Source organism: Schistocerca serialis, chromosome 3, assembly GCF_023864345.2.
Source record: "Schistocerca serialis cubense isolate TAMUIC-IGC-003099 chromosome 3, iqSchSeri2.2, whole genome shotgun sequence".
In the NCBI taxonomy this organism is placed as follows: Eukaryota; Metazoa; Arthropoda; class Insecta; order Orthoptera; family Acrididae; genus Schistocerca; species Schistocerca serialis.
Genome location: NC_064640.1, coordinates 368,282,855 through 368,571,212, shown reverse-complemented (window position 1 = coordinate 368,571,212; position 288,358 = coordinate 368,282,855). Strand labels below are relative to the sequence as shown.

General features: G+C 43.7%; 1 protein-coding gene, 1 long non-coding RNA gene, 1 other non-coding gene and 1 pseudogene across 3 annotated transcripts; all 4 read left to right on the top strand.

Moving 5' to 3' along the window:
* The first annotated feature begins 14,046 nt into the window (after nt 1–14,046).
* On the top strand, nt 14,047–14,119 carry Trnaa-cgc (transfer RNA alanine (anticodon CGC)). Its single transcript has one exon. It is a non-coding gene; the product is annotated as a tRNA-Ala (tRNA).
* A 12,649-nt stretch (nt 14,120–26,768) lies between these two features.
* On the top strand, nt 26,769–26,886 carry LOC126472154 (5S ribosomal RNA; annotated as a pseudogene).
* Nucleotides 26,887–61,153: 34,267 nt separating this feature from the next.
* Nucleotides 61,154–284,348, top strand: LOC126470868 (protein let-756-like). The gene is made up of 5 exons (XM_050098883.1): nt 61,154–61,209; nt 122,990–123,093; nt 283,687–283,902; nt 283,969–284,290; nt 284,332–284,348. The coding sequence occupies exons 2-5, from the start codon at nt 123,064–123,066 to the stop codon at nt 284,346–284,348; spliced, it is 585 nt and encodes a 194-aa protein (XP_049954840.1). The 5' UTR covers nt 61,154–61,209; nt 122,990–123,063.
* A 99-nt stretch (nt 284,349–284,447) lies between these two features.
* Nucleotides 284,448–288,158, top strand: LOC126470189 (uncharacterized). Its single transcript, XR_007586145.1, has 2 exons — nt 284,448–284,580; nt 286,046–288,158. It is a non-coding gene; the product is annotated as an uncharacterized LOC126470189 (long non-coding RNA).
* Nucleotides 288,159–288,358: the final 200 nt, after the last annotated feature.

Sequence of the window (288,358 nt, the reverse complement as noted above, 5' to 3'; positions counted from 1 at the left end):
TCTCTCAGTTTACCTTTTAACCTGGTAATCACTTCTCAGTGATTCGTCAGAACAGACAGCTGGTTCGGATTCCGCGTTAAACTGTAGGCCTTTTCTCCGGTTGACTAACTAGGGTAGGTTATGGACACGCAAGTCGCCGTAGTGGTATCCAGTTTCAAGATTTGCTCTCGTCCATTGAGCCATACGAAATTATTGTTACTAGACTCTGTACAGTCACTGTGCGTATTGAGTTACACAGATTGGTTTACAATGGTAAGTCACACATTTCTGTAAGCAGTGCTAAGCGAAGTTTGAGGTAGCGTAAAGAGCGATGCCACTGGACAGTGGATGACTAAAAGGGAATGACTGGGAGTGATTAAATCACGCTACATCCTGTGGCAATCAGATAGAAATGTTTGGGTTTGGTGAATGCCTAGAGAACTTACCTGCCGTCACGTGTACGCCGTCAGTAGAGTATGGAGTAGGTCGTGTTACGGTATAGCGGTGTTTTTCGTGATTAGGGTGTGGTAATTTTATTGCGCTTAATAAAACAATAAATGTTGCATGATATGAACACATTTTACAATGTTGTATATTGCGTACATTAGAGGAACACTACGGAGAAGATGACTGTATCATCATCACATTGCACGCTGTCATAAAGCAGCATCTGTGAGACGACGGTTTTTGGACGGACTGGCGTGCCCAGGGCCCCGATCTGAACCCAATGGAACACCTTCGGGACACATTAGTACGTCGACGTAGCTCCAGACCTCAGCGTCCAACATCAGTACCTTCTCTTGTTTCGCTTCTTGAGGAAGAAAGAGCTCTAATTGCTCCACAGACATGAAGACTCCATACTGAACGTGTCCCAGGCACAGTTCAAGCCATCACAAAGGCAAATGGTGGACACAGCCTATATTAATGTCCACTAATGAGAATCCGGATACTTCTGATCAGATAGTCTAAAGGGAAATGAAATGCGTTGTCTCAAATAAGACGTTTTACAGCCGAAAAAGAAGGAATAACTCCTACATTAAATGTAAAACTACAGCTGCAGAGGAGAGGCCTCAAAAACAGAAAGAAAACATGTACTGAATCAGTTAAGAGTTTTCCTGTTTTTCTGTAGGTTAAGTGGAAAGAGTTTTCTCAATTAAGAGATGGTTCGAGCCTTTCGTCCAGTCTCGTCAAAGCTGGGTTAGTTATCTAGCTTTGACAACCCTGCCAAGGATGCATTGAACTACAATTACCGTAAATATTACAATCATTTAACTATGGAATTGGGACGTGTCCGAAGACACATTTTACCCCGACAACGGCATTAATGTGCCGATAGCAACCTTAGGCTCTCATGATTTCAGGACGATGGAAAAACACAAAGTTGCAAGCGTGGTAACGGTCTAACCTACAGCAGCCTGGGTATAACTGTGATTGGAGACAGACCCCTTTGCTGCTCTCCAGCGTCACTCCAAATTTATGATCCGTTCCTAACAGCGAGCATCCCGAACTGGGGTTGCGTGGCGCGGTTCAGGACCCTCTCCTACCTGCTGACAACTTTTTTTGCGTCCACTGTTTCTACACACGCGACACTATCACTCCAGCACGTCATGCGGAAGAGAAATGTCACGGTATAGTAATCAGTTTCGAGGACACCGTTCATTTTGTCCTCTTCGAACTCACGTGTTCATACTGCAATCTTTGACGTTGACACGGGATTTTCTTTTACATTTAGACTTCGTTTTACGGTCCGTTATTTGCTGAACTTGGTGTAACACAGGTATATGTCCGGCCACAAAAGAGAGTATGCCAGTGGGTCGGTGTAAAACCCTTATGACGTATTTCTGGTACACGGGTAGACACATTCTCCAATTTTAGGATCGGTTGAGCTATTCGTTATGAATGTTACAATGTTCGCAAACTTAAGAATACGAATTTCCAAGCCAAAAAATTAGTGAATAGCAATGTAGGCGGATAGTCCTTTACTGAACGAGAAACAATTAAAAATTCTAATTTAACGAAAGGGCGTATCGTGAATATATAAATCCTTTAGGTGCGTGTATTTATCACTTGACCTCTGCGCTGTTAAATGCAAGGTTTTTCAGATGCTGACTGTACGATAAAAAGTGTATCTTTGATCCTAATGAGGAAATATTCTGCCATTCACCCATAGACATTAATATTTTTACAACAGTTCAGAAATTTCAACTCAGTTCGTTGCCTTGATTATTCCAACGGTATTCATGTAATGTACTTTATCCCCAGGTGTTAAGGAACACTTCTTAGTTTTTGAATCATCCAGGCTATCTAAACAGCTAGCACAGCCTCAAGCAGTGTTCTCCAGTGGCTGTATCATTGTTTCCGGTCTTCATTATAAACAATAAAGTGTGAGCTGTTTGTTTGCGTTTACAATGCATTCTGCACTACCACGGACGCCCTGCCTGACCTGGGGGGCTAAGGTAAAGTGCATGCCCGGAAACGCAGAGGTTGCAGGATCGAGTCCCGGCCGGGTCACAAAAATTATCAGTCTGCCTTCACCTCTCAACGATGTGACCAGTCGCCAGAAGTGACAAGTGGTCCGGATTCCATAATGAACTGTTGGCCCCTCTCCCCGGTTGTATAACTGGGATGGATTAGGGACAGGCAAGTAGTCGAAGTGAAAGTCTTTTACACGATCACTGAGCCACACGAAGTTATTATACTGAACCACTGAATACTACTCTTGCTTTTATTTATTTTACTAAATTGTTTATGCAAATTTAGCTTATCAGTCTTACACTTTTGTCCAATAGTTCCAATATTATTTTAAAACAAACAAAACTACAGTGGAGATAATACTTTTATTTCACAAGAATCACCAACGTGAAGGAAATATCATTCTCTCGAGTAAGGAGGCTTAAGTTTTCGTTCAACTTAGAGGTACCTTCAGACGGCACGTGAACAGACTTGAAGAAGAAAGAAGCAGTGTCTGATATAATATTTACGATTTAGATCCTTAGATTACACCCACAACAAGCTACTCGTATTAGGTTCGACATTCGATATAAATATTCACTTGTTATCGAAGACAGAAGCAGTGACAACTTTCAAACCGTACTTTGGACTGAAAACAGAATCAAATAGTGTGATCACATAATTTTTCACCTGGAAATATCTGTAAAATCTGGAGTGCACTCTGTGTATGAATAAACCGTAAATCTCATTTTTTCCGAAAACAATTCTCGTCAAGCTTAATAGATAACTATACAGGCACAGAGCTGACAAGTAAACTGAAAAATCTAAATTCGTAAGGCCAACAAAAGAATATTTGAATCAATTGGAATCGTAACCTCTAAAAATGTTTCTCACAGAGGGGAGAAGGAGATTATTTTATGCTGCAGTTACAAATACCCGTCTACTTTCCTTAGGGACGGTCTTCAACACCACAACGTGTATAGTCTTATTAAAAGCGGAACATTTTAGTTTATTCTGTTACTCGCATTCATTCTTCTGCTGTTTTCTGGTATATTATACTTTCCCGTACTAACCGTTACCAAAGCTTGGTTGGGAATTTCACGTTAAAATACCCGACGGATGATTTTTCCATCTGTGTGTTCGTATATCGCCAACGACGATTCGTATTTCATCTGTGGGAGGCACGCCGTCTTGGCTGACTGCCTGTTTAGCGGCAGAGAACGTTGGGTTGCCTATCCGTAAGGAACGTGTTTGCTAAAGTAAATCCAATCTAACTGTGCACAGCATTGACATACGAGGCCTGTTCAGAAAGTAAGCTCCGATTGATTGCCAAATTGAAACCACAGTGAACATCAGAAATGTTTTACTTGTAAAAATTAGCTACACCTTTCAGCTGCTTCTCTACGTAGTCGCCGTTCTGACTTAGACTTTTGTCATAGCGTTGTACCAACTTTTCAATAGCCTCATCATAGAAGGCAGCCGCCAGTGCTTTCCGCCAATTCTCCACGCTGGCCTACACCTCGTTGTCTGTGTCAAAATGTTGTCTTCAAAGACAGCGGTTCATGTGACCAGAGATGAAACTCAGGGGGAGACAATTGCGGACTGTATTGTGGGTAATCTCACATTTCCATTTGAAAACGATGCAGGAGCATCTTCATTGCCCCTGCAGAATGCGGCTGAGAATTGTCTTGAAGAAGAAACAGCACGACAGTTATGTAATGTTAGCTGCATAGCTTCAGGCGAAATTTCTCACCAGGCCCTCGTACTTGGCGGCAGACACTATTTTCTAGACATCTTTACGCACTCACTGCGAGCTCAGAAATGAGAAGAGCGACGTGATGCTAACTGGGGTTATACTAGAGACACTACCCAACACATCTGTGCAAAGCTTTATCGGATTTTCATAGTCGTTTCCATTTCGCGACCGATCGGAGCTTACTTTCTGAACGCCCCTCGTATATTGATTTGGTTGCTCTGAAACCTGATGCCTTTTTTGAAAGTGGACTGCTCGACGTGCAGTGGTATATGACAGCGTAACTCGAGTTTCATATTTGACTCGTCATTTCAGTTTATGCAAGAATCTGATTTACTTTCTGAAAAGTACCTTATTGCTCTGCATTGTAGATGTCTATTACTTTGGAAGGCAGCTGTTGTTGCTATTGTTCCTTGTCACAGTTTAGTAACGCTCTGAGTGCCCTGATACTACATAGAGTAATTGCTAGGTCCCTGATTAACAATCGACCAAGAAGTCATAATGAAGAAACCTAGCCACACTTTCTGATGTTTCTTTTCTATTTTTATGAAAATTCGTCATCCGCGAACTCAACATTCTTTGTATGAATAAGCAAGGTGCTCCAATGGCTAAGAAATTCAGGCCACATTCGGAAGAACTGAGTTTCAAATCCCCGTCTGACGACACAATTTTACGTTTTCGTAGTTTTCCAAACTCAGTGTGTGTGCCGGTGAGATGCTTTTGAAATTACATGGCCATTTTCTTCGCCATCCTTGCCCAATCCGCGTTTGGGCTCCGTCTGTAATGATCTAGTCGTCGACGAGAGATTAAACCGTAATAGTTCTTACTTTCCTTTCGCTTTGTAAGGATTTATAGTTCGACTTTCCACGTGTGTGTGTGTGTGTGTGTGTGTGTGTGTGTGTGTGTGTGTGTGTGTGTGTGTGCGTGTGTGTTTTTCTACGACCCATGGGGGTACTATGAAAGCTCCCCTCCTCTCCCCTGCACTTAGCAATAAGTAATAGTCATTAACATTTATTTCGAATGTAACAGAATTGTAGTACGTCCGTCCAATAAAAGGCTTATGTCGGGCTATGAAAGCTTCCTTATTAATTTCAGGTACAATTGTTGTAGAAATTCATAAGTTAATCTAAACACAGAAAATTAGGACTATCCACATTGTGGCAAATTATAGTAACTCGCCTGTTAAGCTGGTCCCGTATTATTGACAGAGAAATAGCAGCTCTTCTCGGCTGATATGACGAAGGCCAGTTCGAAATTACCAACTCTTATCTGAATTGGTCAATAAACTGTCCCGTAAAAAAGAAGAACACACGCTCGAGTGTTAGGATATTTTATGCCCCATAAAAACGGCAATTTATGCGTCCGCTGACATACTGACGGCCGTATGTTTACAATCAACGTGGCAGGCAATTATGCCATTCTAGCGCTCTCTGATAGTCTGTGTCATTAACGAACTTTTTTCTTCTTCACGCAGTTCCTTTGGTCTCTGTGATTCGGCACCCGCACTTGTGTTGTTGAAACTTCTAGGTCAGTATGGACAAAACACTAAAGCAACTAATAAAATCAGTGACCCAAAGACACTCACGTCTACATTCTAGTTTATTAAAAACAATGTCTCTTCCGTGGTGCATTACGTTATCTACTCTGCCTACCGGACAAATACAGTGTCGTTGAAAGCAGATCCAGATATAAAAATGAGTATTCCAGTGTAGTAAATGACAGTTCACGAAAACCCACATGACTACCGTTCCAGTTAACACGTCCGCAGATATTTTAGCAGTGATGCCACCAGAATGACTTACCAGTAATTGCTGTCAGTTTTTGTAAACACACTGCTCCAACAACATTTCCTGAAATTGTTTTTATTGACTCATTTTGTTTTCGAACAGAGAAATATCCCATGATACTGAATTTTTTAAATAGTAGAAACTTTCCCAACCATTGTATATATTTAAGATACATTTAAATTCGTAATCAAGAAAAAGCTGTGGTGACACGATAAAATGCCTTTCTACTCCTGGATATTTTGAATACCCAATATTCATCTCAGCATTTGCTGTCGAACTCGTCAGACTAACTGAGGTTGCGCAGTGATTAAGACTGGACGTACATTCAGGAGGACTATGGTTCAAATCCTAGTCGATCCACCCAGACCTAGATTTCATGTGGTTTTTCTTAAAACGCTGAAGGGAAACTAAGATTATTCATTAGATAAGAACATGTACAATTTTCTTCGCCATCCTTCTGGAATTCGCCCGCCCGGACGGCCATGCATGTTAAAGCGCCACTTCCAGGACGGATCGTATCCGGCCGGCGGATTAACGACGAGGGTCGGTGTGTCAGAGCACCTGGAATTGGTTTTTAGGCGGTTTCCCACATCCCCCAAGGTGAATACCGGGCTGGTACCCAAGTCCGATCTCGGTTATGCGACCTGCAAACATTTAGAAAGCTATCGTTTACATTCACAGTAATAGCACTATACGTAGACAGTCGGGGTACACATATTCCGTTCTGGGGGAAGAGGATGACGACAGGAAGGGCATCCGGCTACCCCTTAAATTAACCATGCCAGGTCCCTTAATAACCACCGTGACCGGCCGCTGTGGCCGAGCGGTTCTAGGCGCTTCAGTCCGGAACCACGTGGCTGCTACAGTCGCAGGCTCGAATCCCGCCTCAGGCATGGATGTGTGTGATGTCCGTAGGTTAGTTAGGTTTAAGAAGTTCTAAGTCTAGGGGACTGATGACCTCAGATGTTAAGTCCCATAGTGCTTGGAGCCATTTGAACCATTTTAACCACGCTGACGCTGCGCCAATGCGGGACAAAGGCACAAGAGAAAGACGAAGACCCTTCTCGAATCCGACCTTTCTCTCTGTGTCTAATGACACCGTTGTCGACGGGAGTTTAAATCTAAGTCTTTTTTTCTTTCTTCTTTCCTTCCACTCGTCCTTCCTGCCTTCCAATCCTTCCATCCTTTTCAAACCCAGAGATTTCTAGGTCAGAAGAATCCAGCAAATTGCGTTCTAATCGTGTAGAAGGGATTTACTAGGCCGTAAATGCACGATGTTGGTTTTAAGGTTTCATGGTCTAAAATATTTTAAGAAATAATACCGATTTCTTCTAAATTTAAGAGATAGGATCCTTAGTTTGACGAAAAGAAGAGTCTGAATGTAACAGTTTTATTTAACAATCCAGGATCGCTAATTTTTCGCATATGACCGGTTTCAGATTCACAAAAAATCCATCCCCAGACCAGTTTAACAAATGGACGTATGGAAGTTGTACTGCGTGGTTTTTCTAAATTGGGAAAAACTGCAGGAACAGTTCCTGATAGGGCAAGAAACTTAAAAGGTCTTGCGGACATTCGGCCAGAAATGCGTTCCAATGCTGGCACACCAACTTGAAGATGAAGATAAAAGATTTTAGGCAATGTAGGTTTCAGTTCAGATCCACAATCAAGAGTGCAGTGTCACCTGCAGGAAGTGTAGATGTGGTTCCTCACCTGTTTTGGAAGGATGGCTGATTCACGCGTTGCTCGAGAATAATCCCCACCGTCCGCCTCCTTAGCTGAATGGTCAGCGCGTTTGATGCCACGCAGTGGGCCCAGGTTCGATTCCCGGTCGGATCGGAGCTTTCCTCTTCTCGGGGACTGAGTGTTGTGTTGTCCTCATTATCATTTCATCATCACCGACATGCAAGTCGCCCAACGTGGCGCCAACTGAAAAGACTTGCACCTCGCTTGTCGAGCTTTCCCAAGTGGAGACTCCCGGCCATCAGTGCCATACGATCATTTCATTTCATGATCCCCGCCTATACCGGTGATGATGATTCGCTGCTAACATAACGCGGGAGGTTGTTGTGAAGAGTGACAATAACTCACGCCGTAAAGGTAGCCTTGTCTATGAATAGTACCGTAACAAAAACTCTATCTCCATTGTGACCAGTGAGACACAATAGTCACCATGCATGATATTCCGTAGGTAATAAAGCCTGCATACATTGTAAGTGATTCGGATAGTGGCCATTGTCGTGGAGAATGTTCCACATGGTCGAATGACTTGCCTCACTATGCCTGGTATTGATACCACGGTCACTGTCAAAGATCTGTCATCTCCACCTTGAAGTGGTTGTACCTCGCTTGGAAGACGCTTCAGGCCGTACATCCATATGACCGTTTGTCCCCATTTAGCAAAATCACCATCTATAACTGCCGGACTGACGCGTTACTATGTAACAAGGTCTGCCTTATGTTAAGGAAACTTATTAGGCTTTTCTTCCTTGTCTCAAACAGATGTTAAGATGAACTGTTTGTAAATATGGGACAGGTCATATATAAAAAATAATGACATTTCTAGTCTGGTAAATAACTACGGTTATTGACATAGTCATAAAGGTTCTCATTTTGAGAAAAAAATGTCTAACTACTGAAAACAGCTTATCTCACTCCTGACCACACGTTAACGCGTGTAGCGCATAAAAATCGAATCTGAAAGGGAGAGTTACTCACTCTTGTCATCACCGCTAATATCGCGTCTATGGCGTCCGGTGGTTTTTTCTGTCTAGTCACAGGAATTTCCCTTTCTCCCGTTAATCTTTTGCTCTACTGAGAAAAAACCTCCGTAGAAAATCTACTTACGCTGTTTACAGACGCCGAGGAAACAGTTCCGCCCTATTGCCTCAGATTTTCCTGGTCGATTTCGTGACAGCAAATCATTTAATGACCTGAATTAAATGTTTTCATCTCTGATACAGCTCGGAGGTAATGCGTAAAGCGGATGTTTTAGCTTTTGTGCTTCACAATGAAGGTGCTACCGGTGCCCCTTTGAACGCGGGAACGCAAGAACGAAACCTTCTCGTGGACAACCATGAATCACCGGGGTGATACCAGTGGAGATAAATCGTGAGATAATCATAACTCATAGACACGGCATCTCAAAGAGGCCGACTGGAAGGCACAAAGCAGCGGCCAGCGCTAAAGGTCCGGCCCTCCCGCACGTGCGTGAGCCCAGAATACTGGCGACAGATTTACTGCGACCGCTAACAAAATCGCACACAAAGCCTCGCTACACTTCTGTCACTATCTCGCTCTGTCTCCTTTCCTGGAGGACTGCGATAAACGTACTTCATAGGACTCGCCTTGAGACCAGCAAACTAAATTTACATTAGGAAACTATGAAGTATACCTAACTCTAAATCGCTCTCTCGAAGTACAACGGCGTAATTTTCTGAACAGCCTTGAGCTAAAATGATCGATATACCACCGTGAGATACGGGGAAGTCTCTTATTGTCATGCATCATGTATCCCAATCTGTTTTCTTGTATTTGAGCATGAATAAATAAAATTAAGAAAGATGGAAAACAGGACGTAGCCTAAATTCAAATGGTTCAAATGGCTCTGAGCACTATGGGGCTTAACATCTGAGGTCATCAGTCCCCTAGAGCTTAGAACTACTTAAACCTAACTAACCTAATGACATCACACACAGCCATGCCCGAGGCAGATTCGAACCTGCGACCGTAGCAATCGCGTGGTTCCAGATTGAAGCGCCTAGAACCGCTCGGCCACAGCGGCCGACGTAGCCTAAATAACTTCCTACATGGAACAGTTGAAACACATGTGCTTAGAAACTCATTTGTTCAAATGTTTGAGCGGAGCGAAAACAAGACTCCTGGTAAATTACACAATGGGTTCTTGTCCAAATTTTCGTAGCCTAACGAAGAACAGAAAATGAACTCATGGGGTATCAAACTGATCAGCGTGAGGTCTAGTTTTCCAAAAAAAGGAGTTTATTTGATTGAAAGTAATCAGGGTAATCAACAAAAGTTAGTTAATTATTTGAGGAAAAACTGTTGTCCAAATTTTCATAGCCTAACTTAGGGTGGGAAATGGGCAAATGTGAGGTCTAGTTTTTCAAGAAAGCGTTTCGTTTCTGGAAAGTAATTACAATAATTAAGAAAGAGTTAATTATATATTAGAGGGCAAATGAAATTTTTACAAAAAATTTCGAAAAGTTCATCTCTTCAAAGTCTACTTATTTTACACAAAAAAGTTGCATTGGTGTGATATTTAACGGTCAAAAAGGCTTCCTTCTAATCAAATACAAAAGTTAGGACATTTCGAGAACAGACGAAGCTAGGAAGATAACTGAAGTCTCAAAAAGTTCATACGTTCAAACCGTACTTACTTTGCGTAAAGAAGTTGCATTAGTGTGTTATCTGATTCTTAAAATCGTTTCATTAGAATCAAGAACTTAGTTTAGGACATTTCTGGGTTAGCTAATTCTAGTTACATTGGTGTTATGTTTAACTGTCAAAATGCTTTCCTTCGAATAAAGTACTACATTCAGGACATTTCGAGAGCAGAAGACGATAGGAAAGCGAATGAGGTGTCAATAAGATTATGCTTTATGAACAAACCCGGAAAATAGAAAAATGGGCCGGCCGAAGTGGCCGTGCGGTTAAAGGCGCTGGAACCGCAAGGCCGCTGCGGTCGCAGGTTCGAATCCTGCCTCGGGCATGGATGTTTGTGATGTCCTTAGGTTAGTTAGGTTTAACTAGTTCTAAGTTCTAGGGGACTAATGACCTCAGCAGTTGAGTCCCATAGTGCTCAGAGCCATTTGAACCATTTTTAGAAAAATGGAAAAATTCTGTCAAATGTTAGATGAAATGATTTGTCTAAAAGAAAAAAAGAAAATAAACTAGAGAAACATCTGACGCGCCTTCGAATGATGCTCGAAAGCATATACAACAAATGAGGTGCTACAAAAATTTTTCAAACTTATTACTTCTTACTTTTAGACAAATAATTTAAAAAAATCTGTCGGACTTTGCTTTCAAAAACCTTTTTTTAGGTTATTTCGGTGCCACGATTTATTTCTAAAATGTGAAACAAGGTACATATTTACCGAACAAACTCAAATGCTTCATGTGCGTATGAAAACAGAATGATGGATACAAAGGGCAAATATTTCCATTGATGAATTTCTTTTGCTTTCCTTTGTGTCTATGAGCGAAGTTAGACAAGGTGTCGTAAGTACGAGAAGTCTGTGAGTAAAGCCAAGTATCCTGTTCTTTAGACATCAATGAGAATTTAAAACTGCGTGCAGGACTGAGACTCGAACCTGGGTACGTGTTGCTAGCTGGCGTGAATGTACGCATCTTTCTCAGTTGGAATCGATCATATAATGGACTACATTTTCCATACTAGCTATGTGAAACGCAACGTATGCGCACCCACTTTTACAACGTAAGCCGTAGTACGGTTGGACTGCTCAACATACTCGTTCTCACCGTCAGTTACCCTCCTTCTAGTTACATTCGTGGATGCTCCACGAGAATAGGACAGTGATTTTTTTATTTTGCTGTTTATTTAAAGTCTGTATCCGCAGACTTAAAAGATCCTGAAATATTGATAATATTCAGCGTTATCAGCACTTTCTATATTTCCTTATTGTGCAATTCTCGGTTTCTGTATCTGTACGCCGAATGTAACGTACTTGCACCCGCTTTCTCGTAAGTTCCCTAGAAGAAGCGAATCGCTATTTTATTCTCTTTTTCTGTACAGGCACATGCACGCGACTACTCATGCAAGTTTTCCGTAGCGCTCGTATCTCATTAGCATTCAATAGACCTAAATCAGCAAACTCCGCTTACTGATATTGCAGGGCGGCTATAACTTACATTAAGAGTAGGACTTAGAAAGGGGTTTTGGTGATCTTTTTCTGCCAGCCATCTTTCGTCCACTTCCTGAGTGTTTAAAGTGTTTCTACTATTTTTTGTATCCATGGAGTTTGCTTTCATTCACATCTTGTTCTTGAGAATTTTACGTCGTTTTGCTCTCTGTGCTACATGAGTTTGTGCTGTGATCGTTCTGTAGTACCTCTTCAGCTTCTAATTTAAAGGAACTTGCTGACAATATCGCCATTTTAAATATTTCTGCGTATTTAACATGTTTGTCAATAATTCCGAGTTATGTAGTACGTCTGAGTGCACATATTAACTATTTAAACTGTCGAGTGTCGTTTACAATTTTTCTTTTGTTGCACCTATAATTTTTATACGTTCGTCTTCCACATGGTTTCATGCGTAGATCCAATAATATGACAAATAAATCATCTAATTCGTTTTCTTGTTCAGATAGTTAAGGATGAATAGTGAGGTCCAACTGTGTAGCATTTCAAAAATTTTATCGGTTTTCATTCACTATACAGAGTGTAAATTAGTTTTCAATCAAGTATGATGCTTAGTGTTTTCTTATTACCCTTCCAGTGTCTTTCAGTTACCACCAGGTGCACATTCTGTTATGTATCTGTTTTTCACATGTAACGTTCACCATAACAGGTATATTTATTCCATTTAGTTTTTTGAGCCAGTATTTGTAATGCATTTGGTTTTTAATAGTATATTGCATTCTTCCACTTTACAAAACAGTTACACCATCGGAGAATCGAGCTACAGTGATTAAGCAAATGTTCAGTCATACAATTTATCATTTTAATATTTTATTCCTTCCCTTTTTGGTAGGACCATTTCAAGCAGTCTCATTTTGTTCCACTAATATTTGCTTATTCCCAAGCGGTTTTCTGCTTATGAGATAAAAACCGACTAACTTCCACTAATACATCACTGGGCAAGAAACTAAACCTTGAAAATTAGAGACAGTAAAACTTGCACAGTATCCTCGGTCACGAAATTAGGGAGACTGTCAAGTATAGTGCTCATCTTTCGTCTTCTGTGTCAAATACGCTGCAATGGTTACTGACTTTTACGTACTACAGCGTGTTACCCTACGCCGTGCTCCGTACAGTGACTTGCAGTGTGTAAGATGTTCAATCGGTACGCATGCGACAGCATGCGCCACCAATACGTTCCAAAACACCGCGCATAAAAACGGGATTTCTCCGGGGCTCATACCTGGGATTCTATTGGTAACATGAACGTAGGGTCAAGAGCTGTGGGTAGCCCTTGGGCTAGGTACCATTTGCATACCCAACAGAAGGATCGCGTTACTGTAACTATCCTACAATAAAAGGTCAGAGTTTGAATATTACACACTTACTTCAGATTCGGTAAATGTGGCATTCGATTGGTTCTTTTTGAGTCAGATATGGTCTAAGGTACGCCTGAAGGGCTTATGGAGGCACCATTTAGTTCACGGGCGGTTCCTGAGAAAACCCGAAAAGAGCGTTTTTCACCATTTCCTCGCCGCCAGCAGCGGATATCTAAATAACTAATAAAAGAAAATTGTTCAAAATTGTACGCGATATTCTATAGGCATTTATCTACAAATACGATCTTCCCGTTTTGAAAAATCTTTATTCGTTATCGAAAAACAGCCCAAAAACTTGGTTTTTGGGCAACAAGATCGAGCCACGGGTTCCAAGACAGCTATAAACAGAAAATGTCTGATATTTTTACGATATATTCCTAGGATCCCGATCTCAGACAGACTTGAAACTTTTGCTCATATCTTTATCCGTTTCCGAGATACGGGGGTTCAAAGTTACCCGACTTGTATACCTAAAAATACGTGCATAAAATCCGGTATGAGCTGTAAGCTTAGCTTTACGTTATTTCAATTTCACATAAGTAAACTATCAAAACTTTACTGACCCGTTAAGTTCTTTTCATATGAATGACATGCCGTGCTGTAGCAAGGAAAAGAAGGGAACCAGTGGAAAGATGTTCCGAGTGGAGCACTAAAAAGGGGAATGTGCTCCTGTTTAAAAGACTCTAACTGAAAAGTAGGGTACAAGCTGAGTGATCCTACCTTCCTCAGCCCCTTTAAAAATTTTCCCAAAAACAAGCATGCGAACATATCCACAGTTTCTTGTGGTTAGAGAGGAGAAGGCAGCGGGAAAACCGAGCGAGGTGGCGCAGTGGTTAGCGCACTGGACTCGCATTCGGGAGGACGACGGTTCAATCCCGTCTCCGGCCATCCTGATTTAGGTTTTCCGTGATTTCCCTAAATCGTTTCAGGCAAATGCCGGGATGGTTCCTTTGAAAGGGCACGGCCGATTTCCTTCCCAATCCTTCCCTAACCCGAGCTTGCGCTCCGTCTCTAATGACCTCGTTGTCGACGGGACGTTAAACACTAACCACCACCACCACCGCAGCGGGAAACAGTCGGAAAAGTAATAAACGCTAGAAGACAGCAGACAGTGGTTATGGAATAGAAAGAGCGAAGGAGACAACGGCAGTGTGAGAGAAAGAGAGGAGCACAGTGTCAGTGGAACATAGTTGACAGTGAAAGAACAGTGCTAGGAAAAGAGTGAAGTGAAGGAGACTGTGCTAGTGGAACAGGAATAAGGGGAAGGAGAAAGTGGGATTGGGTGAGAGCTAGTGATAATGAGAGAGAGAGTCTATGACAATGACAGCGAAAAAAGAGGAAGATAGTGACAGTGAGAGGAGAGAGCAGCAGTCGGAAGGAATGAATGAAACTGTAGCAGTAAGGGACAGCAAGAGGGAGACAGTGACAGTGACAGGTGACGGTAGTAGTAGGACAGAACGAAGGGGACTGTGTCGCTCTGTCACTGCCTCTTGCCTCACAGCTACAAAGAGATAATGACAATGAGTTGGGCTGAATGAGTGAGACTGGACAAGTGGGAGGGTATGAGCACGAGCCACTTACAGCGATGGACTAGAGGGTGTGAGCGTGTTGCAGTTAGTGGAGCTTGTGGTAGCGAGAAGTCAGTTGCATGTTAAAAAGAGCGCGAATATGTCCACATGGCAAAATTTTTGAGAAAATTTCTAAATGTATTGAGAAAGGTACAATGAGGCGGCTAGTATCCCAGTTTTCACTCATAGTCATTTAAACAGGAGCATATTCGCCTATTTTTTGCACTTCGATAAGAGAATTTTTCCGCTGATGGGCTCTAATATCCAGCACATTGTACTAACACAGAATTACACTATGTGATCAAAAGCATCCGTATACCTGGCTGGAAATTACTTACAAGTTCGTGGCGTCCTCCATCCGTAATGGTGGAATTCAGTATGGTGTTGGCCCACCATTAGCCTTGATGACAGCTTCCACTCTCGCAGGCATACGTTCAGTCATGTGTTGGAAGGTTTCTTGGGGAATGGCAGCCCATTCTTCACCGAGTGCTGCACTGAGGAGAGATATCGATGTCGGTCGGTGAGGCCTGGCACGAAATCGGCGTTCCGAAACGTCCCATAGGTGTTCTATAGGATTAAGGTCAGGACTCTGTGCAGGCTAGTCCATTACAGGGTGTTATTGTCGTGTAACCACTCCGCCACAGGCCGTGCACTATGGACAGGTGTTCGGTCGTGTTGAAAGATGAAATCGCCATCCCCGAATTGCTCTTTAACAGTGGGAACCGAGACGGTGCTTAGAACATCAATGTAGGCCTGTGCTCTGAGAGTGCCATGCAAAACAATAAAAGGTGCAAGCCCCCTCCACGAAAAACACGACCTCATCATAACACCACTGCCTCCGAATTTTATTGTTGGCAGTACACACGCTGGCAGATGACGTTCACCGGGCATTCGCCATACCCACACCCTGCTATCGGATCACCATACTGTATACCGTGATTCGTCACTCCACACAACGTTTTTCCACTGTTCAGTCGTTCAACGTTTACGTTCCTTACACCAAGCGAGGCGTCATTTGGCATTTACCGGCGTGATGTGTGGCTTATGAGCTGCTACTCGACAATGAAATCCAAGTTTCTCACCTCCTGTCTAACTGTCATAGTACTTGCAGTGGATCCTGATGCAGTTTGGAATTCCTGTCTGATGGTCTGGACAGATGTCTGCCTATTACACACATTACGACTCTCTTCAACTGTCGGCACTCTCTGTCAGTCAACAGACGAGGTCGGCCTGTACGCTTTTGCGCTGTACGTGTCCCTTCACGTTCACTTCACCATCACATCGGAAACAGTGGAAAGAGTGTGGAAATCTCACGTACAGACGTATGACACAAGTGACACCCTGTCACCTGACCACGTTCGAAGTCCGTGAGTTCAGCGGAACGCCCCATTCTGCTCTCTCACGATATCTAATTACTAGTGCCGCGCGGGATTAGCCGAGCGGTCTAAGGCGCTGCAGTCATGGACTGTGCGGCTGGAACCGGCGGAGGTTCGAGTCCTCCCTCGGGCATGGGTGTGTGTGTGTTTGTCCTTAGGATTATTTAGGTTAAGTAGTGTGTAAGCGTAGGGACTGATGACCTTAGCAGTTAAGTCCCATAAGATTTCACACACATTTGAACATTTTTTTCTAATGACTAGTGAGGTCGCTGATATGAAGTACCTGGCAATATGAGGCAGCACAACGCACCTAATATGAAAAACGTATGTTTTGGGGGGTATGGCTCAAAATGGATCAAATGGCTCTGAGCACTATGCGACTTAACTTCTAAGGTCATCAGTCGCCTAGAACTTAGAACTAATTAAACCTAACTAACCTAAGGACATCACACACATCCATGCCCGAGGCAGGATTCGAACCTGCGACCGTAGCGGTCGCTCGTTTCCAGACTGCAGCGCCTAGAACCGCATGGCCACTCCGGCCGGCTGGGGGGTATCCGGGTACTTTTGATCATATAGTGTATTCTTGTTGGTTTTCTTGCATTAGGCAGACACAAGTTACTACAGCTCAGGCAAGAGGAAAACGATCTAATGACAGTGTAAGTATGGAACGGTCGTTAGGTACGACACTATAGCCAGCACAAACCTGCAACTATATTGCAACATATTTGTCAAGTAGTAAATACTGTTCACCTCTTTTGCTAGTATTGTAACTGTCACTCGCTCCGTCGCTCACCTACGGTTGCAAGGTTCTTCTCCTGTAACGACCTTTCGTGCCAACTCCTCTGCTCTGTGCTGTTTCTTTAGCCATACAGGATCGTCGATGGCGAAACGTTGATGCTGCTGTCGATTACTGCGAAAGGACGTGCGGCGCTGGCTGTATGATGTTGGGCTGGCCGCTGTCTTTCAGTGGGCGCCAAAGCACGTGTGGCTGACAGTGGCGGTCCGTCGGCAGCTGCTCTGGGTCGCGCTATTTATTGATACGCGGCGACAGTCGGCGGCGCAGGTTAACGACCGCGCCGGGGACGGTAAATATTTTGCGACGGCGCGCGGCGGCGTGGCTTTTGTCGCCGCAGTCTGCGCTGACCGCCTTGATCGGCAGCGCCCGCGTTGACAGACGGCGGCGGCGCGTCTCCCACCGCCTGCAGTCTGCACACAGCTCCCACATTATTATTAGCAGACGTATGAGATGGACAAGCGAGATGCCTCTTCAACTGAGGAGGACTTTCTTGGCCCAGAAATTCGTACTTACTACAGTGGCGCAAACAGTTCATCATCTCCTTCGTAATCTTAACTGCCTCATTGAGGGCAACGGGTACGTCGATTCGATTCGAAGGACGGCGACGTCTCTGCTGATTCAAAGTTTCTGATAGCAAAGATAAATGATACCCCTCTTTCAAAAAGACTCTCTGCCTCCTGAATTCAACTTGGAATACGAAGTACTGAACTACCGGCCCACAGTCTTCTATCATCCCGGAGGGTCGGATCCGCTATTCACTTCTTCTACTGGCGTCTCCCTGCTGATTGCGTCAACGTGATCGTCATCTGCCAAAATTTGCAATTGCAGCTCCTATACAAATGACGGCGTAAAGCCACTATCCTGCGGTAAGATTAGGCTTCTGACGGAAACCAACACCTACACTGGCGAAGTTATTGTAGTCAAGGAAGCCCTTCAATATGCGCCCTATACGTTCGACGACATATTTACTGTCAGGAGTGCACTGGAAAACTTAGAAAGGCAGAAAAATGGTTTAAATGGCACTGAACACTATGGGACTTAACTTCTGAGGTCACAGTCCCCTAGAACATAGAACTACTTAAACCTAACTAACCTAAGGACATCACACAAATCCATGCCCGAGGCTGGATTCGAACCTGCGACCGTAGCGGTCGCGCGGTTCCAGACTGTAGCGCCTAGAACCGCTCGGCCACACCAGCTGGCTAGAAAAGCAGGAATGGGACTTCAATACTAACCACCATGTGCTCGATGTAATTAAGTTAATCTACCAGTGTGTAAGCCAAGGGACGGTTTGGTATCTCATACAACGAGTAGACGGACCACCTGGAGAAATAAAGTGTAATTAATTTCCAACCTTACTACACTTGCCATCCACACACAGGTTTCGTTCCTGATGTAAGGAAACAAGTCCTTCAAGAATGGTCACAGACGTGAAAAATCTCACAACAGTCCGAAGAAAGTCATTACGCCGAAATACAACCGAGCATTCGGATAAAAACCTGGTTTTTCCATTTCAAGCTATCGAGACATCATACCACTACTATAACGAGCATCAGGCTAGGTCACGGCTTTTACTCTTCGCATCTTCATAGGATGAAGGTTCAGCAATCTACATACTGCGAATTCCACCCAACTGACATTACAGATCTCAACCATGTGATACTAAGGTGTTGTCGCTACACCAGACAAAGCCACAAGGGGAAATTCCCCAGCCTACAATTGTGATGGACAATTTTCGGCAGCTGTCGACAGAGTTGTTGGATATCCTTGTGAGGGATATCGTGACAAATTCTGTTCAATTGACACGTTAGATCAACATCCCGAAAAGGGTTGAGGGTCATGCCCTTAATGCTCCGAACATTCTTAACTGGAAAGAGATCCGGCGCCGTTACCGGCCAAGACAGGGTTTGGCAAGAGGTCATTATCTTGCTAAATTGTAAGCCCAGGACGGCTTGCCATGAAGGGCAACAAAGCAGGGAGTGGAATACCGCCGACGCTGTGCTGTAAGGGTACCGTGGATAACTATCAGAGGGGTACTGCTAAGAAAAGGAATGGCACCCCAGAACATCAGTTTATTGTTGAGCCGTATTGGCGGACGACATTCAGAGTGGCATCCCACCGCTTTCCGGGGCGTCTCCAGACACTCTTCGCTGGTCATCGGGGCTCAGTCAGAAGCGGGATTCATCACTGAAGACAACTGTAGTCCATTCAATAAGATTCCAGACCATAGCCCTCCAACCAGCTCGGAAATTTTGCGATCTCACGTACCGATTGGACAGAATTTGGCACTATATCGTTTAGGAGGACATCCAACAACCCCGTCAAACAATTCCAAGTTGGATAAGAGCCAGAGGTGGACCAACGCTTTATTGACTTTCTCAATTTCTGAGGCTCTTCCTCTTGAATAAATCACCGACTTTTTCTGAAAAGGTGAACATTTGTTTGCCTGTAAATGTACATCACATCTACCGATTTCCACCCGATTCGTATAATTTCCTCGAGGTGCGTCCTTTTTTGTTAAGAGTGTCAATTGTATAACAATTCTGTAATTACTCACTTCTCTGGCTAAATTGTCAACGCCAAAGGCCAATAAACAAATATATACATACGGGTGCACCTGTTGTGTTGTTATCCACAAATATATCCGATGCTGCTTAAAATAAACTAACCTGGCAAAATATTAGTCATTACCTTAAAAGAAAAATTTCTGATCGCTTTCGATAGCTGTAAATAGCGTTGTTGGACTAATAAGGTAAGAAATAAAGAGTGTTGAGACAAAAAAAAATTGGAACTGGCACCAGGTGGTCATGTGACTCACCTTCACTGAATTAAGATATGACAGTGAAATGGTGTGCATTAAGCTTATGTATCAATCGGTCGTATTGTATCAGTGCACTAAGAAGAGCCGACGTGGTGTCGCGACAGAATGGTAGAAAGGAGCTATCGTGTTTGAACGGTCCCATGATCACAATGGGAATGAAGTTGCCCAATTTGTTAGTGTATCAGTGCGGACTGCCCGAAGTGCCTACGAGGAGTGGTGCATCACTTATAGTCATGTGACATGGCGTAAGAAGGGTGATCGTCAAAATATCCCAACAAGGAACAGACCTCTCCGTAATGCACGCTATCTTGCTTACAGTGTCTGCCACCGCTGTTTGATGAGGATTTCTATAATGCTCTCGCGCTCACTAAACGAACCACAGAGAAACGCGCAGCTCTTCCTTGAATCTTGTCTATCTGCTGTATTAATCCTACCTGGTAAGCGTTTAGGACGATTAGCTGTATTCAAATACCGCCGCAAGGAATGTTTTGTAAACCACTTCATTCGTTGATGCTTTACATTTCCTTACGAAGCTTCCAATGAATCTCATTCTGGCGAGTGGTTTCCCCGCAATTATCTTTATATAATCGTTCCGCATAGATATTCCTAGATATTTAAAAGTTGTTTCCAGTAATTTTTCGCCAATAGCGTAGTCGAACAGAAAGGAGTACGTCCGCCTAAAGTGTTCAATTTATTTATGTTTTGTAACATTACTTAAAAATTTTTAAAATCAATCATTCAGTTGTATAATTATAATTCCAAGTACAATGTGAAGTTTGGTTACTTTTATTTTTACAATATGCCTATTTCAGCTGAATTACCATCTTCAACTCATATGTAAGTAAATGGTTCATAATTTTGGTACATCATTTCTAATTTTATAGGTAATTATTATTATTTGTAATTTTATAGGTAATTATTTAATGGACATCATTATTATACATTTTTACCTACGTCTGATTATTTTGATAGCCACGCTATATCTGTGGTTCTGTCACTGTCTATTTGCTTGTTAATTACGTTCCTTTGGTCTCACTGGGGTAATAATAGTTGAGTATCACCTTACATGACTTATTATTTTATGAAGGTGTCAGATTATATTCGTTATATCAGTCATTTCGTGACATATTTCAGAAATACTCCAACGATATTGTATGGTTGCAGGTAGTCCTGTTTATCAAGTGCTTATGTAGGTATTGATTTTTGATACTGTTATACTTTTTTTCTATGTGTTATGTCTATATCTACATTCTTTTTTCAACGTTCGGTACTACTTATAAATTTTTGTAGTCCTCATTTCTTAGATCTTATTTTACTTATTATTTCCAAATAATAATTAATATAAGAACTGAGAAATTGGATATTTGCATATCCATATATGGACATTCAAATAATAAGTAAAATAAGAACCAAGAAATTAGGACTACAGAGCTATCTCAGATTTCGATGTAATATCAAATAGACGATTCTCATGAGAGAAACCTCGACTAGTGTCAACTGTATCCTGCTGCGAAGAGAGATCAGACAGCCCATGCGCTCATACCTTCTTTTTGTTCTCATATACTACAACATTCCGTTCGTTCGTGCGTCGGAGCTTGTGTAGCATCACGCGAAAACAAACTCCTGGAGACGCTCTGAATCTATGTAATCTTGCCGATGTGCTGCGCGCGACACAAATTACGCCGTATACTGCTCGGAAGATTTATTTAGAAACGTATATTAGCAGACGCGGATTAATTGCCTGCACTGTTATACGACCAAATCAATATAAAAATGGGTCATCAGACTCGCTTTAACCTTCGAGGCAGGATTATACTTCACTAATCAAAAGACAATAATGAAACATCCTGTACCTATCTGACTACTTTCAGGAAAGAGCCAAGGTACGAGCACTGGCTGGAATATGTTCACCGCTAACAGTTCAATATACCACCCATAACTGCCCGCTACCAGTTGCCATGATAATTATCATAACAGCATACAAGGACACAGTTCAAAGTCAATAGGGACAGACTCTCACCAAAACATCACTCTCCAGTTTCTGTACTGTAAGAAACAAAATTTATTAACATGAATTAACCCTAGCCAACTCGGTTACTTTTATTTTACACCTTCTGTAGCCAGTTAATGGCTCAACGCTCTGCTATAGGGTCTCTCTCTTTACCGAACAAGTCCACATTCACTAATACGCATCTATCGCCTGCCGAGAAAGACAGGGATGTGCCTCATCAGAATTCCACACCCATGCCTGGGAACGCACTTCGGATTCTCTCAGTCTTCGCCATCGACCAGGTTACTTAGCGCAGAATCTAAGGATCACCTATTCGCAAATTTTGACATACACAATGAAAACAAAAACACCACCTAATACAATAACATAGAACTATGAAAGGCGGGTCAAGAAACGTAGTATTTCAAACCACATATACAGTGTGCACGGGTATAATTGCAGATGTTTCTATTGGTGAATGATGACGCAGTACTGGACAACATTACATCAGTATTTACGTCATCCACAGACTAATAATCATAGCTATTAGGTGTAAAATGTTTTTAGGTTGGTTGTTACCTCCAATTACATGTGAAAAGTGCAAGCCATTAATGCTAAGTTTCCCCTGGGCAGCAGGGCAGACGTTGAATATGTGACTCGTCGACGCGTAACGGTTGGTCTACCCCAACAGTAGTAGTGCAATTAGTGGTGCAGTTACGACCGTGCGGAAAACATCACGTAGTAAATTATGAGACGTGTTTGTGGGCAGACTTTTCGGCACACAGAGAAAACAACCGTCACACTCATATGTGTGCAGTTACTGCAGATAAAAAAAATATCTCCAGTTACACTCGTTACACCTTATATCTCGCGTAATGAACATAACGTAAAAATTATAGAAACTCATGTTTAAACTGAGGAGTACCGACGTACCGACAGTCGTTCTTCCGAATGGAGTCCTCAAATACAGTAGCAATGAGGCAAAATGGTGCTGATAAACTACGAACACTGTGTGGCACTAAACGAAATATAGACGTAGGTGTGAATATGTAAACGTGATATTTTGGGTGGACCATGTTGTGGTCTTATGAGTGATCCACTGCGCCACTAATTGCGAAAGACAGTAACAAAATAAACGGTCGCATTAAACGAATGGATAACGAGTGGATGTTTAAGACGCAGTGTCGCTTTCCAGCCAACTGGAGGGAATTATCCCGTATACGGCAGCAGAAGGCGCTGCTGGAATGAGATCATAGCCGTCACTTGCGCAAATATCCCGTAACTGGAGCGAATAGAATGTGGCGTGATATATAGTCGCATTAACATATGTCACGTGCCTAAAATGCCAGCCGACGAGTGTGAAAGTGCCACTTCCCTCTCGTTGATATTCATAGCTTAATGCTGTTACTTAGCGCCGCAATTATTAACTAAATCTGCTAATTATTGCGCTTGTGAATGACGGTGTGTCTCGAAATGGAATGGTCCAAGGGGGTGATGCAATTCCACTTAAATCACACCGTTGAGATCATGCTCCTGTTCAGCAATTTGTCTCCTCGCACCGCAGTCGGTGAGCTCCTTCTTTTCCTTCCATTACACAACATCAAGTCCTGAATAGCGTCACTGTAATGTAGTAACAAGTTTCGTACCCTCTCTTATTGCAATTAAAAATATAATACAGCTTTGCGTAGTCATTTATCACATTGATCTACACACGGTATATTACGATGAGGGAAAAAGGGACAATGCCTGAACACTTCGGTGTGTCCCAATAATAACGAAGAAAATCAGTCATGAAATACGGTTTCGAAGTAATAACTAGACGGTATTTGCTGGGTGAAGTCATTAACAAAGTAAGGAAGTCAAAGAGCTATTCACTCTCCACATTCAGATGATGAAAGTTCCTGAAAGTGACATGGAATGGACGGCATGTAGCTGAAGTCCGATGATTTCTGTCTAACGATAGGTTGAAATGCACCATCAGATCCGCGCATATGTAGGGGAAGGCGGGGCAAGATGGGGAAGCTAACTTTAAACCCTTCCAGAAGGGACAAAAACAAACAAATTCAAGTAGGTTTGATTATCATTTGTTTGTTTAACAATTGAATTACAATAGCATGCAAAGAAACCTGCAGACTTGTTACATTTAGTTAGAAATATCTCGATTTGAAACACAAACTACCAATTCCCCATCTTGCCCCATATGCGGGGTAAGATGGGGAACTAGCATTAATTCATCTCTAAAGCTTAAATAAGGACCGGAATAACGAAATCATGTGACGATAAGGTTTCGAAACATGGTTCTGCGAATTGTAGAATCAGGTATTACGTTTTATTTAGGCCTCTTACTTTCACATAGTACACAAGTGTGGACAGCCTCGTCATCATCACTTTCTGTCCCTGCACAAGTGTCGTGGGCACCCTACGCTGAAACACATATTTCTGTGGCACATTGAACTGTCGAGCAGCCCTGAAAGAACCCATATAATCTTCCATAACATCATTTACAGCGCCTTCCATTGACTCCAATGACCAATCTTGCCTAGACGTTTGTCGCCGATACTTGCGAACCATCTGAAATAAAACACGTGGAACGTACTATTGAGTCAGATCATTCCTGTATTATACAGTAAATACCATATTTCCAATAGTCAATCGTTAAAGCATGGCAAGAATACGGACTTTGCACGTTTTGTGTACTTTTATTCACCATATAGCCTAAGGCATACTTTGTAATTAATTAGGAAAGTGTTGGAATAACGAATACCATTCTATATACAATTGTATTCAACGTATAATGTACGTATTCAAAACCCGCAGCGAGGTAAACACATGAGACGATAAGAACGTAATGGTTGGACAAATAGTATGGGCAAGACGGGGAAGCTCCCCATCTTGCCCCACTCCGTCTTGCCCCCCTACCATTCTGTCAGGTTATATTACGCCTACATGAACACTATGTAGTGAACATTGACTACTGACACAGCAGTTTACTGTTAATAAGACGTACTATTCAGTGCTATATATACAGTCTGGACAAATGTTCACGAAACACGTGTTTCAGGACCTCGAAAGGTGTAAAACATTGCAAATCAGTATAACAATTGTACGTACCTTGAAAAGCTCACAGAAACCGCCGCGAAACTAAGGTTCAGCAATGTCAACACACTGGCACCTGTGTATTGATGATGTTGACGTAGCTGTCCACAGATGGCAGTACTCTAACTGTAGCTTATAGCCCTTCCCCGTCTTACCCCACCTCCCCGTCTTGCCTCACCTTCCCCTATAAAGATCATAATTTAGGATACCTGTTGGTGACGAAATTAAATCTTCCATTCCGTATGTATGTTGCACTGAAACGAGCATTTGTGTCAGAGTAGAACTGAGCTGCTATGTGGTGTTTCTACGTAGACAGTAATTCCTGTCCACTACATATTATTCTCCCGTGAAATTATATACGATCCAGTCACATCAGTATGACCACCTGTCCAAAGCTTGAATAACCACCTTCTGCAGCGCGGACATGCAGGAAGGGAGTCATTGATATTCTGGAAATTACTGACAGAGGTGTGGAGTCGTGCCCATTCCAGAGCCGTGGCCATCTGCGATAGGTTTCTTGATCGAATATCCGTGGCGCGAACAGCCCGATCGAGGTGGTCCTACAGATTCTCGATTTGATTTTAATCCGGGGAATTTGTTGGCCAGGGTGGTATGGTAAACTCATCCTGGTGTTCGTTCAACCACATACGAGCACTGCGAGCTGTGTAACACATTGCATCTTCCTGCTGGAAGATGCCACCGTGCAGAGGAAAAACAAACTGCATGTAGGGGTGGACATGGTCCCAAAGGTAGGTTCATACATGCGTTGATCCATTTTGCCTTCCAGAATGACGAAATCGCCCAGGAGACTCCCCATAAATATTCCACAGACCATAACGCTCCCTCCTCCGTACTGGGCCCTTTGCTTTCAGACGTGTCACGCCGTACACGACAACTGCCACCTATCCGACGGAGTATAACATTGAGTCACATACCGCCAATCAGTGGACGTCCATATGCGGCATTGGCGTGGAAATTGCAGCCTTCGTCACCGATGAACAGCAGTGAACATGGGTGCATAAATCAGTCGCCTGTTGCAGACGCCCATAAGTAGCAACGTCCACTGAACGCTCGTTGAGGAGATACTGCTGGTAGACCGTCTGTCTATGGGCAGTCACTTGCTTAACAGCTGACGTCTATTAGCCCGTACGCATTTCGGCAGCCGTCGTTCTCCCCTGTCATGTACGGACCATGGTGCACCAGAGTTGCCTCGGCGCCGTATTTGCCACACACGGTATAGTTTAACCACGGCGGCACAAAGTTATCCGTTCCGAAATGCTTCCACCCTTGGCCCGAAAGCCAATGATCACGTCCTTCTGGACGTCAGATGAATCACTCAGTTTCTGCACAGCGACAATGACTGCTCGGTTTTCAGCGTCCACCCGACACACTTTATATACCCTTCAATGCTAGTGCTGCCACCATCCTTCTATTCAAATGGTTTAATTGGTTCTGAGCAGTATGGGACATAACTTCTGAGGTCATCAGTCCCCTAGAACTTAGAACTACTTAAACCTAACTAACCTAAGGACATCACACACATCCATGCCCGAGGCAGGATTCGAACCTGCGACCGGGTAGCGGTCGCGCGGTTCCAGACTGTAGCCCCTAGAACTGCTCGGTCACCCCGGCCGGCATCCTTCTGTGAGTGGTTACTGCACGCTGAAGTCCAACATGACGTTTCATATTGTTCATAGCAACAAAATGTAATTTTTGAGTACATGGACTTGATATAGTGCATAACATTTTTAAATAAATTCCTAGTTTATTATAGTATTACCTTTGTTTTCCGCGTAAGTACTAAACGTGACAGGAACATCCGCATTCAGAAAAAAATTTGCATGCAGAAGTAAAGCAGGAAGAATATCAGTGACTACTTAAATATGTGCCAACGGCCTTGCCGCAGTGGTAACACCGGTTCCCGTCAGATCACCGAAGTTAAACGCTGTCGGGCTGGCCTAGCACTTGGATGGATGACCATCCGGTCTGCCTTGCGCTGTTGGCAAGCGGGGTGCGCTCACCCCTTGTGAGGCAAACTGAGGATCTACTTGATTGAGAAGTAGGGCTCCGGTCAGGGAAACTGACATACGGCCGGGAGAGCAGTGTGCTGACCACATGCCCCTCCATATCCGCATCCAGTGACACCTGTGGGCTGAGGATGGCACGGCGGCCAGTCGGTACCTTTGGGCCCTAATGGCCTGTGCGGGGGGAGGAGAGACTTAAATACGCAGTTATTGATATCGGGAAGAAACTTATTACTCTTTTCTGCACGAAATTGAATTTACATTTTCACTGATACTTTGAAAACAACTGAACTGCATGCCAGGGGTACTTCTCATTGTACCGCATATATGGGGTTTTTCCCTTTTTATTCGCGTTTGGAGCACGTGAAGAATGATCGCTTAAATGTGTGCGCAGTTGCATCAACTTTCAACCGTCTGCCAGTTCAGGAATGTCAGCAGATGTGTAACGTCCCCCCCCCCCCCTCCCCCTCAGGGGGTCACGCAAACACACACATCTGTGATCATTCATGCTGTCCTATAGTATACGTTCAGTATCTCCCGTCAGTACTATCTGATATGGATCCCACACACTTAATCAATATTCTAGAATGGATATCACGATAATTTTGCAAGCAATCTCCTTGGAAAATAGGTTGCATTTCTCCTCTATCGTAGCAATCAATCGAAGTCTGCTACCTGTTTTATTTACGACTGATTCTCTGTTATCATTCTATTTCTTATCCCCGCAAATTGTTTCAACCAGGTGTTTACATCAGTAGACTGATTCCACTAGCGATTCATAATTCAATTACATGAGAACTCAACTACAACAAATCTGCTTTCTGGCACAATACATTGCAGAACGTGACGTCGTAAGCGACTCTCTGAAACATAGCTCGCGTGAGGGTGCTCTTTCTTGGTTGAATGTGTTATGAGGTATTTCTGAGCAACACCTGTACCACATAATTAATAAAATTTCAGAATTCTGGTCCATATTACGCAATCGTGACACGGGACTGTGAGAAGTGGCAGGAAGTCGTTCAGAGTTAGTTGACAAACGGCCGAGTCTTCCCTATTCCTCTTCTGGCAATCCTCGGATGTAGGTCATCTTCACAACACACGAGGAAGTGTGACCATTAAGACGGTGGATGTGGACGCACTTTGAATCTGCTGCCAAAAGCAACAGCCGGCGGGTAATTTATGTCGCGGTTCGCTGACTGATATACGCATCCTTTACACACTAAGCGGGATTGGTTCAATTTGCGGAGCCAGTCAGCTAGACTGGGCAATTAATTCGCCTGACATAGTAGGGCCCAGTAACTCACTGCCGCCCCCGCCGCGCCTGAATTATGGAGTTGTACCCCGGCTGATAGCGTCGGAAGTGCGTACATCATCCGCGCCGCCTGGCACGCAAACTGGACTCGGCTTTTAAAGCGATTAATGCTCCATTAAAAGCAGTTTACAAGTGCCCAGTGTCACTGTGGCCGCAAGAGACAGATTTCCCGCCTTCGAAATGCGAAGGACGATTCGTGCCTCATTAAAGCTACGCAGTTTACACGGTAACCGCTCCACTCAGATCCAAACTTTCCGCTTGGCCTACATACTTGTACATGTAAACAGAGGCTGCACCCCGATATACAAGTTCCGTCCTCCTTTTTAAACCTGCGTTTTCTATTAAAAAATTCCACCCTGCGTGTCTGGCCGTGACTTGAAGGGTGTAAGCTCAAATCTGAGCTTGAAAACTAATTATTTTTATTGACATTTTAAAGTGCACATCCCATCTTCAACTTATATACATCTTCGTTGGGTGCCCGAATAGAGATGGGAGAGTGAGAGTGAGACTTACGTAAGACTTTTCGTATGATAACATTGGTGTTAGTTCATTCGAGGCAACGATCTACGTGCACATTCATACTCTGCAAGCTCCCGTACGGTGCGTGGCGGAGGGTACATTGTACCTGCACCAGTCATTTCCTTTTCTGTTCCATTCACAAATATAGCGATGGAAAAATGACCACCTGTATGCCTCCGAACGAGCCCTAATTTCTGTTATCTTACTTCGTGGTGTTTACGAGAAATTTACGTTGACGACAGTAGAATCATGCTACAGCCAGCTTCAAATGTCGGTTTTCTAAATTTTCGCAATAGTGTTAATCGAAAAGAGCGATGCCATCCTCCCAGGAATTCCCATTTGATTTCCCGAAGCATATCAGTAATACTTGTGTGTTGTTCGAATCTACCACTAACAAATGTAGCAGCCCGCCTTTGAATTCATTCGATGTCTTCATTAAATCCGACCTGATGAAGAACCCAAACCTCGAACAGTACTGAAGAATGTGTCGCACTAGTGTCTACATGCGGTCCTTTACAGATGAACCACACTTTCCTGAAACACTCACAAGAAACCGAAGTCGACCATTCGCCTTCCCCACCACAATCTTCGCATGTTCGTTCAATTTCATACATCTTTACAACGTTACGCTTAAATAAACTGATTATGTCAAGAGGCACGCTATTAATATTGTATTCGAACATTACGAGATTTTTTTTCCTACTCATCTGCATTAGCTCACATTTTTCTACATTTAGAGTTAGCTGCCATTCACCACGCCAATTACAAATTTAGTCTAAGTCCTCTGCATCGCGCTACACTCACTCAACAAGTACCCCTTTCCGTAAACGATAGCCTCATCATCAAACAGCCGGACTGTTGCTCGTCCAGTCCGTCAGATCCTTTATGTATATATGGAATAATAGCGGTCCTATGACACTGCCTGGGGCAATCCTGACGAAACCCTTGTCTAGGGCAACGTACTGGGTTCTGTTACTTAAAGAAGCCTTCGAGCCACTCACATATCTGGGAACCTATTCCGTTAGCTCGTAACTTTGTTAACAGTGTTCTGTGGAGCACCGAGTCAAACGTCTGCATCTACATCTACATAGTGCGTGGCGGAGGGTACCTCGTACCACAACTAGCATCTTCCCTCCCTGTTCCACTTCCAAACAGAAAGAGGGAAATATGACTGCCTATATGTCTCTGTACGAGCCCTAATCTCTCTTATCTTATCATTGTGGTCTTTCCGCGAAATGTAAGTTGGCGGCAGTAAAATGGTACTGCAGTCAGCCTCAAATGCTGGTTCTCTGAATTTCCTCAGCAGCGATTCACGAAAAGAACGCCTCCTTTCCTCTAGAGACTCGCACCCGAGTTCCTGAAGCGTTTCCGTAACACTCGCGTGATGATCAAACCTACCAGTAACAAAACTAGCAGCCCGCCTCTGAATTGCTTCTATGTCCTCCCTCAATCCGACCTGATAGGGATCCCAAACGCTCGAGCAGTACTCAAGAATAGGTCGTATTAGTGTTTTATAAGCGGTCTCCTTTACAGATGAACCACATCTTCCCAAAATTCTACCAATGAACCGAAGACGACTATCCGCCTTCCCCACAACTGCCATTACATGCTTGTCCCACCTCATATCACTCTGCAGTGTTACGCCCAAATATTTAATCGACGTGACTGTGTCAAGCGCTACACTACTAATGGAGTATTCAAACATTACAGGATTCTTTTTCCTATTCATCTGCATTAATTAACATTTATCTATATTTAGAGTTAGCTGCCATTCTTTACACCAATCACAAATCCTGTCCAAGTCATCTTGTATCCTCCTACAGTCACTCAACGACGACACCTTCCCGTACACCACAGCATCATCAGCAATCACCCTCACATTGCTATCCACCCTATCTAAAATATCATTTATGTAGATAGAAAACAACAGCGGACCTACCACACTTCCCTGGGGCACTCCAGATGATACCCTCGCCTCCGATTAACACATTTAAAACGTTTTTCGCAAATCTTCACTGCACAATACAATTAAAGGATCACTTTTTCGAAACTTCGTAACTGTCTTCCTTTGCGACGCAGAAGTATGAAATTTGGCTCAAAGGTGCCTACAACCGTCCTCTCCAAGGGTGCAAAAGCGGGTCATCTTGCGACGGTACAATAGGGCTCGACGACGCTTGACAGAGCAAGGTATCGACCCACTCGGAAAAAAAGACCACAGCTCATAAGTGCAACTGAAGTTTAAGGTGGGTTTGTGGTGTCACATTGTCACCAAACTGCACCGCATTTCTACCCAACGCCACCATGGACGTGTCGCACTATTGGAAGGTCGTCACACTTCCCTTTATCCACATTTCACCTCTTCCTTTGACACCACTACGATGGAGGTATGAAAAGCGTCACCCAGCATTGAAATCGCGCTGTTTTCTTATGGGTGCCGCGGAACAGATTTCAGACATACCGTCGCTCGGTATCGACACGTAAAGGCCTCAGAGGGTGGCGTCAATAAAACCACCCCTTTCTTTGGGGCGTTGATTCCCATACATTTCACGGTAGAAAACGACAGTTCTCAGTACGATGCGCAGCAGGGCGACGTTCTGGACAACATTTGACACTGCTGACAACCCCGGACGTTTCAACCCGTCTCTGAGGACACTATGGGACTGCATCCCCCATTGAAAGTGATGGTACCACTGTGGAGTGCAGCGCAACCGCAGATTTTGCTCTCGTGCGCAAGTTGGAACCACAAGGAACCATTCTCAACTATTCGACGAAATTTGAACGTGATCTGAAGCAGCAAAGGGTGCTTATGCTATTTCAACAGTCCTGTTCCACTCCCTACTGTGGCATGATCACGGAGGGGTGCGACATTGACACAGGCGTGAATACAGCGGCAAAGGTTTCCCCTAAGACCCCCCCACCAGTTGGGCAATACCCTCGGTGGTAGCCACCCACATTTATTTAGAAATTTATTAAGGAGTTTAAAAATATGACTTTACAGAGAGAATCTGCGAAGTATTCCTAGACACCTGCAGGCAGGCAACTACGTGACGCCCCTCTGTTGTCAGTTTCTATCGCCAGTTTGGCTGTGGAGGTAAATGTGGGGAACAGAGTTCGTAGAGGAAGACCAATGCTTGACTATAGTAAGCAGGTTCTAATAGATGTAGTTTTCCGTATTTATGTAAAGATAATGAGACACGCACAGGATAGATTAGCATGCTATGCAGAGATGAAGAGGCTTGTAAAGGATAGAACAGAGTGGAGAGCTGAAGGAAATTAATTTTCCAACTGAAGCCCACAACAACAGCAATTTTGAGCGATCTGTTTAAAACAGAAACTGGGCAGAAGCCGAAATGTTTCCTCTCTGGGACATCTCGGCACATATTGGGAAGAAAATAAAGGAAATGTGCAAACGAAATAATAATCATCAGGAACCAAACGTCGTGCGCATCTGGACCATAGAGGGGTCGACTCAGGGGTATCGCCCCACGTCTGAGCAGTTATTCTCAATCCACGAGACAGTCGATTAGCCTTTGAGCTTTGATTTCGATCTGGAAGATCGCCAGAGGCATTTACATAGTCCTTCATTGTAATTCACAGGAGCTGGCTGTAGGCGGGACGGTGGTAGGCGAGTCTGCTGGAACCAGGTCAGCTCTGAGAGATGTAATGTAATATATACATGACACCAAGCTTCTGGCCTCTAAACAGCCCCCTCCACACTCCCCAAACTGTAGCTGGAGGCGGCTGAGCTGACGAAGGAGATAAATACTCCCATAGCTGTCGCACCAGACTTGCCGATCTTTAGCTAAGTAACAGTAATTGCGATGTTGATAGATGAGAATTATTTAAATCGTCGCCGCTATCAGACTTTATTGATACCTCAGACGTGTTTCCCTTCATGCACCTGGGTGGCCGTCCGTTAAGTCGCCAAATATAGCGCCCAAGAGTTTTTCCGCGCAGACACTTAACGAACACTTAACGACAGATTTCCTTTAGACGCCCAGCCCGAATTGCCTTTTAATTTGAATAATTCGCTCACTAATGAATCGCACGGATTTTTAGCGATGCTCGCTTTTTGGTCACCTTTTTTCATGCTATACGCAATTCCATATGTTCAGAATACATATTTTGTATAACCATGTAACTTACCATGAATCAGATAGCGAATTGTTATTTTTTCGAATGTTCCAATGAATTTCAGATACGCATTTTAGCTTCCCCGTAATTTCTCTTGAAAAACCGTGTTGGCGATCCATTTTGTATATTTTTCCTTGTAAAATATCTGAGTCAGGCAGAATATTTCGTTTCGATGATAGATCCATTAGATTTCTGGCACTGAGGCGTAGAAACTATTTATTTTACTGATATTTCGGCTGTGTACTTTCCTGTCTATTTAGAGTGAACGACTGCCTCACTCGGTAGATGGCCAGCTGGTACACGGCCGAAATATCAATAAAAGAAAAGAGTTTATACGCTGCCCGCATGAAATTTAATGGACTTTCAACGCGCTGGGAAAACATGAAGACGCACTTTCATTTCGATATTTCCGCAATAAAACTTTGTGGCTCTTCCTTGCCGAAGCCAAATTTACGAGGCAGTTTGTCTTACTTTAGATACAGATCTGCCTCTGTTGTCGAAGTCGCTAACTCACGCTTGTGCAGTTGCACTCGACTCGGAGGTGGCCCGTTCGAAACCTGGTGGTGGAAGAAATTTGCATAACAGGTACCTGGGCGCCAATGGCAGAAGTGGTAGCGCGCAGTTCCTAAACATCACACTTAGCACCAGTGTATTGGATTTAATTCCAGACCTCTCCGCTAAGTTTCGTGAAGTAAGGGTACGTGACATTATTCATAGTGATCCATATTTAGGGTGGGAATGCTAATCTCGACAGCTCTATTCTCTATTGGCACAAGAATACGTGCTGTTATCAGTTTCACTGTTCCGTGTCTCTCATTGTTATGTAGCACAAACACTGCACAACATTGTATACACAATCATTACAGCCAGCGTCTATACACTTGTAACACACCATTCACGCACAACCGCAACAGGAAATAGATAATTTCTCCAATTACGTGACTGGACTTACCCCTCGGTGCCACCTAGTCAACCATGCTATAAGACTTTACTTTAGATAATTCCCGACTGTTTTGGGATACACATTTCAAAGGCTTGGTCGTTTGGTAGATTTTTACTGATTTGTGCGTCTCGCGCTTGTGTACCTACTGTACGCAGAACACTGCTCTCTAACTGGACGCGACTGGAGATCTCAGGTCTACAACAATGTCGTCTGTGATACAGTGGAAACAATCTCACACCACAGTGTTAATATTGCCTGTAAACCCAAATTCGACAGTGTACAGTTGCCTGTTAAGTACGAAGCTAGCTACGGACGAAGGAGGACACTAGCGATCAATAATCGTTACTACGTGTTATTCCAAGCAGCTAAACTTACCAATAAACATGCAAGCTCTGCTACATATTCCAGGATTTGCCGATTTCATTCTCGCTTAATCGTTTATTGACTTGCGTCCAAATTCTTTTTCATAGTATTCAAAACAACGATGTGTTTCTCTCCCTAAAGCCCATGCTAGTAAAATTAGAGACAGTCGAGCTCATAGGAGGACTTACGAACACTAGGTCTTCCTGCGAACCGTTTCAGACTGCAACGGGAAGGGAAGTAAATTCCAGTGGTACACGAAAAACCCTCCGCCACATACCGTGTCACTGGGGGTATAGATATAAATTTAGCTCTAAGTTTTACTTCCCAATCTGATGACTAACTACGTGAGACAGACTTAGGCTGGTGTGACGCTTTCACAATAATTATCAACTGAAATAGGAAATACACCGATCAGCCAGAACATTATGACCAACGACCTACTATCGATATAAACCCGCCCAGACGATAGCAGCGTCATATGGCGAGGAATGACTGATAGTCACACACACGCATGGTGCATGTATTATCAGTGAGCGTGCTGACCGTGTGTAGAATGGGGAAAACGCGCTATCTGCCCGAGTTTGACAGAGGGCAGATAATGATAGCCCGGAGGCTCGGCACGAGCATTTTGGAAACTGCACGGCTTGTCGGGTATTCGAGGAGGTCTGTGGTGAACGTCTTCAAAACGCGGCGAAACCAAGTCCAGGCTTCGTAGGGTTGTGCGGACATCGTAGGCTGGGCAGACAGGTAAAAGGACACGCGGTGAACTGTTGCGGAACTAACACCAGACTTTAATCTGGGCAGAGTACAAATGTCTCTGAACACACAGTGCACCGAACACTCCTACACTCCTAACGACGGACCTGCGCAGCCATCGACACATGCGTGTGCCAGTGTTAACACCACGACATCGGCGACTACGACTGAAGTGGACACGTAACCGTCGTCACTGGACGGTGGCGCAGTGGCAGAGCGTTTCATGGACTGATGAATCCCCATACCTTCTTCATCATGCCGATGAGAGGGAGCGAATCCGTCGTCTTCCAGAGGAACGGCTCCTTGACACCTGTATACGGGACGGAGAGAAGCTAGCAGCGGCTCCTTTACGCTCTGGGGAACATTGGCACCCATGGGTCCAGTGGAGTTCGTGCAAGGAGTCATGACGGCCAAGGAGTATTGTACACTGGTTGAGGACCACGTACCGTTTCACGACGATCACGTTTCCCGACGGCAGTGACATTTTTCAACGAGATAACGCTCCATGTCTCAAGGCCAGGAGTGCGGTGGAGGGGTTCGAGGAACACACTGGCGAGCTGCAATTGACGTGCTGACCCTAGATCTGACACGCCAGATCTGAACCCGATCGAACACATTTGGGATGTGATTGAACGTGGTTTCGAATCTCATCCCCCCTCCCCCAAAATCTGCGGGAATCAGGTGACTTGTGTGTGCTGGTGCGGCGCCAACTCCCACCAGCGACCTAGCAAGGCCTCATTGCTTCCATGCTTCAGTTATTTTGATCACTTACGTTGATGGTAGATAAAATTTAATATTATGCCGACCTTTCTGAAGGAACCATTCCGGTATTCATGACCACTGTCAGAGTTTATAAAACCTCCCCTACCACGTCGTATTGCAGAACGTCGCAACTTTCGAGTCACTGCTAGCAAGATACGAATCATAGTATATCATTTCCTTATCTTCTAATTTCAAGAAAAATATATTTTGTAACACAACACAGCAACACACTAAGAGACTCAAAATCCAGTCGCTCTCCTTCACCCGCTAACAGCTCAGATTCTTTGTCCCATGTTCACTTAGCTAGTTACCAACAACAAACAAACAGATATAATAAGATTTACACTCACAATAAAGTTCGTACGTTTCACATGCGCGAACATATGGCTTAAGATTGAGGCAGAATGGGCGTATGTCTCTAGTAACATCATTACAGAGGGTATTTCCCAGCAGAGAAGTTGCTCTGTTTTCGTATATTCTTCCCTTATTCGCTATTGAAATGCAAATTTGGAGTATTTATAACATAATTAAAATACTGTGGGATGCAACAGTATGCACGCCTAACACTGGCAACATGTGGGTACGCTGTATAATTTTCTGTGTCTCCGAATATCAAAAGCCACAGTGATCGCATGATCCAGTTCCTTACCACGAGCTGATCCATTTCGTAGTCTAACTCCTGTTACTGCGTCGATACCTGTGCTGAAGGTCGCCAGTTAGGTAGGATACCAGTATTGAAAAGAAAAGAACATAATTGAGTCGGAAAAGAGAATAATGGTGACAGCTTAAGTTCTTAATTGCCATAATGTTTAATTGTCCTATATTATATTGTAGTCTTCCCCACAGTATCTTATGAAGTAGGAGCATGTGATAGTGTTGACGGCAATTCCTTCGTCGAACATCAGCAGCTAGGTTCGCGCTTTCAGGAAGTAATATACTGCATTCAAGAGAATATCACTATTTTTCTCTCTATCGTGAGCTAGATCACAAGCACAATTCCACACCATACACACTGTTATAACAGATGCGTGCAAGATACGGCGACACATCATCCTCAGATCGGAGGCAGACAATGAGGAAGTTCTTCAACTAGGACCTGCTCAAAACGCAGTATGGGTTGTACTAAATTTTTCCTAGACTCAGAGTGAAGTACAAGGACTCAGTCAATTGACAGTTACGAGTAGCACTCCTGTAAACAAGCTGATATTCCTAGGACGCACTGTTATGAACCGTGAGAAGTAGGCGCTACTCGTAGTCGCTACTGGTAGTCGTTACTAGAACGACGCAGCGGTGCGTAAGAGACATCCTGCGTCCTCATGTGTTACCTTTCGTGGGTCAGTATCGTGGTGCCACTTTTCAACAGGCCAACGTTCGCCCCGCATATGGAAAGTGTCTCTATGAACTGTCTGCGTGGTGTTGAGGTACTCTTGTGACTAGCAAAAGCATCATATCAGTCCGCGTAGAACATGTGTGGGACAGGCTCAGACGTCAACTGCGCCCTCGATATCCAGGATATCAAGGACCAATTACAACAGTAGTGTGCCAGCTTGCCTCAGGAAAGGATACCCTTCTTACCCGAATGAATGCATGTACCCAGGCCCGAGTATGCAACGTCATACTGATAAGAAGGCTCATACTGCCAAGATCTTTGTAAATTTGACTCGATTTTGTGATCACTGAAATAACATCACACTTACACACTCAACCCGTGAAGTTTCATTTCGTTGCCTCTACCCCTTCTGTGTACCCTACCTTTTTAGTTAGGCCGTGTACTTGGTAAATTCTCTGACAAGTAGGTCAATTAAAAAGTCGCTAGCCTCAATTTAATACGAAGTAAATTAAATTAATTTGAAAGAATCTGTGTGATTAGTTAGAGTGTCCCAATATTCAAGTATTGGTGTCGTTCGACTTCTTATTACTGATTACTTCACTGGAGTGCCTCGTCTACAACGTACTCTGCAAGCCGCATAACGGTGTGTGATGGAGGATACTTCTCGTACCACTAACTGATACCCCCTAACCTGTTCCACTCGCTACAGTCGCGTGGGAAACAGTGATTGGTACTTCTGGTACCACTAACCGATACCCCCTCCCTCCCCCCCCCCCCCCCCCCCTACCCTGTTGCACTCGGCACTGGCAAGTGTGAAAAATGATTATCGGTAAGCCCCTGTATTAGATCTAATTTCTCGAATTTCCTAGTCGTGGTCATTTCGCGAGATGTACCGGGTGATCAAAAAGTCAGTATAAATTTGAAAACTTAATAAACCACAAAATAATGTAGATAGAGAGGTAAAAATTGATACACATGCTTGGAATGACATGGGGTTTTATTAGAACAAAAAAACGTTCATGAGAGGTACGACGATATGTTACAGAATCACACCGTCCCCAGCCTGGCTGATAAACATCTGCTGGAACGTACGATGTTTATGCAGGATGGCGCTCCACCCCATATTGCTAGACACGTGAAAGATCTCTCGCGGGAGTCGTTTGGTGATGATCGTGTACTCACCCGCCACTTTCGTCATGCTTGGCCTCCCAGGTCCCCAGACCTCAGTCCGTGCGATTATTGGCTTCGGGGTTACCTGAAGTCGCAAGTTTATCGTGATCGACCGACATTTCTAGGGATGCTGAAAGACAACACCCGACGCCAATGCCTCACCATAACTCCGGACATGCTTTACAGTGCTGTTCACAACATTATTCCTTGACTACAGCTATTGTTGAGGAATGATGGTGGACATATTGAGCATTTCCTGTAAAGAACATCATCTTTACTTTGTCTTACTTTGTTATGCTAATTATTGCTATTCTGATCAGATGAAGCGCCATCTGGCGGACATTTTTTGAACGTTTGTATTTTTTTGGTTCTAATAAAACCCCATGTCATTCCAAGTATGTGTGTCAATTTGTACCTCTGCATCTACATTATTCCGTGATTTATTCAGTTTTCAAATTTATACTGACTTTTTGGTCACCCGGTATGTCGTAGGACGTAATACGTTGTCCGACTCTTCTCGGAAAGTCATCCATGGAAATTTCAATAGTAAGCCTCTCCATGATGCACAACGCCTCTCTTGTAACGTCTGCCACTGGAGTTGGCTGAGCATCTCTGTAACGCTCTCGCGTCGACTAGACGATCCCGTGAGGAAACGCGCCGCACTTCGTTACATCTTCTCTGTCTCTTACCTGATAAGGTAAGAAAACTTCCGCCCACTACCTGTTCAGCATCAGTCGACGCTGGTGCGAAGTTGCTAGGAAGCGTTTTCCGAGTGTTGAGAAAGCCGAGCTGCTGGAGGGTGGCACTAATTTGGGCGTCGGAGGCGTCGGCGTTGTGGTCGGCGTCGCTCGGGCGAGAGCGCCGACCGGCGCGGCCGCTGGTAACGATGTCAGCGCTGTTTAAGCAGCCAATTACGGCGCCGTCTGGGCCCGGGTGACGGTCTCATGCATATTTCATTAGGGTGGGACACCCGGCAACGTGTTGACCTTAAGTTCCGCTGGCAAAACGCTTTGCGCGCGATAACCAATTAGGTTACATCTGATTTTTATTCCGTTTCGAAGGTACGGGTGAGTGAGGCTGCGCTCTTTTCTTTGTGCGACGAGGTGCGAGAATGGCGTTAAACGTTTCCGAGAAAAGGAAGACACGTCCGCAGGTTTCATTGAGCGCGGCAAGCAAGCAGGCTCCTGGAATTCGAGCGGACAGCTCGCCGGCAGTTACGCGCGCACGCTGGCAACAATGGCTTGCCTCGCCGTGTATCTGCTGTGGTAGCCTTCCTGTTACGTCCACTTCTGGCCGAACTGCTACTTTTCTCTTCCACTGTGTCACAACCCGCGGGTAGTGACGCCAGGTGTGCTTGCCAGCGGTTTCCAGCATTTTATTGTTGACTACCATGGGTGCTCGGCGTTAGCCGGCATTTTGTTGGCCGGCAGGTAAAAGGCAGCCGTCCGCAGCCCTCTCGTTGTCTGATTGCATTTACTCATGTCATCGAGCTCTGTTAGGCACCGATGGAAGTGTCTTTATGCACTGCAAAACCAAATCCGAGACAACGTTCGAGTTTTCTGTGGCAGAATGTTAGTCCTGTTCTCTCAGACTTGGATTTCAGGGAGTTGATTTCAGGTATGTCGCCACATCATTATCGATAACAGTTTTGGCAAAGATAGGAGGACGAATAGACCATAGCATTTTGGTTGGACAGGGCAAAGTATTCTACAGTTGTAATTCGGTACAATTACGGAAACCTCACTGGTCATGGCAGGTTCAACCAGATTTATTGTTCCCGACTGCGATCATTATATTTGTTCATACAACGCATGTTTTCATTGCTAGTCTTTACACCTGTGGTGAAACCACTTTTTCGGGAATGACGCCGTAGTCTAAGAAAAATCGAACGTTGCACTGTTACGAATAGAGTTAGGAAGTTTCGGATAGCTGAGCAAATGCAGTGTACATTGATTCGCTTTTTAAAGCAATTTGCGTTGGAGAGTTAACTGCCTACACCTTCATTGCCTTTGAGGATACCTCCTGCAGTAAGGAAAGAAACTCTTAGACCACGGCCTAATTACCACAAAACCGATGTCACCAGTCATCTTAACATTTCTGCCACCATGGTTGGAAAGTCTCAATAAACCATGTTTCCCCGATACCTTCGCTCAGATCTCTTGTAGATTTCTTTTATGTGATTTTACAGAAACATCGCATTTGAATCCTTACAATTTGCCTCTGACTGAATAGCCTACAACTTCGCGTCACCGGAAGCAAAAAAAAAAAAAAAAAAAAAAAAAAAAAAAAAAAAAAAAAAAAAAAAAAAAAAGAGAGAGAGAGAGAGAGAGCCGTATTCTGTTGCCTCCATTTAGCTACAGAAGACTTATTATAACCCATTGCTATATACAAATCAAATACAAACATGGAATGTAGGCTAACACGTCCAACAATCTATGTCCAAGACATCAGTCTGCAGACAGAAGCTAACGACTATGGTAATTCACCAACTTTGACAGTGTTGGCTAGTGGAATCAGTGAAACACTAGGCAATTAATGAAATACACGAACCCCTCGCCCTACCCACTACTGCCACTGTCCAAAGTAAAACAATATTCATCTGCATAATAATTCATTCGGCGACAGTCAAAATCTGAACTATAACTTTTTAAGAGCAGAACTGTTGAGGTTCTCATGTAGCCCGAAAGCCACCATACGAAGCGTGGCTGATGGTGCGGATATAATGTTCTTCCCTTCCTGCTATATTCATAGGAACGATTTTCACCATGTTTACCGTCGAGGTCGTGACGAAAGTTGAATTTGAGAGGACGTACGTTTCTAGGCTAGTCTTGAACATCCGCTGTCGGAATGTTTAGAATAAATCTCTCTACTATGCACTTCTTCATAGCGTCTCCCACCAGAGTTTGTTGATAATTTCTTTCATGCTTTCATGCTGTCATGCTAACGAAACTGATCTGAGGGGTATCGTATAGCTCTTCTCTGAATCTTCCTCATACCTTCCGTCAGTTAAGCTTTGTAATGGTCCCATACTGATGAACAGTAGTCAACAATTAACATTTGAGTTTTCTAAGAAAAGTCTCTCATGAACGTATTGCACTTCTTTAGGATACATCTGATGATTCTCTATCTAGCAACTGCCTTCCAGTAAATAGATTTACGCGATATTTCAATCTTAAAGAGCTACAGGTAAAACCTCTTGATATTAAAAGGTTGTGAATAGCTCCACTATCGGGATTTGCTAGCAACTTTAATTATCCGCAGTTTTCTCACATTTCGCATTAATTTTTTGATGATACAGCTATCTGCATACTTTCTTCCGATGCCGCGTCGCTAAAGCTTTTTACCTACATAGGTCTGTTACAATGACAGCGAGGTTCCTGTCTTTTGTACACAGGTATCTTACTAAATATCACAAAATTCGCGGGGAAGAGGAAGAAATTCACAAGGAATACATCGTCGTCAAATGTGTGTCGTGTTCTATTTTATCTCATATTACTGTAGCAATTCTTGCACACTTTGGCCCATGATAAATATGTTAGAAACATTAAAAGACTTAATTAGTTTACTCCTTCAGTGCAGATTCTCTCCTTAACCCACCATCGGGAGGTATGTGTGCCACGATGGGCTATTAGACAACTACAGCATGTTATTGCTATGTATCAGTGTCACACTGGCAACGGGAAACCTACTAATGATTGACAAAATCTTATAATTACGGATTGCACCAGTAGGTTGTGCTGTCATCGAGTTTCATTGTTAACTCTCGCCTCCGTACTGTCACACTGAATTAGTTCAGGCAACTCAGTTACCAGGGGTGGGCTTCCTTCGCGCCTTCCCGGACACAACGGGTCAGCGACTTGCAGCCACGAATTCACGCTTTCCACTTCACAAACGAATCCCATATTGAACACCTGAAGTGTGAGAGATGCTCTGTCCTTTGATGTGTGTCTGTTTTCAGTATGTCTTATAGTTTTTGCGCAATTATCTTCTGAAACTCTGGAGGTACTTATAAATAATACTGTGTATGCTACACCCATCACCAACCCCCTTGGAAAACCAAACAGCGGGAAACATTCTTTTGATATTGTTAGTTCTGATTAAGACATTAATTAAAATATCCATGTGTTAATGTTTTTGGAATCAAATTGGTAGTCAGGAGGTTAATACGTCGATTCTCTCCTTAGGTTCTGAGGGATGCAGCTCAAACTTCTCTGCTAGCTAACTAAAATATCTTACAGTGAAACAACATTCCGAACAGAAACGATTGCAGCATAAATGACTTATAACTAAACACTGGTGCGGCGCTGTTTGTTGAGTGCGAGGGGTGTGTGTGCTGAGATGCAGGCCACGCGAGCGCAGGCCCGGCCCGCTCCGATTGCTAACTTGTGTCGGCGAGACTCGTTTATAATTCCAACATTGTCGACCGTTCGCCAACTGATTTAAATGGGCGTTCGCTCGCAAAGCGGGTCACTGTGACATTTTTCAATGAGTGCCGCCGATCGTGTGTCTGCCAATTCACTTTAAGTGACCCACACCGCTCTTAAATTCGAGTCCAGCTTTCGACACCTGCTCGGTGTTCCCGCGCGCTCGTGATAAATTAGCCGCAGCGCGGGGACAGAGATATATACGAAATGTCGGTCGCCTGGAAAGCACATATATTCCGCAAAGGTCACCTAAGAGTGGTGCTCGCAGCATAATGCATGTAGCAGCTCGTCGTGCCAAAAGCACGGCTAGTAAATCAGATCATCCCGCGTGGAAGCTCTTATTATCACGCTTTGCCGCTCCTCTATAGACGACACGATTAAGTGTGGGCCACATCTGAAGGCCGAGAGAGCTAAAGTGTAAAAGCGACGGTACTCGTGTGACCTCTGCCACCGAGGAAACTCCGGTTCCTGAGCCACTCGCGTAGTGTTATTAGAATCGGCGGTTCACAGAAGATTGCGTACTAAAGCGAAGTGCTACCGAAGTATTGCGTTAGGAGGTTCCCGACATCCATACGAAAAAACGACAAGGAGACCAGTTCGATTGGTTAATACAAAGATGTCCAGAGATATCACTGTGAATTTTCAGTGCCATGAACAGCTGGTGGCAGTAAGTTACGGCAGTTTTCTCTAAGTAGGCTTCGCTTCCTCTGGACACCAGTATTGAGTGTGATTGTGGTGAACTGAAAACAACGGATCATATTCCGGAATATCTTATAGTATCAGCATTATAACTAACAGAATGTCATTGCAGCTGGTGTACTGAATGAACCCAAATGGGTTGAAGGAGTGAATTATATTGCCGGCCGGAGTGGCCGAGTGGTTCTAGGCGCTACAGTGTGGAACTGCGCTACCGCTACGGTCGCAGGTTCGAATCCTGCCTCGGGCATGGATGTCTGATGTCCTTAGGTTAGTTAGGTTTAAGTAGTTCTAAGTTCTAGGGGACTGATGACCTCAGCAGTTAAGTCCCATAGTGCTCAGAGCCATTTGAACCATTTTTTTAATTATATCCTTGTAATCGGAAAAAGCGAAAAATAAATGCCCGCTCGTTCGTAATTGTTTATGTATTTGTGGGTTTCTCATATCGCTCCAGGTGAATTCTCTTTTCCATAATTACACAAGTGTGTATAAGCTCCGCCTCTAGTGACGTTGTTGTCGACCGTACACCAATATTTAACTTTCTTTTATATTTTTCTAAGTATAATATTTATTATTACTCGTCGTGTCTCTGTCTCTTTTTTGTGTGTCTAACAAGAAGCTTATCAGTGTAGATCTTCGGCTAGATGATGGGAATACAAAGGAGACACTGAAGATCCCAGAGTCAGTTTTCACGAGAATTCTAGTACTTTTGGTGCACACCAAAGGGGCTAGGAAAGGTAGGTTAGTCCATACGTAGAGTCATTTGAGTGTCTAGATTTTCGAGGTCCAAATTTATGGCAAAAGGAAGCTGATGAGCGGTACTGCCATTTACCAAATTGTAACCGTTAGAACATGAATTCTAGGGTAGATTCCCTGCCGCACAGTCCATGACTGCAGCGCCTCAGACCGCTCGGCTCATCCTGCGCAGCCAGACTTAATATTAACAAGTGGCAACTTCCTCTTATGCACAGGCGCTTGGAATACAGCTACGAGGGGACACATTTTTGTGGCAGGCCTAATAACGTTTCTTGAATGCTGCATTATACCTCAAAGTAACGTGGATCCATAACATTATTTTTCATAATAGCCATCAAGTCTCCGTAAACATCGGTCGGAGCATTCAACCAATCTTTCAATCCCTCGACGATAGAAATACCCTTCCCCGACGTTCTTTCAGCTTACGGAAAAAATAGAAATCGCATGGCGCAAGATCTGGATTCTCCGATCAGCATCAGCCACGTCTGTGCGCCATACTGTCCCGTGTCTTTTAAGTTTTGGAGTCCGTTTCCAGTTGCTGCGCCGTTTGACTACCAAAGAGTGATGCATGCTACCTGTACCATAGCATAACTATGTGTGCATGAAACCCTGAACGCGTAGCCTCTTCTGATAATGCGCCACTCTTTTGTTGCACAATGGTCTTAGCTTGGGACCACGTGTATAATTTACTTTCCGAAGCTCCTGCATATAAGACTGTGCAGGCTGGGTAGCCGTGCGATCTGAGGCGTCTTGTCACGGTTCGCCCCCCCCCCCCCCTCCCGCCTGTTCGAGTCCTCCCTCGGGCGTGGGTGTGTGTGTTGGCCTTAGGGTAAGGTAGTTTAAGTTAGATTAAGTAGTGCGTAAGCCTAGGGACCGATGACCTCAGCAGTTTGGTCCCATTGTCCTTACCACAAATTTCAATTTCAATGTACGACTGTGAGTCGTATAAAGTGTACGACCGAGATCACCTACGCTTAAGATGTAATTCTGATTAAAAAAAGGCATAAGGGCACAGAAACGGCCAGGAACCGTGTTAATAATATCTGATAACCTTCATGCATGCGTGATTTTGTCCTTGAAGGGCTTTCTTCTACATCGTGAAGGGTCTAGACTTGGATTATGATCCTGCGCTAAAAGCTCTCTCTCTCTCTCTCTCTCTTCCGACGGAAAAATTGGTTAGCCAAGGAATATTTCTTAATAAACGTAGGCAGGGAATAAGCAGGAGATACCATAGCGACCTGAGACATGGCGAACATATTCCATTCTGACGTTTTTCTCAGTACGGAATATGTTTACCAGGAAGATTGAATTCAAGGTGCTGTACTCCAATTTTTTATCCTACTTTTGTGGAAGGGACCATTTCATCTGTCCCTTTCAAAGGGGAGGCAAGACAAGGAATTAAAGATTTTAACTGTGACTGAGAGTTACACAAATACGTGAAGGTTTCAGTTCTTCAACAGGAACCACCCCAATTCAATCCGTTTTTATGTAGAGGGATGGAACTTTAATAGTGGCAACTATTTATTTACAACCCGTAAAAAATAGATACGTGTTTCAAAGTTTTACTGACCTTCAATGTAATAATGCGCATTGTGTATAACCCGTTTCCAGCGATGTGGAAGTCGTAGGCTACTCCTAGCAGTGCCAGTTGTGTTGACAGTTCGATCGGCGCGGTCTGCTGTCCGACGAATTTGTAGTAGTTCTTAAGCTAATGCCGTGAAGTGTTTCCTTCAGTTTAGAAATCGAGATGAACTCATAAGGGCTTAAGTCAGGGGAGTGCAGTAGGTGGTATAGCACATAGCAGCCCCATCAATCAAACAAATCAGCTTGCACTCTACATGCTTGAGCATTGTCCTGGGAAATGATGGTTAGGTCCTGCAGAAAGTGCCATCACTTCTGTCTCTATGCTGTTCATTTTTAGAACACAACCTACGACCAGCTTAGACCTGGTTCTGGATGTAGCATCACGATGGACATCGTGTGTGGAGTGTCCAAGTAAACCGAACATTGCCAGAGTACTTTCGTCATAATGCGGGCTCATCACGTGATGAGGTGATATGGGGTGCCATTGGGTATGTACCACGATAGCCTCTGGTTCCTATAAGAGTTGATTCGGAAAGCAGACGCTACATTTCTAGCGTTTTAACGACAGTAGTTGTCCTCTATTTTCGAGGTCTCTGTAAGGCTATCTTTCAACGAGATATCGCAAGATCGCATGTTGCTCGTGCTGTCCTGACGTATCTAGATACCGATGGTACTGCCCTGGCCAGCACGTTCTACAGACCTTTCGCCCACAGAAAATATTTGTTCATGCGTGGCCGAGAGACTAGCACGCAATCACTCAGCAGCCACTTCGATTACTTCACTATTGCATGCAGCTGAAGCAGCATGGAATGACGTACCGCATCTGCCATCCAAGCTCGCTTCGATTCGTTTCCCAGTCGGGATAGAGCCATTGTGGATGCGACGTGTGACAGCATTATGTAAGAGGACCGTTCAGCAAGTAATGTAATATTTTTTTCTGAAAGAAGGTTGGTTTTATTCAGGACTCCAGTACACCGCATTATTCCTCTTTCTTTTGGCTACAAAACCATATTTTTATATAATTTCCGCTCAGTTCGACGGCCTTACCCCATCTTACTGGAAGAGCCCGTATGCCCGCATTGTACCACTCTACTGGTCGACGTCGGAGTCAACGTCTTGCTCCATCAATAACCTCCTCATCACCCGTGACTTTGCTGGCTGAGGGTTCGGCCCTGAACTTTTTCTTCGGAGGAGAGGTGGTGTGGCGACACTCCATGGACTGTCGTTTTGTTTCTTGTTCGAAGCGATGAACCCATGTTATGTCGCCCGTGACGATGTTCGACAAAAAACTGTCACGATCAGCCTCGTAACGTGCAAGCAATTCCGCACAGATGGTCCTTCGTCGCTCTTGATGGTATTTTGATAGGCAGCGAGGAACCCGGCAGGCACACGTCTTTGAGTACCCAAACTAGTGGACGAGTGTGTCAGCACTACCAACAGAGACGTCCAGTTGTGCAGTGAGGTGTTTGATTGCGATCCGTCGATGACCTCGAATGAGAAAGTCTGCACGTTCCAACACTGCCGGAGGTGCAGCTGTATACGGCCGGTCAGCACGCGGGTGATCGGACAGGTTTGCGCGACCTTGTTGCGATGATAAGACACCTCGCCCAACGACTCACCGTGCTTTTGTTGACTTACAGGTCTCCGTAGACATTCTGCAAGCGCCTATGAATATCTGCGCTGCTATGGTTTTCCACCAAAAGAAACTTAATGACAGCTCTCTGCTTGGAACGCATCTCCGTCATAGACGCCATTTTGAAGGCTATTCATAGCACCACCACCTATAGGAACTTCTTGAAAATATAGGGGCTGTAGCTGGAGTATTCCTCAATGTCCTGCAGCAAATCCCGCAGTTTTTCAACCAAACCTGGCCGAGAAAAAAATGTGATTTAACCATCTATCCCTCCTAAAAAGTTCTGTAATTGCTGCCGTGCCTGGTATGGCAATTTTAATGACTAGCAGCGTATATGAAAGTCATCCTAAAGACAGAGCTCACCGTAATTTTCTTCCTTCTCGGTGCAGGGGAAAGGGCTGAGGAGGCTAGGACAGAATTGTTCTCCTGCCAGTTAAGTGATTGGAGGCTGCTAGTACGGAACGTATCCGGAAGGCGGTTCTGGTGACGTACTCCGGTGCAGAGTGAGTCAGAGGAAATGCAAAGCCGCGAAAGTGAGCCCGCGCGGCGGCCGTTTTTCTCTTGTTCATGTTGCGGAATACGAGAGCAGCCGCACTCCGTGGGGTCGCGCACGTACGCCAGCCGCAGGGCTCTCACTGCTCTTTTTATCAATCTGTCCTGTCGCAGCACGATCTCACGTCTGCCTGGGGGTGTGGGGTGTGAACTCCCTTTTCCTGTTTTATTCCTCTCGTACGGACTGAATCTCCGTCTGACGACATGTCTTCGCGAGGTTAGAGCGCCGCGGAAATTATGGTCACGAGTGACAAGGCTAGAAGAGGGAAAAGGAACTTTTTGATAACTGGGTAGCTCGCGTAGTAATAAGACACTGAACTCGTATTCTGATTCTTAGGGCCAAATCACTGTGTACATGTACTGAATTATATTCCCCGTGGTCACCTTTAAACCATTTCAGGGAAATCACAGTGAAACCAGAAGTCGACAACACGCTAGACATTGTTTCCACATTCAAGATCGAGGATGTCGGAAGCTTGTCCATTTTGAAAATTACTGTTTCAGAAAGGTTCATCCCATTTTCAAGATAAAGTTTCCTACATCACTGAAGACATAAATTTGGGGTAGATTGTGACTTATGCCCTGAGGGCATACAACGTTTTTGAATTTGAAAAAAAAAAAACTATCCGATTATACAAGGATATCTCTATTACATGCGTGCTGTAACATGACTCTTCAATTACGTCTATACAACAACTTGTCCTCTGAATGGACTTTCGTCATTATTTTGAAGAAAATGTCATTGAAGCGAATGTTCACTTTACCAAAGTCTAACTTTTTACTTAGCTGGTTGTCTTATAGTTGGTCTCGTTTTCTTATCAGGAGTATGACTATGGCGAGAGGTCTTGTTTGTGCGAAAAATATGTACTGATTTCAGCATTATGAAGTTTCGATGAATCACTAACTATAAAACAAAATAAATTGTCTCGATTTGTATCTCACGTATTTTCATCTCTTCATGTCAAAAATTAACATCAGCTGGCTCCCATGAGCTGCAAATTTCCACCAAACATGTCTCTTATGTATGGCATCACAAACATGACATGATCCGATCGCACAACTTACTTCCCGCCAAGTGCCAATAACAAGTGGTACAGAGATTATGCTTGAGGCAACGAGGTTTAAATAATTTACATCGTTGCCAAAGACATTGTTTCGTTTAACTGATATATAATTTACCAAAACACAGAAAAATTTAAATTTATATATTTTTATATTAAAGCTTCAAAATTATTGTCATTATTTGCTTTGGGCCTTTGTCCCACTTCAACGCAGGGTCGTCCTTGTTACTATGGATTTGGCGATGTTAGCGTCAGAGGGTGGCCAGATGACCTTCCTGTCGCCACCCCGTACCCCCCCCCCCCCCCAGAACACAATTAGTGCGTCGTGTAACTGAGGCGGGACGTGGGAACCAGCCTGGTATTCACCTAGTGGGATGTGGAAAACTGCCTAAAACCACATCCAGGCTGGCCGGCATTCCGGCCCTCGTCGTTAATCCGCTAGGCGGATTCCATCCGGGGCCAGTGCGCCTACCCGAGTCCAGGAAGCAGGGCGTTAGCGCCCTCGGCTAACCTGGCGGGTGAAGCTTCAAAATTATCATGATTACATAAAACATAAATATGATATAATGAATTTTAGAGAACATACTTTCACACGAACTTCTCTACTTATAGTGTAAATGAAGTTACCAGTGCCCATTGGTGTAGAAGGTTTCAGAACTTGTATCAGGCTTGATTACATAACAATGCACATACAACCTTGGAGTACCTTTTACATCTACATTTAGCTCGAAAACCTTCATTTACATTCCATAAACTTTCAGTGTGCCCTCCGACGTGCACGACAAATATGCGAACGATAGTCAGATTCTTCCCGTACTTCCGTTAGCTTAGCTGAAGCTCCTGCATTCATTGCTGTTGCTATGTGGTTCACTAAACGTTTTTGAAAGGGAAGCCACACAGATGGAGTCTTTTTTAAACCTCCACAGAAAAATTACGTACAGTGAGACCAGGCGACCTTGGCGGCCAGTAGTGGAACGCGACATCGGTACACCCTTTACGGATGATCGATCGTTGTGGCAGCTCAGTTGTTAATTAATGACTTTACTTGTAGGTGAACTGAATTGTACCTGCTGAAATGGAGTACGTCAAACGCCTTTTCTTTTCTTGCTGTATTATCGCCTTCACGATTCGCTGCGCTTTGGGGAATGAATGGGCGGGTGAGCAAGTGAATTAGCTTCACTAAGGCCACCACTACCAGCTACGACATCAGGTAGCAGCTTGCAGCTGGTGCCAAGGTGAACTTCTGGTTTTGATTCGTAAGTTCATGTTCATTATACATTGCCTGAAACGTGTTGTCCGAATAGTATCATCGATTACAGTTGCTATGGTGTGGCATCACCACGATTTTGTCATGGAACAAAGAAAATAGGGTGCAGGATCAAATGAATCGCGCTTCGTGTTATTTCACCGCGATGATCGTGTTAATACATACCAACTGCGATTCGTGCATTAGCCAATGGCGACCATGTGCAGCACATGTATGGGATCCCTGGGACTTCTGGTTGTTACAGAAGGTACGGCGAGAGCCCTGGACTACGCCTATATTATTGCTAACCTCTTGTATCCCTCCATGACACATGTCTTTTCCTCCAAGGTTAATTTCTAGCAATATATGTCAGAAGCACATAATCGTACTACGGTAGTTTGAGGCTGCATGACGATGTGATGGAGCTATTTTCCTATACCGAAGAGGCCCTGAAATAGTTCAAAATGGATCATATCAGGTGTGTCATCAAGATTTAGCCCCCTACTCGTAAAACAGGGCTTATGAAACCATCCTCTAAAGTCGGGTGCCATCCACCTCCATCCATGTACGAAGTATTTGTAGAATGCACGCTTCACGAAATTAGAGCAGTTGTTTTGCACAGGTATAACAAAACACTGTTAAACGTTTGGTCATATATTTTCAGGTACGTATTTATAACAAAATTTAAAAACAAAAAATTGGGTCAGAAATGTGATCTCAAAAAGAAGCGCTGCACACTCATTGAAAGTTTAAGGACCTGCGTTGGGAAGTACTAGTTACGACAGGGAAGTTCAGTCATTCTGTAGGATAATAGGGTGTGGGTATAAAAAAAGGGGCCCAGGAGCAAGTAGAGGTGGAGAAGGTGTTGGGGAGCTGTGATGTGGGGTAGGATAGGGTGGGAAAAGCTAGAGCTAGTAGGTTGGATAAATACTGGAGCCGATTTCATTGTCTAAAAGAGGATAATGGTTGAAATTTGATTGGGATAGTTTGTGGAGTGTTTGTAGGTATAGGATTGGTGATCTGTGTTGGCAGAAGCGCGTCAGCACATATGTATTAGAAATTAAGTGGGAAAAAATATGGCTGTTGTAGTTGGACCGGATTATATTTTAGGCTGTACCGAAGTGGTCAGTGTGAACGAGGGCATGTGAGAATTCGATGGCATGGTAAAGTATCATTGAGAGGGAGAGTAAACAGTTTCGGATTATAATTCAGACTGCATGCTGTTCGAAGATTTGGAGAGAGTGATAGAACTTGGTAGGACGGTTATGCAGACAACGTTGGTGGAGGAGAATTTTTCGAATGGAAGTTTGGTAGATCTGGAGGAAAGTGAAGAGATGCAATCTCTTTCAATAGCGTATTAGTAACTTTAGGGTTTTTGTTGGATGATGGGCTTATCATGTTAGTTTTCTGTCGAGTGTAATCAAAGGTATTTTAGGTTGTTAGCTCGTAGGGTAGGATAGTCACAAATGGTTAGGTAGTTGTCAATGGGACGGAAACTGTGGGTAATTCGTCTCGTAATAGCTGCCTGGCATTTTGGAAGGAATTATGTTCAGAAGCCAACGCTTAACCCATGAAGTAAACTGGTTAAAGTGGAGTTGGAAGGATCTTTGGGATTTCTGGAATGCCGGCCTCGGTGGCCGAGCTTTTCTAGGCGCTTGAGTCCGGAACCGCGCGACTGCTACGGTCGCAGGTTCGAATCCTGCCTCGGGCATGGATGTGTGTGATGTCCTTAGGTTAGTTAGGTTTAAGTAGTTCTAAGTTCTAGGGGACTGTGACCTCCGATGTTAAGTCCCATAGTGCTCAGAGCCATTTGAACCATTTGATTTGATTTCTGGAATGTAGGGTAAAAGCTAGAAAAGTGATGTCATCATTTTACTAAATAAGACAACCAGGAGAGGGTTGTTTCTGATATTGAGTGTGAAGGATAAACAGATAAGAAGGGGGACAGAGCTCCTGGGCACAGCTGCGGACTGCCAAGTTCGGCGAACAAGTAGGTGATGCAGCTCATACTATCCACTACAGATGTGGATAAGGTGCTTCAGCACCTAGTAACAAAGGAATGTCATAATAAACTACCAAACTGAAACAACAAGATTTACTGAACAGAATCCACTATATGCTGAGTGTTTCATTCAATACGAAGGAAGTAACGTGGCTAATATCCTTTTATATGGCCTCTGTTCCGAACAAAATGGCTGTCATCACGGGAGGAACGACACGAGAAACAAGTAGAATTGGTGCCACAGAGGATAGCAGTCTGAGCCGTTGTTAATGATTTCTAAGTATTCCTAGGATCACTTCAGGTAGATTTCAGGGTGGCTGTTCAGTAGCATTGTCCTGTACGTATCCTAGATCTTTTGTAAATTCTGAAGAATGCCAAACTTCTTACTGTCAGTTGCTGATAGAACGTTGGCCGGTAGTAAGACACATAGCTTGGTACACTGTAAGAACTAAGCGCTGTTAAAAACGCGCTTCCAATTTCCATCTACGATTATAGTTGCATGGTAGAAAATTCAAAATAATACTGGAGAAAAACAGTACACTAAAAACATGTGAAGTGCTCCTCATTCAGGTTGATCTCCGAGACCACGGTTTTAGTTTAAGTAACTTACCTTGCAGAAAAAGGCCCGGTGACGAGGTTACGCCATGTGACATCCGGTTTATCGCCTTGAGATTGTAGCTGTGCGAGCCACATGCACGCAGCGCAAACATAAAAATAATTAACCAGCGATGTAACGGAAAGGTGTGAGGCCGGCCTCGAAGATTTGTTGTTTTGTTTTCGTTCATTTCTCCCTGAGATTCGTATTATTCATGGCCAGTGGAGAATGGGCAATGTGCCCACAACGGAGCATAACACTGACGTTCTATCTGAGGTATCACGGAAAGGGCTGTGTGAACAGAAAGATAACAGACGGTTTTTGAGCGCAGATTCACTGCTCTGTCACTCATATACGTACGTTGCTTAACTCGAACTTATTCTGAATTACTTGACGATTATGTAGTGGTGGTCATAAACGTATTGTGTAAGCGGTAAGCCACTGATTCAGCAGTTTGATGGTTTCCTTTGTAAATTCGTATCATTGGAGGATCCAACTAGCAAACTTGGTTTTTTTATCTCCCGAAATGCAAGTGGTATCTGTGTGATGTAACAGACGTTTATAATCAGCTGCCTGCTGAGCCTGAAAGGACTGCATTCTTTCGGAAGAGTGGTATTTTTAAGGAGGCCAGAAAAGTTACCAAAGATGAACGTCTCATGGAGAATAGCTGTCACGCCTCAGTATAAAATCTTACTTGCTTAGTCGCCTGGCTACTAATGGCACATAATTGGAATATTACGGAGAGGGAAGCAGAAATAAGAAGATAACTTTAATTAATCGCGATTCTCAATTGAGGAAGCAACGTTCGAATTCCACAGTTGCCAGCTGATTGGGTGCTGGGGCATCCAGCAACCACTGTCGCAGCGTCCATCACTCGAAGCCGACCCACTGATATAATTATTCGACGATTAAAGTATGCAGTCCCGGCACTTTCAAAATCATCGATCATAGCTTAATTTGAATTTCCACTTATACAAGCGGCACGTTTTATAAACTCGTTCCGAAGGAAACCTTGGAGCAGATAGGACAGGGCAGCGCTAATTGAGACTGACTGTTTCGCGTGGGCTTGGCAACAGCTTCAAGCCTGCTATTTACTTTATGCATCTTCCGTGCTGTCAACGGCGGTAACGCCCTTGCAAAAAGTTAGGCGCCTGAAAACGTGCAAAATCGATCAGACTAATTCCTGGTATACTCGTGTGACACTAATAAAACATAAAAATATGGAGCAGCCTGTTATTTGACTGAGTATCAACGACTCTCGCGTCATAACAAGAAAGTTATCATTATAACCCAAATTTGGGGTCGTCTATAATTGACACAGTTTCATAGCCCGCAAACAGTAGTTTATGCAAATTAGTCTTGGCAAGGTGCCGGAAAAGCGTATCGTTTCTGATGATTTCTAACAAACTATATTTCCACTCCAATGTTGTTAGAGGCGAACAAATATAATATATTTACGATTATTTTACACCAGAAGGCGGACAAAGAGTACAAGTTATTTTAAAATATTACATTTACGAATACATTGCGTAAGGCGTAAACTGGAGGTTGATAAATGCTTAGAAGCCGTCTGACCAGTTGGAACGTAGGTAATCTGTGCATTCAGAAAGTCTCGCTTCCAAAAATGGTCAAGAGCTGTGGCCAGTTAGTGGGACACCAAAATATTTTTCGAAAATTTGTGGTAAGGTCTTATGGGACCAAACTGCTGAGGTCATCGGGCCCTAAGCTTACACACTACTTAATCTAACTTAAACTAACTTACGCGTACCCATGCCTCAGGGATGATTCGAACCTGCTATGGGGGAAGCCGCGCGGACGGTGACAAGACGCCTAAGACCGCTCGGCTACCCCGCGCGACCAAAATATTTTCTACACCTTCTGTAGATATACAGGGTGCTCTAAATTTCCCCTTACAAACTTCTGGGACTTCTAGACAGGACTGAATACACAATATTTTTAATTGGGACCCACGTCCTACAGCCGTTTGAAAACATGTTTGGCCGTATGCGGTAGCCGCGAGGTCTGAGGCGCCGTGTCACGGCCCTTGCGGCTTCCCCCGTCGGAGGTTCGAGTCCTCCCTCGGGCATGGGTGTGTGTGTGTTGTCCTTAGCCTAAGTTAGCTCAAGTTAGATTAAGTAGTGTGTAAGGTTAGGGACCGATGACCTCAACAGTTTGGTCCCATAAAACCTTACCACAAATTTCCAGGTTTCCAAAAGATGTTTGGCAACAGGTTAGTCATGGCTGGTGACGCTTACATCTGATCGCTTGATGTCATTTGACGTCTGTCCTACCTCTCTGACCTGGTAAGAGCCTCATTCATGTGACTGTGGGTTTTAGAGAAAAATGGCTGAATACACGTTTGCGGAATACTCCGAGAGGATCCTTCTATATGGTGGCGAAACTCATGGCAACGGAAGAGCTGATCATTTCCTTTATCAAGATCGTTATCCACAACATCCAACTCCATCGCATACCCCTTACGTCACAATTACGTAACGACCTCGAGGAAGGTATACCTTCACCGACAGCAGGCGTGACAATGGTGCTCCAAGAAGACGCCGCACACACGGATTGGGAAAGAGATGGTACAGCACCACGTACAAGAGAACCCCTCAGTGAGTACACCAGCAGTTACGCATACAATGGATGTTGCTCCCAGCATCGCTGGTATGTTCTGCATGACCAACAACTACATCCATACCACCTCAAAAGGACATTTCAGATGGTTGTAGCACGGAAACGGTACGTTTCCAGACATGAGCTCCAGTTCAAAATTTTGACTACTCAGTCCACTCTACAAGTCCTATAAGTTCGTAAGGGGAATTTTAGAGCACCCTGTATACTCAGAAAGTCGCTGTGCAGTGCTTGGGGGAGGCGGGGGGGGCGGGGGGTACGTCAAACCAATGAGCAATTCTCTACCTTCTACCCTGTTCCATTCGCGGAATGAGCAAGTGAAAAATAACTATCTATATGCCGCAGGACGCGGCCCAGCCTCTCTTCCCTTATTCTTGTGATCTCCGCGCGAGATGTAAGTTGGTGGCAGCAGAACTTCACCACGTTCTACTTTGAGTACTGGTTCTCTGTATTTCCTCAACAGGAATTGGCAGCAACAACGTCGCCTTCTTCCATAGATTCGCATTGAAGTTCTCCGAAAGTCTCCGTTACACTTTCTTACGGGTTATACTGACCTGTTACGATCCAAGTAGTACGTCTCTGAATGCGTTCAGTTTCTACTGCCATGCCACTGAAACAGTTGCAACACTCCGCTCCTTCCATAAAAAGTCGCTGTGCTTTCCAGAGTCTCAAAAATAAAAAACCTTCATTTCTACGTAATGGTTCATTACAAATGCTCTATCGATGTCTGCCTTGTATACTGCAGATCTCCACCTTCCATTCAAAATTAGAAGACTCACACACTATAAGGTGCAGTCAAATGAAAACAAAACAGATAGAAAAAAACTAAGTAAACTGTTTGTTATTTCAAAGTATTATTTTAAATCGCACTAACTGTTAAATCATTTATCCCATTGTGAGACAAATGTTTGCCGTTGTCTACGGACAAATAATTGTATCCAGGCGTGCACCTCTTTGTCAGAAGCAAATCGACGACCACGAATGCTTTTTTTCAGAGCTCCAAAAATATGGAAATCGCACAGGGAGAAATCGGGACTGTATAGATAAATGGAAATGTCGTGTGGCTAGGGTATCCCTTCAGGTAGACCGTTCGCCTGGTGCAAGTCTTCCGAGTTGACGCCACTTTGGCGACTTGCGTGGCGATAGGGATGAAATGATGATAAGGACAACACAACACCCAGTCCCTGAGCGGAGAAAATCTCCGACCCAGCCGGGAATCGAACCCGGGCCGTTATGTATGACATTGCGTCGCGGTGACCACTCAGCTACCAGGGTCGGACACTATATAGATGATGTGTAAGGGCTGCTAAGCGAAATCTCAGCAGCTTCCTCGAAACAACGTTGGCAGCATGCCAGAGGTCATTATCCTGCAAGAGACTGATACCGCCCGTCAGCATTCCTGGGCGTCTGAAGTTGATGGTGCGTTTCTATTTTTGTGAGGTGTCCACTCTAGGATATGGTGTCAGAGGGTATCATTCTGATACAGGATAATGTCCGCCCTCATATTGCAAGGTTGTTTCGAGTGCGCTGCAGAAATTTCATTGGGAAGGCCTTACACATCCTCCATACAGTGTCTATCTGTCTTTATGCAATCCCCAGATTTTTGGGGCCCCGAAGAAAGACATTCGTGGTCGTCGATTTGCTCCGGATGAAGAGGTACACGCCTAGGTACAATCAAATATTTTTCCATGAAGTTGTCTACCGTCTTGTCTCACACTGGAAGAAATGTATTAAGCCAACAGCTTTGCGTCCGCAATTTTGTAATGTATGGCAGCAACGGTGAGTGATTGCGCAGGTGGTAGGTCGTAAGTGTCATACAGTAAACTTAGGCATTTGTAATCATAATGACGTTAAAATATTAGTCGCTCTGTAAGTGCATCATAGTTATTCCCTATTGAATATGTCAAATTACGAGCCCCGTTCTCGTCAGTTCCGGGAAAATGAAATCTGCGGCTGAGGCTCATAAAATGCTGGATAAGGCCTATGATGAGGTAACTATAAGTGAAACAACGTGCAGAGAACGGTTTCAACGCTTCAATAACGGTGATTTTGACGTCGAAGCCCGGCATGACGGTCGAAGAGAGAAAGTTTTCGAAGGTGCAAAATTGTAGACATTGCTTGACTACGACGACTAAAACAATCACAGGGGATGGAAAACAACTGATGCGTTTGAGCCGAGCTATGAAAGACAAACGGCCACAATACAGTGATAGACATGAAAAGGTGATTTTGTTACTTGGAAATGTTGAAATGGGAAGACCTACCCCACCCGCCGTATTTTCCAGACATTGCCCCCGCTGACTACCACCTTTTTCAATCAGTGGCACACAGCCTGGCTAGCCAGCCCTAGCGGTCATGTGAACTAGTGCAAAACTGAATCGATTCAAAGCTCTCCACAAAGGACGTTCAGTTCTTCCGCCAGAGGATTTGATTGCTACCCAAAACGCAGGAGAATGTGGCGGCCAGCAATGGCCAAGACTTTGAATCGTAAAGTTTGTGCAAGTTTTTCACAATAAAACCTCGAATTTCGAGAAAAAATATCAGAAGCAAAGTTGTAGACCTAATATTAAGAGTCATAGTGATTACTTTTGAAGGGATAAACAGTTTACTCACTTTTTCCGTCTGTCTCGTTTTCTTTTGACTGTCCCTAATATATCCAAATCCTTTCCTGTATTGTCTGTTGTGGGCGACAAAATGGCTTGGCTCTGACAAGGGAACCTCCCCATCGCACCCCCCTCACATTTAGTTATAAGTTGGCACAGTGGATAGGCCGTGAAAAACTGAACACAGATCAATCGAGAAAACAGGAAGAAGTTGTGTGGAACTATGAAAAAAATAAGCAAAATATACAAACTGAGTAGTCCATGCGCAACATAGGCAACATCAAGGATAGTGTGAGCTCAGGAGCGCCGTGGTCCCGTGGTTCACGTGAGCAGCTGCAGATAGACAGGTCCTTGGTTCAAGTTTTCCCTCGAGTGAAAAGTTTACTTTCTTTATTTTCGCAAAGTTATGATCTGTCCGTTCGTTCATTGACGTCTCTGTTCACTGTAATAAGTTTAGTGTCTGTGTTTTGCGACCGCACCGCAAAACCGTGCCGTTAGTAGACGAAAGGATGTGCCTCTCCAATGGGAACCGAAAACATTTGATCGCATGGTCATAGGTCAACAGATTCCTCCACAGGAAAACACGTCTGATATATTCTATACGACACTGGTGACGGCATGTGCGTCACATGACAGGAATATGTTGTCGACCCACCTAACTTGTACACTTGGCGAATGGGTAAAAAGATTCTTCTACCTTGCCCGATTTAGGTTTTCTTGTGGATGTGATAATCACTCCCAAAAAAAGTAATGAAAACATAAGAGTGTCACATAAACTGAAAAATTTAGCTTTTCACTCGAGGGAAGACTTGAACCGAGGACCTCCCACTCCGCAGCTGCTCACGCTAGCCACGGGACCACTGCGCTCCTGAGCGCACAACTTGCTTCATGTGTCCTATCTTCCACATGGACTACTCAGTTCGTATATTTTGCTTATTTTTTCATAGTTCCACACAACTTCTTCCTGTTTTCTCGTTTGATCTGTGCTCAGTTTTTCAAGGCCTATCCACTGTGCCAACTTATAACTAAATCTGAGGGGGGTGCGATGGGGAGGTTCCCTTGTGAGCACTATGGGACTCAACAGCTATGGTCATAAGTCCCCTAGAACTTAGAACTACTTAAACCTAACTAACCTAAGGACATCACACAACACCGAGTCATCACGAAGCAGAGAAAATCCCTGACCCTGGCGGGAATCAAACCCGGGAACCCGGGCGTGGGAAGCGAGAACGCTACCGCATGTGGGCCACAGCTCTTCGCTAATTTTAGTGCAAAATCTAACGAAACTGAGTACTGGTACTGAGTTCTGTGGGTACAATGAACGAAGATGAGCTCATGAGCATCACAGTTTTCCATTCTTTTGTGTTAGCACCAGTGTAAAAGCGACGCTTATTTGGGCGGTATGTCGATATCTAGTCCTCTTTGAGTTGTGAATTCCAATAGAATCGCGGCGCGCCTCCGTGGTATAAGAAACTCCTGCAGCAATGCATACACAATAATCGGTGGACAATAGGTGTACTGTGCGACTAAATACGTTCTGGAAATTTCATATGATACAATGCAACGCATATTTTAAGGAAGTGACACCCCACAGCTCATAAGTATTAGAAAAATATCATGATCACCGCCTCGAGCTGCTGATGAAATTCTTTCTCTAAAAACCAGTTTCTGTCGACAGACCAGCATCTGCTTCTTAAAATCATTTACAGCATCATATTAGAATTATATAAAGTAATGGACGTCCGATAATAAAACCACAAGTTTTTCACTGTTTTTACATCATAATAAATTACATCGTCAATGTATAAACTGTGCTAGGCAGTGCACTCTTTCATGTTTATTAGCAATTGGCGTTAACGCTACGAACGGCAGCGCACCACATACATCTACATCTACATCTACATCTATACTCCGCGAGCCACCTTACGGTGTGTGGCGGAGGGTACTTATTGTACCACTATCTGATCCCCCCTTCCCTGTTCCATTCACGAATTGTGCGTGGGAAGAACGACTGCTTGTAAGTCTCCGTATTTGCTCTAATTTCTCGGATCTTTTCGTTGTGATCATTACGCGAGATATATGTGGGCGGTAGTAATATGTTGCCCATCTCTTCCCGGAATGTGCTCTCTCGTAATTTCGATAATAAACCTCTCCGTATTGCGTAACGCCTTTCTTGAAGTGTCCGCCACTGGAGCTTGTTCAGCATCTCCGTAACGCTCTCGCGCTGACTAAATGTCCCCATGACGAATCGCGCTGCTTTTCGCTGGATCATGTCTATCTCTTCTATTAATCCAACCTGGTAAGGGTCCCATACTGATGAGCAATACTCAAGAATCGGACGAACAAGCGTTTTGTAAGCTACTTCTTTCGTCGATGAGTCACATTTTCTTAGAATTCTTCCTATGAATCTCAACCTGGCGCCTGCTTTTCCCACTATTTGTTTTATGTGATCATTCCACTTCAGATCGCTCCGGATAGTAACTCCTAAGTATTTTACGGTCGTTACCGCTTCCAATGATTTACCACCTATGGCATAATCGTACTGGAATGGATTTCTGCCCCTATGTATGCGCATTATATTACATTTATCTACGTTTAGGGAAAGCTGCCAGCTGTCGCACCATGCATTAATCCTCTGCAGGTCCTCCTGGAGTACGTACGAGTCTTCTGATGTTGCTACTTTCTTGTAGACAACCGTGTCATCTGCAAATAGCCTCACGGAGCTACCGATGTTGTCAACTAAGTCAGACTGTACAGCTGATCACTGTTTAGCACAGTTTATTTATTAACTGTGTCATTTCTATTGCGATGTGACAATACTGACAAATTCATGGCTTTATTATCTGACGTCAGTGATTTTATGTTCGCCTAAAATTATGCTGTTTATGCTTTTAAAAACTAGATGGCAGTCTGTCGACCGAAACTGGTTGTTTAGAAAAGAATTTTATCAGCAGCTCGAGGAGGTAATCGTGACGTTTCTCAAATGCAACACACATTTGGTCAGCTACCTCTCGCCTACCACATAATTCGAACTGTACGTTTTGCCTTACTGCTCTCCAGATTTTCGTTGTTGTTCTGTGTCATGGTTCTATAATGAATTCTGCGTGGAATTTAGGATGTAGACTACTGCAACGCACCCCATTAGTTCTGTACATTTAGTTTTATTGTTCCAGAGGCTGGTGTTGAGCTGTCTTCTGTGACGTCACTGCGTCATTGGTTGTTGGCGTCGGTAAGTGTTTACGGTTGGTAATTGAAAGGCGTCAGGCGGATAAGCAACCCGAGCGTGCTGGTTATGTAATTTAATGAGGCCGGGTTAACATAATGATGGTTATTGGCAGTTTCATTACTGCAGATTTTCTCAAGTTCCGGCGAATGTCGGCAGTCACTCACAGTGGACCAAAACAGTGTTACTTATGCAAATTAAATTCGTCACTGTGTTCTTGTACATAGTTGTGTTCAAGTGTAGAATGAGCCTGTCAGGAAAGACAAGGTGTAGGAATTTTTATTGAGTTTTCAGTTAAAATATTTAGTTTCCCATGCACCAAAAGGAAGTTTATTCGTCTTACTAGGTACAGCTGGACCCACCAAGAGTGGTTTGCAAGGTTGCCAGCCAGTCTTGAGGGGGCCTAGAGGTGATCACGCCAGAAATGCACGTTTGTCATTTCGGGCTTAGGCCCACAGATGAGTGAGGAAGGAAACACGCCCTAGTTAGGTGGATTCCAGTGCAATACAAAACTTGTAGCTTGCAGCCGACGCTATTCGGAAGCGGCCAGCAATCAACACTTCATTTAGTCCGGGGACAAACAGCCTCTGCTGAGGGGACGACTTTACTTAGCTCGTAGGCCACACTGATTTATACAATAAACTAATATGACCAGTGGACTTGAGTTGTGGCCATAGATAATACTGATTGATACTGGAAGTGGGAACCTATATTGAACCACATTAAACTATCTTACCAGTGACATGAGTACGAAACAAAAATATTTCCATCAGCTAAATAATTACTCATTATATATCGTAAGGTTCGATGTTACAGACGCTAGCTACCTTATATGACTTTGTCTGATATCAGAACTGAAGAATGCATAGCCTGTAAATCAGAGTTTTTGATGAGAACTTTATCGTAAAATTTGAAATTTTCCCGGCGAATCAACTGTTCAAAAAGATTTCGGGCATGCAGCTGGTCGTCGTAAACTTCATTGCACGATATTTCGGCTGGACGACTGCCAGCCATCTTCAGAAGAGCCGAACGAGAACTGACGAAGACGTTCTCCGCTCCGTCTTATATAGTGCGCTGGTAGTACTGCCGCGCATGTGTTGCAGCCGCGGAGACAGAAGGTAGACCCAATGCACGTCAACCTGGATCCGTATGCAGTGCTATCATGGTATCATGTTCTATTAAAATCGAAATATAACGGCATACCAAACCCATTTTCAGCTCTGTTCGAACTCACTCATATGTTTATATGGGAAACTTTCACGTTGATAACGGGCTGTCACGTTTGCACTTGGTTTGACAGTTGTTTTCTGTCTGAGCTTCGAGTAATGCTGACGTTCCCATAGAGGATGCTGATAGAGCTGCGTGTGCTCAGTATCTGCACACTCTAAGTCGTGCTTATCTGGTGGGCTGTTCTGGATAACTCTCGTGTTCAAATTCGTTCGGGACCTTTTTCTGGGATTAAAACCTTCAAGAATTTTATTTATGAGAATGTATATATCGCAGGGAATTGCGTATGGTATAACCTCCTGCTACTGGAAGAGTGACACTAAGATTTTTACAGTAACTTTTTAAGTGCTTAAAACATTGCACTGAACTGCAAACACAGAAATTCAGTCGCTAGCGAGCATCAAGTGTTGCGGTTAGAGAAATCAAAGGACTTATTTGGTCAGAAACTGAGCCATTTTACTTCTGACAGGTAGAGAATTTCTGCCACTTGGAACAAGTAAAGAACTGGAAAAGGTTACGATCTTGGATTTACTGCAGAAACTTTGTGTTTCGTGGTGAAATAAAATATAAAGATTAGCATGCGTGAGTGCCAGTTAAAACAGTGATACTGAACAAAATTGTTTCTTTAACACGTCTAATATAGTGGTAAACAATACGACAACACCTGAAACTATGGTACGCTGTACAAGGCATGGTTCATAAAATAGCTGATAGCGTTCTGTAAGGCAGAATAATAGGGGAAAAACCTTTGGAGATAAGACATAAAGTGCTGAAACATGTATGGCTTCAAGAAAACCAAATGAGTTGTGTCTTGCATAAGGCGGAAAGTTTCTCCAATTATAGAAGATTATCTGAGGACCATGTCTTCTGCTAATAATTTATCCGGTTCAAAGAGCTACGGAAGACACTCTGCCATGTATCCGTACGCAAGTAAAACAGCACTGTAATTAAATTCTCCACAGTAAGCGAGATAAGAAAAGAATCATCACCTTGAAGTCAGATACGTAGCTACAAACATCTGTGACCTGTCTGATAAAAATTAGTCGTTGTGTGGTAAAAGATACGCCCTGTTAGCCTTAATGAAGGGAATGTGCCATATAAGTTACCCTAAGGCTACAATTTTACGCAGTCCAAGCTGAAAATTACACCAGATTCCTCTTAAGTGGCTTTATCCGAAAAAGAATCCCGCACAAATAAACCTAACGCCATAAATGTCAGTGTAAGTAATTTGTAAGGAGTACGGACAAACCTGAAATTCACTTCCAATTTGTGACGACTACCACATCGAGCTGTGCAGGAATGCGTACGACTCTTGCGGCAAAATATCTACAGCCTGCGTCTGTGTCACTACAAATTGCTGTCCCAACCTCTTCCAGTGTTGCTGGATTATCGCTATTGTGTAACAATATCTACATATATAAAAGGAAACAAGATATACGTGTCTTAAAAGGGCTCGATTTACAGTCAGTGCCGACATCATTGAAAATCAGTTCAGCTCAAACAGCATTTAGTAATGTTTTTGTGCTTGTTTTTCAGCATTACACTTGTACAATTATCAAACGAAACGTTAACTATTTTCTTAACGCGTATATATGGCGAATAAGCTAGAAGCAGTAGTTAAATAAATCTTGAGCTCAAACTGGCTGACGGATTTGTGGTATCGTGTTACACTTAGATGCTCAATTATGTAAATGAATTCTTGAAATAATTCTTATTAACTTTATTTGAGAATATTTTTGACACAACGTATTCGTAATATCGACTTGACTTTCAAATTGTGATAGTTTCCTATGATAAACACGTATGTTGGAACGTAATGGTACACAGTATTTCCTATACGGCTTAAAAATGCCGTTGATTGATTTTATGATTCGATAACAGACATGATTGCTCCGTATTTATACAATGTTGAAGACAGGTTTAAATAATGGAAATAACAGTATGATTAGGAATTAATTTCTTCTGGACCACTAAACACGTCAGTTTATCATGTGCGTAATCAGAACTTGTTCCATGTTGGACAGACTATCTAGCTGTTCCCGACGAAACGACAGGATTGTTGTTTAGCGCCTCCATTTTCTTCTCGTCACTCCTTGTGATTATGGCTCACGACGTTCACGTCTGTTGTTCCTCAAATCGGTTTAGAACTGGGGAACAGTAGAGTGAAATGTGCATTGCAACTTTAGTTGGTACAAAACATCTGCACAGAAGTAAGAGAAATCAGTGAAGCTGAAGCCCAGTTTTACAGTCGTGTTGCGCACTTTGGAAAAAAAAAAGAAAATATACTGAAGAATCAGTTGCAGATTAAAACCGGTGTTGCGACGTCAAGCGCAATAATTTTAAAGTTCAGTGAGCACCAATTCCTGGCCGAGAATCTCATTTAGATACCAATACTACAATAATAACATGATAAACATTCGTAAGCTTGTTAATACGTGCTTGACTGATTCGGTAAAAGCGGGTAATTTGAATTGTATATCCTGCTTAAGAAGCTTGTAGCTTCATAAACTTCGCGGCAATTTTCACAGCAGATTGCGCGCCAAATGCTTGTCATCAGTACGATATATTGTGAGCCACCACGACCGTTACGTGACGCAAAACGCTGTGACCTTAATACCTGCTTCGGCTCAACCTACGTCTTATTCCACGTTATATACAGAGATGGATGGGATCTAGATCAAGGTGCGGTTTGTGTACGGCTCACGTCGCCTCCATGTGAACAAGTTACAGCAAAGGTACACCACTCTTACATTAGCTGGTCTAACGTACTTCGGCTGTGGTATTTGCATTGAGTACGACCCAGAACGATCTTGAAGTATAAATTGATTGTACTTCGCTGTAACTGAAATAACATCACTCGTAATTACACATTAGTCGCCTGAGATTTATCTTCGAGCGAGAGAGTGGGTATTTACGCAAGTGTGTCCTAGTTCACAGTGAAACACGTATGTTCCTAATTTATTGCTGCGCATGTAGTGCGGCACATATAACTCACGGACCCCCGTAGTGCAGAAATCTAGCAGCCAGCTGCTGATGCCGAAGCATCTTCTTGACTGAAATTAATATTCCGTTGTTTTCTCTGAAATTTACTATGTTCTGATGTGAAATGAAAGGCGATGCATTGAAGGAGAACTGAGCTTGAACTCCTATCATACGAGACTACCTAAAACCACGAACTGAAGTTTTGCACCTTTATTACTTGCTTGGAGAAGTAAACCAGTGAATTTAAGGCCCTTCCTTCCGGTACTTCCAGTCTTTGGATGTTGATGATACAGTTTTTTGTTTTGGAGTTTCACACTATTCAAAGCAGAATATAGGTTTTATTTTATTTACAGTCCACATTAGCATCTACACACAATGGAGAATCATCGTAACTTCGTAATTGCACAAGGGAGGGAATGGAATGAGAATCATTGGGAGATCCCCATTGTGTGTTTACTTGTTGCGTATCAGTAACTGTAGTGCAAAACGAGTTTTCGACCATGACATGACTGTAAGTAACAAGTTATTGGTGAATGCTAATTTTTCCAACACAATTCTCCGAGTCATATAAGACGTTGCAATCTTTCTCCACGTCGTTTTAAGATATTTGGTAGAATATTCCTTGGATAATAAAAGAAACATGCCATCTTTGATAGCAAGTCAACGAATCTATCTGCGTATAAGTGGAATTAGGCCCACTGTGTTTACGGTGTGTCATGTCGGTAAGGAGTAAGCAAGGTGATATGTACCATCTAACAAGCTGCTGTGTGATCTCCTCAGCTAAAATTTCGGGTCTCGTCAGCTGTCATCATCTTCTTCTTTATTTTTGCCCCTGGAGTAGAGAAACTGACGTCTTTCTACTGAGAAGCCGATTTGATTTGCTGACTTTGAACCACCGCAAGTCAGAATGATGCCCACCGATTCTCATCAGTTCCATTCTAGACGACCGCCGCTCCAGGTTCTGAGGGATTCGGGCAGAATGTTATTGCACTGTGCCTGGGAACGTGCATCTCAGAAATGGCGAAGCTAGCCAGCTGTTCACATGCTACTCTGGTGAGTATTCCTGAGAAGTGGTCGATAGACGATAAAACAAAGAGTAAGCAACGAAGTGTTGGATGTACACACCTAATCACAGCAAGTGAAAGACGGAGGCTTAGCAGCTATGTAATGAGGGACAGGCAGAATTGGCGCCAGAGTACAGTGCTGTCGCAGGCGCCAGTATTTCGAAGGACACGGTTCAGAGCACATTGCAAAATATGTGGCACCGCAGCGGACGTCCCCGAAGCGTTACCGTGTTGACCCAACGTCACCGTCAATCACGATTGCGGTGGTCTCGGGATCATCGAGAAGCGTGAATCAATGAAAACGTGTCACCTTGTCAGACGAGTTGTGTTACACTAGATCGATGGTCCTTTCCAAATACGCCGTCATCCATCCAAAAGGCTGCTTGATACATCCACCGGTCGCGGTGGCCGAGTGGTTCTAGGCGCTTCAGTCTGGAACCGCGTGACTGCTACGGTCGCAGGTTCGAATCCTGCCTCGGGCCTGGATGTGTGTGCTGTCTTTAGGTTCGTTAGGTTTAAGTAGTTCTAAGGTCCAGGGGACTGATGACCTCAGATGTTAAGTCCCACAGTGCTCAGGGCCATTTGAGCCATTTGATACATTTGATACATCCACCGCCACCGGCCTACAGACGCCAGCCGATGGGAGCAGTATTATGTTAGGGGCTGGGGGTGACATACGCCTGGGTTTCCACGGGACCAGTGGTAGTAGTGGAAGGCACTATGACAACTGTGGATTACCTGAACGTTACTGTGGGCCACCTGAATCACTTTATACTTGATGTCTTCCCTGACGGCAATGGCATCTTCCATCAGGATAACGGCCAGTGGTAAAACGCCAGAATCGAGCTTCAGTGGTCTGAGCATGATAGTGAACTGACTTTGCTGTCTTAGCCACCAAATTCGCCGGATCTGGACCCAAATGAACGCATCTAAGACGGTATCGGGTGCCAGCTCCGCGCCGACAAACCACCGGATCGTAATTTACGGGAATTTCGTGATCTGTGCTTAGATATGTGGCGCCACATTCTTCCGGAGACGTACCAAAGACATTTTCAATACACATTACGCACAATCACTGCTGTATTGTGTACCAAATGGTTTAAATGGCTCTGAGCACTATGCGACTTAACTTCTGAGGTCATCAGTCGCCTAGAACTTAGAACTAATTAAACCTAACTAAGCTAAGGACATCACACACATCCATGCCCGAGGCAGGATTCGAACCTGCGACCGTAGCGGTCGCTGGGTTCCAGACTGCAGCGCCTAGAACCGCACGGCCAAAGATGGATCAATACGCTATTAAGCACATGGCCATAATGCTCGGCAGTGTATGTCTTACACACAGCGTATGCGTCTTTCCACTGCAGTAACGAAAAAGCGAGATTTTATAACGTGAGAAATAGCGTCAGACATCAGAAAATGCTCCAGATTAAACAATGCATGAAGCATACCGACAATTTATTGAAGAGAGGTAGCTTATGACAGTCAACACGACATCGTTGTTTAACCGCCCAAAATATCGGTAAATGTGTGAGGAAGTGCTGCTAAAATCGTCAAATCTATTTCAGTGTTGTAGGAAGATTTTGCCTTTTCCTGATGTTTTTCTCTGACAAAATCCTTTGTTCAGATTGCCGATATCTACTCAAATTAATCTGTTATTCATTATATTGCTTATGAGATGAGCCTAATGTATCTGTAAGAGAGGTATTTCGGAGGTGCAAGCGGTTTTTTTAAAATAGTCTCACCGAGGAAATATAACAGTTTTGTGTTTAAAGCTGAGAGGGGGCGGCACATCAACAGGAAAGCGGAATTAAAGCTGTGAGGACGGGCCTGAGTCGTGCTTGGGTAGCTCAGTCGGTAGAGAATTTGCCCGAGCAAAGGTCCCGAGTTCGAGTCTCGGTCCGGCACACAGTTTTAATCTGCCAGGAAGTTTCAGGAAAGCTAAAGTTTAACTTTTCATTGGCAAAGGTTTATCACCACTTGAGTTGGCAGAGGATGGGAAGGGAATTGACAAAGGCATTTTTTAACGAACAATTAATCCCCACCCTCCACCCCCACCCCATTTAATGAGTTTAGAGTATCTTTATACGTCATTTTTGCTCCGTTATTTAGAAATTTATATGGCATGAAAACATATCAACGACACGTTTCGAGGACAGGCACTTACACTTCCTGGTGCATGCAGTTGCTTCCTATACAGCTTCCCATGGTCGATTCTAAAGGGTGTGATACTTGTTCCACCATTTTGTTTTATAATATGAGGTAAACCACGGATAACATAAATAATGGTATCGAACAGAAGTTGAAACTCCACTACGCCACAGCATGAATCCGGCGCTATAACAACGACGCCATCTCGCTTGCCCATCTCTTTAAAACGGGAAAATTACGTAGTTTTAGAGGCATTTGGGCAAATAATGCCTGACATTGTTCAAAAAGTTATGCTGGTTCTTGCCTAGAAAAATGAAAAGAAACTTGATTTACGATAAGTAGACGCCACTTTAAATTCACCTGCTTACAATTTGAGGATACAGCACCTTCTCGGAGACTGCGGACAGACTAATGAATTTTAACAGAATTGGTTGGTTCTGGGCAAATGAAATTATGCTGGAAGAGAGAAGGTAAACAGTACGACTCATCTTAGAGCGGAGAGCACACAGACAATAAAGGAGAGAATGCTTCGAACTCCCCACAGAGGAGCAAATGAAACATTGTTTTTGATGATGGGCAACCGGTGCACTGTAACAGATACAGTCTGCAGGGCGCCAAGCTGCAAAGATAAAGTTTATTTGTAGCTATGCAAATCAAAGCTCTTGTTATGTATTTGGGTACGCATAACCTTCAATCTTTAACAAGCACTGGTCATTCTGCTGTTTTCCATAACTAGAACAACGCAGTGACGGCGTACGTGTAATGTAGGTACTAGCAAACAGTAAGAGGAGATTGGTTATTTCGTAAGGAACGCGGCAGGGGCTGTTGTAATTACCACGGTGGATACGGTAACAAATGCGTGTACAGGGAGTACACGACGCGGAACAGCGGGCGGCGTGGTCTGAGATGAATTGCGAGAGCCTCGCAAAGCGGGCCGTTCGCATATTGCCGACTTCGTTATTTCCAATCATGCGTTGTTACAGAGTGTTTTGTTCTTGTTGTGACACGCATTATGAATATTCAGTATCTCGAACGAAACCCCGTGGTTCCTGATTACATTATCCCGCTTTTAGCGTTTGCATTTCAAATCCGCTTTTGGGCGGTTCAGGAGTGACATGATGGCGATGTTTCGAGAAGCAATCCCCTGTGGCCTCGCTGCCACCTCTTCTGTACAAAACGGCTCCAGATTAGCGGACTCCGACTGCAAATCCTTCTCCGAAATATCAGAGGGTTTTCACACCACTAAGCAAACACAGAGCAAAATCCCGTCATTAAGTATTCGGTGCTAATTGCATTTAACAGCACTAATAAAGTTCTTCTGTCACAGTCTTTCTAATGTTACGGCTACATGAAGCGTTTCGCTGACATAAAGGAATAACCGTTTTTCAATGAAAGAAAGTTCGTGTTACATTCCAGAAGCTCTTCATCACTCATTATAAATAATAACACGTAATTATTTACCTGAAAAACAGTTTGTGCCTGAATGATAACTTTTTGCTGTACTGGATGACAGCCAGTTGCAACCGGAATAACAGTTGTTGCATTACGTTCAGACACGTCCATAGGAGACATCTCATCATGGTTTACTAGAATTTACTGAGATTTATTTGCTCACGTCAACTCAACTCGCATATTTTGTGGTTAAATTTGAATCGCCCGATAAATTGCAGGTATCAACAGCAAATTCTGGTACCAGTGTCAAGATCGTTGTTTCCGGGGAGGGCAATCATAAACTAACGTACATACAGATATTATATGAATGAAACAATATACATTTCCGCGTGATGCATTGTCTCCTGACATGTGAAGGATTTCAGAAAACAAATGATACATGTTGTCTCACAATAACACCATCGCGCAACAAGAGTAGCGCATTTTCAGAAAAGAGGCTTCTTGCAGACATCGTTCTGCCATCATACGAATAAGAGGGATCATCACATTGCGCAATTGAAACGACACTGCAACTGGAAATGTACATCAAAGTTGAAGCAGGCAGGACAGTATAATTCTTGTGGACAAAACCTCTACATTAGACACAGCTTCACCGTGAAATCCTGGCAGTGTATAGGCCAAATGCAGTGTCGCAGCCGCAGTGATCTGGAGCCAACAATTAGCCGAAGCCCGCACAGCTGTGTGTGGTGCTGATGGTGAAGGAAGGAAGGTCTTGCATCATGTGATTTCCATCTTTTCGGCCAGTTGAAAGAACGTAAGTGGGGAAGGAAAATTTTCAACGATGAAGACGTTCATATAGCGGTTCTCGAATGATTCCTTGACCAACAAGCCGATTTCTGTTGTCCAGGAACTGAGCTATGATATGACGTCCCGACCGTTATTTACAGAGACTTGGCGGCTACAATGAAAAATAATGTCATAGGCCTAAATCTGTGTCACTTTGAACTTTAGTGCAGCATTCGATAAAAGTTAGTTGGCCTGTCATAATAACGGGCATGATACTTTCTGAATTCTCTTCATACACATTAAATCTTTCTTGATTTGGGACACAGTAACGACATTTTTTCTCCCATATAACTTCATAATTTTCTGGCAAAAGCAAGTTGATGCTAACTTGTACAGAAGACTGCGTCGGTCCTTAATCAGATTGCTGTTGAATCGTAGTAATAATGTGACAAAACGCTATAGAATGTGATGTACGAGGGCGTGCTGAAAAGTAATTCCCCTGCATTGTTTATGTGAAAACTCTTAAAGCTTTTTAAGTAAAACGAACGTCATTAACATTCTACATGTTTATTTTTCACGTCTACGTATTTTATATGTCAACATAGTCATCCTGGCGATGATCACATATCTTTCAACGGGAGACCAGTCTTTTGATAGCGTCACTGTGGAATGTTCGCCTTTTTTGACGAAGTCACAACGTCACCTTCACTTGCACCGCTTCATCACTATCAAAGTGAAGTTCTCGAAGGTGTACTTTAAGTTTTGGTAACAGATGAAAATCGGCTGGGGCTAAGTCGGACACTATGGAGGATAGTAGATGACAGTGAACCCGAGGTGTCCGATTATTGGAAATGTTACACTCCCCATGTTACGCGCTACAATTCTGAGCCCTGCCGTGGCTCTCTCTCTCTCTCTGGCTCTGGCTCTGAGCACTATGGGACTTAACATCGATGGTCATCAGTCCCCTAGAACTTAGAAATACTTAAACCTAACTAACCTATGGACATCACACAACACCCAGTCATCACGAAGCAGAGAAAATCCCTGACCTCGCCGGGAATCGAACCCGGGAACCCGGGCGCGGGAAGCGAGAACGCTACCGCACGACCACGAGCTGCGGACCTCTGCCGTGGCAGAGGGCTGCAAACATGTAGACACGGAGAATAAAAATGTAGAATGTTAATAATGTCTTTTTTAAAAAAATAAAAAAAGCGGCAACGGCCTTGCCGCTGTGAATACACCGGTTCCTGTGAGATCACCGAAGTTAAGCGCTGTCGGGCGTGGTCGGCACTTAGATGAGTGACTTTCCAGGCCGCCATGTACTGTTGCCATTTTTCGGCGTGCACTCAGCCTCGTTATGCCAATTGAGGAGCAACTTGACCGAATAGTAGCGGCTTCGGTCAAGTATACCATCCTAACGACCGGGAGAGTGGTGTGCTGACCCCATGCCCCTCCTATCCGCATCCTCCTCTGAGGATGACACGGAGGTCGGATGGTCCCGATGGGCCACTTGTGGCCTGTAGACGGAGTGGCTTTTTTTTTTAATTAAAAAAAGCTGTAAGAAATTTTCATATCAAATATTCGGAGGCGTTATTTTTCAGCACACTCTCGTACTACCTCCCAGCAAGTTACTCTTTGAGAATAATCGGCTAACCGTTAATGGATATCTACGTAGCGTGATTCGTTTCTTCAACTGTAAACTTAAGCTACAAATGTGGAGCCGTTGTCTATTTGTAGACGAGGGATGAGATTTACGGTCACGAGGCCAGCTCACAACAGACGCTTTCTAGACGTCTGTGTCGTCTAGAGAAGCCGCTGTCCCGAGAGGACTTGCCTGCTGGCTCAGCTAGCAACGGGAGCGATTTGGGGCGAGAAGGCACGCGAGAGAAAGGTGCCGACTCGAGAAGCGACGAGCGGGAAGCGCTCCGTGATTTATGGCAGTGTTGCCCGTGGAGCGGAAATCGGTTGAGCAGGCGGGCCCGTTTTAGTTGAGCGATGGCCGTCCGGGCCGCGGACGTAATTGGTGTGGGAGCGGGTATCAGCGTTACACGCGACAATGCCGGTTTTCTCCGCCGCAGTAAACGTCAGAGCGGCGGACGGGTCGCTCGTAAAGACGCGGACGCGCCGCAGACACGCGATATGCTCACCGCCCAGCGCCCCCTCCCCCCCCCCCCCCCCCCTTTTCCCTCGCACTCACGTCCCGACCGATCGAGATGTGCCCGCCCGATTGCCGTCGCCACTTTTGTCGACGATACCCACCTTTAACAGTTTGACAGCCCTTACGTTCGCACGCATCATTCATCTTCTCGCGGACGGGACCCACCTGCCTGCACAGCAGAGACTACGGGCTAGTGAACAACTGATTCAGAAATAACTGTCGTGTTGGCGTGGTACCGTTACTGTCACATCGGCGGATGAAATAGTTTTCAGTGACACGGGGGCGACTGTGACGCAACCGTAACGAAGTGTCATGTTTTTTCTGCAGACAGAAAAGTTGTCTGGTAGTAGCGACGATTTTTATGGACTGTTCATTTGCTTAAACCGTTGTTTGTTGTCTTATTGATTCCTCATGGGATTATTTGTAGAAAGTATTTCAAGACAACTTACTCCCGGGGGGTATAACTTCCACAACCGTGTGCCCATATCGCCTGTACAAAAAGTTCCGAGACTGATTTGATTTTCTGGCGTATCAACGACGTCAGTGGAGCAACTAAGGTGACAGCTTGAAATAACAGCTGTAAATAACAGACATGCGTTCGACAGGTCAGTTGCGAGTAGGCAGTGTTGAGTAGTGGGCGCGCGGCCATGCACAAATGGTGAAACTTCCCCATAGAAAAATTTATGAATTACTGTGCTCGAAAACCTCTTACGTTATTTGCTTTTCAAACAGCTGAGCAAAACTGAACGTACTCAGACATTACTCTCTTTACTTATTCTGATCTTCACTAAACTGACACACAATATTTTTAGCGAAACACAATCTGACTTTTAATAATCCCTACAAAAGAATGGCCCTGACTAACAATAACGTATACCTTTCATGAATCACTTACCTCACAAAAATCTTCGTTACTCGAACTACTGCAATACAGCGAGCGCCAATACTGACAGCTAAATAAAAGATTCTAACTACTGAAGGCACTAACTACTGACAGGCATCGTTAGCATATGAAAGATTTTGATAGAGAACAAACAATGTATTTACCTTAATAGTGTTCAAAAGACATTATATATATATATATATATATATATATATATATATATATATATATATATCTCAGTTCATGACATCCAGTCTTACAAATTTACTGTCTCTGATGGACACACGTCCAGATCATCCGCTCTCAAAACTCCGCCGTCTCTCTCCCCACATCCACCACTGCTGGCGGCTCACCTCCAACTGCGCAACGCTACGCGCTGTTCACATCCAGCTGCCCAACACTACAATAGCAAACAACAATGCAAACCAGCCACAGACTGCACACAGCACAGCCAGTGATTTTCATACAGAGCGCTACGTGGCGTTACCAATTAAAAAAATCTAAACAGCATACTTACATCTAAACAGCCTACTTACAATGGCATCTCTAAATCATGCGTTCAAGATATTCTCCAGAATATTTTGAAGAAGAGAAAAGAGTGTGCAAGTTTCTCCCGCACACCTTGACTCCTGAACTAAAACGACGACGCCTGGATGCCTGCAGCGACTTGATTGAAATACAAATGGTTCAAATGGCTCTGAGCGCTATGGGACATAACTGCTGAGGTCATCAGTCCCCTAGAACTTAGAACTACTTAAACCTAACTAACCTAAGGACATCACACACATCCATGCCCATGGCAGGATTCGAACCTGCGACCGTAGGATTGAAATACAAAACGCGAATAATTCTTCTCTGGAAAAAATCATAACGGGTGACGAGACTTAGTGCTATCAACACGAACGTACGACATAACGTCAACGTGCAGAAATTCACGTGATGGGTCAAAGCTTTGACGACTTAACCGACATTCAAGCTACTGTGACGCAGGAGGTGAACAACATCATCTCAAAGACAGTTTCATATCGTTGCACGAACGTTGTTTTACTCAAGTGAGGGGGGGGGGGGGGGAGGGGAGACCACGCAAAACATCCAAATTATTAAACCCCCCATCTTACCCTTTCTATGTTATTTCATTAATCCAGTCTCAAAACTTTTCGGACTGACAATTGTTCTCTCGATTTGTTACTTCCACTTTCAGTATGTCTGACGGAAAACGATCTTGAAATTAAACAGCTTTCGAATAACATTCGGCTTGTTACATCTTGAATTCATGAAAGAGGTACCTACGTCAATATTAAGTCAATTCTGCTTACATACACACGCACGCTATTCACATTTTTCACTTTAATTTGCCAGTGTCCATTATGATTCCGTTCGGACACCGTAAGAAAATGTACATCTTCATATCGCACAATATTAAAACTTAACGTTAATAGTTACTTCTCCACGAATAGCACCAACATTTACGCGCCCCAGTTCGTACTTCTTCACTTTATGAGCCTATCCCGCAAATGAAAGATCTACACACGTTTTCTTGCAGGCGCCAAAAGCTCGACCCACACCCTGGGTAATAGGCATCCCCACACCACTGTGATCCTGGGTCCAGTAGTGATGGTTAAGGGTATGTTTCTATGCATCGTAACGATGTCAACATCTATAATCTTAAAACGCCAGAAAAAGTATGAATATTTCGCTCTGCAGTGAAGTGTGTGCTCTTATGAATTTTCTTGGCAAATATATGTGAATGTAATTTTTTCCGTTCGTATACTTCTCGGGCTTCCATCCGGGTGACTGCGTTGAATTTCACGATGTTTTGATTGGTGTCGCTCACAACATCTTCTGGCGAAGTGTGGAGACCGCGCTGGCGTCACATACACTCCTGGAAATGGAAAAAAGAACACATTGACACCGGTGTGTCAGACCCACCATACTTGCTCCGGACACTGCTAGAGGGCTGTACAAGCAATGATCACACGCACGGCACAGCGGACACACCAGGAACCGCGGTGTTGGCCGTCGAATGGCGCTAGCTGCGCAGCATTTGTGCACCGCCGCCGTCAGTGTCAGCCAGTTTGCCGTGGCATACGGAGCTCCATCGCAGTCTTTAACACTGGTAGCATGCCGCGACAGCGTGGACGTGAACCGTATGTGCAGTTGACGGACTTTGAGCGAGGGCGTATAGTGGGCATGCGGGAGGCCGGGTGGACGTACCGCCGAATTGCTCAACACGTGGGGCGTGAGGTCTCCACAGTACATCGATGTTGTCGCCAGTGGTCGGCGGAAGGTGCACGTGCCCGTCGACCTGGGACCGGACCGCAGCGACGCACGGATGCACGCCAAGACCGTAGGATCCTACGCAGTGCCGTAGGGGACCGCACCGCCACTTCCCAGCAAATTAGGGACACTGTTGCTCCTGGGGTATCGGCGAGGACCATTCGCAACCGTCTCCATGAAGCTGGGCTACGGTCCCGCACACCGTTAGGCCGTCTTCCGCTCACGCCCCAACATCGTGCAGCCCGCCTCCAGTGGTGTCGCGACAGGCGTGAATGGAGGGACGAATGGAGACGTGTCGTCTTCAGCGATGAGAGTCGCTTCTGCCTTGGTGCCAATGATGGTCGTATGCGTGTTTGGTGCCGTGCAGGTGAGCGCCACAATCAGGACTGCATACGACCGAGGCACACAGGGCCAACACCTGGCATCATGGTGTGTGGAGCGATCTCCTACACTGGCCGTACACCACTGGTGATCGTCGATGGGACACTGAATAGTGCACGGTACATCCAAACCGTCATCGAACCCATCGTTCTACCATTCCTAGACCGGCAAGGGAACTTGCTGTTCCAACAGGACAATGCACGTCCGCATGTATCCCGTGCCACCCAACGTGCTCTAGAAGGTGTAAGTCAACTACCCTGGCCAGCAAGATCTCCGGATCTGTCCCCCATTGAGCATGTTTGGGACTGGATGAAGCGTCGTCTCACGCGGTCTGCACGTCCAGCACGAACGCTGGTCCAACTGAGGCGCCAGGTGGAAATGGCATGGCAAGCCGTTCCAGGACTACATCCAGCATCTCTACGATCGTCTCCATGGGAGCATAGCAGCCTGCATTGCTGCGAAAGGTGGATATACACTGTACTAGTGCCGACATTGTGCATGCTCTGTTGCCTGTGTCTATGTGCCTGTGGTTCTGTCAGTGTGATCATGTGATGTATCTGACCCCAGGAATGTGTCAATAAAGTTTCCCCTTCCTGGGACAATGAATTCACGGTGTTCTTATTTCAATTTCCAGGAGTGTACATATACTGAAGTAGCGGCGACTCTCCCCTCCCCCAACCCCATCCGCCTTGCATAGGATCGGCGTCCCGTGGTAGGGGGGCGGACCGCCGTCCACCTCTCGGTGCATTCAGTGTTGCCAAGACTCGCGAAGCGTCAGCTGCTGGGCAGGGACACGCGTATTTCTGTTAGTGCAGGGTTTCGTGCCGAATTTGGCTGGTAACCCTCGTCCCTGTTGACTAGACTGTCATAGAGCCTCATTTCAAATGATTATTCAATAGTGTCCTCCCTAAAGCCACTAACTCTGTACAACATTTCCTGACAGATTAAAGCTTTGTACCAGTTTGTGTCTTTAACCCAGAACCTTTCTGTAAGCTGTCATTGTGGCTCGTGGGTCGTGCCTGGACATCTCAGTTGGTAAGAACACTGCTCGCGAAAGGCAAGGTACTGGGTTCGACTTCCAGCCCAGTACCCAGTTTTTATATGCCTGGAAGTTTCTCCCATAGAAAAATTAAGCTTCTTACTTAGCATTAGACAGAACTAAATTCTTAATTTTCCTATTTCTAAAATGATGAAAGTAAGTAATATTTAGCTAACGTTTAAATAAAAGAAAACACACACATCTGATTTAGTGCTTTATTAAAGCAAGAAATAATGCGTCAATGAGACGGTTGGTAACTTTTATTTACAACACTCTTTTTAATATTCGGTTTGGTTTCATGCAGTGCACATAAGACAAAAATCCACTTTCACACCTTTGAGTTTTGGCGAACGGGATCAGAATTTGTAAGGATAACAACGGATACTCGCCACTACCTTTCAGCAAAATGCTGTCTGTTGCTTTTAATCAATGCCTACTTTTAATAGGCAGTAGAACATATTTCTAGTGATAAATGTTACTTTAAATTGCCTGTGAATGAGCATTTTCCGCTGCTCGTGTCGCGAAACATTGTCAGTACTATAAGCATCGAAACGATCACAATTTTAACTCTTTGTCAGCAAAGCTCGAGTTTTCGAAGAAACTGGCTACACTAATATTCACCATATTCGCTTGAAAGCCGAGAGTGGGCATATTAATTCACCAAAGAAATTTACATGGTAAACCAATTTGGAGATAAATGAATCTGCTCTTTTGGTTCGAACGGAGTTGTGGACAACTGACTAGCGAAACAGTGGGCGATATGACAGGCGATAACACTCTCGAACCATTGGTCGCGATGTGCCATAGACATAAGAAAGTGAGCAGTTCAGGTACATTGTGCTCATTCCTGACTGCTTACCAAATTCAAATATTGTCGTTCACACATTCAGTACTGAAGCTGTGACTCCGCCGCATAACATCACGCGCTAAAGATTATATTTTACAATTTTAGGCAATAATCGCTTACGTATCTAATAAATTTTGGAATCAGACGGGATTGTTATAACAAATACGAATTTTTAAAAATATCTTAGTTCAATGCGGACTGAACCCTCGCAGCACGATAAGCATGGAGTGACAGTTTTTCCTACTGTGGTCATCAAACACTAGCTGTCGTCCGCATAGCCTTCGCAGAGGCATCCTTGACAATATAATACTACAGTCAAGCAAACGGGTCACATACTCAGCGAAGGACGCAACTTGTCAGGTAGGAGACGCGTCGGCCTTGAAGTAATTATGCCTCACATTTTTCGCCACCTCTTTTGTACCTCCACGACGGTTGTCATCTCTGTTATTAACGGACATCGGATTAGCGAGGCGACATTTGTCTGGCCTTCTTGAACAGATTTGCTCCACAGCCTTGGAAGTAGCCACTATCGTCCACCAGAGGACGAAAAAAAGTTAAGTACGCTAATTATAGCTGCTATTCAAGACGTGTATAAAGTTCGAATGAAAGGATTTAGAATGAACTATCTGGCTTTATATTACAGATGAGCTTGTCAGATTTGTGTTTGTTTATTTAAGTTGTTTGGTCCAACATGTACTTGCGTCAGTGTAAGCAAGTACTGCGCATGTCACACTAGGGAAGCTGTGTGCGGAGTCGATGGTAGATTGTTTCTGGTGGAATACAACTGACAGCCTTGCTGCAACATCAGCCTTACGAAAACGTGTATTTCGGCTAGTGGAGCTCTGAATAAATACGTTGAGTAAATTTCCCCTGAACATTAACCATTTTGATCGTACCTCAGGAAAGTTCTCTTTTCAGTATACTGTATCCAAAAAAAAAAAAAAATTAAAATTATTTCCGTATGAAGGAAGCATTCTTACAGAAGCACGAAAGGTAGTAATGACCTTAAAGCTAGTCTAACCGACTAGATCTTTATTGCACTCTTTGTGAATTTAGCAGCTTCTCGCGGAACACTTCCCAAGAAACAGAGTGCCTCACTGTTTAATGAGTCCATAAGTGCCTGTGCAGATTAGTATGTAACTATAAAATATTTTTGAGACACCTCATCAAAAGTGTCCCCAGCAGACTTCTAACCGTGAAAAGGTGAAGTGCGGACAAACCCCAAATTAATGTGCGCTAATAGGTGTCCGGATACTTTTGATCTGATAGGTTATGTTTCTGACAATTGGTATAAAAGGCAAAGGTTTTGGATTTACTGTAAGAATTGTTCCTCTTCTTTATTCTCTTACTTAAAGTGAACATAATTGCTTCTGTGCGTACCAGTGGTTACTTCGTATATATACACATAAAAAAAAAGTTTTGCATCGACCCGATTCCTAGAACTCCTGCGGATAGACGTTCCCTGTGGATATTGTATCTCAGTCCCTTTGACCGTTCAGAGATGTCACTAAACCCGCCGAAACATGTAAAAAGCCATGCATGAGCAGCGCCTTTTAGATGGAGGGGGCTCGACAGCCGATCAGTTCCAGTCAGTCCACCAGGAAGGAGGTACACGGCTCATGTTGTCTGTAGTTCAACCATGCCTAGACGGTCAATACCGCGGTTCGATCGCGTCCGCATTGTTGCTTTCTGCCAGGAAGGGCTCTGAACAAGGGAAGTGTCCAGGCGTCTCGGAGTGAACCAAAGCTATGTTATCCAGACATGGAGGAGATACAGAGAGACAGGAACTGTCGATGACATGCCTCGCTCAGGCCGCCCAAGGGCTACTACTGCAGTGGATGACCGCTACCTAGGGATTATGGCTAGAAGGAAACCTGACAGCAACCCCACCATGTTGAATAATGCTTTTCGAATCGCCACAGGACGTCGTGTTACGACTCAAACTGTGCGCAATAGGCTGCATGATGCGCAACTGCACTCCCTACGTCCATGGCGAGGTCCTTCTTTGCAACCACGACACCATGCAGCACGGTACAGATGGGCCCAACAGCATGCCGAATGGACCGCTCAGGATTGGCATCACGTTCTCTTCACCGATGAGTGTCGCATATGCCTTCAACCAGACAATCGTCGGAGACGTGTTTGGAGGCAACCCGGTCAGGCTGAACGCCTTAGACACACTGTCCAGCGAGTGCAGCAAGGTGGAGGTTCCCTGCTGTTTAGGGGTGACATTATGTGGGGCCGATGTACGCCGCTGGTCGTCGTGGAAGGCGCCGTTACGGCTGTACGACACGTCAATGCCATCCTCTGACCGATAGTGCAACCATACCGGCAGCATATTGGCAAGGCATTCGTCTTCATGGACAACAATTCGCACCCCCATCAGCGCACATCTTGTGAATGGCTTCCTTCAGGATAACGACATCGCTCGACTAGATTAGCCAGCATGTTCTCCAGACATGAACCCTATTGCACATGTCTGGGATAGACTGAAATGGGCTGTTTATGGACGACGTGACCCACCAACCACTCTGAGGGCTCTACACCAAATCGCCGTTGAGGAGTGAACCAACAGTGCCTTGATGAAATTGTGGATAGTATGCCACGACGAATACAGGCATGCACCAATGCAAAAGGACGTGCTACTGTATATTAGAGGTACCGGTGTGTACAGCAGTCTGAACTACCACCTCTGAAGGTCTCACTGTATGGTGGTACAACATGCAATGTGTGGTTTTCATGAGCCATAAAAAGGGCGGAAATGATGTTTATGTTGATCTCTATTCCAATTTTCTGTACAGGTTCCGGAACTCTCGGAACCGAGATGATGCAAAACTTTTTTGATGTGTGTATTAGCGATTTTCTATCCTCTTCCATTCACATATTGAGTGAAGAAAACATTAGTGTCTATATTCCTCTATATGATCTGTAACCTGATTCTTATAATCCCTGCGTGAGATATCCGAAGGTGATAGCAGAATCTTCGCACCTTCATCCACTAAAGGCTCTTTAAATTTACCCTGAAGGGTTTCACGGGAATAATCGTTTTTTCCAAAGTTGTCCATTTAAGTTCTCCGAGCATCATCTCTGCCACACGCGCTTTGTGAGGTATACCGAGCTGATAGGGTCCTAGTGGCAAGTCTCTTAATTCGTGTGACGTCTTTTGTCATGACTATTTCATTACGATCCCAGACAGTGGAACAATACTGGGAGGTTTGTCACACTAGCATCTTGTATCTAATTTCCTTGCCAGATGCACTGCACTTTCTCAGAACCGTTCCAATAAATATAAGTCTTCCATTCACCTTCCCTGTTATTGATTTTACGTATTCATTCCATTTCTTATCTCTTGTTAGTATTATTCCTAAGTATCTGAACGATGTGACGTGCACTAGGATTTCGTGATCAGTCTTACAATCGGATTCTATAGGATTCTTCCTCTGTTACAGGTACTGCCTTATCTATGTTTAAAATAACCTGCCGCTCATTACACCTAGTGGAAATTTTGTCTATATCTTTCTACAATTCCTTATGATCGTCCAACCATGTTGCTTTCCTCTAGATAACGAGAATGTCAACAACCAATGTGACTGTCATACTAATCATACGTGGTAAACCGTTGACATATAATGAGAACATTAGTAGTCCTACCACTCCTCTTTGGGACACATCTACATTACTTTCATTTCTGTTGAACATTCGCCGTCCAGTAAAACGTAGTGGGTTCCACACTTCTTCCATTTTAGACACACATTTATAATATGATAACAATTGCTACCAATTTCAGCCATACGTGGTCATATTCAAATTCTACTTGATAAGAAATAATCTACATTTCAAACTTAAATTCCGTAAAATTGTTTTATTTGTAATTAAGGTGAAGCAAAACACAAAATACATGCGGTTTATTCCTGTAACGTATAGTCGGAATTCCTAATGCTTGATAAAATCTTATAAATGTGATGTGTCTAAAATGAAAAGAAACGTATAATGCCGAGACTTCCGTCCGGAACCTTGCGTTTTGTGGGCAGTGTTCTTACCAGAAGTTTGAAAAGTGCATAGGGACTTCCGAAAGTAACTTAGACGTGTCGTCTTACGCTAAGACCGTTGTGCAACATGAGTAGCACATTATTAGAAGAGAGTACGTTGCGGGTTTACGCCATACAGTTCTGCTGTGGTACGAGTAACAAGGTGCATCACAGTATGCGATTAAGATGGCGCGGCAACTGGAAACGTACCCCAAAAGTTGAAGTACGTGGGACAGGGAGGTTATGATGGGCAAAACGTCTAAATTGCGCACAGATTCACCTTGAATTCTGGTGATATAGTGATCAAATACAATGTCTCGTCCAGCCGTAGTGAAATGGTGCCAGCAATTAGACCAAGTGTAAATTGAATTAGCATGACTGCTGTCAACTGCAGCGGGACATTAATCGGAATCAGCGGCGTCCAGCGGAAAGTGTGTACCTGTCTGGGATTCGAAGCCAGAATCTCCTGCTTACTAGGCAGGTGCGGTAACAACTGTGCGCATCCGTGACATAGCGTTATCGCAACTGCACGCACAATCTCGGTACCCCTCACGGCCGATCCACATTCCCACCGAGGGCCACCTATCCGCAATCCCTGTCCACAGCTGCGGAATATGCGTGGTGTCTGTTCTTTCGAAGGAACGGACGCGATACATTCAAAGGCGATACCGATCGGGATGTCCAGATCTTGCACCATGCGATTTTCATCGTTTCGGCGATATAAAATAACATCGGTGAGGGTGACTGGGCCGGGGGGGGATAAGTTTTTCAGCGATGAGGACGTTCAAATAGCGGTTCTCGAATGACACCGTGGCCATGGAGCAGACTTCCGTCGTCGAGGAATTGAGCGACTGGTAGAACATTCCAACTGTTGTTTACTGAGACTTGGTGTCGTGTACCTGTGTCACTTTGAATTGCAGCGCAGCATTCAATAAAAGTTACTTCGTCTACCTTGACAGTAGACAGATACTGGCGGAAGTCATGGTGAGGGGAGAGGGGGGGGGGGGGGTTGATACATCAATCCCCTGAAGGCAAGGATCCGGATCGAGTCCCGTTCCGACACACAGGTTTAATCTGTCAGGAAGTTTCAAAACAGCGCACATTCCTTTACAGAGTGAAAGATTTATTCTGGAAACTTATAATAAATGAACTACTCTTCTCCTTAGACAGAGTTTCGCTTTTGTCAAAAGTACAGGGTTCCGTTAGTCAAACATGCATCAGGCCAGTCGCATATCTTCGAGTAGATTTTCTCTCTAAAGCACTAGTTTACTTCGTAAATCTTTGCAAGATTCCTTTAGTCTGAGCACATTTTTAATATCTTTTGTTTCCCAACTGGTCGCTGTGGACAACTCTGGCGAAGATCGCAGAGTCTGCATCAGCTTAATCATTTACGTCAGCTGCTTAGACATGGGTCTGCGAGACACGTGGACAAAGTTTATTAGGCAGGCGGTAAATTCCCGCGTGAAGGTCCTCCTGGGAGGATTTCAGGGCCGGATGGTGCCCAAAGAAAGGTGTCCGTATTGGCAGCGGCGCCGACCGGCCCGGCCCGACCTTGCGCTTGGTTAGGCGTCATTAGGAGACGCCCCGCCGTTACGTCAGAGAATCCCGCTCCCCAGCCCATTGTCTGCGCCGAAACCACGTGGCCCTACAGCTTCACGAGTCTGACACACGCATTTTTTGATAAACTTTACCTGCCTGATATTTCTGATTTCCCGTCAATAGTATAACGATTCTCTTGCATACTGGACTGTTCTCGGGTCATATTCAGTGATCAACCTAAATAATGCAATCGAGGGAGTCCTATTCACCCGCTTGAAGTAGTATACTAGTCGCTTTGGAGCGTTTTATTTGGTGAAGAAGTGATATTCGGCGGATATGTGACCGTCCACCTCTAACGTATGTCAAGGCAGTGAAGTGGTGCGTAAGTGCTAGTCTGTCTTACAGAATCACGCAGTAAGATGGATAGAAGTGGAGACGGGACAGAGTGGCAGAAATGAACCATTGTGTTTTAACGTGCTCATGTCTACACCAAGAATGAAGTTACTCGATTTGTTGGTGCTTCAACGCGGACTGTCTACATCTACATCTATATACATAGTCCGCAAGCCATTGTACGGTGCGTGGCGAAGGGTAAGTTGTACCACTGTTAGTCATCCCCCTTCCTGTTCCACTCGCAAATAGAGAGAGGGGAAAACGACGGCCTATATGCATGCGTTCGAGCCCTAATTCCTCTTATTTCGTGTTCCTTACGCGAAATGTCCGTTGGACATCGGTCTGCAGTCAGCTTCAGATGTCGGTTCTCCAAATTTTCTCATTAGCTTTCCTTCAAACAAAAAACCAAAAAAACACAAATAGGCCTCCTTCCCTCCAGGGACTCTTATTTGAGATTTGAGTTTCAAAAGCATCCCCGTGATACTTGCGTGTTGGTCGGACCTACCAGCTACAAATCTAGCAGTCCGCCTCTGAATTGCGTCGGTGTCTTCCTTTAATCTGTTCTGGTGCGGATGCCAAGAACTCGAGCAGTATTCAAGAAAGGATCTCATTAGTATTCTATATACGGTCTCCTTTGCAGATGAACTACACTTTCCTAACACTTTCCCCATATGCCGAAGTCGACCAGTCGCCTTCCCCACTACAACCCTTACACACTCATTCCATTTAGTATCGCTTTGCAGCGTTGCACCTAGATATTTAATCGACGTGACTGTCAAGTAGCACACCATTAATGCTGTATTCGAACATTACGCGTTAGTTTTTTTCTACTCATATTCACTGACTTCTATTTTTCTACATTTACAGCTAGCTGCCATTCATCTCACCAACTAGAAATTTTGTATAAATCACTTTGTACCCTCCCACTCATAGCAACACTTACCCATATCTCACAACTGTGGACAGAAGCTCTTGCGTCTCAAGGAACTTTATTATATTAGAACTTACGTTATGCCCAATAATTCTGCAGCAAATGAATGTTAATGATATTCGTTTGTAATTTTGTGAGTCAGTTCTTTAACCCTTCTTATATATAGGAGTCACTGCGTTTTGTTCCTGTCGCTTGGGACTTCGCGCTGGGCAAGAAATACGTGATAAATTCAAGCTAAGTAATTGCCGTAGAGTACTCTTTGCAAAACCGAATTGGGATTCCATCCGGACCTGGCGACTTATTTGTTTTCAACTCTTTCAGTTACTACTCTGCGCCATGGATGCCTGTTAAGGTCTTCCATACGGGTGTGTGTGATGTTCAAACGACCGTATGTTTGTATGAACCTACTGAGTGAACGATTTCTTAAATGCGAAATTTAAAACTTGAGCTTTCCCTTTGCTATCTTGTACTGCCACACCAGGCTGGCGTACGAGTGATTGTACGTATAACTTTGGCAGTCATGTAACACATCGTAAGAACAGTGGTAGTAAAAAGGTCCTAACTGACAGGGACCGAAGGGGAATATCACGTCTTGTCAATGACAGTCAGCTGCAGACTCGACGGGAGCTCCTGCTGTTAGTAAATGCATATCCATCTCAACGAAAACTGCTAAGGGAACTACGTGGAATGGGCATTTGGAATCGGGCACCTCGCAGAAGTCCATTGCTCGTAACGAACTATAAAGCTGCACGTCTTTGGTGGGCCATACACCATAGGAACTGCCCAGTGGGTGGCTGGAGGGATGTTGTATGGTCCGACTAGTGACGATTTTGCTTCTTTCCACAAAATGCAAGGCGACGATTTCGCATATGGTCCATTGAGGCATCTACACCGCAATGGATGGAGAGTGTACTCCAAGCCAGTGGTCGTTCTCTAATGTGTTGGCTAATTTTTCCGTTCGATTACTTAGGCCCACTCGTTGAGGTTACCGTGATTATGAACCAGGATTTTTGTTTTTCTACGTTCTCCGTGATCAGTTGGTGCCCTTCCTTCTACATATTCATGATGGTATGCAGTATGCTCTCCTGTAATCCAGGATGACGACAGCCTTGTTCACAGGGATGTACGAATACGTCTCTGGTTTGATGAAAACTAAGATTCCCTTTTGCAATCCAACTCCCCCCTCCCCTTAAAAAATACTCGATATTAATCCCATAGTAAATGACAGGCTTCTTTGAAGCAGTGGGTGAAAAGACGCAATTAGCTTCCCGCAGTTTGGTAGCTTTCCGGGCTATAAAACTCAATGAGTAGCTTCAGCTGGATATGGTTCACCTGAAGAAACATATGAACACTCTCCCTCGTCGAAATGAACCCTTTACCAAGACTGGAGATGGTCTTACATGCCATTAGCTCACTGTCTTATGGGGGAAACTGATTCTCTCATGGGGGTGCTTCTTAGGGCCACGCACCTAATCACGGGTCTGTAGTTGGCAAACAAGACTAATTTGATAGACCACAGATTCCATACTTCATTAACAGGTATCTGATGATAGATGATAGAGAGGTCCCTACGCCCACGTGTGCGTTCTCTGAGTATTATAGAGCTATGTACTGAAAAAAGACGCGACCATTTTGTTTCCCCAATATGAGTTTGTGTTCTGTGTCTAACGACGTCGTCGTCGACGAGCCGTTAAACCCTAATCTTCTCTCTCTCTTTCTCAGGAGTTTCCTCGAGCTTTGCATTAGTTTCTCATTGACCACAAAAGCAGTAGAAGTCCTGGCGCATTTCTATATTCTTTGGAAGGAGAAATGGTTAGTGTTTAATGAACCTTCGACATCTTCAGTACAGGCCAAGTCCTGATTCAGTTCGTCGAGAGTAGGGAGCGCAATCGATCGTGTCCCTCTCTAAAAAAAACTACACCAGCAATAACGGAAAACTTAAAAAAGAATGCCCGAACGGGGATTCAGGGCTACGCCTCCAGAATAAAAGTTCTGTTTCTTAAGAACCCGGAGCTTCCGCGGTACATTTTTCGGAACTGTGGCATGATAATTCGCTTGCCACTAAACTACGTCGTGTATAATCTCACAAACTATGTTGCTTGGTCCTTCGAATTAGAATAGAAAGTGATGCTGCCTTCTCTATTTTTCTGCGGGCTTCAAATTAGTCAGCGACGCTCAGAATCGTTTCGATGACTGTTTAAAACAGTTAAGTTAGAAAGTAGCGACCAGAGGAAATTATCCCGCCAGTTACATAACTTTCGCCCTTAGCCTAAATCTGGTCCGTGAACAGAATGCTACGTGATTGCTGTTGCCGCAGAGTGCGGAGCAGTATGTTCTAAGTAGACAAACTGGCTTTTCTGTAGAGAGAAACCTAGAAATTAATTAACATATAAATCAGTAACACCCGTCGCGAACATCAACCAAAGCAGTCCCTAATGCAAGCCTGTCACGGCATATCACTCGACGAGGGAAGGTGCGTGAAGCAGCTAGGCATTCAGATGCGGTCTGCATTCTTTGTTCTTTTTGCTGCTAGAGAATGCAGATGCACCTTACATAAGCAATAAGTTTCTAATTTTTCCTTTCAAAGTCGTTACAGCCGAGACAACTCTCTCACAGTTATTTTGTATTTGGTGCCCTCAGACCTTACTCATACTACTTTGAAAATCGTCTGCGCTTGAATACAACTTATAACAGTAATATACATCATTTCTCATTTATGTTTACTTGCAAACAATTTATCGAACAATCCTGCCTCACAAGGACGGTATGTTTATATAAAAATAAAGTCCTGAAACTAGCAGCCGCAATTCTATCGGAATGAACTGGCTTATTTATCTCTCTCGTTCTGTCTCTGCCCCCTGGGTCATATTCACGGTAACCTCAATGAGTGGGTCCAGATTGTGGTGGGAAAACATCCCAACACAACACAGAACGACCTTCGGCCTGAAGTATAGTCTCCACACACTGTGTATTAAACGCCACATTGGGCTGTCATTGCACTCGACGCCTTCCGTCATTTAAAAACAAATGTTTGTACTGTAGTTAAAGGCAGATATTCTTCCTTACATTGAAATTCTTTTCTGCGGTGGCAACATAATTTATTTCCCTCAAGCCATTTTGTAATTCTGGCATACCAAAGTATGCTGCATGCGTATTATTTATATTTTTGGCAGCGACAATAATTTTAAACAAATCTCTCTGGCTTCTAAAATAGCTAGGAACTGATTTATAACCAATACTCACTTTCCGTTGTGTGATCTAGCAGTAACGTGAATAATTCACAGCCCGTCTGGAATCTCATAAAGCACTTCTTGGGAGCACTGACTGTGTACCTCTGATGCATAACTATGCAAATACTTGCTTATAATTTTCTCGCTACGCCCAAAACTGTGACCGTTTCTATTTTTAGGGAGGGGGAGGCAGAAGAGGAGAATATAATTTTGATCGAGGTTTCTCAAAGATTCAAGTTAATGCAGATTTGACCCTTCAACAAGGCAATACATATTTTTATTCCACGGTTACGTTTCACTGAGCTAGAGCCCGTTTCTATTGACCTCCATGTTGACAAAAAGCTGTTCTCTGATACAGTATTTTCAGTCCTTCCGCGCCTGCAGCGTTATATATGTCCTGTAAGGATATTATACGTTTAGTAAGCCAAAACACAGCTATAGTCAAAGACTTTTTATTAATATAGTATTTTCTGGTGCTAAAAGCTTATTTTGGCTCCATGGTCATTATCATGCTATTTACATAATACATCATTAACGCTGTCGCTGTCTAATACCTTCTATTGCAGCGTATGGTACGTGCAACACAAACGAAATTGTTTCTCTCTAGGTAAGTAATGTCTCAACAGTGGAATTTGTTGCTGAGAAATATTCGCTAAGACCCATTTAACCTTTTCCGTAAGTTTGACAGCTTCAATTGACAGCTAAGTCAACCCTGTTATATAACAACTTTTACAATGTCAACGATGTTACGTAACATCGTTGACTTAGCTGTCAATTGGAGTTGTCAAGTTTATGGAAAATATTAAATGAGTCTTAGAGAACATTGCTCAGTAACAAATTCCACTGCTGAGACATTAAATATCTAGAGAATAATAATTTCGTTTGCGCTACGCGTACGATACTCAGCAATACAAGGTATTCTCGTCGTTAAAGCTAATAATCATAATATATCATTATAAAGTAAAATTACTGTGAATGAAGAGTGAGTATTGTGTCACTATACGTACGTGTAGGATATTACAGGCGAATCACTGTTCGAATCGTTTCATGTTCAGAGTGTCCGAGGCAAATTTGGTTGCGAGTGGCAATTGTCTCTGTCAGGAAGGCACGCTGACGCGTGTGATGGGTAACGGTGCTTCAAGAAGACGACGTCGTTACCACAAACCTCTCACACCTGAACCTGAGCTGCCTGCTCCACCGGAGGTTCTGTCTCGGTTGCGTCAGCGCAGCATCCCGTAGCCAACAAATATTTTGCAATTTATGTGAGCCGCGTTCCTGTCTGCTGCCCTTCGATTGACATAGGCCATATTCGGTGCTAAACAGCCTTACCAGTGGGAACTTCACCTGGACCTCACACGTTTTCTACGAAATATCCTTCAACGGTGATTTCGCTTTTACAGCATTACTAGCCACTGATGTAGTGCGCCATTTCATAAAGTAGTTCTATGTCACTCCAGTAATTTCTGTAATGGCGTGTTTGGCTGACGTTTATCTGTTTGACGTATGATGAAAGCAAACACAGATATACAACATCTGTGAACAAATGTGCACAATCACAAACTCGTACGCTCTTACATCACCAGATCTAATTTCTTGATCTATTCAATCGCTTCGTCCGATGCGTAGTGAAAGTCAGTTACCGTTCCTTAGTAAGCTAGAAGAGGACAGTCAGCGACACGGTAGACTGATTGGAAGGATACGACACAGTAACAATGTGCATAGCTAGCCCACCCTCACTTGTGCAGCAGGTAACCACAACTGCTTTGTCCGGTTGGAATCCCGTTCATGATCCTCTGTTGACATCAGCGGAGCTCGAATCCTTGTATTCACATTATATGGTTCTCACCAAGATGTTTGTAGGCAACTGATGACTGCTCCCACTGAATTTTCCATGAATGGTTGACACCGAAAGAGGCTCCAACAAGCTTGTAGGGTGTGGGCCAAGACGATTTTCTTGTTTTCAAGCATTGGAGTTCTGCTCGTGCAATATCTCGATGAATGGGTTGTTGAGGATTCCTCTGAATGTTGTGGCAGACTTCAGAAGACCTTCTGATCTCCTTAGAGAAACTGCTGAGCACATGAAGCCATAGGTAGTTTGTACTCGGAATATATTCCGTAATTATTCGCATTGCCTGATGGATTTGTACCAGTATCTTACTAGTGAGAGCACTATTGACCCAGGTCGAACAGCAGTATTCAGCAACACAAGGCTTATTAACACAAGGTTGTGGTTCTTAAGACTTAAGTATTAGCTCCCATGAGGCACCACAAAGTCTTTGAAGAATTTTGTTTCCCGTTTTGACCTTCACAGCTATATTTGAAAGATGCTGACAACAAGTCACAGTTCTATTTAGTGTTATTCCCAGGTATTTTGGTGTGCTACAGTATGGCAAGACTTAAGCTCTGAATCTGACTTCTGGTTTGTAATATGCCTGTCAGTTGTGTAGCTGAAATATAGATATAACAGTGAGTGGAGGCACTATTTCTTGAAATTTACATCCAAAACTTCCATATCTGTGGATAAGGTGCTTTCAGCATCAGAAACACTAGAGCTCTGTAGCACCAAATAAATGTCACTAGTATAGATGTAAAAATGTAAATGTCGTGTGACTAGGGCCTCCCGTCGGTTAGACCATTCGCAGGGTGCAAGTCTTTCGATTTGACGCCACTTCAGCGACTTGCGCGTCGATGGATATGAAATGATGATGATTAGAACAACACAACACCTAGTCCCTGAGCGGAGGAAATCTCCGACCCAGCCGGGAATCGAACCTGGGCTCTTAGGATTGACGTTCTGTCGCGTTGACCACTCAGCTATTTTTTTTATCTCATTTTGTTCTATATTGTTCGTTGAATTTGTTCGTGGCGGATGTCCGATGACACCCGTTCAGGATTTTAGTTGGTCCGTTCATTCAGTTTTTTTATTACAGACAGTAGCTAAACCCTCTGACCGAACACGCCAATCCCGCGTCCGGCCATCCTGATTTAGGTTTTCCGTGATTTCCCTAAATTGCTCCGGGCAAATGCCGGGATGGTTCCTTTGAAAGGTCACGGCCGACTTCCTTCCCCATCCTTCCCTAATCCAATGAGACCGATGACCTCGCTGTCTGGTCTCCTTCCCCAAACAACCCAACCCCCAACCCTGAACACGCTGAGCTACCGTGCCGGCTAACTACCGGGGGCGGACACTAGTATAGATTAATTTTATTGATGACTATAGGGCGATCTTTCCTTCTCCCTCCCAATTTAATCTCTTTTCTTTCTGGTAATAGTGTCACTATCTGCCTGCTCATTTTGTAGTAGTTATTTTACTATAAAACTGCTTACACGCTCTAACGGCGAGGAACATAGTGCCACCTAATTGATGCGGACCCCTAAGGAAGAAGACCACGCTGCGAACTCTATGGTAGGCGAATGTGCTTGCAACTTTCGGGCTCGAACAGAGCCGACGCAATGTCTCAGACTCGTGGCCGTCGGTTGGTTGTTTCTGCTCACGTCAACTGGAGAGAACGGACCATACAAGCCAGAATTAACAAAATGGCTACATAGACAGCAAATATGTTTAACCCTGTGTGTTACACGTGTGCTGGAAAAAAGTGTAAAGTGCTGTAGAAAGTGCAGTGCCAATTAATGTGTAAACACACGAAAACGTGAGAACCGCTGGCACAGCGACTGCACTGTCCGCGCACGAAAGAACAGCACCGTGTCGGAACTTCTGCGATGTATTTAATGCAAAAAGCACTGTGCCATAACAACCGTTTCCTTTCTCACAGTGTCCGTAAAGCAGGTATTAAGAACCAAGTACCGGTACCTTAAATCGCAAATTTGATGCATTTCTCTGATGATGAATTTACAATAATGAAAGATATATAAATTCTTCAAGTTGCAACGCGTATTCTTTTGCGTTGTAACGTAACACATGGAACGTACCTGAAGTGTCTGGCTATACATCATCGAAAGGCGATTAAAAGTTTTAGTGACAGGCTGACACTTATTTTGCATTCTGGTAGTTTTACTCTCCGACACAGTTTTGGGCCTGTTCGAATATCACAACAAGTGGAGTGTTGCAATGCAGGATACGGAAGCGTTCACCAGCAGGTTACCGTTCAGAAGCTGGATACAGAAACGACAGTGTAGTACACTGGCAACGCCGGATATGAGTCTCTTACCATTCCTCTACGCAGATACCACATTGGTTATCCGTCTTCACAACAGAAAAACAACACATCATCATTGAAATGAGAGGCAAACGCGGACTGAATAAACCCATCACTTGTGGATCCAGAGAAGACGGTAATAAAGAAATGGTAAATGAAAAAAAAAATGTAGTGCCCAAAAATTCGGTCTGTGTACTACCAAAGTGTAAGAAAATAAAGACACAATAGTCCAGTCAAATACAGTGGGAAATGAAATTCAAAATTTCAATGGTAGACTCTATCTTACTGAACGCTGTTGATCCTGTTGTTCTGGCCCGCACAATATCTATAACTGATTCACATAGATACTACGCAACCCACCGTACGGTGCGTGGAGGAGGGTAGGTACCATGTAACAATACTTGTCATTTCGTTTCCTGTTCCACTCGCAAATAAAGCGAGAGAGAAACGACTGCCTTTATTCCTCCATATCATCCCTAATTCCTCAGCAGGCCGGGGTGGCCGAGCGGTTCTAGGCGCCTCAGTCCGGAACCGCGTGACCGCTACGGTCGCAGGTTCAAATCCTGCCTCGGGCATGGATGTGTGTGATGTCCTTAGGTTAGTTAGGTTTAAGTAGTTCTAAGTTCTAGGGGACTGATGACCTCAGATATAAAGTCCCATAGTGCTCAGAGCCATTTGAACCTAATTCTTCATATCTTATCTTCGTGGTCCTTACGCGAAATGTATGTTGACTGCAGTAGAATTATTCGGCAGTCAGCTTCAGATGGCGGTTCTCTAAATTTTATCAATACTGGTCCTCGGAAAAAAAACCGTCGCCTTCCCTTCAGTAATTCCCATTTGAGTTCCCGAAGTATCTCCGTAACAATTACGTGTTGTACAAACCTTCCGGTAACAAATATAGTAGCCCGCTTCTGAATTGCTTCGATGTCCTCCTTCAGTTAGACCTGATACGGATCCCAAACACTTGAGTAGTATTTAAAAATAGGTCTTACCAGCACCTTATATGCGGTCCCCTTTATAGGTGAACCACACTTTCCTAAAATTCTCCAAATAAACCGAAGTCGACCATTCGTCTTCCCTACCTCAGTCCTCAAATGCTCGTTCCATTTCATATCGCTTTGCAATGTTACGCTCAAATATCTAAACGACGTGATGCAGTCGAGCAGTACACTGCTAATGCTGTAACCGAACACTGCAGATTTTCCTTTCCTAGTCATCTGCATTAACTTACATTTTTCCACATTTAGAGCTACTTGCCATTCATCACACCAACTGGAAATTTTGTCTAAGTTATCTTCTATCTTCCTATAGTAATTTAAATTCGACACCTTATCGTACACCTCAAGATCATCAGCAACAACCGCAGATCGCTACCCACCACGTCCGCCAAATCGGTCATGTATGCAGATAATCACAGCTGTCCTGGCATATTTTGCTGTGGCACTCTTGACGATACCCTCGTCTCTGATGAACACTCGCCTTTGGGGACAACGTTCTGGATTCTATTACTTAAGAAGTCTTCCAGCCACTCACATATCTGGGAAACTATTCCGTGTGGTCGGACCTACAGTGGGACACCATGTGTAACGCTCTGCGGAAAACTAGGAATATGGATTTTACCTGTTGCCCTTCATCCATTGTTCGCAGTATATCATACGAGAGAAGGGCACTCTGAGATTCTCACGAGCGATGCTTTCTAAAACCATGCTGATTCGTGGACATACGGTTCTCAGTCTCAAGAAAATTTATTACGTTTGAACTGAGAAAATGTTCAAGGATTCTGCAGCAAACTGAAGTTAGTGATATTGGTCTGTAATTTTGCGGGTCTGTTCTTTTACCCTTCTTACATACAGGAGTCGCACGCACTTTTTCCGGTTGTTTGGGGCTTTGTACTGCGCGAGAGATTCGCGATAAATGTAAGCTAGATGGGGGCCACTGCCGTAGAGTATTCTATGTAAAATCGAATTGAGGATCCAACCAGACCTGGTGACTTATTAGCTTTCAAATTTTTCAATTGTTTCTCTACGCCAGGGATGCTTATTACTCCGTCGTCCATAAGGGAGTCTGTCCGATGGCCAAATGACGGTATGTTTCTATGATTCTCCTGCGAGAACGATTTCTTGAACGCGAAATTTAGAACTTTGGCATTCCTTTCGCCATGTTCAATTGCCACACCAGACTAGTCAACAAGTGACTGAATGGAAGTCTTAGACCCGCTTAGCTAGTTCTTTTTCTACGGTATGACGGTGATAGATGTTGCAGGCTTCGAGCATAGCTCTTTTCGCAGACGCACGAAGCTCTACGATCCATTGCTTGTCGTCAGTTGTTCGTTCTCTTTTGAACCGAGACTTCAACAGCCTCTGCTTCCTCAGCATCTTCCGAATTTTGTTATTAAACCATAGTGGACTTTTTCGATCCTTTATCCACTTACTAGGGACATAACTTTCCAGACCACGGTTTACAATCTGCTTGAACTTCATCCATAATCCGTCTACGCCCGTCTTACTGGAACTAACTGACATCAGTTCACTCTCCAAGTGAGATGGTAACAACTGCTTCTTGTTCTGTCCAGGAGAAACACCCTCCTAGCCTTCCACACTGCTTTGAAATGGTTCAAATGACTCTGAGCACTATGGGACTTAACAGCTGAGATCATCAGTCCCCTAAACTTAGAACTACTTAAACCTAACTAACCTAAGGACATCACAAACATCCATGCCCGAGGCAGGATTCGAACCTGCGACCGTAGCAGCCGCGTGGTTGCGGACTGAAGTGCCTCCAATATGCTGTGGCAATGGAAGTTCACTTAAACTGTATGAATAATCCTATCATACAGCAAAAGTGACTAGGCCTTTCTTTTGTAACTCACATCGAGATAATTTTACAGAAATATCCACAGGAAGAAGGAAGATTAGTGATAATATTTTTGCCGGTCCTGCAGCCCGGTCACACACTCAACGCAGATTGGTTGGCTACGTCCCACTGATGAGCGGCGGATACATATTAGTGTTGTTGAGGGCGGTAAGACAACATAAAAACTCTGTCTTTAACATATTCATCATCTGCATTTGAAGCTCTAGCAGTAATCGTGTTTGCAGAAAAAATAACTTTTTCGCTTCGAAAAACACATTGTTTATATTGCTGAGCAGGACATAAACACTGTGTTTTGCGAAGTGAAAAACTTGGGTGAATCTCCGCAAAAACTATGTTTGCGTTTGTGTATGCGTTTCCACAACATATGAGTCTGCAGATAAGAACGGATATTCGAAACTGTCCAATATACAGCAATGTCATCAGATGCTCAAAACGAATTGCAACTGTATACGGTATGGTGCAAAAAGTGCAATTGACTCTGACTCATGAAAAGCGTGGATTCATCAACACGAGCACAGGAAAGAATCCGCTAAATTTCAGTTACACGATAAACCGTACAAATATAAAGGCTGTAAACTCAACTAAATACTTAGGGATTACAATTACTAAGAACTTAAATTGGAACGATCACATAGATAATGTTGTGGAGAAATCAAAACAAAGACTACGATTTACTGGCAGAAAACTTAGAAGGTGCAACAGGTCTACGAAAGAGACTGCTTACACTAAGTTTGTCCGCTCTCTTCTGGAGTATTACTTCGCGGTGTGGATCTGCATCAGATACGATTGACTGAGGACATCGAAAAAGTTCAAAGACTGCCGAAATATGGGAGAGAGTACCACGGATATTATACACAAATTCGGGTAGCAGTCATTAAAACAAACGCATTTTTCGCTGCAGCTTATGAAACTTCAATCAGAGTATGAAAATATTTTTTGTCGCCCACCTACATAGGGAGAAATGATCATCATAAAAACATAAGAGAAATCAGAGCTCACACTGAAAGATATAAGTTTTCGTTTTTTCCGTGCGCTGTTCGAGAGTGGAACGATGGAGAAGTAGCTTAAAGGTGGTTCGATGAACCCTCTGCCATGTACTTAAATGTGAATTGCGGAATAATCATGTAGATGTAAGCGTAGACATAGAGTAAACAGAGTCCTACATAACACAACAACGTATAAAAAATTTAGGATATGAGTTAACGTACCCACTGATGGTGGCACAAAGGTGCTGAAGCATGTTTGGGTATAAATAAAAAAACAGTTATTTGCATAATAAGCGGACCTGACATCCAGTAATTCTTTCTTTAACATTCACTCAACGAATTGGAATAGGTACTACAGCTGATGTGCCGCCTGTCTTCTTAAATTTCATAGGAATTCGATACTACCAGTGGAGGAGAGAAACAGGATCGCTACAGCGACATGGCTTGTGTAAGGATTAGCACACACATTATAAGCTACAGGGAACGAAAGGCGTAGACGGGAAACGTGGGACCCAACATTTAATTACACAGCTCCAGTCAAGGTGAAACTGCGTTAGTACTCCAGATGAGTAGCGTTCAGATTCCAGTCTCGTCATGCCGATTTCAGTGCTACGCAGTTCCTCCATAAATCACTTCAAGCTAAACCCACAATGGTTTCGGCGATGAGGTTACAGCTAATTCTTCTGCGCACGTACCTCTCCCTCTCAGGTTCTCCTTCTTTTATTCGACCGGATGTTAAAAACCAACAACTGAACAAATGAAATGCAGCTATCTTCAGAACAGCTCTGTCTACAGCGTCGATCACGGCTGTGCAAGCAACAATGTTTTGTATACCGAGTTGATGAATGTATGAGTAATTTACGGAAATTGGAAGAGCCAAATTAAAAAAGGGCCTTAGCGGGATCTGACCCTACGTCCTTCACAAGCGTCTCGACTGCAGTTTCGAATACCTTGGATCGTACTGACCACAGAGCACACACTAACTACGATTGGGCGCCATATTTTACAATAATAGCAAAATACATGTTTCCAACTATATCAGGTATGCAATCAGTTGCAGAAATTAAAGTAGATTTGTACGACCTCGCTTCTGCATATTTCCTGTGTTCTCTTTTGGTGACCATGTACAGTACTGAACATTTGGTCGGAGAGTCCCTTCAGTCAGTCAGTGTCTAATGTGGTCAACAAGGCTGCTGGTGTACCTTGCTTGTAACAATAAAGTAAAAGATACACCGCAGTTGCATGGTAATACTAAAATTATATTTCAGCGATGAAGACTCGAGAGTTGGTTTCGTGGCCTCATTCTGGCACTAGCTTGCGTCTGTGATACCGTGCCCTAGAGACAAATCGAAACGTGGAGGTCGCGCGTTTATTTGGAGAACCTTGTACAGCCGTAGACGCCTAAACATGTGCATGTGCTTTATATTAGGCATTTGCTCGCTCTTTGGAGAGAAAAATGTTTGTGGACGAGAAATGTCAGTGGTGGCCGGCCGGCAAGGCGGCACCTATCGCTCTTCGCTGACGGCCGCGCAGAGAAAGTCCGCCGACGCACAAACAAACGCTCTCCCTGTAACAACCTAATCCCTACGTACAGTTTATGAAACACCGGCTACAAAGTGTATATTTTGAGCCGTCGAAATGAGCTGTAGGCGGTCGGAGCGTGTGCGAACAGTCTGTCAACGGGCGTAATGCAAACACTCCAAACACCGCAACGGGTTCAATGTTCCGAGCCTGGCCTTTGAAAAACACCAGTTGAACAAGTAGTAATCCTTTCTTTTTATTACTTTCACGGGTTTGTTGCTTTCTGTCTGCCCGCCTTTCCTCCTCTTCCTCGAGCTTACTCTCGACCCTCTTTCTTCGTCTCATCTGAAACTGTTGTGACAGCTAACAAGTACCGGACAAACATTCATGTATTCAGTCTTCATCCAATCAAAGCCAGAGAAGATTCTCTCGCTCGTAGTACTAGAGTGACGTGAGCGGTATACCCAATTTTTTTTCGCTTATCCTTCTTTCTGACTTACGGCGATAGCAGGACTCTTTGTTACGTTCTCTTACCACTTTGATTTTCTGGAATGTGAAATTTACTGAGTCGTGTGCCAGTCGTTACACTAGTACGAAGCTTTATTGCAGGAATGCCATGGATTTTCTCTCCTGTTGACGATTACCGTACATATTAAACTACCACCCTTTTTGTGCTACTAATCAATTTCTTCGACTTTTATCAATCCTTTTATGCATTTGTTCATTTTGGGATATTTTTGCATGTCAGAGAAAAACCTAGATTTTTCAGACGTTTAGGGTTTTTACTTAGGAAAGTGGCACATGAAGAATCACTCAACCACAAAAATGCACTGCCTGACAAAAAAATTAAGCACCCAGAAGTCGTGATCGGATGTCTACATCTACAGATACATATATACTCCGCTAGCCACCAAGTGGTGTGTGGCGGAGGACACAATTCGCGCCAAAGTCGTATTTCCCCCCGTTTGTTCCACTCGCGGATCGCGCGATGGAAAAACGCCTCAGTACGAGCTCTGATTTCCTTTATCTTTGAATGGTGATCATTGAGCGATCTGAAAGTTGGTGGTAATAATATATGCCCTACATCCTCGGCGAACATCGGATTTCGGAATTTAGTGAGCAGCCCTTACCACTTAGCGCGCCGTCTATCTGCAAGTGTGTCCCACTTCAAACTTTCTGTGAGGTTTATAACGCTCTCGCGATGGATAAATGTATCAGTCACGAATCTTGCTGCTCTTCTTTGGACCTTCTCAATTTCTTGAATTAGACCCAACTGGTAAGAGTCCCTTACAGGCGAACAATACTCTAAGACTGGACAAACTAACGTATTGTAAGCTATTTCCTCTGTTGAAGGACTGTTTCGCTTCAGGAGTCTAGCAATAAACCGCAATCTAGAGTTCGCCTTGCCCGCTACTTGTGTAATCTGATCATTCCATTTGAGATCCTTTCGAATAGTCACACCCAGATACGTGACGGATGTTACCGCTTCCAAAGACTGGGCATTTATTTTGTACTCGTACATTAATGGGGATTTTCACCTTGTTCTACGCAGTAGGTTACAACTACTAATATTGAGAGATAACTGCCAGTCATTACACCACGCATTTGTTTTCTGCAAATCCTAATTGATTTGTTCACAACTTTCTTGTGATACTACTTTCCTGTAGACTACAGCCTCATTGGCAAACAGTCCAATGCCGCTGTTAGTACCATCAACCAGATCGTTTAGGTAAATCGTAAAAAGCAGCGGACCGATTACACTGCCCTGGGGCACACCTGAAGTTACGCTTGTTTCTGTTGAAGTCATCCCGATAAGTACGACATACTGCTCCCTGTATGTTAGAAAACTATCTATCCAACCGTGTATGTCGTCTGATAGGCCGTAAGCGCGCACTTTTTGGAGCAAGCCACAGTGCGGAACTGAGTCTAACGCCTTTCGAAAGTCGAGAAATATGGCATCAATCTGGAAGCCGTTATCTAGAACCTGTTGTATATCATGCACAAAGAGGGCCAGCTGTGTCTCACATGACCGCTGTTTCCTGAAACCGTGCTGGTTTCTGCAGATGAGCTTCTCAAAGTCTAAAAAGGTCATTACGTCTGAACACAAAATATGTTCCATGATTCTGCAACAAATCGACGTCAGTGAAATTGGCCGGTAATTATGTCCATCCGATTTTCTACTGTTCTTATAGTTTGCTATGACCTGGGTCTTCTTCCAGTCCCGTGGAACTTTCCGCTGTCAATGTAACTTCGTACATGTACACACCATCGCCGAGTATGTAAATGATTAGAGTTGCAGTTCTATGTGATAAATAGAATGACCACCAGATTGTATTAGTTTTGTTCGTGTTTAGTGTTGTTGCAAGACCTGGTAGGGTATATAACGGGCATGTACAGCGTCAGACGTTGAGTGATCACTGTGAGAGACATGAAGATACCACGTGCGCATGTGCGAGAGCGTTGTCAGTTTGAAAAGGGGCTCGTTTTGCGCTTGCAAACTGGCTGGCTGGCCAAAACATGCAACATTCATATTCCCCAGATCTGACCGAGATGGCTATATGTGTGACCATCTCGGATGTCGAGTCCGACCCAACGCCAGTATCGAGGATATCAATGGGCAGTTACAACAGTTGTGGATCAACTTGCCTCAGGAGATAGAGCGGCTTTTGCTCTGTATGTACAGAACAGGGAATCAGTGATCATAAGGCCGTTGCAGCATCCCTGAATATGGAAGTTAATAGGAATATAAAAAAAGGGAGGAAGGTTTATCTGTTTAGCAAGAGTAATAGAAGGCAGATTTCAGACTACCTAACAGATCAAAACGAAAATTTCTGTTCCGACACTGACAATGTTGAGTGTTTATGGAAAAAGTTCAAGGCAATCGTAAAATGCGTTTTAGACAGGTACGTGCCGAGTAAAACTGTGAGGGACGCGAAAAATCCACCGTGGTACAACAACAAAGTTAGGAAACTACTGCGAAAGCAAAGAGAGCTCCACTCCAAGTTTAAACGCAGCCAAAACCTCTCAGACAAACAGAAGCTAAACGATGTCAAAGTTAGCGTAAGGAGGGCTATGCGTGAAGCGTTCATTGAATTCGAAAGTAAAATTCTATGTACCGACTTGACAGAAAATCCTAGGAAGTTCTGGTCTTACGTTAAATCAGTAAGAGGCTCGAAACAGCATATCCAGACACTACGGGATGATGATGGCATTGAAACAGAGGATGACACGCGTAAAGCTGAAATACTAAACACCTTTTTCCAAAGCTGTTTCACAGAGGAAGACCGCACTGCAGTTCCTTCTCTAAATCCTCGCACAAACGAAAAAATGGCTGACATCGAAATAAGTGTCCAAGGAATAGAAAAGCAACTGGGATCACTCAATAGAGGAAAGTCCACTGGACCTGACGGGATACCAATTCGATTCTACACAGAGTACGCGAAAGAACTTGCCCCCCTTCTAACAGCCGTGTACCGCAAGTCTCTAGAGGAACGGAGGGTTCCAAATGATTGGAAAAGAGCACAGATAGTCCCAGTCTTCAAGAAGGGTCGTCGAGCAGATGCGCAAAACTATAGACCTATATCTCTTACGTCGATCTCTTGTAGAATTTTAGAACATGTTTTTTGCTCGCGTATCATGTCATTTCTGGAAACCCAGAATCTACTATGTAGGAATCAACATGGATTCCGGAAACAGCGATCGTGTGAGACCCAACTCGCCTTATTTGTTCATGAGACCCAGAAAATATTAGATACAGGCTCCCAGGTAGATGCTATTTTTCTTGACTTCCGGAAGGCGTTCGATACAGTTCCGCACTGTCGCCTGATAAACAAAGTAAGAGCCTACGGAATATCAGACCAGCTGTGTGGCTGGATTGAAGAGTTTTTAGCAAACAGAACACAGCATGTTGTTATCAATGGAGAGACGTCTACAGACGTTAAAGTAACCTCTGGCGTGCCACAGGGGAGTGTTATGGGACCATTGCTTTTCACAATATATATAAATGACCTAGTAGATAGTGTCGGAAGTTCCATGCGGCTTTTCGTTGATGATGCTGTAGTATACAGAGAAGTTGCTGCATTAGAAAATTGTAGCGAAATACAGGAAGATCTGCAGCGGATAGGCACTTGGTGCAGGGAGTGGCAACTGACCCTTAACATAGACAAATGTAATGTATTGCGAATACATAGAAAGAAGGATCCTTTATTTTATGATTATATGATAGCGGGACAAACACTGGTAGCAGTTACTTCTGTAAAATATCTGGGAGTGTGCGTACGGAACGATTTGAAGTGGAATGATCATATAAAATTAATTGTTGGTAAGGCGGGTACCAGGTTGAGATTCATTGGGAGAGTGCTTAGAAAATGTAGTCCATCAACAAAGGAGGTGGCTTACAAAACACTCGTTCGACCTATACTTGAGTATTGCTCATCAGTGTGGGATCCGTACCAGGTCGGGTTGACGGAGGAGATAGAGAAGATCCAAAGAAGAGCGGCGCGTTTTGTCACCGGGTTATTTGGTAACCGTGATAGCGTTACGGAGATGTTTAATAAACTCAAGTGGCAGACTCTGCAAGAGAGGCGCTCTGCATCGCGGTGTAGCTTGCTCGCCAGGTTTCGAGAGGGTGCGTTTCTGGATGAGGTATCGAATATATTGCTTCCCCCTACTTATACCTCCCGAGGAGATCACGAATGTAAAATTAGAGAGATTAGAGCGCGCACGGAGGCTTTCAGACAGTCGTTCTTCCCGCGAACCATACGCGACTGGAACAGGAAAGGGAGGTAATGACAGTGGCACGTAAAGTGCCCTCCGCCACACACCGTTGGGTGGCTTGCGGAGTATCAATGTCGATGTAGATGTAGATTACCAGCCGAATTAGTACATGCATACAGGCCAGAGCTGGTGCAACGTCATACTGATAAGTGGGCTCATACTGCGAAGTTTTTTTGTAAATTTGGCTGGATTCTGTAATTACCGAAAAAACATCTCACACCCTCTCAACCGATGAAGTCTCGTTTCGCTCTTCTGCGTGCTTCACTCTTTTGTGTCAGGCAGTGTAGTTCATCGTTCTTATCATTTTAAATAAGAAATGAATGCGTCATTATCTACTAGTAGGTCGATTATGTGATTGGCTAAATATTTTCTTTCATTTGTTTGCGAGAATAGTTACAAAAGCATTTCAGAATGCACCATAATTTGGCAGCGCAACGAGAATCTTGTGTTACTGTTTGCAGCATGTGCGTTAAGCAGTCTGATGATGAGCACTGACTTGTCAAAACCTCCACCAAAGTATCAAAGTTGCGGTTTTGCAAAAGGCATTGTTACAAACATCGTATTTATTTCGTAAATATGGTAAAAGCGATAACTAGATTTCAAATTTTGGTAAGATGATTATTATTTTAGGGTTACGGTGTAGACTGCGACGTGAAATGCGATTACAGTGTCTGTTAAAGACAAAAGAGAATAGGCTGTAATTTAATAGCGCTCCTAATTCACAAATATTAGAGGCAGAGAGGAAACAGGGACTGGAGAAGAAATCGGACACGATTTCGTTCAAGGAATACGCCGAGTATTCACTTCAGTGATTTAGTAAAACAACGGATGGGTGTGACGGAGGTTTGAAATGTGCTCTCCCTGAATACAAGTGTTATATCGTAAAACGAGTTACTTTAGTTTGCTTCTGAGAGACAAACAATGTTCAAAAACCTTAGGTTGGAAGCCACAGCTTCCAACAGTATTTTTAATATTTGTCTGAAGGGATGAAAGAGGTAAATACACTCCTGGAAATGGAAAAAAGAACACATTGACACCGGTGTGTCAGACACACCATACTTGCTCCGGACACTGCGAGAGGGCTGTACAAGCAATGATCACACGCACGGCACAGCGGACACACCAGGAACCGCGGTGTTGGCCGTCGAATGGCGCTAGCTGCGCAGCATTTGTGCACCGCCGCCGTCAGTGTCAGCCAGTTTGCCGTGGCATACGGAGCACCATCGCAGTCTTTAACACTGGTAGCATGCCGCGACAGCGTGGACGTGAACCGTATGTGCAGTTGACGGACTTTGAGCGAGGGCGTATAGTGGGCATGCGGGAGGCCGGGTGGACGTACCGCCGAATTGCTCAACACGTGGGGCGTGAGGTCTCCACAGTACATCGATGTTGTCGCCAGTGGTCGGCGGAAGGTGCAAGTACCCGTCGACCTGGGACCGGACCGCAGCGACGCACGGATGCACGCCAAGACCGTAGGATCCTACGCAGTGCCGTAGGGGACCGCACCGCCACTTCCCAGCAAATTAGGGACACTGTTGCTCCTGGGGTATCGGCGAGGACCATTCGCAACCGTCTCCATGAAGCTGGGCTACGATCCCGCACACCGTTAGGCCGTCTTCCGCTCACGCCCCAACATCGTGCAGCCCGCATCGAGTGGTGTCGCGACAGGCTTGAATGGAGGGACGAATGGAGACGTGTCGTCTTCGGCGATGAGAGTCGCTTCTGCCTTGGTGCCAATGATGGTCGTATGCGTGTTTGGTGCCATGCAGGTGAGCGCCACAATCAGGACTGCATACGACCGAGGCACACAGGGCCAACACCCGGCATCATGGTGTGGGGAGCGATCTCCTACACTGGCCGTACACCACTGGTGATCGTCGAGGGGACACTGAATAGTGCACGGTACATCCAAACCGTCATCGAACCCATCGTTCTACCATTCCTAGACCGGCAAGGGAACTTGCTGTTCCAACAGGACAATGCACGTCCGCATATATCCCGTGCCACCCAACGTGCTCTAGAAGGTGTAAGTCAACTACCCTGGCCAGCAAGATCTCCGGATCTGTCCCCCATTGAGCATGTTTGGGACTGGATGAAGCGTCGTCTCACGCGGTCTGCACGTCCAGCACGAACGCTGGTCCAAATGAGGCGCCAGGTGGAAATGGCATGGCAAGCCGTTCCACAGGACTACATCCAGCATCTCTACGATCGTCTCCATGGGAGAATAGCAGCCTGCATTGCTGCGAAAGGTGGATATACACTGTACTAGCGCCGACATTGTGCATGCTCTGTTGCCTGTTTCTATGTGCCTGTGGTTCTGTCAGTGTGATCACGTGATGTATCTGACCCCAGGAATGTGTCAATAAAGTTTCCCCTTCCTGGGACAATGAATTCACGGTGTTCTTATTTCAATTTCCAGGAGTGTATTCTTCAGAAATACTCCTTGCAGTATGCAAATTTCGTTCAAGGGAACAAATGTATGCAAATCAATTGAGCAGTGGAACGTATGTCTCACAAGAGCCATTTACCAAGAAGGACATTCGAAAGTGGTGAGGTATACATGTGGATGATATAGTGTGACAGGCGAATGACGTAACGTGTCGTAGTCCAAAATTTGTCTCTGTGTTAGTATCGTACCTGACGAGAACCACAGAGTTGAATCGAAAAGTTATTTTTTGAATTGTCTGTTTTTAAATAGCTTTTACTCTCAGAGCACAATTTCTGTTTGTTGTTGTGAATAATGGAAAGTCCAAATAGTTCAGAAAGTTTGAACTCAGTTTACTTTACGATGGGATGATAAAATACGGAAACAGAGTTGAGGAAGACTGCGATATTTTATTAATTAAGAAAACAGCTCTTCGCTTTCATAACTACACGTAACTCTCACCGACTAGACACTATATATGTCTCTACAAATTCGGCTGCATGCCTTTTTAGTTCAACGTTGTTCAGTTTGCGATCAACACAGAAGTGTATGTCTCTTCCGATAAAGATAAATGTACGTCGTGGATTCTAGACAAATTCAAACATGAAACATCATGCATATTATACTACATTTAACAATTTAGTAATGTCATTTGCTAATTTAATAATTAGTATGCGAAGCGATCATACACTGACGTAAAAAAATCACAGCAACAAGAAGCAGTTGTGCGATATAAATTAAACTTGGTAAGCGTGTTTCTACCTCTGAAAGATGATGTCTATTCAAATGAGCCGCCAGTCGCAAAAGAGTTGTTCTAGTAGCGCCACTATGAGGATGTAAATCAGGTTTACTTTGAATACACTCTGTACCGGTTGTGAGCATTAGCTATCTTTGAGATTGGACATGGTGAGTTGATGTTATTCAAGAATGCCTTTAAGGTGCCAAAGGCGCCATTATTAACACCTCACTGAGTCTAAACAAGGACGTGTAAAAGGGCTACGAGAAGCTGATATTCCTTCTGCGATATTGCAGAAAGGCTAGACAGGAATGTAGCCAATGTACATGACTGCTGGCAGCGATGGTCACGGGAAGGTACGGTCGCAAGAAGAACGGGCTCCCGACGGCCACGTGCCACTACCGAGAGGGAAGACCATCGTGTTCGGCGTATGGCTCTGGCACATCGTACTGCATCTGCAGCAGCAATCTTAGCAGCAGGTGGCACCACAGTGACACAAAGAACTGTTACAAATCGGTTCCTTCAAGGACAGTTCAGAGCCAGACGCCCTGTAGCGTGCATTCCACTGACTCTCAGTCACCGCCATTTGCGGCTTCAGTAGGGTCAAGCGAGAGCTCATTGGAGGACAAGGTAGAGGTCTGTTGTCTTTTCTGATGTAAGCTGGATCTGCCTCGGTGCTGGTGATGGCCGTGTGTCGGTTAGAAAGAGACCAGTTGAGGACCTGCTACCAACCCGTCTACAGTCCAGACACAGTAGACCAGCACCCAGACTTATGGTCTGGCGTGCGATTTCATATGACAACGGGACCATTCTCGTAGGTATGCCACTCACTCTGACTGCAAATATGTCCATCAATCTGGTAATTCGATCTCCTGTGCTGTCATTCATGAGCAGCAGTCCAGGGGATATTTTCCAATAGGATAACACTTGCCCACATGCTGCTGTTGTAACCCAACATGCTCTACAGAGTGTCGGCATGTTGAGTTAGCCTGCTCGATCACCTGACCTGTCTCCAATTGAGCACATATGGAAAATCATCGGACGACAACTCCAGCGTCGTTCACGACCAACATTGATCGTCCCTATATTGACTGACCAACTGCAACATGCAGCAAAACCGTCCTACAAACTGAGGTTCGGCACCTGTATAACACAACGCATTCACGTTTTCATACTTGCATACATCTTTCTGATAGTGACACAGGTTATTAATGTACCAGCACTTCAAATGTGGAATAGATTATGTCACGGAGTGTTAATCGCTTAAACATGTTACCTAGAGAAACATATTCCCGAAATTTTGTTACTCCACATTAATTGTTTTTTGATGCTGCGATTTTTTCCTTTAGTGCACATGAGAAGTTTCTAGAACTTTTTATTTTAGAAACGAGAATATAAATAAGAGACTGATAATCAGAAAGCTTTGTCGTCGCTGAACTATGAATTCGTCTTCATTGACGATCGTAACTCGCTTACTCAGTCAGATTTTTTTTTTTTTTTGTATTAAGCTGTTGTTTATTTTGTGAGAAGTCCAGGCTAATATGTTAGTCGGAATAAACCTTTTACTCTAAACACATCAGGTTATCTGTTAGATGCCACATCGCCCTTTACCGAGTGAATTCTATACCACATAGATGTTTCCGATAACATCAACCTTTCGGATAATGCAGTTACACCATTCAGTTCTTTTTCTCCTCAGCCAGCTGCTCCACAGAGGTGTATTCGGCGATTATACTTTTCACTGTCTTCCACACTGAAAAATTGGCTATCAGCACTTACAATCATACTCAGTGTTTTGTCTCTTCTTTGGCTGATGTTTCTCAGGCCTCATATTGTTTCCCGTTTTATCTCGGGAAATGAAACTGTTCATTACACGACAAAGAAAAATTTGATGTCTGGGCAATCAGTAAGTTAACTTCGTATCAGCGAGAGAGAGAGAGAGAGAGAGACGGCTTTAAAACTCTTGTAGCGGTATTGGTGAAATTCAAAGCTGATCCCACGCCCACAGAGAGTGACCTGCACGTGTCCAATAAGTGTAAGACTGCTTGCGCCGCTGAGTTTGGTAAAGTAAAGGTCAACAAGGCTGCTCTGAGTGCAAAGACGTTATCGTCTTAGAGAGTGACTTGTCCGCTTCTTGTAGGCTGCCAGAGAACTCTCTGGCCACTTCGGTTGGAGCTCTGGAGTCAGTGGTGTACGGAGGAGGAGGACGCAGTTGCGGCTGTTTTCCTAAGCAATACTCGGAGGTGACCCAAGGCGCACAGCCGACGCGAACACGATCCGCAGCCATCGTCATCAGTTGTAACGACTCGAGAGCAGGAAGCGGCGACAGCAGCCGAGCACAGATGTACTTGATACCAGCCTAATTTAGGCTTGTGACGGAAGCCACGGGCAGCCACGTGCTGGACGACCAGGCAGAGATGAGGCTATTTCCCGGGACACTCATCTACCCCTTCTTCCATACGACCTCACAGGAGAGCAACGGCGTCCGCGACCAGTAACGGTCAAGTATCCAGCAAGCACAAAAGGAGCTGCAACATTCCAGTTAAAATCGCACATCTAGTTACAAATAACGCGCTCTGAGCGTTCCGTACAAACTGAATTACGTATATAGATGATTATTTCGTGGTGCAAGTCTTTCTAGCGGACGCCACCTCGGTGACCTGCGTGTCCCTAACCTACCCCAGTTATCTAAGTGGGCAAAAGGGGACCTCCACTTTAATGTGCAATGCGAACCACGTGTTGTTTCTGGCGACCCTTCACATTGTTGACAGGTGAAGGTTAGGTTAAAATGAAGTTCGTAAACTCCATGGTCCCACCTAGACTCGATCCCGCCACCTCTCGGTTTCCTGGCACGCACTTTATCGATAAACCCCCAAGCCCTCTATCTATATAAATAGTTCGTACATAGGTTTGTATGAGTAGGTTTGCGAGTATTAAAATGTGACGTAAATGACCGTGTCTTTTGACTGCATTGACTTCTAAGCCTAATTTTTTTGCTCCGCTCACACAGCAAAAGCTCGATGTCCATAACTTACCACATTACATCGCTGCAAATACTGCAGCAATTCTACATTCGTGACTGGGATTTCACTCTACTTCCATGAACAATAGAATTGGTTTCACATCAATCGCAGCCACTTAAAACGCATAACTAATAAACCCTTATTCCTGCTCCAGAATCTATATAATTTTACGTGCCTTACAATCTCATAATAAAAAAGTCGTGGTGCCTCAGAGGTTTTTATGGGTACTTTGAAAACACCCTATTCACGTAAATAAGACACACATTAAAACAAGTAAAGCTGTAGAACTATCTTAGATGTTTATTACGCAAATTTAACAGTCAGAATATTTGCATTATTGTACTCGGATTTCGCAGAGAAAATAGGTAAAAACTGTGATTATATTGTATGTGTGTCGTTTCGCCCTCTAAGGGCAAGTGGAACCATTACTTAGCACTGGCTTCCTGTTCTACTTATCTACCCAAAACTTCCTCATCCTTTCCCTTTGAGCCTGTCATCTTTTTTTGGTACATGCGTTTCGAAGTTTAAAATTAATTCCTATTGGATTCTTGGGTATAGAGTTACGTGTATTGATTTTCTGCCTGTATGTAGTTCGTGTAGTTGCCAGTGGATCAATGCAGATCTTTGTGACGTCGTTCTCGTTGTCTACCAGCCAGTGTGTTTCGGAGTGTTGGATTCCGTTGACGATGGGATATTTTCTTGGTCAAGCGAGAGTTGTCCATTCTTGCTACACGACCGTAGAATTTCGTAAGATTTTTCCGTGGAAGTGAGATGACCTGTTCGGTCAGCGAATGCAGTTCTCATGAACTTTTGCGCATCCCGATATTGTCTTGAATTTTGAGTCCAAATATTTTTCTCAGTGTTTGTCGTTCTGTTTCCTCAATGTCTTTGACGTTGGTAGTTAATGATGAAGTCTCCGTTGCTTTGATGGACAGCGATTTATTGATGTACATATTCCAAGTAATTGTGTAAGCTTTAAGCAGTTGTTCTGCATGTATTTTGTTACCTACTCCATAGTTGACGGTTTTTCCAGTAACTTCACCTAGGTATTCGAAATGCTTAACTCGTGTGATGTTGTCATTCTTGGTTGCAAGTGATGCTAGATTTGGGCTCTTTGAGTCTATTTATTGTGTTTCTTCATAAGAAATTTAGAGTCCGATGCTGATGGCGGTCTCACGAAACATCTCACTGTCGTGGTTGGCTTCCTTGGAAGTCCGAGTAATTATTGGTAGGTCGTCATCAAAAGCACTTAAAGTTGATTCGTTTATCTTCTGTTCCCACACTTATCCCGGGTATTTCTTTCTCCAAAGCTTTGATGAGGTTATCGAGTACTAGGATGAACAAGAATGGGAACAGTCCATCACCCTGTCTTACTCCAGATCCAATTTTAAAGGGTTCGGAGGTTTCGCCCATGAATTTTACGAAGTATATTAAAGAGGGTGATGCGGCCGATCGATTAGTAGGCTTTTTTGAAGTCTACAAAAGTGATAAATCTGCGTTTTTGACTTCCGGTGTTGCAGTATCATCTTGAGTTTCCAGATCTGTTCTGCTCACGATCGGCACAGTCGGAAGCCTGCCTGCTATTCACCTATCGGATGCTCTGTTTGTTGCTCTAGTCTGGTAAGCAGGACACGCGAGAAAACTTTGTAAGCAGTTGGTTGAAGTGAAATACCTCGATAATTGTTTGGACCCGTGTTCTCTTCCTTTTTGTGTAATAGGTAGATCAAAACAATTTCCAATCTACTGGTATGTTGCCATTTTCCCATATATTGGCAATGATGGCATGCAGTCTGTCAATGAAGACTTCACATTCGATGCTGAGCATTTTTGCGATTTTACCATTTTCCCACGGCGCTTTGTTGATTTTGAGATGTCAAATCACATTTCGTATTTCTTCCTGTGTAGGTGGAACAGAGTTTTGATCTGGTGAAGTTATTATTTAATATGTGCTTTTCACAGACTGGTTATTTTATAAGCGTTCATCCAGTCTATTTAAACTTGTTTGGCACAGCGACAGACGACTTTATCAGTTCGCTGAATGGACGATATCTATAAAATTTTAATAGCACATGAATATCGAATACGAAAGTTTTACAAAGTGCTGATTCAGTCGTTCGTTAAACGCTCAGCACGTTCTATTAAAGAAAGTGATAAAATATTTGGCACTGCAAAGCAACCAGTACTATAATTTAGGAGGCGAATGTAGTGCTCGTATTAAAAACAAACTCCGGTATAAATATTTTACTACTGACTGTCTTGACGTCGAGGAATACAAAGCGAACCCGGCAGCGCGCTCGTCTTCTGTTAATCTGCATTAGCGCTGTCGACAGACAGACGCTCTCAAGATATTCGGAACCGCCATTTCATTTCGTAGTCTGCCTCTAAGTATACCAATAACACTAAATGGCTTCGTTGAGGGCCGAAAACCTATAAAAAGGGTTAAGTGCTGAGGGCAGACACTGCGAGAAAGGGGAAGAAGCCGTGACGGCACAACTCGTCATAAACGTCAGCCGGCCCGGCCCTATCGTGCAGCCGCAGCCGCGAGCCGCGCCCTGTCCATCATTCGAGTTTCACTCGTGAAAACGATAATTGGTTTCATAATTGGAATATAATTTGGTGAGATTACACGTCCTCCTGCCGGGAGACGGCGGCGGCCTTGGCGCGTTTGACTGGAGCTGTATTTCAAGTGAGCCTTCTCCGCGCGCTCAATTCATCAAACTTCGCTTATTAGCATTCTCCTCTCTGGTCCTTCTTTCTTCCGATTCTTTTAACGGAACACCTTACACAGAGGTTCGATATACCGCCTTGACAGATATCTGTAACGTTCTACAATAGTACTGTCAAAATAGTAATCAGCGTCTTTATGCTCTCAGCACCTACTACGGTTTGAAGATGCGTTTTTGCGACTTTTCTAAATATGGCTGAAGAATCTCGCATACTGTTCCTGTGAATAAACGGGATGAACCCGTACTCGATCGATAAAATTTCTAATGATGTTTAGGGATATTTCCTGAGTATTTTCGTGTAACAAATCTGTGGTCTCCGGCGACTCGTGGGAAGTAATAATGATTTATTCAGTTTGTTATCTCAACTACCTTTGTCTCTGTGAAATAAAACATTCAGAACGGCGAAAGAGCCTGTTATGTGCAATCACCAAAACTTACGACACAAAAAAAGGGCAGTATACACTACTGGCCATTAAAACTGCAACATCACGAAGATGACGTGCTACAAACGCGAAATTTAACCGACAGGAAGAAGGAAGATGCTGTGATATGCAAATGATTATCTTTTCAGAGCATTCACACAAGGCTGGCGCCGGTGGCGACACCTAGGACGTGCTGACATGAGGAATGTTTCCAACCGATTCCTCATACACAAACAGCAGTTGACCGGCGTTGCCTGGTAAAACGTTATTGTGACGCCTCGTGTAAGGAGGAGAAATGCGTACCATCACGTTTCCGACTTTGATAAAGGTCGGATTGTAGCCTATCGCGATTACGGTTTATCGTATCGCGACATTGCTGCTTGCGTTGGTCGAGATCCAATGACTGTTAGCAAAATATGGAATCAGAGGGTTTAGGAGGGTAATACGGAACGCCGTGCTGGATCCCAATGGCCTCGTATCACTAGCAGTCGAGATGACAGGCATCTTATCCGCATGGCTGTAACGGGTCGTGCAGCCACGTCTCGATCCCTGAGTCAACACATGGGGACGTTTGCAAGACAACAACCATCTGCACGAACACTTCGACGACGTTTGCAGCAGCATGGACTATCAGCTCGGAGACCATGGCTGCGGTTACCCTTGACGCTGCATCACAGACAGGAGCGCCTGCGATGGTGTACTCAACGAGGAACCTGGGTGCACGAATGGTAAAACGTGATTTTTTAGGATGAATCCAGGTTCTGTTTACAGCATCATGATGGTCGCATCCGTGTTTGGCGACATCGCGTTAACGCACATTGGAAGCGTGTATTCGTCATCGCCATACTGGTGTATCACCCGGCGTGATGGTATGGGGTGCCATTTGTTACACGTCTCGGTCACCTCTTGTACACACTGACGGCTCTTTGAACAGTGGACTTACATTTCAGATGTGTTACGACCCGTGGCTCTACCATTCATTCGATCCCTGCGAAACCCTACATTCCAGCAGGATAATGCACGACCGCATGTTGCGAGTCCTGTACGGGCCTTTCTGGATACAGAAAATGTTCGACTGCTGCCTTGGCCAGCACATTCTCCAGATCTCTCACCAATTGAAAACGTCTGGTCAATAGTGGCCGAGCAACTGGCTCGTCACAATACGCCATGAACTGTGGTATCGTGTTGAAGCTGCATGGGCAGCTGTATCTATACACGCCATCCAAGCTCTGTTTGACTCAATGCCCAGGCGTATCACGGCCGTTATTACGGCCAGAGGTAGGTGTTCTGGGTACTGATTTCTCAGGATCTATGCACCCACATTGCGTGAAAATGTAATCACGTGTCAGTTCTAGTATAATATCTTTGTCCAATGAATACCCGTTTATCATCTGCATTTCTTCTTGGTGTAGCAATTTTAATGGCCAGTAGTGTACTACGAGGTGCGTCAAATAACTAAAGCAGCACTTTTTTTTTAAAGCTCGTTGGTTTTATTCAGAATTAGAATACACCATATTATTCCCCACTCTTTTGGTTGCAAAACCCTATTTTTCAATATGGTCTCCGTTCAATGTTACGGCCTTACGCCACCTTGCTGGGAGGGCCTGTATGCCCGCAAGGTACCGCATAACTGGCCGACGTCGGAGCCAACGTCTTGCTGCATCAATAACCTCCCTATCATCCACGTACTACTTCCCGCTGAGTTGCGCCAAACCGTTGGAAGTGGAAGGTGTGAGATCCGGCTGTGGGGTGGGTGAGCAAGGACAGTCCAATGACGTTTTGTGAGCTCCTCTCGGGTGCACAGAGTTGTGTGGGGCCTTGTGTTGTCGTGGCGAAGGAGAAGTTCGTTTGCATATCAGTGGCACATCGAATGAGAGTGTGTGCCCTTTCCAACATTGCAGGAGTCACAGCTGTTTACGGCCGGCCTGCACGGGAGTGATCGGACAGGTTTCGCGCGACCTTCTTGAGATGATGACAGACGCCTGGCCCAATGACTCACCGTACTTTTCTTCGCTGCTGGGTCTCCGTAGACGTTCTGTAAGAGCCTATGACTATCTGCAATGCTCTGGTTTTCCGCCAAAAGACACTGAATGAGAGCTCTCTGCTTGGAACACACCTCCGTTACAGAAGCCACTTTGAAGGCTGCGTATAGCGCCGCCATCCATCGGTACTTTATAAAACCATAGGGTCGGAATCGGGAATATCCCACGATGTCCCATAACAAATTCTGTATTTTTTCATCCGAAACTGACCGAGGAAAAGATTTGTTGTATTACTCTAGTACAATCTTCAGGTGAAAATGTACGGTGATTCGATTGCTATCGCTGCGGGAACAGTGTTGCTGTACTGCTCTTCCATTGCATTTAGTGAACCCGCACAAGAGGTGCATATAGCCCAACTCTCCAGCCATACTGTTGTGTATCATTATTGACAAACCCAGAACAGAACCGAGCAGTATTGAATTCAAGCTTTAGGGCGAAAAGTAAAGTTGGTATTACTGTCGTCGACAGGAATTACTGCTTGTGAATGTAATAAGTTTGCTTCCAAACAAGAGACAAAGCGCGTATCGTTGACGTTTTCACTGCTGTGCAGATGTTTGCACTACAGTACAGAGACAAAGATAAATGGGGTAAGAAATCAAAAAAAATACAAAAGTATGAGTGAGTCACCGAAAACTATGTGTACACCATACCAAAACACGAAATGTGCATGAAAAAAGCCCGAAATTTTGTCAGTGGAGTTAGGGTTCACCTTATACACACTGGGTGTTAAATCGGAGCTATTGTGGACTCACGCCTCTTTCCCGGATGACATGCAAACTCTTTTCACCTATGGTATACAGTTCAGATTTATGTATTCACCCAAACTCCCTTCACTTGGTCTGGTCAGTTATTTTGTGATGTTGCCTCCAAATATGGCGGTTCACGAACACCGCACTTTGTTCATTTTCCCCATAAGTATCGCACTAATGTTTGGTAAGTCTGAGTGCAACCTTTGCAACAACTCCACTTGCTCCCATTTTTTAAATTTCTAACATTGTCCAAAGAAGGAAAACTTAACCACTTGAATTCTTCACGTGGGTTTCATTCAGAATTCTGTCACTACGCTCTTGATTTGTCTCTTTTACAGGGAAACGGTAACGTATTTAATATACCATTATCATTTTGGCAATTGGCCTACGGAAATAAGAGAAGTGCTATTCACAAGAACAAGTCTTTGATCCCTTATCCTCATTTATTTGATGTTGAAATTTTGTTAACACTTTAACCAGTTCGATATACCGAAACTTTGGTATGATCTAAATTGTTTTCATCCGCTGAAATCCTCATTCTCCTCTCTGGAATTTCTCTTATTATTAAAAAGAAAACTAGTTATACTCTTGTCGAGACGCGCACATCTCGTTTTAACCGATCTGAAGTACGAGATTTGCGTCTTATGTGAGATTACAATTTCTTACACGGAAAACAAGCTACTTTATATTCGATTTTCTCTTTACCACCAAAAACAACCTAACATTGTCAAATGATCGTTTTCAGTTTAGTTCACCATTGAGTTCAAAGTCTCCATGCTTCGTTTCTCTCGGAATTTTATCAGCATTGTTAAGTTTACTCACGCACTGACAATGTTAACTACTGTGTTCTCTCCGGATGATCACTCAAGCAGTAAAAAGCGTTTACTGAGGATGACAGGAAGCCGAAAGCTCATCACCGCAGGGAGATAGCCGCCTGGGATATCTGCGCGCACATACTTCACTGACAGTATTAAAAAATGAGACGTCAACATAATGTCAGTAAAGGCAAGTCAAGCGGATGTGGTCAGAAAGAAACAAATTTTCGTTCCAAGAATAGGTGCACACTTCAGTATTTCCCACGCCCAAATGTCCGACACGCAGTGCCACTTCATGCAGTCGTATATGAATCTAACAACACTAGTAATAACTGTCTTCAACATTTAACGACACATTGGTTTTTATTGTGTATATTCGTATTGTCTGGAATATAGACCCACAATAAGGCCGATTATCTTAAAAAAAAAGACTGCGACACACTACTGATAATTTACCCAAGCATGTAGTTGGCGCTAAGAAAATTAAGGAGAATTCCCTGATGATGGAAAGTAGAACATTTGTTACGTGCTTACGAATTACTAGTTTCGCTGACGTAGTGTGCAGTAATAAGCAGTATTTGAACAAACACACAAAAATTTGTGCTTTGCCGTTGCTACGAGTGCATAAACAGAACTTCATATGAAAAACTAGAACTTAAGGGCAGTCAAGGCTGTAAGAACGAATCAAGTGGCAATATTTATTTCACCATTCAAATATAACAACATAGCATATCTGATCTCTAAAGATAGTTTGCGACTTCATATACATAAATCTGTGTCATACGTTAGCGGAACAGCCAGGTAGCAATACTCATGAGCCGCTGTCCTGAGATGGAGGCAAGGGCAGTAACTGCGACCTGAGCAGCCTGACGCTATCAGCCCAGCACACCTCTCACGAAATGGAAGAAAAATTATTCAGGCAGCTAATGCTTTCATGACCTGATTAATTTTTCCAGCAAGCAACTGATTCGTACACCGAGTAAGAGACGTAAACTGACTCCGCCAAATGCTGTTTGCAACTTGTTGCTTGAAGATAGAACCCACTCCACGCATGCGTGCCAAAACTGTTGCCTAACTGCAGGTGCCAGCTGCTGAAATTGCATACACGCAGCAGTTCCAAAGGTACGACGACGGAATGAATGCAAGGACGAGTGTTACAAACAGGTCTTTACAGTTGTGACAAATCTGAAAGGACCCGTTAAGCATATGTTCCGCCATTCCTAATATGGATCTCAAAAGACAGGTTCAGTAGTATTAACTGGCTTCAGTAAGAAGGCTATTATGTCATTACTATAGATGCCAAACGCGCAGGCGAGAGAAGAAAGCCGGGCATGAGGGCAAGATTTCTTTTTCTTCGTTGCAGCTGTTCGCCTCCCCATTATGTGCCGCTTGTTATGGAAACACTCCATTTGGGTTGGTCTGGAGATCACGCGATCCCTGCTCCTTATTCTCCACCCGTAAATTGATTCCGTATGTGCTAAGTATGGACCACCAGAGATGACGATGCTGTGCTGGATAACTAAGAGCTTCTCTATGAAAAACTTCTATAATTTCCAAAAATAACTTTCTAGGTAATCATAAAGAAAACATTCAAACTAAGATGATATTTCATCATGTTTTGACACTATTCTGCTGACTCATTATGCACTTCGATGTGGTTCGGAAAAGAGAATCTAGAAAAACTGACATGCTTCTGCACCCCAATATATTTACTACACCATGTTGTGTTGAATCTACTAACACACAGTGAAGTTTTGTAATTTCGAAACCAGCAGATTATATTAGTCTATATGGCCACACAGTCATTTCTTATTTTGGAAACGTAATAAAAAATCGTTCACACGTTAATAGCTTCCAACTACTTCTCGAGTCTGTTAAATTAAAAACAATATTACCAAATGTGTAAAACTGATCTCTAAAATTAAAGACAATAAGCTGAGGAAATTATATGATACGTTATAAATATATGTCCCTGGACAACATCATTCACTACCTCGTATTGCCCAAACAGCGAGGTCTATGTGACTAAACGAACACAAATTAAAATTCCATTAAGGTGGCAGAGGAATCAAAAGTTCGTTGTAATGTAGTTACTTGTCAGTTCTTTGTTGTTCGTAAGCAAGACAACTTTTAGAGAGGTAATTACTAACACAGAAATAGCCAGTATCATTTATTTACTGTTTTCTTTACATACATAAATAAAGTGAAAGCAGAAGTTAGATAGCTTCGCAATAGAACCGTTAAACTTTGGCGTTTCGCCTTCCATCACGAGTTTCGTTATTAAAAATTCTTTACTACTTCTTAAATATTCTTGAAGTACGATGGATTGAAAAACCAACAAACTCCCCAATAGTTTTAAAACTTTCAAAACTTGCCAGTCCAAAAACGTTCGAGACTGGATCAATAAAACCTAAAGGATTTTAGTGCTTCACGTGTTCCACACAGTCTCCTACCACTTGAGTAAAACACGCAGAACACTCGGACAGCTACGTGGAATTGTCAGAAAAGTCCTTCTTTGGGATGCTATTAAACTCTAACGTCACATTGGCTTCAACGTTGGTTATATCGTCAAAGCGTTGGCCATTTACGTGAATTTCTGTGCTTTGTCGTTTTGTGCTATATTTGTATTGATAAAACCAAGTCTCATCATCTGTGATTATTTTTGCCAGAAAAGGATTGTCCACGTTTTCCATTTCTGTCAAGTCGTGACAAGTATCCACGCGTGTTTGCTTCATACAGGAGTCGAGGTATGCTGGACTAACATTGCACGCACTATTCTCTTCTTTAGAACACTCCACTACTTAAATCTGCCTGCAAACAACTGACTATTCGAATGAACATCTGTTGTTTACAGTTGTTAGTTCAAGCTACCACCGTAGTTATTGGCTGTCATCACTTATACGCAGGGTGCGATTTGTGATTCTACCAGTGGGGGGGATGTCTTAGGGGGTTAGTAGAATTATGTATGTTACTAGCTTGGACCGTGGCGTTACGCATGGTTAAACAGCTATTTATAAATAGATGTTAATGCCGAAACTCACTATTGACGCGAATGCATTATCAGAAAAGCCATCCCTTGTTATATCTTTAAAAGTACATTATAGGTAAAGCTTATTTACAAAAACATCTACATACGGGTACAGATATACGAGGGAAGTTCAAAACGTAGAGGCACATTTGTGAAAAGTTGTACTTATTCTGGTGATAGAAAACTGAAACATATTAATAGTGTTAATAGTAAGACTTACTAAAAACTTTCAGTGTTCGGCTCCAAAAATTTACATTATATGTAAAGTTTTACTCCAGTGCTTGGGAAATAATTATCCCAGGTTGGGATGCATAAACTAAAACCAGAGGAGAGGATGGTCTGATGTAGATGGAGGGGGGGGTAGGGGGGGGGGGGAATCCACCCCATCCCCCCCTGCAAATCGCACACTGCTTATACGCCAAAATCAATCTCTGAACATTTTGGACGGTCGCTGTATACTGTGTTACATGGATGTATGAGTATTTCGACTGGAGACGCTTGCTGTGAATCGGACAGAAACTCAGTATCGAAATCTATGCATTTGCTTCTTTTGTTCATGCCCTGTTGTCAACGGAAAAATCGATTGCATTAGTTAATTGTATTAACTGACACATCATGAATGGCTGTTTGGATGACTAGTTCGTTAGCACTGTGTATTGCAGTAAATGTGGAACACGTAAAATGACTAACAATTTCATGTAACTCACTTGCATTTATGCACATGTGCTACCCATTTAGAGATAGAAATGAACAATAATGCGAAATTCAATCTAGTTAATTGTTAAACTCAGTTTTTTGCATTCATCCTGGCAGCACAACCACGCAACTAACAATTCGTGCACACGTTTCCCAAAAGAGTTGTTTCAGCTGGAAATTTCACACTATTTGGAATTTGTTCGGGGCTGTAGGAAAGTGACGCCTGGCATTTATTCAAAATCAGAGTAACTGAAACTAGAGCTTATGGTGAGGCAAAGGCCCCGACTCATTTCTAAAGATGTGAAATACTGATGTAGCAGCCATCCATACACTAATCCGGAAGGATTACGAGGACGAAGCAAGGAATGAACAAATGATTCATATGTAGGTGTGAATGTTCATTTCAGAGCTGAAAACGGTAGCTATAAAGATGTGGTAATTAACGGAGAATATACATTTGACGATGATTACACTTTAGCACTCATGAAGATGAGGTAGTGAGAAAAACTTATCTGGCAGTCACCACAGCTGGTAGCAAAACCTTGCACCGTAAAAATCTCAGACATTTTTCTCAACGCAAGTTAAGTGTCTCAAAATGGAAAAGAAGTATTTAAAGCTACGTATTTGCAGTAATCAGCATTCCTATTAAAAAGAACTCACGATAATGCCCAGGGACCTACCAATGGCAATTTAATCCTCTGACTGTGGCGTCAATGGATGACAATGCTCGAGGGAGTTGTGGTCAGCACAATACTGCCCGCGGTTAATTTCGGCTCTCAAAACTGAGATCGGTAATTCTCCTTCAAACTGTTCCTCAGATGTTCTTAACGCGACTAAAGAGACTCGTTCCACGCGCTGAAACCATGGAAAAACCTTAGGTGATTATTGGGAATTAAACCCGAAACCTACTTGCCAACGCCCAGCACCGTCATACATTAGGTCATGGAAACGGCCTTGCAGCAGTGCTATTATTAATTTGTGGTAAATGAAATTAGAACACATTTCTTGAATAACGTTGTTCGTTAGTTTGACAACGTTTGCGTTAAACTGAATATATTAAGTTTATTTAAACAAAGTTTTGTACCCGCCATGGTAGCCGAGAGCGCTAGTGCTCTGCTTCTTGGACTCGGGTAGGCGCGCCGGCCCCGGATCGAATCCGCCCAGCGGTTTAACGACGAGGGCCGGTGTGCTAGCCAGCCTGGATGTGGTTTTTAGGAGGTTTTCCACATCCCACTAAGAGAATACCGGGATGGTCCCCACGTTCCGCCTCAGTTACACGATTCGCAGGCACTTGAACACATTCTTGTTATTTCATGGCTAACACTAGACACAGACAGCTGGGGTGGGGTTTGGGGTGGCGACAGGAAGAGCATACCGCCACCCTCTGCAACTAACACCGCCATATCCGTAGTAACAAGGCCGATCCCACGTTGATACGGGACAAAGGCCCACAGAAAATTATGAATGATTTAAACAAAGTTTTATAGCCTAGGAGGGTTCGTCAAGAAGAAACATTTGCCATGAATAATAAAAGTAAATTTTCTGTCAGTGGATTACTTTCGTTCATTAGATAGGTACTCAAATAATTCTTGGTAGGTCTTTCTTACCTCTCCATGCACGTCTACAGGGATATTTACAGTTTCCACTTGAACACAAGAAACCTCACCACTAAGGAATTACTCGAATGAGACGAAAATCGGTGGATATGGTACACATGTACAGACAACCAAGTTGTTACAACTGCAGAAAAATTGGATGATTTACTCAGGAAATAGAAAATGATTAAGTCAGTAGCGCACTGGTCCAGCTCTGTTCCTTTTGCAGGCAGTTATTCGGCTTGGCTTTGACTGATAGAGTTGTCAGGTGTCTCTCTGAGGAATATTGTACCACATTCTGTCCAGCTGTTAAGTTAAATAGCAAAATCCCGAGGTGGCTGGAGGATCCTACGCATAATGCCCAAACGCTCTCAATCGGGGAGACATCCGGAGACCTTGCTGGCCAAGATAGTGCTTGGCAAGCCGTGAACGGGCGGGCATTATCTTACCGAAATGTAAGCCGAGGATTGCTCGCTATGTAAGGCAACAAAATGGGGCGTAGAATATCGCCGACGTACCGCTGTATTGAAAGGGTGTGAACGATGACAACAAAGGGGATCCTACTATTAAAAGAAATGACACCCCACACCATAACTCCTGGTTATCGGGTCGTATGGCGGGCGACAGTCTCGATGACATCCCACCGCATTTCGGGGCGTCTCCAGACACACCTTGGGCGTGGAGTCTCATTGGCTGGAGCAGAACTGTCTTCAGTGCTGAGTCCCGCTTCGAAATGAGCCGCGATGTTCAGCGAAGATGTGTCTCGAGACGCCTCCGACAGCGATGGGCTACCAACCTGACTGTCGCTCACCATACGCCCCGACAACCAGGAGTAACGGTCTGGGTTGCAGTTTCATTTCATTCCACAACACGACCTCTTTGGTTGTCATCCGCGGGACCCATACAGCACAGTGGTACGTCGATGATATCCTATGCCCCGTTTTGCTGTCCTTCATGGCAAGCCATCCTTACATTTCTGCAAGCTAATGCCCGCCCCCACGTGGCAAGAGTTTCTACTGCTTTTCTTCGTGCTTTCCAAACCCTATCTTGGCCAACAAGGTCGCCGAATGGAGAAAGTTTGGAGCATCATGGGCAGGGTCCTCTAGCCGATTTGAGATCTTGACGGTCTAATGCGCCAATTGGACAGAATTTGGCACGATCTCTCTCAGGAGGATATCCAACAATTCTATCAATCAGTGCCAAGCAGAATAACTACTTGTATAAGGACCAATTTGTGAAGATCTTTCTCTTGAATTAATCATCCAGTTTTTGTGAAATTGTACATGACATTTTCCTATTTCCGTCCCATTAGGGTAATTCTTTCGCTGTGCGTCCTTTTTTTTGTCTTAACGTGTAATAACGTACAATGTCGATAGAAAATTTCATAACGTCGAAATGAGCTCTTTCACTTTTGCAAACCATAGTTTAGTTTACGGCATCTAACTTTGTCATTTGGTGGCCCAGCAACGAGAAGAAATTTGCTCTTACCCCGAAGACTAATTATCTCCAATAAATGCGGTGTCTTAAATTTCCAGTACGTGACTGTTGTCTTATTAGGTCTGGTATCAGGAAAATTGCAGTTCTCCGGTAACACATTACACACCCGTATCTTGTGTTGAAAAATCCCTCGCGCAATGTTAGAGACATTTGTGGAAGTATGTGTCGTAAGTCGCTTGGAACCTAGAATACGAGTTCGACAGTTGTAGCCGCGATGTAAATTACGCTTTGTAACCAGATGATCCTTTAGCAGTTTCCTTTGTGTGCATGATCTCTTTATTTACACGTAAGAAATACTGAGCATCTGGGAAATATGAAAATGAGTTATAACTTGATTTATAGAATTTTGAACAATTAATGTCTGGTAGAGAAAGATACTGTCCATTAACACGTTTCTCTGTCTGTTACAGCGATACTGCAGAGGACGTCGGTCAATAAGGGTCAACTGAAGATCCAAGGAGTGGCAACGTGCCTGTACTTGTGTATGGACAGTTGCGGGCTGTTATACGGCTCGGTAAGGCGCCGAAACTTCTCACACAGTCGCTGTAACGTCACTTTCTCTAATTTGTAACGGAAGTTAGTGATTATTACGATGAAATAAAATTAAAATCGCCAAAACTTCCCAAGTGGTCACCAACGGCTGCAAAACACTTTGCAGAGGTAGGAACACACACGAGTGCACATGAATAGTGGTCACAAAGAACTGATGACAAATGTGTGCAACGGTTGAAGTGTGTCCATAGAATTTTTTGCGCGGTCTTATCTCTGTTTCAGACTAACTTACCACGTAAAAACATTAAGTTGAAAAAAACAATAATAATAATAATAATTAATATAATTATAATAATAAGTTACATACCAAGAAGGAGTAGTTAGCATCACCTGAATCTTTTTGAAGAGCATATTACCGCGGAGTGATTGGGTAACATCGTGGTAAACGAACGGTTATTTGTGGAACACTTGCACACCTTAAGTGCAGTGGTAGTATCATTCTGAGGTATTACATCGTCGGATACAGGATACACGATCCAGTCACATTAATGTGACCACCTGTCAAAAGCCTGAATAACCATCTTTTGCAGAGTGGAAGTGCAGGGAGAGGGTCAGTGACGTTCTGGAAGGTACCGACAGCGGTCTGGAGCGACGCCGACTCCAGTGCCGTGAACAGCTCTGCTGGATTGCTCCATTGAGGATTCATGGAGTTAACAATCCGAACGTGATAGTCCCACGGATTCTCGATTGGGTTCAAACCGGCGGATGTCATCTGCGGCCAGTGACACACCATAGTTGCTCGGCGCCGGTTTTAGATAGCGCCATTTTGTCAAATACGAATTAATTTAACTACCGCGGTAAGCGAAACGTTTAAAAACTGAGGTGTTTAGAAAATGCTTCCACCTTTAACCCGAAAGCGAAAGCCAATGAACATTCCCTTTTGGACGTCAGATAAATCACTCCGTTTCCGCATTACGATAACGACTGCACAGTTTTCCACGTATGTAGAGTGAAGACGCAGAAGAACAGTCAATTGAAGTTTTGAGACGATGATCCAAAGAAAATTGTCACGATCAGCCTCACGCTAACAATTCCGCAGACATGTTCCTTCGTTGCTCTTTATGCTCTTCTGTTAGGCTGTGAGGAACCCAGCTGATACACACTTTTGAGTACCGCAACTGGTGCACGAGCGTGTCAATACAACCAACAGAGACTCCCAGCTGAGCAGTGAGGTGTTCTACTGTGATCCTTCGATCACCTCCAATGAGAGTGTCCGCACGTTCCAACATTGCAGGAATCACAGCTGCGTCCTGCCAGCTGGCACATGGGAGATCGGACTGGTTTGCGCGACCTTATTGCGATGATGATAGACGCCTCGCCCAGCGACTCACCTGCTTTTGTTCACTGCCACGTCTCCGTAGACTTTCTACAAGCTCCTATGAATATCTGCGATGCTCTGGTTTTCCACAAAAAAAAAGAAAAAAGAAATAAGAAACTCAGTGACAGCTGTCTACTTGGAACGCACATCTGATACAGACAAAATTTCGAGGGCTACGTATAGCGCCTCCACCTATCGGAACTTCTTGAAACTATAGGGGCTGAAGCGGGAATATTCCACGATGACCCCCTACAAATTCCGTATTTTTGAACCTAAATGGGCCGAGAAAGAAAAGTGTTGCATTACTTATTGAATGACGCTTGTATTTTATCCGGTGAGCTTATTTGCTGCTCTAGTGATGTACACTAAGAGGTTTCTCTAGGTAACGTACCAGTTGCCGTAATACATGTTGCGTCACTGAAATATCAGACAATGTGATAGTTCACGGGGCTGTAAAAAGGCGCTCTATGTGTAACAGTGCATTGCGTAGCTATATGTGGTGGTAGGATGTCCAAGCAGCACTTCTACCGCCACTATCACACGTGACCTCGCGTCGTAGGTGACGGGCACACATCTAGTTGTCCTAGAGTGTTGCACAGCAACGAATGTGTGATTGAGGTGATCATTAAATCTGCACAGACGCATAGGGCAGGCATCTGTGGCCAAACGAAACCTGGATTTGCCGCCAGGGTCAGCCTGGTCCGTCGCAGTTCAGCATAGCTTTTCGCGACTTCTCTGGAAGCGGAGGCAATGTGATTTGGGTGTGAATGCCTGGATATCGGGAAACAATGCTCTTCTGCCAAGAGACAGTGGGCTCTCTCAGGGCGCGCTGACAATTATGGTCGGAATAGCACCTGCCCGTGACGGGTACCAGTCGATAAGACTTCCCGGACTGGCACTGTGCAAAAATGTATCCACTCAAATTTATTTTGCTGGTTAGATGCTCCTCTGTTGCAACGTACAGGTATGTCACGTTGTTCAACGAAGTGAGAAGAGCTCTGCTATAAACCAGTCGCCAGTCTTTCTTATTGGTGACATGTTCACTGCTCTGAAGACATTTTGGGATGTAGCTGCCTGCCGATACTGGTAGCAAATCAGACTCTCCTTCTTGGTGCGTAATTTTCGTTGTCGCAATTATAACACTGACTGGTTCAAGTGCAAGCATATTCGGCTCGAGAAGTAGCGTCAGTAATTCAGTGTTAAGGAGAGGACCCATAATTTTCATACGTTACAAATTTAAGATGTGAGAACGTGTGCATTTTTTTTACTAGAAAAGTAGCGGTCGCTGCAAATCATGAGTTCCATAATGTAAGTATATAAAATAAGAATTATCGCTATTTTAAGAAAGCATTGTACCTTTCTGAATACAGACGCATGTTCCTATGTCGCAGCTTTCTTAAATCAACTGCGCTTTTATGGTACACGTGCAGTTACAGAGGGGTTTCTTGTTTGAAACTCTAAAGGAATACATTGTTCTTTACAGAGAAATAACCAATATACACTCCTGGAAATTGAAATAAGAACACCGTGAATTCATTGTCCCAGGAAGGGGAAACTTTATTGACACATTCCTGGGGTCAGATACATCACATGATCACACTGACAGAACCACAGGCACATAGACACAGGCAACAGAGCAGGCACAATGTCGGCACTAGTACAGTGTATATCCACCTTTCGCAGCAATGCAGGCTGCTATTCTCCCATGGAGACGATGGTAGAGATGCTGGATGTAGTCCTGTGGAACGGCTTGCCATGCCATTTCCACCTGGCGCCTCAGTTGGACCAGCGTTCGTGCTGGACGTGCAGACCGCGTGAGACGACGCTTCATCCAGTCCCAAACATTCTCAGTGGGGGACAGATCCGGAGATCTTGCTGGCCAGGGTAGTTGACTTACACCTTCTAGAGCACGTTGGGTGGCACGGGATACATGCGGACGTGCATAGTCCTGTTGGAACAGCAAGTTCCCTTGCCGGTCTAGGAATGGTAGAACGATGGGTTCGATGACGGTTTGGATGTACCGTGCACTATTCAGTGTCCCCTCGACGATCACCAGTGGTGTACAGCCAGTGTAGGAGATCGCTCCCCACACCATGATGCCGGGTGTTGGCCCTGTGTGCCTCGGTCGTATGCAGTCCTGATTGTGGCGCTCACCTGCACGGCGCCAAACACGCATACGACCATCATTGGCACCAAGGCAGAAGCGACTCTCATCGCTGAAGACGACACGTCTCCATTCGTCCCTCCATTCACGCCTGTCGCGCCACCACTGGAGGCGGGCTGCACGATGTTGGGGCGTGAGCGGAAGACGGCCTAACGGTGTGCGGGACTGTAGCCCAGCTTCATGGAGACGGTTGCAAATGGTCCTCGCCGATACCCCAGGAGCAACAGTGTCCCTAATTTGCTGGGAAGTGGCGGTGCGGTCCCCTACGGCACTGCGTAGGATCCTACGGTCTTGGCGTGCATCCGTGCGTCGCTGCGGTCCGGTCCCAGGTCGACGGGCACGTGCACCTTCCGCCGACCACTGGCGACAACATCGATGTACTGTGGAGACCTCACGCCCCACGTGTTGAGCAATTCGGCGGTACGTCCACCCGGCCTCCCGCATGCCCACTATACGCCCTCGCTCAAAGTCCGTTAACTGCACAAACGGTTCACGTCCACGCTGTCGCGGCATGCTACCAGTGTTAAAGACTGCGATGGAGCTCCGTATGCCACGGCAAACTGGCTGACACTGACGGCGGCGGTGCACAAATGCTGCGCAGCTAGCGCCATTCGACGGCCAACACCGCGGTTCCTAGTGTGTCCGCCGTGCCGTGCGTGTGATCATTGCTTGTACAGCCATCTCGCAGTGTCCGGAGCAAGTATGGTGGGTCTGACACACCGGTGTCAATGTGTTCTTTTTTCCATTTCCAGGAGTGTATTTTATACTACTCTAAATATTTTCATCGTTAATATTATATAACCGAACAGTATTGATAATCAATAATCAAGATATCCTGATTTGCACAGAACAGTTCCTAGTGTAAGTGAAACACTTTACTAATAAGTTATATCTTGAACTTCAGCCCAGGTACACTTTCCAATACATCTACTATGTCACGACTTATCTGATTTGAAGCTAACTTATTAAATAAACTTAAACACAATAATCAATAATGAAACCGACAGCGATGTGTACACACCTCAGAGTTAACATAATTTAAATTAACTATGTCAAATTACTATCAAATCTACTTTACTTAACAGTTTTTTACCGTTAGCTTCGATGGGTTAGACATTTCAATTTTGAAGAATGAACATTTCTCTGAAATTATTAGCTAATTTTTAAACTTATAAGACAAAATATCAAATAATGGATTGAAGAAGCACAGTTTTCCAGAAATCTAACCATTCCAGGGCAAAATCGTATAGGTTGAATGTTGTGGTTGAACGACCGCCGTATCGGTTAAGTAACCAATATATCATGTTTCACCTTTTTAAAATTATTAAATATCTACGTATTTAGAGAAGAGCGGTATCGCGAAGGAGTGAACATTATATGAGTCTGGAGAGATGTGGATGATACGCTTAGGTATTTAAATACATGTGTTGACGGAATAAACGTAGCAGGGGAAGACTTCATGAATGGTCAGTAGCCTGCAATTTTACGACGTGTAGTTTGCTTCACTTAATGCTCAGCTAGCATAACAACAAAAGAGAACTGGATATTTCTGATATACAGTCGACGAGTTTGGGATTTGACCTCTCTGTTATAGATAATTTCCATCTAAGACTGCATTGGCATGATAATGAATTTCTGTAGGATATTCATTGAGTAATGGTGCGGGTGCCGGAAACCATTCAAAATTTGCAGATTGTGTTGAGCGTGCAGTTTGACTTGTTGATGAGGCGAACATACTTTCTTACAGTTGACGCAATGTATTTACTGATTCTTATTTGTCCAACAAGTTCAATGGATTATTTAGCCCTCTGCGTTCTATATACGTTAGTAATATGGAGGAAAGTACGTGGAGTATGCTCATCAGCACATTGCTAGTTCACTCAAACAGAGGATCAAGTGGACAGCAAATAACTACGCTACTTCAAAGTGCACGGTAAACAATCAATTCCAGTCGATTTGGCTGTTTGACGCTCTCATCTGGCACACGTTATCCCACTCTCTCGTTCATACGCAGCTTACTAAAGCGTTATCACAGTGCAAACAGACGTGTTTTCTTATACGATAGTAAGGCACACTAAGCAAAGCATCGTATCATCTCATGCGCCATAACTTTTATCGATATACTAACGTTTTGCGGCGTAGCGTGTGATATTTGGCAACTGGGACGTAATTTGTAAGAAGTCTTTCGATGGAATTAGTAGTTCAGCTGCTGTGTGAGCGATTAAATAAATATCGTATCTCAAACTGTAGCTTATTTAGCGGTTCAAAAATTTTAATGATGTTAGCCGCATTTAGGTACTGAAATGTGTCAGTAATAACAAGCGAAAATTTGTGCCGGACCGGGAATCTAATCCAAAATTCTCACTTTACACATAAATATATATACAAATTATTTATAGCTTCCTTCTTTCCTTTTCGCCTACGACGAATAGTCTTAGTAATTTCTTTAAAAAACTTTGAGATATCTTTAATCTAATACTCATAGCTTAATTCATCACTCCCCTTTCTATCTTTCGGCGCAAATACTGTCTTTAATCGTTCCCTTTCGGTTCTTAGAAACTAAATTTCTGTAAACAGGAAACTTCCCTATACCTCCGAGGTTACGTTGAAACAATCATGCGCGGATATTCGAACAGGAAGATGATTTCAGTTCGTGAACAGAAATTTGCGGCTAAATCCCAACCGTCGCAATCATCCCTCATTGACTGAAAACATATTTACATCTACATCTAAAATATCCTCCGGAAGCCACCAGACCGTGGATGGCAGAGGGTACCTTGTACCGCTACTAGACATTTCCTTTCCCATTCCACTCTCAAGAGCGAGAGAAAATGATTGTCTACACTCCTGGAAATGGAAAAAAGAACACATTGACACCGGTGTGTCAGACCCACCATACTTGCTCCGGACACTGCGAGAGGGCTGTACAAGCAATGATCACACGCACGGCACAGCGGACACACCAGGAACCGCGGTGTTGGCCGTCGAATGGCGCTAGCTGCGCAGCATTTGTGCACCGCCGCCGTCAGTGTCAGCCAGTTTGCCGTGGCATACGGAGCTCCATCGCAGTCTTTCAAGACCGTAGGATCCTACGCAGTGCCGTAGGGGACCGCACCGCCACTTCCCAGCATATTAGGGACACTGTTGCTCCTGGGGTATCGGCGAGGGCCATTCGCAACCGTCTCCATGAAGCTGGGCTACGGTCCCGCACACCGTTAGGCCGTCTTCCGCTCACGCCCCAACATCGTGCAGCCCGCCTCCAGTGGTGTCGCGACAGGCGTGAATGGAGGGACGAATGGAGACGTGTCGTCTTCAGCGATGAGAGTCGCTTCTGCCTTGGTGCCAATGATGGTCGTATGCGTGTTTGGCGCCGTGCAGGTGAGCGCCACAATCAGGACTGCATACGACCGAGGCACACAGGGCCAACACCCGGCATCATGGTGTGGGGAGCGATCTCCTACACTGGCCGTACACCACTGGTAATCGTCGAGGGGACACTGAATAGTGCACGGTACATCCAAACCGTCATCGAACCCATCGTTCTACCATTCCTAGACCGGCAAGGGAACGTGCTGTTCCAACAGGACAATGCACGTCCACATGTATCCCGTGCCACCCAACGTGCTCTAGAAGGTGTAAGTCAACTACCCTGGCCAGCAAGATCTCCGGATCTGTCCCCCATTGAGCATGTTTGGGACTGGATGAAGCGTCGTCTCACGCGGTCTGCACGTCCAGCACGAACGCTGGTCCAACTGAGGCGCCAGGTGGAAATGGCATGGCAAGCCGTTCCACAGGACTACATCCAGCATCTCTACGATCGTCTCCATGGGAGAATAGCAGCCTGCATTGCTGCGAAAGGTGGATATACACTGTACTAGTGCCGACATTGTGCATGCTCTGTTGCTTGTGTCTATGTGCCTGTGGTTCCGACAGTGTGATCATGTGATGTATCTGACCCCAGGAATGTGTCAATAAAGTTTCCCCTTCCTGGGACAATGAATTCACGGTGTTCTTATTTCAATTTCCAGGAGTGTATATGCCTCCGTACGAACCTTAATTTCTCTCATTTTGTCTTCGCGGTCCTTTTGCGAAACGTGCGCTGGCAGCAGTAGAACACTTCTGCAGTCATGCCCAAATGCTGTTTCTCTAAATTTCCCGTCTGAGCTCATGAAGCACCCCCATAATACTCGCTTGTTCATCGAATTGCTTCAGCGCCTTTCTGCGAGCTGACCTGATGGGGCTCCAAAACAGTGGGATTGCACTGGTATTCTACACACGATCTCCTTTACGGGTGAACTAAACTTTCCTAAAGTTCTCCCAATAAACCGAAGTCTACCACTCACATTCCATACTACCGGCATTACGCGATTGTTCCATTTTCTACAGCTTTGCAACGTTATGCCTAGATATTTAATCGACATGACTGTGTAATGCAGCAGACCACTAATACTGTACACAAACATTATAGGATTGTTTTTCCTACTCATCTGCGTTAGTTTACATTTCCCTACATTTAGAGCAAACTGCCATTCATCATACAATATAGAAATTCTGTCCTCCAACAGCGTCGTCAGCAAACAGTCCCAGATTGGTGCTCCCCTATCCGTCAGATCATTTATGAATATAGAAAACAAGAGCGGTCCTATTACTGTCCCCTAGGGCGATCTTGACGATGATGATGATGTTTGATTTAGCGGGCGCTCAACTGCGCGGTCGTCAGCGCCCGTACAAATTCCCAATTTTTACTCAGTCCAAGCTAGTCACTGTAACGAATGATGATGATGATGATGATAATGATGAAATGATGAGTACAACGCAAACTCCCAGTACCCGGGAAGAGAAAATCCCCAACCCTGGCGGGAATCGAACCCGGTATCCAGACACGAGAGGCACACTCTTGTCAGTGAATACTCGCCTTCCAGGCCAACGTACTGGGTTCTATTTCTTAAGAAGCCTTCGAGCCACTCACATACCTGAGAACCTATCCCGTATGCTCGGACCTTCGTTTAACAGTCTGCAGCATAAACTAATGATAAAAGAAAACAAAATGTTTACACTTTAAATACTAAATGTTGATTCGAGATCCACACTCTGTCTTAATTGCTTTTCAACAGTGTTCAGTGCTCTCACTAGTCTAAGTAACAAAGCTCAGACGGTCAATTTTTCAACGTTGTAAATATAACACTCTTCACGGCTGTACCAATATTAATCTCAGTGACTCGCTTGGATTCGACTATCGGCCAAATTCACGTTTCAGTTTATCTCACTTTCTTTTACACAATGCCTACAGAAGTGTGAACACGATACTGTACTGCACAATGACTCGTCCTAGTCGTCGGAGCTTAGCAAAAAAATTTCAGATATGGCTTTATGGCCTCCTCCCTGTGTCGCGCCACTAAGCAATGGATCACATGTAATCAGAAGTTCCTCTAGGCACATAAGAGAGGGTTCCAGAACAGTAATGGCTAGGCCGAAGCCGGCAGTGCGGCTATCCGGCAGTGGCGGCGTGCCGCCGCAGGTGCGTGCGTGGCCCGCTGCTGGACGTGTCATTACCATACTGACAGACCGGCTGCTCAGCTCGTCGTTATGCAACCGGCTAAGCGCGGCTAAAATTACTGCAGACACCACGCTCCAAACCCACTGCTTCCCACCACTCGGTGGAAAACAATCACTTATCATTATTAGCCGACAGCATCCATCCTGCTTATAATGGCAGTGATTGAACCCGTTATAACGACAAAATTTGTGGCGTTGAGAAATGTGCCGTCTAAGCTTTGATGCTTATTTCTTAGTAGCTACTAATGAGAGGATTGAGCACTGTAGAAAAGTAAATATGACAGACTGGGGATTTTGAACCCTAATTTAGTGTTTGACGACTAGAAGTTTTGTTTTCTTTTATCTTTAATTTGTAGCTCGTGCGCATCTCTTCGCGAAGTCGTATTAGCTAACGCTGTAGGCTACAGCAGGAGTAGGACTCATTGATAGAGTGGGTGCAGATATCAGCCGTATTACTCAGTTCTGTATTATGTATAACCAAAAGTCCGTAAACTGTCTGCAATTTATTGAGGCGTATATGTACTTCCTGGTGAAAGATCCGCCTTCGGGATTGAACAGTTTTACGAAGCAAAACAATCCATCATGGAGGCTATGTAGCTGGATATGATAACACATTTGCCTTTCTCGTAGTTTTGGCAAGAAAAGCCTCAATGGCTCTCCTTTAGGTTTCATTTTTTAAACAAACGTCACAACAAAAGGCCAAACAAAAAAATTGTTGTATTGAATGCCGTGGGACTAATGAAAATGTTAGAAGTTAATATCGGGAAAGAAGAAATAAGATACGTAAACGAGAGCGTTATCTCGTTTGAAGGTAATAACCTTAAGATGTCGATATCATCATTACTCAGCCATTCAGAGATGTGTCTGAGAAGTTGCATCTTGAACCCGGACCAACCTATACGTAAAATATTATTTTTTGTGAGATAACATTTCATTGCTCTGTATTGTGCTTGACTCCGCTACTGCGAAGAAATTTTTGAATGATTTCATACCATCTGTAGCTGGAATTTTTGCCTTGCTTGTGTGGTGTTGTAGAATTTCAATTTTGGACCATTTTCAAGTATCCTAATATACGGTATCAAAAGCAATTCAGTGCATTAACCATAGATTACAAGATAAACACAACAACAAATCACATGATAGACTGTGCTAGGATTAACAAAAATTTACAGAACAAAAATTCAGCAAAGGTACATCATGCCTGAATAGCCTTTGCACATTTCACATTTGAACTGCGTCCACTGTCATCGTGCTTCTGAGTGCAAATGACGTCGTTGAAATAAAATCAGTACTGCTGGCACAATTCATATGGACGCGCGTCACACATTTAAGGTTATGTACGTATTTTTATCATGTGTTTTGTTACCGTGTTTATCTTTAAACCGAGTGTTAGGGCGCTCAATTCCTATTCGTTCTATTTATTAGGACGCTTGAAAGTGATTTTAAAACCGCAATTGTACAGCAGTGCACAAATGAAGAAAAACTAACAGCTGTAGGTGGTATCTAAACAATCAAAAATTTTCGAATTTGTAATGTGTGTAAAATGAGATGAAACTTCAGATCCTGGTTGTGCACCAGACGATTTATTTCTCTGTCTTAGCCTACAGTAATATTCAGTGTTTTTTTCGATTTCCTGAGAAACTGGCTTCACTAAACTTTCCTGAGAAACTGGCTTTACTAAACTTTTTTTCTTATAAGTTAGAGCACGTTTTGTTAGTAGTGAAGATGTCCAACTCCTTATAAATAAAAATGTTAGTACTGCGGAAATCACAATTTACCAGCGCTAGCTTCGAGTGTTTCGATGGAAGATTACAAACTTCCTCCAAGCAAAGGAGAAAGAAAGGGAACTTAAGGTTTAACGTCCCGTCGACGACGAATTTATTAGAGACAGAGCGTAAGCTCGGATAGGGCGGGGATAGGAGAGCAAGAAGGATGCGTCCTTTTGAAAGTAATCATTCCAGAATTTACCTTAAGAAATTTAGGAAAACAACAAATACAAATCCAGTACTTAATCATGGGGCCGCTGCGCTCTCTCCCTCAGAGCGGAACGGCGTGCAGCCACCTCTTGCAAACAAAGAGAAAACAGACTCCGAAACATTCTGTACCTCCTTGTTCTGTAGGCTGACCTACTCGGGAAAACTGATGATTAGACAATTTTCAAATCGACTAGAAGTCTGTTATTGCAATGCACACCGCAGCAGATCTGTGTGTGTGTGTGTGTGTGTGTGTGTGTGTGTGTGTGTGTGTGTGTGTGTTTTGTAGTTTAGGGGTGCTCGACGACGAGGTTATCAGAACTCTTACGAAAATTAATAGAAATGAATGTGGTTGAAACGTCGAAAACGTTATAAAAAAGGAATAGGCAGTCCGAGGTAAAGTTTCATCCGCAGTCACCGCAAAATAACACTTATCTCATATCCTGTAAGGCGACATTAAAATAGTTAGATGTTCTACAAATATCAATTAATACATAAGCAAGACATGAGGTCAACTAAAATAATTACACAAGGACATATGGCTCCCTGACCACATGGAAAAAACTGGGATGAATCGTCACTCAGAAAATTAATTAAAACCTTCATCCTAAAATTTTAGGTGACAGGTCGGACATTTAGTGTCACTCTTCTTCCCATCTAACACGGAAAGTAACGCAACTGCTGAATTGTCTTCAGTCTGAACAAACTAATTATTGACTTGTTTAGTTATGGTCGAAAACTCCGTGTAAGAGCAATGTTTGTTTAGTGGGGATAAAGACAAAAAGCGGCCGTGGACTTATTAAAAAATTTTGCCATCCTATGTCTGGAGCGATCTACGCAAACTAATGGTTCTCTCTGACGTAGTTCTTACCTTCAGAGGTTGTTGAACTAATTACCATATTAGAAAAGTGCCAGTCTATTGAAAGATCATAAGCTCCCATCAGAAAAATGAAGCCAATTTTAGCTAATGTGTTTTTTGTAAATAGCTATTATATAGTTATTTATGCTTAGAATAAAATTTAATTTTCGAATTTTTGTATAGGTAGGGGTAGAGGGGTGAGGGATTGGACATGGGGAAGGAAGTAGACGTGGCTTATTCAATTCGTAAATTTTACGTAGATGGTGCTCCATAGCTTGCAAACATTCAAAGAACGTCAAGGCGACCTGGATAAGCTGCTGCCTGAATGAAAACTATTTATCGATTTCGAGTTTCGATCACACTGATCATCAACAGCTCCATAAAAAATGTAGCCTACTTCAGTCAATAACAAAATGTAATATTAGTTGTCCTTTTATAATCATATCCAGTGATAGACAATCACATACGGTAGCTATAATGGAGAGAAGACGCCAGGCACTGATCCATGCTTACAAGGGGCCACATGGCAATCGGATTTTTGTAGATTTTTTTTTTTTAATTTATGGTCTGTGCAGTTCAGAACTAAAATATCTATTTGAATAAGCAGTTGGACGCAAATCTCAGAAATTCTCTAAGAAATCTACGTTAAGTTTTACGGACGTCTTTAATATGCTAAAGCATCATCAGTTATTCTCTATAGGTCGTGTGATTGCAAATACAGCGTAACCTTAGGTGCAAAAATAACTGAGAGAATGTGTAAACTATTAAACATCATGGGATCGAACCTGTCGACGTATGCTGTACGAAGATGGTGGAAAAGCAAGAAACCATGGGAATTATACTAGACGGATGTCTATTAATAATAACCGAGAGAAACTAGAAGCACACAACGGATAACATACAAGGTGCCATAACAGAAAACTTCTGTCGGTTCAATAATCTCACCCCCCCCCAAAAAAAAATCAGGATTTATGATACCTATGCATTATGTAAAGTATGTTACATGTCTCACTTGTATCCGATGAATGCCAAAGGGTAATACAAGTGTCCAGCAGGCATCTGTGGAAAGACAGTACCGTGTCTTCGAACTGAAAAAAAAGAAAGAAAAAGAAAATAAATGCTCGCCTACCACGGGTGTGGTGCAGGTTCGATTCCCAGCCCTGCCAAAATTTTAAACAAAGGTACATGTTCCATGAAATTTCCATAAAGTGTAAAATATATAAGGATGAAAAATCATTTTAATTTTTAAAGCTTTTTTTTAAATTTAAACAATCTTTTACAAAAGGTCAGTAATTAAGAACGTGTACTTGCAATGAAAACTGGATTTTTGTGTGTGATGTGCAATAAGAAATAAGAAAACGTGCATTTTTCATAAAAATAGAAATTAATTATCTGTTAGCGTATATTTGATGAACTTTATATTTAAAGGAAGTAGGTATTCGAACTGAACGAAAAAAAAGAAAAAAATAATAACTAAAACGAGGCTCGAATCAACGATTACCTATCTCGAGTACTATTGTTTTTTTACCATCTTTATATATTTTAAGCTTCACGGAAACGCTAGTAGGACATGCACCTTTGTTTAAAAATTTGCGTCACCCGGGAATCGAACCTAAAGCTCGGACGTTGTACGCTATCATTCTAACACATAATCTGCCAGGAAGTTTCATTCTAACGCATAGCCACACGACCTTCGAAGAAAAATCTACCTTGATTTAGCTTATTAAAGACTGTTGGAAAACTTCCAAGTCGATTTCCTGGATATTTTTTTAGATTTGCATCGAACTATTTTAGGGGCTTAATATTGGAGTTCTGAACTTCAGGTACCACAGATATAAGGAACTACAAAAATCAGATTGCCATGTGGTCCTCTTGTTAGACTAGAACCTGTAGCCCGAAAAGTATCTAGGATTTTAAAATGTCTACAAAGACAGTAGTTACCTCTGAATTTTCCCAGCAGAGGCGTTGGTCATAATCGCACTATACATACATTGATATCCGCTAGGAATGCGAAGTGTTGCAAGGAAATGCTCGAACATCGCCTGAGAAAGAGTATTCTGTCGCTTCACAAATACGGAAAGCAATTGTTCGGTGAGAGAAGGAGGTTGTAGTGGGGCCTGTGGCCGGTGAGAGAAGCGGCTGCCAGGAGCGTCGCAGCTTTGGAGCCCGGTACGTCTCCCGGCGGACAGCGACCCGCCGGTTTAAATCACTGGGTGGAGGGAGTGTATCCTTATTACACGGCACGCCGTACGGTAGGCACGTGATGGATGGCGCGCTGCGTTTGTCATACGTCGCTGCCACCGCTCCATTTATCAAGCATAACCTCCGCGCCGCGACCAATTTTCTCGACACTTCTTGGTGCCCGTGGGAACTGCCTAGTTAAGGCGCCCAGCGTGCTCAGTTCCGCAATCCTCCTCGCTGCTGATGATGGCTGGAGGCGCAGCAGTTTTCATTTTCACACCAGATTTATTGCTTTCCGATGGAGGCGACAGGGAAGAAAGAATAGGAGCTCGTGTTCTGATGGAGCTGTATCGTAAATGAACGTTGTTAAACCTCAACAGCAACGTATGAAATACAAGGGCTATGAGGAAAGTAAGTTCCGATCGGTCGCGAAATGGAAACCACAGTGAAAATCAAAAATGTTTTATTTGGAATAGTTAACTACGCTACTTCTCTACATAGTCGCCGCTCCGACTTAGACCTTTGTCGTAGCGGTGTACCAACTTTCCAATACGCTCGTCATGGAAGGCAGTCGCCTGTGCATCCCGCAAATTCGTCTACAGCTTGTTGTCTGTGCAAAAATGGAATGTTGTGTTCATAGCCTGCGGTTCATGTGAGCAGAGATGGAACTCGGGGGAGGCAATTACGGGTTGTGTTATGAGTGATCAGACACATCTCACAGAAAACGCTGCAGGAGTATCTTCATTGCCCCTGCAGAGTGCGGCTGAGAGTTGTCATGAAGTACGAAACGCATAACTGCTATGTTATGTGGGCTGCATGACATCAGGCGAAATCTCTCACCAGGCCCTCATACTTGCCGGGAGACATTATTTTCTAGGCATATTTATGAGCTCACTGTGCGCTCAGAATTCAAAAGGACGCCTTGGCGCGATCGATGGGCATACTGGAGACGCTACCCAACACATCTGTACAAAACTTCATCAGATTTTTACAGTGGTTTCCATTTCGCAACAGATCGGAACTTACTTCCAGGATAGCCCTCATATCTCAGAAATAGTACGTTGGCTGGTGGCTAAAAATTTGAGAAATGTTTAAGAAACCGTCGACTATGTTTGCATTAGGTCTTCTTCCTTTTTCTTTACAGTGTGTATGACAATTGCAGCAGTGATCTTCCCTACTTCTCATGAAGTCTAGGGCTGACCGTACTTCACGTTACCTGTTAAGCGCACTTTGCACATGAATGAGAAAGACGCCAGCCTTATTAAGTAAAGCTGTCACTGAACGTCATGGTCCCGTAGTGTGCATGGTCCTATTCGAAACTGTATGCCCTTGCCTTCCTTCGTCCTTTGAAATGACTTGCCCTGATGACTATAATGGACCTGTAATCTGACGCGGACTACACGCTGCGGTGCGTCTTGACATTTCTAGAGGCAAAAGGAGCGATAAGTGACAGGTGAAAATCCTAAGACTCACCGGCATTCGAAACCAGGACCTTTGGAAGAGCAGTCTGGTCCATTAATTTCTTCTTCTTCTTCTTCTTATTATTATTATTTATAGTCCCTCAAATACTGCTGGTATCGGTGTCATCATAAGTAACGCACTTTTTATGAAGTATTATATTCCCTCATAGATTAGTTTAGGCCAACTCTAGCGCAGTGGCAGTGTCTGCAGTAAGGTTTCTGCTGATCAGGAAGTGGAGAACTCTGTGTGGTACACAGTAAATTTGAATTAAGATCCTTACCACATCCGATACATAGCGTGGCCTGGGTATTAAATAATCTTCCGCGCTCATTTAGACGTATGACTGACCGACCTCCAGTTTCAGCCTCGTTTAGTTTGTCCGGACATATATAATACGATTTGCATCTCAGCCCAGTTAAAGACCTCATTTTGGAAAAGGACGGTATCTCTGTCCTTTAGATACGCTTACTATAAGCCGTTACTAATCATATCGCTGTCGACAGAACGTTAATTCACAAACAAATAGTAATAAAAGAAATCGCGGATTCTGAGTTAAATGTTCTACGGCGACTCGTTCTTCTTAATTGTTGAAAATGTTTGAGAATGATGTCACCTACATTAAACATTACTACAGGTTACTGCAGTGATTTCTTGTAATAAGGATCCACAGCCTCTATAAATTTTTTAAATGACATTATGTTAGTTTTCAGCTTTAGCTCTTTTATTGGGCTATTGCAGTTTCCGCTTTTGTGCCATTTTAAACAGTAGGATTCGATTTGTATGATATCGAAATAGGTTAAAAATAATGTAGCGTTGTTTCACTCTTGATGGTAATCCAGTCAATGGCTATTATCAATAGCATGAGTAAATAACAAATCTGCTCATGTTATTGATAAACGCCATTGACTATATTACAATCAAGAATGACACAGCCCTACAAGAAAATTATTTTAACTTATTTCTGTGCCGTAATATAACATCGAACCGTATGCTTGAAAGTGATAGAAAAGCCCAAACTTTAACAGCACAAGAAAACAGTCATAGCTAAAAGTGAACATGACGTCGTTTAAATAGTTTTGTGTATTTTGTCGTTTAAAACTTATTTGCTGAGACTTATTTTTTGTGAAAATACGTACCACGTTCGCAAGGAAGCAGAAATGCGGATTAGAGTCCGATGAACACTAGAGAATCTCTGATGCAGCGAGAGCATCATTCTATCGTTAACTATGGCAACTACTCTGAGTATGACCAACAACAATAGCTTCTGTACAGACCTTTCGCGAATGTGGATTCTGGCTGCAGAAGAAGAATGGTTCCGTTTTTCGAGTACATAGAGACGAAGCACTATCCCAGATGGGGAAGCCTGGGAAGAGTAGCAGCCCATAGACTTATTTTACGCATTCGTTTGACAATGTATGGTGAAATCATGGAAAAGTGACGAGACGGCGATTTGTCCCACGCCCCCCCCCTCCTCCCACTCCCCCGAGTACGAAGTACGATGCTGCAGCTGATCTGCTCCTAGCTACAAAGCGGTCATGAATAGTCGAGGGATGCCTCTTGTACGTCTCACTACACCTGTAGAGGGGTTTACTGGTAATCCTAGGGATATGTCCAACGAATATCTTGGTACGTCACACGGCAGCCCTGTTTTGGTTTGGGTGTTAGTAATATGACCGTGTGTACGAGTTCACAGGAACTCATATTACTGTTAAAACAAATTTTTCGAGCCTGGAAGTTAGGTGAATGGCAGTCTGACTGAGACACTAGGAGCACTGCAAGGAGAGTTTGCAGCAAATTCCCAAGCATCAGGAGGAGGCTCAAACTGTGCGACATTCCCCCTGCTCGAGGTATAGTGCACCTACTAACAGGTCACGGTCCATATCCCAAACATCTGCATAGAGTGTGATGTAACACAACAAAATGGTTCAAATGGCTCTGAGCACTATGGGACTCAACATCTTAGGTCATAAGTCCCCTAGAACTTAGAACTACTTAAACCTAACTAACCTACGGACATCACACACACCCATGCCCGAGGCAGGATTCGAACCTGCGACCGTAGCAGCCTTGCGGCTCCGGACTGCAGCGCCAGAACCGCACGGCCACCGCGGCCGGCTGTAACACAACAATCTGTGAATGTGGAGAGGAAGATTTCGCTGATCATATCGATCTCAGATGCTCCATTTATCAGGTAGAGAAAGACTGCAGACAATTATACTGCGATCTGCAAACAATTCTGAGTACCAAAACTAGAGAACGAAAGTCAGTATGATAGCACATCGGATATCTAAAAGGCAACTGCTTCACGTTCAGTCTATAAGATCAACTGGACGCTCTGAATATCAAAATAATGTTAACAGGTCACAAGAAGCGTTTCCTCAATTATAGACAATGATATGCACATATAAATTTAATTAAGAGGATCTTTAGAAAATAAAAAGGACAGAAAGAATGCTATGGTCACCCACAAGGGTACGCGTAAGCTCGGGAATTGCCGAGGGATGCACATACCAGTATGGATGATGTAAAATAGTATAGCAACCATAGATTCAGAAGTAGGTGTAGTTTTAGTTAGTCGGCAAAGCTCGAGTTCTTCCGAGGCTGCCAGTAACATATCTGGTAATGTAAGATGGGAGTTGAAACTTCCTGGCACATTAAAACTGTGTGCCCGACCGAGACTCGAACTCGGGACCTTTGCCTTTCGCGGGCAAGTGCTCTACCATCTGAGCTACCGAAGCACGACTCACGCCCGGTACTCACAGCTTTACTTCTGCCAGTATCTCGTCTCCTACCTTCCAAACTTTACAGAAGCTCTCCTGCGAACCTTGCAGAACTAGCACTCCTGAAAGAAAGGATATATCGGAGACATGGCTTAGCCACATCCTGGGGGATGTTTCCAGAATGAGATTTTCACTCTGCAGCGGAGTGTGCGCTGATATGAAACTTCCTGGCAGATTAAAACTGTGTGACCGACCGAGACTCGAACTCGGGACCCTTGCCTTTCGCGGGCAAGTGCTCTATCATCTGAGCTACCGAAGCACGACTCAGGCTCGGTACTCACAGCTTTACTTCTGCCAGTATCTCGTCTCCTACCTTCCAAACTTTACAGAAGCTCTCCTGCGAACCTGCAGAACTAGCACTCCTGAAAGAAAGGATATAGCGGAGATATGGCTTAGCCACAGCCTGGGGGATGTTTCCAGAATGAGATTTTCACTCTGCAGCGGAGTGTGCGCTGACATGAAACTTCCTGGCAGATTAAAACTGTGTGCCCGACCGAGACTCGAACTCAGGACCTTTGCCTTTCGCGGGCAAGTGCTCTACCATCTGAGCTACCGAAGCACGACTCACGCCCGGTACTCACAGCTTTACTTCTGCCAGTAAAGCTGTGAGTACAGGGCGTGAGTCGTGCTTCGGTAGCTCAGATGGTAGAGCACTTGCCCGCGAAAGGCAAAGGTCCCGAGTTCGAGTCTCGGTCGGGCACACAGTTTTAATCTGCCAGGAAGTTTCATATCAGCGCACACTCCGCTGCAGAGTGATAATCTCATTCTAAGATGGGAGTTATTCACTTGGAACTTGCGTTGTTTCCCTTTATTTAATATTATTCTTTAACTGATTTTCATTTTGCAAATGTTCTGTTTTATTTCTACATTAATATTAGCAATGGTTGCTGTTAACATGGTTTACTACTACATACGTAATATAAAACATGGTATGTCATCATCATGTACGACCTGTTCAGAGTTCCCAGATAACAGGTCAAAAATTCGTAGCAATAAACTGAACTGAATTACATTGTCGCTAGTAAGCCGGTAGTAGTTGTTGTACATTCGCAGAACTGTGACACACCTCTTTGTGTACCTGGTGTCAAGATATTTGCCGTTAGTGAGTTGATGGTGGCGCAATGTTTCTGAAAAAAATGTCTCCGTACTGGGGAAAGCGTGGATGTCTACATACATACATACAAGCCGAGGTACTACGCGTGGCGGAGGACACAAGTATTATCTGTATTTGTCTTATAACATTCACATATGAAACGGCAGTACATGGACGGTCTGTATGCTTGCGTATGCACCCGTGACCTCTTACTTGATTCTAAAGATCCCTCACGAGATACATGAAGCAGACTGGAAATTTTGTACGACACATTTCGAATGCCGGATCCAAAAATGTATGCTACATGGTTTATGAGAACAACTTTCTTCCAACTGTTCCCGTTTTGGTTCCTAGCATATGTGTTACATATTCGTATAGGCTATACCCAACCGCTGCGATTGCAGTCCATGAATTCCATTGACGTATTCTGGCAGGTCAGGTTAATAAAAACTCCTATCACTGCAGCAGCAGCATTCCAGAAAAGGTCGCGTTACTGTCTTCTATTCGGCTTCCTTAACGGATTCACTGTAAGTGCACAGACTCAGCCCACCAAATCACCGTCTTCCTTAACCTGGCCTACAGTAGTTACGTTACGCAGATTCGGTTCAGATGAAGATGTCGCTCCTGATGATGACGATTCGTATTACAAAAGTTAATTAAGAAGTGTAGGACATTAGAAATTGAAGTTAAATTAATGAATTAAAAAATGACGTGGAACTTCACTTACACAAGCACTGCTGTGAACCGGCCAACTGACAAATGACGAGAATTCAAATTTCAACCCTTTCTCTCAATTATCAGCAAGTGTACTGGGAGAATCGGATTAAAAATCACTGCAGGTTCGAGTCTCGGACATGGACGTTTTGAATTAAACGATTGACATTTTAAAAAATCATTTTAATGACTTTTGCTCTTGCAGACAGATGCTTCAGGGTTAATTATATATTTTCTACCTTCCTCTCCCTCGCCTAATGGAGATGAGAAGTTATCACGTCTTTCTTTACTTCCTCTCTCATGTGTACTCGAGGCAGAAATTATCATGTATCTACTTTCTCTACTCTGTCTTTGTAATTCCTATTCATCAAACGTCGAAAGATAACTGTAACTGTAGGATTTTAAGAAAATACAGAGAAATAATTTTATTTCACATGGAAATGAAGTCCCATGCTTCTTGACAGAGCGTAGGGGAACGATGCGGGAAACCGGCACTGCCGTACTAGGCGAGGTCCTAATGGAGGTGGTTTGCCGTTGCCTTCCTCCGACTGTAATAATGATGAACGATGACAATGAAGATGACACAACAACACCCAGTCATCTCGTGGCAGGTGAAAATCCCTGGTCCCGCGGGGAATCGAACCTGGGACCCCCTGCTCGAGAAGCCAGAATGTTACCGCGAGACCACGAGCGGTGGACATTTTAGATATACACCAAAATTATTTTTCAATAATATACACACATTGAATTTATCGGGGAAGCAGTTGCCTTTAGTACTTCCTGAATTCTGCCATCAAGAGATTTAAGTCTATATTGATTTCACAAGATTCTCTGCATGCAGCACGTATATAGACAGCAGTGAAATGGTCTATGCTGGTTAGAAAGGGTATACAATGCTTGGCATTCGCAATATAATGTCGTCTTACTTTCTGCACAACAGCCGGCCGCTGTGGCCGAGCGGTTCTAGGCGCTTCAGTCCGGAACCGCGCGACTGCTACGGTCGCAGGTTCGAATCCTGCCTCGGGCATGGATGTGTGTGGTGTCCTTAGGTTAGTTAGGTTTAAGTAGTTCTAAGTTCTAGGGGACTGATGACCTCAGATGTTAAGTCCCATAGCGCTCAGAGCTATTTTTTTTTCTGCACAACATCGAACATAGTCGGTAAAATGCTGGAAGGCCTTCAACGAGTTTAGCGTGATTCAGGCTCTCGTTAGTCATATCGTTATTACGTCAATCGACACGAATGACATATTGCAGGAACTACGGTGAAAGACACTAAACCATAATGTGAGTTACAATCGGTCTAGACTATGTCATTTGTCAACATCTCTGGCACATAAGGCGTTTTTCTACCCTATAGACATGCTGTGCACGTCAAGGCACTGAAGTTAAGCGGTCAGTGATCCTAAGGACGGCGCGTTTCGCGTCGGGGTGTACTGTATGCTACAGTGCCGAAGGTCAGCTTCTCAACTGGGCCGCTCTTGCAAAACCAAATGCGGCAAGAGCGGCGCTGTTTGCGCTCGCGATAACAAAAGTGCGCTGTGTTTTGCATGTGGCGAGGGCTGATACGCATAGCGCTGATAAGGCCGCTGCGTAGCGAGTCGGCAGTGAAGTATAGTTAGAAAGTGGTTGGCAGGCGCAACGCCCGATGCGGCTGTGCGTCTTCTGAATTACTCGCGAGGGCAGCCCGCTGTTCCTCTCTAATGCGCATGATTTACGGTGAACACTGTCCTCCTTCAGTGATCTTTTATTTACTTATTTATAGACACGGGCTTAGAGCCGGTGACAGTTTCATTCAGGTGCAATACATATTCATGCACCAGAATTTTGTCACGGCTATCTGACATCTTTATAGTAAAACTCGTTTTTAAAGCGATGTGACGTGGCTCGTGTGAGGCGACCGGAATCGTATTTTGATCTCCAGGGGCTGCTCGACAGCTGGAACTGCGTCCGTAAAATCCACAACGAAAATGATAATAAGACCTATACGAGGAACATCACAGGCGGCCCAGATTGGTAGTTGATGTCCGCTGCCGGGTACACTCAGGAGAATGATTCATCCTCCAGTCCTCTGCTCTTCCGGTACTCTGCGTCGAGGCAATCTTACCCGAGCGCTATCGTAACCATCAGTCTCACGTACCACACACTTCTCATCCTTATAAGACAACAATGAAAATCTTCAATAAGAAGCCGGCCGAAGTGGCCGTGCGGTTAAAGGCGCTGCAGTCTGGAACCGCAAGACCGATACGGTCGCAGGTTCAAATCCTGCCTCGGGCATGGATGTTTGTGATGTCCTTAGGTTAGTTAGGTTTAACTAGTTCTAAGTTCTAGGGGACTAATGACCTCAGCAGTTGAGTCCCATAGTGCTCAGAGCCATTTGAACCATTTTTTTTTTTTTCAATCAGAAATCGAACATTGTGGCTTCTTAATCTTTTGATGTGATAATTATTACAATGAAATCGATCATCTCGATGTAAACAGCAACGTGGACGTACCGCTGAGTCGTGATAACGTTCATTAACGGTAAATTTTGCAATCTGTTAACATCAGTTGAGGCAGTCACATAGAAAAAGCGGTATTTCAACTTTCTTTAGACCGTCAAATGGGAAATGGACTATTTTTCTTCCGGGTTTCGATAGTTGCTGATTCTTTTTTCATTATTCATCGATAGTAAGTTCCGATAGGAATCTCTAATATAGGAGAGTGTTACGCATTGCGGATAGTGCACCGAGGAATACATGCTGTTTCCTGGCCTAGGTTTCAATCTAGCGAGCCATTTTAGAATCACATGAAGGAAAGCACAGTAAATAGCGCCATAACGGCATTTTCTACTGTTTCTGTTGTGACACACGCCGTTGCGTTTTGTACAGAATTTTGTAAAATTTTGAGTTCACGTCTACATCATATGGTGTGTCGCGGAGGGTAATTTCGATATCACGATCCGATCCCCCCCAACCCCGTTCCACTCGCGAATAGAGCGTGGGAAGAATGATTATCGGTAAGCCTCTGTATTGGCTCTATTTCTCGAATATTCTCCTCGTGGTCAATACGCGAGATGTATGTGGCGGGAAGTAATATGTTGTCCGACTCCTCCTGAAAAGAGTTGTCCCGAAATTTCGGTAGTAGATCTCTCCGTGATACACGACGCCTCTCTTCTAACGCCTGCCAGTGGAGTTTGTTTAGCTTCTCCCCAACGCTCTCTCGACAGCTAAACGATCCACTGACAAAACGCGCCACTCTTCGTTGGATCTTCTGTCTCCTCTATCAGTCCTACCTGATAGAGATCCCAGATAGAGAACAATACTCAAGAATCGGCAAACAAGCGCCTTATAACCCACTTCTATCGTGGATGAGTTACATTCCCTTAAGATTCTTCCGATGAAACTGAGTTCTGCGCATTTAATTGTTGTATAATATATTAAAATTAGTTGGAAGAATTTTATGGTGAGTAAACATAATTAACGAGGGTTTCTTTGTTGTCTAAACAACTTTCCCTCTCTTAAAAATGGAAATTTGTGTTCTACATCTACATCTACATCCATACTCCGCAAGCCACCTGACGGTGTGTGGCGGAGGGTACCTTGAGTACCTCTATCGGTTCTCCCTTCTATTCCATTCTCGTATCGTTCGTGGAAAGAAGGATTGTCGGTATGCCTCTGTGCGGGCTCTAATCTCTCTGATTTTATCCTCATGGTCTCTTCGGTGAAGGTATGTTCTCGAAACTTTGACAAAAGCCCGTACCGAGCTACTGAGCGTTTCTCCTGCAGAGTCTTCCACTGGAGTTTATCTATCATCTCCGTAACGCTTTCGCGATTACTAAATGATCCTGTAACGAAGCGCGCTGCTCTCCGTTGGATCTTCTCTATATCTTCTATCAACCCTATCTGGTACGGATCCCACACTGCTCAGCAGTATTCAAGCAGTGGGCGAACAAGCGTACTGTAACCTACTTCCTTTGTTTTCGGATTGCATTTCCTTAGGATTCTTCCAATTAATCTCAGTCTGGCATCTGCTTTACCGACGATCAACATTATATGATCATTCCATTTTAAATCACTCCTAATGCGTACTCCCAGATAATTTATGGTATTAACTGCTTCCAGTTGCTGACCTGCTATTTTGTAACTAAATGATAAAGGATCTATCTTTCTGTGTATTCGCAGCACATTACACTTGTCTACATTGAGATTCAATTGCCATTCCCTGCACCATGCGTCAATTCGCTGCAGATCATCCTGCATTTCAGTACAATTTTCCATTGTTACAACCTCTCGATACACCACAGCATCAGCCGCAAAAAGCCTCAGTGAACTTCCGATGTCATCCACAAGGTCATTTATGTATATTGTGAATAGCAACGGTCCTATGACACTCCCCTGCGGCACACCTGAAATCACTCTTACTTCGGAAGACTTCTCTCCATTGAGAATGACATACTGCGTCCTGTTATCTAGGAACTCCTCAATCCAATCACACAATTGGTCTGATAGTCCATATGCTCTTACTTTGTTCATTAAACGACTGTGGGGAACTGTATCGAACGCCTTGCGGAAGTCAAGAAACACGGCATCTACCTGTGAACCCGTATCTATGGCCCTCTGAGTCTCGTGGACGAATAGCGCGAGCTGGGTTTCACATGACCGTCTTTTTCGAAACCCATGCTGATTCCTACAGGGTAGATTTCTAGTCTCCAGAAAAGTCATTATACTCGAACACAATACGTGTTCCAAAATTCTACAACTGATCGACGTTAGAGATATAGGTCTATAGTTCTGCACATCTGCTCGACGTCCCTTCTTGAAAACGGGGATGACCTGTGCCCTTTTCCAATCCTTTGGAACGCTACGCTCATCTAGTGACCTACGGTACACCGCTGCAAGAAGGGGGGCAAGTTCCTTCGCGTACTCTGTGTAAAATTGAACTGGTATCCCATCAGGTCCAGAGGCCTTTCCTCTTTTGAGCGATTTTAATTGTTTCTCTATCCCTCTGTCGTCTATTTCGATATCTACCATTTTGTCATCTGTGCGACAATCTAGAGAAGGAACTACAGTGCAATCTTCCTCTGTGAAACAACTTTGGAAAAAGACATTTAGTATTTCGGCCTTTAGTCTGTCATCCTCTGTTTCAGTACCATTTTGGTCACAGAGTGTCTGGACATTTTGTTTTGATCCACCTACCGCTTTGACATAAGACCAAAATTTCTTAGGATTTTCTGCCAAGTCAGTACATAGAACTTTACTTTCAAATTCATTGAACGCCTCTCGCATAGCCCTCCTCACACTACATTTCGCTTTGCGTAATTTTTGTTTGTCTGCAAGGCTTTGGCTATGTTTATGTTTGCTGTGAAGTTCCCTTTGCTTCCGCAGCAGTTTTCTAACTCGGTTGTTGAACCACGGTGGCTCTTTTCCATCTCTTACGATCTTGCTTGGCACATACTCATCTAACGCATTATGTACGACGGTTTTGAACTTTGTCCACTGATCCTCAACACTATCTGTACTTGAGACAAAACTTTTGTGTTGAGCCAACAGGTACTCTGAAATCTGCTTTTTGTCACTTTTTCTAAACAGAAAAATCTTCCTACCCTTTTTAATATTCCTATTTACGGCTGAAATCATCGATGCCGTAACCGCTTTATGATCGCTGATTCCCTGTTCCGCATTAACTTTTTCAAATAGTTCGGGTCTGTTTGTCACCAGAAGGTCTAATATGTTATCGCCACGAGTCGGTTCTCTGTTTAACTGCTCAAGGTAGTTTTCAGATAAAGCACTTAAAAAAATTTCACTGGATTCTTTGTCCCTGCCACCCGTTATGAACGTTTGAGTCTCCCAGTCTATATCCGGCAAATTAAAATCTCCACCCACAACTATAGCATGGTGGGGAAATCTACTCGAAATATTTTCCAAATTATCCTTCAGGTGCTCAGCCACAACAGCTGCTGAGCCAGGGGGCCTATAGAGACATCCAATTACCATGTCTGAGCCTGCTTTAACCGTGACCTTCACCCAAATCATTTCACATTTCGGATCTCCGTCAATTTCCTTCGATACTATTGCACTTCTTATCGCTATAAACACGCCTCCCCCTTCACTGTCCAGCCTGTCTCTGCGGTATGCATTCCAATCTGAGTTTAGGATTTCATTACTATTTACATTTGGTTTCAGCCAACTTTCTGTCCCTAGTACTATATGGGCGTTGTGAGCAGTTCTGGGACCTTTCTGTAGACGCTCCTGCAGTTTGCTATTAGCACATTAACATTGTTATTCCCTGTTGCATTTTGCCAACTCCTATCTTGCTGCGTCTCAGGAGGCTTCTTGTCGGGCCTAGGGAGGGGATTCTCTAACCTAAAAAACCCCCATGTGCACTCCACACGTACTCCGCTACCCTTGTAGCCGCTTCCGGCGTGTAGTGCACGCCTGACCTATTCAGGGGGACCCTACATTTCTCCACCCGATAGCGGAGGTCGAGAAATTTGCACCCCAGATCTCCGCAGAATCGTCTGAGCCTCTGGTTTAAGCCTTCCACTCGGCTCCAAACCAGAGGACCGCGATCGGTTCTGGGAACGTTGGCTTCTATTTTAAAATATGTTTAACTTGTAACTGAGTTTCGATAATACTTATACTTCATTTGATTTACTTCCTGATTATTGGTGTTTAGTGAAGTAATACTTCATCTATGGCTATTCATTTTCAAGACAGTCGGCCGCTTCAAGTACTTAGGGAGTCTTTTTAGTACCTACGATAGAACGGATATAGGAATAGATAACAGTCTAACAACAGTGAACAAAACCCATTTTACACTGATCAAAATCTTAAAGAAAATATCAATTAGTACTAACTTCAAAATCCGCTTGCGTCAGTCGACTATCATACCAGTAACATGACACAGATGTGAAGCATTAACATTTAGGAAGAAAGACGAAGAAAAACCGTTACTCTTCGAAAGAAAAACAGTAAGGAAAATTTTCGGACCTCTATATGATGAAAATAACAAGGAAGAGAAGAGAAGAGGAAATGAAGAATTACGAGAGCATTGCAGACACGAAGTGCTAAACAACTAAAGGTTGGACTGGGCAGGCCATGAGAATAGAACACCTAGAACAGTATTCTGCAGGACAATAGATGGAACGCGATGAAGAGGAATATCTAGAATGAGGTGGCGAGACATCATCAGGGAGGTCACAGAGGATGAGCATCAACACCAAATGAATAAACGGTGCACTCAACAGAAAGAAATGGAAGAGTGTCGTAGGGCAGTCGTATGGTCGACAAGGCCCTTACCACATTTAAAGCAAGTACATTAATAATACAACAGATATAAATACAGTGATGAGAAGAGCGTCGCTATTGCAACACTTTTAAATTTCAGTCGAATATTTTTTCATAGGCACATGACCGTGTTGTACCTTGGAATACTCTTTCGCATTTGGAAAACCTTAATTCTCCGGGGCAATTTTTATAATTCCAGTAAAAGATTACACCAAACCAAATTGAATGCTATCATCTAAAAATGAAATAAGAAAATACAATCAACTTCTATTACAGGGCGAAAGTCTGACGGTTGTTCCACGGTTCAACACTCTCCCCTACTGTAGAGGAAGATGGGTTAGAAAATGAGTTTTCTGCTAGTATCACTTCTTAGTTAGTTGAACTGTACGCCTCACTCCGACACTCAGTGAAGAAACAGCTTCTAGGTTATAAATTGACAACTAATGAATGACAAAAATATTAGACAAAGTGGAGGATAGAGAGAAAGAGAGAGAAATTAGAGTGAGAGGGAGAGAGAGGGGTCATTAATTCAAATAATACAGTACAGAATCACATGAACAAATAAAAGGACGAGAGTTTCTTAACCTTTCATTTCCTTATTCGCACCATCTGTGAGCGACGCACCAGCTTCGTCATCTGCTTATAATTACGTCCTATGTCTCTTAACTTATCGCCCTCTCACAACAGAGTGAAGTGAAGGAAGTCCAGTGTTCCTGAAACACGCAGTCGCAATAGGTTTCTTTGCTGCCATTCATCTCTCGTGCTAAGAAGGTAAAATTGGACTTGCACTGTGTGAACATGAGGATTTATGAATCTAATCAGCATACAAGTTTTTGTGGAATTATTGCCGGCCTGTATTTAGCAGAGGCCGTCCTGCGTTAATTGCCGCTACTTATGCGTGCCTAAGGGGCGTATTTCAGCCTCGGTGAAGGGACTCCAACCACGCGCCCCCGCTGTTTACGTAATTCCCTTTGTTTCACACCGAGCGCATTTTATTTATTTGTTATGGGGGGGTTATTTAGAAGTGCTTCCGCGCTTAGCCTGACGTCAGTTCCCCAACGTTGCATGTCGCGTGTCATCATGAACCAAAAAGCCTGAAGAAGGGCTGCCTCTAAAATCCGAGCTTTGTCTCGCTTCGCTACGTTACCCGTATTTAAGGTCACTGAGTATCGTGAGAAAGTGTACTTTAAGTTAACAGCTGGTGGTCCTCAGCAAGAGGGAAAAGTCGGTTTGGTTTTTTTTTATTTGGTTTTCATTTTAAGTCATGCGGGGTGAGTACAAGGACCCATATACTTTGCCACTGCAATGAATAAAAACAGTGGCTACAGTAACAGCGGCATTGTAGCAGCTTTTCAGGACACATGCGGCGCCGTGGATGGAGAGTAGTCATCAAAGGCGTACAATTTAACACGACCTTTAAAGTGTCGCTGCTCGTGCTTCTGGCAGTCCACGCACTTAGCGCTCCAGCAGCACCGGAGAGAGCGCAGCGTCGGACAGCAAACAAGTCTCGGGCCCAGTCGAACTGCCGAGAAAAATGTCAGACCTCAAGTAGCGTGCACTGCGATGTGTGAGGTGACCGTCCCAAACGAACGTGCAGTTTCTACGTATTCGTCGTTACATAGGAGAGTCTTTCTTTCCTGGTGTGATACACTATGTGATCAAAAGTATCCGGACACCTGGCTGAAAATGACTTACAGGTACGTGGCGCCCTCCATCGGTAATACTGGAATTCAATATGGTGTTGGCCACCCTTAGCCTTGATGACAGCTTCCATCCTCGCAGGCATACGTCCAATCACGTGCTGGAAGGTTTCTTGGGGAAAAGCACTCCATTCTTTAGGGTGTGCTGCACGAGGTGAGGTATCGATGTGGGTCGCTGAGGCCTGCAACGAAGTCGGCGTTCCAAAACATCCCAAAGGTGTTCTATAGTATTCACGACAGGACTCTGTGCAGGCCAGTCTATTACAAGGTTGTTACTGTCGTGTACCACTCCGCCGCAGGCCGTGCATTATGAAAAGGCGCTTAATCGTGTTGGAAGATGCAATCGCCATTCCCGAATTGTTCTTCAACTGTTGGAAGCAAGAAGGTACTTAAAACATCAATGTAGGCCTGTGCTGTAATAGCGCCGCGAAAACAACAAGGGGAGCAGGCCCCTCCATGACATCAAGCGAGGCGTCGTTTGGCATTTACCGGCGTGAAATGGTTCAAATGGCTCTGAGCACTATGGGACTCAACTGCTGTGGTCATAAGTCCCCTAGAACTTAGAACTACTTAAACCTAACTAACCTAAGGACATCACTCACATTCATGCCCGAGGCAGGATTCGAACCTGCGACCGTAGCGGTTGTGCGGTTCCAGACTGTAGCGCCTTTAACCGCTCGGCCACTCCGGCCGGCTTACCGGCGTGATGTGAGGCTTATGAGCAGCCGCTCGACCATGAACTCCAAGTTTTCTCACCTCCCGCCTAAGTGTCATAGTTCTTGCAGTGAATCTTGATACAATTTGGAATTCCTGTATGATGATCTGAATAGATGTCTGCCTATTAGACATTACAACCCTCTTCAACTGTCGGCGGTCTCTGTCAGTCATCAAACGAGGTTGGCCCGTACGCTTTTGTGCTGTACGTGTCCCTTCAGGTTTCCACTTCACTATCACATTGGGAATGTTTAGGAGTGTGGAAATCTCACGTATAGACGTATGACACAAGTGACACCCAATCACTTGACCTCGTTCGAAGTCCGTGAGTTCCGCGGAGCGTCCCATTCTGCTCTCTCACGATGTCTAATGACTACTGAGGTAGCTGATATGGAGTACCTGGCATAGGTGACAGCACAATGTACGTAATATGAAAAACGTATGTTTTTGGGGGGGTGTCCGGATACTTTTGATCACATAGTGTATCTCTACAGTTTTCATAAAAAGAGCTTGTTCTCCTTTTAACAACAGCTTAACGTGGTTCACTGGACGAACGTGGCGTTACAGGAGATTGGAATTAGAAGGTAGGAAGGAAGATTGGGTGCAACGACCCGTCGACATCGAGGTCGACGGAGCACAAGCTCGTATTGTGTCAAGGATGGAGAAGGAAATCTGCCCTGCCTTTCAAAGGAATCATCCCGGAATTTGCCTGGAGCAACCTAGGGAAATAACGGAAAACCTAAATCTGGATGGGCGGACGCGGATTTGACCGGTCCTCCTCCCGAATGCGAGTCCCAGAGTGGAAATAGATAAATATCACTTCTGTTTTTACAAAATGCCGACAGACAGCTGTGCGTAGCTATAGACAAACATATCCCTAACGTCAGCTTATTTTATGACTATGGAACACGTTTTATACAAACATTCTTAGCAGACCGAAATATCTCCTTTGTCATAATCGTAAGACAATAGATTCCTGTGCTCCGGTTCATGCTCTATTACATGACGTCCTGGAGGTATTCGATATAGTTCCACGTTGTTGTCAAGTAAAGAAAATATCAATTGTGCTACAGGATTGAAGACACCCTATAAAATGCCACACATTATGCTTTTCTTAACGAGAAGAAACTGTCAGATTTGAAATTAGTATTGGATGTGCCTAAAGGGACTGTTATGGAACCATCACCGTAAACTTTGTAATAAACAATCTGTAACATATAAAATTCCATGAGGCTTTTCACAGATGACGCATTGTACACTTTCTGATCAAAAGTATCCGGACATGAACGCCAGTAAAAACGAGTGGGAAGATATTGCGTTGCCACGAGAGAAACGTTGACAGTGGAATGGGTCGGTCAGGAGATGTCAGTGACTTGGAACATGGACTGGTCATTAGATGTCACCTGAGTAATAAATCCGTCAGAGACATTTAATTCCTTCTAAAGCTGCCCAAGCCGACTGCTGGTGACTTGAGCGTTAAGTGGAAATGCGAAGGAACACTCACAGCTGAACCAACACCAGGGTGGCCTCACGCATTTCGTCACTGGCTCGTTTGGTAAACGATAGATCGTCAAAGAGATGCTTACCAAGGTCCAGGTGTGGACGCTACAAGACACGCATTGTGCGTTACGGAGTTGTTTGCTGATAAAATTAGGAGAGTGCATTTTTCATGAGTATTCAAGTAATATATTACTTCCTCGCATATGTATATCTCGTGAAATAACTGTGGCGGTAAAATGAGGGAAATTCGAGCTGTTACGGAGAATTGCCGATAGTCTTTCTTTCCGCGTATCGTTTAAGAACTGGGAATGGAAGTGGTAAAAGAAGTACGCTTCGCCATACGTCGTGTGATGGCTTGCGAAGTAGACTGTAAATTTGGCGGAGAGTATGGATTTGGATAGGGAGACTAATATCGTTGACGCTTCGCACGCAAGAGCGTCAGAATGTTATTTTCACTTTTTGTGAATAATTGCTCTGACTTATGACTATTTACTTAAAATTTCTTCATGTTATTCTTCTCGTTTGAATTAGTAATGTTTTACGCCTCTACCTCAAGGAGTAATAAATATTTGATGATGTCTGTAGCCGTTGGCTGTGTTACGTCCGTGCACTATGCTTTGCTATTAGTAGCTACTAGGAATAGCTCTATGTTACATGGTGAGACGGTGGCCGGACGCACTCGTATTCGAGAGGGTTGTTATCTGAAGGCCAGACGAGTCATCGCCGTGCAGATTCCCGCGCTTCTAGCTGACTGCGGCGACCCACAACCTCTGGTCCCATTCGTTGACAGAGGTAAATTCCTTCCCATAATAGTGACTGACTGTTTTAACCTGTTGACTAATATAAATGGTAGCCGAAGCTCCAATCCCAGTCATACGAGGGTTATATTTTCGACTACCGATTGTTTGCGAAATAGAGAACACACAGAAAATCAGAAATCTTTTGTTTGAAACTGTCAGCTACACCTTTCAGCTACTTTTCGGCATAATAGGTGCCCCTGCATAGATATTAGTCGTAGTGCGATACTAAGTATCCAACAGCCTCGTCATAGAAGGCAGCCACCTGTGCTTTCCGCCAATTCCCCACTCTGGTCTGTAGCTCGCTGTGTGTGCCAAAATGTTGTCCTCATAGCCGGCGGTTCACGTGAGCGGAGAGATGAAACTCAGAGGGAGCCAAGTCCGAGATGTGTGGTCGGTTATCAAACATTTCCCATCGAAAACGCTGCAGGAGCGTTGTTGTTGAACCTGAAGTATGCGGCCGAGCACTTTAATGAAGAAGGAAACGCATGACAGCTACGTTATGTGGGCTGCCTGAAATCCGGTGGAATCCCTAGCAGGCACTTCACAGTTGGCGGGAGACTCTGTTGTTGTAAGTATGGCTGGCTCTGAGCACTATGGGACTTAACATCTATGGTCATCAGTCCCCTAGAACTTAGAACTACTTAAACCTAACTAACCTAAGGACATCACACAACACCCAGCCATCACGAGGCAGAGAAAATCCCTGACCCCGCCGGGAATCGAACCCGGGAACCCGGGTGTGGGAAGCGAGAACGCTACCGCACAACCACGAGATGCGGGCCGTTGTAAGTATCTTTACGTGCTCACTGTGATCTCGGAACTGAAAAGTGCAACGTGATGCGATCGACAAGCATATTAGAAACAAGCTTCACTGGATTTCCACCGCAGTTTTAATTTCAGAACCAATCGGAGGATGAAAAAAAAATCCTCTTATAGATGCGATTTCCTTTGGCTACTTCTGCTGATTCCTTAGAAGCACCTTCAAGATTTTTGTCTAATTTATCTCCTTTTCTTATTACCTCGCTAAGAGAGACGAATTATGGCTTTAAGTAAACAGAAATACAATCTCATACCACGTAAGTTTCCTAAGAATTAACAGGGAGAACAGTAACATATATCTGTACGTAGCACTATTAATTCATTAGGTGTATTATGGTTTAATCTAACGGAAAAGGATTTTCTAATAAAAATTTAGAAGAACGTGCTGAAACGGGTAGCAACGTTTTATGAACTTATCACTTGTTTAGTAAACGTGTTTTCATTGTCAAATTATACGGATGGAAATGAGGGGATTGTCGCAGACAGCACAAGTCGCATTCCTGCTTTACAGTGAAGGGAAGTAACAAGTTAAATAGGATCTGCAATGAACATTCGTAATGGCAAAGAATAATTTTTATGAGTCAGTAATGGGCGACTGAACGAGGACCACGAAGAGTTTCACTATTAGCGGATAATCTTGTCTGTATGTTTGACTGAATGTTATTCAACTCCTTAGACGAGCAAGAAATCTTCGGTTCAGTGTCTAGTAGAAGGACGTTACGTAAAATAAACCATCGTTTCACCGCACACCCGTTAACGTCCGTTTAAACTATCTGCCGGGATTAAAGTCTGTTCCAAAAGAATGCTCCAAAGATAGTCGACCTGATACTGAGTCTCTCAACTAACGGTTCCACATTCTCACTCATCTGGATGCCCACGCTTTTCACGAAGACGCGTCACGTGCCTACACACGTTCAGTCAGAACTACGTAGTACGTTCATCGTGTTTTTACCGCATAATCTCTAGAATTCAGCTTCATTGTAACGCAGTAGCGCAATGCTGATTTCGTGGAGGCAGATATATTGTGAACTGTGAAGAAAACGCATATGTGCATAAATCAGTAAGTCAAAAGAGGCGTATGTTACATTACCCTCTCACTCGTATTCTGAATGGCCGGAAATGTTATTTTTTCGACACATTTTTCTAAGGAAACCCAGTTGAAGACTTTATGTTACAAACATGCTGTAGGAATTGTTGTGAAGAGAGCGAGAGGGGACGGGTGAAGAGTGTAATGACTCTCGACACAGAGGTAGACGCTTGGAATCCTCGTGATGTAGGAAATTATCATAAACAATATTTTCCCGATAAAGGGAGAAAGCGTTGTGCTATACTGTTTCTGAGCGTCTGAATGTGCTTCTATGCCCTATGTATCAGCGTCGTCTCGCAGAGTGAGGTTGCATGTCACTATTCACCGTAACCCGACCGTAGGTTGTGAACGCTAAGCGCGACGGCCTCTTCGGTGCTACTCGAGACGAGCATGCCGCCAGCTGGTACTACGTCCCACTGTCTTCTTTTTGTCTCCACGTGTCCGTAACATCTGTACCGCAACACTTCATCGGTTACGCACTCGTCACAGTCGTCCACGAGGTACAGATAATCACTTGACGCACTACGCTAAACGGAGAGTGAGACAACCTCCGAGCTTCACTGTACCTTGTGAACATCCATGAAAACGCGGCACATAGCTCGAGCTCTAATTTATGACTCAGCCCACGGTCCTCTACAAATACGTGTTTGACTCGTCGCACGTGACCTTCCCCAGGACACTGGGCAGGGCTGGGGCGGCTGGTTGCTGGCTGGAGAGGAGCGAGTCGGCGGGCCGTGATCCGTGTCCAGGCTGGAGCTGCGGCGCGCTTCCCGTTAGGAGGGCACGCCTTTCATTCCGGCCGACCGCAACTCGCTCCAGGCGCGACTCGGCACCTATCTACTATGAAAGTGACAATGCTAACGAGCTCTCGCTCGCTGGTGGGGCCAGCAGTTTAGCTCGTTTGGCTGTACCGTTTATGTTCCAAAACAATAGTCGTCTGTAAAACCGTAGGTCAAGGTTTAGACCCTGTATCGAACTTCGTGATCAACTTTTATCTGCGGCATCTCTGTGCACGTCGCATAATAATGTGTGACAGCTAGTATCTGTGTTTTCGATACTACACTGAGCTGAAAATCTCGGGACCAAAAAGTAGCCACGAAGCCACACTGTATGATCAAAATGTTCAAATGTGTGTGAAATCTTATGGAACTTAACTGCTAAGGTCATCAGTCCCTAAGCTTACACACTACTTAACCTAAATTATCCTAAGGACAAATACACACACACCCATGCCCGATGGAGGACTCGAACCTCCGCCGGGACCAGCCGCACAGCACTGTATGATCAAAAGTATACGAACACCTATTAGTGGACATTATGATAAGATGTGTCCACCATTCGCCTTTATGATAGCTTGAACCCTGCTGGAAGCACTTTCAGTGGAGTGTATGAATATCTGTGGAAGAATGGCAGACCATTTCTCCTGAACATCCAAAACCAGAGACTGTAGCAATGTTTTACACTGGGGTCTGCAGCGACACCGTCGTTCCAACTCATTCCAGAGGTGTGTCATTGAGTTCAAGGACGGGACTCACGTAGGCCAGTCCATTTAAAGAGTATTTCTGTCCATAAACTGTTGCCTCAAAAATCCTGTTTTATGACAGGGTGCATTGTAATACTGGTAAAATCATAGTCTCTGAACTGCTATTTTGTTTTACGCAGTACATAACTCTGTAAAAAGTGTGCATATCCTTCCAAATCTATCATTCCCTTAACCGCAATAAGGGGATCACAGTCTAACCACGAAAAACACCCCCACACCTTAACACCACCTCCTCCGTGGTTAACTGTTGGCATTACACATGATGGCAAGTAACGCCTCTAGGCATCTGCCAAACCCAAACACTTCTATAGGATCGTCATGGAGTATAGCGTGATTTATCGCTCCACATCACTTACTTCCAGTCACTCACTGTCCAGTGGTGTCGCTGTTTACGCCACCTCAAGCATCACTTAGCACTGACATCAGAAATATGGGGCTTATGAGGAGCTGATGGACCATTGTATCCCATTCTTTTTAGCTCCCTACGCACAATCATTATGCTAGCTGGATTTCTGGTAGCACTTTCGAACACACGAGTGATTTCTTTCACTTATTTCATGCGGTTTTTTTTTTCAACCACCCATCTCAATGCTCGATGGTCCCTAGGTCTGCCTGGTGTTGGCTCCTTGTTGTTGTTACCTAGCATTTCCACTTCACAATCACATCTCCTACTGTCGACTTGAGCAGTTGTAGAAGGTTTTAGATGTCCCTGATTGATTTGTTATTCAGGTGATATCCAATGAATATCCCACGTTCTAAGTCACAAAGCTTTCCTGACAAATCTATTCTGCTGCTACTGCTTCCATGCTGACTCGCAGTACTCCCCGTCTTCTTTTATATTGGTGGGTATACCACTCGTGACATTTAGTAATCGATGCCTTTTAACCTAGGGGCGTCAGGATTCATCCATTTCCGCTGGAGCGTACGCATACTAATAGGCAAGGTATCGTATTAGCTTACAATTGAATCGTATTCCGGAAGTATGGTGATCCCATACCAGTCGGTTCATCCAGGTATAGGTTTCTCATAATTTTCCTTCAAAAAAGGTTCGGCCGATTTCCTTCCGCGTCTTTGTCCGTACCTGCTTGCTTTCTGTGACCAGACTGCCGGCTAGACATTGAACCACGATCGATCTTCCTTCCATATTTCCACAATATTTCCAATAGATTCAGATTGCAATGGAGTGTCCATGCCGCCTCCTCAGTATAGAGGATAATATTGTATAACTCGCTATTTAAGGCATGTATCCCATAGAAACTAGTACAAAGTAAGAAGTAGCTAAGACGCAAAGCGTGCTTCGTCAATCGGACGACATGATTAATGGTAAAGAATAAACGGAAAAAGCTATAGTTCGTCTGCTCATACTGGTGTAGGTTCCCCACTGGTCCCGTGAACAGATCCCGAAGAATGTATACATATATTAGTTTACGAAACTTAATGCGTTACTGACTGAACCTGTTGCTGGACAGCGGCTTTTCGGTGAAATTGTTTTTGTTGTGTGTGACATAACACTGGAAGAGAACGTACCTATCTATTGATAGGACTGCAGATATGCTCTCACTTATTGACGAAATTTATTAAACCTTTAGTTTCTAAAAAATATTGTAAACGGTTGCAATCTAAGTGGGGGTGGGGGGGGGGGGATATCTGAGTAACTATTTTTCAATTAACTAAAATCAGACACCAAAATAGATCTCGTCGTGTTGCACGTAAAGAGCTGCTCTAAGAGTTCGAATACGACTGCTACGGGGTACCCTAGGCACACGCAGAAGGCTGGTTTGCAGAGTATTACAGTACCCTGTAATTCCACTACTGGGTAAATTAAAACGCTGTTAAAGATGGACATCGGACGCTCCATTTCGGTTTTCGTCTTAGCCAAGAAAGGTTCGAGTTCGTTTACAGCTCACGAACAGCATTTTAACCTGTTAGGAAGTTTCCTTGCCAAAATACTTTACGAAAGATTCTAAGCAGAATCCATTACCTTTCCATGTTATACGTCTGACACAGGAAAGCTAACGTTGAGAAAATGTTCCACGACACAGCTAGATTCCATTCCATTGCAAACTATCTCACTCGAAAATTTGGAGTTTTTCTAATAAATACCTAGATTTGCATAATAACATTCTGATATAACTGCCCACGTAATTCTGGCTGGAGAAATACATAAGCATTCGGAAGATTGTTTTATTTTATTACCTGTTCATGTTGGTATTAATGAGAAGTGCAGTCATTCAAACGTATAGCCTTGTAACGCCATGACTGCTTACATTAATCCTTCAGGAAAGAAAGCTTGAGTAGTGGAAACAGAAGATATGTAGCTAATTTTACTACTGCTGTTATATTAGAAAGCAATAAGAAACTATGACTGTACACGAAATTTCCGAAAAAGATGAGAAATTATTGGTCTCTTGTTTGCCCTGTGAGGATTTAATTTGGACCTGCTTCGTCATAAAGAGACGTCACTTGCAGCTTTCAGATTATGGTAGAGCATTCTCGACTCTTCGAGTCACACACTGTTCGTTCCCAGTACTAAACTAGCAGGCTCTCTGAGTTCCGAGGGAGACGGTGGTAAGAAATATAAAGAGAAGATTAAGCTGTCAGGGAGATCGAGAATCGCTTGCGACATCGGGCTGCAGACTGGCATACAACGGCGCTCAACCTCCCATATATCGCCGGCGTGCGGCAACTGATTCGGACGGGTAGTACGTAGAAAAATAGACCATTGTGGCCAAAGCTACCTGCAACAGTGAAATATGCTCGAAATTCCGGTGTAATATATTACGCTAGGTAAGCGAGCGGCGAGCTCCTCCGTGGGCGTGTCTCCGTGAGCGAGGAGTACACGTGGCCTCGTGCGGACAATGTAGAGCGGCCAACGGCCAGAGTAGTCGCCTGGGGGGCGCGGCGGGGGCGGGCGTGGGGGGCCGCGGATTTCTCCGGACCAACGCCCTCGCAGCCGCAGCCGCAGCATCCGGGTTCACAACTCGCTCGCTGCACGCGCACCTGCCCTCAAACCGCTGCCGCCTTCCTCACATGTCCGCTGATCGGGCAGACATCGCATATCATCTGCAGATTATTCATACGCTGCGGTCACAGTGGCACCGCCGTTGGGGGATTCCAACAACGACCGACATCGGCCGAAGACGACTGACGTCTGCCGAAGTTGACTGATATTTTCAAATCAATACGCGATTACGTGCGCGGTCACAATGCAGCCGTTCTCGTCACCCTAAGTGCGGACTTCGGACGACAATCGGTTGAATATAAATCATTTTGTTTTCTTCAGCCGAATATATCGATGCTCTAGCACATGAAATATGGACTGTGAGAAACTGATAATTTCATTCGACGAAAGAAAGAGTTTGTGGCATCCTGGGGATGAAAAATATCATAATCGGGATACAGCTCGAAATCTATGGACTGAAATCATTATTCTTAAAGTTACTGTAGTGGATCTTTTTTGGGTTGTGGTAGGTGGGCATTAGCTGTCTGTGAATCATTATTACGGCTTACTTGCGTTTTTATGCCAGTAGGGTGGTGATTCTCGTATTTGAGGTAGTTTGCAAACGTTGTGTATGTGTATCCACGTTTCAGTGCTTTAGATGGTCACAGTATCTTATTCTGAAATCTATCTTTGCTTGTCACATGAGTGCTGAATGGCAGTCAAATCTGAAGTAGTGCAGAGTGTTTGTAATCTTGCTTTTCAATGTCACCACGAGTCGCCTCTAATATGTATCAGAAAAATTCTCTCTTCGTCTCATATATTCGTAAAACTTGTTTGGATATTCCAGTAACTGAGGAAAGAGTGAGTGGTACTCGCCATGCTGTTTTAGAAACAGATACAGCTCATTCACGTGCATTCGGCGTTATGTTAGTAGAAAAAGGCGCAGTGCAACATTCGTTTCCAGGCACAGAAGCGTCGTGTCACATATCCCGCCCACAGAGGTTAAAATAGATCCCAACCTCCTTGATAGAAAAGAGTCTTACCTAACATCCTTCATCCCTCCAAAACCTGACGAAGGAGATCGGATGCACTGCGACGAATCCGTCGGCCGATATTATCGGGCAGCCTCTAGTGCCAGCGTCGGTAGACCGTTGTCGGTGCCGCTCTGCGCAAGCAGCGAGCTGGAATGGCAGTCGTCAGTCACTCTCAAGCACGAAAGCCTTTTTGTTGAGCAGAGGGATATTCCTTCCTTTTTTAACGTTCCTACCAAAGATATTAACCTCCTCAGTCTTGAGCTCATATTTTATGACTGAAGAGTTAATATTGGTGGTCAATGCGTGGTTATGGGACAAAGAAGATTAAAATACCAAATTTAAAAAATTAGTCTGATTCAACAAAATTTATAAGACAAGTTCAAAGTGAATGCTATTTGCGTTAGAAAATAACTTAAATATATGCATTACTCGGAAATCTCAGTATTAAACACTAAAATTAAGAGAACAATGGAACTGGAATGTGGAAGTATAGGTCGTTGCCGAATGTACTCCCAGTGCTACATGGAGCAAAAAATATATCACTGCATTCTAGTTAAAAATTACTAAAAACAAATAAGGTTCCCGGACATGCTGACACTGTGATAAACAGCTTTCTTCAAGCAGGTACTGCGACCTGCTGGGAGCATGCAGGACAGAAAACAAATGATGCACAGAGAGCATATAGTGTAAAGTATATGCTACACTCAGGCACATATACTTTAGTTTATTCTCTGGAGCAGAACAAAATAAAAGTTGTAAGCAGGTTATGTGCTGCACAACGACGGAGGAGGCTAAGCACAAGACCTGCCATATGCATAACGGACCAAGTAGAGTGCACACTCGCTACACGGCACGTCATACGAAGGACCGCTGAAAGCTTGCTTTCGCTACGAGACGAAACAAAGTGTTTATGCTATTATGAAACTTAATCCAGCCAGTAAAAGTTTCAGTTCCTTTTTTTACTTTTTTCATTTTCTGACGAAGAGTTTTGAGCGAAGTAATATACAGGGTGGTCAGGAACAGCCTGAAAAGCTTTTAAGGGTGTTGCAGGGTAGGTTGTACTGAGAAATAATTGTTAAGAAAAATGCAATACCCTTGGGCTGTTTAAGAGTTAATTGTCATTGAAGTTAGCCAATCAGTCCGCTGCATACGCAAATTCAAGCGGCCGTCCAGTGACGATATCGCCAAACGTCTGCTTCGTTTGGTTTCCTAAAACGAAACAAGAGAGCAATACAAAAATTGGACATGGGACGGTAATAAGGATCGAACCCGAGCCAAGGGCCGAGGAGTCTCACGTACTACCATCTACGCTATGAGAACAAGCGACACTAATTGTGTCGGCCGCTGTGGCCGAGCGGTTCTAGGCGCTTCAGTCCGGAACCGTGCTGTTGCTACGGTCGCAGGTTCGAATCCTGCCTCGGGCATGGATGTGTGTGACGTCCTTAGGTTAGTTAGGTTTAAGTAGTTCTAAGTCTAGGGGACTGATGACCTCAGATGTTAAGTCCCATAGTGCTTAGAGCCATTTGAACCATTTTGACACTAATTGTACATGGAGCGAAGCTTAAACCTGGGCGCGCAACGGCCTGATTGGCTAACTTCAATGCTAAATAACTCTGAAACGGCACAAAGTATCAATATTTTTCTTAACAATTATTCTCAGCACAACCTATCCTCCAACACTCTTACAAGCTTTTCAGAATGTTTCTGACCACCCTGCATAAACTCACATTTACCGACTTGGCCAATTCCGAACATATTTCTGTTAATTTTGCTTCTGCTTCTGGACTCTCGAGTGAGAGTGAAACGAAACAAAAGATAATAGCCACCATAGATCGTACAATAGGGTAATGATATACACAGTGAAACTGAGTACCAATAATAATGAAAAAAATAGTGACTCGCCCGTACATCACATAATATGGAAAAGAATTTTTGTTTTGTTTTTGGGCATAAGTGGATGCTCCTTTTCATAACGGAGATGTAGTGACATACACTCGCCTTTGCTACACAAAATTAATTCAAAAAATGATTCAAATGGCTCTGAGCACTATGGGACTCAACTGCTGTAGTCATCAGTCCCCTAGAACTTAGAACTACTTAAACCTAACTAACCTAAGGACATCACACGCACCCATGCCCGAGGCAAGATTCGAACCTGCGACTGTAGCAGCAGCGCGGCTCCGGACTGGAGCGCCTAGAACCGTACGGCCACCGCGGCCGGCTACAAAATTAATTCTTCATTTCATGTGAAAAGTAATGATATGAAATAATTTATAAGTTAAAACGTAACAATCAACTAAAATAAGTATATACAGTGTGAACCAAAAATCAAAATCTTTCTGAGATGGTAGTATGGACCAAAACAAGAAAAAAGTCCAGTAAATATGGACTCTAATGTGCATAACTTAAGAGCTATGAGCATTTATTCGTCTTAAATACTGTGAAACACATCTCTTCTGCTGAAAAAGTGCTTACAGTTCTTAAGATACGCACGTCAAAGCCTATGTTAACTAGACATTTCTTTCCTCTTTCAGTCCATACTACCACCTCTGAAAGATTCTCGGTAGAGTTCTGGTTCACCCTATACTGGGTATTACGGGTGTAAGTGCAGATGAGGATGGTGTATTGAACCACATTACATCCGTATCTACATGATTTGCAGACTAATAATTATAGCTGTTAGGAGTAGTATGGTTTTGTGTTGGTTAGTGCCTCCAAGTACATGCGGCAGAAGTAACCCATTAATGCTTATTCCCCGTGGGCACCAGATCGGGTGGTGACGTATGGAAGCTAAACGGATATTCTACGAAGGATATTCGAAAAGTAAGTTCCGATCGATCAAGAAATGGAAACCACTGTGAAAGTTTGTTCGACAGTGTCTCTAGTACGCCTTCGCTCTTTTCAGTTCTGAGCACATGGTGAGCTCATAAAGATGCGTAGAAAATAGTGTCTCCCGCCAAGTATGAGGTCCTGGTGAGAGGTTTCGCCTGATGTTACGCAGCCCACATTACAGATCTGTCATACGATTCCTACTTTGTGACAATTCTCGGTCGCAATCTGCAGGGCAATGAAAATGCTCCTGCAGCGTTTTCGATGGGAAGTGTTTGATCACCCACACTACAGCCCGTAACTGGCTCCCTCTGTGTTTCATCTCTGGTCACGTTAACTGCTGGCCATGAAGACAACATTTTCGCACAGACAACGAGCTATAGATGAGCGTAGAGAATTGGCGGGAAGGTATTGTAAAGTTGGTACAAAGCTACGACAAATGTCTAAGTCGGAGTGGTGACTATGTAGAGCAGTGACTGAAAGCTGTAGCTAACTGTTGTGGATGAAATATTTCTGATTTTCGAATTGGTTTCCATTTCGCGATCAATCGGAACTTACTTCCGAATAGCCCTAGTATATTGACAGCGTAGTCCACTTGGTGCAGTTACGACCACGCAGAAAACATCAAGTAGTAAATTAGATGACGTGTTTATGGGAGGAGTGTTCAACAGGGAAAAAACATCCGACACATTTATGTGTGTACATATTAAGGTCTCTCTCTCTCTCTCTCTCTCTCTCTCTCTCTCTCTCTGCGTCCGAAAAGGCCTTGGAAGGCCCAACCGAACCGACCGACCGCCGTGTCAACCTTATCGAGTTGCGTCACTGGATGCGGATATGGAGGGCATGTGGTCAGCACACCGCTCTCCCGGCCGTCGCCAGTTTTCGTGACTGGCTTCGCTACTTCTGACTCAAGTAGCTCCAGGGGCTGAGTGCTGAGTGCTCCCCGCCTGCCAACAGCCCTTCAGCGCTTAGCTGCGGTGATCTGTCGAGCACCGATGTTACCAATGCGGCAACGCCGTTGGCGTACATATTAAGGTACCACGTATAAAAATATGTGCATTTATATCCGTTAAACCCTGTACAACAGGTATTACCGGTCCAAAAACCCGATACAAAAGGTAGAAGTATGCAGTTTATTTCGTCACATCCAGTCTCGTGCTGTGTGTCTACTTATTGGCATATTACACCGGAGCCTGCTCGTGTGGAAGATTCCGTACCATGTTAGGCCACACCGTGCGACTATTGCAAGCGTAAAAGGTTAAGAATGTGGTGGCTCATGTTGTCTTCAAGTAATATAATGAAGAACGCCCGCAAATATTATTCTGCTATGAGTACATTTCCTTTGTATAACAACGTATCGGAGCATCCTACACAGCTTTTCGTAGCAACCTAACACGCTACCTTTTACCCATCCTTGTCGACTCCGTGTCTGTGGCCCGTCTTTAATAAGGTTAATGACGACGGAAGGTTAAACTCAATCTTCCCTCCTTCTCCAATTACACGACGTAACAATGCAACGAATGCTCATTCTGGTGGGATCCTGAGCAAAGACTGCGGCGCGTGACATAGTAGAAAACGATTTATTAAAGATAGTAATGACCGATTTCTTCCTCAATCCTTGTCCAGCTAGTATAGTGCTCCGCAGCTAATGATCTCAGTGACAACGAGACCTTACGTTCTAACCTCCTGTCCACCCTTCGCCAAAATTCCAAAGAAATTATCATCCAACAAACCCTTTCGTTTATTGTATCAAATGTGCACAGCTGATTCTTATTGTATCAAATGTGCACAGCTGATTCTTATTGTATCAAATGTGCACAGCTGATTCTTCCATGTCGATGAAGCTGAATATGCTTGATATCCATGTGGCATCTGTTTATGTATGTGCAAAATTACCATGGGCGGCGAGGCATTTCTGTAACTTTTCAGACAAACCAGTTAGGTAAGGAGTGGCTATGGAAATGGGATTAAAGTTGCGCACCTAGAGTGTAGCCTCCGGCAGGGAATGCATGCAGCTGCCATCCGAGTACTGGGCAGAGGCGCATCGCAGTGCATAAGGGAAAGCAGGGCCCACGGAAAATACGCGCCCCACAACGAACTTGTGACGTTGCGCTAGTTGCCTTGCCCGACATGCCTCGTCAACCCTTGGCTAAGTCCGGAGCAGAAGGGAAAACAGTACGTGAATGGAAAGGCACCCACTAAATTCTTTAACTATTCTATGCGTTATCGAAAACTAGACTGTATTTAAACGCGCAGATACAAGTATTGAATTGGTGTGAAATAGTAACTCGCTACCCGCCGGAGACGATCGTTGGAGCTCTTGAGACCTGTAATGTCACCTGTTGTGATGCACGCTGCACGGCCCGTATATCTCGTTGGCACCGGATGAAAGAGAGAGATTAAAAATCCGTACGTGACATACGTCTGCTGCGAAACTCGAACCAGCCAGGTTTGGCCGAGGACTGGACTCGCATATCAGAATAACGAGATTCAAGTCACTTTCCAGTACCGAGGTATAGATTTTGCTTTTCCATAAATCACTTCAGTCGAGACTCGGAATGGTACCTCTGAGTAGGCCCCGGTTACTTTCCTTCACCACGGTTTTCGAACTCCGTATCCAGCGACATCGTTTTTGATTGGCGTTAACCTCTAAAGGTCCTCCCCCATTTGGTTATTCACCTTATTCACTTCTCCTTCGCATTAATACAGTCTCGTGAAGGTTCGGCTGTACTCAAGATTTGGATTTGGCCAATATGTTTTATTTAACTTTGTGTCCGGATGCCATTCGTACTGCCATCATCGTCAGCTACTTAAGGGAGGGAAGCTGTGAGTGCCACCTGCCAGTGGATTGTGTAATTTTTGTTCCGTGTGATCGTATTTTAACTGAGTATTGTGCCTGTTGAGGCATAAATTGGGGACCACCGAAGTATTTGCCAAAATGATCGTGGGAAAGAGCCTAAATATCACAGTCAGGTTAGTCGGTGCACCAGCCACCGTAGTTAATCCGACGTTCGGATACGATCCGTGAGGAGGGGGCTAGGGGGGGGGGGCGGGGTAGCGCTCCTCTGCCTGTCGCCGAAGCTAGCGAGCTGCGCTTTAGGGTATACAAGCAGGTGCCTCAAAAAAACACAGCTAACCCAAAACTATAAGATACTAAAAACAGAAAACTTCACTTGGTTTACTGATGCCACAAGTTGTAACATGTGACTCAGGCATGTATTCCATTACGTGCATTTGTTTGTACAGGAAATCACAATTAATTGTAAGTGATTTATTCCAGAATTATTTCTCCCAAAACAGAGGGCATCTCTGTAGCCGTGTGTACAATAACTTGTATAAATATTGCTGTAAAGGAAATTACAATATGCCTAATGCCACACCTCTCTTGATGCTTTAGTGAATGCAAGAAGTAGGTGATGTTTAGCTTTCCTTCCTGGAAATGAATGACAATGCAGATACTGTTGGGCAAGGTTCGGTTTTCCTTGAGCCTAGAGTGTAGCCTCCGGCAGGGAATGCAAGCAGCTGCCATCCGAGTACTGGGCAGAGGCGCGTCGCAGTGCATGACACCGGAGTCCCGGCTAGCCGAATGGGCCAACTTATTATTGTTGTCTCCTCGGGGTGAAAGGCGCGCGCAGCCAGACGCCGGGCTGGGTTTTTAGTTACTGTTATGTCACGCTGATCCATTCATTCTCCGCCTGAGTAATGTCCTAGCGCGACAACAGTAATAAATATAATCGGATGAGAAGGATTCAATCTTGACATTGTCTCGTGCGCAGCTTAATACATATCATACTGTCACCGGGGAAACTAATACGAAACCGTGAACACGGCTCTCCAATTATTTATGATTTGTCATTTGTTTTCCAATCTTATTAAGGTAGATATTAAATGTTACTCGAGTGTAATTTAGTCACAATGTTTAAGCTATCATTTTATTTTTAACTTGTTGCAACTGCAGAGCCGAAAAAAGTTTTAATTACATATCTGTGTACTTACTAGCGTCGGAATTTAGTCCACCTTCTTCTTGTGGCATCTGACTGAGAAAGGCGATATGACATTTTCTCCTGTTTCTTAACGAAGGACTTTCTGGTTCGTCTGATTCCAAAACAACTCCATAAAGCACTGATCAGGCAGAACATTATGGACACTGACCTACTATCGATATAAACCCGTCCTGGCATAGCAGGGTTACCTGGCAAGTAATGACAGCTAGTCAAACACACGCACTGTGCACGAAGTATCAGTGAGCGGACTGTCCGTGTCTAGAATGGCGAAGGAGCGCGATCTGTCTGAGTTTGACCGAGGGCAGATTGTGATGGCCCGGAGGCTCGGCGTGAGCATTTCGAAAACTGCACGACTTGTTGGGTGTTCGAGGGGTGCTATGGTGAGTGTCTTCAACACGTGGGGAAGCCAAGATGAAACCATTCCCAAACGTCGTCGGCCGAGCAGACTGGTAGAAAAGACAGGTAGCGAACTGTGGCGAAATTAACATCATGCTTTAATGCTGGGCAGCGTACAAGTGTGTCTGAACGCACAGTGCACCATACACTCCTAACTATGGGCGTCCGCAGCCGACGAGCCACGCATATGCATATGCCAATGTTAACACCACGACATCGGCAGCTAAGACTGAAATGGGAACGTGACTATCGGCGCAGTACGTTGGCGCAGTGGCAGAGCGTTACATGGTCTGAGGGATCCCGATACCCATCATGCCGATGGGAGGGTGCGAATCCGTCGTCTATCAGGGAAATGGATCCTTGACACATGTACGGCGGGGCGGAGGCAAGCTGGCGGTGACTCAGTTATGTTCTGGGGAACACACACGTGGTCATCCATGGGTCCCGTGGAGCTCGTACAAGACACCATGACGGTCAAGGAGTATCGTACACTGGTAGCAGGCCACGTACACTCCTTCATGACGATCATGTTTCCCGACGGCAGTGGCATGCTTCAACAAGATAATATGCCATGTCAAAAGACCAGCAGTGTGACGGAGTGGTTCGAGGAACACAGTGGAGAGCTCCAGTTGATATGCTTACCCCCAACTCGCCAGATCTGAACCCGATAGAACACACCTGGGATGTGATCGAACATGGCGTCAGAGCTCATCGCCCCCTCCCCCGAATTTACGGAAATTAAGTGAGTTGGGTGTGCTGATGTGGTACCAACTCCCTCCAGCGACCTGCCTCGCCACATTGCTTCCATGCCACGACCCGTCGCTGTTGTTACCCGTGTTGAAGGTGGACATTACGGCTATTACGTAGGTGGTCATAATGTTCTGGCTGATTAGTGTAACCAGACTTGTAATCTGAATTGATTTTTCATTGGTTCAAAAGGAGAAATAGAAGTATAGTGTAAGCCAATGCAGAAATCGTTGTTCAACATCTAGCTGTAAGAAAATCTAAGAGATTGGTATTGACAAAAGCAACTACTGCCTACGCTTCCACGTTTTCGATTGAGAAAAAAGGAAATAAAACAAAACTGGAAAAGAGATGCACCGATAGGGGGAGGGAGATAACCAATATGAGAAATATGAAGAAAAATTGTGATTGACTCAGGATCTTATAAAATTAAAAGGAGAGTAGTTTTTACATCCAAAGAAATACCACAGTGCTACAGCTGTTATTGGCAGTGGCTTTGAATTTAGATAGTCTTCGTACAGTCAAAGAGTGTGTCGACATCAGTGATACATGGTTCGCTAAGATTAATCCACCACAAAATATGCAGGAGTTCTCACAGGTGACTAACTAATACGGACGTCTGACAGAAGTTGGACATTGTCCTCTCACTGTTGAGATAAATCCTAACAACACAGTAGCCTTGTAGCGGCTTATTCCCGTGATACTCAGTAGAAAAATAGCTCAGGGTACGGAATGTTTATTAGCATTTGCGTGCAATCATCAAATATAGTCATTAGGTTAGTAGTAGCAAAGACGCTGAAGTCATTATTATTATTATTATTATAAATATATATACATATATATATATATATTTTTTTTTGTTACAAAATGCTTGACACTGTGCTGTCTGTGATAATGATATTTATTCTGCCGGTTTCGGTCTTAAGCCATTTTCAACGCGGCAGAAAACTTATCGCAGATTTAATACATGTTGTACACCACTTCTGAAAACCATAATTGCCAATATAAATGGAAAATCCTAGCAAGATTACAATACGATGGCTCACTCACAAAAGGACATTATATAATGTATAGCAATACAAGCTTTTGTGAGAGAGTAATCGTATTGTAATCTTGCTACGTTTTTCCATTTATATTGGCAATTACGGTTTTCAGAAGTAACGTATAACATGTATTAAATCTGCGATAAGCTTTCTGCCGTTGAAGACCATTTAAGACAGAAGCCGGTTGCAGAATAAATATCATTATCACAGACAGCATAGTGTAATGAAGTTTTTAATATTCGTACATGCTGCTGACCAGCGTCTAAACAGGATGTTCAGTCTTTACTAGAGTCATTAGAGTAACACGGTGACTTCATATTGTGTTCGCAATGCAAGTAGGATGCAGTAAAGGTAATGATTAACGAGAATGGCTGAGACTTTAAGAGAACGAATTCCTAGAGTTCGGAATCGGAATTTTCATCATCATGGTGACAGATTTCATTATATCACATGGAATATCCTCAGCTTTTGTTTTCTCCCGGAGGAATTGCTACAAGACTTAGTGGTACATATATTTAAAAAAACTGGCTCAGGCTGACACTGTCAGTTGTTAGTGAAGTGACCTGCTTGTAACGAATTCGGCTGAGGAGTAGCAGAAGTATTGAAGCAACAGAATCATCTACATATTCCATCAAACACCACACAGTGTACATAGTTCGCCCAGACATGCTTCATCGGCGGATCTGGAAGTCTGTGTACAAGGATAAAGAACACTGTTTGCATAGTTGTGCATAAATGGGTCGTGAATGAGTTTGAGGCTGTGGTCTGGAAGAAATTATGATAGGGTTGTTCGTTCAGCCTGGGAACAGAGGGAATAAACATCATTTAGAGGATCTTCCTCATTGACTTTGATGAGTATTAGTTTGGTTCTAATTTACACTTCTTTTCCGGATTTCACAACTACTACTGTATTTAGCTCTGCACTAATGACCTTCGCGTCACGTATCTTAACCCTATAGCATATCAAGTTTATGGAGTAACAGTATCTTGGGTGAGTCACTAATAGTTGCTCCGCTAGTTACCTTTAGTTAAATTTGTCTTCAATAGCTTCCCTATCTCCTCTTTCACAAAGACTGATGATGGCCTTTAAAGCGAAAACAGGTTAACGAAATGTATTAATACTGTACAACAAGCATAATTTTGTGAGTTTCATTTACAATCATGAGAAAATAGTAAAACTGAAATAAATGGGAAAATAAATTAAAAAGAAAACGCTCGCCATTCATTATCTGTTTCGTCCGACATGCTTCAGAAGAGTCAGTTCCATGTTAACCACATTTTTATTTGGTTGTGAGCACTAACTGTTGAGTAGTTAACGCACTGTGATGATTGTAGCATGGTGTTTAGTAACACATTTTATAATCATTAGACACAGAATAATTTTGCTCTCTTCTCTTCGCCAGGTCGATCTGGAGAAATGTACGTAAACTAAAACTTCGGTGACAAGCTTAATGTTCTACTAACAGCACAATGAGCTGCTTCCAATGCTTCCTTTCCTTTTAGTCCTACTTTTATTTCCGGCAATGTACTTTTATCGCTTATGTAACTACGCAACAAATAACGCCACTTATGTAAATCAAACGACAGTAATAATCGTAATGAAACAGATAATGACCCAGTCATGAGGTCAGTACTGGCGCGTTTATGTATTCCTCTGAAAAATATGTCATCGTCCAGCCTCTTGCTTGGCACTGAGCGGCCGTAGTATTGCGTTTGAGGTACGATTTGATGCACGCACCGCATCGCGATCCTTATCATAGCAGCACGCCTGGGTATTGGACATTCCCCACACAGCTCTCCCATTCCGTGGAGCTGTCCTACAACACGCTGAAAAGCCGACGAGTTACTGCAACGTTGTTCTGGAAAAAGTTGTTAATTGTTCTAGTCTTACAGTCATCGTTGTCTCCGGTGTCCTGGAGCTCTCAAATATTCCCCTTATTTGACGCCAAAGCCGCAATTCCGCGACTGCATTAGGTAACATGATAATTTCACTTAAGGTAACGACATCTTATAGGTTCTACCATTGCGCCGGCCGGTGTGGCCGTGCGGTTCTAGGCGCTTCAGTCTCGAACCGCGTGACCACTACGGTCGCAGGTTCGAATATTGCCTCGGGCATGGATGTGTGTGATGTCGTTAGGTTAAGTTTAAGTAGTTCTAATGACTGATGACCACAGATGTAAGTCCCACAATGCTCGGAGCCATTTGAACCATTTTTTTTCTACCATTACCTTACTCATCATGTCGTTAAGTCAGGCTCTTGTTTTTCTAGCGAACAATTCATGCAATCAGAAAGGTGAAAGTTTAGAACAAAACGTGAAAAACGAGAACTCGGAACCAGGACAGAGAGAAACGACACTCTCGACACTACTAGTAAATTTTTAAAATTTGAAATTAAAAACAGCTACAGCCATCTATATTTTGAATGTAATTTATTTGAGCGACCACTTTCTGGGTTTCACTACTACATCTTCATGCCCCCTGACCAACATGTAGGAGAAATGCAATCTCATGTGCAGTCGAAGTAGGGACCAGCCTTAAGTAACTGTTATCCGTAGACTTCCACTTTCAACAAGGCCATCCCGTCGTTCATCAGCTGAAGACTGCTAAATAAACATTAAAAACGAACAGGTCAAAAATCCTCCTACGCTTAGGTCAGGGGGCCTGAAGGTGGCATAGTGAAATGACGAAGCTGGTCGCATAAATAAACTACATTCAAAACACACGGCGGCTGAAGATATGTTTAATTTTACATTTTATACTGAAGAACCGAAGTCCCTCAACCATCTTGTACAAAGATAGGCTTGCTGCGAAATTTTTTGTTTGTAACGTGCTAACAAAATGTGCGTGTGGCATATTTGGCCTGCAGCCCCTGTGTGTGGAGTTCGACCGCCTGGTGCAAATCTTTTTTTATTTCATCCCACTTCGACGACTTGAGCGTGATGATGATGAAATGATCACGTGGAAAGCACACATACCCTGGAACGAGAAAAGAAAATGCCCAACCCGCCCTAGAATCGAACCCGGGGCTCTGTGATCGAGAGCCAGCAACATTAACCATAATATCTTGAGCGACTGGCTGGTGTGTATCCTTAGGCTGTGAAAAGCGTCAGCTTGTTGGGTCGCCGCAGTAGCAATGGACGAGCAGTTTACTGTTTACTGTGTTCATGTGCTCTGCTAGAAGGAGAGAACGGCGAAGCTCCCGCGCACCCTCGTGCTGAACGACATGCAGGAGTGTTTGCGGCGGTGGAAGGAATGAATGCAGATGTGTGCAGTAGGACAGGAACGATCACTAGTTATTTGGTAATTACACATACCTGCAGTATCAGTCTCGTGTCAGACCACGGTATACAGTTACTGGCGGAGCGCACGAAGAAGTCCGTAGCAAACCGACTTTCCTTTACCACTGAATTGATCGAGGAAGATGAAATATGGCACAGAGTGAGGACGTTGTTTTAAGTTCATTAGTAATGACGATAGTATCATTTCTGTACTGTGAGAGTTCGTATATAATGTATATAAGCCACTGATAGTGAAAAATGCCTCCATAGCTGAGATATCTAATGCAGGCTAGTCCTTTAGATGTAGACATACAAACAGATAGTTGGCGGTTAAGAACAGGAAAAGTGGTGGTGTACAGTTTCTGATCACCAGGCAGCATGCGAATCGGCTCCGAACTTCCACGATATCTCATGAAGTGGGGCATCTTGTATTGTTGATAGTAATCTGTCCATCGTCTGGAAACATTAATTCTCCTAATAGTGATTTTTTTTTTTTACGCTGGGTACCACTCTCGTCCCTAATGAGTCCACTACAATCTGTTTTTTACTAAGTAAAATTTCAATAATTGTTGAATATAATCACATTCCTTTCATTTTTCACGCTCTAAAACTTAATGGTAGTGATATGATCATAAATGAAACTGCAAGAAACGATACTGACGAAACTACAAATATTTTTGGTCAAATTCCAAAGCGACAATTGTGAGGCATTGCATGTAAGATAAGAAAATGCCAAGTGGGTTTTACAACATCCACATTTTTAGCACTTGTCAGTGTATTTTCTACGAACAGATCTTTCATAAAATGAACGCCGTCCTCTTTTTTTTTCGTCTGTGGTTTGATAAAAGTACTGGGGAACTAATAATACCTATTTTTCTACCAATGAGTTACTCTCCTAGTTCTACGAGGAATGTCTGCTTCTGACCAGCCTGGCGGAAGATGTAGCCATATTATAAGTTCTCTCACCTCACTACTCTATATCATGTTGTAAAATAATATCGTTGGCCACTTTCTGCTCATTCTCTTTGTAGTGTACGTTCACGTGATTCATTTTCTTGTCGACAGTGCAAACTTGCAGATTGAGAAAGTAACATGTTACACTCTCACATAGTGCCTGTAGCTCCAGACCATATTTTCCTGGTTTCGAAGGAATATGTTGCCGAAATGGACATCTACCACGAAGTGTAACGAGTTACTCGACGATAGTTACATTGCTGCGAGGAGCATAAGTGTCCTGAAATGTCTTTACCCACATTTCAGATATTTCTCTGATGGGAGCCACATTGTCAGGAGCACACTTGCGACGTCTCGCATGCGCGTCGTCAAATCGGATGCATCTTTAAATCTGAGCAAAACAATTTCTAGCCATTGTTTCACTAAAAATGTATCTACCAAGCACTTTATCCACAGACATGTAATTGCTTCATTATAGGCCTTGTAAGCACCTTCCAGTATCAAGAAACCGATAAAGCACTTAATTTCAGCGGATTAAATATAGTACTGCAAACAAGATTTCCCTTTTCGTTAGTCCACTTTAGTATTTCATCAACTGTGTTCATCCTAAGAAACAACTGAAAACCTGATTCTGTAGTGTCCACATTTTATACTGTGAATTTTTTTGGGCGTAGCTTTACCTGCATTATGTTACATTTGTCCTCTTCTCCACAAGTTTGCCAACTCGTATTTCTTTCTTTACTTACACCAAAAAGATAAAAATATATATCTTGGCACTAGATGCTACCGCACATTTAGTTAGAGACATGTGTCATTCTCTTTACAAGCTGGAAATTTTCCCTGGCCATATCTTCTTTCGAACTCCAGTCTGACTCAGGAATATTCTCTACTAAGACTTATATTTCTACTTCACTATATCAAACATCAGAAATTATGTCACTGATATCACTACTGTATTCTCCAGCGAGAGGATTATCTTGCAGTAGTGTTCCGAGCACTTCTTTCTCGGTAAGGTGACGAGACATTTTCAGCTAAAGCCACAGACACACAACTAGTCTCCACAAGCATAAAATCAAAAACTAACAGCATATGAAATCCTGACAACAACGCACATTCCAAAAATATTTCCAAGAATGTAACAAAACAAATGCAACAGTAATTATAGATTGTAAAGCAGCGTTAATGTATTATAAAACCCCAAGAGGGAAGGGGGGCTGCATATGACCCTAGTGGTATTCAGTGGGTCTGTCATGATTTTCTGCAAAACAGGACATACTCAAAAAGTTACGTTAATGCATTATGAAACTATTATTTATTCCAGGGAAAGTTCGACTTTTTTCATAATTTTGAGGAATATGAACTCTGAATGTGCAGGATAGCAGAATAGCTTATTAATTAGACTACTAGTGACCTCGTTAAAATTTGCTAGAGAAAAACTTCATATCAGTCTCCATCGAACTTTGTTCTCTGTATATAGGAATTAATCCTCACATTTCTTCGTCGGAATCTAAGTTAGATATAATTCGAAGTTTGTTTCCTTTTTATTTGTCCTTCGGACGTTTGACAGATTCTGGCACATCCTCTTGTATATGTGTTTAATAATATCAAGGAGCTTACGTGGTTGTAAATGAGCACACAGACGAAATTTGCACACTTGTAGGCCATGGTCCAAAATTTTTATGATCCCTGACGCGAATAAGTAGGATGGAACGAATGGAAATGTAGTCACCATGCCATCATTAGATATGGACTATTTGACAGCACTCCAATTCCCTTCCCGAAGGTCACGTTCTATCCTAAAACTTCCAGGCCACACTGCTTCGGTCACATCTGACACGTATACATAACTGAAACCATTCATGCTGTCTTCTTCCACTATGAAAGCGCCAGCTTCGATGCAAGGAACTAACTCTTTACTGTTGGAATAACGATTAGTAAATAGTAAATCATAGAAAAGAAGTTCTGAGTTACTTTAGAGAAGATAATCAAAATAGCCACTAACTGTGAATAGAACCTGCCGTCAGGGTTCAATATGCGGATACCGAGAGAAATGACACGGTGGTTAAAGTACTCGACAAGCATTCGGGAGTAGCGTGGTTCAGATCCCATACGGGCCATCCATATTTAGACTTCGCATATTTTCCCTGAATCAGTACAAACGTATGTCGGTATGTTACCTTTGGAAAGGCTACAGCCGATTTCCACCCACTTCCTTAAAAAGCTGAGCTTGAACTGCGTCCCTAGCGGCGAAGTCCTAGAGGTCAGCCTTAAATTTTCTGTCTTTCGTTGTGTCGATTTAAATTACGGGTCCTAACGGTAGTCACCATCTTGGAATTTTATATTGGGCGAATGCGATTGATTGTGCAGTGCTGTAGGCTGATGTCAACCTGATGCTGGTATGTGGAAATTCCAAAATGTATGTGGAATACATAGCCTACGACCAGCTAACAAACTATCCGTAAACATCGCAGCACAACATCTGCCTTAATAAAGGTAACAGATGACTTGAAATTTGCCATGGATGCACAAGAGGCGACTATCATGTGGTTCTTAGAGTTCATAAAAGCCTTTGACACTATCGAATTCCCCATTTTACTTGCCAAATTAGCAGAATACATTTCTTACCAAGTGCAGTACAATGGTTTCGCTTATATCTGCTTATACCAATGCACCGTGTCCGACGCCATAAAGTCACTGAACAACAGTCATAGGCGCCTGGAGGCACGGAACCCCTTGACACCCTTCAGATTTCAGCTGCCTGCCTGCAAGCGCCTAGGACTACTTCACAGGTTGTTTCTGTGCAGGTTAATTTTTAAAATTCTCAGTAAAGTGGGCGGGTAACACCAGTGGTTCTGTCCACTTAAGGAGTCATAGAAGGACCCTTTGCCGTTTTATTCATGCACCCATCAACCTTACTCCCCCTTCCCCCTTGATCACGCCAGAGAAGGACGCGAAAAAAGAGGGCTGGAAAAATATAAACACCATTTGCTTCTCTCTGGATCACGTTGAAATTCCTCGAAGAGTTATGAACAGTCTCTAATCGTTCCAGTCTGTACAAGAGAGCAAATATTGCAGTCGCCCTGCACTCCAAAGATGCGAGATCGTATTCACTGGGACTGCAGTGCCGTTGTGTCCATCGATAGGGATGATATCGATTGAATCGCCCAGATGGTGTCAAAGGTAGTCAAGATCATCGTTGTGTTGCTCATCGCACTGCGATCTATTGTTTTCGACTGCAAAATGTGTGGGAATCAATTTCCCTAGAAAAAGGGTAGTTTCATTGATGCCCATTATACCATTTCATGACGCCTTTTTCTGTCGATTCTGAGCTGCGGTGTATCTGAAATGTTTTCCTCGGCCACTCATAAGAAAACCGCGTGATTTCAACTCTGGGCGTTGCAGTTCTGACCTACAGCACAGAGGCGTCAAAACAAAGGGTGCAATGTGAATAAAAGGGGCTGTGACGTCCTTCCCATCGTATTATACGACCACAGTGGTATTGGGCAAAATTATGGTGAAATATGGTGTAAATGTGACATCAGTGACTCACCACACACGTCACATGAACTTCTGAGCTCTGGCCTTTCCTCGCCTGTATCGACACCTTGCTGTTTCAAGCGTCATCGAGCCAGAGGGTGACGTCGCAGGGCGCCACGCTTTTTCAACATTACAGAGAAAGCTTTTAGGCACTTGTGAGCCAAATTTCCAATTTCTACGTCGCAATGGGAGACAATTAAAGGATTTAGAAAAAGCTGTCCTTTACTTCTGTTGCGCTATATGTACTACAGACGTTCTGAGGTCAGATTTATCCTTGTGGCTATCCTTTGGATTACTTTTCTTATTATAGTATGGCTTCCCGCATTCTGCTTAGCATACGCTCTAAGGCTAGGGAACAAAAGTTACGGCTGAGAGCAGACAGAGAGGACGATCTGTGATAGGATTGGCCTTACTCCGTCGTGCAAGGCGTCGACGCATCGGCTGTTAACTGTGGCCACACGGGACATAATGCCTACTGTGCGTACAGATCAGTTACTCGGAGAAGAGTAGGCAGTTAAAATTCTTGCTAAATGAAGTGATCGAATATAACCAATTGAGAATATGGATAGCGGAAGCGTAACAGGACCTCTGATACTTTCAATATGCATAAACGATTTATCAAACAGGATTAGCAGCACTACAGGTTAGTTCGTTGACGAGGGTGTTGTGCACAAAAATTATCGTCACTGGACAATCGTAGCGTATCACAGAAAGGCATAGACAAAATTTCCGCTTCCTGTAATGAATGGCAGCTCTCTTTAAATGCGAATAACTGCAACATGGTACCTATAACAAAGAAGGACGACTTTGTAGCATTTGATTACAAAGTTAGTAGTAAAAGTCTTGAGCACCTCACATGGTATTAACATATACGAGTAATGTTACCTTCTGGTAATGTTACCGGCTAATTGGTTTATGCTTTCACTTTCTACTACTGAAGTTACTTATAGCATATTCATTGCTTAGTTCTCTTGAAATATCACTTTCAATACTTATCGAAGCCGGAATTTGCCGCTAAAACGTCCACGGCGGTCATCTATCCTTGCTATAACTTCATTCGTATCAGCTATCCTCTGAAAAATAAACCCATTCAAAATAATCACGTCCACTTAAGGTAAGATTACAAGGGGGCCCACATCAAGGTTTTGAAAGAAAGATATTTTATCTTGTTTTATAAATATTTTTCGGTCCTATACATAGGATATATGAATAATAATGCCTTTAGTCACAAATTCCATGTCTTGTTAAATCACACAACGCACTTTAGACCCTGTGGGTCCATCATCCACCTGATGATTGTAGCACCTACAGACGCATATACAAGATGATACCGTGACGATGTTATAAATTTCCAGGGATGATGGAGAAGGATAAATGTATCAATTTCAGGTAAGGTACCCTGGTCCAGAGACGCCCGAGTCCAAAGTTATAAGTGAAAATCTTTCTGATACCTCTGGCAATAGAATACATGTACCGGTACAGTTGTTGCTAAAACAATATGGTAGGAAACTTTCAGTGGTAGTAGTACATATCAAAGCGAGAAAAAAATATCTAGTACAAATGGAATCTGAAACGCATACCTTACTTGTTTATCTTCGCTACTGTGAACCACGCCTCTTTTACTGAATAAGTGCCAATAGCTCTTAAGATATACATTTTAGAGCGCATATTTGCTGTAACTTTTCTCTTGTTTTGATTCGCACTATCTCCTCCACAAATATGCAAACCAAAGATCTTCCAGTAGAAGATGTGTGTTTCACAATGTGGAAGACGATGAAGCGCTCATAGGTCTTAATGTATGCCTTTCAGAACCAATGTTTACTGAATTTGTTTCCTTGTTTTGGTCCATGCCACCTCTGACAGTTGCCTACCCTACAGTCTTTGCAACAACAGTACTGGTACATGTAGTCTACTGTCATAGGTGTCACAATTATTTTCGCTTACAACTCTCGACTTTTATTGGCTATCGGTTCGTGCTCATGCGGCCTTCTCAGTTGTGGAAACGCGATACGACAGTGTACTCGACATGATTTTTATGTAAATAATGACAATACGAATATAAGGGCAACACAACACGCAGTCCCTGAGCGGAGGAAGTCTCCGACCCTGCCAGGAGTAGTACCTGCACCCCTTCTTTGATTGTAGTTAGCCAATCAGGCCGTCGCGTACAAATTCAAGCGGCCCGCCAGAGACGATGTTGCCAAACGTGTTCTTCTTTTGGTTTCCTAAAACCAAACAAGAGAGCGATACAAAAACTGGACATGAGGCTGTAGTAAGGATCGAACCCGAGTCCAAGTCTGTACAGTCTCGTGCGCTATCATTTACGCAATGAGAACAACTGATACTAATTGTGGGCTGGTTTAATTTGCGCGCGCAGCGGCCTGATGGTCTAACTTCAATGCTAATTAACTCGGAAACGACACGACGTCTCGATTATTTTCTTAACACATATTTCTCACCACAACCTACCCAGCAACGCCCTTCCAAGCTTTTAAGACTGTTTCTGACCACCCTTTATATGTAAATATAGATGTAGAGTGGGAGAAATATTAGAAAGAAAAAGCTTGTCAGCACGCATCTAACGTAACGAGTTCGCAAGATTTCTCGGCTGAGAAAAGAGGAAAGAAAAATAAAATACGCGAACAAGGAGGCTGTTGGAGGAACCGTGACGTATGGTATCGGTGGAGTGTACCAGCTGACGGGAGGCAGCGGCGCGCATTATGCGTCGCGTCGCTAACCCAGTGGTCGAGATGCCGGGCCGAGATAGCGCCTCCGTTTGTGGACGCCGCGATTTATGGCGCTCTCTGTCACCATCCGTCAGCCGAGAACAAACCTCAAGCTCGGAATTCCAAGCGTATCCCCCGAGAACTAAATTATTCGCAATTATTTCCCCGCTCGCCTTTATTAAGAGACAGCGCAGCTCCAGCGGCGATAACTGCCACAGTTTATGGGTCGAGCCAGCAGATGCAAATAGGGCGCGTGTTGCACGCCGCCTCCACAACACCTGTGCTCCCTGCACTTCTGCTGTCAACAGGCCGCTAGTCCTACACACAACGACGAGGGCGTTTTTATGCTTCCATTCTCCCATCAATGCATGGATTATCTCCGTACATTTCTTAAACCACCCAAGACGAATACTATTTTGGTTCGTTACATCGAAATTCTTACTTAATTCTTCCCGCCTCCGTAGCCGAGATTTCAGCCATTCATGCCACAGGACGTTACTTACTTGCAGATCTGCAGGGAAGCTCCGTTTCTGTCGATCTCTTACTGGAACAAAAATGTATCCTAGCAAGAACATGAAAAGACATTGTCAGTCCTCACTGGAATATATACTGTTTGACATAACAAAATGAAGTACCCAGAAGAGATGCTCTGTAGTCAGTGTAACATTGTACACGTGGGTATTTTAATAAGTAGAGTTCTATTCTCTGGTAAAGGCAGAACGGCCACCAGTGTGCGTTAGTGTTGTTCGTGTTCAGTGTTCGTTAGCACGGCTTATAAGGCATGTAAGAGGCATGAAAAGAGTAAGACGTTGTGTTATTACTGTGGAGGATACGGAGATGCCGTGTACGCGTATGAGACAGCGCTATCAGCTTCTGATAGAGTTAGAAAGAGACCCCTTAGTTGTTCTCCATTTGACGGTCTACGTCTTACCAGAGCAAGGGAGGATAGTCGTACTGGACACGAAGCTCATCGTAACTGCTTCACACCCACGACTGCCATTAGACAACAAGTAATGGACTCCCAGAAAAATTCTGTGTCATCTGTCGGAGTCTAGCAGCAGCCGGACAATGGAATTACCAGGCGCACGCGCAGGCTGCCGTTAATACTATCACACAAACGGCTGCGTTTGGAGCGGTGACGTGTACGGGAAGCATGAACTGCTGATAAATAGCGTCGCATTGTGCTCTGCGATGTGTCGCGAGTCTGCATCATCTCGAACGGCCATTGTTGGCTAGGAAGGCGAAGACTTGAAGACAGGTCGTATTTTTGCAATGTTTAGCAAAGGTACAGCGGTGTCATGGTGCGCGAAGCTATCGGGTATGACATCATGTCATAACTGGTAGTGACTGAAGGAACTCTGACGGAACGACGATACATCACGGACATCCTGCTTCCTTATGTGCTACCTCTCGTGCGGCAATATCCTCGTGCCATTTTTCAACAGGACAATACTCGTCCAAGCATGGCGCATGACTCTATGAACTACTTTTGTGATGTCGAGGTATTCCCGTGGCCAGCAAGCTCCCCAGATCTTTTCACGACAGAACATGTAAGGGCCCAGCTCGGACATTAACTCCGTTTCATTGCCAGTATCCAGAATATCAATGCTCATTTAAACAATTGCGGGTCACGTTGCCTCAGGAGAGGACAATACTTCTACTGTAATCACTGAAATAACATCACATGCCCTCTCAACCCGTAAAGTTTCATTTAGTTTACCTATCGCCTTCCGGATGCTTCAATTTTTTGCCTGTCATGTCATGGACAAGTAAATATGTCGAAATTGCAAGGTTCGACGTATTCTCAGTGAACGACAGAACGATCGGATGTGTTCTAAGAAAGAACGTGGTCAATCTGCTTCCGCCTACTTCTCCAACATGAGGTTAAGGCACGTCTCTAATCACCTGTTCGTCGATGGGTCGTTAAGCACCTGGTCTTCCTTTCCTCAATAAACAGCAAGATAATTCGGTAACTGTCTTCCTAGTTCCATAAATTAAGTTCACATTTTGCTGACTTTTAACACATACTTCACGTTAGATTGCTAAAGGCAATAAAACTCGTGTCTTCTATGTTAGCAAGTCATTTCCACAATTTAAAAACTACCCTCGTCATCTTTATAAAATGGCCTGGGTACGATGCGAACGAAGAATTAAAACGGTTCTCACTACGGTCTTGGATTCCAAACGGAATAATAACCTAAGCAGTTTTCTGGAACCCACATTTTAATTTCTAGCGTCTCCTCATTGCTTCTTAAGCTCTCGCATCAACACAGTTAACTGCTAAGCGGAGAAACAGTTAGGCTACTAAATTTATTGTCGGATTTCAACATTTTAAACACAAATCCTTGCCTCAGCCTTTGTGATCAGAGAAGACGAGAGAGGACTCGTAGACCAGCGCAGCATTCGATTATTTGTATTTTGGAAATCACTTTCAGACTGGATAGAAAATCCATGGTATTTCCCAGACTCAACAATAGATTTGTTTTCACAGTAGCATAAAACTTACGTAATAGGCAAGAATGTATTAACTGAAAAGTACGGTAACTCCAACGGGAACAGTCAAACGGGAATCAAACTCGGCTCATTACAAGAAGTGGCTGAAGCCATGGGATAGCGATATTCACTTACACAGGTGTATATAGTATCGCGTAACCAAGGTATAAAAGGGCAGTGCATTGGCGGAGCTGTCATTTGTACTCAGGAACTTCATGTGAAAATATTTCCGATGTGATTATGGCAGCACGGCGGGAATTAAGAGTTTGAACGGGGAATGTTAGTTGGAACTAGACGCATGCGATATGCTATTTCGGAAATCGTTATGTAATTCAATGTTCAGAGAACCACAATGTCAAGAGCGTGCCGAGAACATCAAATTTCCGGCATTACCTCTCACCATGAACGACGCAGTGGCTGACGGCCTTTACTTAACGACTGAGGGCTGCGGCGTTGCAACTCATAACAGACAAGCAACACTGTGTAAAATAACTGCAGAAATCAATGTGGGAGATAGGGTGAACGTATCCGTTAAGACAGTGCGGCGAAATGTGGCGTTAATGGGCTATGGTAGCAGAGGACCGAAGGGAGTGCCTTTGCTAACAGCACGACATCGGCTGCAGCACCTTACCTGAGCTCGGGACCGTGTCGGTTGGACCCTAGACGACTGAAAAAGCTTGGCGACGTCAGATGAGTCAAAGTTTCAGTTGGTAAAAGCTAATGGTAGGGTTCGAGTGTGGCGAAGAACCCATGAAGTCACGGACACAATTTGCTAACAAGGCACTGTACAAGCTGTTGGTGTCTTCATAATGGTGTGGGCTGTGTTTACATGGAATAGAGCGGTCCTCTGGGTCAAATGGACCGATCACTGATTGGAAATGGTTATGTCCGGCAACTTGGAGTTCATTTTCAGCCATTCATGATTTCAAGTCCCCAAACAACTATGGAATTTTTATGAATGACAATGATGCGCCATGTCACCGGGCCACAGTTGTTCACAACCGGTTTGAAGAATATTCTGGTCAGTTCGAGTGAATGATTTGGCCACGCAAATCACGTGGCATGAATCCCATCGAACATTTATACAACATAATCTAGAGGTCAGTTCATGTACAAAATCCTGCACTGGCAACACTCTCGCAATTATGGACAGCTATAGAGGTAGCATGGTTCATTATTTCTGCAGGGGTTTCTTTCGACTTGTTGAGTCAATGCCACGTCGAGCTGCTACACATCGCCGAGCAAAAGAAGGCCAGACACGATATTATGGGGTGTCCCATGACTTTTGTCACCTCAGTGTATTGCTGCCATGGCGCCACATCATGGCAGAGCGCTGGACCAGCAATCTGGAGGACCCGATTTCAACTTCCCTTTCGACCATCCAGATTTTTCATTCTCCGTAGTTTCCTTTAATCGCTTAAGGCAAATGCCGGGATGGATCCATCGATCCTATTTACTTCCCCTCTCCCCCCCCCCCCCCCCCCCCCCCAGTGTGAGCATTTGCTCCGTCTCTAATAACCTCGTCGTCGACAGTACGTCACGCCCTATCTCCCTTCCACATAATCGAGCAAAAAGTTCGGGCTAGTGGTTGAGTTTCATCCCTACGTGTGTACACGAACAGTGAGGCTCACGAGGATAACGACGATAACTGTCAATTAAAGTAATTAATTGAAAAAGTAGGTTCGAGGCAGCTGAAGGTCGGTAGCTTTTGGCGCCCATCCCGCGGGAGGGTCAGGCTAACGAAGCGGGCCGGTAGCGCCCCAGAGGCCGGCCGGCGCGTAATTGCTCGTACGATGCGGGGCTGCGGCTGCGCCGGACGCTGCTTTACGAGTGTCGGAGGCCGCCGCCGCCGCAGGCACCCGCCTCCATAGTCGCGCGTCCCCACAGACGGCCGGCCGACGAGCTGCAACCGCGTAAGTAGCGGCTGCAGTAGGAATACCAGCGCTCTCTGGCCTGCGGGGATCGCAGGCTGCGGAACGCGCCGTAAACCAAATCCACCGGAGTGAGAGCACGCACAGCTCTCTCCGAAACTAGCTCTATAAGTCGACCACAATATTGTTCAGGGAACTTCGGTCGGCACATCGTGACTCATGGCGTAATCGCGGGTGATAGTACCTACGCAACTAACCTGAAAGCATTGACAATGCGACGCGTTTTCCTTAGTCACCACTGTACTGTAACGTCACCGCGTGTTTCTGATAACGGCCAGCTGCAACTGACTACTACATCTCTACTCCACGGTGGGTAGCGTAGGGTACTTCGTGTAACACTTGTCTCTTCCCCCTTTCGTATTCCAGTAGCCAATTGCGAAAGGGGCACAGGTAGAATGGCTATTAGTATCCCTCTGTATGGGCTCGAATCTGTCTAATTTTACTATCGTGGTCCTTCGTGAGATATATGTAAGAGCAACCAACGTGTTAGTTGCCTCTTTTAGGAATGTACTCTCTCAGGATTTTAACACCAAACCTCTACGTAATGCCCAGTACCTCTCTTTTAACGCCTGTCACTGAAGCTGAACTAGCATCTCCGTTACGCTTTCGCACTTACTAAAGGTACTGTCCTTCTCTGGACCTTCCCTGTATCCTCTATCGATCCCATCTGGCAAGGGTCCCAGATTGGTAAGCTCAAGTATCAGTCGAGCAACTGTTCTGTAAGCTACCTCTTTCGTAGGTGAATTACACTTTTCCATGATTCTTCCACTTAATCTCAGTCTGGTATCTGCCTCCTCTAAGATTAGTTTCATGTGGTCGTTCCACTCCAAATCTACATCTATATTTATACTTCGGAAGCCACCCAGTGGTGTGTGGCGGAGGGCACTTTACGTGCCACTGTCATTACCTCCCTTTCCTGTTCCAGTCGCGTATGATTCGTGGGAAGAACGACTGCCGGAAAGCCTCCGTGCGCGCTCGAATCTCTCTAATTTTACATTCGTGATCTCCTCGGGAGGTATAAGTAGAGGGAAGCAATATATTCGATATCTCATCCAGAAACGCACCCTCTCAAAACCTGTACAGCAAGCTACACCGCGATGCAGAGCGCCTCTCTTGCAGAGTCTGCCACTTGAGTTTGCTAAACATCTCCGTAACGCTATCACGCTTACCGAATAACCCTGTGACGATTCACGCCACTCTTCTTTGGATCTTCTCTATCTCCTCTGTCAACCCGACATGGTACGGATCCCACACTCATAAGCAATACTCAAGTATAGGTGGAACTAGTGTTTTGTAAGCCACCTCCTTTGTTGATCGAATACATTTTCTAAGGACTCTCCCAATTAATCTCAACCTGGCACCCGCCTTACCAACAATTAACTTTATACGATCATTCTACTTCAAATCGTTCCGTACGCATACTCCCAGATATTTTACAGAAGTAACTGCTACCAGTGTTTGTTCCGCTATCATATAATCATACAATAAAGGATCCTTCTTTCTATGTATTCGCAATACATTACATTTGTCTATGTTAAGGGTCAGTTGCCACTCCCTGCACCAAGTGTCTATCCGCTGCAGATCTTCCTGCGTTTCGCTACAATTTTCTAATGCTGCAACTTCTCTGTATACTACAGCATCATCCGCGAAAAGCCGCATGTAACTTCGGACACTATCTACTAGGTCATTTATATATATTGTGAAAAGTAATGGTCCCATAACACTCCCCTGTGGCACGCCAGAGGTTACTTTAACGTCTGTAGACGTCTCTCCATTGATAACAACATGCTGTGTTCTGTTTGCTAAAAACTCTTCAATCCAGCCACACAGCTGGTCTGATATTCCGTAGGCTCTTACTTTGTTTATCAGGCGACAGTGCGGAACTGTATCGAACGCCTTCCGGAAGTCAAGAAAAATAGCATCTACCTGGGAGCCTGTATCTAATATTTTCTGGGTCTCATGAACAAATAAGGCGAGTTGGGTCTCACACGATCGCTGTTTCCGGAATCCATGTTGATTCCTACATAGTAGATTCTGGGTTTCCAGAAATGACATGATACGCGAGCAAAAAACATGTTCTAAAATTCTACAAGAGATCGACGTAAGAGATATAGGTCTATAGTTTTGCGCATCTGCTCGACGACCCTTCTTGAAGACTGGGACTATCTGTGCTCTTTTCCAATCATTTGGAACCCTCCGTTCCTCTAGAGACTTGCGGTACACGGCTGTTAGAAGGGGGGCAAGTGCTTTCACGTAATCTGTGTAGAATCGAATTGGTATTCCGTGCCGGCAGCGGTGGTCTAGCGGTTCTAGGCGCGCAGTCCGGAACCGCGCGGCTGCTACGGTCGCAGGTTCGAATCCTGCCTCGGGTATGGATGTGTGTGTGATGTCCTTAGGTTAGTTAGGTTTAAGTAGTTCTAAGTTCTAGGGGACTGATGACCAAAGATGTTAAGTCCCACAGTGCTCCGAGCCATTTGAACCATTTTTTTGGTATCCCGTCAGGTCCAGTGGACTTTCCTCTGTTAAGTGATTTCAGTTGCTTTTCTATTCCTTGGATACTTATTAAGATGTCAGCCATTTTTTCGTTCGTGCATAAATCGCTTTCTATTAGAGTAGCGCTCTACCAAAACTACGGTTCGGTAGTTTTGGTACAGAACATAAATAACGTAGTAAACTGTAGGATCACTGGTAGTACTGGTAGTATTGGTAGGAAAAGAAACATAAATAAGTGTTGAAGCTGATGTTTGGTTTGTGGGGCGCTCTTCAGCGCCCGTACAAAATCCCAATTTATAAACAGTCAAATTTTTTTACTCAAGGTCCAATCGAGCGACTGTCACGAATAACGATGATGATGAAATGATGAAAACAACACAAACATCCAGTCACCGGGCTGGGGAAATTGCCAACCCAGCCGGTAATCGAACCCGGGACCCCGTAATCCAGACGCAGCAACGCTAGCCACTAGAATAAGTAAATGTGTGAGAGACGAACTGGTACTGGCGACTTCTCTTTGAGCTGCTCTTTCATGTAACCGAAACAATTACTTTTCATGCAAGTTACATGCTCAAACACAAAAAATGTGTATAATTGTTGTTGTTATTTTGTACTCAATAGGGCGTTCTTCGTCACATTATAGGCAAGAGTTTCCTGTTATAGATAAGAGTGATAGCTCTTTAGCAGCAACAGAAACATGTTTTATATAAGCTCGACGAAGTATTGAAACGATGTTTGATAAGTTTTTGTTTAGCATTTTTTAAATTTTATCTTTCTTTGAGGAAACTGCATTTTCGAACACATATAATAAATCTGTATTTCCTTTATTCTATTATTATTATTATTCCAAAGTCCCTTTGTTTCACATTACAAGTCAGCCATTTTCGAATAGAACCTGAATTAAACAACGACAGTTTCAATTTTGCTATAAATACGCTTAGTTTTAAGTAACAGACTATGTAGAGGTTACACGGCCCTTTACACATCGACACTCAGTTTCTAGATGGTCCACCACTTCCGGTTTCTAGCAGAGTCTTGTAAGACACTGATCTCATACGCAAACAAAAAAATCGAAATGAATTAACGCCCGATAATACGCAACACACCTAACGTACAGCTAACACTGTTACAATCTTAAGTGACCAAAGTTATTAGGAAAACCCCTACGCTTATTAACGTCTATCTGCGGGAGCCTAAGGTAGTTTTATAAGTCTACTCCGTATGCATAGCCCAGCTATCTTATGGCTGTGACTGTTTCTAGTAACTGTTCGGCAGTCGAGTAATCAAACCATCCTCTTTTTTCCTCGCCTTTATCCCTTATCTTCATTGGGTCGGTATATTAATTGTGAGATTCGATAATGTTAGTACCAAAGGGTTGACGAATGACATTCTTATCACCCCCCCCCCCCCCCACCCTCCTCGTAATATGGAATTTTTGTACCCTATTTGCCTACTTCTAGTGTTATCTCATGTAAAAGTGTTCGAACGTTTTTGTAAATGTTTGCGAATCGTGTAATAGATGCGGGATGTGGGTAGCAGCCCGATATTTACCTAGTCGAACGCAGAAAACTGCCTAAAAATCACATCCGGCACGATGACCCTCGCCGTTAATCCACCGGGCGGGGCGGACTCTATCCAGGCCTGGCACGCCTCTCTGAATCCCACAAGCTGCGTGCTAGCTTATCCCTCACTCATGTGCGATACGTTACATTGATTTATGCTGGAGATCAGCTGAAAATTACTGGAGAGAACCTCGATCGCCTGTAGGTCTTCCTACATTCCTCCAAAGATTCCTAGCGTTGCATCATCTCTTTACACAACAGTATCATCCGTGAACAGCCTCGTGGAACTCCCAGCATGATCTGCTAGGTTATATGGACCTACAGCACTCTCTTGGGATAATGCCGAGGCTACTATTCCGTTCGACGATTTCACCCCGTTAAGGACGACACGGTGTGTTCTATTTGCTAAGAACTGTTAAATTCATTTACAAACCTCGTCTGATACGCCGTGCCTTCGTATTTTGCTCATGAGACGATAGCGAGGAACAGTATCAAATCCCTTCCGGACTTCAACGAACGAGTCGGATTGGTCGCCCGTGCCTACTCCCTTCTGGGTCTCGTTGCCGAGTGAGATCGGTTTCACATAATGGTTGGTTGAGGAATCCATGTTGATTTCTATAGAGAACATCTGTAGTCTACAGAAAGTACACAATACGCGAAAATAAAACGTGTTTCTAATTTCTAACGTGCATTGATGCCAACAATATCACATAGGGCTATAGCTTCGCAAACGAATTTCAGCCGTTCATTTGTCAAGAATGATCGGAAACCCCTCATGCCAATAACAGTTCTCTCCGCCAATAATAGTTTTTCCCAGTGAAGTATTTTTCGGTTTGACAGCACAATGACTTGTTCTTGAAATTAAAATTTCCTGGAATGTTTACTTTACCTATATTGCAGCACCTCATTAGCTTCTGTTATATATTATGAGTGAAACACACATAATACTGGTATAATATTCTTTCATATTCATTATTTGTCTCACGAACCGGTTTTCGGCTGTTACACCATCATCAGGAACAAAGATAAGTTATTGGCGCAGTGAAATTTCGTTGGATCAAATATTTTAAACTAGTACATCTGCAGAGTATCTCTATTTCCTGAGATGAAAAATGTTACTGTTAGAATTGGGAATAAAACAAGGGGGATTATTTGAGTGTAAATGCGACGTAAGATTATTTAACTAAGACGCAATATGTGGCACATTAACTGATTAACCATAGGCAAATTATAATAGTTGTTCATAGAAGAAAATAATTGAACAATGAACTTTGGTGAGACATTCGAAAGTTATGACTGAACTTTGCTTCATTTAAGGACAGTAGCATATGGGGACACAATCTCTGGCAAGTCCATTATCCTGGAGATTGTGGAAGGCCGTCGTAACGCTAGTACTCGCTTCCGAATCCAGAACGCAGATAAACGCCAGTGAAATGGCCCTCAACCCGAAGTTAGCTGAACTGAATTCTAGCGTGGAAAGGAATTTTCATACCGTATACTGCTGGCAGGAGGGGAAGAGGTGGCGGCGTACATTTCCTGATCTCCAGACTAGTGTAGATTCACTCCCAAATTTAGCTACAGTCTTTCCTGTATTTAAGGCTTGTGACACTGTTGGCATTCGTTTATTGTGAAAACTGGGTACATCTTTATATGAACTGCTTATTGGAAACAGCTAGCTCTTCAGTTTTTCCTTAAAACTTTCTGACGAACAATGTATAGTTCGGTTATGCTAAACTGGTCAGTTCTTTCAAAGACCTGTCGGAGATCCTCGGCAGATTTTAACAACACAATATTGACTAAAACATTGGCAGCCAGTGTAATCTAATTTCTCGTTTGAAACAAGAACAGTCCTGTGAGAATGGTTTCACTATACGTTTGTTGTTGATAAATTTCGAGGGATATAACATTACTGAACAAATAATTACGCGCCGAAACAAGCACGTCTTCGCGTTCTAACACAGTTCCCGTTTCCGCAGTTCTTCGTAAAATAATTGCGTTGCGCCTCGGTCAATTATTCTAGTATTCTGATGGTAACTACAAACGATTTCCCAAATGTGTAGGCAACATTTGTATGCACAATCAGTGCTGCCAGGTCGACGTAGGTGTCCGAATCCATATGTGCTGCCATATTATGGCCTTACTCCTGGTTTCAGCATCACAAGTAGTTACTGACGATTGTAATAGAGCCATGTTGAAGTGCGATGCACTTGAGCCAGTCGAAGGAACCTCGATCGCTCTTCTTATGCCTGCAAGATACCGGCTCAGATTATCCAACCTTCTATAACGACGAAATTACTCAGAGTTCGTATAAAGATGATGACGGGTAGAGCGACATTATTTTTAGGCCAGCGCGGGAAACTTTTTCTTGTTCATAAATATTCGTATAGCACTAATTCGCTGTAACGATAAATACCGTTTAAGATTCACATTTTACATATGCACATTCACTCTTCCGCATTTCTCGATGACTGATCGAAAAAACTGAAAGTTTTGTAAAGGCAAATGAACGTAAGTGCCTACATTTGATTCCACGGGTATACTGGTCAAGCTGGTGGACATGCTATTAAAGAAACTCTTGACCCGTTGGAGAAAAAATTACTGGCACTTCGTTAGAGCGAGCAATCCCAGACGTTAAAAACAAAAGGCAGCAACGCAACGGCGAAGACGGCACCGGAAGGAAAAGAGTTATCAGGGCCCGCGAGGATGCTCCTCAACAGGCGCACTAATTCACTTTTACGACGCCGAGCGCCGGCGTAATGGTCTGTAATACATTGAATACGATATTATTTGTGTGAGCGCGTTTCGGGAATTATCTCCATGCCATCGGGCACGGCCTCCCACCGCTCCAACTCCACTGCGGGCGACCGGCTTCCAAATACACAAGACTGTCTCACTAGCCTAACAATTAGCACATAAGGAGCGTGTGGACTCTGTCAACAATACGGTAGTCTACAGTAAGAGCATCAAAGAATTATTAGGCGTCGAAGTGCCTTTTTCATTAAGATCCTGTCTGTCTGGTTGCGCGACATAACGTAATGGCTAAGACGTCGCACATGTATATTCTGGATGAGAAGAGTTCAGATCTCCGTTTGCCCATATTGAATTAGACACTTCATGATTTCCATAAAATAAGGCTCGTGCGCTTAGTTTCCTTGCGACGTGAGTGTTAGTACAACTGACGAAGACAGTGCAGAGTTGACAGAAACCGAATTGACTTGGTTGTAGACACAAGTCTTTACAGCATCATACATGCTGCAAACAACAAATAAAATGACTGACCTGAAATTTGTTCGCGTAATAATATCAGATCTGAATAGTTGCTAGGAATATATTATTAAAGTCCTTCACCGTGATGGAGCACGTCTACCTTTATGAGGTTGCTTAGAGACTCTGATGATTTACCACTAAAAAATAAAAAGTGCCGAAGTAAGAAACGTTTTGTATAATGACGCAACAACTGATATTACTAAATACTAAGCTCTACTTCTCTCATAGTCAACAGAACAGATTTTTGCAGCGTAGTGTAGTAGCTTGGCGTGTGAGGAGATTAGTGATCGCTTGATTTATTCATTATTACAACAAATACTGTGAGTGAGTGTGTGTGTGTGTGTGTGTGTGTGTGAGAGAGAGAGAGAGAGAGAGAGGTGGGATGGAGAGGAAACTGCGCGTGAGACACAGAGGGAGGGAGAGACTATTGTCTGTTGAAGTCCAAGAAACAAAACTGGCGTTCTACGGATCGGAGCGTGGAATGTCAGATCCCTTAATCTGGCAGGTAGGTTAGAAAATTTAAAAGGGGGAATGGATAGGTTAAAATTAGATATAGTGGGAATTAGTGAAGTTCGGTGGCAGGAGGAACAGGACTTCTGGTCGGGTGAATACCAGGCTATAAATACAGAATGAAATAGGGGTAATGCAGGAATGGGTTTAATAATGGGTAAAAAAATAGGAACGCGGATAAGCTACTATGAACAACATAGTGAACGCATTATGGTAACCGAGAAAGACATGAAGTTCACACCTACCACGGCAGTACAAATTTATATGCCAACTAGCTCCGCAAATGAGGAGGAGATTGAGGAAATGTATGATGAGGTAAAAGAAATTATTCAGATAGTTACGGGAGGTGAAAATTTAATAGTCATGGGGGACTGGCATTCGGAAGCAGGAAAAAGAAGAGAAGGACTGAGGAAACGAATGAAAAGGGAAGCTGTCTGGTAGAATTTTGCACAGATTATAATTAAATCATAGCTGACACTTGGTTTAAGAATCACGAAAGAAACTTCCTGGCAGATTAAAACTGTGTGCCCGACCGAGACTCGAACTCGGAACCTTTGCCTTTCGCGGGCAAGCGCTCTACCACCTGAGCTACCGAAGCACGACTCAGGCCCGGTACTCACAGCTTTACTTCTGCATTGCATTCGCTTGCATAGCATTTTGATGTTGGAGTCGTATGTGTGGTAGGCAGACTGCAGCAGACTGTGGCTAAGCCAGGTCTCCGCAGTATCCTTTCTTTCAGGAGTGCTAGTTCTGCAAGGTTCGCAGGAGAGCTGCTGTAAAGTTTGGAAGGTAGGAGACGAGATACTGGTAGAAGTAAAGCTGTGAGTACCGGGCGTGCGTCGTGCTTCGGTAGCTCAGATAGTAGAGCACTTGCCCGCGAAAGGCAAAGGTCCCGAGTTCGAGTCTCGGTCGGGCACACAGTTTTAATCTGCCAGGAAGTTTCATATCAGCGCACACTCCGCTGCAGAGTGAAAATCTCATTCTGGAAACATCCCCCAGGCTGTGGCTAAGCCATGTCTCCGCAATATCCTTTCTTTCAGGAGTGCTAGTTCTGCCAGGTTCGCAGGAGAGCTTCTGTAAAGTTCGGAAGGTAGGAGACGAGATACTGGCAGAAGTAAAGCTGTGAGACCGGGCGTGAGTCGTGCTTCGGTAGCTCAGTTGGTAGAGCACTTGCCCGCGAAAGGCAAAGGTCCCGAGTTCGAGTCTCGGTCGGGCACACAGTTTAAAACTGCCAGGAAGTTTCATATCAGCGCACACTCCGCTGCAGAGTGAAAATCTCATTCTGGATCACGAAAGAAGGTTGTATACATAGGAGAGGCCTGAAGACACCGGAAGGCTTCAGACTGATTATATAATGGTAAGACGGAGATTTCGGAACCAGGATTTAAATTGTTATTGGTTATGAACTGCCGATTAAAACTGAATTAACTGCAAAAAGATTGGAATTTAAGGACATGGGACCTGGATAAGCTGAAACAACCAGAGGTTATAGAGAGTTTCAGGGAGAGCGTTAGGGAGTGATTGACAAGAACAGGAGCAAGGAATACATTAGAAGAAGAATTGGTAGATTTGAGAGACGACATAGCGAAGGCAGCAGAGGATCGAGTATGTAAAAAGACGAGGGGTAGTAGAAATCCTTGTGTAACAAAAGAGATACTGACTTTAATCAATGAAAGGAGAAAATATAAAAATGCAGTAAATGAAGCAGGTAAAAAGGAATACAAACGTCTCAAAAATGAGATCGACAGGAAGTGCGAAATGGCTAAGCAGGAATAGCTAGAGGACAAATGTAAGGATGTAGAAGTATATATCACTAGGGGGGAGATAGATGATACCTACAGGAAAATTTAAGAGAACCACCTGTATGAATATCAAGAGCCCAGATGGAAAACCAGCCCTAAGCAAAGACGGTGAAGCAGAAAGGTGGAAGGAGTATAGAGAGGGTCTATACAAGAGAGATGTACTTGAGGTCAATATTATGGAAATGGAAGAGGACGCAGATGAATATGATAAGGGCGATATGATGCTGCGTGAAGAATTTGGCAAAACACTGAAAGACTTAATTCTAAACAAGGCCCCGGGAGTAGACAACATTCCGGTAGAGTTGCTGATTGCCTTTGGAGAGCCAGCCATGACAAAACTTTTTCATCTGGTGATAAGATGTATGAGACAGGCGAAATATCCTCGGATTCCAAGAGGAATATAATAATTCCAATTCCAAAGAATGCAGAACTATCAGTTTAGTAAGTCACGGCTGCAAAATCCTTTAGAGAAGAATGGAAAAATTGGTAGAAGCGAACACCGGGGAAGATCAGTTTGGATTCCGGAGAAATGCAGGAACACGCGAGGCAATGCTGACCCTACGACTTCACACAGAAGATAGTTTAAGGACAGGGAAACCTATGTTTATAGCAATTGTAAACTTAGAGAAAACTTTTGACAATGTTGATTGGAATACTGTCTTTCAAATTCTAAAGGTGGCAGGGGTAAAATACAGGGAGCGAAAGGCTATTTGTAATTTTTAGAGAAACCAGATGGCATTTATACGAGCAAGAATCGAGAGGCACGAAAGGGAAGCAATGGTTGAGAAGGGAGTGAGACAGGGTTGTAGCCTATCCCCGATTTTATACAATCTGTATATTGAGCAAACAATAATGGAAACAAAAGAAAAATTTGTAGTAGGAATTAAAGTCCAGGAAGAAGAAATAAAAATTTTGATGTTTGGCGATAAGATGGTAATTCTGTCAGAGACAGCAAGGGACTTGGAAGAGCAGTTGAACGGAAGGGACAGTGTCATGAAAGGAGGATATAAGATGAACATCAACAAAATCAAAACGAGGATAATGGCATGTAGTCAAATTAAATCAGGTGATGCTGAGGAAATTAGATTACGAAATGAGACATTTAAAGTAGTAGATGAGTTTTGCTATTTGGGAAGCAAAGTAACTGATGATGGTCGAAGTAGGGAGGACATAAAATGTAGACTGGCAATGGCAAGAAAAGCGTTTCTGAAGAAGAGAAATTTGTTAACATCGAATACAGATTTAAGTGTCAGGAAGTCCTTTCTGAAAGTATTCGTATGGAGTGTAGCCATGTATGGAAGCGAAACATGGACGATAAACAGTTTAGACAAGAAGAGAATAGAAGCTTTTGAAATGTGGTGCTAACGAAGAATGCTGAAGATTAGATGGGTAGATCACATAACAAATGAGGAAGTACTGAATATAATCGGGGACAAGAGAAATTTATGGTACAACCTGACTAGAAGAAGGGATCGGTTGGTAGAACACATTTGAGGTATCAAGGGATCATCAGTTTAGTATTGGAGGGAAGCGTGGGGGGGGGGGGGGGGGGGGGTAAAACTCGGAGAGGGAGGACAAGAGATGAATACAGTAAGCAGATTCAGAAGGATGTAGGTTGCAGTAGTTACTCGGAGATGAACCGGCTTGCACAGGATAAAATAGCATGGAGAGCTGCATCAAACCAGTCTTTGGACTGAAGGCCACAACAACAACAAGTCCGACCTTAATTAATTTTATTTCAATGTCAGTACGAATCTCTCGCATAAGTCGACTGACATAATGGGCCCTATACCGAGATATCATGAATATGATATCTGGAGCACGTCTGTAGCTAAAGGCTAATTTAAAACAAACTACGTTTTCAGTGGCAATTTAATTGACTTAGTCTTCCATTGTATAGATGGACTGTGTCGTTCTGCTCTTTCTTATTGAATCTAAATACTGCGAAAGACAATGCCTACTTTCCTTTCTTCTGTTTTTCTTAACGCTAGCGCAGTTATTAAGACGTATCGTAAGATCTGAAATTTAAAAATTATTCATTGTGACAATATTTAATAAATAAGAATGAAAAAGGAAATTTCACACACAAACACACACACACACACACACACACACATACACTAAATCGATATCCACATTCGGGTCATAATCCCTCCGACTACGGCTTACTCTTAGTCGTTGTTGAAGGAAACCTCTCGGATTGGAATTAAGTAATTTACAGAACGGTCAAGTACGTCCACTGAACCTAATAATTTTGTTTAAGTGTATGGTAGTTTTAAACTGTTCCAAAGGAAGTCGCAAGAGAAAAAGGAACGATGTCCTTAGTGAATGTTTTATGAAGCACAATAATTTTAGTAAACTCTACATTGGTGGAAAATAATTTTTCTTTAAGTTTGTTCCACACTCTTGATATGCCCCAGGCATAAGTAATGCAAGAACATACGGATCCGATAAACCAGTAAAGTGCTGAACATTTAATTATTCCCATTATAATCTGGCCGTACTGATTTAGCTTGTCTCTAGTATTTCTAAATCATTATCGGAAGCTAATTTAACCCTGTCTAATTTGATTGTTCTATCTCAAAAATTATAAAATTCTAGTAAGTAGAGTTTGTCTTTACCATTTCGTGATCAAGACTCCGGTATCCTATCCTCCCTTCCTACAGTTAACCACTTATCCAAAGCAAGATTTCCTATGTGCCCAACCCATTACCATCAACGCTAATCCTTGGAATTCCTAGCACGTACGTATTCCCAGCTAACATGTCCGTTGCTAATATTTGGAGCTGGCCAACGTGTACCATCCTCGACACCACGGTCATCCAGGAGCAGCCGAGGGCCGCACCATCTACTGCAACGGCTCCACACAACGCCAACGACAGAACTCCACATCATCATCATATGGTTTAAGTAACTTGCATTAAACAACACAATTGCAGTCCTATTTTATGTGGACATATTTGTGATTGTAAAGATTTTGTATTTTTTTCAAATATACACCGATCATGCAAAAGCTTGCCACGCTAATGACCGCGCGTAGGTCCACGCAGATGTTGTGTGACGAGTAGCTAAAGGGATATGACTGATATTGAATATAGAGGCGAATAAGCCAACCATCTCAGAGTACAGAGAATAGATAAACTGCGACTATAAGGGACTTGAGAAACGGTATTTTGTGATCGTTCAACAGATGGAGATGGGTGTCATGGAAACGAGGCACACCAGCCGTTGGCGGACAACCCATTTTAACATCTAGGCTTGCCTGCTCTCCAATTTTGTAAAGAGCAGGTGGCAATCCAAGAGGCAAGTACAGTAGCGTCCAATGGTGGGACAAATGAAGTGGAGGAGATAATCTTAACTGAGTTTAATGGGAGTTAGAGCACTGTCCCAAACAACGGTAGCGAAATAGAGAGTAGACATCAGCTTCCCCCTGAAATTTTGTGAATATCTGTTGTTCGTTGTTGGTTATCGAAACATGCGCGTCTCTACTGCCATTTTTCCTGATTACGAAGTATTAACTGCAAATATATGGAACTGATGATATGTCGGTGAAAAAACTTTATTACTGACGATCCGTCTTCTTAAAACATCATTTTTGTTGTTTTCTACCTAATTGCAGCGTATATATGACATCGTCTATGTGTGCCTCTACATTCTTGTATTCCATGCTGTAATCAAATGAATACTTCATTCTTGCACGAGTGTATGACCATGAGTGGCAACATTTCCGTGATAAAAATTATCTTAGTATTTTGTCTATATTCGTGACTGCTTCTTTCAAAAGGTCATATAGCTTCATATTACAGATACTGAGTAAATTTATTACCTGCTTACATTTTCTCATATAGCTTCCACACAAAAAAGTAATATACTGTTTGGAGGTTGTAGTTCTTTTAATTTCCGTGGTTGTAAAGAAAAATTGATTATACTTTTATCGAAAGCCCGTCTTATTCAAGACCCCATACATGTTTCAGTACATTATCTGCTACCTTCAGTAATTTGGCAATTTATTTTTCAAGGCTACACAAAATTATCGCACCACAGGAGATTCAGTTTTGCAGACTGTCACAGTTCGTGCTTCTTTCTACTTGTTTATACAAGTAATTGTCGTATTGGAAAAGACAGTCAGTTGACTATGGTGGCTGTTCATCACAACACTTGAGCGGTAATATGTCTTAATGCGAGATCACACAGGCAGAAAAATAACCAAGCCACTGACGATAACCACGCAGTGTGCTGAAACACCTGGAGGAAAACTAAAGTAATAGTGTATTGCTTCAGGCGTAATTTCGACACATTTCTTCAATGAATACCCTCTACTCCTTTTAAAACATAATGTTCTCAAAAATAAATTTTAATGTAAGTGGGTCAAGAGGAGGTTCATGTAAAACTTATCATTTCTGTATGAAATAACTTTGTAGTGTCTCACTCGTATCCCATTTCAGTCACAAGTAGTCCTCTTTCAACGTTATGCGCACTGATTCAACGCTGTGTGCTCTGACTAACGTTCCCCTCGAGTGTTCGTCATCCTACACACCAGGTAGCACTCTTTCGAACTATATATCCATATAGTTTTCCACTACGATAATTAAAACCTCAGCTGTACCCAGTCTTCAATATTTTTTGCCGAAGAGACACCACAAAATTTTCCGGTCTCATTTATTCCGTATCTGATACCTTTTGCCTAAATTTTGTACTTTTCCATTTAACAACAACACAACATTTGTTACAATTTTTAATTATTGCAACTCAGGAAACAATAATATAACATTCGGGTCAGATATGTTTTGTGCCTTATAACTGAATGTGTCGGTTATTATAGTGCAGTTAGTTGCTAACTCCACTTTATAAACTTAATTCCCAGAATTCCTCATGATCTTGATCACGTATGACCAGTAAAAGCTGTGTGTGTTTGTGTGTGTGTGTGTGTGTGTGTAAGAGGGAATGAGAGAGAGAGAGAGGGAGGTAGAGAGAGAGAGAAGGAACTAACTATGAAACTCATGTCCGTAGGGAATAGTCTTTGAGAACTTACAGCTGCCACCAATGACGGAGAAAAGTATTTAATACTCCACAACCTTCTCGCCTTCTCGGAAGATAGTTAACATAATTCGATTTACTGTTTTACGGTGTCGTTTTTCCGAGGCGAGGAGCTAATTACTCACGATTCCTGCACCTGCAACGACCGTTCCTTAAAATGAACAAGAATCTGCGCAGCCATAAAGTCGTTCTAGTAACGTTCAGTAGTTCCGAAGGTCGGAGGCTGACGGCAACATTCGACCGTTAAAGAAGAAAATGAATCTGTATGGAAGCGGCAGTGGGAGAAGTTTGCCTAACAAGGCGCCGCCGGTAAGTCAGACAAGCATCAAACGCCGGCGGTCCGTAATTGCCAGCCCCGAGACGCGAACGCGGGGGAAAAAAATTCACCTCCAAATCAAATCTCCTCTGTCCCCAAAAAGACTTCAGATGTGGTTAAGTGTTAAAACTCGGAATGCAACAAATTGCTGAGGGCTACTCCATAAGTATGTGGGAAGCGCTGAGTTGGAGCGGGGTGGTGTGAGGATTAAAGGGCAAAAAATACACCCCCTAGCTGGATCGTAAAATACAGCCATTCCCCGGGATGGCGGCGGGGGCGTAACATTTGTATTATCGCGCGGCAGGCGCGGCGAGCTCAGGAATGTAGCGACAGCTGCAACCTGCAACCTGCTCTGCCATGCGGCTCGCCTCTACACTTCCGATAACAATGTATTCCCCTGTCTATCATATCATTTTGTCACACCTGGAGCGACACAAAGCGTTCAGGGATACAAACAATGCCGAGCGTGGTGACGCAGAGGTAAGCAACATGACTTCGAATAAGCGGGGACCTAGACACGGTCCCTTAAGTGTGAATTTCATTTTCCTTAGGTTCTCTTAGTTACTTCTTCCTAAAGTCGCCGAGGTTCCGCTATCCAGGCTGCGATCGACTCCTTCCCTCGTCCTTCTTCACCCGAATAAGCTACCACAATCTCGACGAGATGTTGGCTATCATCTTGTTAACTCCGCTAATAAAAGGCACACCTGATTTCTGTAATGTGGATTTTTACTTCTTTAGCTGAACTTATTTCTAATAAGATAGAAGACTGTGCAGTGGTAAAACACTGGACACACGTTCGGGAGGATAACTGTTCAAATTCCCGTCAGATCAACCAGAGCTACGTTGTCCATGATTTCTCTACTCAATTAATTTCTTCACTCCTGAAATAAAAAAAAGCAGCAAATTTTTCTTTTGATATTTTCCAGCAAACTAATGAACAAGCATGATACAAATGCAAATGAAATATTTTCTTCATGATTCACTAAGGCATAAATGGATGTCCACATATGTAGATCTCAAGTCACACTTATCATGAAAACGTACTAGTCTTTGCTTTGCATTTTCTTTCACCTTTCTTCAATAAAACTATTTTTCACAATTGTATATATTTGTTTAAAACAGCAAACTATATCTGCTAATGTACACAGAAAATAGGATTCTTAATGTTAATATTTTAGAAATATACGAATTCCATTATACATTTTTGTTGATGATCCAAAACAACTTCATAAACGCAAGAAAATAATAATCATACAGTAATTTCTGGTAAGTAATAATTTGCTACTGCCAGTAAATAGGCTTCGAAACAATAATTTTGACAATACATAAATACATTCCACATTTGACACACAAGTCTCTTACCTTGGAACTGCAGCTAGGTTTGCTGCCTTTGGAGCCTCGACAAATTTTGATAGCTGACCAAGATTGTAAAAACTTACTTCTGAAATATGTTGCAACACAGCTCTTCTTAGCCTTTTTTCTCATATTTTCCATATCATCTACATCTTCACCCTCAGATGAATTCACTGTCCAAGGACTCCTCCTAGCTACTGTCACGACACCTTAACGTTCTCATTCTTTACCAGTTTTTTCATCAAGCTCGACAGGACACTCGAATAAAAACGAGAACTCTTCATCTTCCCAAGCAGATAATTCCGCATTGCTATCATTAAGACAAGTTTCCAATTACTCACCAGTTAATATTTCATGCATTGCTGTAGAGTGTAGAAATAACGGTTATGTCAATATTCCACTTTCGAGGACTAAATTGAAACTAGCAGAGATTCATTACGACCTGAGATCCACTTCCGAGGAGCTTCAGAAAATTGGTTGTTTCATACTAACGAATAAAATTTATACGAATCCGAACTAGTTCTCAATATCTATAATAGTTATCGAACGTTAGTTTACAAAACACAGGTAGAAGTCTTAATTTAGACATAATAATTATTTATACACCTTTTCGATTTTTAGTAGTAACCATTTTCTGCCTACCACCAGCTGTAAACTAACACACTAATCGTTCCTTGCAAAAAGATACCGAGCCCTAGTTTCAAAACTAAGAACTAGAATGCCTGTACTCGCGGACCATCGGTCTTCTTGTGGAAAAATACACTTATTTATGGAGAAAAAATGAACGAAAGTCCACAAGTATGGACCGAAGGAACGAAGAGGTTAAGGCGAATGTCGGGACATTATCACCAGATATCGATATCAGCACTAGGTTCCCCGCAGCAGCCGCGTTGGCAAAAGTTTGGAAAAAAAACAAAAATAAAACACATTAGCGTGCCTGATACGGTGTAGGAGACACGTTGGCATTGAAAACACCTTCCAGGCGTCTCAGAATGGATAAAAATTGAACTTGTATGGTTTTCAAGGGGAAACTTATACCATTCATTCTGCAAAATAGTGGCTAGTTTCAGGTAACGATGATGGAGGTGAACAGCGACCATGCATCCTTCTCCCCAAAGTAGACCACAAACGTTCAATAGTATTGAGATCTGATGACTGCGATGGCCAGGTTGGATGCGATAATTCATCCTCGCGCTCATAAAATCAGTACTGGACGATTCTAGCGGAATGAAAAGCGGCCTTGTCGTCTTAGAACACAGCGTCACCATTGGAAAACATATAGTATACCGTGGGATGGACTTGATCAGCCAAAACGGTCGCATAATCCTTGGCAGTAACGCGATCTTACAGAGTAACCATGGGGCTCATGAAATACCACGAGCCGGCCGCGGTGGCCGAGCGGTTCTAGGCGCTTCAGCCTAGAACCGCGCGACTGCTACGGTTGCAGGTTCGAATCCTGCCTCGGGCATGGCTGTGTGTGATGTCCTTAGGTTAGTTAGGTTTAAGTAGTTCTAAGTCTAGGGGACTGATGACCTCAGATGTTAAGTCCTATAGTGCTCAACTTCGTAGTAGCTAAGGAGCTCCGCCTACCATCCTCCAGGGAAGCCATGGGTCTGAAGATGGTTATATAAATATAACCGAAACCGGTCACCTATGTTATTGAGACATAAGTGTTGTGATCAAGACTGACCTTAAGTTAAAATGTAATACTCTATTGATCACTGTTTCCAAAAATGTTTACCAAAATTAAACATTGATTGTGTCTGTCATTATGACACTGTCGTATGTTGATGATTTGTGAATATCTTTATGAAGAGTAGGAAATTCGTCGTAAAGCCGCAGTGAGGTGACGTTGTTAGTTGACTGACAGAACAATTTGCCAGAGAAATTTATTCAAAGAGCTATTAAAAGAATAATGGAGAACAATGCGGAATCAAAACTAGAAAAAGGGTAAAGCAGGTATGCTCCTTCTTCCCTTATATGCTTAACTTTTCGTTGGTGAGTCTAGGAGGATCTTCAAAGGTAAAATATTTGGAGTTAAAATAAAAGAAATTCCCTTTCACTGCACAAGAGTTGCAGATGATATTGCCATAACAGCTGAAATTGAAGAATTTATGCACAATATATTTTCTAAATTTTCAGACATTATGAAAAGTTTGAGCTTAAAATCGAAAGTCATAAAACCAAAATACAAATACAAATGAAAATGGGGACATCTGACATACACACTGAAAGAAACAAAATAAAAAATTGATAAATTTTGTTATTTAGACATCGACATTACAGAAGACAACATATGCAGCATAGAAATCAGAAAAAGAGTTACAACAGCTAAAGATGATTTAATTAACGAAGAAAGTTACTAGTGAATACGTAGTTTGGTATAGAAAGAAAAAAAACAGAAAGCGTTCATTTGGAGTGTACTCCTATACGCCGGTGATATCTGGACACAGTTGAAGATGGACAGAAAGCTCTTAGAAGTGATGGAAGTGTGGCTAACAAGAAACAGCTGGACAGCAGCCAAAATCCACGAAGACGTTCTGAAAGCAGTGAAACCTAATAAGAACTATCCAAAAAAGAAAAACAGAACTTTCTCACATTTATTGAGATAAAATTAGTTTTAACAGACGTATAGGAAGGAGACATTTTCGAAAAGATAGCGATGGAGAAGCCAAGAAAGAACACAGTTGAAGATATATGAAAGTATCGAAGTACCAAAGTAATCAAGAAATGAAGAGAACAGCACAAACTAGGGGAAAATGCTTGTCAGGACATAGCCTTGTGAAGAAGAGGACGAACAACTAGACGATGATGACGAAAAGAAGTATTGTTTGTCATTCGAGAGACATTATTTCGAGATGTTTAACTGAAGCTGAAATATCAATTTCCTTTTCTATCGATAAGGATCTACTTTACTCTGCTGTGTGATTATATCTACCGAGGAATGTGTGAGAACATTTTAGCACCCTCTCGCTTGGCTGCACACGTTTGTAAAAGACAGCAAGGAAAGATGAGCCTGGAACTGAAAAGCTGCTGATTCCAACTGTACGCGACTGTACTTCGGAGATAACCCGTCTCAAGACTCAATTGGAAGTACAATTGGCCTTTACCTTTCAAGAGATACGGAAATTCACTTATCCGTCGACTTTATTGACAATTTCTTCTACAAGTGCTACAAAGGCTCCTTAAGAGCGCCTTAAACTTGACGCGGACGATCCTTGTCGCTTTACCGGGAAGGGCATTCCTGTTTGTCGTCCGGCCGGGCGACTGTCCCGTACGTATGGTCTGCTCGCTGTTAGTGTGGAATATCCCCTCAGCGTAAACATTTAAACGAGCTGTGCGCACACATTTTGTCGTGTCGCCGTCGGGATCTGTGAGCGTCTCGCACTTACCATAGCAAGCCACTTCTCTCACACAACACGGCTCTCAGGTGTCCGCCTGCTATTCACCAAACTGGGAATGTGAGTCGATAAAAGTTATGTTCTTTCGACAAAGGACGCCGGAGAGGAATCGTATAAAACAAAATCGATTTAAATCTATACCTGTTACCTGAGATCGAGTCACCGAGCTCACACGTTTACGAATGTGTGGTAGTGTTGAAGCGAGCACGGACGGGCGGACTGTGGCCCCGAAAAGTGTTTTTCGAGCGACCGAGAGATATAGCAGCGGCCCGCTGGCCGCCATATATAGATCATCTGACCTGTCTGTAGAGCAGATACCAATCTCTGGTGTGGTAGTTTTCAGGAAGCGCGCACCCTCTTCCCCAGATAAGAAATACACGTTATTGAAACGTGTCATAAATAACGATTATTATCTGGCGTCACCCACGGACGCCGCTTCAAGTTTACTTCAGAAAAAGGGAGGGAAAACTCCCGGACGACCCCTTGCTGGAACAAAGAGAGGACTAAACAAATTCTCAGGAAGAGCAATTTTCTGCGATAAAGCACACAATCTCCAGCCCATATACCAGTGATAACAGCACAGATAGCGTTTCAGACTGGTCCGCAGATCCCTGTATTAAAAACCATTAATAACTTAATGTATAAATTATTTTTGCCGAAACAGAATAAATTACTTACGGAACTCGATAACAAGACTTCTGTCTGTATTAATTTTCTGTTTCATTAGTATCTATTTGGTATTTTCTTAACGTAACGACAGCTTTATTTTTGTGTTTTCCTTGAAAATCCAAATTCCTCAAATCACAAAATATTTTTTTTCTTATGTTCATTCCAATATTTTTCCATGTCAATGTGACTCCTTTATTGATTATTAAATCTAATCAACAAGTAAACTGAGCACTTGACACGTTTTTTATAGTAATAATTTGCACGTGTAAAGTCTGCGTTATTGTTCGGAAAACTGTTCCACTACGTTTTTTTTTTTTTAATTTAATGGTGGCACTTGTACCGTAAGAATACACCAGTAAACGAGTACTACCCACTATTGATGATAATTATGAAAAAAAATTAGAATACTGCAAGGTCTTACAGTCTGCCTAAAAATTCCACTTTGTAAGTTAAATCGTTGATGTCATAAACTAAGAATTATGTAACTAGACACCTACATAAGGTGATTCATAGGTGCTGAAATCAGCCAGGTAACAAAAGCCAAGAAAGTATTTTGTATTTCGACGAAGGTAGAGTTTCTTCAAATTAAATTTATTTCGCAAATGTGAATACAAGAAAGAGCTAGAGAACTTACTGCAATGACTTTACTATTAATCTTTGTTGTAGGCGTGGTATCCAGCAAAATTATGGGTAACGTTTGGTTGGTAATTAAGTCATTTAGTAATGTATTAGTATGTGTGATAAAATGACTGCGTTGTTGTCATTAATAGGATGTTATGACGTTAAAATGATATTGCAGGCTGTGTTTCATCGTGGTCTTGCTTCAGGGAACCAGTTAACGCGCTTGCTTTTAAACTCATATAATTTTTCTTCATTAAGCGTCATTTGGCTTTAAATCTCAAGAATCGCATTCGAAAGAAATTTAATGAAAAAAACTTCAGGAGTCGGTAACTACAAGATTTTGTGCAGTATTTAATCATAATTCGTTGTCACGAGGAGTGCAGTTTAAATACTGGTCGAATACTCGCGATTCGCATTGCTCAACGTTTTTCTTGGAATTGTGAACACCGTAGCAGTTTTCACTAAATACCACAGACAATTAATTCTAGTACACTAAAGGACGGGAAATTTTACAATGCTGTTAAACCATCGTAAAGCTTACTACTCCACATTTTATTCAAAGAAAGTCATAATTTATAGGTTATGCATTAGTTAGTTACAATTATTGGATCTCCAATGGTATGTTACATACCGAATTAATTACAAGATGTCCTGTTTTATAACCTACTGAAATCGTAAATCTTACGGGGATTTAGTAATCTAAGGTTAATTTCCAGACCACTGTGTGGCGAGAACAAACGTTCTTTCGGGGGTAAACCCAGTTGCACGCTGAATGCTAATCGTCAGTAAAGAATAGGGAACCGCAAAGCTGGAAGTGCAGGAAATTGTATCCACCAAAATGCAGCCTGAGAGCTGCAGTGTTATATCTTGAAATATATTGTTTCCTTTTCATTTTTTTTTATTCAAGGGAAAAGATGAAGGATCATTCATTTGAGTACTTTTCTGATTCCCGATTGATATGATGTATGATCCTCCTTAGAAGATGTTTCCAACTACTTATTAAAGTAAACTTCCGATCCAATCGTTTGCGGTCACTGCGTAATAACATTTCCTTTACTTCACTTAGAATCTGTCACGGATATGAGAGTGTGCCCTGATGCTCATGGAGTGATCTGGTCCGTATTTATACATCTCGGTGACACGGCGATACGATCTGACGGCTACCGGGAAGACAGATGACCAAAAAACGAAGGAGTGTCCGAAGCTAGCCACATAATAGCAACGGAGCGTACAGTTAGAGGGGGACCAATGTAGCGAGCAGCCGTTTCTCTTGCTGTCAATCCCGGTGTGAGCCCTCGAGGAATCCAGTGCTTCCGGCTGGCGTGCTGCTTATGCCTCGCAAAAAACGACAGCCGCAGGCCTCGCTGATCTAACAGCCTGCACCAGTGCGTTTACTTCGCTCTCTCTCATAGCTTCTCCTGTACGCAACGTAAGTGCTGTCAACCGTGATGAAGTCTCAACTATATTTTCTCTGTCCCATCTCTGGAGGCGACTGTAGATCGGATATTTTGCTCGCCATGTAGATAGAAAAATTACAGCATGTCGTATATATAGGGGAGATTGTTGTACCGTAGAACACTTTTCAGACGGCCTCTAGATAGCCTTGTATTAGAAGTGTGACATATTTTCTTATTCTATTGTTAAATGATATGGTACACTATTTGTGTGCAGCAGTCTTTTTCTGAACTTACAAAAACTATTCCAGAAAATTAAGGTTTTTCCAAACGTGAAAAAATGCTCCAAGGTAGGACATTGTCATGTTCCTAGGAACAAATATTCTATTGAAATTTAAAAGCGCTGCAATCTAGAAAATTGTGTCAGTACTGTATTTAATAGTCCATGTGTTACAGTGTTACTCCACTATACACTAGCAAACAGTAAATGAAATCAAATTAAGTAGAAGTATTTTCAAAAACCAGTTAAAAGTCAATCCATAGACATAGAAGCAATGGGAAACTAACACATATTTTCATGTTCAAGATAGTCATAATTGTTAAGATGTTAGAGGACCACAGTATGTTTGCATGCATCAGGCATTTCATAGTAGAAGTCCTTCCATTTCAGAGCACAAGATGGTGCACGATCGAATAAGTATGGCTTATCCGTCCACACGTTATATAACTATTTAAAAAAAAATAGAACTACACTCATCATAAAATTCTGTAACTGAAGAATTAACAATGTCTGTCAAACAGCTTTAATATACTATACAGCACTCAGATGTGTAGAACAAACAATATTTCCAAAAGCTGCACAAAACACAATCTCATGTCTCACGGCAAAACAGTAGAAAACGCCGCAAACTGTTTATGGCGGTCACCGTGAGATTTTCTTCATGTGGCCAGAAATCGGTCACTAGATTGAAACACTGAGCAGGAAATATCACGTGTTTTGAAACGTTGTCATATTTGCTTTTATGTGTTACTGTTTTCAATTTACTTCTGGAATTTCAGTATTTGTGCCATTTCCAAGCATCGGATTTTTGACACACCAATTGACCAGCTTCTTTATAGCAGTTCACAGCGATTCGCTTACGCTAACTGCCAAGTCTATAGCGCAGTTATAACCGCCCCTTTCAACCCATTCGTGACAGCTTTCTACAACACTGATAGATCACTGTAGGCGACTTCATGACACATTTGAAATCAGTTACTTTCATTTTGATAACAAGGACGACGATAGCTGTAGGAAATAATGCGGAGTACAATGATTGATCAACAGAAGAGTTTTGCAAAGAAGAAATATATATTCTGACATTGGATAGGTACCGTTATAAACGAACTAGACAATGCACTTACGAGTAACCTATGCACACCAGTCGCAGTCATGGGATTGACGCGGTCCTACCGATTCAGGATGCTGAACTAATGTTCGAAAATAATAAGCGAGTATGCTGATTTACGTTTTCTGTGATTTTCATCCCAGGTGAAAAGTGGGATAATAAAGCATTAAATGAAATAATGGAATCAGTCAGGTGGTGTGGTTTATGTCTCACGTTTAATGGTTGTGATGCCGAAGGAATATGATGCATCATGATAACACTCTCAACACTAAAAGAACGACATTTTGAAATAATCCACGAAGGCTACCAATTGTGTGATACGTTAACATCGATCTAGTATCGGCCGGGAGTCCATCTTCAGCTGTATATCGTTCCACACAAAACATGAGTGACGTATGCCAGCCACTGTATAACTAAAAACAACTTCATTTGCTATGAAATTCCACCAGAAACCCATTGCACAGGAGGACGTAATATAAACTTAACTAAAGTCAGTACTGAGGCTGTCATAAAGTAACTGCAGTAGAAGTATTCGTAATGGCAAACGGCACAGTCATTACTAGTGTTTAGTGAAAGTCTGTGAAAAGCGTGATAAACGAAGATATTTATTGCGTTTTTCGTATAGGTCCTCTCAGCACTGGGGCCAGATATGGTCAAAATGACTATGGGATAGAGCAAGACATATAGGAATGATGATCTTTTTGTTACAATTTGCAACATTATTGCTTATCAGAGAGGTATCATGTTTTGGGTAACAAGAGTTAGTTTGCTGACCCTGATATTGCCCTATTATACACGGTCCAATCACATTAATGTGACCACCTGTCAAAGGCCTGAATAGCCACCTTTTGCAGGGCAGACGTGGAGGAACGGAGTCGGTTTGATTCTTGAAGGTACCGATAGGGATGTGCAGCCATGCCGACTCTAGTGCCGTGGCCAGCCGCAATAGGTTTCTCGGTTGACGATCCATCACGCGAAAAGCCGGCTCGTGGTGGACCTACAGATTCTTGATTGAGCTTAAATCCGGGGAGTTTGGGGGCCATAGGTGTACGGCCAACTCATCCTGTTGCTCTTCGAAACACACATCAGTTGCGTCACACGTTGCATTGTCGTACAGGTAGATGCCATCGTTCCAAGGAAAGAACAAACTACATGTATGTGTGGACATGGTCCCCAACGATAGATGCATAGTTGTGTTGGTCAGTTGTGCCTTCCAAAACGACGAGATCACCCAGGGAATGCCACGAAAATATTCACCGGACCATAACGCTCCCTCCTCCGGCCCGGTCCCTTTCGAAGATTGTTGCAGGGCCGTACCCGCCAACGGCCATCTGTCCGATGGAGCATAAAACGTGATTCATCGGAAAAGTCCGCCTGTCGCCACTCAGTGGACGTCCAGTTGCAGTAATGGCGTTCAAATTCCAGCTTTTGTCGCCGATGAACAGTAGCCAGCGTGGGTGCATGAACCAGGTGCCTGCTGCGGAGGCCCATACACCGCAATGTTCGCTGTAGGGGCGTTGAGGAGATGCTGTTGGTAGACCCTTGGTTCAGCTGTGCGACCAGCTGCTCAACAGTTGCACTTCTGTTGGCCCCTACACATCCCCGCAGCCATCGTTCACACCTGTCATCTATGTCAATGGTGCACCACAGGAGCCCTGGCGCTGGTTTTGGATAGGGCGGTTTTACGTACGGTATACTGTAAGCGCGACGACAAACTAAGAGTTTAAAAAGTTAACCGAATCGGAAATGCTTCCACTCTTGGTCTGAAAGCCAATGAACAAGACCATTTGGACCTCAGATAAATTGCTCTGTATCCGCATTGCGACAACGACTGCACGGTTGTCTGTGTTTATCCTACACATTTCATGTACCCTCCACTGCTAGTGCCGCCACCACCGTCTGTGAGTGGTTATTGCATACTCGGTGGTCACATTAATGTGACTGGATTGGGTTGTTTGGGGGAGGAGACCACACAGCGAGGTCATCAGTCTCATCGGATTAGGTAAGGATGTCGGCCGTGCCCTTTCAAAGGAACCATCCCGGCATTTGCCCGGAGCGATTTAGGGAAATCACGGAAAACCTAAATCAGGATGGCCGGAACCGTCGTCCTCCCGAATGCGAGTCCAGTGTGCTAACCACTGCGCCACCTCGCTCGGTTTAATGTGATTGGATCTGTACAATGATGTGATGAAACATTATGACCACCTGATTAATAGCATACTGGTCCACCTATACAATGAAATACAGACACAGTTCTGCGTGACATGGATTCCACAATTCTTTCTTGGTAGGTTGCAGGTGGTACGTAGCACCAGATGTCTCGTTCAGGTCACACAATGCCCGTAAATTACGGACTTCTGGTTTGTAGTCGTGGAGCTGGTGAGCAGTAGCGGCCCAGATGTGATCTATCAGTTTCATGTCAGGCGAATCTGGTGGTCAGAACATCAACGTGAGTTCACTAACATGCCACTCAAAATGCTGCAGCACGATCCTGACGTTGTAACACGGACAGTTATCCTGGTGGTAGATGTCATTGCTGACGAAAAAGACATCAAACATGAAGGGACAAAGGTCGCCCGCAACAAAGTTCACATAGTCCGCAGCCGTCTGGTGGCTTCGATCACTGCCACACGACTCGCAGAAGCCCAGGTGTGCCTCATGGCACAATATCGCAAAAACCGGCATGTGTCTGTTGTGAGGTGAATGTTACGGCAAGCCGCGCGGGATTAGCCGAGCGGTCTCAGGCGCTGCAGTCATGGACTTTGCGGCTGGTCCCGGCGGAGGTTCGAGTCCTCCCTCGGGCATGGGTGTGTGTGTTTGTCCTTAGGATAATTTAGGTTAAGTAGTGTGTAAGCTTAGGGACTGATGACTTTAGCAGTTAAGTCCCATAAGATTTCACACATTTTTTTGTTCGCTTGGATGATGGTGTATCTATTCACTATGTCGAACTGTTGAAAAGAAATTTGATTCATCCGACCAAACGACACATTTCCACTTGGTCAACAGTCGTCTGTTTGGACCCCTGCCTTCAGCAGTAATAATTGATGATCCCGTTGGCTCAACATGGGGACACGTAGTGGTGATCTGCTGTGGAGACTCGAGTTCAACAGCGTGTGTTAAATGGCGTGCTCCGGAGCATTTGTGCATATACCAGCATTGCACTCTCTCGTTAGACTTGCCACAGATCGCACACGACGCTCCTTTACAGACCGAGCAAGATTCCGACCTCCATTTTCTGTGAACAGGCGTGACATCCAGCATATTGTAGCCTATTCGTAGATACACCATGCTGCTCATGGCAACAGCACCGAACAGCCGACCTGCTTGTCGTTTCTGAGACACTTGCTCTCAGACGCTAGGTCACAGCGAACTGTCCTTTGTCAAAGTCGTTTTCTCTATCTGCGGCCTACATCGTCGCTAGAATGACTCCCCTTCGTTTCTGCTCTGTATAGTAAAAGATGTCTAGTTCAGGAAGGGATGAGGTGGCGAAAGTAGTCAGGCTTCCTTATTGGGAGACTTTTGTAATTGGAATCATATTCTGAGCAGAATTACTGAGAGTTCTTCTGAAGCAAACATAGGGCATACGAACTGTAGACCATAGTCTGGCCATGTGTGCAAGTTTATGTCGTATACACTCACTTGGGTAGGCCGGTAAGAATTACAACGATAATCGGCAAAAGAGGTTTCGCCGGTATATTTTTCGTCTCGAGGAGTAAGCATTAGGAATTAACAGAATGATTCGTGAACGACGACTTATTCTATTTCACCGTCAGTTGTGGGACTGAGCCTGCTAATAAACTCAGTCGTTGAAACCTCCTATGGAAATAAGGATTTACAGACTGGAATACGCCACACTCTGTATTACCATTACCACCACGAGTGGCGCATATGCGACTGCATTCAAATTTTAATCAATACATTTCTACAGAACTGGATGCAATGTGGTGAACCAACAGCCGATAACTAAGTTTGGATTATTGTAACTATACTCTCCACCCTTGTGATACCTGTGCGTACAATCCACAATCAAAGCTACGAGCCATCTCCTCTGATATGTCGCGACTGGCGACATCTGTCCAGTAACTACAACCTGAAGGCTACATGGAGAGGGTTTGAGTTCTTGATGTCGGCAAGAGAAAAGAGAGTGCAGGACCCTATGACGGTACATAGCCTATTCCGCTAGAATACCAATAAATGCGTATCGTAAAAATGTTCAGATGTGCGTGAAAACTTGTGTGACTTAACTGCTAAGGTCATCAGTCCCTAAGCTTATACACTACTTAACCTAAATTATCCTAAGGACAAACACACACACCCATGCCCGAGGGAGGACTCGAACCTCCGCCGGGACCAGCCGCACAGCCTATGACTGCAGTACCTCAGACCGCTCGGCTAATCCCGAGCGGCGCGTCGCGTAAATTAAAGTCCCCATCCGACATTGGGATCCCCATTAAAAGGACATTATGTCCTCACCTTAAGACATTGCAGAAAGGCTGCGAAAGTAACCCAGCGCATTGGTGCACACTGTTTATCACTAACTATGCACCGTTATCTTTTTGTTATAAACTGATCTTGATACAGCTAAAGCTGCTATTTTTTGTCACAAGTTGTTATTTTACATCGCTGATGGCACCTAGTATACCGTGGTACTTCATCAGTGCTGCCTACACTGCCACCTCATTATGGACATCTTTGAAGATGGTTTAATCGAAACCGGTCACCAGGAATAAAAAATGCGACATCGGTTGCATCAATAATGGTTTTTGATAATCAGTCGCTGTGGTTCCATGAGCGCTATGTCTAAATTTATCGTTTTGTCTTGCTGTATTAAATTTCTCTTCCCCATAAAGGTTCGAACTGTCCATCTTCAAGTCGAGAACAGCTGTGATATCGCACGCTACCTGTTTCATCCAGGAACGTGAGTGGTTGCTGTCCAATAAAGGTCTGGCACTATATCTAAAGGCCATACTAATAGGGAGTGAAGCTCTGACAAACAACAAAAAGTCTACTTCTGCTGCAAGCTCAGGTGTCGTTTGTATATCTGCGGTAGTCGACATAGAAAGCATTATGAAATGAGCACCCTGGATCAAGGCGTAACATCCCATCAGCGATGTCATCATCGACGGAGAACAAGCTCATGATGGGAAAGGATAGGGAAAGAATTTAGCAATGTTCTTTACAAAGATATTATATTGGCATGTGTCTTATGCAGTTTAGAGAAGCCATGGAAAACCTAAATTTGGATGGTTGAACATCCGTCGTGGAGCATTCTTTAACTGCATCCGCCGCCATAGCTGAGCGGTCAACATGGTGGAATGCCATACGAGGTTCGATTCCTGGCTGGAGGGGATATTTTCTCCGTTTGGAGACTGCATGTTGTGTTGTCTTCATCAACACGGAAGTCGCCGAAGTGGCGTCAACTTGAAAGACCTGCACCAGGCTCCTGGGCTCTGCGCAGGTGGGGCTCCTGGCCTAGCCTGAGACATTATCACTATCGTTATTACCATTACTCTATTGACACTGTAGACCGACTTAACTGTCAGCGTGTTCATAATAATGGTTGCTCCACCGTAATGAATATGAACAGTACCAAATGTAACATCTTCGCTCGACGGAGGATATTACAAAACTTCAAATAATGGCAGCTCGTTTTTTATGATCTCGAAAAAGGTAAGAGAATGTCACGGATATGATATACAAATTGTGGTGGTAATCATTAAAACACAGGTGTTTTTCATTAAATTTCAATCACCAATTTTCTCCTTCGGGTGCGAACATACTTTGTTGACTCCCTCCTGTACAGCAAGAAATGTTCATCGTAATAAAATAAATCAGAACACGCACGGAAAGATTGAAGTGTTCGTTTCTCCCACGTGCTGTTCGAGAGTGGAACGGTAGAGAAATAGTCTGAAAGTGGCTCGATGAACACTCTGCCAACCACTTTGGTGTGAGTCGCAGAGTAGTCACGTAGATGTAGATCTCCAGTGAAGACGTTCATCCTAGGAAGAGTTACAGGATCAGACAAGACCCATTACTGCTCGGTTACACGAATGCTGAGCATTTATTGGAAAAGACTCGTCTATTAAATAGCTGCGAGTATGTGTACGATGCGAAGGACGACCATATAAAACTAATAGTAAGTACCTGCTGATTCACTGGAAGAAAACTCAGTAAGTATAATCCAACAACGAAGGAGGTAGATTACAAAATCCTCACAGTACTGCTTCTCAGTTAAGGACTCTTATAAGGTAAGACCGAAAGATGAAACTGAGATGACCCAAAGGAGATGAGCATAGTCCATCATGGCAAAAGCGTTGGACACGGCAGCGTGATTTACTGTTAAAATTCCGAGCGCCTGCATTTGTAGAAGAATCAACAAAAATTTGCTCGCTCCTACGTGTGTCTCTCGGAAAGGCCACGAAGGCAAACAAAATTAGAGAGATTCGAGTTCGTACAGAGGCTTCCCAACAGTCGTCCTTCCAGCCTGCCACTCGCGAATGGATCAGGGAAGGGGAGTGACAGTGGTACACCACACACCGTGAGGTGGCGTGTGGAGTGTAGATGTCGCTGTGCTGGGCTGGAGCAGGGTGGGGGCGGGGGAGGCATGGGCTGAGGGCTGCGTCTGTAGCGCGTGGCAGCTGGTGTGGGCTGGCGGGCCGCCAGCCGCGGCGAGACAGAGCCGCAGCCGGCAACGTCGGGTCGCTGACCACTTCACCCGCGCTAAGAATACCGGCCCAGCCCATTTACTAAACCGCTGCAAATCGCTCTTATTAACTGCATTGTGTCTGCACCTCAGGTGACAACTTTCTTGTGGCGCAAGTCACACGAAAAGTAGTTACTGCAGATGAATCCAGCCAGTGATACGAGGGAGGTACCTTTTGTGCATCTGTCGAAGAGATTTTGTTATAGGTAGAAATATATACAATTTGCATTTAGTTGTGTACGGCGTACGAGTGCTGTCTGATACACTATTTTGCTACCCAAGAGATTATGAGGTAGGCCTATGTGTGGCAGTAAATAGTGTACTATAGTATCAGTCTCCCACCTTGCTTTTCCATATGCAACTAGTACTCGGAAAGAGCGATTTTTTATACTCATCTGTATAACATAGATTTTATTTGATTTTCCAATCGTTGTTATTACACGAGATACACACTAACTGATCAGAAGGTCAGGACAGCCCTACCTAATGCGGTCTTTACCACTAGACGTCACGAGAGCCAGCATAAAAGGATGAGGGAGGCATTGCACTGTCAGAATGGGAATAACTGCGGGATGGGTCGGTCAGCGACTTCGAGCGTTAACTAGTCATTTTATGTCACCTGGGTAACAAATCTATCGCGGACGTTTCAACCCTTGTAAAGCTGCTCAGGCTGACTGTTTGTGGTGTAACTGTGAAGTGGAAGCGCGAAGGAACAGCGACAGCCAAACCGAGACCAGACCCCATGTCGGACGCATAGGGTTCAAATGGTTCAAATTGCTCTGAGCACTATGGGACTTAACATCTGAGGTCATCAGTCCCGTAGAACTTAGAACTACTTAAACCTAACTAACCTAAGGACATCACACACATCCATGCCAGAGACAGAGGCGGTCGCGCGGTTCCAGACTGGAGCGCCTAGAACCGCTCGGTCACCAGCGGCCGGCGACGCACAGGGACCGTCGCGCATTGCAGAGTGTGACTGTAAAAAAATCGCATTAAATCAGCGGAAGAAATCACTCGCTACTTACAGAGTGCTACCGGCAGTCCAGCTAGTACAATGACTGTGCGTAGGGAGTAAAAAACAATAGGGAACAATGGTCGAGCAGCTCCTCATAAGTCACACATTTCTGTCGTCAGTGCTAAGCGACGCTCGAGGTGCTGTAAAGAGTGACGCCAGTGAACTGCGGAATACTTGGAACGAATGATTTGGAGTGATTAATACCCTGTGGCAATCCAATGGAACGGTTTTGGTTTGGCTAATGCCTGGAGAACGTTACCTGCTATCATTTCTAGTGCCAATAGTGAAGTGCGGAGAAGCTGATGTTACGATATAGGTGTGTTTTTCGTGCGTAGGGTGTAGTCACCTTATTGGACTTAAGAATGCGCTAAATGTGGAAGGATATGAATACGTTTTACACCACTGTGTACTGCGTACAGTGCAGGAACAGTTCGGAGACAGTAATTGTTTGTGTCTTCATGACAGTACGCTATGTCGTAAAGCAGCGTATCTGAGTCAGTGGTTTGTGAACAATAACATTCCCAAGATGGACTGGCGTGCCCGGAGTCAAGACCTGAACCCAAAAGAACATCTTTGGAATTATTTAGAACTTCAACTTCGCTCCAGACTCAGCGTCCAACATCAGTACCTTCTCTGATTTCGGCTCTCCAGGAAGAATGGGCTGCCATTGCTACACAGACGTAATGACGTCTCACTGATACTGTCCCCATCAGAATTCAAAACGTCATAAAGGCTAATTAATCTTCACTAATAGGTGTCCTGATTCTTTTGATTAGCTAATGTACGTATCCGTACGTGCACTGTAGTAATTTTGAGAGTACGACTCTCCGTGATACGAAATATCTTCGTGGAAGCGTCTTCCATTGGAATTTGTTGAGCTCTAGTACTAATTAGACCATCCAGTGACGATCGCGCAGTTCTCGAATCTTCTCCACCTCTTCACTTAACCCTAGATCCCAGCCCGACGAATAATACTCAAGAACTGATCGAACAATTGATCTGCTTCGTGTATAAACCAGTTTGGACTCCGTCCTGGGTTTATGTCGTCGTTCCACCCGAAATCGCTCCACATAGGTACTCTATGATATTTAACGATTGTAAATCTATCCAACGACTGATGATGCAGTCAAATGATATCTGGCCTTTTTGCCTGTTTACCCACATTGAATCACATTTAATTACGTCGACAGTAAACCGCCGTGCTGTCCATCAAACACCGATCGTCTTCAGGTATCCCCGCATTTCGTGACAATTTTCTAACGATGTTCCCTGCCTGTACACAAATGCGTCGTCTGCGTCAGTCCCAGAGAGCTACAGATATTACCGGATCGTTTAAATATATCGTGAACAGTAATGATCCTATCACACTTTCTTGAGACACTCCGGAGGCTACTTTCACTTCTGAAAATATTTCCTCATTAAGAACGACGCACTCACTTCTGTTTCCTAGAATGTATCCAATACAATCGCATTCCTGTTTCAATATTCCAAAAGCAGTTATTTTATTTAAACAGCGCCAGAGATGAAATTCATCGGTAATCAAGGCGACAGACATCAATCTACGTCCCGCTATCTGCAGCCATCTGGGTGTCGTGAACCGGCGGAATGAGATGGCTGTCAGATGCTCTCTGATTTGATCCCTAACCAAAATTTGTTGGGCCTCCAAAAAATTCATAGTAGGCTATAAAAAAATATGTTATTTTATTAAACCGCAAACTAACATCGTTGACGTAAATATGCCCCATTGTTCCAACAATCCAAGATAGATGGATACCATTTCTTCCGCATATTAGACATTGAACGTAATCGGTACTCCATCGGGTCCCATGGCTTTCCTTTAACGAACGTATTTAGCTGGTTTTCAGTTTTATACTCAGATATGTCTGTGTATTTCATATTCTCATTCGTGCGACGACACGATCTAGTAGCGTGTTGTGATCTTCTTTGAAGAATCGATTTTGAAATACAGAATTTAACCATTGAACGTTCAGTCTACGTTCTTTCGTTTCTGTGCCAATGTGATGAATGAGTATCTGAATAAATGACGTTAATCCATCAAATAATTTCACATCGGATCCAAACGTTTTATGATAACTTGGCTGATAAAAACCTTCATTTCAAATTCACTGAACGCTTTTCCCAAAGCCGTACTTACGTTTGTTTTGTCTTTGAGCAGCGTCTGTTTGCCAACAGGAATTCGGCGCTTCTTGTATCTTCTATGAGCTCACCCTGCATTCGTCATAATTTCATAACATTGTTATTGTGCCATCATGACTCCCGTGATTCGTTCCTTAAACAGCAAACATTCATCGTCAAATCTTCGAGGTCCTGGCAGTGAGGTAAATGCTGGTTCGCTGGCTGATGGACACGTACGTCTGGAATGACATTAACAATGAGATGCCGTTACAGTCACTGTCTTTTATACAACGATTCTGGTGAAAATAATTTTCAGATGATCCTTGCGTTTCGTGAGAAAGAAAGGCAGCGGGTCAAATTACCCCCATCCCTTTCCGTGGGGGAGTTATACCACACAGAATAAAAGGCATTATCTCATTGAGAACATGTTTTCATACTGTTAAGTAAATACAAAATTTGATTACTGCCGTACTGAATGCCCACTTGAACTACCTAATAAAAATATTGTTTAGAGCATTCGTTAGAGCGAATTTTGTCTTAACAAGTAATACTGGTAATAATGTACAATATATCAACAACAGACGACATTATGGTCTGCCATTGTGGAGACTTACATATAGTCGCAGAAGTGGCTCACTGGGCTTAGAGATGCAGCGATTACTCGCAAGCTGCCGTGGGAACAAATGAAATTGAAATTCATAGGGTGTTTCGATTCCTAGAACACTACACGTGAATGGCAGAATGTCTCGGGAAACAGGTCTCCGGCCTTTTGCTTTTCTCAATCATTCCCAGACCTGTGCAACGAAGAGTTACGTTTATGACGATTAAGCCCCAACTGAAAATAAACGTATAAACAATTTCATACTATGTCAATTAAAAACATTTCATCGGATAAGAGCAGTAACGGGAGTATCTCGGTAACATTAACGACAGTACTCATTAACAGCGCAGTTACCTGATTAATAAACGGTAATATAGAGAAAAGAGAAGTTTTATCAAGAGAAATAACTTGCTTGCAATTTAAAATATTCTCACTATTTAATCCGTTACAAAAGAAAACCTATAATTTCTAGACATGTCTTTCTGTAACATCGTGTGTCAAGTGTGATTAGTACTGACAGACATGCCATACATCATATAAATTTTCTCACATAGCTCTAGAAATTTTACAATAACCGTTTAAGCAGTTGTAAAATTACATTTGCAAAACTTATGAAGAAGACGACTACCGTAGTTTTTTTTAATTATTATTTGTTATCTGACAACGGTGAAATTAACTACGGAAGAAATTGATATTGCTTCATCTTCTACCGTAATATGTCCTCTTACTTTACAAAGCTTTTAGCACTTGAGACAGGCTGACCGACAGGCACGAAGAAACCGTGGCTCTGTGGCATCCAATGCAGAAATACGCAGGTCCTTATTTCGTTTAGGAGCCATTAGCCACAGCGTTCCACTTCCTCGGCGACAGCCTGTCCTTATAAGCGCAAGAGCCGCAAGAATGCTATTGCAGGGGCGGCATTCCAGTCCGGTGTCCTCTTCTTATGAACTTCACAGATTCCCTTCTTAAAATATCACGTTTCCTCGCCTTGTAGCGACATTATTCGAGATTCTAAGTGATCACTGCATTCGGAGCTGAATACAGGTCCACGTAATTGCTCAAACCCATTTATTATCGGGCAGTGACTGTTGCAGAAATTGACGTTTTTAGTTAGGGCACGTACTGCCAGGAATAATAAGGCAATAAAAAGATTGACTCACCCATTGGGAAATAGTGAAGGTTTGCACCTGTATTTGAGGCAGGTGATGTGGAATGTGAGAGGCTGCCAATACAATGGTGGGCAACCAGACGAGCCTCCAACAGAAATAGCGCCAGCAGGCAGCGCGTGTTGCTGTTCACACCGACTCCACAAAACAGCTCGCAAAATACATCCTCTCCCTGACTGCCTCGTGAGCAGAATGAGCCAACAAGTCCGCAGTGCTTTAACGAGTATAACCCCGTGATGTTTCGTCACTGTGCAGTACTTTAGAGAAAGACATACACTGACAAAAAACTTGAGGCAAGAAGAAGAGGAAACGAAATTAAACTTCACAGTTTGAGAGAATATGTGATGTTATTTCAGTGATTACAATATCGGATCGATTTTACAAAGAACTTAGCAGTTTGAGATCACTTATCAGTGTGATTCGCTTGGGAAGAATGTTATAAAGTCGTTGCATCGTTTCCTGGAGCAAACTGACCTCCAACTGTTTCGATTGGTCTCTGATATCTTGAAAACTGCCACTGGGAAGGAACTGACGTCCGAGCTCGTTCCATCGGGGAGAAACCCTGAGATCTGGATATCTTGCTGGCCACAAGAGTACCTCTGCGATGCACCGACATCTCATAGAGACATGCGCCAGTTGTGGACAACTACTGTCTTGCTGAAAAATGACATTCCCTCAGTCACTACCAGTCGTACCATGACACCAGGAGTAGCACCGCAGTGTCTCTCCGAAACGTTGGAAGAATGGGTCCTGTCCCCGGGTCGCCGCCGAACTCGGAGACGACAGCCATCCAGGGTGATGCAGAACAGCGATTCATTAGTGAACACAGTGCGACGCCATTTATCAGTAGTCCATGCTTCCCCATCACGAGACCACTTCAAACGCAGGCGCTTGTGTTGTGGTGTTAACGGCATCCTACCCATGGGACAGTAATTCCTTACTCTGACTGCTGCTATTCTCCGGCCAATGGTGTGGGATGACTCAGGAGCCCTTTACTTGTTCTCGAATGGCAAGTGCAGATGTGAAGTGGTTACGATGTGTAAGGGCACAATATGGTGACCCTCCCTTGAGGTTATCAGACGTTATCGACCGGAACCTTGACAACAACTATGTCTGCCCTCAAGTTCCCGTGCAGTACAATATCGGGATTACCCCACATATGTGGATACTGAACGGTGCCCATGGCAACCTACAAAGAGACTCTGACTCTGTCAGGTGGTGATAGCGCTGTCTCATATGAGATTATGGCACTCCGTGTCCTTGACAGGGAGCACTCAACATCAGCTGCCCTCACTAGGCATGGTTACAAAACTAAACACGAAGAACACTAACGCACTCTGGTTCCGTGCTGCCCGTCACTGATAATTTTCATATCTACCGATGGTATGTACCAATACCAACTTACAGTGGCACTGGCATCCGACCATGTCTTCGAGGTGCTTCACCTTTTTTGTCTGGCAGTGTATTTGAACGAGATGACAACGACAGAAACGAAATCCACTACTTTACAGCTACACAACAGCTGGAGACAGCGTCTACCGTAAAATATCAGGGCGTAACTATCCAGAGCGATCTTAAGTGGAATGACCACATAGAACAGAGAGTGGGAAAGCAGATACGGACTCAGATTCATCGTAAGAATCTTAAAGAAATGTAACTCACCCATGAAGGAAATGGCTTATAAGGTGCTTGGTCAACCGATTCTTGAGTTTGTTCATCTGTCTGGGATCCCTACCAGATAGGATTGACAGAAGAGACAGAGAAGATACAGCGAAGAGCGGCGCGTTTCGTCAAGAGATCATTTAGTCGGCACGAGAGCGTTACGGAAATGCTAAACAAACTCCACTGGCAGACGTTACAAGAGAGGCGTTGTGCATCACGGAGAGATTTGCTGTTGAAATTTCGGGACAGCACTTTTCAGGAGGAACCGGACAACATATTACTTGATTCTGTGTCACTGGATGAATGATTAAAGTACTGGAAACATTTGAATGAGCATGATTAAGTAGGCGTTGGACCATCTGTAGACCCTGGTACAGTTTCATGTGTATGTACATAGCTCTGGAATTGTCTTCAGAGAAATTTTGTGTTATTTCTCCTATAGTGAAGCACTTCTCCCGTCAGCGACGATGTGGGAGAACATCTGCAATACATCCTCTGACCTGAAACCGAACGAGGTGGTGCAATGGTTAGCACAATGGACTCGTATTGGGGAGGACGACGGCTGAAATCCCCGTCCGACCAACGAGATTTAGGTTTTCCGTGATTTCCCTAAACCTGTTAAGGCAAATACCGGAATGGTTCCTTTGAATGGATTCGATCGATTTGCTTTCCCTTCCTTCCCCAGTCCAAGTTGGTGCTCCATCCCTAATAACCTCGATGTCGATAGGACGTTAACCTGGAATATTCCTTGCTTCCTTCTGACCTGATACGAACCATTCGATAATATCTCTCCGTCACCGGCCTAAGTGTTGAAATTCATCCACTTCTGAACAGTGTTGCAAAATATGCCAGTGCTATGTCAGATTGGTGCCCGCAGTCATAGCTGAAGGGTGTTTCGCACCACAGAATGCAATTACTGACCAAAAATATCAATATGATATCTGGCAGTAATTTGTTTTTGAAGAGTAATAAACTGACCACGAAATACGACTCAAGATAACACAAATATACTTTCATGTTTATCTGTTTGTAAGTATCTAGTCCACTGCACAAACTTCTTCGAGATTCTGTCACATATAGATCCAACCTCATATTGGAAACAAAGTTAAATGTAAAGCGTTGCGCCATATCTGTCTCTCTCCTACGACCACTACTGTTCCATGGAGCATGGAACCCATACCATTTTCTCCTAATAGTTCATTTTCGATGGAAGATTCCAGACGAGACCATGCTCTAGCAGTGAATCTGAAGTGACTGATGATGGTGAAATTTTCACGTTGACGACAAGCCAGGGTTGTACAGTTTACGCACATCTAGCCGGATTTTGATTTCAGAAATAAGCTGTTCGGTATACCGATTATTACATGATATCTCTTCTGTTAGACAGCTTAGCAGTCCCTTGCGACAACCCGTTCCAGTGTTAGGTAGTCGTTTCTGATCAAACCTTTTTATGCATCCCGAATACTGTCTTGGTTTGGGTACAGTTTCTTTCGATATACCTAACGCAACGGCAGATGTGGACATGGCTGATCCAGCTAACGAAGCCGCAGCGATCTGTCCTCTATGCCGGCCGGTGTGGCCGAGCGGTTCTAGGCGCTTCAGTCCGGAACGGCGCGACTGCTACGGTCGCAGTTTCGAATCCTGCCACGGGCATGGATGTGTTTGATGTCCTTAGGTTAGTTAGGTTTAAGTAGTTCTAAGTTCTAGGGGACTGATGACCTCAGATGTTAAGTTCCATAGTGCTCAGAGCCATTTTTTTTTTTTTGTCCTCTGTGAAAAGACTTCAACTTTTTCTTATTCACTTGATCTGCTTGAAATTTTCTTTCATCAACAGAGCAAGGTTTCAAAAGAAAAGAAAAAATGTTTCTTACAACATTCTGTCTGGTCCTGTTCTTGAAATGTGAAATGGTAGTCAACTTCAAAGCCATTAACGACATAATTTTCTTGGTTGATAGTCGTAGTTCCGGCTAACTGTATAAACTACAGACTACAGAGTAAGACTCAAGATAACACAGGCTCTGAGAACTATGGGACTTAACATCTATGGTCATCAGTCCCCTATAACTTAGAACTACTTAAACCTAACTAACCTAAGGACAGCACACAATACCCAGTCATCACGAGGCAGAGAAAATCCCTGACCCCGCCGGGGAATCCAACCCGGGAACCCGGGCGTGGGAAGTGAGAACGCTACCGCACGACCACGAGCTGCGGACAAGATAACACAGATATACTTTCATGTTTACCTGTTTGGAAGTATCTAGTCCATTGCAAAACTTCTTCGAGATTCTGTCACATATGGATCCGTCATTCAAAGGTAAGGGAACTAAGAGCCCGTACTGAGGCGTTCAGACAGTCGTTTTTCCCTTGCGCGAGTGGAACAGAGAGGGGGGGGGGGGGGGGGAATATGACTTTGGCGTGAATTGTGCCCTCCGCCACACACCGCTTGGTGGCTAGCGGAGTATACACTCCTGGAAATGGAAAAAAGAACACATTGACACCGGTGTGTCAGACCCACCATACTTGCTCCGGACACTGCGAGAGGGCTGTACAAGCAATGATCACACGCACGGCACAGCGGACACACCAGGAACCGCGGTGTTGGCCGTCGAATGGCGCTAGCTGCGCAGCATTTGTGCACCGCCGCCGTCAGTGTCAGCCAGTTTGCCGTGGCATACGGAGCTCCATCGCAGTCTTTAACACTGGTAGCATGCCGCGACAGCGTGGACGTGAACCGTATGTGCAGTTGACGGACTTTGAGCGAGGGCGTATAGTGGGCATGCGGGAGGCCGGGTGGACGTACCGCCGAATTGCTCAACACGTGGGGCGTGAGGTCTCCACAGTACATCGATGTTGTCGCCAGTGGTCGGCGGAAGGTGCACGTGCCCGTCGACCTGGGACCGGACCACAGCGGCGCACGGATGCACGCCAAGACCGTAGGATCCTACGCAGTGCCGTAGGGGACCGCACCGCCACTTCCCAGCAAATTAGGGACACTGTTGCTCCTGGGGTATCGGCGAGGACCATTCGCAACCGTCTCCATGAAGCTGGGCTACGGTCCCGCACACCGTTAGGCCGTCTTCCGCTCACGCCCCAACATCGTGCAGCCCGCCTCCAGTGGTGTCGCGACAGGCGTGAATGGAGGGACGAATGGAGACGTGTCGTCTTCAGCGATGAGAGTCGCTTCTGCCTTGGTGCCAATGATGGTCGTATGCGTGTTTGGCGCCGTGCAGGTGAGCGCCACAATCAGGACTGCATACGACCGAGGCACACAGGGCCAACACCCGGCATCATGGTGTGGGGAGCGATCTCCTACACTGGCCGTACACCACTGGTGATCGTCGAGGGGACACTGAATAGTGCACGGTACATCCAAACCGTCATCGAACCCAACGTTCTACCATTCCTAGACCGGCAAGGGAACTTGCTGTTCCAACAGGACAATGCACGTCCGTATGTATCCCGTGCCACCCAACGTGCTCTAGAAGGTGTAAGTCAACTACCCTGGCCAGCAAGATCTCCGGATCTGTCCCCCATTGAGCATGTTTGGGACTGGATGAAGCGGCATCTCACGCGGTCTGCACGTCCAGCACGAACGCTGGTCCAACTGAGGCGCCAGGTGGAAATGGCATGGCAAGCGGTTCCACAGGACTACATCCAGCATCTCTACGACCGTCTCCATGGGAGAATAGCAGCCTGCATTGCTGCGAAAGGTGGATATACACTGTACTAGTGCCGACATTGTGCATGCTCTGTTGCCTGTGTCTATGTGCCTGTGGTTCTGTCAGTGTGATAATGTGATGTATCTGACCCCAGGAATGTGTCAATAAAGTTTGCCCTTCCTGGGACAATGAATTCACGGTGTTCTTATTTCAATTTTCAGGAGTGTATATGTAGATGTAGATGCAGATAACCACAATCGAAATTTTAGAAGAGAAATAACATCAGGGTTACTGGGGCCAAAGGACTCTGCAGTTATCTGAAAATCACACTTTTTTTTTAATGGCGTCGTCGTCTGTTAAAGTCAACTAGATACTGCCGCACTGGAAGTATAAAAATTTAATGGAGATAAAATGTTATGAGAGGAAACAAACTGGTGGCGAATAACAAAAACGGATTTTGTTGAAATATGCTGGTTCTTACTGCCCGCGCCATATGCCCTGCGTCAAACTCGCCGTCTATGATGGGCTTTTGAAGTTAAAAAGATTACCAAGTGTTGTGGTACACTATAAAAATGTTCTTCTACAAATACTTTGAGATAACTGAGATAAAGTCTCGTTCATCTTCCTCACTCGATCGTTGTGTTGGCGCCTTCAACTGTTACTCTACACCACTCCAAGAATAAACTTCACAGATTTTTTCTTTGAGATCTATTCTTCGCACAAATCGCTCCAGACATATTAACGGGTTGTCTTCGGTGTTATTGTTGCCAGACATAGTTTGTTAGCAGCAATCCGAATTTTATTTTGTTATAAGTGTTCCACACGTGCTGAAGGTCCCGTTTTAAATCACACCTCCTTGACCTTCCTAGCGTCCATTCAAGTCAACGGACAAGGCACATTTCTTTGAAGTTTACCTGAAATAACCTCTCGTTTCCCGTAGTGCCACGTGCCAGAGAATTCAGAACAGTGGGTCAGTGTACCTAACAGAGTATTTAGCTACTGAAGCCAGCTCTTCGGTTTCGCAGACCAGGGAGCGCCGAAATAGACTTGCGCTGCTGTAGTGGGCGTCGCCGCTGTGAACCGCTGCGGGAGCAGCGATTAATAACGCCGAAACGGCAGCGCGAGAGCAAAACGAAACAAAGAGTGCGCAAACGTGCTGATGAAAACATGTCTCCTCTTTATTTGTGGCCGGCGCGCTGCACGGGGGAATTAATGGCGCAGCGCGCGTGCAGAACTCTTTTCTAATTTGTGAGTTTCTTTATCCCGTGCGACCGACGCCCCACTGACACAATAATCACTAAGGATGTTCTGACCTCCGCCGGCGTAATCGCTGCTTCTTCTAATCGAAAGAATAATATCCACGTCGGACAGTATAAACGAGCATCCTTGAGAACCAGTACAAAATTCTTCGAGCCACGTTACTGTTTTCCAAAAGCTGGCTGACAAATTAACGGGCTCGCAGTACTAGTCTAACAGTTGAATCTAACATCAATTTATTAGAAACGCTTGTTAGAGAGCATATTTCTGTTGCATTCTCCTTGAATCCACAAGAGAAAAACAATATGAGAAACAGATAGGTGTTGTTTATCTGTTACAGGTGATTAAAAAATATTTCTGTTTGCTGATGACACCAGCTTCGTAGTGAAGGATCTTATGTGTAATATTGATACATTATCAAATAATGTAGTTCATGAAATAATTTCGTGGCTTGTGGAAAATAATTTGATGCTAAATCACAGTAAGACTCAGTTTTTACAGTTTCTAACTCACAATTCAACAAGAACTGATATTTTATCAGACAGAATAAGCATATTATAAGCGAGACGGAACAGTTCAAGTTCCTAAGCGTTCGGATAGATAGTAAGCTGTTGTGGAAAGCCCATGTTCAGGATCTTGTTCAGAAACTAAATGCTGCTTTATTTACCATTAGAACAGTATCTGAAGTAAGTGACAGTTCAACACGAAAAGTAGTCTACTTCGCATATTTTCTTTCGCTTATGTCATATGGTATTATTTTTTGGGATAGTTCTTCTGATTCAAAAAGGGTATTATTGGTTCAAAAACGGGCTGTTCGAGTTATATGTGGTGTAAGTTCGAAAACCTCTTGTCGACCCCAATTAAATAGTCTGGGAATTCTGACATTTCCCTCACAGTATATATTTTCTTTAATGTCGTTAGCTTATTCCCAAGAGTTAGCAGCTTTCACTCAGCTAACACTAGTCAGAAATCAAATCTGCATGTGGAATGCATTTCCTTGACTCTTGTGCAGACAGGAGTGCACTATTCTGCTGCATCCATTTTCAATAAGCTACCACAAGAACTCAAAAATCTTAGCAGTAGCCCAAACGCTTTTAAGTCTAAACTGAAGAGTTTCCTCATGGCTCACTCCTTCTACTCTGTCGAGGAGCTCCTGGAAGAGCTGAAAGATTAATCAAATTCCAGTGTTACATTGTTGATTTTCTTTATTTAAACTTACAAATTGTGGCCTGAATACGTTTCTTGTATTTCATTTTATCTGTTTCTACTATCGTATTATAATTTCATGTATTGACTCGTTCCATGGCCATGGAGACTTCTCCTTAATTTGGCCCCACGGAACAATAAATAAATAAAAAATAAATAAACCTAGCGGTGTCATCAGCATATCAACGTCCAAAACATGTGGAGTTCCTCAAAATGCTTCCTTGCAATATAACATGCAGGAGACCTTTCTCGTTGGAGACAACATACACTCCTGGAAATGGAAAAAAGAACATATTGACACCGGTGTGTCAGACCCACCATACTTGCTCTGGACACTGCGAGAGGGCTGTACAAGCAATGATCACACGCACGGCACAGCGGACACACCAGGAACCGCGGTGTTGGCCGTCGAATGGCGCTAGCTGCGCAGCATTTGTGCACCGCCGCCGTCAGTGTCAGCCAGTTTGCCGTGGCATACGGAGCTCCATCGCAGTCTTTAACACTGGTAGCATGCCGCGACAGCGTGGACGTGAACCGTATGTGCAGTTGACAGACTTTGAGCGAGGGCGTATAGTGGGCTTGCGGGAGGCCGGGTGGACGTACCGCCGAATTGCTCAACACGTGGGGCGTGAGGTCTCCACAGTACATCGATGTTGTCGCCAGTGGTCGGCGGAAGTTGCACGTGCCCGTCGACCTGGGACCGGACCGCAGCGACGCACGGATGCACGCCAAGACCGTAGGATCCTACGCAGTGCCGTAGGGGACCGCACCGCCACTTCCCAGTAAATTAGGGACACTGTTGCTCCTGGGGTATCGGCGAGGACCATTCGCAACCGTCTCCATGAAGCTGGGCTACGGTCCCGCACACCGTTAGGCCGTCTTCCGCTCACGCCCCAACATCGTGCAGCCCGCCTCCAGTGGTGTCGCGACAGGCGTGAATGGAGGGACGAATGGAGACGTGTCGTCTTCAGCGATGAGAGTCGCTTCTGCCTTGGTGCCAATGATGGTCGTATGCGTGTTTGGCGCCGTGCAGGTGAGCGCCACAATCAGGACTGCATACGACCGAGGCACACAGGGCCAACACCCGGCATCATGGTGTGGGGAGCGATCTCCTACACTGGCCGTACACCACTGGTGATCGTCGAGGGGACACTGAATAGTGCACGGTACATCCAAACCGTCATCGAACCCATCGTTCTACCATTCCTAGACCGGCAAGGGAACTTGCTGTTCCAACAGGACAATGCACGTCCGCATGTATCCCGTGCCACCCAACGTGCTCTAGAAGGTGTAAGTCAACTACCCTGGCCAGCAAGATCTCCGGATCTGTCCCCCATTGAGCATGTATGGGACTGGATGAAGCGTCGTCTCACGCGGTCTGCACGTCCAGCACGAACGCTGGTCCAACTGAGGCGCCAGGTGGAAATGGCATGGCAAGCCGTTCCACAGGACTACATCCAGCATCTCTACGACCGTCTCCATGGGAGAATAGCAGCCTGCATTGCTGCGAAAGGTGGATATACACTGTACTAGTGCCGACATTGTGCATGCTCTGTTGCCTGTGTCTATGTGCCTGTGGTTCTGTCAGTGTGATCATGTGATGTATCTGACCCCAGGAATGTGTCAATAAAGTTTGACCTTCCTGGGACAATGAATTCACGGTGTTCTTATTTCAATTTCCGGGAGTGTATTAGAGAATGACGGAGATACAACCATTCTCTGTAATTTGTTTAACTGACAACTTTTACATTATGATCTGACGTCTACGCAGCTATACGTGGCAAAGAATCTTACCGTATTACATTCAGACTTAACGGGAGAGTAGATTAACCTGTCAGGTTAAAAAAAAAGTCTGGAAGGAAATTATTTGTTATTGGCTATCTTTTTGCGTTGCTGACTGGTATAAACATGAGTATCTAAGAAGTTAAAGTACTTTCAGAAATCAAGTACTAGCCATTCAGAGTGAAAACGTTGTTACTATTCAATATTCTGTAACACTACCGGATGGACATCAGAACCCGCCGGAGGGACATTAAATCTTCCGCCGGAACGGCAGTGTCTCTTTTATGGCTTTATTTGCCTCTTCTCCGTGCCTTCTCCACCATTTGATGTATTCATGTCGTCTCGGCTAACTGAATGTTACAAGTCGACTCGTCCAAAAGATGAGAAACGCTGTAGTGTTTTTCACTTACCTGCCATGAGAGCCCGACAGCAACATTACAAAGTTTAAGAGTCTACTCATTTCCATGTAGCGGTGCTGTGCACTGTTTTCCCACCTCTGGTTCAAATGGTTCAAATGGCTCTGAGCACTATGGGACTTAACATCTATGGTCATCAGTCCCCTAGAACTTAGAACTACTTAAACCTAACTAATGTAAGGACATCACACAACACCCAGCCATCACGAGGCAGAGAAAATCCCTGACCCCGCCGGGAATCGAACCCGGGAACCCAGGCGTAGGAAGCGAAAACGCTACCGCACGACCACGAGATGCGGGCTTTCCCACCTCTGCTTGTTTAGATAATTCAATACCAGAACAGCCCAGTCTGAGATCTCTATCGACGTAGAAGTGCGGAAGTCATACCTAGTAAACATAAATTCTACATTGGTACTCGTTTCAGTTATCATTCACTGGCCACAGATTTCAGGTTATCCACATTTCTGTCCCTGAAGTCAATCATCTGCTGGAACACATATGTAAATTTACAAAAAGAAATGACTCAGCTGCAGATCTCTTATGAATCTAAACCCTCTTGCAATAGCCTTCATATTAAAAAAGAACACGCTTCGTACGCCGCGATCACAGTGTAGACATTTTCATTGTTCCAAGATGACCGGTTTCAGCAATCTTATGCTGCCATCATCTGATCTTTTGGACCTTTTTATAAAATTTGCCTTGTTACTTTACATGAAGTCAAAGCATAAAAGGCACTCCCCACATATACATAAATTCAATTGATAAAATGCACGCAGATGATAAAATCGACACAGCTGATAAAGTCGTCGTATCGTCCATGCATGTTGGTGGTTGGTGGCGAAAATTATTCTCACAAACTTGCCGTGTAGCACTACGCTACAGAATCATGTTCGCCAACAACAGGCATGGACGATACGACGATTTTATCAGATGCGTGCATTTTATAAACTCTGTGCATTTTATCAATTGGATTTTTATCAAGTCATGTATACGTGGGAAGTGCCTTTTATGCATTGACTTCATGTAATGTAACATGGCAAATTTTATAAAAAGTTGCATAAGATAAGAAAATGGCAGCATGAGACTACTGAAACCGGTCATCTTGGAACAATGAAAATGTCTACACTGCGATCGCGGCTTGCGAACTGTGTTCATCGATTGCCCCACAGCACATTACCTTGCAAAAAGAGTGTTCATATTATGACGTTTCATTTACATAACCAAAGTCTCTAAATTTATAAAAACTACATTGCTCTGCTGAAATTACATAGATGCAAAATAGCGCTAAACAAGATATACTGAAGCGCCAAAGAAACTGGTATAGCATGCGTATTCAAATACAGGCAATACAATAAGCAGGCAGAATAGGGAGCTGCGGCTGGAAACGCCTATGTAAGACAACAAATGTCTGGCGCAGTTGTTAGATCGGTTACTGCTGCTACAATAGCAGGTTATCAAGATATAAGTGAATTTTAACACAGTGTTATTGTCGGCGCACCAGCAATGGGACACAGCATATCCGAGATAGCAATGAAGCAGGGATTTTCCCGTGCGACAATTTCACGAGTCTACCGTGAATATCATGAATCCGGTAAAACATCAAATCTCCGACATCGCTGCGGTCGGATAAAGATCCTAGAAGAACGGAACCAACGACGACTGAAGAGAATCGTTCAACGTGATAAAAATTGGTGCTGATTTCAATGCTGGGCCATCAACAAGTATCAACCTGCGAACCATTCAGAGAAAAATCATCGATATGGGCTTTCGGAGCCAAAGGTCCACTGGTGTACCCTGGATGACTGCACGACACGCCTCGCCTGGGCCCGTCAACACCGAAATTGGACTGCTGATGACTGGAAACATTGTATCTAGCGGATGGACGTTTATGGGTATGGAGACAGCTTCATGAATCCATGGACCCTGCGTGTCAGCAGGGGATTCTTCAAGCTGGTGGAGGCTCTGTAACGGCGTGGGGCGTGTGCAGTTGGAGTGATATGAGACACCTGATACGTCTAGACACGAGTGTGATAGGTGACACGTGCGTGAGCATCCTGTCTGATCACCTGTATCCATTCATGTCCATTGTGCATTGTCGGCCGCGGTGGTCTAGCGGTTCTAGGCGCGCAGTCCGGAACCGCGCGACTGCTACGGTCGCAGGTCCGAATCCTGCCTCGGGCATGGATGTGTGTGATGTCCTTAGGTTAGTTAGGTTTAAGTAGTTCTAAGTTCTAGGGGACTGATGACCTCAGCAGTTAAGTCCCATAGTGCTCAGAGCCATTTGAACCATTGTGCATTCCGACAGACTTGGGCAATTCCAGCAGGACAATACTGCACTCCAAACGACAAGAATTGTTACAGAGTGGCTGCAAGAACACTTTTCTAAGTTTAAACACTTCCGCTGGCCACCAAAATCCCCAGACATGAACATTATTGAGCATATCTGGGATGCCTTGCAACGTGCTGTTCAGAAATGACCCCCAACCCCTCGTACTCTTACGGATTTATGGACAACCCTGCAGGATTCATGGTGTCAACTCCCTCCAGCACGACTTCAGACATTAGTCGAGTCCATGCCACGTCGTGTTGTGGCACTTCTCCGTGCTCGCGGAGGCCCTACACGACATTAGGCAGGTGTACCAGTTTCTTTGGCTCTTCAGTGTATATAACAGTGAGATCAATAAGCGGCTGTCGTTTCAGATGACTACAAACGTACTCTTAATATAAAGTTAGTATTTCGTGAAGCCGCCGAAATTTCAATAAAAGTATTTCGATTCTTTGACAGTGTATGCGGCCTGGGACGTGGTTCTGCGATACATTCTGACATGATACTGCAATCCTTGTCGAAAATTCCCTGTATGTGGTGGAGGATATTGACGTGTCACGTGTCTGTCTCATAAATCGAGAGTCCGTGACAGTACTGGCGACAGGTTAACTATACAACTGACATCAAGGAAGCCCTGGCATACTAGTAAAGCTTGGTTGGCCGTGTTCTTGAACGCAGATTTAATAATTTTGTAGTATTTGTGTCTCGTCGAGGAGTCCTGTTGAGGACGTCTGGTGTGGAATTTATGTAATTCTGCTGCGGTCAGCACACGTTTCGGTGAATGGTCCAGCATTATCTTCTGTCTCGGCACTGTGCTGGTGCCCGCTGGCGTCGGTAGCGCTTTATGACTGGCTATTTGGAGACGTGTGAGATGGGGCAGACATGTGCAACTTAAATAATCCGATGCACCAGATGAATTCTGTTAATGCCTGTTTAAAAGCAGCAACTTTCCCTGCTTGCAGTATGCGCTGTTTACAGTGTAATCGATAACCCTTTGTGTCCCTATAATAAAGTAAGACAGTGGTCATTAAACAAAGTGATAAATTTCCTCAAAGCCAAGAAGGATCCAAGGATATTTCGCATCTTTCGCGTAATAATGTATTGGAAGAAATTTACGGTTATGACCGCCATTTCTTTGCTAAGAAAGCTTTTGGCATTCTCTGTACCGGTCGTTACTAGTTAAGGATATCCGGCGACGGGCCACTTCGCCAAGCTTGTTACTCGTCCACTGTGATATTCATAAATTCTTACTGGAACACAGTCTAACGTAATCAAGTTAACTCTTCGTCCATTTCGACGCTCAAAAATTCATATTACAACAATACCTTCACTTTACTGTTGTCTCATTGTGGCTCACGCAAACCGCAGGTCCTCCGAAAACCGATGTGGCTATAGTTCAGAGCATGGGTGGTCAAGCTTTTTTACCTACCGCCCCTTTTGTATCTCTGTTAGTAGTAAAACTTTCTAACCACCCACCATTTCCACAGTAACAGTGATTTATAAAGTCGGGAAGTAACGTTACGTTATAAAGTTTATAAAGCAGAGTTGTAGCAAGTTAAAGCATATAACAATAATTACTTACCAAATACTTTATGTCAAAACTTATGGAAACCTAATCAAAATATCCTTAACACCCAACCGCCCACCGCCCACCATGAATGCTGCAACGGCCACTAGTGGGTGGTAAGGACCAGGTTGACTGTCACTGGCTTAGCGCCAAATTAGTCCTCAGTAAAGGCATAATTATATAAAGTCCTTTGCCCAGCACACTCTACTGAATTCTAAATAACTTTCTGAAATCAGTAGCCTAGCGTCACGTTACACGCTATTATTCAATTATAAATATTTTATTTCATCTCTTTCTGCTTTTCAGTGTGGTTAGCAGACTAGACTTGCATTCGGGATGACAGCGGTTCATCCGCCTCGGGCTATCCAGATTTAGGTTTTCCGTATTTCCCTAAATCGCTCCTTGCAAATTCCGGGGTGGTTCCTTTGAAAAGTTACGGCCGATTTCCTTTCCCAGCCTCAACAAAAATAATCCGAAACTCTGCACTGTCTCCAATGACCCGCTGTCGACGCGACGTTAAACCCCAGTCTTCCTTCCTTGTTTTTTCTTTCTTCTTTCAATAAGACAGTATCGTCTTAGTTAGCACACTGGACTCGCATTCGGGACGACGACGGTTCAATCCCGCGTCCGGCCATCCTGATTTAGGTTTTCCGTGATTTCCCTAAATCGCTTCAGGCAAATGCCGGGATGGTTCCTTAGAAAGGGCACGGCCGATTTCCTTCTCCATCCTTACCTAATCCGAGCTTGTACTCCGTCTCTAATGACCTCGTTGTCGATGGGACGTTAAACAGTAATCTCCTCCTCCTGTATCTTCTTACTGTTTCACCCTCTGATTCAGTAATTCATAAAATCTGCTACGTTGCTGTTGTATTATACCCTTTCGAACGCTCAGTGTCCCAGACTGGGTGGCTGAATAGCGTTCGCATGTGTGTGTGTGTGTGTGTGTGTTTGGATCGTTACCTTATCTTAGACGCCTGAAGACATGCGCTCTGGCTAGAGACCCGACGCTAGCCTCGATTTCAAATATCTACCGGCAGACAATACATCACCGGTTTCCACAGATTTACTTTATACTGTCGGCAACCCAATACCAGTGACCGTATTACACAAAGTTACCACAATGCCTTGGCGAATAAAATGTCTTTCCCGCTATGAGTAGACAAGGATTATGACGTAATTTCTTGTTCGCGAGTAAGTCGCTGTTTAGCCTCGATAGTAATTCTACTGGCTGTCGCACTTCGAGGACACGTTTAACCGTGCTAAAATTTGGAAAAGGTGATTCCAGCATTCTATGCAGAAGTGGCATGAATTAAGGAGCACGTATGACACTATAGGAGTTTCCTGGGGCTACAGAGGTACAGGATGTCGTTTTAATAAGGCACATGAACCTTTTTCGTGGTGGATGTGGTCTTGTGTCCGATCTGATGGTTTATACACAGAGAGTGTGTTACTACTTGCAGCAGATGACACCACGCAACCTATTCGTTCACCAGACTTCAATTGGATGGAATACACACGGGACGCTTTAGGCCGAAGGACTGCAGCTCAAACATCTCACCAAATGAAGTCCCACTGTTGTTACAGCATTGGACTTGCATTTGGATTAAACACATTTCACATACCCGCATACCTGTCCACATGCTTGGATGGTTTCGCGCGGGATTAGCCGAGCGGTCTTAAGCGCTGCTGTCATGGACTGTGTGGCTGGTCCCGGCGGAGGTTCGAGTCCTCCCTCGGACATGGGTGTGTGTGTTTGTCCTTAGGATAATTTAAGTTAAGTAGTGTGTAAGCTTAGGTACTGATGAACTTAGCAGTTAAGTCCCGTCAGATTTCACACATTTTTTGGGTGGTTTCTTTCAAAAGAGCACTACTCCGCCTCTGATAACCTCGTTCTTGACAGAATGCTAAAACCTAATGTTCCTAACATCGCCTACATGGACGGTTGCTTGTCTCCGAAGGGTGCTTGTCTGTCAATGAGAGGCTACCACGAGGCATGCCGGAGGGCCTGATGCAGAAGCGGGCAGTGGTTGTGCGACCTACACTGCATGCGCGGGCATCAAACCCTGTATTCACATTCTAAATGCCATCGATGGAGGACATATCAAGTAGTCGGGTATCTGGTACACTTTGCATGCGAATCATTGTGACGTACGTCATAATGTTGAGAGAACACATTTTGAGAAACACCTAATTGTGGTGTTTCTTGTTGTTTGGTGCAACTAGAAGATCCTTTAAGTTATGGACATGAATGTACTTAGCCATTATGTGTAGATGTCAGTACTGAACCGAAGAGCCGGCCGCGGTGGTCTCGCGGTTCTAGGCGCGCAGTCCGGAACCGTGCGACTGCTACGGTCGCAGGTTCGAATCCTGCCTCGGGCATGGATGTGTGTGATGTCCTTACGTTAGTTAGGTTTAAGTAGTTCTAAGTTCTAGGGGACTGATGACCACAGCAGTTGAGTCCCATAGTGCTCAGAGCCATTTGAACCATTTTTGAACTGAACCGAAGAGGAAAGACATACAATTCCTAAATAATGCTGAGCGCAGTAACAAATGTGTCAGCGCTATGCTGTAATACATCTGATATGTATGGCAGTAACAATATTGTCAAGAAAAACTGTAGCTTGTATTTCATTGTGTTGTTCCAAGAGTGAAATGCAAAATGATAGAATAAAATAATTACATTAGACATCAATCAGATATAAACATCTGTATTTCTCCAGTTATCTGTACCTTTTTCAAATCACATTAAAGCAATAATAATTGCATTTGAACACGTAGACGTTAATTTTTCAGTTGAACAGTGACACACCCACGACCTTAAAAATTCGAGTATGATATGGGTACATCGACAGTCAATATGCAAGCAACAAGCATCGATAAAATGTTTATCTAGAAACTAAAACAGTTACAGTTTTAACTTCAAGTGAAGAGGCATATCTAGAAAATGAACTGATACGAGGTCTGTTTAAAAAATTGATGCCTTCTATCTGGTTCCACTCCCCGACCTCCTTAATAACTTTACTATTTCACATCTCGTTTAGTTTCCAAGCTGATGTTGTCCAAACGAAAGACAGAATATTATAGATAGTTCTTTTGCAATAATGGTTGTTCATTAAAGCTTGTAATTACCTTATTTGAGACTTAATTTATGAGATTATGGATGCAACAGCTGCTAACCCTAAGCAAAATTGTCATTAATACACAATCTTAAACATTTCAAAAAATATTAACATAAAACCTTTTTATCATTAGCGAACATCGTATCATACAAAATTAAGACAGGCCAAGTTCCTACATATTCGTAATACACTACGAAACGCTGGAAGCTCAACCACAATTTTCTTCCCTTGCCGTTTATAGCAGACGTCGTAACAGCGCAGACATCCTTAAATAAATCTCATAGTATGAGAATTGAACATCGATATCGATTCGGCGGCAGCTCTATTCGTTTTTAAGAAACCTCTGAAATGTTCCAGTTATTTTCTGCAGAGAATTGTGATGGAGTGTGCCCACTTGCACGTGACAACGCCCTGCTCCTGTGAAACCTGTTCGAATACAGCTTCCTAGATTTTAAGGTTCGTGTCTTCGTAAAATAGTTGACAGTATCACACACGTGCGCCCACATAAACGCGCGTTCGTAGAAACGACACGACCCGAACCTGCGGACTTCGCAATGGGTGGCACAGCCAACCACGCATCCAGACGTTGTAACAACGAACTGTCAGACTTATTTCTTAGGCAATGATTTCGTTACTGTCGAATCTGAAGGGAGGAATTAATTCCCTTATAAATCGAAGTCTTAATTTGTAGACTGCCGTATTTCTTAGCGAAAAAATGCTACCATTGTACTATGCTTTTCACAGAATCGTTTCAAAATTCCACTCGATGTTGCTTTGGAACGCTTTAAAATTTATGACGGTCGTATAACTCCAACAAAGAAATAAAGTTGGAAGGCACTGACTGTCATCCCAGAGAAGGTCTAGCAGTCGTCACACAAGAGCGCAATAAATACTGCGTGAAATGGACTCAGCTGCAGGTGGAGTTAAAAGCGTGAGTGCTATTTTAATAATTTTCAGGTTGCATTGTCTGGGGGTTGTTAAAAATAACCTTTTAATAATATTTGTTATATTTGTTTCCTTAGAAGCACACCACACTCTGTTTACGCATTTATTCTCGCGGTGTCTTATTCACTTCACTAAGTCGCCCTCGAAAGCTTCTTTTTAATGTACTTCACTGTCCGTGGCGAATTTTTCTTAATTTCAGCAGTAGTGTCAAGAAAAGTGCATTTACAGCACTGATTTTAATTTTGGCAACAAGAGAAAGTCTCTTGGCGGGAGATCTGGAGAGCATCGCCAGGGAACGAGAGTAATCTGAATTTTATACACAAAAATCGTAAACAGACAAAGCTGAGTGAGGAAGCTCATTGTCATTCTGAAAGCACCATTAATTGTCTTGCTACAACTGTGGTCTCTTTTTATTTCATTTGTCGCTTGAAATACCTTGCAGTGTAATGCGGTTGGATGTTTGACCCAGACGTAAAAATTCTAAATGCACAGTTCCACTGACGTAGGATAAACTTACAAGTTACTGTTTGACATTAGATCAGAACAATCTTGCTTTTTTGGGGTGCTAATATTCTGTTATGACTGGACTTTTATCTCAGCGACGTAGCCGTATATCACTCTTTTCTTGTGATGATCCGTTGCATGAATATTTCGTCATTGTTATTTTGATTAATAAATTCGTTACAAACGTTCACTCGGTGTTCCTTCTGTTCTTCAGTCATAAAACAAAGTACAAACTTTGCAGAAATTCAACTTGTGTTCAGTTGAGATTCTAATCTCGTCTTCGAGTTCTCTGCAGCTGAACAACGGTTGATGTGCACCAAATCAACGATTAGCTGAAAGTGAGGTCTTCACAGTTGAACTCGAAGACCTTCCGGGTCGACGGTCACCTTGAATTGATTGGCGACCAATCTGAACACGAAAAATCATACGGGACAGTGCACTCATCCTGCAGCAAGAGCTCTGCAAACTTTCTTCAACGGTGGAAATGTTCCCGCAAATGTTTTCTCAGCTTTCTCTCGAAATTTCACATTGCATCGTTGCTCTCGCATGCTAAATATTGAAATAATAGTCACGATCATAGCTCTGTCTTTCGTTTGGATAACATCAGCTTGGAAACTAAAAGAGATATGAAATAGTAAAGTTATTAAGGATGTCGGGGAGTGGTACCAGCTAGAAGGCAACAATTTTTTAGACAGATCTCGTATCAGTTCATTTTCGAGATACATCTCTTCACATTAAGTTAAAGCTGAAACTATTTTAGGTTCTACATTACATTTTATCGATACTTGTTGCTTGCATATTGACTGTCGATGTACTCATATCCTACGCAGATTTTTAAGGTCGTGGGAGTATCACTGTTCAACTTTTATGTATGCATGTAGTTCTCTCTTCCGATTATACGTATTTGACTTTGAGAGCCACATAACGCCGATAGACATTTCTTATAATTAACCATACACTAACCAGCCAGAACATTATGACCACCGACCTACTATCGATACAAACCCGTCCAGGCGGTAGCAGCGTCACCTGGCGAGGGATGACTGCTAGTCAGGCACACGTACGGTACATGTAGTATCAGTGAGCGTGCTGTCCGCGTGTAGAGGCAGATTGTGACGGCCCGGAAGCTCGACAAGAGCATTTCGGAAACTCCCCGACTTGTCGGGTGTTCAAGGAGTGCTGTGGTGAGCAGCTGACGACCCATGTATGTGCCAATGTTACATCACGACATCGGCAACTACGACTGAAATGGGCATGTGGCCATCCTGCACTGGACGTTGGTGCAGTGGCAGGGCGTTGTATGGTCTGATGATTCCTGATACCTTCTTCATGATGCCGATGGGAGGTCGCGAATCCGTCGTAGCTCCCTGACACCTGCACGGTGGGACGGAGACAAGCTGGTGGCGTCTCCATTATGCGACATTCAAGTGGGCGTCGACGGGAACACTGGAGCTCGTGCAAGGCACCATTACAGCCAAGAGGTATCGTACACTGGTTGCAGACCACGTACACCCCTTCATGACGATTATGTTTCCCGACGGCAGTGACATTTTTCATCAAGATAATGCGCCATGTCTCAAGGCCAGGAGTGTGATGGAGTGGTTCGAGGAACACAGTGTCGAGTTCCAGTTGCTGTGCTGGCCCCCCAACTCGCCAGACATGAACGCGATCGAACACATCTGGAATGTCATTGAACACGGCGTCACAGTTTATCGTCCCCTTCCCCGGACTTAACGGGGATTAGGTGACTTGTGTGTGCAAATGTGGTCTCAACTCCCTCCAGCGACCTACCAAGACCTCATTGCTTCCATGCCACGACGCGTCACCGCTGTCATTCGTGCCAAAGGTGAACATAACGGCTATTAGGTAGGTGGTCATAATGTTCTGGTTGATCAGTATATATCAGGTGCGTAATTTAAGAGTAAATCGATCCAGCACTCGTGTACTGGCCAGCGTTTGCGATAAATTCCCTAGTAACGCCTACGGTGAGCAAAGATTTCCTTTCGGTTGACACCGTTACTGAACACTCGTGGGGACGTTGCAGCGTACCGTTTTAAAATTTAAGATTAGCGGTGAATTAACAGTCCTTAAAAATTGAAAACGTGCTGTACTATGGAATATTTGAATATTACCCTTGCAAAAAAGTCTTCCGAATGTTTTCTTATTCTGTATTGTATGATTATATGATAGCGGAACAAACACTGGTAGCAGTTACTTCTGTAAAATATCTGGGAGTATGCGTACGAAACGATTTAAAGTGGAATGATCATATAAAATTAATTGTTGGTAAGGCGGGTACCAGGCTGAGATTCATTGGGAGAGTCCTTAGAAAATGTAGTCCATCAACAAAGGAGGTGGCTTACAAAACACTCGTTCGACCTATACTTGAGTATTGCTCATCATTGTGGGATCCGTACCAGATCGGGTTGACGGATAGAGAAGATCCAAAGAAGAGCGGCGCGTTTCGTCACAGGGTTATTTGGTAACCGCGATTGCGTTACGGAGATGTTTAGCAAACTCAAGTGGCAGACTCTGTAAGAGAGGCGCTCTGCATCGTGATGTAGTTTGCTCGCCAGGTTTCGAGAGGGTGCGTTTCTGGATGACGTGTCGAATATATTGCTTGCCCCCTACTTATACCTCCCGAGGAGATCACGAATGTAAAATTAGAGAGATTCAAGCGCGCACGGAGGCTTTCCGACAGTCGTTCTTCCCGCGAACCATACGCGACTGGAACAGAAATGACAGTAGCACGTAAAGTGCTCTCCGCTACACACCGTTGGGTGGCTTGCGGAGTATAAATGTAGATGCAGATGTAGACAAAGAATTAAAATGTGTAATTTTTACCTCCAGAAAATATGGTTCATAAGTTTTGGTTTCCTAATTACGGATTGAAGATAAACACCAACATATAGTGAATTAGTTACACAGCCTTTGTTCGCACCAAGGGTTTGTTTCAAAATTAAAGAGTAGTGTATAACTGTCGGTAACCATGCAAATGTTCCAGCCATTACACGGAAAAAGTTATATTTGTGCTTTCTGATACAGAAGTCACATTTAAAATCTTTCAGAGTATTATCGTCGACATCTGAACAAAGCTCATTACACAAGCGAAAGCAACCGATGCAGTATAGGAGTATCAGTTGACGACAGTTGTTGCAGTGAAAGCACTCCTAGTCCTCTTCATATTCAGCTAATGAGTCTTACGATATGTTTTCATCAAGGCTTGAATCGGAGTCTTCGTCACCATGATGCTGCCGTTTCTTGGCGCTTTGCTTCTTTCTTGCGAACAGCTTTCGTTTGGTAGGTCCAGGTGTTGGAGGTCAATTAGACGCATGAAACGGAGCTACAGGAGCAGGTTTTGTTGAAGGTGGTGGCTTTCCTGTAGTCTTGGCACTTGCTTTCTTTTTTCCTTGAGGCAGAGGCTGCACCAAAGCCTATTTCAAGGGAGATGATGTCAACACTGCTGCTTTATTTGCTCTTGGTGATGGGTTTGCTGTTGGAAGTAGAGTAGGCGAGCTGACTTCAAAAATAGAAACCGCTGTTTCTTCCATTACAGTAACTGCAGTCGACAATGTGGTGCTGCTGTAGCTTCTGAGGCCTTATCAGTATTTGATGCTGGTTACTCAGGAGTAAAATCCATAGATGAAGAAATCAGGGGGTCACAAGAATAGATCCCACATTTTTTTTAACTATTTGCAGCCACTTCCACTGTTGCGGCTACCTGTCAGTGGACCAACGTCTCTGTCTCTCACACACTGGAAAGGTGGCATCTGGAATAAAATCAAAACATTTGTTTGTATTAATTTCGGGTACCCGAAATAGTGCAAAATATTACAACCCAGCATGAAAGACCATCCTTTACTTCTGTTAATGTACAATCTAATCATTAAGTGAACGATGGACGACAGTTTTATCAATTAGATAAGAAAGAGCATGCTTAGAACTACTGCCTCAAATGAAATACTTTGAAAGTACTTTGAAAGGAAAGACCTCCAACTGAACTCTGTAAAAAATGGTTATACTGACTACAGTGCAAAAAAAAGTTGTGGAGAATGGAACGTTTAACAGCACCGGCACCAAACTCACAATGGCTTATCAGAGTTACCCTTGCTATTGGTTATCGGAGCGAGCTGCACAGTGCAGCTCCATTCGAGGGAGATATTCAGCTACCTGGAATTAGGCAACCACCCAAAATGTGGGCACTTTATCCTATGCTCTTTCTTTGATCAACGTCTCAATGGAAATGGCTTGCCACTGACGTCCAAAGACTTTCATGTATTGTACTTCATCTGTACGTGTCTCGGTGGCAAAGGGGATAGGTGTTAGTCAACAAATCTAAAGATGTACGGTTAAAACCTCAGACGGTGCAAACATTTCCTTATGATACCGATCGCTTCTTTCATCTTTGGCAATGACTTGTTATTGTGAGAAATACTACGATGCACCGTGGTTGGTAATCCATGTGAAACTGTATGTCTCACTGTAACTGCCTGGTTGAATTAGTTCAGAAGTCGGAAGATGGCAAGGACATACCACCTTCTTTAGACCATACCTATTAAAACAATGAGATGTTCAAACCAGCCGGGTCGAGGGCAGCCCTACCTTTATGCGGAAATTATTCAAATATTGATTTCTAATGAATACGTGTGACATTTATTTGTTGCTGTTGCTGAGAACAGAAGTAAAGTTTCAAAGGCGACTCCTGTCGACAGCGTATGTTGTTCCATAAATCACCATTTGGGCCGGCATCAGACGGTCGATACTTTACTATTCTCTCGTTTTACGAGATACTGCACAGATTTTTAAGAATTGATCAGTGCGCGGGAACACAGTCTGGTATACGAAATTATATGGTACAGTTTGAACTACGCTGTCAAGCGAAAATGTTCGGTACAACAGTAAAAATAATTCCTTCAGCTGGATTAGAACTAGCAACGTTCACTACTAATGTGAACACGAGGACGAGTCGTTAAGATGGGAAATCACAAACCCTCTTGACAAGAGTAACATCCAGGGGTTTACATTACTTTGAGAAAGCAATTTTCGTTCATAAATTATATAACAGGAACCTGTTCAGCTGGCTCATGTGTTTAACAGTAGCATACTCCATATCCAGGAAACTGATCGAAATGGTGTAGTGTCTGGTATCCGTGGAGCAAAGCGTATTCCGATAAATTAAATATTTTAGCTATCCTAAGAGACAGAAAGCTAAAGGAAAGGGAATCAAGAATTTAAGATTAGAGCTTTACATTTCGACGACGTCGAGACGGAGAAACAGTACGAAATGGACTGGGATGCGAAACCAAGTTAGTTGTGTCTCTTTTTTTCGCCATAATATATTTAGTGAAACCATGTGAAAATTAATGCAGACTCCAAAAATATTTCAGTATCGTTGTTACACTTTCTAACAAAGCTGTACTTTCAACGATTTCAATAGAAAGGAAAGTCGATATATATATTTTTTTTTTATTTGACAACTCAGGAGTCGATTCAAGGAGTGCATGAAATTTTGATCCAGCAGTACCAGTAGACATCAGATAATACTTGAAGCAGTACCAACGTGTTAGGAAATTGAGACATTATTAGAAGCCAGAGTTATGGGCCCGGAGAAAGCCTATAAACTGAATGGCCCGAGGAGCAGCGCCGCGTTTCCCAAATAACACACTGGCCTCTAGCTTGAGGTTACGCATTGGTTACGCTCGATGAAAGGATCTCCTCGGAGATGGAGCATTACACCTCTGCTGTGTATAAAAGTGTTTCACCTGCGGGCACTGATCACATTCCTCGTAAGAGTATACGGGTTTATATGAAGTCCTGTCAAGCTCAAAACTGGTAGAGTACACGCGCGGTGGCTGTGCAAGCGGCATGATTTACATATTAATACACAATGAAACCCACTTAAAAACTTTTTGCTGTTCATTTCGTATAAAATTTAATCTGCGCACTTCCTCGCTCGATTACCGTAGTAAGATAGCCAAAAACAGTTCCGTACGTCAAGAATGTGCATACAAAGCGGTTTTTAAAAAGATTGTAGGAATATCTACATCCACATCTACATACATCCGCAGGGCACCGCACGGTCTCTCTTCACGTGACACAGTAAGTACTTTGCTTCCTCCCAAGTATATCTCTTGAAAAGACCGTGACGGTAAAAAAAAGCGATATTCGAGCTCACACGTAGGCTGACCACCAATAGTTCTTCCCGCGGACCATCGTCACTGAAATAGGAAAAGTGGGAAATGGCAGTGGTACACAACGTACCCTCCGCCACACACAAGACAAGAAAGCGAGTTAATACTGCATTGCCATCCAGTTCTGAGCTATGGCGAAGGTTTCAAATCTCTAGCTCATATGGAAATCACATATTGCACGGTCATCCATTTACGCTTCTAGCTCATAAAGTAAAATTTATACCGACCAGACAGACAAGAAAGCGACATACCAAAAACATCGTAAAAAATAGAGAAACTTTAGGATGGTAGTGTTAATGCTTCAGACGTTCTCCATAGTCTCTTTCCCCCCTCCCCCTTGCACTTGAATAGATCGTATAGAACGTTCTTACAACCCCGTGTATTTGTCAGACAAGTCCTTCTTTGGATTGAATGCCGGTGCTGACCCTTCGCGTGAATTTCTGCACTTTGTCGTTTTGTGGTATCTTCGTATTGATAACACCAAGTCTCGTCACCTGTGATGAGTTTTACTAAAAAATAATTGTCCGCGTTTTGCATTTCGATCAATTCGCGCCTGACGTCCGTGCGTCGTTGCTTTTGTTCGGGAGTCAAGGTGTACTGGACAAAAGTTGCTAACATTTTTCTCTTCTTCGAAACATTCTAGAGAATGTCTTTATCGTTGGGATTTGTGACATAACAACGTCGACACAATACGTCCGCTCGTCCACTGCTTACAATTGACTGTTCGAAACCACATCTGTTGTTTACAGTTCAGGGTGCTATTGTAGCTACTGTGCTAACGTCGCTTATACGCCAGGAATAAAATCAATCTCGTAACTTGGAAGAAAGCCATACATTTAGCATTCAATGATCTTGCTTACATGTATATTTCTGATTACTGTACGCCTTTGCTCCATTCAAGGAGTACTTTCCTGACATCGGAACAAATAGCAGACCAGATGCTCATATCCAACTAAAACCGAAAATATTTGTTCAGTGTCGACCAGTATTTGACTGATGAATTAATTTTTTACAATAAAGTGACCATACACATACTCTCTAATATCCTGGAGAGCCACAACAATAACAAACTCTCGTGTCTTGGAAGTTAACTGCTACCCACAGTAAAAATGACTCCGCTGCAGTGATAACTAACGGTTGAATGTTCGTTCAGTTTATGTTAATTTTGCGCTAATGAAGAACAGTCTTATTTTTAAACGCCAGTACAGAATCAAATGAAGTCTTGAGTCTCGCTGATGGTAATAAAATTTACTGCTTCCCACATTTACGGTGATGGAAAAGTACACAACTTTTAACAATGTGTTGTGGAGAAACAGCATCTTTGGTAAGCAAAATGGAACAGCCTTTCTTATAAAATCTAAACTTCCAGTACACACTGAGTTTCGAACGAAATCTGCCATTCGGACAACGCATTGTGAGACTGAGATAAGATCATACAGTGGGCCATGCCGAGAGTGTTTCACTTGCATCTATCTGCAACCTGAGCTGTCCCGGTGCTCGTCATTCCAAGGGAAATACCACTAAATCGAGTGCTCTGCAAAGAAATACCATCTTAGAACTGCTTGCTAATAGCTAGCTGAAAAGCCTCCGTAGGATAGGTAGACTGGCTCAGTACCTGACAGGTTGATGTTTTGCGTAAATCTCTAAGGCGTGCAGGAATACTTCATGTGTAAAAAAATACCAACAGTGGGTTGAAATTGAGCTTTAAATCCGTTCTAGTACGCAGTTTCAATATCCCACAAAACTATTCTCACGCATCCGGGGGCCAGAATTTCACTGCACTGCCTTGTTAACAGCATGCGCCCGTGGCTGCGCCACATTCAAACCCTACCATCATCTCTTACCAATTGAACCTGGAACTCATCTGGCCAGGCCACGGCTTCCAGTCGTCTAGGGTCCAACCGATATGGTATCGAGCCCAGGAGAGGCGCTGCATGAGATGTCACGTTGTTAGCAAAATGCACTCGTGTAGGTCCATCTGCTGCAATAGCCCATTAACGCCATAGTTCGCCGCACTGTCTTAGCAGATAGGTTCGCCGTACGTCCCATATTAATTTCTGCGGTTACTTCATACAGTGTTGCTTGTCTGTTAGCATTGACGACTCTGCGCTAACACCGCTGCTGTCCATCGTTAAGTGAAGGCCGTGGTGAGAGGTAATGCGTGAAATTTGGTGTTCCCGGCACACTCTTGATACTGTGGATCTCGGAATATTGAATTCCCTGATGATTTCCGAAATGGAATGTGCCGTGCATCTAGTTCCAACTACCATTCCGCGTTCGAAGTCTGTTACTTCCCGTCGTCATAATGACGTCGGAAACCTTTTCGCATAACTCATTTGAGTACAAATGACAGCACCACCAATGCATTGCACGATTTATCGTGCAAAATGATCCATGGCACATGAGAGTAACTAACTAACTATACCTTGTGTACACGATACTACCGTCATCTGTATATATGCATATCACTATCCCCTGACTTTAGCCACCTCACTGTAGCTGTAACATAAATTCAGTTGTGTAATAAAAATATGTACTGCAAATTCGTTGGATTGAAGGAAAGATTTCTTATCCTGACAACTATTCCAGCTCTGAAAGCGTCGAGTGGATACATCTAGTAATATTATTCCGATGAGAAGAAGCCGATCGCACAATACGTCACCTTAACTTACTGCGTATGGTATTGATTCCAAAGTAACTAATGCATTATAAGGACAACAATTCTGTGGTTCACCAGATGATACAGAAACAATTAGTAATGACGGTGGTATAAAGAACCAGTTTATACAACCCACACGTACTGGAGAAGAGACTGTATCGGGCTCGAACTGGATTCCCTTGTTCACCGGACCAGCCGGACAATCGGAAAACACGTGCCGCTGTCGGCCCCTTTGTTCTTTTACCATTTCAGAACGACTCGCTTTCTGATGGCAAAATTCGAACACTAAGAAGTCCTCTGCTTCTCTCTGACGTCGTTGGATGGCCAGACGAAGATTATTCGTCCCGCGAAAAAAGAATCCGGTGGTCAGATGCGAAACAATGTGCCGAACACATGAATCATTGCTAAACTGATCAGCTCTCGAATTGATTTATCTCTATCAGCGGCCACAACGCGCTCAGAATTCACAATGAGTGGAGGCAGACAATGGGAATACTCGAGTCGCTATCTTCCTAAATTAAAATGTGAACTCTGTGGCACGTGACATTTGCCGAAAACAATCGCTTCTTTGCCTTTGGTACTTTCCCCTCCTTCCAGTGGTGGTTGTAGTCGGCGGTATGAGAGTTATCAAGTGTACCTACAACTTCATATAAGCTTTCAAACCTTTTTTATTTTGTAGAGATTTCTATGGTGAGACGGTATCACTGTGAAATATTGTAATGCTGGGACTTACTGCTCTCGAGATTCTCGTACGTAAAAGCAACGTGCGCTGAGTGAATCTAGACTTTATTATCTTTGGGTATTTCAGTTGATGGAAATAGACTAAACTAATCGAGTACATAAACATGAGTATTTGTTTTTTCTTCTTCTATTCGTTCCCATACTATGCACCTGAGAACGACGAAATTTTGGCGAATTGTTATGCGCACCCCCACGAAGGTTTCTGTGGGGTAATAGCCACCTAAAACGTATAGGAGTCGAGATGAAGTGGAGATGACATAGAAGCTAAAATCAGGAACACCTGGAGCAATGTCTATCAAGTCTTGTATTCATATAACTCATCATTTTTATAATTATTTGTAAAAAATTTGTGGGCTAGTGTACCTCAACAACCCAGAGGGGTAAGGGTGGAGGCGAGAAGACGTGACATGAAAAAATATTCGATATCGACCGCTACTGGCATCAGATGCATAATTTTCGGAGTCGATATGCAAAGACAGAGAGAGAATGTCTCTGTAACGCCTGAAGGGATTTTTACCCATAGTGGTACATATACTATCTGCGAAAATTGACTGTGACTGCAAGAGATCCCTAGTAACCATATGGCTGAGGCTTTGGGGTGAAAAAGGACGACAGAAAAGCATAAACAACGCCTGGATACATGTCAGCCAAATTTGGTATATAATTGACTCATTAATCGTATAAAAATACTGTGGGTGTAAGATATTCCTACTATCGCTAAGAGTGGGGTAGACGATGAGAAAGGGTGACATTTGGAAACGTCTGAAAACTATCTGTTAATATTTCTTTCCTGCAAGTAGTTGACTTGGAGTACTTTAAAAATATCAAGCGCTGTTCAGTGCATCGACCACATCGTGCAAATAAACATTGCAGCGAGCCAATAATATTGCCAGCGTGTTTCGGGACCGAAGACTATGCCACACGGGTCAATAGCACAGATACATTTAATGTCCTCTTTAGAGTCGCATGGTGTAAAACGGCGGTGAATCACACAATTTCCAGTGACAGTTCTTTTCCTTGAAACGACAATTAGCTACTCGCAAAAGTACAAGTTTTCTTAGAATTCGTATGAAATTGCAGGGTGAAATTTGCTAAAGATACGGATGAAATACGTGTAAAATATGTGCGACGTATGTTAAATGTATGTCAAATATAAATGCGTATGAAATATATATAACACATGCATACACTTTGTCTGCGTTTACCTACTTAGAAAGAAAAAGAGGCACTGCAACGCATCCCGGGCATTTAGAACCAAAACTAACTAATGGCCTGATCATTCTTACCACCAAAATATACATATCTTGCTTTCATAGTTTATCATGTGTATTTTCCAGCTTCTTCAAACAGTATAATCCAAATAAGTACTTGCATTCACAAATAAGACTTTATTATTTCACGTATTTTGTCTATACCCCGAAAACTATCTTAGAAACGTCATATCGGCATCACCTTTGTAGACTACATACAATTACTCCACGTCACGCTAAGGAATAGAACTTTTGGCGTTTCGTCAACTATACAGTAACACGTGTGCACTCTGAGTGATATTATTTCATGACTTTGACGTAATTACAGTCTATCTACTCCATAATCGTAGTTCACTTTTTTGCATGAATACAAGGAAAATAGACCTGCACCATTCAACCAGAACTCATAGAGCATTACTTGTGGCGAAACTCATTCTCTGCACTGAATTCCACAAGTTATACGTTCGCATTGTTATTATACCGTACCATAAAAGTATAAAATCAGTAGCGAATGACATTCTTAACTAGAAGGCAGACGGAATAAAATGGTTTTAAGGTACCGTGTCGCGCTGAATTCAGTGACACTACAGACGGAGCACAAGCTCCAATCGAACATGCGCGAGACTGGATGTCAACCTCATCTGTTTTTAAGGAACTGTCAGCGGAAGCCCGAAGTTATTTAGTGAAACCACAAGTTTTATAAATAAGAAACACTGGATAAGGTTCTGAACACCACGCCTCTCGATAATGAGTACATTGTTGTAAGCACTGCACCACTGCCCACACTAAAAACCGTTAGATACATCACCGAGTTGTTTATTTATCTGTTATTGCACATTCGCACATTCCATTCACTAAGTATTGTGTTACGTGTAAATATTCAGTATTGATAACTGTTGAGTGCTTGTAGGGTGTGGTATTTTTGAAGATGATGACAGTACGTCAAACGTGAGACCTAGTGCCTGTAGATAGTGCTCTACTCTCGAACAGGTCAGCCGAGCTTGAAGTCTACCAGGTAAAAAGATAATCATCAACGTCACCTTAAGTCCTCACAGCATAAGACTCTCAGAGAGAATTGAAATTTAACACACAAATCGACACACGAAGTATGCGCCATCAACTTTTCACCGCTTGTCCGTTAAATTGGTGAGATGAAATTTTCTTCCACCATCAGGTTTCGAACCGGCACGCTTCGGATCGGGCGCCAATCCCCCTTACGACTGCGACCACGCAGAGATACTTTCCATCAGCGAATGGAAAGGCAAAGAAGTCACCATCAGCTACAAACTGCAAGTGATTCGCAGACTGTAGCTGTGGATGCAGAAGTAAGTGCGAAGGCGACGACACAAATTCTAATTCACTTAGACTGTATCGACAAAATTTGGCGCACTCGCTTCGTTGCCAGAGATTGCATAGTGCCGCGTTTGGTGACTGGCGCGGTCCGATGGCTCCGCCTCATTACACAGTGCGGTCCAGATGTATGGTCGGCATTACGTCGATCTGAGCCCTGTAAGCAGTCGTGGACATAAGAACAGCCTGTCCAATCAGCGTGTTGGAATCGTGTAAACCTGGTGAGACAAACGACGTGGTCGTGCGGGCCCTCCCACGCCAGTCTCCCCTTAACAGCTTCCTAAATCAACGGCCACCTAACTAGGACAATGCCGACCAACGTGCATGGAGGCATTCCATTCTTATCCGATACATACTGTCTGCCGACGCCGACGCAGGCGCCAGGTCTGGCGACCTCCAACTCAGTTTCCACTATCTGTGTTGTGCCGCTTGCTCTGCTGTTCTGCCCAACCCGTTCCGAACTGCAAGTCCTTTTCCGTTTCTCCATAATCACTGAGGTGCTTTTTTTTTTAGGATGTGGGGAAAGGTGCAACTCATCAGTCTTCTGACTGGTTTGATGCCACCCGCGACGATTGCCTGCTTTGTGCCTCTCAAAGTGGCACCTACAATTTGTGCCTTCTACGGTTCCCTGTAATATTATGTTACTATTTCTTCTTTCTTAGACTGTCCATATATTTTTCTCTCGTCGTTTCTACGGAGAATATATCAATAGTTAAACTGAATGTGAAATGTATTTTACATTTAAATTTACTCCGATCATATTTTCAACGCAGTCATCGTAACAAATCTATAGGCCAACATTGGATATTTTTTGAAAATCGTCAGTTAGTTTTTTAGCTTACATTTACTTTCGTTTATTCTTCATAAGATTATCCGTACACAAAAAATTAGATACTTCTACGAGTACTGGACACATTTGGTAATACTACATGTTGTGTCGTATCGATGAAGATGCCGCCGGAGATTACAATGTAGTTGGTATAATTGCTGTTTCTTAAATGGTTCACATAAACGTAGAAAAAACATCATCTGTCTTAACTGCATTTTGTATAGATTCCACCTTATTTTACTGTTCTAAATGACACAGAATTTTTGTCTACCTCGGAGGTATCACATTTCATTTTACAATTTTCCTTTCTCTCCTCACTTGTTTCTCTTTCATAAGTACCTCATGGTGGCGTCGCCGAAAAGTGCTGTAAGAAATACTATAAGATAAAATAGGATAACTGCAATCTCGACGAAAATGTTGTTTGTATGAGTTAATAGTGATCACCGTCCTATTTACGGGTTTTATGTCCTGTATCGTAATCTCAGCGAAATGTAATATGTGTTTACGCATTTACTGGGAACTCGGTGACCCTCTGTAATTAGTATCGAGTTTATTCAACTGGCATCGCATGAAGGGTGAAGACTAAGCTATCTGTTTCTAGCATCATACCCAACGTTGATCGCGGTCCTCTGGTTTGGAACAAAGTGGAAAGTCTAAACCACAGGCTCAGACGACTTTGCGACGGTATCTGATGTGAATTTCTCGACCTCCGGTGTCAGGTAGAGAATTGTAGGTTTCCCCTTAATAGGTCGGGCTTACACTACACTCAGGAAGCAGCTACTGAGGTAGCAGAGTACGCGTGGCATGCGCACGGGGCTTTTTTAGGCTACAGAAATTCTCCCTTATGATCAAAGACGAATTGCCTCATAAATTAGCCACAATCTCCTCAGAGAACGTTCGTCGTCGCAGATCAGAGATACGAAAAGTTAATATGATTTCAGTAAACTGCAGGAGCATACAAGGAAAGGTCCCAGAATTAGTATCGCTTACTGAAGGTTATAACGCACAGACAGAATTAAAAAGTCCGTCCCCGGTAGCTGAGTGGTCAGCGCGACAGAATGTCAATGTTCGATTCCCGGCTGGGTCGGAGATTTTCTCCGCTCAGGGATTGGGTGTTGTGCTGTCCTACTCATCCTCATTTCATGCCCATCGACACGCAAGTCGCCGAAGCGGCGTCAAATAGAAAGACTTGCACCCATCGAACGGTCTACCCGACGGGAGGCCCTCGTCACACGACATTTATTTTTAGTATTAGGAACAGAAAGTTAATTGAAACCAGACATGAATTACAACGAATCCCTAAGTTCAGATTGGAATATTTATCGTAAGGATAGGTCAGTCACCAGTGGTGGCGGCGTGTTTATTGCAGTAAAGAATTCGATAAAATCTAGTGAGGTTGTCACGGATTCCGAATGTGAATTAATCTGGATGAAGTTAAGTGTAAAAGATCGGTCAAAAATGGTAATCGGATGCTTTTATAGACCGCCTGGGTCAGAAGCTCCATGAAGAAATGGCTTATAAGGCGCTTGGTCGACCGATTCTTGAGTTTGTTCATCTGTCTGGGACCCCTACCAGATAGTGCTGACAGAAGACAGAGAGAAGATACAGCGGTAGCGTTCTCGCTTCCCACGCCCGGGTTCCCGGGTTCGATTCCCGGCGGGGTCAGGGATTTTCTCTGCCTCGTGATGGCTGGGTGTTGTGTGCTGTCCTTAGGTTAGTTAGGTTTAAGTAGTTCTAAGTTCTAGGTGACTGATGACCTAAGATGTTAAGTCCCATAGTGCTCAGAGCCATTTGAACCATTTTTTTAGAAGATACAGCGAAGGGCGGCGCGTTTCGTCAAGAGATCGTTTAGTCGATACAAAAGCGTTACAGAGATGCTCGACAAACTCCATTGGCAAAGTGACAAGAGTGGCGTTGTGCATCACGGAGAGATTTACTGTTGAAATTTCGAGAAAGCAATTTCCAGGAAGTGTCAGACAACATATTACTTCCCCCAACATACGCCTCGCGTAATGGTCATGAGGAGAAAATTCGAGACATTAGAACCAATACAACCATTCTTACCACGTGCTATTTGCGAATGGAACAGGACTGGAGTGTTCAGTTAGAGGTACAAAAACTACTCTCCACTACACACCATTCGGTGACTTGCGGAGTATGCTGTAGATGTAGATTGAGATCTAATCCATCAATCCCTTGCAAGATTGAATCGACTGCTGCGGAGATATTATGAGTTAAGAGAAGTCGAGGGATTAGCATTGAAATGCCTTTTTTAAAAATGGTTGAAATGACTCTGAGCTCTACGGGACTTAACTTCTAAAGGTCATCAGTCCGCTAGAACTTAGAAATACTTAAACCTAACTAATCTAAGGACATCACACACATCCATGCCCGAGGCAGGATTCGAACCTGCGAGCGTAGCGGTCGTGCGGTTCCAGACTGTAGCGCCTAGAACCGCTCGGCCACCCCGGCGGGCTTGCCTTTTTTACTCGGCCAATGCTTTGATCTACACTCGCGCTCCCCAACCAACGATTTTTAGAGGAAATATTATAAAAAGGCATTCAAAAATAAATGACAAATATTTATGACGTAAATACAATGTGAAAATCAGATTTCATTTGATACTGTTCTGATAGTTGTCTGCAAAATTTGCCTTATTAGGAATAATGCTTTGGAAGTGCCAAATTTTCCATTCGGTTTCAGTAGGAGGTCGTATATGATGTCGGTGTATCGCAATGAGTAATAAAATACGGGCGTCCACGAATTTTAGAAATACTGCTATGAAAACTGAAACTGTTACAAACATACTTCACTATGGAGGTGTAAAGGGGACATTTTTTTAGTACGAAAAAGAAGCTTCAGTATTTGTAATAATGTATGTAAAGTCTTCCAGCCGTCTTTAGTTTTCGGAAATGCTTTTTAGCTCAACATTGCATCTGAGGAACTTTTATGCAGGGTTTCCGATAAATGACGGAAACACATGATAAGACGTTCCGTTAATGGAGAGACGTCTTAAACTAAGAGTCTTGGTTTCAGAAATTTACTTTGTTTCAGGGAATTGGCTTTCAGTGTTTAAAGACACTAAGAAAATTCATTTCAGTTTCTCGAATCGCCATATGGACGTTTCTTGTCTGTGTAGTTCGTTACCCGAAAATATTACTGAAATGTGGAGAATGCAGTATTTCAGATTTATTTTTTTTAGCATAACTAATAGGTAAAATAAGTGAGTAGGAAGAAAGAAAATGACATGATGGTAGGAATGAACTGGATATGTTCGGTTAGCAACAAGAATAACTTGGGTGGTTTGCCTTTTTTTAGCAGCAAGAACTGGTGTGCTGTTTCAGGAGAAACTCTTATTTTAGTGCTGTATGTGAAACTATATCGCAACGGAAATGAGTGCGTGCTAGCCCTTAAAGTACTGGTACAGCTTCTGAAAAATGTTCAGAAGCTTCAGTCTGATTTTGTACAGCGTGAACCGTTGAGCAATGATGATATCGTTTTAAAAGTCAGTGCCATATACACATATTAACAACAAGGGAATATTTTAAAAATAGTAAAAATATTTTTAGTGTTACTGTCCTTCACAAGGGCACATCTCTTTTGATTATGAAGTGAGTACCGTGGCATATTGTAAATGCATTTGGCTCTCATTGCAGATTTAGGTTTTTCATGATTTCCTAAATCACTTCAGAGGGATCTCGACGAGGTTACTAGATGAATCGATTGTCAATGTTGTACTCCATCTTTGTGCAGCACTGTCCCCATTGACCTCGACATCGACGTGATGCTGAAGCATAGTTTAGTTTCATTTTATATTTTTCTTTTATGTAGGTAAAACTGTAGTACAACTGGGCACCAACACATGACTATCTTGTGGGACACAAAAAATTAATGAGGTATAAAAGTGGCTTCTGTGTCCTCGCTGTCATTAACGAAGGAAGTCTACCGTTTAAAATCCTGTCTACATCGAGGTCATTGGAGACTGATCTTGGCAAAAACACATGAAAAAGTTCGGGAAACAGGACAGGGGTTTGAACCGGGCTCCTCATGAAAAACGAGTTCACTGTGTTACACTTCACTCAGTCATCACTCTCGGGCTGAATTTTGACCAAATATTGGTTCATGCCACCCGTGTGGCTAATGTTTCCATCGAGATAACGTACACATTCACTTGATGCTTTCTTTTGGATACTCTACTATTCGCAGCGGAAACAGTATATAAAGCATCCGCGCGTGCGCCGAAGTCAAAAACGAAACTTGGCTGGAATGATGCTGGTGAGACACAGGGTGGGTGCTGGACCGCATGAAACAAGACGTCCTTGCAACGCCGTGCACCAGATTTAGTGCGCGATGGCATTGTGGCCGTGTGTGGGTGTGGCCTTTCGACTATCATCTCGTTAGAAAGTTAACATCTTTAATAGAGGCATTCATTACGGTGCGTGCGCTGCGCCAAACGTTTCCGGATGAATCATAACTCTCCAGGCAGCCGGCGCGCGTGCTAGCCGCGAGGCGCAGGAGATGTCATTATTACACGTCCTCCGCCAGAAACGCCCCTCGTTCCGCCATCGCGAGAGACTGATAGCTTGTCTACGAAAAGCAGCAGAGCGAAATAAGGGGAGGGAAAGAAGCTGCCGAGAAAAAGTGCAACCGAACTTATTTTCGGCTGGTTAAGAACCCACTCTGCTTTGGCGCATCGCTCAGAACTCGTCCTCATCTTGCTGTAATGGAACTTGTAACTCATCGTGACCAAACGACTTTGCGCAACGGTTGACACACTGGACTCGTTTTCGGGGGAAGCAGCCACACTGATATAAGTTGCTGGCGATTTCGCTACAAACATTTAATGCAAATAGCAAGACGGTTCTGCTGCATCGAGGTACAGTCTCAACTTGTACTCTGTCTCTAATGATTACGAAGTCAAAAAGGTATTAAATCCTAAAATTCCTTATACACTCCTGGAAATGGAAAAAAGAACACATTGACACCGGTGTGTCAGACCCACCATACTTGCTCCGGACACTGCGAGAGGGCTGTACAAGCAATGATCACACGCACGGCACAGCGAACACACGAGGAACCGCGGTGTTGGCCGTCGAATGGCGCTAGCTGCGCAGCATTTGTGCACCGCCGCCGTCAGTGTCAGCCAGTTTGCCGTGGCATACGGAGCTCCATCGCAGTCTTTAACACTGGTAGCATGCCGCGACAGCGTGGACGTGAACCGTATGTGCAGTTGACGGACTTTGAGCGAGGGCGTATAGTGGGCATGCGGGAGGCCGGGTGGACGTACCGCCGAATTGCTCAACACGTGGGGCGTGAGGTCTCCACAGTACATCGATGTTGTCGCCAGTGGTCGGCGGAAGGTGCACGTGCCCGTCGACCTGGGACCGGACCGCAGCGGCGCACGGATGCACGCCAAGACCGTAGGATCCTACGCAGTGCCGTAGGGGACCGCACCGCCACTTCCCAGCAAATTAGGGACACTGTTGCTCCTGGGGTATCGGCGAGGACCATTCGCAACCGTCTCCATGAAGCTGGGCTACGGTCCCGCACACCGTTAGGCCGTCTTCCGCTCACGCCCCAACATCGTGCAGCCCGCCTCCAGTGGTGTCGCGACAGGCGTGAATGGAGGGACGAATGGAGACGTGTCGTCTTCAGCGATGAGAGTCGCTTCTGCCTTGGTGCCAATGATGGTCGTATGCGTGTTTGGCGCCGTGCAGGTGAGCGCCACAATCAGGACTGCATACGACCGAGGCACACAGGGCCAACACCCGGCATCATGGTGTGGGGAGCGATCTCCTACACTGGCCGTACACCACTGGTGATCGTCGAGGGGACACTGAATAGTGCACGGTACATCCAAACCGTCATCGAACCCATCGTTCTACCATTCCTAGACCGGCAAGGGAACTTGCTGTTCCAACAGGACAATGCACGTCCGCATGTATCCCGTGCCACCCAACGTGCTCTAGAAGGTGTAAGTCAACTACCCTGGCCAGCAAGATCTCCGGATCTGTCCCCCATTGAGCATGTTTGGGACTGGATGAAGCGTCGTCTCACGCGGTCTGCACGTCCAGCACGAACGCTGGTCCAACTGAGGCGCCAGGTGGAAATGGCATGGCAAGCCGTTCCACAGGAATACATCCAGCATCTCTACGATCGTCTCCATGGGAGAACAGCAGCCTGCATTGCTGCGAAAGGTGGATATACACTGTACTAGTGCCGACATTGTGCATGCTCTGTTGCCTGTGTCTATGTGCCTGTGGTTCTGTCAGTGTGATCATGTGATGTATCTGACCCCAGGAATGTGTCAATAAAGTTTCCCCTTCCTGGGACAATGAATTCACGGTGTTCTTATTTCAATTTCCAGGAGTGTATTTTCGAACAGTTGCAGACTATTCATATTAGGCAAAGGATAGGAGCTAATAGTTGTTGCTATGCGTAACTATGGATGGGAGAAATAGATAGCGTGTGAAACGTAGTATCTACAAATAGCTACTTGCTATCGATAAGTACGATGCACCAATCTTAAGATCGAGTCACCGGAGGAGAAAGTAAACACTGGTAGAACGTCGGCGTGACCTATGAGAGGAGTGTGGCTCGTCTAAAACGATGCTGCAACAGAACCGCAAGATCAGATAAACGAGTATCATGGATCGGCAAGATACTTTTCCACAACTCGCTTGAATTAATTTAGATGATACACGAAAGCCTAATTCAGGTTAACCGAAAGTGGATTTGAGCTTCACTTTCTTTCTTTCTTTGTCTGAGCCTTGTCCCGCAGTTACGCTGGGTCGGCCATGGTTAATCGGATGTGGCACGGTAAGTTTAAGGAGTGGCCAGATGCCCTTCCTGCCGCCACCCCGTACCCCACGGGAAGGAATTAGTGTACCCCAGCTGTCTGTGTATAATGTAAGCCATGGAATAGTGCGAATGTGTTGCAAATGTCTGCGACTCGTGTAACTGAGGCGGAACGTGGGGACCAGCCCATTATTCACCTAGGGGGATGTTGAAAACCGCCTAAAATCCACATCCAGGCTGGCCGGCACACCCGCCCTACGTCGTTAATCCCCTGGGCAGATTCGATCCGGGGCCGGCGCGCCTGCCGGAGTCCAGGAAGCAGCGCGTTAGCGTTCTTGGCTACCATGGCGGGTCGGATTTGAGCTTCACTCTGGAATGCAAATATACTGGCTTATTAATAGTTGCGTCACCGCACTCAGCAACGTAATGAGGCGTTTAATGATTAGCACATTGCGTTCCAGAATTCTTAATTAGGGAGAACCGCAACCGCAATGTCTATGCAGTAAGAAAATTCCTCTGCTAGTGATAAGGAGCAAAGAGAATTAACTATTACGTAATTCTGAGAAAATATTCTAAAGGAGAAAAGCCACAGAAATCATTATAGGTATAAGAAACAAAATATTTGAATTCTTAAATCTTATCCTGCCTAAAGCTGTACTCAAAGGACATTAGGGAAACATTTTCAATAACGGTCTGGTATATCATTAGAATAAAACTTTAGAAATATCTAACAGGTCATAAATGACAAGCGAAAGTTGTTTAGGCTCCTAAATAAAAAAAATGAAAATTATTGCCTTTTCGTTTGTTGCCGTGAAGGGAACTCCGAAATAACACATTCCCGTCGCCGCGCGAAAACGGAGCAAATTTCTGACGTCTGTTTTATCGCCGTCGATTACTAATACAGTCGCCGCGAACGTGTGGGGAATCCATCACGAGCGCAGTTTGGTCGCACAAGCACGCGGCGCACAAATTGTTCGGCAAATTTTGGGCGGTCTTCTTGTCTCATCTGCAGATGCCTCACAAATAGTTCATGCAGAGAGGGCAGCAAAAAGTCGCCGCAAATAAATACCCCTTTGACATGGTCGGAGGCGGCGGCATTCCTCATTGACGTATGAAGAACAGAGAACAAAGAAACAGAGGCCGGCGCGGCGCGCAAAAATGAGCAAAAGGTCTGCAGCTCCCGCCTGGCCATCTCCCGGGCAGTGCGTCGGGTCAGAGTCGCGGACCTGCTTGCTACGTAGCGCTCCCAGAGGACCAGCAGGTTGCCACTCCAGGTAAACAGCGCTCCTCAGACCCAACTCCGTCAATTCTTAACTGAGTGCACCGTTGGCTTACTATAGCCTCACCCGATACGAGACGGCGGGAGAAAGGAACATTAGGGATTAACACCCGACGATTGCGACGTCATTAGAGACAGATTGCGGGCTATTTTTTGGACAAGAATGGGAAGGAAATGGCCCGTGATTAGAGTTGTAAGACTACCGTATGCTACCGTAGACTATCATAAGTAGTTTTCCTGGTAGCTTTAGTCAGCTAAGGTCATACCCGCGGTACATGTAAGTTAGGTGTGTTGCATACCTCTTGGACGTTAACCCATACCGACCGCTTTCTTTACGTACGCGAACAGTGTCTTAATAGATTGCCCTAAAAACTGGAAGTGGTGAACCGTCTAGAAACTGAGTGAGGACATATAAAGGGTTGGGTAGAGTACGGAAATTTTTTTTGCGTTAGTGTGGATGATTACGAGATGAAAGGAAGAAGAAAATGACAAACACTGTTGGCACGCAGTGCATTTCTACTCCACTTCATGATGGGGGAGCGAAGTAGAACAATGGATAAGACAGTGGACTCGCATTCAGGATGACCGTGGATTAATTCCCCGTCCGGTCATTCAGGTTTTGATTTTCCGTGGTTTCCATAAATCACTAAGGTCGATCCTCGGTCGGTTCCAAAGAAAAGGACACGCTCAATTACCTTCTCCGTCCAACGAAATTCGAAGTTGTGTTCCTTCTCTAATGACCTCGTCGTTGAAGGGCTTTTAAACCTGATTGTCCCTTCTCTCCTCTGCATTAGACAATGAGGAGATGTCTCAAGACTCTTGCAGAAGGTTTTGTGATCAGGCATTTTACGTCGGCACCTCTGCTCCTCATAAAGAGCCAATATTAGTGATGAAATTTCCTTCCACTCTCCAGTATCCGGCCGGTTACCTCCGGGTCGGAAGCCACCACACTAACGTTCATTAACGTTCCCGGCTGTCACACGTTTGAAACAACTAACTGAAATAAACTCACCCATTTTCTAACATAAATTTTAAATTAATTTCCTGCAATAAAAATATAGATGAAATTAGAGCAAAGTATATCTTACAAAGTAGATGAAATTACAACAAAATATATCTTACAAATTACAAATGGACTCCAAGAAAAAAAGGGAAAACTCATTAGAAGCGATCTTCGCATCACCACAGTTGATTGTGGTTAGCACAGGCACGGCAGGATACGTAACAAGAACAATAAAATACATGGATTTATTGATACTTTCGGCATATCTTGTCTAAAATGGAATAGGGCTGGCTTTTAATAAGTTTTCAACACTTTTGTGGAACAAAATCGCAAAACATTCTGATGTAATTTTTATTATTCTGGAGAATATATATTCCGTTTACAAAGAAGAGTCAGTACTGCTGTCTGCTGGTCATTGCGAAATATTACTTAACAACATTTGTTTCGATAACATTATCGAAATTACTAAGCACCAATTTTCCAAATGAGTAATTTTCTGAATTTAAAAGCACTACATATTTAGGGGAGACATGATCCCATTATTAAGTCATTGAAAGTATTATGTCACTAAGCACAGTCAAAAATATCTACACAGAGCTCTAAGAGCATGCTCAGAGCCACCAGTAATTGCGAACGCTGTACCATGATATCTATAATGGAGAGTCTTATGTGTCTGATAATGAATTCTTGCTGTCTGTTGCAGCTAAGGACATAACAGTTTTAAGAACTTAATACGGTGATCACGTCGACCCTCCCAGAAAGCCGAGCGTTTTAGCACACCGCCCCTGGGATTCGGGGAGGTGCTCGGACCACGAATTGAATCCGCCCGGCTGATTAACGACGAAGACCGGTGCGTGGGGCAGCGTAAATGTGGTTTTTAGGCGGTTCCTCTTGTAAATCCTCGTCGTCAGTTTTGTAAAGGTCTCGTCGCTACTGCTGTGGAGACCGAGTTGCCACTGTTGTTACGGTAGGCCGAGTCTGTGAGTTGGTGAAACGGCTTCTGGTGCAGCACCCCGCTGAGACAATTTCTCCCTGCCACTATTACACAGCTATGCCCCAGGGTCGGGTAACAGGATAGGAGAAGGAAGGCTCTACAACTCGCTAGCAAATTAGTAGCAATGCGTTAGATAAGTAAAAAAGGTTTACTTATCTTTATGACTAGTTGAATAATGAAGGTCTTCAATGGCTAAGTACAAATAATCGTAGATAAACGTCACAGACATATCAAATGCAATTCACAACAACTGTCTGTTCACTCCTAAGACTTCACTAAACGACGTTTCCTGTCTAAGTCAGCCCTGGACGGTGGTCTATAACCAAGTGGGCGAGAGCTGCTCTTCTATCTTCCGAGTAGGCATCCGTCCGTTGTCATCCGGTCATTGGCAGATTGATTCGGCCGGCAATTGGCCGAGGTGAAGTCGATATCTTCATCCTCAGCGCCGCTCGTGGCGCTGGTGGAACTCGCTCAAGTGGTGAGTCTCTATGGCTCGCATCTTTGTGCCTGTGATGCTTTTGCCCTGGCTGTGTCTTTTTCGGACGACACAGCAGTTCCCCACATACGATTACGTGAATACCGGGCTAGCACCCACGTCTCGCCTCAGCTACAAGACTCACAAACAATTCGAATACGTTCTCACCGTTTCAGATGAGACAACACTAGACGGAGACACACAGGTTATGCTCTCCTATCCCAGGAAGGGCATCAGCTCTCCACTACCACTCACATTGCCAAATCCGGATTAACATGTCGACACCGTGAATGTACGGGATAAGGCCAGGAAAAAAGAAAGAGAAAGATACTGGGATCATGTCTTCCCGATACATGTATTTTTAAATTAAATAAATCACACATTTGGATAGCTGGTGCGTCCTTATATCTGTACTGATGTGATACAGTTGCAGTAAGATTTCATAACAGATAACTTCGTTTTGATAAAGAAGAGTGACTGTTATGGGGCGTTTGTTATATATATGAATCACGCGGCCCTCCGTGTCCATATGTAACCTACGACTGTAGCTCGTAAGAATCTACAGAGCACATCAGCACGGCCGTGGCATCTCAACAATTATCCTATCATATTGAAACAGTAGATTGTACTTAATGGTAGAATAAGGGAGTTAAGGTTATTAACGTATCAATCGGGGATGTGATATGTGGTATTGATGGCGCACAAGGAATATTACATTTGAGGAAAGCAGCTTTAATCGGTAAACCGTTCAGTTATTTCAACGCAGACGCGTACCGACTGCTGGCTGCCGTCACCCCTGTATCTCATGCGGACGGTGTAGTCGGACTGACGCCACCGGAGCAGACTGTGCAGAGGCGCGCTCATCCCAGCCGAGCCGCACTCTTTTTGTGCATCAGCCTCTCGTTCCGACGAGGACGCTCGGTCTTAAATGTTTCCTTTCGTAAACGGAATGGCAAGGGGAAAAAAGAGGCAAACATCTCATAGTTACACGTACAAAACTTTTTCTCGGCATTCATTTTTGGTGCCTGTGCTCTTTGAAGAGGTTCCGAAAAATCTGAGAAACTCTGGACAGCCGAGCTGCTGGCCCGAGTGACACTGCGTTCTCCAGACACTTGGCAACTGTAAAGACAGTCGCTCATCTAACGGTATTCTGAGCTGGGGTCTTAGTAGCGAGGACTAACCGCATCAAACCTAGCTAGAAATCCCGATTTAAGTTCTTCTGGATTTCTAACAACAGCTTACGGTGAACACAAGAAAGTTTGTTTCTAGTGATCACTTTATGTCCCACTCCATATCCTTGCTGTCATCTCCTAATTTATAAAAATATTCGTATTAATTGTCCTAAGCTGACAACCCAAATACTTCCGCAACCGCTAAATATGTTGGGACAAGGTTTCAGAAAAGGATAGTACGCTATGGGGTGATTATTTTACTTTATGGTCACGCTCATAATTTTGTATCTATCGAACCATTTAAGTAAATGATTTTAGTATAAACGTCCATTATCTAAACGGCGTTCGAGTGACCTTTAAAAATGGAGAACATTAATGTAAACCCCTGATATCGTTTGCGGGAACGACGCAAGAAGAAGGTCGAGGCTACACCCCACTTTTCTACTTTTGCGTGAAAACACACTTAAAAATTGCACTGTACCGACGGTGGCAGCCTCGTTACGTAGCATCTTATTGAAAAATGTTCCGTGCCATTCGCTGCAAGTGTCTTATCACTATTCTCCTCTTTTCAGGTACCGAGAAAGGTGACACAATCTCTCACAGCAAATGGGTTCACTGAAGAGGCGTGGTCGATTTCCTTACTCATCCGTTTCTAAATCGAGTTTTTGCTGAAACATTACTAGTCGAGTCGTGGGGTATTCAACCATAATCATGCTACCTTTATTCATTCTTTAAAGGGGCGCCCAAATGCCTAGGGAGCGAGGTGGAGCAATGCTTAGCATACTGGGCTGGCATTCGGGAGGATGAGGTTCAAATCCCCGTCTAGCTGTCAAAATCTGAGTTTTCCGTGAGTTTCCTAAATCGGTCCATCAAATGCCGGGATGGTTCCTCTGAAAAGGGCACGGCCGATTTCCTTCGTCATTTCTTCGTAACCCGTGCCTGTGCTCAGTCTCTAATGACCGCTCTGCCGACTGGACATTAAACTCTAATCTTCATTCTGAATGCCGGAGAGGAAGCATACAGTTTGATTTATAAAATATAATTGCAGTGTCTCAGCAGATTAGGAAGTTAAATGCACGGAATATACAGCAAAATATTGGTGCACTGGGGCACTATCTATCGCTGAAACACTTATTTCATTGTGCATTACGGTTACGAAAATATTAAAGTTAAGAACTTAGATGGCTCATCCAGTAAAAATGATGTTAACACGTCTGCGGATAAATTATTCTTTAGCATACTCCTCTGCACTTAGGCACACTGCTGTGCAGAAGGAATACTTGCACTGCGAATGTGTGAATCTGGCATTTAAAGAATATTTTATTATTTCAATTTTACAGTCTTAAAGATTTTAACGATATTCGTCATGCAGTATTTTAGGAACGGCTTAATAACCGTGTGATTGAACTCCTTAAAACCAGTAACAACAACTATTACTTATGTGAATTAAGCTTTCCAAAAAGACATTTTATACTACAATATTCTGGCTAATCTTGCATTTAAAGTAAAATGTGAGCTTTTGACGACCTCCTTCCCGTCATTATCAGGATCAGCTACAGAACAACTACGTAGTTCTGTATCGTTTTCATTCTAGTAGATTAGAAACTCTCACGTAATATAAATTCACTCGAAGATGTTAATGTTCGTTAAAAATATTCAAAATATTCTGACCTGATCTAGCGTCTGGGTGACACGTGACCTACACTCACTAGAAACTTCTGTTGAAAACGTGATGCTATTGAATATTTCTGAGTCTAGGACAGATTATTCCCAGATATGATCACTGTTCTTAGGAAAGAACTTTTCTCTAATAGAGATTGGTGATCCTTTTTCTTGTTTCCTTAGCGGTGTAGGAAATACGCAGTAGCGTCCAGAGCTGAGAACCTATGAAACTTTCCTCGTGTTGTCTCTTTTCTCTTACGTTAAACGTGGGTTTAGACGTTATATAGCACGTGGCTTATCTGACGTCGAGCTTCGAAGCCGAACCGAGATCATAAATAAATATGTGAGCACAATGGAACTCACCTACCGAAATATTTGTATAATAATATACATAATATCGTGTCAAGAACCGAATGATAAATTCATTAACATACGTGAAGTTACACAGTGTAACAGACACGCCCTGCCCTGGCAGTGACGGGAGATAGCCGCCTGATCTATAGGTGGGCGTGGCGGCCGTCTTCTCGTTATGGTCCAGACCACTATGGCACCTAATTTAGGAACACAGCGAGCTGGGCAGCCGCTTCCCACCACCCTGTCACGCCTTGGAGGCCGCCTCCGCTATATACAGCAAGAACTACAAATGTTGCCTTATTTCATATATGTCTTGAGAACTCGGTGGTTATATAGGAATTAGCAACGACGAAATAAATCAATCAGCCACAATTTAGTCGAATTCACAACTCATTCTCTCGCAACTAATTTTTGGTCTAAACCCACGTTCTGACGGTAGCATACATTTCGTATGATATTGTGCATGTTTCTCATAAAGAGAAAGCGCTTTTATTTACCTGAAATAACACCGAGCTAAAATTGTTTCATTAGATTATTTTTATTCTAGATTTTAACGAATCTAGAATTACATTTCACAACTGGCATTTCTAGACTGTATTTATTTCACCAAAGGAGGAACAACATTCTTATGATTTACTAGCTGCAGTGCCCGTCGTTACCCGGGATGTTTAATGACTGCCACATGGATTAAAATATCTTCTAGGGTGTATTTCACATGTAACAACGGCAACACATTAATAAATAACAGTTTGCAATCTTTTTTCTGTCAAATTCTCGAGCTTTCGCTCGTCCCGCGATCTGGTTACGTCTACACCAAGACGCTGTGATTTATTCTCGTGACAGGAATTAGTCAGTTTACCACGATATATTTCGTTTGCGAGGCATTTAGGTTTTCATTAATTTTCTTCGTCGTTTCATCTGAATTTATAAATTAGAAGTAAATTGGTGAAGAACTTTGAAATAAAACGTTCGAGTACTTTTAGAGATGTTTGGTAACAACATTCCTCCTATATATCTATATTAAAAATATACATAGCCTACATCCACCCAAGTGTTCACTATGGAATCGTGTAGAAATCTGAAGTAAATCGGCCAAGAACTTTTGGAGATTTTTGAGAAGAACTTTTCCTCTTTATATATTGCATACATATACGTTTGAAGCCAGATTACGAAATCTTATGTTAACAGTGATCTTCCTCTTTTCTTGAAAGTAAAGTGCGCAAAATTTCGTCAAGACTGGAATAAAATTGTATATTTCCATAAGTTACAAACGAATGGAGAGAGAGAGAGAGAGAGAGACTTTTGATAATAGGACTTTCCAATCAAGAACAACTGACAATATGAGAAACATAGAAGTAGCAAAGCATCTTAAATCACTTAATAAAGGCAAGGCTTCCTGTCCAGATTGTATACCAGTCAGGTTCCTCTCAGAGTATTCTGATACAATAGCACCATAATTAGTAATTATATACAACCGCTCGCTCACAGAAAGATCCGTACCTAAAGAATGGGAAATTGCTCAAGTCACAACAGTACCCCGAAAGGGAAGTAGGAGTAATCCGTTGAATTACAGGCCCATATCACAAACTTCGATTTGCAGTAGACTTTTGGAACATATACTGTATTCGAACATTATTAATTACCTCGAAGAAAATGATTTATTGACACATAGCCAGCAGGGATTCAGAAAATATCGTTCTTGCGAAAGACAACTAGCTCTTTATACTCATGAAGTAATGAGTGCTATCGACAGGGGATGTCAAATTGATTCCATATTTTTAGATTTCCAGAAGGCTTTAGACACCGTTCCTCACATGCTTCTTCTAACCAAACTGCTTCCCTGTGGAATAGCGCCTTAGTTGTGCGACTGGCTTCGTGATTTCCTGTCAGAAAGGTCACGGTTCGTAGTAACAGACTGAAAGTCATCGAGTAAAACAGAAGTAATATCCGGCGTTCCCCAAGGAAGTGTTGCAGGTTCAAAAAATGGTTCAAATGGCTCTGAGCACTATGGGACTTAACATCTGTGGTCATCAGTCCCCTAGAACTTAGAACTACTTAAACCTAACTAACCTAAGGACATCACACACATCCATGCCCGATGCAGGATTCGAACCTGCGACCGTAGCAGTCGCGCGATTCCGGACTGAGCGCCTAGAACCGCGAGACCACCGCGGCCGGTAGTGTTGCAGGCCCTCTATTGTTCCTGATCTGAGTAGCCGTCTTAGATTGTTTGCAGATGATGCTGTCACTTACCGTCTTGCAAAGTCATCAGATGACCAAAACGAATTGCAAAATGATTTAGATAAGATATCTGTATGGTGCGAAAGTGGCAATTGACCCTGAATAAAGAAAAGTGTGAAATTATTCACATGAGTCCTACAAGAAATCCGCTAAATTTCGATTACGCGATGAGTCACACAAATCGGAAGACTGTAAATACAACTAAATACTTCGGGATTACAATTACAAATAACCTGAATTGGAACGATCACATAGATAAAGTTGTGTGTAGAGCAAACCAAAGACCGCGATTCATTGGCAGAACACTTAGAAGGTACAACTGGTCTACTAAAGTGACTGCTTACACCACGCTTGTCCGCCCTATTCTGGAGTATTGCTGTGCCGTGTGGGAACCGCATCAGGTGGGACTGACGGATGACATCGAAACAGTACAAAGAAGGGTGGCTCGTTTTGTATTATCGCGAAATAGGGGAGATAGTGCCACAGACATGATACGTGAATTGGAGTGGCAATCAGTAAAACAAAGGCGTTTTTCGTTGCGACGGGATCTTCTCATGAAATTTCAATCACCAGTTTTCTCCTCCGATTGCGAAAACATTCTGTTGACACCCACCTTCATAGGGATAAATTATCATTGATAAAATAAGAGAAATCAGGGCTTGCACAGAATAATTTAAGTGCTCGCTTTTCCCGCGCGCCTTTCGATAGTGGAACGGTGAGGAGACAACTTGAACGTGGTTCATTGAACCCTCTGCCTGCAGGCACTTAATTGTGAATAGCAGAGTAATCATATAGATGTAGATGTTGACGTAGAAGCAAAGCTGATGCGTGCGGCGCTGAGCTCTCACCACGGATATTCAGAGCTGACAGAGAGCCTTTGCCGGCCGCGGTGGTCTCGCGGTTCTAGGCGCGCAGTCCGGAACCGTGCGACTGCTACGGTCGCAGGTTCGAATCCTGCCTCGGGCATGGATGTGTGTGATGTCCTTAGGTTAGTTAGGTTTAAGTAGTTCTAAGTTCTAGGGGACTGATAACCACAGTAGTTGAGTCCCATAGTGCTCAGAGCCATTTGAACCATTTTTTAGAGAGCCTTTGTTTTAGTTTTCCAAGCCACGCCACACTCAAGATCACCGCCACATTTTGGCAGATGCATTCCTACATACAGCTTTGCTATAAAGCGATGTTGGTAGCCTGCATCTGCTTTGCTTCAGCAGTCGTCCTTCTGGAAACATTGGCCCTGAATGAAAAACGCAGCATAAGACAAGTGTTCCTTTTACTTTCTGTCTGAGCAAGGTGTCTCACATTACTCGGGACAAAGAACACGTCTTTTCGATGCTTATGTTTAAGAATTTTGATCGTTAAACTCTGACTCTTTGTTCGTAAAACCAATGAGGTGGCACCAACACCCGAGTTAAGTGCGCATTTTCCTTATCGCATGAGGTTGCAACAGTAGGCTGAACGAATAATTCTGGCATTTGCACATACATTTTCAAATTCATCACACCAAGAGTAATATACACACGCCAAATAGCACTGCACCGAATATTACACCAATAGTTAGAGAATGACGCTGTCCAATTTTCCCGACCATAAATTAGCGATTTTCTAGGCGAGAAGGTTAACAGTGACAGCTGTGATGGACGAGCCCACTCACATGGAAGACGGCTTCATCTGATCAGCGAATTTGTATCTAAATCTTGACTGTTCTTTTAACACTATCTTTATGGACTGGATAAGGTCCATACTGATGCCTCAGTCTTTCGACACCAATGATGGCACGAAGTTCGTAGTCATAGTTTCCGTCATTATCATCTATGCCGAACCAAACTGCATTTCAGCTGATTTTGCATCACGTGTATCGTGGTACTCTTGACATATGATGCGGATAGGACAGCTTTAACCTCTTCCTTGAGAACTATGCAGGACTGACTACTCTGATCCAACTAACGTGATGTGCTCTCCTGTTATCGTTCCGCGTCATTTCTATCACTTTACTATAGATATTTTTGTGTGAATAGAAACAGCGCACGTCGTTGCAGCTTTCAAGAAAGATCGTAGAACAGATTCTCATGATTAGATCCCTATATCGTTGTCATCAGTCTGTTTGAGATTCATGGAGCACGTTTTATGCTCAAGAATTATGCCGCTTTTGCAGAATGAAAATCCCCTCTGTAAAAATCAACTGGGATTCGGCAAACAGAGATCTTACGAAACTCAGCTCGTTCCGTTCCTCCTTGAGATCCATAGTGCTGTAGACAAAAGCGCTCAGGTTGATGCCGTGTTCCTTGACTTCGGGAAGACATTTGACGCCGTCGAACACTACCAGTTTGTGAAAAAAAAAAAAACAAGAGCTTACTGAGTATCGGACCAGATTTGTGACTGGATTAAAGATTTCCTTGCAGACAGAATTCAACAAGTCGCCCTTAACGGAACAAAATAGACAGCTATATAGGTATTTTCCGCAATGCCCCAAGGAACGTGATAGGACCGTTGCTGTTTACAGTGTATATAAATGATGTAGTAGAAAGCGACTGAAGCTATTTAAGACGGTTCACAGATGAAGTAGCAACGCCAGAAGGCAGTATCGATTTGCAGAATGACCTACAAAGGATTTACAAATGGTGCATGCTTTGGCAGTTGACCCTGAATGTAAATAAATGTAATATAGTGCGCATATGTAGGAAAATATTTACTCTACTGTGTACCTACACGATTGATGACAAATTTATGGTACACTACCTAGCGTAAAATTTCTAAAAGTATCTATCCAGAGTGACCTTAATGGAATGACCCCATAAAACAAATAGTACAAAAAGCAGATGCCAGACTGAGATCATAGGACGATTCTTAAGGAAATGTAGCTCAACCGCGAAAGATGTGGCTTACAATGCTCTTGCCCGTCCGATTATTGAGTATTGTTCACCAATGTGGAACCCTTACAAGGTAGGATTGATACATGAGATAGAGAAGATCAAACGAAGAACAGCGCCTTTCTTCACGGGATCGTTTAGTAAGCGTGAGAGCGTTACAGATATGCTCAACTAATTCCAGTGGCAGACACTACAAAGGAAGCATTGTGCATCACGGAGAGGTTTACTATTGAAATTATGAGAGAGTATTTTCCGGGAAGAGTAGAATATCACATTACATACATGTCACGAAATGCCGCGATGAGAAAATTCGAGAAATTAGAGTTAATACAGAGGCTTACCGACGACCATTCTTCCGGCGCGCTCTTCGGAAGTATAACAGAGAAGGGGACGTCAGTTACTGGTACCACAAGTACCCTCCCCCACACACTGTCAAATGGGTTGTAGAGTAATGAGCTACATGTAGATGTAGGTCTTGTTTTCTCACTTTATTCGTTGTTATGTTGTTTACAGCTGCATTTGGTAGACGGTGATACTGACATTTATTTCATCCCAATGGACATCTAGTCTCGTTGTATAGTTCAACTACTTGACTAGAAAATTAGAAACTCTAGCGATGGGCAACTTTCATCACAAATTTTATCTGAAAGTAATAACCGTACAATGTAAGCATTGAGACCACAATTAAATGGAAAAAGAAATTGCATCTGAACATGTAAACTGAGAAGGGTTGTACGAGTTTATAGAGTGTAGTAAGTGCTATGTGTACGTTGTAATGTAATTAAGTAAAAATTTAATACATACATGCTTTTTGATTACCTAGTAATACGGAAAAGTATGCTTTATGGTAGGTTTAACACTAGTATTGCGATAAAGTACTCAGATAAAAAGTAGGGCTCTTTTTCATGCAGCAGATCAGGATGTAGAAAGGCTAGTTTTTGTAGTAGTATTAGGTGTGTTAGGTGTAACCGTTTGGTGAATTTTATCGCTGGTTGCAGCTGTTGTGTGCGAGGCTTAACGTACCTGTAAGCACTCCGAACACAAAGTTAGTCATCCCACCCCACTATTACCGCCTCCTTCCTTCATAATGACATCAGTTCGGCGAGGAAGAGAGCCCGCAGGTTTCTTCTAGTATGCCACATCCAGCTGAAGCCATTCGTTCATGGTTAGATCCCGCACAACTACTACATTTCGGCGATGAAGAGTTCTGTGTTTCAGCTCTTGTTCCAAATAGCTCCAGACCTTCTCCATGTGTTAAAGATCGACTGATTTAAAGGGTAGTCGAGATACGGTAGGGCGCCTGAGCTTTCGTCAAACGAGGATGGTATGCGTTCAGCACAGTCAACATAGTTGTTGTCATCTAGGACGTCAGGAGTGTCCACAACATATTCTTCATGAAAACTTAGAAGAAAGGGCAACACCTCTTTATTGAGAATTGAGAATGTTGAAACAAGCATCCTGGTTCATATTATTGTCGACCTGTATGAGGCGCTCAAGTAATGGTACGAAGTACACCCTCAAAACATCACAGAACCACCCCTAGACCTGAATTACAGTCTCCGCACGGATCTCACTAGGTCGTTGCCGCCCTCGACACCTAGCATCATTTGAAAAGAGGGCAACTTGCAGCTCGTCGGATCACACCATTTGCCTCCATTTCGTTACAGTCCGGTATCTGTATTGACACATTGAACACGTGCATCTTTATACAGGGTGAATCAAGAGGAAAGGTACAAACTTTGAGGGGTAATAGTATTAGTTATTATGAACAAAAAACCACATACTAATATATTTCCTGCTCTTAATATTTTCCAAGGAAACTAATGAAAACAATGGGGAACAGGACAAATGCACGTGATATAAAATTAAATAGTGTAATCTAATGTTTTGTTTAACTGCGTCCATTTTCTCGCAAAGATGTTTAAAAAGTTTACTGTCAACTGCAATGCATTTTACAGCTATTGTAAACAGCTGCTGGGTTACTGACCTGAGCTCATTCTTACGATCCTTTACTTGAGCACAAGCATGTAAAATACGAGCGAGAAATTCCACGTAGTGAGGGATACCTTGGCTGTTTTTTACGTTGAAATGTCCTGTTTGGAGTAGCATCAGCCCAACTGGTGTACAAATGAATTACCGTGAAGACATCGGAACCCTACCGCTGGAAGCAGCGGGCCCACTTAGTCAATGTGTATGTGGAGAAAAAAAGTGTGGCTTCAGAAAAATGACCTGTGGTCACTAAAGACAACACTATATAGCCTAATGTCGCTTCGGTTATGTTTACATGTGAATGCTGGTGAAGAAGGACATGTGACTGACGCCTGTGATTTTAAGAGAGCTGTATGTCGGATGCGGTTAAGAAGAGGGCATATGTTCATTTGCAGCTTTTTTGTTCAGGATCACCAATACTATCACGCCTCAACACATGCACCTTTCCTCCTCACTCACCATACATGCTGCTGTGAGCAATGGTCCTTTACCAGGTACGCGACTCCATCTGTCTATTGCGCTAAGTTCGCTTCGCGGTGTTCACTCGCAGAGTGGTTGAGATGGACCCGAGTTCACTGACGGCAGCAATTCCTATAGAGTATGAAACCGATTTTCATTGACAAAGCGCCACATTCCTATCCGGTCACAATCGGTTCGGATCTCTTTGCATCCATTGTTCGCCGTTTAACATGGCTGCGAGAGGTACACCTCTACTTGTAGGCACGTTGCACAGTCCGCGTTGATGCACCAACAAATCTCTCCTCTTCACTCACACACGGTAGCTGTTTTCTGCCATTGTGTCACGTTTTCACGTCAACTCTTCTAACTACGCTGGTCTCATGCAATCGATTGGCACACTGCCACTATTTGAGTCAACGTTGGATGATTACTTGACCGCCTGGTACCAGTTCTACACTTTTACATCGTTTAGAACCTTTTCAGGCTGATCTACAGATACGCTCGAGGAAGCTACGTGTTCAATTCCGTAGCGTGCTGCTCTTTTAGGGAGGTGACTAACATTTTGTTCGCTGCCCTTAGCTGTGTCAAATAGATATATTACTTTACCCGCGCCACGAGATATCCTCTGTCATAGGAGGGAGGGGGACGGTAAGAGGAAACTGGCCTTTGCGCATGAGTAAAGCGAGTAATGGTGTACTGCGTGCAAACATCAGTAGCCTCGTTGTTAGTGTGGCAAGTGGGACAGTGCTGGCAGTTCTGGCTGTAGTGTTTGCGCTAAATGACATACCTACAAGTTGCTACGACTTCTCCTGGTGTGAGGATAGCGGTTTTGCGCCAAGCTGTAAACTAACACCTATAAAATTTAAGCTCATCCATTACGGATGTTCTAGAACACGTGACTGTGTATTGAATACAAATACTGAAAACTGCAACCAGTATCTTTTTTAAAAAAATATTCATGTACTGTCACAAACTAGTTTTCGAACATTCTCAGGCTCATCTTCAGATGGGATACGTGGAAGCTACATGTTTGTTTCCAAAGCGTGATGCTGGATGCTGGCTCTGCGAGAGTATGGGCGGTTCTGTAATTGGTATCCATCAGGAAATTTCCATTGTGATTGCCAAATGGTCACAGATTACTCAATTTCCACTATGAATATAAATATACACCGATTCTCACGATAAATATATTTACAAAAAAATGGTTCAAATGGCTCTGAGCACTATAGGACTTAACTGCTGAGGTCATCAGTCCCCTAGAACTCAGAACTACTTAAACCTAACTAACCTAAGGACATCACACACATCCATGCCCGAGGCAGGATTCGAAACTGCGACCGTAGCGGTCGCGCGGTTCCAGACTGTAGCGCCTAGAACCGCTCGGTCACTCCAGCCGGCAAATATATTTACAGATTTATCGTAATAGTCGATATTTATTTGCAAATAATTTACGGGATTGCAGCCGGGTGACTTCGTCGACAACTGCCGATATTCAAAAGGTGTACACCGTGCCATTTTCAAAGAAATTTTGTCTTGAAACCGACAGGGTGTGTAGTCTCAAAAATCGGCTGTTGTCGATAACGTCACGCGGCTGCATTCTCATAAGTTATTTGAACACTGTATACCCTGGGAGGAACTGTGGTCTCTCGATGTGTTTTAATATTCACTTACTAACTTCTCACTTTCAATGTAAATATTCACTGACTGTTATGATAAACATATTTATAGTGATAATAGGATTGTATTTATATTAATATTAAAAAGCGAGTAATCTCTGGCCAATTGGTAATCACAAACGAAGGTGCCAGGTTAATACCAACTACAAAATGATAAGTACTGTTGCAAGCGAGTACCCAGTATCACACTGCACAAGTAAACATATGACGTCCATGTATCCCACCTGAAGATCAGCATGAAAAAGTTCGAAAACTAGTGTATGGGTATAGCCGAAGAGTTTTAAAAAATGAAAAAAGGTTTAATGTTTTGTGAAATTATTTGGAATATTATGTAGTGCTCTTTAGAATAATAGAATACTAAGTTAAACATTGGACTTGAAATTCTCATTTGGTACCTCATTTGCTGTAGATGAATTCGAGCATCATTCAAAAATAGTTCAAATGTGTGTCACATCTTGTGGGACTTAACTGCTAAGGTCATCAGTCCCTAAGCTTACACACTACTTAACCTAAATTAGCCCAAGGACAAACACACACATCCATGCCCGAGGGAGGACTCGAACCTCCGCCGGAACCAGCCGCATAGTCCATGACTGCAGCGCCGTAGACCGCTCGGCTAATCCCCATCATTCAAAGCTGCCTCAAATTTTTTCATTTCGTTTCTTACTATAAGACAAATCATTTCACAAAAGTTTGACCTTTTTCTTTTAAATGTTTTTACTTTTACAATTTTCGTTCATAAAGTATGAAGTATAGTATAGACACATCAAAAAAAGTTTTGTATCACCTCGGTTCCAAGAGTTCCGGAACCTGTACAGAAAATTAAACTAGAGATCAACATAAACACCATTTCCGCCCTTTTTATGGCTCTGTGAGATCTTCAGAGGTGGTGGTCCAGATTGCTGTACACAACGGTACCTCTAATACCCAGTACCACGTCCTCTTGCATTGATGCATACCTGTATTCGTCGTGGCATACTATCCACAAGTTCATCAAGACACTGTTGGTCCAGATTGTCCCACTCCTCAACGGCTATTCGGCCTAGATCCCTCAGAGTCGTTGGTGGATCACGTCGTCCATAAACAGCCCTTTCCAATCTATCCCAGGCATGTTCGATAGGGTTCCTGTCTGGAGAACATGTTGGCCACTATAGTCGAGCAATGTCGTTATTCTGAAGGAAGTCATTCACAAGATGTGCACGATGGGGGCGCGAATTGCCGTCTATGAAGACGAATGCCTCGCCAGTATGCTGCCGATATGGTTGCACTATCGGTCGGAGGAATGCATTCACGTATCGTACAGCCGTTACGGCGCCTTCCATGACCACCAGCGGCGTACTTCGGCCTCACATAATGCCACCCCAAAATAGCAGGGAACTTCCACATTGTTGCACTCGCTGGACAGTGTGTCTAAGGCATTCAGCCTGACCGGGTTGCCTCTAAACACGTCTCTGACGATTGCCTGGTTGAAGGCATATGCGACACTCATCGGTGAAGAAAAAGTGATGCCAACCCTTAGCGGACCATTCGGCATGTTGTTGGGCCCATCTGTACCGTGCTGCATAGTGTCGTGGTTGCAAAGATGGACCTCGCAATGGATGTCAGGAGTGAAGTTGCACAACATGCAACCTATTGCGCACAGTTTGAGTCATAACACGACGCCTTGTGGATGCAAGAAATGCATTAATCAACATGGTGCCGTTGCTGTCAGGGTTCCTTCGAGCCATAATCCGTAGGTAGCGGTCATCCACTGCAGTCCATGGACGGCGTGAGCGAGGCATGACACCGACAGTTCGTGTCTCTCTGTATCTCCTCCTTCATGTCCGAACAACATCGCTTTGGTTGACTCCGAGACTCCTGGACACTTCTCTTGTCGAGAGCCCTTCCTGGCACAAAGTAACAATGCGGACGCGATCGAACAGCGGTATTGACTGTCTAGGCATAGTTGAACTACAGACAACACGAGCCGTGTACGTCCTTCCTGGTGGAAAAACCGGAACTGAACGGCTATCGGACGCCTCCGACTATTAGGCGCTGCTCTTGCATGGTTGTTTACATGTTTGGGCGGGTTTAGTGATATCTCTGAACAGTCAAAGGGACTGTGTCTGTGATACAATATCCACAGTCAACGTCTATCTTCGGGAGGTTTGGGAACCAGGGTGATGCAAAACCTTTTTTTTTATGTGTGTATTTTTATTAGGGATTGGCATGCAGTTTCTATTAAGAGTATACAGATCAAGAGAAAGCAGAGAATTTTCAATTTGAGCTTTGACTTTACATTTTTTTAAACTATCTCTACAAGACTAGTAGTAGCTGTTCGTGAGATATTTCGTTTTCTTGAAATCACTAATCAAGTAGTCCTTAATTAGCCTGATTATTGTCAAGCGATTAAATCTATTTTTGCATAACTAACCCTCAATCTGGTCAATTTGATATTTCGTTTGTCCATTTCCCAGTCTTCGTTTGGCCATGAAAATCCTCAATTATCCATTGTGTAATAACTAGGGAATCTTTTTTTCGTTTCCTGAAACATTTGGTCAAAGAAGTAATTTCCACTTCATCCATTCTTGCTATGAGGGACGGTAGGACAACTGACGATATATTCAGCAATAAACAAATAAACCAACAGCTGTGTTTTTATCTGTGATTCATTTCAGAGCCAATCGGTCTCGGCATTGCATTATGCCATCGTCAGGCCCTATGAACAACACAATAACAGCAGTACAGCTCCTGAGGTGGGGGCAGTGGCGGATACATATGGGGGGGGGGCGCTGGGCGCCCCCCCCCCTTGCGCGGCCAGCCTCATTGCCACCTGCGCCGCCCCCACCAGTCAGGCTGCACGCTATTCGTTCGTTTCTTTCGTCAGTCGACTCGACTGAATCGAGTTATTGAGTAGTTGTACTTTCTATCTCGACAATGAATGAGGATTGACATAATGGCTTAGCTCTGTTGAACACTCACCATGACATTGATTGTCCTATTAGCGATATAATTAACCAATTTGCCAGGAGGATTGGTAGCTTAGAATTCATCATTTAAGAAAGAGAACCACAACTGTAACTTGTTTATGTCATAAGATGGCATTGTCTTGTAAGGTGTACCGGTATGAAATGAGCGTTTTTTTGTGAAAATGAAACACTAATTTTGAATTGAAAAGTAAAAACATTTTATTCAAAGTACTGGCCATTGCTTTCTACATATTTTGACCACCATTCTGTCAATTTGTGGACACCACGCCAATAGAAATGTTCGTCTTTTGAAGCAAACCAATGAGACACCTAATTTTCGACCTCTTCGTATAAATCGAACTGTTCCTCAGACAATTCGTGCCCCATTGGTGAAAACAAATGGTACTCGGAAGGGGCCAAGTCTGGTGAATACGTCGGGTGGGGTAGCAGCTCCTAGCCAAGTGTTTTGATCGTATCCTGAACCAGTTTTTCTTTGTGTGCAGGTGCATTGTCGTGTAAAAAAATTACTTTGCCATGTCTTCTGGCCCATTATGGTCTTTTTTCGATCAATGCATAGTTCAAATTGATCATTTTTGTCTGTAGCGATTAGTATTCACAGTTTCACCTGGTTTTAGAAGCTCATGATACACCACACCTTTCTGATCCCACCAAACACAGAGCATTGTCTTCTTGCCGAATCGATCTGGTTTTGCAGTCGATGTTGATGGTTGTCCCGGATTAACCCACGATATTTCCCGTTTAGGATTCTTAAAATAAATCCATTTTTCAACTCCAGTAACAATTCGATGCAAAATTGATTTTCTTTCATGTCTTTGAAGCAAAATGTGTCAAATGGTTCTTCGGTTTTCCATCTGTCTTTCATTCAATTCATGTGGCACCCATTTTTCACACTTTTGGATCTTTCCCATAGCTATCAAATGGTCAGAATTTGTTTGTTGTGCAACATCTAGCGGTTCTAGGCGCTCAGTCCGGAACCGCGCGACTGCTACGGTCGCAGGTTCGAATCCTGCCTCGGGCATGGATGTGTGTGATGTCCTTAGGTTAGTTAGGTTTAAGTAGTTCTAAGTTCTAGGGGACTGATGATCACAGATGTTAAGTCCCATAGTGTTCAGAACCATTTGAACCATCCAATATTGCTTGCAATTCGGCGTCTTCGAACTTTTTTGGTGGTCTTCCACGTTCTTCATTTCTTACATCAAAATCATTATTTCTGAACCGTTGAAATCATCTTTTGCATGTTGCTTACGATAGAGTATGATCACCATATGTCTCGACAAGCATTCGATGCGACTCTGCAGCACTTTTTTTCAAATGAAAACAAAAAATTAATACTTTCCGCAAATCATCACTTTCTGGTACAAAATTCGACATTGTTAACACGATGAAAACATATGATGTTGTTTGTTCCATGACTTGATGTATACTAAATATCTTTGAAGGATTTCATACCCCCCAAACAAACAAAAAATTAACGCTCGTTCACAACAAATGTTCCCTATCGACACATTTGTATTTTAACGCTCATTTCATACCGGTACACATGGGTGTATAATCAGTTGAAATAAAACTTTCTTAAACTTTGCATGTGACTTGACTATTTTTTATAACAGTAAAAGTGAAGGTAGCGCAAGATATCTTTAGCGCCCCCTCTTTGAGGTTTTTCTGTATCTATCACTGGGTAGGAGTTGTTGTTGTTGTTGTTGTTGTTGTTGTGGTCTTCAGTCCTGAGACTGGTTTGATGCAGCTCTCCATGCTACCCTATCCTGTGCAAGCTTCTTCATCTCCCAATACGTACTGCAACCTACATCCTTCTGAATCTGCTTAGTGTATTCATCTCTTGGTCTCCCTCTACGATTTTTACCCTCCACGCTGCCCTCCAATACTAAATTGGTGATCCCTCGATGTCTCAGAACATGTCCTACCAACCGATCCCTTCTTCTAGTCAAGTTGTGCCACAAACTCCTCTTCTCCCCAATACTATTCAATACCTCCTCATTAGTTATGTGATCTACCCATCTAATCTTCAGCATTCTTCTGTAGCACCACATTTCAAAAGCTTCTATTCTCTTCTAGTCCAAACTGTTTATCGTCCACGTTTCACTTCCATATATGGCTACACTCCAAACAAATACTTTCAGAAACGACTTCTTGACACTTAAATCTATACTCGATGTTAACAAATTTCTCTTCTTCAGAAACGCTTTCCTTGCCATTGCCAGTCTACATTTTATATCCTCTCTACTTCGACCATGCCGGCCGGTGTGGCCGTGCGGTTAAAGGCACTTCAGTCTGGAACCACGTGACCGCTACCGTCGCAGGTTCGACTCCTGCCTCGGGCATGGATGTGTGTGATGTCCTTAGGTTAGTTAGGTTTAATTAGTTCTAAGTTCTAGGCGACTGATGACCTCAGAAGTTAAGTCGCATAGTGCTCAGAGCCATTTGAACCATTAGCCAACTTCGACCATCATCAGTTATTTTGCTCCCCAAATAGCAAAACTCCTTTACTACTTTAAGTGTCTCATTTCCTAATCTAATTCCTTCAGCATCACCCGACTTAATTCGACTATATTCCATTATCCTCGTTTTGCTTTTGTTGATGTTCATCTTATATCCACCCTTCAAGACACTGTCCATTCCGTTCAATTGCTCTTCCAAGTCCTTTGCTGTCTCTGACAGAATTACAATGTCATCGGCGAACCTCAAAGTTTTTATTTCTTCTCCATGGATTTTAATACCTACTCCGAATTTTTCTTTTGTTTCCTTTACTGCTTGCTCAATATACAGATTGAATAACATCTGGGAGAGGCTACAACCCTGTCTCACTCCCTTCCCAACCGCTGCTTCCCTTTCATGTCCTTCGACTCTTATAACTGCCATCTGGTTTCTTTATAAACTGCAAATATCCTTTCGCTCTCTGTATTTTACCCCTGCCACCTTCAGAATTTGAAAGAGAGTATTCCAGTCAACACTGTCAAAAGCTTTCTCCAAGTGTACAAATACTAGAAACGTAGGTTTGCCATTTCTTAGTCTAGCTTCTAAGATAAGTCGTAGGGTCAGTATTACCTCACGTGTTCCCATATTTCTACGGAATCCAAACTGATCTTCCCCGAGGTCGGCTTCTACCAGTTTTTCCATTCGTCTGTAAAAAATTCGTGTTAGCATTTTGCAGCTGTGAGTTATTAAACTGATAGTTCGGTAATTTTCTCATCTGTCAACGCTTGCTTTCTTTGGGATTGGAATTATTATGTTCTTCTTGAAGTCTGATGGTATTTCGCCTGTCACACATTTTGCTCACCAGATGGTAGAGTTTTGTGAGGATTGGCTCTCCCAAGGCCGTCAGTAGTTCTAATGGAATGTTGTCTACTCCTGGGGCCTTGTTTCGACTCAGGTCTTTCAGTGCTCTGTCAAACTCTTCACGCAGTATCGTATCTCCCATTTCATCTTCATCTACCAGGTGATCAAAAAGTCAGTATAAATTGAAAACTGAATAAATCACGGAATAATGTAGATAGAGAGGTACAAATTGCCACAATTGCTTGGAATGACATGGGATTTTATTAGAACCAAAAAAATAGAAATGTTCACAATATGTGCGACAGATGGCGCTTTACCTGATCAGAATAGCAATAATTAGCATAACAAAGTAAGACAAAGCAAAGATGATGTTCTTTAAAGGAAATGCTCAATATGTCCACCATCATTCCTCAACAATAGCTGTAGTCGAGGAATAATGTTGTGAACAGCACTGTAAAGGATGTCCGGAGTTATGGTGAGGCATTGGCGTCGGATGTTGTCTTTCAGCATCCCTAGAGATGTCGGTCGATCACGATTCACTTGTGACTTCAGGTATCCCTAAAGCCAATAACCGCACGGACTGAGGTCTGGGGACCTGGGCGGCCAAGCATTACGAAAGTGGCAGCTGAGCACACGATAATCACCAAAAAACGCGCGCAAGAGATCTTTCACGGGTCTAGCAATACTTTGCGTGTGTGTTTTTTCCCTAATAAAACCCCAGGTCATTCCAAGCATGTATGTCCATTTTTATCTCTCTATCTACATTATTCCGTGGTTTATTAAGTTTTCAAATTTATACTGACTTTTTGATCACCCGGTACATTCTCTTCTCTTAACTTAATACGAATTATACAAAGTTACGTTAAGGAAGCTGTTGCATTATTTATTGCTCGTTATAAGAGAAGTGACCGGTTGCAGATTTCCGTATTTGTATAGAAAATTTATGTCAGAAGTAGTGACGAGCGTTCACTTTGATGTTTCAGAAAGAATTCACGAAAGACTGTATCTTCAACGAAATCTTCGAGCAGCACCACTACAACACGTACACGTCGGCGCGCTACTCGGACGGCCGGCGCACGCTGTACGTGGCGCTGAACAAGCGCGGGCTGCCGCGCAAGGTGCAGGTGCGGGCGGGCGCGCCGCTGCGCCGCCTCAGCACGTACACCCGCACGCTCACCAAGCCGGCGCCGCAGGCCGCCGTCGACCGGCTGCTGGCCGCCGCCGCCGCCGCCGCCGCCGCCACCGCGGCCGGCTCCGAGCCGCAGCCCACGGCGCACCCGCTGCGCCACCACGCGCACCACCAGCTGTGCCCCGTGTCGCGGGCGCCCGCGCAGACGCCCGACGACGCGGCCGCCGACGGCGACGCCGACGGCCGCGACAAGACGCGCTGCCGGCGCCGGCGCAAGCGCAAGAAGAGGAAGCGGCGCTGCCGCGACGGCGAGCCGGAGGGAGAAGACTGCCAGGGCCGGGGCAAGGGGCAGGCGCGGCGGCCCGCCAAGGGCGGCAAGGCCCGCCGCCGCTGCAAGGACGCGGCCGACCGCGAGCAGTGCCGGCGGCAGCGGCAGCGCCAGCGCCAGCGGCGGAGGGGCCGCGACCGCAGCCGCGGCCGCGCCAGGCGCCGCAAGCAGGCCGCCGCCGACTCTAGTTTTAAGGACCGGACGAACCAAAGAGATCTGGAAGGCAGCGGCAGCGCGGAGCCCGCGGAAAGACTGACGGCGGAGGCGGCGGCGGCCGCGGCGGAGGCGACCACGGTCCGCCCGCAATGACTCACGGCACCCCTGTGGCTCGCCGCGGCCAGCGTTCTCCACTCGACTCGCGACACCCTGCGTGCTCACACTCTCTCCACACACAGACTCTTTTATAAATAGATTTACAAGGTAGATTACTCTTCGATTGTATTATTTGCAGTAAAAGTGTACGTCATTGTTGTATATAGTGTATATATTTTATTTACGTCTAAGGCCTTTCCGTTTTTCCCTTTTTTCTGTCTCGTCTGTTAGCCGCCAGTTTCTCTCTCCCGCAGTAGGCTTTTTAGTAGATTTTTCCTCGTACGTCCTGGCTGGATTGTGGGAAGACTGTGGCAAAATTTACTACCCGAGTCGTCTGGGATTGCCGGTGGAGTAAAGACATCGAAACGTCGCGCATTTAGATGGCTCTGCTACGTAGGCTGCCCGAGACGGTGTCAGTTGAAATCGGTGAACGAGCGATCTCTCTCCGTCTGTCCCTCCTTCTTTGTATCCGTCAAAAGTTAGTCGTGTCTTCCCGCCCTCGTGTATGAGACGTTCTAACGTATCCGCAAACAGAGCTCCGTCTTCGGGTACGTTCGGCGAAATTCGGTGGCTCGTTCGTTATTCGACACGTGCGTAGGCACCCTCTCGCACTATTCGCTCTGTCGCACAGTCGTAGTAAGAGTGAATTCCGTCTGCTACGACAAAAGAGCCAGTTGCCACTTTTGTGTATTAAATACGATCACAAGAACGTGTTCTAAAGACAGGCCCAAAAGGTTTGGAACGGCAGCATTCGCGGTTTGGGTTGCGCGACTTCCAATTCCTTTACTTTTGTGCGCTCAGTGGACTACTTCGAATAACTTCTCTCTCCTGTACATCTGTCACACACTGTTCTGTACAATAAGCTCGATTACGGAAACACTTCAGTATTCACGGTCTGAAAAATATGTTACCGCTGTACAATAATCTCCCCGCGATACGTCGGCCAAAATGGAGTTTTTTGTATACCAGAATTGGTTCCCAATGAGCGCAGTGCAACCTTGTGTATATTTTCGTCGATCCCCGAGATCTAAAATGTTGTGCTCGCTCCCGAAGTATATTGTGTCACAGTATTTGTTTCAGCCGTGTGTGTGAAAATTTACTATCGTCGTATTTAATTAAGTTTTACGTTACCATACATTCATATGCTGCGTGTAAGTTTTATCAGTATTATGTACCTAACAAAATCAAGTATTGCTTAAATATTGGCCCGCCAGCGACCCACCCAGTAGCTAAGAATTTGAGCTGCCACCAAACGTGTACTGAACATACCCGAATGAACACTGCATTAATGTACTACTGTATGTGCTCCATTCACAAATTAGTTGAAACAGTTTATTCGCATCGTTTAGAAATTGTCGATTTTTTGTAAAATTTTTTAGTCATCGCAAGAAGAAGTTCTGTTTTTAATGCAGTTCAGGCCACACAGTGCCACTATTGATTTCCAGTTAAGTTCGGTAAAACAAGAAAAATTTGAAATACTCTAGGGTGCGTAAGCAGTGAGTACTGAATGTCTGAATGCGAATGAATGTAATTTATATGTGAAATTGCCTCTAAAGTCCAAATATCTTTTCAGAGAAACTGTGCTGTAGCGAAGATCGAAGAAAGGAACGAAATACATGAAAGACGTCAATGTTTACTATTGTGGTATCACGTTTCACTCAAGAGCAAGACGGAACTACTCAGGGACATTGTAACGATAGAAATGAAACGTGCGGATGACACAGACCATACGCGAGGCATTTTTGTGTTGGAGTAGGTCAAAATACTTTTGCCAGAGACCGAGATTTAAATTGTGGAAAGCAATTAACATCCAGAGGATCAACGACAAATATTTCCTAGAAGATTAACAAAATATTTGGAGCTAATGTTCCTGGGCCGTAGGTGCATCATAAAAAAAATATAATAAAAGAGAGAGAGAGAGAGAGACAGTGCCATAATTGCTTCTGCAGTAACGGCTTTTCCACGTCTCATAAGAGACGCCCAAAGCGAAAAAGCTCATTGTATGGGTTTCAGTTTCCCTGTTGATTTTGTCATGCAGTATGTAATTATTTTTAGGATATCAAATACCTTAAAATTATGGCAAACGAAAATATCAATTAAATTCGTTCAGCATAATTATTTGTACATACAATATTGTAATAATGAGCATGGAAAAATCATTTGAGTGTGCCGTAGAAAAAACAGACAACTAACTTTTATCTAATAGGTGTTAAAACACCTTGCTTACAGTAACAGCTGTGTCGGTGGAAGGGGCGTATCTTCTGCAATTTTTCTGAAAACTAATTATGACACAATGGCACTAGAATAAAAAATATTTTTGTCATGTATGTTCGTGGGTATTGTATGAAGAACAGTAAACATATTTAAGAATTTATCACACTATGAAATTAAGGTGTGTTTTAGTATTACCTACTGTGAAATTGAATGTCAGTAAACCGATAATTTTAAAGGTCAAAAAGTAACTTAAAATAGTGTACAATTTTCGTACTAACTTTCTAACATTTATGTACAACAAAATAACTATTCTTCAAGATTATTGAACTGAAAAAAAAACAAAAAACGAAATCATCTTCATGAAATGCAGTCGATTCAGCAGCTGCTGACATTCCCGCCACCGAATGCTGAAATCATCTAACGGTAATAACATAATATAGATGACAATGGTGATGCAGTATTATTAGTTTTAAATGAGCACCTCAATAAAATGTAACTGCTTAACTTTAAAATGTATTCATTACAAAATATCATCATAATCCTACATGAACTTTAGTCAAATCACTGAATATGTATGTAGACAAAATGCCAAAGACAATTCAGTATCCTACTAATATTCAGAGCTAATTACCTGTAACCTCAATAGAATAAATGAATCTTTCACAAACAAATGACTGACTAAGGCTGAAGAAGCAAGTTTCTCTGAAATACCGTACACCTATTTATCCAGCCGTTCTGCGTGCATAGCACGTTTAATGTCACAGTGCCAAGAACTTAATTTCTGAAGTACTGAAAGTATATATCTTAATTAGAAATTGCTTATTAATTCTCGTGTTAGTGGGATACATTCCCTCTCGTCAGCACTAAAGACATTTTTGAATCTCATCACTGTTGAAGAAGTACTATATTCAACACATAACAGTGATTTTGTTTTTTCATTTATTTTTTGTGTTTTACCATTACACTACTAAAAAGTGGTCGTAAAAATATGTAAGTGCCTTGCAAAGAATTCCTTGTATGATGAGATGGATCATAGCTCTAAATCATTTCATAGAGGCTGTACTACTATGTATGCTAGAAAATTTCACTGCCATTACAACATTAAAATTAATTTGTCTCTAAGACCTTGATATTTACAGATATAATTTATTTGACAAGTATTTAAAACTTATATGAGGCAATCTGTAATGTGTTTAAATGTTTGTTTGTATTTGATAAGTATGAATCTTTTGTACGCCGTAAAATGTGTCAACAGTAATGTATGTTTATTGTGTAATAAGAGAATCGTAAGCAGAAGAAAATAATGAATATGTCCCTCCGAAATGTTCTAACAGATGTATATTTCTTACCGCTGTAGGAATCAACTGATGTTGCATTTAGAAAGACACGTGTAATGCATGTAGAGTTAAATTTTCAGGAAACAAGATAATATTAATAAATTAATAAATAAAAATAAATTCATTGATTAACAATATAGTATTTTCCACTGTGAGAAACAACAACCGAATTACACTTCCATTCCATTAACACTTCCCTTCACAATCCTTACTCAATTGCTGTTGCCAGCATTTGATTTCAAAAACTATTACATATCAATACCCTAATCAACATAACATCGCTATGTCTCTCTTCTCTCTGTTAAATGCAACATCAGGTCTATTTCAAAATGAAC

Coding starts and splice junctions, on each gene's coding strand:
- LOC126470868 (XM_050098883.1), top strand. CDS start 123,064: ATGGACAGTTGCGGGCTGTTATACGGCTCG. Junction 123,094..283,686: donor GCGGGCTGTTATACGGCTCG/GTAAGGCGCCGA, acceptor TTGATGTTTCAG/AAAGAATTCACGAAAGACTG. Junction 283,903..283,968: donor AGCCGGCGCCGCAGGCCGCC/GTCGACCGGCTG, acceptor TCCGAGCCGCAG/CCCACGGCGCACCCGCTGCG.